The sequence below is a fragment of the Dendrobates tinctorius genome, unplaced genomic scaffold (genome assembly GCF_039654945.1).
Source record: "Dendrobates tinctorius isolate UK_male_01 unplaced genomic scaffold, ASM3965494v1 ptg000129l, whole genome shotgun sequence".
NCBI classification, from domain to species: Eukaryota; Metazoa; Chordata; class Amphibia; order Anura; family Dendrobatidae; genus Dendrobates; species Dendrobates tinctorius.
Window position 1 is genome coordinate 11586606 of NW_027361797.1, and position 243460 is coordinate 11830065.

Consider the following 243460-nt stretch of genomic DNA (forward strand, 5'->3'; position numbering starts at 1 on the left):
TCGAGAGTCCACTACCTTGGCGACCTCAAACTCTAAATCGCCATCCACCATGACTGGAGGTGGCATCGGCGTCGTGTCCACCAAGCCTACCACCTTTTTCAATAAAGCCCTGTGAAAAACGTTGTGTATTTTGTACACCGCAGGAAGTTCCAACCGATAAGCCACTGGGTTAATGATGGCAGAAATCCTAAAAGGCCCAATAAACCTTGGACCCAGTTTTAAAGATGGAATTTTGAGTTTTATGTTCTTCGTAGCTAACCACACCCATTCACCCACACACAGGTCCGGACCTGGCACGCGTCTACTGTCAGCCACCCGTTTGTACCTGGCACTCATGCTCAACAAACGCTGTTTCACCCGCCTCCAGACTGATGACAATTGGGCTCCTAGCTGATCCTCCTCCGGGACACCCCCCGAGTCACCCTGACGTAAGGTACAAAACTGAGGATGTTGACTGTACACACAAAAGAATGGAGACTCTCCTGATGACTCTTGGCAGTGATTATTTAACGCGAATTCGGCCAGAGGAAGGAAAGTAGACCACTCCTCCTGGTTGTCAGACACAAAGCATCGTAAATACTGTTCTAGATTTTGGTTCATGCGCTCAGTTTGTCCATTAGACTGTGGATGAAACGCCGATGAATGTGACAACTTGATCCCCAAACGTGAGCAAAAAGCTTTCCAAAACCTCGCCACAAATTGCGTACCCCTATCAGATACTATGTCAGACGGTACACCGTGGAGTCTGACCACCTCCTTCACAAATACCTGAGCCAACGTCTTAGCATTGGGCAAAGAAGACAACGCCACAAAATGCGCCATCTTTGAAAAACGGTCAACCACCACCAGGATGACCGTGTTCCCTGCCGAGGCAGGCAAGTCAGTGATGAAATCCATGGAGATTTCTGTCCATGGCCTATTGGGTACCCCCAGAGGCTGTAGCGTGCCAGCAGGACGGGTTCGGGGTGACTTAGCCCTAGCGCACGTGATGCAAGCTGCCACGTAAGAGACCACGTCCTGCCGGATTTTGGGCCACCAGAAACGACGCGATACCAGCTCTAAGGTGCCCCTCACCCCTGGATGACCAGCCAGTACCGAATCGTGGTGTTCCTTCAACACCTTAAGGCGAAGATGCAGGGGTACAAATGATTTGTTGGCGGGAAGTCCTGGTGGTACCTCCTCTTGGGCCTCGGCAATCTCCGCCTCTACCTCCGTTGTGAGAGCCGACACCACTACCCCTTTCTGGAGGATGGGTACCGGCTCTTCCCGAGGTTCTCCCCCCGGAAAACACCTAGACAAAGCATCCGCCTTGGTGTTTTTAGCCCCGGGACGGTACGTCACAAGAAAATTGAAACAAGTAAAAAACAATGCCCAGTGAGCCTGCCTAGGAGACAGACGCTTGGCTGACTCCAGATAGAGCAGATTCTTATGGTCGGTGATAACTGTGACCTGGTGAGCCACCCCCTCCAAGAAGTGTCGCCATTCCTCAAAAGCCAGTTTGATGGCCAACAACTCCCTGTTGCCGATATCATAATTCCGTTCGGCCGGCGACAGCTTCTTGGAGAAGTAGGCGCATGGATGCATCTCGCTCAAGGACGAGCCTTGAGACAGTACTGCCCCCACTCCCACCTCCGACGCATCAACCTCTACCACAAAAGGTTTAGACACGTCTGGTTGCACCAGAATGGGGGCTGAAGCAAAACTATTCTTCAGACGCTCAAATGCACGTATAGCCACCTCAGGCCAGTTCGCCAGATCGGCACCCTTTTTTGTCATGTCCGTGAGCGGTTTGGCGATAGTCGAAAAGTGTTTTATAAATTTCCTATAATAATTCGCAAACCCAAGGAACCGCTGGAGTGCTTTCAGACTCTCCGACCTCTCCCATTGCAGCCCCGCTTGCACCTTAGCGGTGTCCATTTTAAACCCGGCTGCGGACACAATATATCCCAAAAAGGGCAACTCCTGGACAAAAAATAAACATTTTTCCAGCTTAGCATAGAGCTGGTTCTCCCGGAGCAACTGTAACACCTGCCTAACATGCTCCAAATGAGTGTCCCGATCGCTAGAATAAATGAGGATATCATCCAGGTATACAATCACAAATCTCCCCAGGACATGAGCAAATACATCATTAATAAAATGTTGGAAAACGGCAGGCGCGGTGGTCAACCCAAACGGCATAACCAGACTCTCAAAATGACCCTCAGGAGTGTTAAACGCCGTCTTCCACTCATCCCCCTGACGGACCCTTATGAGGTTATACGCCCCCCTGAGGTCCAGCTTGGAAAACCATTTCGCCCCCGCTACCTGGTTGAACAAATCCGGGATCAACGGCATTGGGTAGGGATCACGGATAGTAATCTGGTTTAACTCTCGGAAATCCAGACACGGGTGTAACCCCCCATCTTTCTTCTTAATGAAGAAAAACCCCACGGCTACAGGCGAGGACGAAGGCCGGATGTGTCCTTTGTTCAGACTCTCCGCGATGTAGTCTTTCAGAGCTTGTCTCTCAGGACCAGAAATATTAAACATCCTGGCCTTAGGTAATTTGGCCCCGGGTTTTAACCTAATCGCACAGTCATAGGCTCTATGTGGAGGCAGTTCTGAGCAACCCTTCTCAGAGAAAACATCCTCGAAATCCTGCAAAGCCTCCGGCAGGCTGGGCGTCACGGCGGACACACATGTGGCCAAGCAATTGTCTTGGCAGAAACCACTCCATTGTACTATGTCCTGAGTTTTCCAATCAATTACCGGGTTGTGCCTGGACAACCATGGAAAACCCAGGACCATTTGAGCTGGGAGATTACGGAGGACCCTACATGTAACCGACTCCGAATGTAGGACCCCAATGTGGAGTTTCACCTCTGCCACAAACTCTGTAATCTCCCCTTGAGGGAGGGGAACAGCATTAATGGTCACCACCTGTATGGGGCGAGGAAGTTTTTCGATCTTAAACCCGGCGGTGTGTGCAAACTCCTCATCTATGAGATTGGTGGCGGAACCGCTATCCACAAACACTGATATAGGTAGCTCTCTGCCCGCGATATTAACCTTGGCAGGGAGCGTACATTGAGATACCATCATGGAGGATATGCATACGCTCAGTTGGGTCTCCTCCATACCCTCTGAGCTTAACAGTTTTCCGTCGATGTGACCCTCTTAGATAGTACCGGGCAAACGTTAACATAATGACCTCTTTTACCACAGTAGAAACATGCTCCGGGCTTCCGGAATCCCGGAGCGCGACGCTTAACCTGTGCCACGCCAGCAATCTGCAAAGGTTCAGGGGACTCATCTACTTCAACCACACCTGCACCTCTGCTTTCCCCCAGAGGTAGCGTCTCCTAGGCCCCCTGACGAAAACGGCGATCAATACGTATCACCAAACTCATGGCAGACTCCAACGATGCCGGAGTCTCATACATCAGGAGGGCTTGTTTCACCCTCCCTGATACCCCATGAATAAACTGGCTCCGCAGTGCTGGGTCATTCCACTGTGTGTCTACAGACCAGCGGCGAAATTCCGAACAATAGTCCTCTGCCAAGCGCTCCCCCTGGCGGAGGGCGCGGATTTTAGATTCTGCAAGAGCCAGTCGGTCAGGGTCATCGTAAATGAGCCCGAGGGCAGAAAAAACATTATCGACAGAATGAAATGTAGCAGAGTCAGCTGGTAAGGAAAATGCCCATGCTTGGGGGTCACCACTCAGTAATGACAACACCAGCCCTGCTCGCTGGGCCTCATTACCTGAGGAGATTGGCCGCATGCGGAAGTATAACTTGCAGGCCTCCCGAAATACGACACATTTGCTGCGATCGCCTGAAAATCGTTCTGGCAGCGGAAACTTCGGCTCTGCACCGATACCTGCAGATGCCGTTTGCACCTTCGCTACTACCAGGCCCTGCTGCTGAACTGCCCCTTTCAACTCGGAGACCTGTAAGGACAGCGCCGCCAACTGGCGGGTTATGGAATCTAATGGATCCATGGACTCCTGAAAAAAACAATGTGGGCCGATTATAATGTCACGTGGGGCTTAGTTCAACTAAGGCTGTAATTGCCGGGGCCCCTGTGATGTCCCTGTAACTAGGGGAAACCCTGTCTGACCCTCAACCCAGGGTTTTTGCTGATGGTGCAAATGCCTGAGCCTCCAACCTTTCCTTGTCTCCTGCTCAGCCCTGCACTTAAACAGTGCCAATACTTTTGTCCACCCTCTTTTTTATGTTTGGTGTGAAATTATATCCAATTTGGCTTTAGAACAATTATTTTTGTGTTTTTTCATTTAAGACAAATTAAATGAAGATAACAATACCAAAGAATTTGTGTTTGCAATCATTTTCAGGAAGAAACTGAGTATTATCTGACAGAATTGCAGGGGTGTCAATACTTTTGGCCACAACTGTAGCATAGTTTAAACATTAAAAATGTACGTCTATATATTCAGGAGTAGTGTTGAGCCACCCCACTAGTGTTCCAGTTCGTTTTGGTTCGTCGAACACGAGGCAAGTTCATTGAATGTTTGTCGAACGTTCGACGAACAACGTCGAACACCATTGAAAACAATGGCAGGCAAACACAAACACATACAAACACATAGAAAACAATTGCAAAACACCTTAAAAGGTGTCCCAAAGCAGACAAAATGCTCAGAATACAAAAATAACATATGGAAAACGGCAACTACATATAGAAAATTGGTGGAGGAGTAAAAGGAGGAGGAGGAGACACAGATATAGGCATGTCATGCCCTTATGAAGTCAAGAAAGGCTGGAATAAAAATGTAACATACCAAAAAACAGTAAAATCTGAAATCTGTCATGATCTCAGTGCGGGTTTGACTCGCACACGTGGGGTTAATGTCTGGAACCAGTGCTGATGACTGGCATTTCTGGGGTTAAAGGTTGTGATCCCGGTGCAGGCTTACTTGCACACCTGGGGCTATGATTGTGGCCTCTCCCTGGTTCTGGGGGAGGCTTCTTATAGCCTCAGGATGCTCCCATCCCTGTCAGTTATACTTTCGCCCTTGGCATTGTGTGGTGACCCCTGAGTGTGTTAGTGCTGTGTTCTGGTTACTTGATTCTCTGTGTATGACTCGGTCTGTTCTCTGGATATCGCTTTGGATTCTGCCTGGTACCTCCTATGTCTGTTTGGTTTTGATCTCTGCTTGGCCCTGATTATCCGCTCTGTCTCCTCCCTGGTACTGTACTGTGATCCTGTGTATGACCTTTGGCTTTGTCTGACCTCCCGTCTGTTTATCCCTCTTGTACCTCGCTGGTCTGTACTGTGCATGACTTCTGCTTTGCCATAATCTGAGTTCTCTGGACCCTGACACTATTAGTTGAAGCACGCCTGGTCACCTCTGCTGCCCTGCTCCCCAGGTAACTCTTAGCACTGCTTCTGTACTCAGGACACACGCACTGGCTCTATGAGCAAGTGTAGTGCGGTGTCTCTGACAAAATCGAAGACGATCGTATACCGTCAGACTTCCCACCATAAATTTGGCCAACTGCTGATCGGGCGGCGTTATTCCCACGAACCTCCTAACAGCATCCATGAAGGCAAAGTGTTTGGTTTCCGTGGGTAGTATGGTTGCAAAGCTGAACCTTAAAGGAATGTCCAGAAGGGCACCACCAGGAGTGGAGCCTGCGGCTTAATTTGTCTCCACCAGGGAAACCTCAACCTTTGCAGCTACAGAAAAGATTGACAGATTGCAAGCTTTGTTGATTCTGTGGGTGGTGGTGGATGTCCATTTTTAGTTGTGCTAGCAATTTGTCAGCTTAATTCCGTTAACGAACGAGACTCCGGCATGCCCCCGTGGTCCGCGTCCAGCTTACTAGAGGGACACGCGAGGCTCTGGCACGCGAGATCAATCAATAACAGGTCTGGCATGCCCTTACATGTCTGGGGCTGCATGCGCGCTACACTGAAAGGTCCAGCGTGTGTCGCTTAAAGGTGCAGATAACCTGCTGAACCCCGTTAGTGATGGGGATTTGGGATTATAATTCTTCCCCGCGAACGAGGATTTCCCAGTAAGTGCAGGTCAACCAGAATTCCGGAATTAGGCCTAACCGGCATTCCAGAAAAAATGAAAAAAATAAGTGTCCAAACCACAGGTGCTGTAGCTTGCTTAACAGCTGGGCTTCTATGCTGAGTAGCACTAGCACGCAGTTCTTACATAAACAAGCGGCATAGCTTGGTTCACTGGTGGGCTCCTCTGCTGAGTAGCAGACAGTTTTACAAGGCCCAAAAGGATTTTCTGGACAAGATGCGGTAAAAAATAATTAGAAACACACTGTGTAGCTCCTTGACAGGTGTACTACACCGCTTGCTACCACACACCGCTACTATGCCATGAAACAGTCTACTAACATTGATAACCATTATTAATGTGAAAATGAAGTTACGCTTTTGGTGAATGAACCGTTCTCGAACGGAACCTCGAACAGCCGAATTTTAAGCAAAGTGTTCGAGTTCGACGAACATTTAAAAATGTGGGCAGGAATGTCACACATATGTGAGTCGGAAAACCGTGAAAGCTGATGATAAACCACCACTGCATCTCATTGTGAGTCGACGTCCATAACAATTGGAAGCCATTGATCACCTGAAGATAGAGCCCAGCAGGACAGGGCATAGCTACGTCTTAACCATCGTCTATCATTTCACCAAATTTGTATTGGCAGTCCCAGTGAAGTATTTAACAGGCCAGACTACACAGTGGTGGAGCAGGGAGAGGTAAGTATTGCAAGTGCTGGTGCCCTGAGCAAGTAGGGGGGCCCACTCGTGGGCGGCGGTACTGAGACAGGGCCCCTCATAGTACGCCGGTGTGTCTGACGGCGGGTGTGCACCCCCACCGTCAGAGACACTTGATTGTATTATGAGGGAACCTGTGCCAGTGCCGTTGTCAAAGAGTGTGCCCACCCACCTGTCCAGGGCAACGGCACTCACACGGGTGCGTGCGCCAGGTGGTGACCCCGGCCCTGTGGGGGGAGGCAGCCCAGTTAGGGAGGTGGAAAAATGGCATATGTTGCTGTTGGACATTCAGCAGCTGCAAATGGAGTAATTGGAGAAGTCCGCGGAAGAGGAGGACAAAAGCAAGCCATTTTTCTGGCAACCTACGTGTCAGCAGGGAAGGGTGGGACAAAATCCTTTGAAACCCATGTATGGTTCATTTTAATGAAGGTTAGATCATCAACATTTTGGGTCAACAGACGGGTCCTTTTTTCTGTCAGGATTGATCCAGCAGCACTGAAGACTCGTTCAGATAACACGCTAGCAGCAGGGCAAGCGAGCTCCTGTAAGGCATATTGTGCCAATTCAGGCCAGGTGTCAAGTTTACTGGCCCAATAGTCAAAGGGGAATGATCGGTGAGGGAGAACATCGATATGGCAGGAGAAGTAGTTTGTTACCATAGTTGACAACTGCTGTCTCCTGTCACTTTCGATCGATGCAGTATTACCAGTCGTGTGAGCGGTACTTGAAAAATCAGTCCACAACATGGTCATGACACCCCTGTGTCCAACGCCACTTCGGCTGTGTGAACCACGAACGCCTCTTCCATGTTGCCCCCTACGGCTCGTTGGAAAAACATCACCGCCGCTGTGTGCTGGGAATGCCTCAAACAAACGGTTTACCAGAGTTGCTTGTTTGTTAGCCAATATTAGCTCTAGGTTCTCCTGTGGCACGATGTTTTGGAATTTGCCTTTATAGCGTGGATCCAGGATGCTGGCTAACCAGTAGTCATCATCGTCCATCATTTTGGCAATGCGGGGGTCCCTTTTTAGGATCTGCAAGGCATAATCAGACATGTGGGCCAATGTTCCAGGTGTCAATGATGCACTGCGAGTGCTGGGTGGAGGAGCATTTTCTGGCAAATCAACATCCCTCCGGTCATGCACAAACCCTGTACCTGACCTTGCCACGCCAACATTTTTTCTTGACCCCTGAGAAACATCCTCCTCCCCAAAATAATCATCCCCATCATCCTCCTCCTCTTCCTCTTCTTCTTCCACCTCGTCCACGAGACTTCCCTGAGCAGACAATGGCTGACTGTCATCAATGCTTCCCTCCTCCTCCTCCTCGGCTGCAGACGCCTGCTCCTTAATGTGTGTCAAAGTTTGCATGAGCAGACGCATAAGTGGGATGCTCATGCTTATGATGGCGTCATCTGCGCTTACCAGCCGTGTGCATTCCTCAAAACACTGAAGGACTTTACAGATGTCTTTCAGCTTCGACCACTGCACACCAGACAACTCCATGTCTGCCTGCAAACTGCCTGCCCGTGTATCCTCCCACAAATGAATTACAGCCTGCCTCTGTTCGCACAGCCTCTGAACCACGTCCAGGGTGGAGTTCCACCTTGTTGCAATGTCGATAATTAGGCAGTGCTTGGGAAGGTGGAGCAATCGCTGCAGCTTCTGCATACGACTGGAGTGTACGGGCGACCGGCGGATGTGCGAGCACAGTCTTCGCACCTTATGGAGCAGCGGTGTTAACTCCGGATAATTATTGAGGAAGCACTGCACCACCAGGTTCAAGGTGTGAGCCAGGCAAGGTATGTGTCTGAGTTTTGAAAGGGCTCTGGCTGCCACAAAATTCCGGCCGTTATCACTAACTACCTTGCCTGCCTCAAGATGTAGACTGCCCAGCCATGACTCAGTTTGTCTCTGCAAGTAGTCGGCCAGTACCTCCGCGGTGTGTTTGTTGTTGCCCAAACACATCATCTTCAACACAACCTGCTGATGCTTACCACTAGCTGTTCGATAGTGGGACAACTCGTGTGCAACACTGCCAGCTGCGGATGGAGTGATAGTGCGACTGCGCTCTGTGGACGAGCTTTTGCTTCTGGAGGAGGAGGAGGGTCGAACGCCTACAGCCAACTGTTTCCTATACCGTGGGCTAGGCAGCACTGTCCCACCACCGCTGTCCCCTGTGGACCCTGCATCCACTACATTAACCCAGTGCGCAGTGATGGACACGTAACGGCCCTGGCCATGCCTACTGGACCATGCATCTGTTGTGAGGTGCACCTTTCCACTCACTGATTGCTTGAGTGCATGGACAATGCGGTCTTTCACATGCCGGTGGAGGGCAGGGATGGCTTTTCGCGAAAAGAAGTGCCGACTGGGTAGGTCATAGCGTTGTACTGCGTAGGCCATGAGCTCACGGAAAGCTTTGCTTTCATCCAACCGGTAGGGCATCATCTCTAACGAGATTAGTTTGGCAATGTGGGAGTTCAAAGCCGGTGTACGCGGATGAGATGATGTATACTTTCTTGTCCTACTCAGAGTCTCTGGTAGGGTGAGCTGGACTTGAGAGCTGCATATGGTGGAACTAGTGGTGGACATGGCGGACTGAGAGAGGGTTGGTGATGGTGATGGTGTTGGTGGTGTTGCTGATGGCCTAGATTCAGTCGTTCGTAGCAATAACATTGTGATTCCATGACTGCTTTGCCCTTGCGACGACACCTCGACATTTGCTGCTGGTGGTGTGCTAACCTGTGGGCTTACAGTGGGGGAAGCGATGTAGCGTTGCTGACTACCTTCATTCAGAGCCGGTGCACATGTGGTACGTGAGGTTTGGTAGTCCGTCCACGTTTGCAAGTGCATGGTGGTTAAATGTCTAAGCATGCAACTGGTATTCAAATTTCTCAGATTTTTGCCTCGGCTACAGGTCTTCGCGCACTTCTTACAGATAACTTTTGCCTGATCATTAGGATTTTGTTCAAAAAGTGCCACACTGCACTCTTCCTACTATGGAAGACATTTTGAGACCTTGCACGCTGTGCTAATTTGACCGTCTGGCCAAGCTGTCCTGCAACTCTTTTGTTTTTTGTAACACGTTTTTGGACTGCTACGGTCATGCCAGATAACAGCTGTTGCAATGTCATTGCCTGCTGCGGATCCTCCTCCTCCTCTTCTGAGCTATTGGCAGCGGAACCCTCTTCCCCCAATGGATGCCAATCTGGGTCAACAACTGGGTCATCCATCACCTCCTCTTCAATTTCATGTGCACCTTCCTCTGTGTCACCGTGTAAGGTGGTATAGTATGCGGGAAGGGGCACCTGAGTTTCATCAGGGTCTGATTCTGCCTCAGTACACTGCGAGGACAATGTAGTGCTCTGAGTGAATGTACCAGCAGAAAAATCAAGCAGTGGCTGTGCATCAGTACACTCCATGTCAGATTCATCTTGGACTGGGGAATTCACGATTTGACTTGCTAACCCAGGCATGGTATGTGAAAAGAGCTCCATGGAGTAATCGGTAGTGTCGCCTGCCAGCCCTTCACTTTTGGTAGGGGTGAAGGACACAAGGAAAGGTGTTGTTCCTGACCAGGAGCCTCCACTGATGACTCAGTGCTTTTATTTTTTGAAACTTCAGAAGAGGAGGCGACAGAGCTGGAGGCTGTGTCAGCAATGTAAGCCAAAACTTGTTCCTGAAGCTCCAGCTTTAAAAGTGGTTTACCTACTCCCAGAAAAGAAAGCCTTAAAGGCCTTGTGGAGCCAGACGATGACGCAGGCTCAACACCTCCTGCCTTTGGTGCAATTGTGCTTTTGCCACTACCAACAGATGCAACACCACCACCACCACCATCGGGACCAGCTGGCAACCACCGCCCACTTCGATGGTGTCTTCCTCCATACTTCCTCATTTTTGTGAAAATGTACCCAAAATACCACCAGCTATATGGTACTGTAAAACAAGATAGAAGGTGTATCTACTATTGGTGAGAATTTGAATCTCACTATAGATTTGAGGACGCTGAACTATTGTCTCAGGCCCTGTAGAGATTACACCTCAATGTAACAGGCTGAAATTGGATGGTGTACGACAAGGTGGAGGGTGTCTATAGGATTGGTGAGAATTTGAATCTCACTATAGATTTGAGGACGCTGAACTATTGTCTCAGGCCCAGTAGAGATTACACCTCAATGTAACAGGCTGAAATTGGATGGTGTATGACAAGGTGGAGGGTGTCTATAGGATTGGTGAGATTTTGAATCTCACTATAGATTTGAGGACGCAGAACTATTGTCTCAGGCCCAGGAGAGATTACACCTCAATGTAACAGGCTGAAATTGGATGGTGTATGACAAGGTGGAGGGTGTCTATGGGATTTGTGAGAATTTGAATCTCACTATAGATTTGAGGACGCAGATCTATTGTCTCAGGCCCAGTAGAGATTACACCTCAATGTAACAGGCTGAAATTGGATGGTGTATGACAAGGTGGAGGGTGTCTATAGGATTTGTGAGAATTTGGATCTCACTAGAGATTTGAAGACGCTGACAATGATGCTCTCAGTCCAAGTATGGACGCAGGCAGCCTAATAAGCAGGACTGCTGCACACACAAAAGGGTGGAAATATGAACGCTTGGTAACTGTGCAGAAAAGTGGAAGAAAAGTATTTTTGCTTTTAAAAAAGCAGTTTGCACAGCAGTGAGCAAACAGCAATGCAGCTATCAGGGAGCCTTATAAGGCAGCCTAATAACCAACAGAGCTGATGCACAAAAATAGAGCCTCACCTGTCACTGCACACAAAGTGTTGTGTTGTAAGTGGAAATCGCTAACAGCAGAAGCAGTTTTTTGATTCTTCTTCCCTGCCTAACGCTCTCCCTTATTCTGAATCAGCAGCAGCAACCTCTCCCTAATGCTAATATCGGCAGAAGTAAGATGGCGGTCGGCGTTCACGCCCTTTTATAGCCCCTGTGACACCACACAAAGCCAGCCAATCACTTGCATGCCTTTCTCAAAGATGGTGGTGACCGATGCCTAAGTCATCGCATTACCCACAGTGTGCGTCCTCCATCATTAGCTGAAAAAGGGCGCTGGAAGCATCTTTTGAAACGTAACTTTGGCGCTCTAGTCGCCGACCTCGTGGCCGACCTCGTGGCCGACCTCACGCTATGGTCGGGTTTCGTTTCATGAAACCCGACTTCAGTGAAAGTCGCCGGCTTTTGAATATGACCGACCTGTTTCGCTCAACTCTACTGGGAGTATAAAGGCTGAGGGAAGGTTCTGGAAGGTCCAGTCAGCCAGGGGAGCTCACTAGAGAGGAGGATCTGCCGTAGAGAGAAAGACGGTAAAGGCCTTCAGAGAGTAACTGACGGTTGAGACGGTCACGGGGGGTGACCCAAAGGACAGTAGCCGCAGATGGAGACGGTCTGGGGGTATCAAGTGGACGGTGTACTTTGATTGGTGAAGCACTGTGGTGGATGTGCCTAGGACAGCCACAATGAGGAGAGCCACAAAGGACACCACGAGGGTGAAACTAAGAAGTGAAAGTACCCGGGTCTGTGAGCCATAGGACTGTGAAATTCCTGTGAAGAATTGCATCGGTCGTCAGAGAGGCGGCCAATAAAAACGGACCTGTTGAATATTTCTCCTGTCTCAGTCTCGTGTCTGTCGGCGGCTAGAAGTTTGTCACCCCCCCATTCCTGTTGGATCAGCGCTCCCCTCGCCTATCCTATAACATGATGGGACAGTCCTGCTGAATTGGGACAGTTGGGAGCTATGGATTAGGGACCATCCATATTTAGGTACATCCTTATGGGGTTGAATGGCTTTTGCGCTCTTTGATCAAAAAATGCTAGATGCCTTATGTTTTTAATGTTTGCAGTAATATTGGAATTCATGTATTCTTTACTCGCAATGTGTTGATGCACCGTCTATGTATATAGCTGTACGGTGCAGTCAGACAGCTGTTTTACCTGGTAAAAGGGAACATTACATCAGGATTTACCCCTAGAAGGTGTTAGACTCCTAACACCATCTTTTAATGATGCTTATATTATAATATAATATTTTATATACACTAAATGAGTATGTTTAAAAATAAAGTTTATTTGCCCATGCTCGCCATTCCTGCAGTCACCGGATTAGTCTGGGACTGCTGTCAGTCAAAGCTTCTGAGCGCTAGGAACACACCCGCAGAATAGGGATGGCTTCTTCTCATTATCACCGCACATGGCGCCATTAGTCATAGTGCTGTAGCCATGCAACAACGGTGCAACAACATTGATTGACAGTGGTCCAGGACTGCAGGCAAGATTAACCTTTTATTTAAATCATATATATTTAGCACTTAGGGATAATACAAGCTTTAAAAAAGAGGATATTAGGAAGATGATAAAGTGCTTGTAATACTGTCTAGGGGTAATTCCTGATGACAGTTTCACTTTATTCTTAAAATCTCCTAAAAGAATGTTAATGAACTTTGGAAGGCATGAAAAAGAAGTAAAAATGCAAGAAAACCAATGGTAGTCCAAACCATTGTTCCCAGCCTCACCGGGGATAAAATAAAAATTAATAAAAAATATCCATAGCAGAAAGGGGAACACAAAATTCAATTTTTATACGTGGCACTTTGTGGTAATGAAACATGTGAAATTTTTTTTTTTTTTCTTTTTTTACTTTATTTTTTTCACCGATATCACCAAAAATGTAAAAATAGAAAAAAAATGAAGAAAAGCTTAAAAACAGACCATTTAAAACCACTGATGCAAAACCAACAAATGTGAAAACGTGTCTGGTCATGAACAACTGAAAATATTCTGGTTTTGAACTGGGTAAAAGCTACAAAACTACTGTGAAGAGAAGTTCAGAAAGCAATTTTTATTAGTTACATATTAAAACTGCTGTCGGCAATTCCAATCATTTGCATGAATTTTTATTACTGAGACTGGTAAATCATTACGTTATGTGGGATTAGGCATTGCACCCTTAGGTACCGATACTCGCGACCGTGATGTAGACATGAAGGACTGGATTCTTTGTAATCTAATCTAAATTAGTCTTAATCTAATCTAATCTTATGTCATTTAGTGAATGATCTTTAGGGCCATTTACACTGCCAACAATCAGGAACACTCCTTTTTAGATTATCGGCCTGTATAAACAGTCAAGCAATCACTCAATGCTCGTTCATCAGGTGAAATGATTTTTAAGCTTGTGGAAAATCATAGTTCTCGGCGGCACTTCGTCCTGTGTAAACAGGATATGTGCTGTCGAGAACACTGATATTATTTACTCAGAGAATGATCGTACTAAGGATAGTTCGGTGTGCATGGACAGTCGGCCTGCAGTCCAAAGAGGCCAGTATAAGACTGCCAAGGAGCATACATGGGGTCAATCAGCAGTCATTTAACGACTGGGATCAGGCTGGGTAAATGCGGTCCTAATGTCTATTTACACTACCAGATAATCAGCAACGAGCTTTTCTAGGAACACTCGTTTTCCGATTATCCGTCTGTTTAAATAGGACGGCAATCGCCCTATGAACGAACACAATGCTAATTGGATGATTTTTAAAGCTGCTACTTGAGGGAAAAAGGACACATTTCGGGCAGTCCCTTACATTTTAAGCCACACCACACAATCATCATTGGAAGCTTGTACGGCGAAGGACACTTTGTCACTTCATATATAATATTGGTTAATATCAGTCGTCTTGCAAACAGTCAAATATTTTTGGTTAAAGTTTAAAGACACTGATAGACAATGTGTAATTTGTGAGATTAAGAAAATCACTGATGTATGTTTGACTTTGCAAATTACAGAATCAAAGCTCATGAGGTCAGTATTTTACTAAGCAAATGGCTTGTGATGAATGGGCGCTGTCACCTACAGACTGTATACTCTATGGAAAGGGATATGTTTATGGCTACCATAAGAATGTGAGGGGGGAATGCATATATATATATATATATATATATATATATATCCACATAATGGCTGGTAAGTTGCTGATTGCACTGGACCCCGTACCGATCACAAGAACAGGTGCTATGAATTTCTCCTTTCAATGCAGCTTGGTGGAGCATCCACATTGACACTCCATTTAAAGACTATGGGACTGATGGAGATAATCAAATGTCGTACTTTTAATGAAACTACAGTGCGCATGCTCAACTACAGCTCAATTTATAAAAGATCCAGGATAGGACCCCCATTCTCATGATTGATGGGAGTCTCGGAAATTAGATACTTATAGATTAGCCACTTACCAACTATCTGCTGGACTATTGAAGACCAAACAGAAAAAAAATCAAATAATGATTAAATGCTTTTGTTAAACTGGTTTTCCACTTTTAGGGTTTGGGCTTTATTGACTAGCGATGTGTTAAATTGAAAAAAATCGGATGGAACTCCACAGGTCCAAAGCTGGTCCAGTTTGTGTGTGCTGACTGTGGGTGACATCACCAGTGTAGTCAATTATTGAGCTCAGTACCCTCAACATCGGCACAACCACTGTGATTGGCTTTGGACCTGGGGACAGTGAGTGCAATATGATTTTAATATTTTAACACAGCGCTGACCAATTGAGACCAAACCCAAAGAGCAGAAAATTCCTTTATAGTGTTATCTCAAAGACATCCTCTGTTCTTATAATCTGTTAGGGCATCATAGAGATATCTTAGAGTTCCCTGCTCAGAATCCCCCTTAAAGGAAACCTGTCACCAGGTTTAGCCAATATGAGATGCGGGCACTGCCTTTCAGGGCTGATATACAGCATTCTATAATGCTGTAAACTGTATATGCCCCCAACCTGATCTGGAAGAACTGAAAAATAACTTTTATTATACACACCTGCAGGCTCTGCCTGCTCTGCACCCTTGCAAGCTCTGCCTGCTCTGCACCCTTGCAGGCTCTACCTGCTCTGTACCCTTGCAAGTGTGGTGCCCCCAGAAGTATGGTCGCCACAGTGTCATTGCCTTCCTCCAGGGAGGGTGATGTCAGGCTTGGAAGCAATGAAGGGTCTCTCTAGCAGTTAACCATAACATGCAACACAGTTCCCACTCCGGGCCAGCAGAGGGAGCTCTGAGCCAGAATTGGGGGCAGAGTGCTCTCTGAGGGCCAGGACGGGAGAATTAAGAGTCAGTTCTGTGTGGAGGGCGAAGTGTGTAGACTTGGAGAGAGAAGCTGGGGGACTGAGCAGAGTTGAGAGCTCGTTCCCAGCTGGAGCGCTTGATCTGGAGCCTAGTCTCCAAGGTTGTATGGATACTGAAAGTCCTGCAACAGAAACCAGAGGAATAGGAAGCTGTAAATGCTCTATTCCCTTCTAAGACTCGGAGGCACGACAGCGACGTGTGAGCCAAAGGAGATAGAAGGCTACAGCTGTCTGCCATATGAGGTAGATCCAAAAGGGAAGAAGAAGGAGGAACGTCAGTGTAACATAGTACTGCATGTACCTCAAGTCAGCGCTAGGAAGGAGACTACACAACCTATCTGCATAGAGAGATTCCTGAGTTGCTTCCAGGCTAATCAGCTCCTGTGCCATCTGTAATCTGGACCCTGGACTGCACTTACAAAGTAAAGGTAAAGAAACTACATTCTGCAGTGTCCTTGCCTTCTTTCTGCAACTTCTCCAGCACTGCTACATCTCTGTGCCAGACACTGCACCCTCTTCCCCAACACCGATGTACACTGCCCTGGGACTACAGCCCTGCCTGTGGTGGGCTACACCATCATTGCTGCACCACACCATCTGTCCCAGAGGATCTGTCTGCAGCATCGGCTTAACATCTTCATTGCTGAATACCACAGGTGGCGTCACGAATCACTCATAAATTTTATTCCACCACTCTACCCCTTTTACATGGGCACCCAGGCCACGGACCGGGTCACTGCTGCTGTGACATTCCCCTCTGAGAGACCGGCCCGGTACCGAGTGCCCCACAGCCCTGGGAGGGCGACCCACAAGCTCTGCCTGCTTTGTACCCTTGCAAGCTCTGCCTGCTCTGTACTCTTGCAAGCTCTGCCTGCTCTGTACCCTTGCGGCTCTGCCTGCTCTGTATCCTTGCGGCTCTGCCTGTACTCCGCACACTTGCGGCCCTCCTCCAGTGTGATCAGGTCCAAACTTGTCCCGTCATACTCCACTTCTTCCTAGCAGTACCCGTACCTGCACCTCCTGTGTAAACTGGTCCAAACCTGTCTCATCATACTCCACTCCCTCCTATCTGTACCCGTACCTGCACCTCCTGTGTGAACAGGTCCAAACCTGTTCCGTCATACTCCTCTCCTTCCAGCCTGTTCCAGTATCTGCACCTGCTGTGTGAACAGGTCTCTACCTGTTCCTTCACACACCACTCCTGCCCAGTGTCTCAGCCTTGCCAGCCTTCCCTGTGTCTCAGCCGTGCCAGCTTGCCCTGTGTCTCAGTTTTGTCAGCCTGCCCTGTGTCCTTACCATGCCAGCCTGCCCTGTGTCTCAGCCGTACCTGCCTGCTCATGTCTCTGCCATGCCTGCCTGCCGGTGTCTCAGCTGTGCCACCGTCTCCCCAAGTGGGATCAGCAGCCATAGCCAGACACCACCCTGGAGTGGCACCTGGCAGCTGCCTGCTGCACAAACCTGACCTCACCATCAGAGGCTCCAGTGAAAACCAAGGCAGCTGTCCTAGTGACGCCCCTTCCAGGGTAGTCTGGCTTGTGGCACAGTGGGGCCACAAACCCCTGGCTCACGCCAACCAGAAAGGGCGTGGGCATGACAATCATTATCTCAGTAAATTAGAATACTTTATAAAATCAGATTGAAAAAATGATTTTAAAATCTAAAATATTGGCTTACAGAAATATATGTTCAGTAAATGCACTCAATACTTGGTTGGGGCTCCTTTGGCATCAATTACTGCATCAATGCGGAGTGGCATGGAGGCGATCATCCTATAGCACTGCTGAGGTGTTATAGAAACCCAGGTTGCTTTGATAGCAGCATTCAGCTCGTCTGCATTGTGGGGTCTGGTGTTTCTCATCTTCCTCTTGACAATACCGCATAGATTCTCTATTGGGTTAAGGTCAGGTGAATTTGCTGGCCAATCAAGCACAGTGATACAGTTGTTTTAAAACCAGCTAATGGTACTTTTGACAGTGTGGACAGGTGCAAAGACCTGCTGGAGAATGAAATTTCCAACTTCAAAAAGCTTGTCAGCAGAGGGAAGCATGAAGTGCTCTAAAATTTCCTAGTAGACAGCTGCGCTGACTTTGGACTTTGTCATCTGCTGGAGTTACAACAGCAGATGACATGGCTAACCAAACCATCACTGATGGTGGAAACTTCACACTAGAAGTTAAGTAGCTTGGATTGTCTGTCTCTCCACTCTTCCTCCAGTCTCTTGGACCTTGATTTCCAAGGTCTAGTGTGAAGTATCTACAATCAGTGATGGTTTAGGGAGACATGTCATCTGCTGGTGTGGGTCCACTGTGTTTAATCAAGACCAAAGTCAGCGCAGCCATCTACCAGGAAATTTTAGAGCATTTCATGGTTCCCTCTGCTGAAAAGTTTATTGGAGATGGAAATTTCATTCTCCAGCAGGACTTGGCACTTGTCCACACTGCCAAAAGTACCAATACCTGGTTTAAAAACAACTGTATCACTGTGCTTTATTGGCCAGCAAACTCACCTGACCTTAACCCCATAGAGAATCTATGCGGTATTGTAAAGAGGAAGATGAGAGACACCAGACCCAACAATGAAGATGAGCTCAAGACCTCAGCCGTGCCACAGGCTGATCACCTACATACAATGCCGCATTGACGCAGTAATTGATGCAAAAGGAGCCCCAACCAAGTATTGAGTGCATTTACTGAACATACAGTACATTTCAGTAGGCCAACATTTCGGATTTTAAAATATTTTTTTCAAGCTGGTGTTATAAAGTATTCTAATTTACTGAGATAATGACTTTTGGGTTTTCATTGGCTGTAAGCCATAATCATCAATATTAACAGAAATAAACACTTGAAATAGGTCACTCTGTGTGTAATGACTCTATATAATATATGAGTTTCACTTTTTGTATTGAAGAACTGAAATAAATTAACTTTTTGATAATATTCCAATTTTGTGAGATGCACCTGTACCATTCCGGGGTATTTTTTAATTTCAACCCCATATAGGTATCAGTAATGTTTGTTCCCTGTGAATAGTAAAATACTTACCAGAGTCCATCTTATACAGTTTCTGGTGCTGCTCCGGCCCCTCTCCACCATGATCACAACTATGACTGGCTGGAAGTCACTGCTATTTGTCCCTATCTATCTGACTGTAAGTCTACAAGAGCCTTCTTCTCCAGACCTGAACTGATCCTCCTCCATGCTCCTGTTGTACACACGGATTGAAGCGTTCTTGCTTCACAAATATGTAGTATTTAGTCTCGTCAGCTCATACAACCTAAGTCTACATCTCAGCTGCCCATTTTGTAATTCTAATTTCCTTTTTGTCTAACTAATTTTCTGGTGACAGCTTCTTTTATTACTCGACATTTTTTCATTGCCATAGTATGGAATTATCTTTTCATTCTGGAAGAATGAGCGAAACACCTGTGGATTGTTTTCAGAAAAGATGCAAAAGTTAAGCTTCACATTTGGGAAGCTCACAGCTACAAGTCCTGTTTATCTGATGGTAACAGTTTTGATGGCTTTTAGGACTTTTGGACTTATTTTTTCTTTTAACAGATGTAAATACTTAGGTCCCCCCCAAAAATTGAGAAAAGTATTCAAGCAGTGATACCTTTCCAGAGAAATTATACTTGCAAGCAATTATTTGCAAGAATTATTTGCATATTTGCAAGAAATTATTTCTAATTCAAAGTTAAGATTGTATTCGGATTTTCGATACACTTTCACACATTTTTAAACTCTCTATTCTCATGAGGTTCTAGAGCACCACCCAGTGGCAATGCATGTGATATATACATCAATGCTATTCCAAAGAGACTGGGAATACAAGGGAATAAAGTCAGGTGTGTAGGAGAGCGGTTGACCCATGACATTATTTTATATTAGGGATTGTCCCATGTAAGTGTGGCGCCCCTGACGGTTCAGTCGCCACAGAGGTACTGCACCTCCTCCTGAGGTGTAGTATCCCACTCTCCAGGTAAGATGGAACACCTTGCCAGTCTCCAACACCTGCTTCCCACACAAACACAGTACTGTAGCAGAGCAACCTTCATGGCTCCCTGCTTGGAACACGAAGAGTGCTGGGAGGTGGTTGGAGCTTAGACTGCACAAGAGAGCCGGAGAATATTAGGAAAAGGTCAGTCTGTGAGAGGAGATCCCGAGAGAGGGATGGAGTGAAGGAAGTGCTGCAGCAGACTCCTGTGACCTGGAGCTGCTGGCACATGAAAGAGCCATAGAAAGCCTGATTCTTCAGAAGGAAGATAGTTTAGTACAGAACGTAAGGCGAAGAAGAGAACTAAGGTCTAGGGTCAGAGCAGAACCCTTCCTGAAGTTTGAAGCGCATGGCCGGGGTCCCGTCCCCGAGGCTGTTTGTGAAACTAATGTTCCAGCAGCAGACACCGGAGGAATAGGACCTGTGACCACTCTATTCCAACAAAAGACTCAAAGACACAGTGGCAACCTATGTGCGAGTCGGGACATGACGGATGGAGTCCCCGAAGCAGGCTACAGTCACTTGTCATGCGAGTAGAGTTCCAAGGAACATCTGAGAGGAGGAACTTGGGTTTAACACACAACTACAAGTACTTCAGTATAAGCGCTAGAAAGGAGACGTTCAGAACAGGCACATGAAGGGAGAGCTGGAAAGGTTAATTCTGTCTGCCTGGGAGTTGGCTGAGCCCCTGATCTGGAGACCACGGCATTGAAGCGGGCAACTGTCTGTGCCAAGAACGTGAGTAAAAGAACTGGAACTGCATTCATCTGTCTCATTCCCTTCTTCCTGTGCCAACCCCCTCAGCACTGCTACATCTCTGTGCCTAACACTGCACCATCTCCTTCTCTGCACTATCTCCTCATCTACACCAACCTCATCTACTCTGCCCTGGGACTACAGCCCTACCTGTGGAGGGATACAACATCATTGCTGCACCACACCATCTGTCCCAGAGAAGCAACCCTGCAACGCTGGTCAAACTGACCAGAAACCACAGGTGGCGTCACAAATCATCTCAATGACTTTATCCCCATCACTCTACCCCTTTTACATTGACCGCCTGAGGCCACGGACAGGGTCACTGCCACTGTGACATCTTCCATTGAAAGCAACGGGCCTGGCCCCGAGTACCCCACGGCCTCTGGGGGTGAGTCATAAGCCAGCAAAGTCTTATTCCTGGTGTGTGTTATTACTTACTGATTTGTGGAGGTCAGACTGTTGAGACACATATTAATTCTTCACCAATTAATTCTTCCCCAATCAAAACATCTGTATAGAAGCAACCAGCAAAGCAAACCCAAGAACCTTATCAGCAGTTGGACAGATATAAAAACAGACTATAGTTAAGCAAAGAGGAAAACCAATCCACAGCCAGAGATCACCGGATCGAGCCGAGCCATGACATCAGTGTGGTGAGTACTGTACAGTCACCCAATCAGGGACGGGGAATGCTGGGTTTCCTACAGGTGTCTCCTTTTCAGAATGATTACCAGGCTATTTAGCTCGTTGTCTTCCTCTTATCTCTGTCAGTGGTAGTTCTGCTCAAGTGGTGTGTGTATGTTTGCTCTGTTCTTTGATCTTTGTTGACTGACCTTGAATTCGCCTTTGACCACCATATGCCTAGCCCCTTTTTCTTGATCCACTACCTTCTTGGAATTCTGACCCCGGACTGTACCTTGCCCCACCCCTCTGTTTAGGACGTACATTCTTGGCTTTTGACTTTGAACTCCTTGACTTTCCCACCTCACAGGGTGTCCTCGAGTAGTGACAAGCGTCACACAACGTATATATCGTGCAACAACACACAAGTACAGCATTACGTCATAGGGCAAATCTCTTCAGTGGGTGCCTGCTATCTTCCAGTGCTTAACACTACCACAAGTTACCAGAACAGATGACTTGACACACGGCCCCTCAGAAAATATATAAACTTAATCTGAATCATAAGTATTCCTCAGTTTACGTCTGCAGGGCTCTTTTTTTCTTTCATTGGTTTTATATAAAGTCCCCTATTCTAGTAACTTGTCTTGTAGCTAAATTTCACTTTCACTTGAAGGTCATACTTTATAGTTTACGGCCTGCTCGTGTTATTATGAACTTGGCTGGATCTGATCAGTCTGTGTCCCTACGTTTTTTCCCATGCTGCACAGGCAAAGCTGATTCTGTCATCGCCATGGAAGAGCGCTCAGTTTAAATGAGTGGCGCAACTGTAGGGTCGGTGGGGAGAGCTGGGGGGGTGGTCCCTCTTCTTACCGCGCAGAGACGAAACAGAGACGAAATGGAGGCAGGTACTGGGTGCAACAGGTCCAAGTTTATTTTCGCGCGCCGTCCGCCTGACGGCCCTCGCAGCACATCGCCATATCTCTCTCTCTCGGCCCTCCGCATCCAGAGCCGCTTCACAACACAGCACAGTACCTCACTCATGGCCCTCTGTATCCAGAGCCACTTCACACACCGTGTTTCTCGCCTGGGACGTATATATACGTCCTGTCCTTTTTGGCCTTTCCTGACGTAGTGACAGCTTCCGACACTGTGGCTGCCCTAAGCCTAATCACCAACAGTCCGTTCACTGGTCAAACGTTGTTCTTTACACGGTGTGCCTATTCCCTTTATCTCGTCTCTGTTGTGGTCTATCTGTCAGGACCACCCCCCTGTTGTTCTCTCTCCTCAGTCCCCCTGGTCTGGATTCACCTCACAGCGCACAGACCGTCGCAGTCCTCCTGTCACTGCGGCTCCCCCTGGGGACTGGAACTTTCTGGAACCCTCCCTCAGTATTTATAGCTAACCCGGTTCCTTGAAACTGTCACTCCACCCCCCATGACCAACGGTTTCTAAAGCCCTAAGCTGATGTCAAGTCCTTTGCTCACACTCCTCCCTGCCATCTAATGGTCAACCCAAGGTACTGCACGTCCACTACACTTTCCTAGCTATTTTCCCACTGTAATACCTGACACCTACCCACACTGTGCAAACCTTTCCTTCTTCACTCTGACTAGTCCGTCCGTCTGTCAGGTCACCTTCCCTACACTCCCCCTTCCTTTGTCCATTGTCATCCTCGACAATCGTCATCCCTGCCTTCGTCGTTCTGAAGCTACACCTACATTCTGTTGTCGGACCAGCTGTTGAGCCAAACCCACTATCTGCGGGGGCCGAACCATACTGGGAGCACTATGCTCTGAGCAGCCTACTGCTACTCACCAGCGCGCACGCCACATGACAACGTCTTTCAAATTGGGCTAGGTACACCCATATTCTCTCTATGGCGTGTACCTTCCCCTACTCTCCCCTATTGTCACCTTCCACTATTCGGTACGCCATGATCGAGGTCTCTTACCTTCCAGATCATTACCAGCACCCGCCTTCCTCCTTCAGGGGTGTCCGTGGTGTTGGGGACCTGACCTAGGACGACTGTCTCTCTCTCGTCTTCCAACTCATTTTCCTTTCTTTCAATAACATGTCATGGTCGGCGTCCCGGTCTCCCAGACCTCCTCAACTCTTAGATCCCTACCGGATCTCACACTTTCCTTTGGTCCCGCAGACCTTCCCTTACCCGGACCTGTTGCATTTTACCTTGGCATCTCATACATTAAACAACTTTATAATAGCACAAGTACCCATTTTTATATATTTTTTTTCATCTTCTTTTGCTTCTAAAACCAACATATAACAAAAAACATTGCATGTCTTCTTTCTCCCTCCCCCCTTCCTTGGACCTGGACACTCCTCCGCTTTTCCGTATCCCCATTCTGTCAGGCAAACATATTTACGTATACTTTCCATACAAGGAACATAGAAAGAAGAAAGAAAGAGAGAAAAATAGTTGCATCAGATTAAAAAAAAAAAAATGTTTTGTTGTTGTTTAACGCAACTGTCCTTATAACCTGCACAACGCTGCTGAAAACTCCTGACAGTTCAATCCGCCTTCTAGCGGTCAGTAGTGAGGGACTCCACAGCCGTGGAGCCCCCGGGGATACTGAGGGTGTCCATTCAAGTCCTCTTCTTTTCCATGCCGGCCTCTCCTTGAGTGTGGAGCAGGTTCCACACTTCCTGCTCCTGGGCCTTCTTCTTCCTGATCACCTCCGCTACCCACACAGAGAGAACAGCACGGGCCCTGGAGTCCGGTGGGCGGGACTCCGCTGAAAGAGACTGCAAGACAGAAACGGCCGAAGATTTCTGCGGCCCAGCAGCCGCTGGAGTCAGGTGGCAAATGGGGACAACCAGGTCCTCGGGGGCTGGAATCACAGGGCCCGCTAAGCCGGCCGCAGCCGACTCCAGCAGCGGCATAACCGCGGCCTCAGGACAGGCCGCATCCACTACTTCCAACGGAGCCGGAGTAACGGACGATTTCAACGATGCAGCTGCTATTAGCAGGGGAAGCGCAGCAGCATCTTCTTTGGGTGAGCTCTGCACTGGTGACTCCGGGCGGGGTAGTTCGGGGACATGAGCGGGGGCCTCGCTCAGTTCTGCATACACCACAGGGCCCGATGTAACTAGGCCTTCTGGTGCGCAGGGGGCCGCGTGCTGTGACAGAATGGTGGGGGCCGCCTGCGGAGGCACTGATAGGGCCGGGGGTTCTCTCACCTTCCCCGGCGCTGCAGCCTCCGTCCCATCATTACGCGGTGGCCCCCGCAGCCTCCGTTCCTTGCTCCACTGTCCGGCGGGCCGTTCCTCCGGACTCGGGAGCTCCGCTGTGAAGTTCTCTGCTGGTATTGGTGGTGGCCGCTCTCGCTGACTCCGCTCAGGCTCCGCTCCCCAGCTCAGTATTCTGCGGTTCACCCGTGGCTCTGAGGGCAATTTCTGCTCCATCTCTCGCCTCCATTGCCACTCCAGGCGGCTGATGCCCCAGCACCCACAGCGTCTCATACCGTCCGTTGGGCAGCAATCGAATGGCGCCAAACAGCCACAGCCAAGTCCTTCTGTGCCACTCCTCCTGCTGGGTGGGGCATTGGCAGGCCTTTCCACCCATCTGCTAGGGTCCAGTACATGAGAGCGTCGGCCTCCCGGCACATACTGCTGTCCACGGGGGTACGGTGGAGGGGGTCCCAGTCCATTCAACACGACTGCAAACACCCGGACCTCTCCCCTGCGCTGTAGTAATGCCGCCATCTTGCGCAGCTCCTGATACCGCCCCGGATCTTCTGTCAGCACCACGGAGTCACCACAGCGCTCCCAATTTGTAATCCACAGGTAAGCCAATTGTAATCCACAGGTATTTATAATCCAAGCAGCACAGTCCAAGTCCTTTTCCATTCTTTGAGGCAGGCCTGCCGCAGAAGATGACGTATTAGCGGCGGCGATCCTGCCGACTACGCCAAATGTAGGATCGGTGGGGCGAGCTGGGGGGGTGGTCCCTCTTCTTACCGCGCAGAGACGAAACAGAGATGAAATGGAGGCAGGTACTGGGTGCAACAGGTCCAAGTTTATTTTCGCGCGCCGTCCGCCTGACGGCCCTCGCAGCACATCGCCATATCTCTCTCACTCATGGCCCTCTGTATCCAGAGCCACTTCACACACCGTGTTTCTCGCCTGGGACGTATATATACGTCCTGTCCTTTTAGGCCTTTCCTGACGTAGTGACAGTTTCCGACACTGTGGCTGCCCTAAGCCTAATCACCAACAGTCCGTTCACTGGTCAAACGTTGTTCTTTACACGGTGTGCCTATTCCCTTTATCTCGTCTTTGTTGCGGTCTATCTGTCAGGACCACCCCCCTGTTGTTCTCTCTCCTCAGTCCCCCTGGTCTGGATTCACCTCACAGCGCACAGACCGTCGCAGTCCTCCTGTCACTGCGGCTCCCCCTGGGGACTGGAACTTTCTGGAACCCTCCCTCAGTATTTATAGCTAACCCGGTTCCTTGAAACTGTCACTCCGCCCCCCATGACCAACGGTTTCTAAAGCCCTAAGCTGATGTCAAGTCCTTTGCTCACACTCCTCCCTGCCATCTAATGGTCAACCCAAGGTACTGCACGTCCACTACACTATCCTAGCTGTTTCCCCACTGTCATACCTGACACCTACCCACACTGTGCAAACCTTTCCTTCTTCACTCTGACTAGTCCGTCCGTCCATCAGGTCACCTTCCCTACACAACCATGCTGTAAATCTTTAAGTGCGCACCATCTCTGGCAGGCAGGGAGCTCATTGGGAGGAAAGCGGTGCACTTCTGAAGAATAAAGCTGAGACAAACCCTTTATCTCATTCTATAGCCTGTACAAGACACGGGCAATAGAAGTCAAATGGTGCAATATTTTTTTTTAAATTCAATTGCAAAAATGATTTTCAGCCAACAATAAATGCAAATAAATAAAGACAACTTTCATTGGAAGGTATCTATATTGTTTAATTATAATCCTTTAATTACTTAATTAATATAAGTATTTGCAGAATTCTCTTGAACAATATTTTGGAGCAATTTAGCCAGTGATTTAAAATGTCCAAAAAGCATATAAACAAATCTAAACCAAGAAATTTTACAAGGCATTTGATTCGTAAAACCGATCACATATTCTTAAGTGCTCATACAAAGTGATTATTTTGGTCATGATTCCATCTCTCCTGAAACATCAGGAAATGGAAAATTGGGAGAACTTCTGGAAGAATTGCCAAATCATAGAATTATAGAATGTTAGATTTGGAAGGGATCTCCAGGGTCATCGTGTCCAACTCACTGCTCAATGCAGGCCACAGGAACGTGACCATAAAAAAATCGGCCCATCTCTACTGAAAACTCACAGAAAGCAGTTCAGCGCAAGATTCCTTATGTTTAGATGGAACCCCTGTGTGATGTCGTGGCTCAGAAAGCTGTCAAGTATAATTTACATATTGACCATACAATGACATAAAACCTTTAGGCTAGTGCTACACGAATTCTTCAAAAGCAACACAGATCACGGGGCCAAATATACCTCTATGCTGCTGCTACAGGCTTTTTCCAACTTGTATCAATCATGACACTTGGTGTGACCCCATTCACCTGCATTATACAGCAGAATACGACCTTGGGGAGATATTGGGCCTTTTGACTTGTATATTTGCCAAAATCGACATATATCCCCAACCTTATATTCTTGTGCAAACAGTATTTATTTTTCATTTCTTCATATCCTTTTGTATTTTGATAAATGATGATTGCAGTTGGAACAGTAATGGTCGACATCCTTACAGCCGTCCACAAAGAAAGGAATCAGGCAACATCCTAACCAGCAACTGAAGAAGACAACAGAATAAGATAATACATAAATCCATCGTTCACTGAAAACAAGTGATACAGATCCTGGGTGAGGGTTCATTCCTCTCATGGTTTAAACATGTTACTTATTGTTGGTCAGGCGCACAGTGATATTGTTATAGGGTGTTTCTACTTCACTGAAACACAGGAAAAAAAATTCCAAGTGTGATAGTTTGGTGAAAAAAATTCAGTTCTACAATTGTTTTTTGAGTTTTGTTTTTACGACATTTATTATGCTATAAAAATGCTCTGGAAACATGATTGTCAAGGTCAATACAATTACGGAAATACCAATTCTACATCTTTTTTTCTATTTAAATGATGAAAAAAATTCAGAGTGTTATAAAAAATATGTTTTTGCTTTGTGTCTCCATTTTCCAAGCACCATAATTATTTTATTTTTCTATTGATGGGGCTAAGTGTGGGCTTGTTTATTATTAAATTTTTGAGGTGACAAAAAAAAATGTAATTTTGGAATTTTGATTTTTTTTTTCTTTATGGCGTTTACTGATTGGGTTAATTACTGCCATATTTTAATAGTTTGGACTTTGACAAATGCAATGATATTTTAATCATTAAAAAAAAAAAAAACAAGCTGCCATAGAGCTCTGTCAGCGGAGAAATAAAAACGTTATAACTCTCAGAATATAGTGATGCAAAAACAATCTTTTTTCAATAAAAAATTTTTTGTGTAAAAGGAGAAATCACACAACATATTTTGGGGTTCATTTTTCCTGTAACAATTGTGAAAAGGAAAAATCTGGGGCGAAAGCAAAATTTTTGAAAGAAAAATGTATTTTTTCATTTTCAGGTTGAACGTTAGAAAATTCTATGAAGCAACTGTGGGTTGAAGGAGCTCACAACACCACTAGATAAGTTCCTTGAGAGTGTAGTTTACAAAATGAGGTTACTTGTGGGAGGATTCCACTGTTTTGGCACATCAGGGAATCTGCAAATATGATATGGCGTCCACTATCTATTCCAATTTTGCACTCCAAAAGTCAAATGATGCTTTTTCCCTTCCAAGCCCTGTCGTGCACCAAAACTGTAGTTTTCCACCACATTTGGGGGTATCGGCATACTCAGGAAAAATTACACAACAAATTGTATGGTTCATTTCCTCCTGTTGCCCTTGTGAAACTGAATAATATGGGGCTTTTGCGTGAAAAATACAATGTTTTCCTTTTAATGGCTCACTGATATAAAATTCTGTGAAACACCTGTGGGTTTTTTAGTGTGTTTGGTATACAAGGAATAAATTTACTACAAGGTGAACATAAAAAAAACCTTTAACCCCTTACCTACAATTGACGTAATATTCCGTCCATGTGACCATGGACCTAATTACCATGGACGGAATATTACGTCATCGCGATCAGCGGCGCCCACGTGGTGAGCGCCGCTGATCGCGGCCGAGTGTCAGCTAATTATCATAGCTGACACCCGGCACAATGTGTCAGGGGCGGTCACGGACCGCCCCCGACACGTTAACCCCTTGCACACCGCGATCAAACGCGATCGCGGTGTACCGGGGGTTAAAGGGAAGCATCGGCAGGGAGGGGGCTCCCTCCGTGCTTCCCTGAGCCCCCCACGGCAGCGCAATGTGCAGCGCTGCTGCGGGGGACTCCCTTCCTCCAGGCCCCCGAATCCAAGATGGCGACGGGGGCCTTCGGGGGCCTGAGGAAGCTGGCTTCCTCAGTGCCTGCAAAGCGCAGGCATGAGGAAGTCTGCAGCAGTGCCTGTGACAGATCGCTGATCTGTCACAGTGATCTGTGATGTGACAGATCAGCGATCTGTCACAGGACAGTGATGTCCCACCTGGGACAAGGTAATAAAGTAAAAAAAAAAAAAAAAAAAGTGTTAAAAATAATTTAAAAAAAATCGCTAAATAAATTAGTTAAAAAAAAAAAATATTCCCCAATAAATCCATTTTTTGAAAATAAAAAAAAAACAAAACAATAAAAGTACACATATTTGGTATCGCCGCATCCGTAATGACCTGCCCTATAAAACTGTCCCATTAGTTAACCCCTTTAGCGAACCCCTTAAAAAATAAAAATAAAAAACGAAGCAAAAAATAATGATTTATTATCATACCACCGAACAAAAAGTGCAATAACGCGCGATCAAAAAGACGCATATAAATATCCATGGTACCGCTGAAAACGTCATCTTGTCCCGCAAAAAACGAGCCACCATACAGCATCATCCGCAAAAAAATAAAAAAGTTATAGCTCACAGAATAAAGCGATGCAAAAATAATTATTTTTTATATAAAATTGTTTTCATTGCAAAAAAACGACAAAACATAAAAAAACGACCTAAATGAGGTATCGCTGTAACCGTACTGACCCGAAGAATAAAAACGCGTTATCAATTTTACCGCACGCAGAACGGTGTAAACGCACCCCCCAAAAGAAATTCATGAAAAGCTGGTTTTTGTTAATTCTGCATCCCAAAAATCGGAATAAAAAGCGATCAAAAAATGTCACGTGCCCGAAAATGGTACCAATAAAAACGTCAACTCGTCCCGCAAAAAATAAGACCTCACATGACTCGGTGGGTCAAAATATGGAAAAATTATAGCTCACAATATGTGGTGATGCAAAAACTATTTTTACAATAAAAAGCGTCTTTTAGCGTGCGACAGCCGCCAAACATAAAAACCGCCATAAATCGTAAATCAAACCCCCCGTTATCACCCCCTTAGTTAGAGAAAAATAATAAAACTAAAAGAAAATGTATTTATTTCCATTTTCCCGCTAGGGTTAGGGTTAGGGTAGGGTTAGGGCTAGGGTTAGGGCTAGGGTTAGGGCTAGGGCTAGGGTTAAGGCTAGGGTTAGGGTTAGGGCTAGGGTTAGGGTTAGGGCTAGGGTTAGGGCTAGGGTTAGGGTTAGGGATAGGGTTAGGGCTAGGGCTCAGATTAGGGTTAGGGGTGTGTTGAGGTTAGGGTTGGAGTTATAATTGGGGGTTTCCACTGTTTGGGCACATCAGGTGCTCTCCAAAGGCAACATGGCGTCTGATCTCAATTCCAGCCAATTCTGCGTTGAAAAAGTCAAATGGTGCTCCTTCCCTTCCAAGCTCTGCCATGTGCCCAAACAGTGTTTTACCCCCACATGTAGGGTATCAGCCTACTCAGGACAAATTACAAAACAACTTTTGGGGTCCAATTTCTCCTGTTACCCTTAGGAAAATAAAAAACTGGGGGCAAAAATATAATTTTGCGGAAAAAAATGTTTTTTTTATTTTCACGCCCAGGCGTTATAAACTTCTGTGAAGCACTTGGGGGTTCAAAGTGCTCTCCACACATCTAGATAAGCTCCGTGGGGGGTCTAGTTTCCAAAATGGGGTCACTTGTGGGGAGTTTCAATAGTTTAGGTACATCAGGGGCTCTCCAAACGCACATGACACCCGCATACCAATCCATCAAAGTCTGCATTCCAAAACGTCACTACTTCCCTTCCGAGCCCCGACGTGTGCCCATACAGTAGTTTTCTCCCACATATGAGATATCAGCGTACTCAGGACAAATTGGACAACAACTTTTGGGGTCCAATTTCTCCTGTTACCCTTGGGAAAATAAAAAAAATGGGGACTAAAAGATGATGTTTGTTGAAAAAATACGATATTTTTATTTTCACGCCCGGTCGTTATAAACTTCTGTGAAGCACTGGGGGGTTCAAAGTGCTCACCACACATCTAGATAAGTTCATTAGGGGGTCTAGTTTCCAAAATGGGGTCACTTGTGGGGGGTTTCCACTGTTTAGGTACATCAGGGGCTCTCCAAACGCAACATGACACCCGCAGACCATTCCATCAAAGTCTGCATTCCAAAACGTCACTACTTCCCTTCCGAGCCCCGACGTGTGCCCATACAGTAGTTTTCTCCCACATATGAGGTATCAGCGTACTCAGGACAAATTGGACAACAACTTTTGGGGTCCAATTTCTCCTGTTACCCTTGGGAAAATAAAAAAATGGGGACTAAAAGATCATGTTTGTGGAAAAAATACGATTTTTTTATTTTCACGCCCGGTCGTTATAAACTTCTGTGAAGCACTGGGGGGGTTCAAAGTGCTCACCACACATCTAGATAAGTTCATTAGGGGGTCTAGTTTCCAAAATGGGGTCACTTGTGGGGGGTTTCCACTGTTTAGGTACATCAGGGGCTCTCCAAACGCAACATGACACCCGCAGACCATTCCATCAAAGTCTGCATTCCAAAACGTCACTACTTCCCTTCCGAGCCCCGACGTGTGCCCATACAGTAGTTTTCTCCCACATATGAGGTATCAGCGTACTCAGGACAAATTGGACAACAACTTTTGGGGTCCAATTTCTCCTGTTACCCTTGGGAAAATAAAAAAATGGGGACTAAAAGATCATGTTTGTGGAAAAAATACGATTTTTTTATTTTCACGCCCGGACGTTATAAACTTCAGTGAAGCACTGGGGGGTTCAAAGTGCTCACCACACATCTAGATAAGTTCCTTGGGGGGTCTAGTTTCCAAAATGGTGTCATTTGTGGGGGGTTTCTACTGTTTTGGTACATCAGGGGCTTTCCTAATGCGACATGGTGTCCGATCTCAATTCCAGCCAAAAACGTCAAATGGCGCTGCTTCCCTTCCGAGCTCTGCCATACGCCCAAATAGTGGTTTACACCCACATGTGGGGTATCTGCGTACTCAGGATAAATTGCACAATATCTTTTAGGGTCCTGTTACTTTTGGAAAAATAAGAATTGAGGGTGAAAAGATCATTTTTGTGGAAAAAATATGATTTTTTAATTGTACTGCTGTACGTTATAAACTTCTGTGAAGCCCTTGGGGGTTCAAAGTTCTCACCACACATCTAGATAAGTTCCTTGGGGGGTCTAGATTCCAAAATGGTGTCATTTGTGGGGGGTTTCCACTGTTTTGGTACATCAGGGGTTTTCCAATCGCGACATGGTGTCCGATCTCAATTCTAGCCAAAAACGTCAAATGGCGCTGCTTCCCTTCCGAGCTCTGCTATGCGCCCAAATAGTCATTTACACCCACATATGGGGTATCAGCGTACTCAGGACAAATTGCACAATAACTTTTAGGGTCCTGTTACCCTTGGAAAAATAAAAATTGTGGGTGAAAAGATCATTTTTGTGGAAAAAATATGATTTTTTAATTGTACCGCTGTACGTTATAAACTTCTGTGAAGCCCTTGTGGGTTCAAAGTTCTCACCACATATCTAGATAAGTTCCTTGGGGGGTCTAGTTTCCAAAATGGGGTCACTTGGGGGGGTTTCCACTGTTTAGGTACATCAGGGGCTCGCCAAACGTGACATGGCGTCCGATCTGAATTCCAGCCAATTTTGCATTGAAAAAGTCAAACGGCGCTCCTTCCATTCTGAGCTCTGCCATGCGCCGAAACAGTGGTTCCCCCCCACATATCAGGTATCAGCGTAGTCAGGACAAATTGCACAATAACTTTTGCAGTCCAATTTCTCCTGTTACCCTTGGTAAAATAAAGAAAATTGAACCTGAAGTATTTTTTTTGTGAAAAAAAGTTAAATGTTCATTTTTTTTTAATATTCAAAAAATTCCTGTGACGCACCTAAAGGGTTAATAAACTTCTTGAATGTGGTTTTAAGCACCTTGAGGGGTGCAGTTTTTAGAATGGTGTCACTTTTGGGTATTTTCTATCATATAGACCCCTCAAAGTGGCTTCAAATGTGAAGTGGTCCCTAAAAATAAAATGGTGTTGCAAAAATGAGAAATCGCTGGTCAAATTTTAACCCTTATAACTTCCTAGCAAAAAAAAATTTTGGTTGCAAAATTGTGCTGATGTAAAGTAAACATGTGGGAAATGTTATGTATTAAGTTTTTTGTGTGCCGTATCGCTGTGATTTAAGGGCATAAAAATTCAAAGTTGGAAAATTGCGAAATTTTCAAAATTTTCGCCAAATTTCCGTTTTTTTCACAAATAAACGCAAGTTATTTGAATGCAATTTTACCACGAACATGAAGTACAATATGTCACGAGAAAACAATGTCAGAATCACCAGGATCCATGAAAGCGTTCCAGAGTTATGACCTCATAAAGGTACAGTGGTCAGAATTGTAAAAATTGGCCCGGTAGTTAACGTGCAAACCACCCTTGGTAGTGAAGGGGTTAAAACATAATTTTATTGGATAATACTAAAAAACACCAAAAGATCTCGTGCAAAAAATAATAGATAAAAGAATGGATATTTTCTCTGGTATGCCTACAAATTACAGGTCAATAGGTATCATATATAAAGAAGGAAGAGGGAAGCTACAGGCATACTGAAATATGCTTAAACTTGCATTTGTTGGAAAAATGAGAAATTGCTTCTAAACTTTTAACCCTTCTAACTTCCTAGCGAAAACAAATTATGTTTCAAAAATGATGCTGATGTGCAGTAGACATCTGGGAAATGTTACTGTCACACATGTGGCTTTCCTCTCTATTAAAGTTTGTGACACAGACAAAGATATACTGTATATCAGCTATGGTCGGTACTTTCAATGTCAGAAATGACAATTAAGTGGCCGGGCACATGAACAACTAATTGCCTTATTCAACTCCTCCTGCTTGAGTTCTTCCAGTCTGAGGAGACCTTGAAGTCCATCATTCCGGCAACCAGTCATGCAGCCTACACTGACAGTTATCATCTATCTATTGGATAACTGGTAACATATTTAGTCTGGAATACCCTTTAAAAGCAATTATTTATCATTCTCTTTTTTACTATTATCCATGCAAAATTAATTATTTTAGTCCATTTCATTTTAGTACTTACCCAAGTAAAATTAGACTGCCAACGATAAGCCATGTCAAGAGTCCTGATTTATGTTCTGTACATGTCACTATGCTCTGGTGACACACAGGACAGGAGCATCTTACTGGCATATCAGCAAATGATAATCCGATGATCACATTTGGAGTGAAAGGAGCTGTAACTACTGTGAAAGAAAGGGTAAAAAAATATAAAGATAAATTAACTTTGTACATAGAAAGAATAATACTAGGATAATTGCAGGAACATAGAGGTGGCTCCAGACACCATCGCATTCTATTAGTAAGATAAGGAAGCAACTCTAGGAAAAGTTTTGTCAGTGGTCCTAAGGAAGAACAGACAAAAACACCCCAAAGTGTGTTGACCTAAGTAAGAGTACAATCCAGCAAAATCCACTAGAAACCAAAGTGGTACTGATGAAAAAGATCCTGTAATTGATGAATCAAACATACAACACATTTCAGAGCTCCTTAATCAACTAAAAGAGAAGGGTGCATATTCCCTAAGCTAGTGGGCGTTAAATATTCATAAAAAAAGGAGCCATTACAGCCCAATAAACAATCAAAAATGCATCAGCATCAAAACTGTAAAACACAATAAATTACACTGAAAAAAAAATTTATAAAAGCACTTAAGGCTGGTTTTACACTTGCCGTGTTTTTGCGGCCCCAATGCATTTCAATGGGGCTGCAAAAACGGGCCTCAATAATTAGCAGGAGGGCCGTTTCTGCGGCCGTGAAAAAATATCAAGTTTGCTCGATATTTTTCACGGCTTATGGACACAGCCGCAATGCATTTCAATAGTACTGCAAACACAATGTTAGCTTGTATTTGCGGTACACCGTATTTGCGGATCGCCGTTTTTTCCCTGCTATTTGTTATTACAGGAAAAAATGGCAATCCGAGAAGGTTTTTCGCAGCCCGTTTTTGCAGGAGACCGCAAAAATCACGGCAATACGGCCCGCAAAAACCGGCCCGTAAAAATGGGCCGCAAAAAACCCAGCATGTGTAAAAGTAGCCTAACAATTACTATGATCTCGGAAAGGAGCACCTACTATTGTTATGGTAGCAAAGTGTCATAGGGCTGTGTGCATGCACTTGGGAGAATCTGCGTGCTCATATCAAGCAGCCAGGGAATAAGAACGTTAGATCCTGTTTCACAAAGCGACGCACCAGCGATCCCGACAACGATACGACCTGGTAAGGATCGCTGGTTGCGTTGCTACATGGTCGCTAGTAAGCTGTCAAACAGTCAGATTTCTTCAACGATGCAGCAATCCAACGGAGATTCGTATAATGACCTCGGCACCTTGTCACACAGCAGCTTTTCTGACGACTCCCGCCTGCGTCCCTGAGTTCTGCATCGCCAACAAGGTCGCTCTTCGGCATTAAGCACAGCGATGCGCTCTGGCCAGCGGGACGCCGATGATGAAAAAGTGGCCCAGGATATTCGAGCACAATCAGCGATATGCAGCGGGGGGGGGGGGCGCGCTATATGTCACATGTAGCGATATCGCTGTTGCGTCACAAAATCTTTATCTTCTCCAGCGGATATAATAAGGAGTTCATCTGCAGGGAGGAAGACCAGGCTGCAAGTGCCTGCATCATGCTGGGTCTGGAACTGCTGAGGCTGCGTCCCATGTTGCCTGGGGGAAAGAATAGGGGACAGGACGGGCCCCATGACCCAGGAAGAGGGTGTGTGGCTAAGCTGTGCAGTGAGGAGAAAGCGCGCGAAGAAAAAGTCAGTTCCCCACAAGCAATGAGAGCAGAGGCAGATGTGCGGCGCTCGCCACAGCGATAGAGGCAGCGCAGAGCCATGCTCCAGCAGAACTTCAGTGGGTGCTCCAGTGAGACAGTGTGTGTGCAGAGTGCCATGTGCCCAGCTGTGCAGAGTGCGGTGCTTGCGTGGAGGAGTGGAGGCCGGGTGATGGATCCTAAGGTGTGTTCCCCAAGACTGATAGACGCACAGCATCACCCGTGTTGTTCAGAGTACTCTGAGCGAGAGATGGTTGGGAAAAGCAGAGCACAGATCTGGGACAGCTGTGTGAGAGACTTACTGCGTGAGAGATTTACTGGTATCAGTGGTAGCGCAGAGCAGCGCGAACCGAGCAGAGCAGCCATTCAGGTGACAGCAGCTGCTCAGAGAGAGACACGTGCGCTCCGTGACTGTGAGTACAGCGCACGTGCTGCATAGAGAAAGCCGAGTACTGGACAGACATTTGCGACCTACCTTGCCAGTCCTCTCTGATCCTGCTACATAGCTCCTCCCTCTATGGGCTAGTCCCAACACTTAACTATGTCTTACTTTACTCACTCTGTTGCTGGACAGAACTCAGTTTCCTAACACTACTGAGCAAAACATTTCAATACACCACATCACAATATCACACTTAACATTATACACAACACTTCAAGAATATGGCAATATGTTCATCTCCCTACAGTACCACAGAACAGTCTACTGCACACAGCTATGCAGGGGACCTTATCCTTGTCCTTTCATACTTTCCTTTAGAATCCATCTTTTGGTTTTTCGTTTGGAATGACACTTCACTTTATGAAAGTGTTTTTAGTCCAAGTGATGATCCTTTTTGTATCCAATTTTTCTTAGGACTAACTCAAGATGGTCACCCTGGACTACTATTTGTAGAATTGCAATCTTATGTGTTAAAAATGTTTCATACATGTAGATGTAATTATTGCATTATACCTGTGGTTTGTGGCCCTCCTCCAACACCTGTATGAAAAATATATATGAAAGTTTTAAGAAAACTGCAAACAAGGAATAAATACGTTAATATGCAAAAATTACCTGAATATGAGATGGCATCAAAGTCATGTAAATGTTAATATATTCCCAGCATGGCAGAGTACTGCATGCCTGAATGCCTTGTTATTATTGCTTACTATGGTGTTCTGTTAAGACATTGTATACTGCATTATTTGTGAAATGATGCCATATGATGTGCTCTATATGAGTCGCCCTCCCAGGGCTGGCGGGGTACTCGGTACCGGGCCTGATGAGCTTCAATGCGAGATGTCACGGCAGCTGGGATCGGCCCGTGGCCCTTGGCGCCCATTGTAAAAGGGGAATGTTCAGTGTGCTTATGGTGATGAAAGTTTATGAGTGATTCGTGACGCCACCTGTGGTGTTCGGCAAAGAAGATGTTAAGCCGACGCTGCAGACAGATCCTCTGGGTCAGATAGTGTGGTGCAGCAGTGATGTTATAGCCCTCCACAGGCAGGGCTGTAGTCCCAGGGCAGAGTAGGTGAAGTGACACGTAGATGGTGTAGTGTCAGGCGCAGGGGATGTAGCAGTGCCGGGCAGGTTGACGCACGAATAAGTGGAGGACTCCAGGGCATGTAGTTCCAAAGCTTTACTCACAGTCTGTTGTGGTACAGGTGCCCGCATCCGTGCCGTGTCCTCCGGGTCAGGAGCTCAGCCAACTTCCATGCAAGATGAAGTACTCCTTTCCAACACTCCGCCAACATGTGCCTTTTCTGAATGTCTCCCTTATTGCGCCTTTAGTGAAGTACTCACAGTACTGAGTTACACTGGAGTTCCTCCTGTCAGATGTTCCTATGAACTCTACTTGTACGGCAGACAGCTGTAGCTTCGGGGACTCCTTAGTACCTAGTCCCGGCTCACTCACGATGCTGTTGTGCCCCCAAATCTTGTGTGGGAATAAAGTGGTGACAACTTCTATTCCTCCGGTGTCTGCTGCAGGACCATTAGTATCCATACAACCTTGGGGACCGGACCTCGGCCTTGCGCTTAGAACTTGGGAAGGGTTCTTCTCTAACCCTATTCCTTAGTTCTCTTCTTCTCCTCACGTTCCGTACTAATCCTTTCCTTCTTATGGAGAGTCAGGCTTTCTACTATCAATGTTCCTTTCCTGTGCCAGCGGACCCAGGTCACTGAGGTCGGATGCAGCACTTCCTTCATCCATCCCACTCCGGGGATCTTCTCTCACAGACTGACCTAGTCCTAATATTCTCCTGCTCTTTTGGTGCAAACTAAACTCCACCCGCCTCCCAGCACGCTTCATGTTCCAAGCAGGGAGCCACCAAAGGCTGCTATGCTACACTACTATGTTGTGTGGGATGCAGGTGTTGGAGTGTGGTCAGGTGCCTCCACCTTACCTGGATGGTGGGGTACCACACCTCAGGAGGAGATGCAGTACCTCTGTGGCCACTGAACCCTCAGGGGCGCCACATATACACTTTATATATCCTATGATTGATATTTATATATTAAAGTAATTATTTTTATTTTATTTATATATTCAAGACAGGTTCCCTTTAAGAAAACTTTCATGTATGAGCAGGTAATTATTGCACCATACCTGATGGCTGTACCCCTCCAAATCCATATGAGGGTGGGGGTGGATAAGCTCCTCCAACGCCTATATAGAAAACCAAAAGGAAGGTTTAACACAACCTTATAACAATCCAAAGTTAATGGGGTATTCATTTCTAAATTCCAGCACATATAACCTAGCAGCAGTGCTAAGCATTATAACGGACTTGTCTCTTGGACCGTCCACATTTGCAAAAAATAAATGTATAGAAGCTTAATTTATTCCTTTAAAATTGTTGGATCATTTCTTACACTTAATATATGAGCCCTAATCTTACTGAATGTAAAAAACAACTTTTATTAATCACAACTTTTATTAATCAGAGTCTGGTGTAAATGTAGACACAATGTGTAGAAACAATAGCATCTTAAGGCCGGGATCATAGTTGCGAGAAACTCGATAAGTCTCACACATCAATATCTGGCACTACCGCGGGCACTCGGGACCCGAGTGTTTGGCTGCATAGAAATACATGCAGCCACACACTCCAGTCCCGAGTGCTGGCGGCAGTGTCAGATATTGAGGTGCGAGACTCGTGTGAGTTTCTCGCAAGTGTGATCCCAGCCTAAAGGGGTTTTCTGGTTTCTGAAATGCTACTCTTGAATTAAATCTGCGTTTTCTCACCCTCCCCGGGTCCAGCTGTGATCTTCTGCCACTGCTCCTGGTGTCTGTTATTGTCTGCAGCATTGATGTCACATTGTCGGCCCAACAGGCTGTCAGTAGCTCTGCCCGAGATATTGGCATGGGCGCTGTTGTTAGCACTGCAGACAATGACACACAACCGAGATTCAGCGTTGCGCCCAGGGAGGGTGAATAAAGCACAGTCTGACTTATTTCACATTAATGGCTATGGATTTAGAATCAGATGTTAAAAGAGCCCTTGCAGATATAATATGTAGGTGTTCAAATATTTCTACCCATATAGTAAATACTGTATTAACCTATGTGCAGTGTGCACTATTCTGGTCCATTTTTGGTATCTTTCTAAAAGGCTTTCTGGAAATGTTCTAGAAACCCAGCAATAATCTTTTTTTTACCTACTTATCTCATGATTTACATATACTTTGACTGGCTCAGTATCTGAATGGAGTTTTTCAATTTCAGTAAGCAAATTGGAAATTGGACAAATGGGTCAAACGTGCTGAAATAATGAAAGAATCTATGCTAACAAGTAAGATTGCCACCACCCTAGCATCGAAGCTCCGGTGCTTCCGTAGCAAGGTGGCCCAGGGTGGTAGTCCCAGCCGAGTCAACTAAGCGACACTCAGTATGCACCCCGGTACCTTGTACAGAAATAGGCAGGACAAACGTATTCCAAACACCGCTACAGTCCAACAGGGAGAACAATTTTAATAACAGAGATAAATGAAGTACAAACACTGGCTTCCTGCTCTCTCCCTAGCTTCATCCACGGCCGTACCCACAACAATCACAGCGGCCAAAAGACAAGGCAGTCCCCCACAGAGTCTAAATGCTTGAAGTGCCTTCGGCGGGGCCCCTATGTAGTCCTGGGGCCCGTGTTCCTATCCTTAGTCCGGGGCAGCAGATTCTATCCCCTCCTGGGGTCTGGCAATTCCCCCGGCTGTTGCTGCACATCCGCTCAGGGCAAACGTGTCTGGGCTACTGACTGAGGAGCAGGAACTTCCTGCTTCTTCTTGGGGCTGTTAACCCCACCCACCATTTTAACTCCTGCTATCACTAATACTAGTATACACCATATAGGAACATGGGATACAGAAACAGCATTAACACATTAGTACAATAACAGACATTGTACAATGCAAACAGCACATACATTACACTAACACAGTGAAGTGCACGGGTTAAGCACATAGGAAAGAGGAGAAGCAATGGGGGTTCTTTGCCACCTCCTTACACCTCTCCCACCTAAAACACGGTCATCCTAGACCATCAGGACCTAAAAGAAACACAGTCCTTAAAACTTTAATTCCATAGAACACAAGTCTTTCATAATGGCCCTTTAGCATGGATGAGCCCCATTCAAGCCTGACAGTTTCCCACTCTCTCCTTTCAATGGGTGCAAAAAAGCTGGAAGGAGGGGAAAACAACTAAACATGGCCCTCATCTTGTGGCCATGTTAGACACCATTGAAAATGTTTTTGTATTTTTCATGATTTGCATTAGAGATGAGTGGATTGATCTGAAAAGGATTGAGTTTGGGTAGAATCTCCTGAAATTTGCAGGTCCCTGTGAATTTAAACATTCTGTGGTTTAATTCAACAGGATCAGCCCCTCAAAAAAATGCCTGATGCTATTTCACAAGCTAGGAGCAACTTATTGAGCAGTCTAATGACATCAAGCGTGGCTGCGCAGACTTCCCCACAGTAATTATCTTACTGCCAATCAGAGCCCATGATGTTTGCCACCCTGTCAACGGATGTTCAGTCCCCCCATTCATTTGAATAGGGTCCAGGTTCGGGTACCGTTCTGGTACCCTAACTGAACTTCTTTTAGATGTTCGGCCAAACCCACTGGACCTGAACAGCCACGGGTTCGCCCATCACTAGACAGCACATGTACATCATGCCGACCTACATTTATTAAGAACAATTATAACTGAGCGATTTTCCATATGGACAGTCAGTGTGTGGATATTATTGCAGTTTTAGAGAGCAGAATAGTGCACTAAACCGCTGGCCCAATGTTAACAATGGCTGTCTGAACTTGGCCTTATACTGTTTCTCATTACCCCCCCCAACAAAAAAAAATGAAAAACAAATCACATACTGTATGTACAAATAACTATTTCACTGTACCTATGGGATGTGCCCCTCCAATTCCAAGTGGCGGTGCAGTTGGGTATGCTCCTCCAACACCTATATAAATATGAAGGTTTTAAGATGTTTAGACAACTAGGGATACTTATGCTAATATGCAAGGAGAAATATATACATATACCAATTAAGTATTGATATTTTCATTCAAACAACTTCATAGGAGGCAAATAACTTGAGTCTGAGCCCTGCCATATAGCATTCTGCACATAATTACACAGGAAAGATTGTCTTTTCCCCTTTATAAAGACCTTCTGGATCCCAATATTGATTTATCGCTTGTTTGAAATGGCACTTTCTGGAAGCCTTTCTAGCTTCAGTGATGATCCTATTTGTAGTCATATTTCCCAGTTCCAAATCAGATATCTATACATATACATACAGTATATATATACAGTAGGTGACTAAAGTATTAAACATATCAATTTTCTAAGTAAATATATTTCTAAACAATCTATTGACATGAAATTCTCACCAGATGTCAGTTACATCCCATCCAATCCACAGACAGAGGAAAATAGAGAAATGAGCCCCACACCACGATATTCCACCTCCAATCTTCACTGTTGGAATGGTGTGTGTTATGGCATTAAGAGAGTTCAATTTTGGTCTCATCTGACCAAACTATATTCTCCCAGTATTTCACAGTGTTGTCTAGATGATATTGAGCAAATTTTCACACCTCATGACATATGACACATATTTATGTTTATATACACACATGTGGGGTAAAGACAATCCACCATGGACATATGGAGTCTTCAGAGGTTTCCTGGCAATTCTAGCAGAATGGTTCCTCCACATAAAGGGATATTGTTACGATCGCGGACGCAGCATGGCTTACAGCCAACGCTCCCGTGTCGTCGAGCTATAACGACGACAGGGGTATGTGTCCCAGGCGGTCGTGGAATGTGGACCCACTGGACCACAGGGGGAAGGGTAGCGACCGGGGTCTGTGGCAGCTGAGCTTGTGGACAAGATGGCCATAAGCAGGACTAAAAGACACCGCACAACTTCAGGTATGAAGAAAAAATAAAGTGTACTGAAATAAGGCAAAAACATAGAAACACCAGGTTCCGGAATATGCACATCATGAAGGAAACCCATCTCTGGTTGACAGGCGAAGCAGGAGGTCATCATGGGTTGACGCAGTCCAGGGTTGTCTGGCACGGGCTTACCAGGGGGGACCGCACGTGCGGGTGGTCATGCAGCGCAGCGGATCCACGCACGCATGTACGGCAAAGGGCTTAGCACAGGCACAGCAGGAGAACGTCAGACGCCGACCACAGGTGGACTTCAGATGATGGCAGAGGTCATCATGGGTAAGACCCCAGGGAACCGGCAGGACAACAGAACAGGACTCGGATAGCGCAGGTCCAGGAGTGGTGGCACTACAGCACCGGGCATAGGCTGGTCAGATCCAGGACTCGCAGGTGGGACCGTCACCAGGGAGCAGAGCTGGAAACCATGGAGGATGATTCCATCCAGGAAGGAGTACGGGACCGGCTTAAGAGGACAACTTGGACCACCAGAACCACGGACTGGATATCTGGACGCAGTCTGGACATCAGAACTCAGAGAGACATCCGGACTCAGGTCGGACATCAGGATCACGGAGTGGACATCAGGATCACGGAGTGGACATCAGGATCACGGAGTGGACAACAGGGCACCAGGCGGACATCAGGACACCGGGTCGGACATCGGGGCACTAGGTGGACATCTGGTGGACATCAGGTAGACATCAGGACATCAGGACGCCAGGTGGACATCATGTGGACATCAGGACATCTGGACGCCAGGTGGACATCAGAACACCGGGTCAGACATCGGGGCACCAGGTGGACATAAGAAATACATCAGACATCAGGACATCTGGTGGACATCAGGTAGACATCAGGAAGGGGTCGTCAGACACCGGACATCAGGCCGTGGACGACAGGCTCCGGATGAGAGACCACGGTCATCAGGCTCCGGACATCTGGAAGCGACCTAGAAAGGAACCCAAGCGGTCTGGCGCAAACCCTGCCGGGTTGGACAGGAGCCGGCAGGGAATTGCACCGAATCCCCAGCTGAGTATTGAGTAGCAGAAACTGAGCAGACACACTGGACTCCTACTTCCTAGATGAACCCAGGTTAGATCACGGAAAGTCAGGTAACAAAGAGTCTCAGTCACTGGGCACAGGGTTCAAGGCACGGAAGGACCTCAGGAACATCACACAGTGAGTACAGTTCAGACAGGGTCAGGTAAAGGAGCAGATCCAGGATTCAGGAAAGAACACATAACATACATGGGGCCTGGATATGCAGCCTCCAGGAAGGGCGATCTGGGTTTTACTGCCCCCAGAGCAGGCGAAGAAACAAGACACAATTCAGACAGGCCTGGATATGCAGCCTCCAGGAAAAGCGATCTGGGTATTATGCCCCCAGAGCAGGCCAGGATACAAGACACAGTTCACAGAGGGATAAAGAGCAACAGCTCCCCCAGAACTGAACAGAATCAGAGCAGGAGCAGAACACAGACTCACATGGCAAGGTTCAGGAACTCAATGCGAAGCTCTGGCAACACCCCAAAGGGGGAGGGACCTTTATATAGGAGTTGCCACACAGCCATAGGCTGGAGCAGCAATTGTAGCACACACCCTTTCATGATAAAAGGAAGGGAGGTGTGGCCGCGCGTGCCCTAAGCAAGACAGAACATAATCAGCAATGCAAAGGACACCTGGCAGAAGCTGAAGCCTGAACACACGTGGTAAGACACGCAATGTGTAGCAGACCTATTAACCCATGGGTGGCTGCCAGGGACCGCACACACGGGTGGTCATGCAGCGCAGAGGAACCACGCACGCATGTACGGCTATGCGGCGGTACTGGACACTGGGCAGCATCCACACAGATAACTGACAACAGCATTCCAGCATATTAGAGGGAAAAAGAGCGAAGGGTTAAAGCAGAGATGCAGAGTAACGCCGTGAATCAAGGTCCAAACATAGCGGCGTTACAGATATAGTAGTTTATCTATAGCAGTAAACCTGTGTGCTTTGGGTAGAATCTTTGTTGAAGACCACCGGGGGGTCAGTTGGTGTTCTAGTCCGCTAGCTGAAACCTCATGGACCAGGGATCATCCCATCTAATGCCCGCTCTCCTTTTACCATGGGCGTAATACTACACAGACAATACAGGGTGAGGGTAAATGAGTGTGGCAATACTTCCCTTTAACAACCTTTGACATGCGTTTGAATATCTATAAAAAAAAAGCTTAAAGAAGTTGTCCACTACTTGGACAACTTATTTTCATACCCCTCACTTGGCCCCCATAAAATAATAAAGCCAATACTCACCTCTAGTGCAGGCATCTTTCACGTGGTGTCTGCACTTGGTATCCCGGGGCTCCCGTGCTGATGTTGTGACACGTGAGCCAGGCGCCCAATCAGTGCTGGCCGTGTGGCTGTGAATCCAGCATTGAAGTATAATATATTTGCTGAAGACTGCAGTAAGATCTGCCTGTGTCACTCACTCAAGGTAGATAAAAAAGGATACTTGTTTTGCAAAATTTATTATGAGACAGCATTGTGTCCATGTAACAATTGCATGTACCAACTACATTAATATTTATATACATATTTTTTCTGCACTGTATGTCATTATATTTTTGAATATTATGTCCTATTATCTATGGAAAGTAAGACATAAAATTGCTGTATTATGACAGCTTGTTATAGCATATGATTTGATTACAGTATGATATTTTTGGTTACTGATGTTATGAACAAATTCACACACTCACACTGCTAACGGTTGAAGGAAAGAGCTTGCAAAGAGAGACGTAGTACCAGCACCCTTCTGGTCCCTGTACAAAGTAGGAAAGTCCCTAACCACACAACTACAAAACACCTCTTTAAACCCGGTGTAACAGCCCAGATTAACCCCCCGTCCAGAATATACCCTGGGTTAAAGTGGCCTAGGCCAGATTATAACCCAGGTATATTCTGGCCTAGGCCAAACTATACCCTGGAGTATAAATTGATCTAGGCCAGTTTATACCCTTCTGGGCCAGAATATACCCCGGGTATATTATGGCCTAGGCCAAACTATACCCCGGGGTATAAATTGGCCTAGGCCAGATTATACCCCTCCGGGTCAGAATATACCCCTGCTGCTGTAGATCAGATTTTTCACACTTTTGAGAACCATTAAAAACGGGGACTAGGCCACTTTAACCCCGGGTATATTCTGAGCAGGGGGGTTAATCTGGCCTGTTACACAGGATTAGGTCCCAAAACCAAGCCATGACAACTGATTTCTAATATTTTGCTACAATGTAGTATATTATGACAATAGCAATCAAATAAGTACAAGGAACTATTGGGCTCCACCTGGGTGTGGAAACCCTCCAAATCCAGAAGGTGGTGATGTTTGATATCCTCCTCCTAAACCTGAAGAAAAAATAAAAATGAAATGTTTCAGAAGATAGGGCAACTAGGGACATGTATGCTGAGATTACATGTTTGGGAATACCATAAATTACCACTTAATGTCATCTACTTTACCCAGTAAGAAGTATGGTGCCACCTCAAAAGCACTAAAAAAGACAAATCATTAGGTCTGGAAGGCCTTCACCTCTTAGTTCTGCAGCAAAAAGTACCATGACAGAAAAACCACTGACTTTAATATTTAGGAATTTAGAATATAAATTCTACAAATAGTGGAATGCCTTAGACAAGGTATGAAAACAGTAGATATTTCACACAAACGTAAGCATTATCATCATACTAAGAAAAGATTTGTGGTTGATTCAGAGCACAGATGGGCTCATGCAGATAAAGGCATAATGAGAAAGATTTTGTCCAGACAAATTAATCATATTAAGGCCTCTTTCACACATCAGTTTTTCGCCGTCAGGCACGATCCGGCTATTTTTACGAAAACCGGATCCGGCGAAATGCAATGTCGGATCCGGTTTTTCCCCATTGACTTGCATTAGTGCCGGATCGCGCCGGATGGTCATGCATTTCGTCCGGTTTTGGCCGGATCTGGCAATGTGTTGCAATCCGGCATCTGGAAAAAGCGACAACTGTAACGTTTTTTGTCTCCGGCGAAAAAGCCGGACACGCCGGATCCGGCGCTTCCGGCTTTTTCACACAATGAAAGTCTATGAGCGCCGCAATGTGCCGGATCCGGCAAAAGCTGGATCCGGTGGCCGGATCCGGTTTTTTAGGTCTGAGCATGCTCAGTAACCCTGCCCACAGCAAACATACAGTTGTGGCCAAAAGTATTCACACCCCTGTAATTCTGTCAGATAATACTCAGTTTCTTACTGAAAATGATTGCAAACACAAATTCTTTGGTATTATTATCTTCATTTAATTTGTCTTAAATAAAAAAAAACACAAAAGAGAATGAAGCAAGAAGCAAAACATTGATCATTTCACACAAAACTCCAAAAATGGGCCAGACAAAAGTATTGGCACCCTCAGCCTAATACTTGGTTGCACAACCTTTAGCCAAAATAACTGCGATCAACCGCTTCCGGTAGCCATCAATGAGTTTCTTACAATGCTCTGTTGGAATTTTAGACCATTCTTCTTTGGCAAACTGCTCCAGGTCCCTGATATTTGAAGGGTGCCTTCTCCAAACTGCCATTTTTAGATCTCTCCACAGGTGTTCTATGGAATTCAGGTCTGGACTCATTGCTGGCCACCTTAGAAGTCTCCAGTGCTTTCTCTCAAACCATTTTCTAGTGCTTTTTGAAGTGTGTTTTGGGTCATTGTCCTGCTGGAAGACCCATGACCTCTGAGGGAGACCCAGCTTTCTCACACTGGGCCCTACATTATGCTGCAAAATTTGTTGGTAGTCTTCAGACTTCATAATGCCATGCACACGGTCAAGCAGTCCAGTGCCAGAGGCAGCAAAGCAACCCAAAAACATCAGGGAACCTCCGCCATGTTTGACTGTAGGGACCGTGTTTTTTTCTTTGAATGCCTCTTTTTTTCTCCTGTAAACTCTATGTTGATGCCTTTGCCCAAAAAGCTCTACTTTTGTCTCATCTGACCAGAGAACATTCTTCCAAAACGTTTTAGGCTTTTTCAGGTAAGTTTTGGCAAACTCCAGCCTGGCTTTTTTATGTCTCGGGGTAAGAAGTGGGGTCTTCCTGGGTCTCCTACCATACAGTCCCTTTTCATTCAGACGCCGGCGGATAGTACGGGTTGACACTGTTGTACCCTCGGACTGCAGGGCAGCTTGAACTTGTTTGGATGTTAGTCGAGGTTCTTTATCCAACATCCGCACAATCTTGCGTTGAAATATCTTGTCAATTTTTCTTTTCCGTCCACATCTAGGGAGGTTAGCCACAGTGCCATGGGCTTTAAACTTCTTGATGACACTGCACATGGTAGACACAGGAACATTCTGGTCTTTGGAGATGGACTCGTAGCCTTGAGATTGCTCATGCTTCCTCACAATTTGGTTTCTCAAGTCCTCAGACAGTTCTTTGGTCTTCTTTCTTTTCTCCATGCTCAATGTGGTACACACAAGGACACAGGACAGAGGTTGAGTCAACTTTAATCCATGTCAACTGGCTGCAAGTGTGATCTAGTTATTGCCAACACCTGTTAGGTGCCACAGGTAAGTTACAGGTGCTGTTAATTACACAAATTAGAGAAGCATCACATGATTTTTCGAACAGTGCCAATACTTTTGTCCACCTCTTTTTTATGTTTGGTGTGGAATTATATCCAATTTGGCTTTAGGACAATTATTTTTGTGTTTTTTCATTTAAGACAAATTAAGTGAAGATAATAATAACAAAGAATTTGTGTTTGCAATCATTTTCAGGAAGAAACTGAGTATTATCTGACAGAATTGCAGGGGTGTCAATACTTTTGGCCACAACTGTATATAAAACCTTGACAGTGGGACCCTCAGCCACAGCCAATATGCCAGCCAAGATAGGAGCCAGCCGCAGGAGAAGGCAGGAGAGTACCGCACCACCAGCACCACCCCAAATGGAGCCAATGGACCTTGCTGAACAGGCGGAGGGGAGTCCACCAGCAGACGACAGACGGTAATTATCAAATCCCCCATTCCTTAAAACTAGGGCCATGGAATAGCAATTTATTCAGTGGCCCTTTGTTTCTCTTTATTCACCAGCAGAAGACGCCCTATAGATACAGCAGCACTGGCAGCACCAGCAGCAACAGCAGCACCAGCAGCAACAGCAGGAGTGGAGACTGGCCAGCAGGAGGACACCACATCTTCTTCTGGGAGCCCTCCCTCACATCGTCAGCATTTGATGGTAAGTTTTTATTTCCAAAATCCATCATCTCTGGAATATATGTCTATTCATTGGCTTTTATTTCAAAACAGGAATCACAAGCTGAAGAGGAGCTCCCAGAAGAAGAAGAAAGGGGTGGACAGATACCTGGTGTGGGCTCGCAATTGGTAAGTTTCCTGCATCAAACACAGAAACACTACATCACACTACACACAACACATAGAAAACAATGTAGCGCAGATATCACACAGCAAACACATATGCCTATATCCAACCACATAATTTTTTTGCTTTTCTTTTCTAGTCTTCCCAATCTGGTGCTCGGCCAAGAGGTCCTCGCAGTGCCTCCCAGGGTCGTCGGCGAAAGCAACGCGGCAGTCATCAGCGTGTAAGTATAATAATTTTGATTTGATTTTTTTGCACTTTTTATTTCATTTCTTTAAGTGTGGAGGCTAATTATGTTAATTTTCTCTTTTTCTTTAACAGCCTTCACAGCGTGCTCCCGACTCTGACGGTGAGGATGGAGGGATTGATGTTGACCACCTCATCGATCTTGTTAGAGAAAGGGAGCTGCTTTGGAATATGGCTGACCGCCGGCATGCTGAGCTAATTGTGACCCGACGGCTCTGGGAGGAAATCTGTTCGCTCCTTGTGGACCGCTGGGAGGACCTTGAAGCTCGGGCCCAGATTAAAGAGCGTAAGTATATACAGTTCCCGTTGCTTGATGTCAATCAGTGTTTCCCGAACTCCAGTCCTCGTGGTACCCACGGGTCATGTTTTCATGATTTCCTTTTGAGCAACACTATGGAAATCCTGAAAACATGACCCGTTGGGAACCACGAGGACTGGAGTTTGTGAAACACTGATGTTGTATACTAACCACTTTGTGCTTTCTCGTTTCAGGGGAGAGAATTGTGAAGCGGTGGCGGTCTGTGAGGGATCGTTTCAAGAAGGAGTCCAATAAAGAGATGCGGGCCCCGAGTGGATCTGGAGGACGCAGGAGCAAGTACAAGTACACCCGAGCCCTGTCGTTCCTCCGGGATACAATGGTCACCAGAAGGTAAATATGAAACATCCCATGTATAAAAAAAAAATTTACATGTCTACATTTTTTTTCAGGCAGGGCCAATGGCATGTCAGTATATTAATTGTATTTTTTTCTCTTTGTTCCACAGCACGATGACCAGCACTTGGGAGCCTGCACGGTTGGACCCTTCTGCAGCGATCCCTGAGGAGACCGCCGCCGAGGGACACTTCGAGCACCCCGGCACATCTGCACCTTCCCAAACTTCCCTCACATTCGACCCATCAGTCCCATCCACCAGCGCAGGAGCATCGTGGCCGCCTACATTACATGAAGCTGCTGGTGAGGAGATCGCTTTCCCTTTACCCCACCCTTCTGCCCCAGCCACCTCTAGTACACCTGCGGGTACTGGGCGGCAGCGGCAGAGGGGTCAGGAAAAAAGCTATGCCCCAGAGTTCTTGCATCTGAATGCATCTTTCCAGAACTGTCTCATAGTCTTGTCAGAGCAAATCTCCGCAGGCTTTCAGCTGATCAACTCCAGCATTCTGGAGTTGAAGACACTTCTGCAAACAATGCATTCAGAAGCAAGATCTTTTCCAAACCACACCTTTTTCAGGTCTGTTGTGGAGCGCATGGCAACGCTATCTCCTACCCAGCAGATGCATGTAATGCATTCGTGCCACGGTGCTCTACAGCTGGTTACCTCCCAACCTACACCTCCCACCACAGTAGTTCCTCCACCTGCACCCCCTCCAGCCACTGCCCCTCCTCCCCCTCCTATTCCATACCAGCCACCTACCCAGTACCAGCAACCTCCCCAGTACCAGCAACCTCCCCAGTACCAGCAACCTGCCCCGTACCAACCTCCTTCCCCGTACCACACTACTTCCCCGTACCACTTCTCAACCACATCATCTGCTACTCCAGTCCCTGCCCAACCCTCCTCTCCACCACCCACCACCTGTTCTGCCACTCACATGTCCACCGATTCTCTTGCTTTTTCCACCCCTTCACCTCTAACTGTTCCTTCCCCACCACGATCCCAGTCCTCTCCCCACACTCCCAGTGTCGAAGTGTCCCGCAGCCCCTCCAGCAGTATTTCCACCCCACACTACACTAATTTATAAATGTGTGTATGCAAAAAAAAAAAGAAAAATTTTTTGGGCAATTAACAGTTTATTAAAAACAAAAATTTTTCAATAAAAGTTAAATTATTGGTTTACACTGGTTGTCTACGCAATATAAAGAAAGATTTTTCCAGCATCTTCAGGAGATAAAATAATAATTGCTTTATTGAGAATGTAAAATCTTCTTACCATCAGGTAAAAACGACATAAAGAGGCGTACGGAGAGGAGCAATTTCCTACGCTTTTCACCCTGAAAGGGCTTAATCATGGTTAAGCCCTTTCAGGGTGAAACGCGTAGGAAATTGCTCCTCTCCGTACGCCTCTTTATGTCGGTTTTACCTGATGGTAAGAAGATTTTACATTCTCAATAAAGCAATTATTATTTTATCTCCTGAAGACGCTGGAAAAATCTTTCTTTATATTGTGTATGCATTACACACCCGAGTCAGGGTGTTTCCGTGCGTCGGAGGTGAGATCAGGAGTGAAGAGGGGTGAGCTGAATAACTTTGTTTGTACACTGGTTGTCTGTCTTTTATTTCTGCGGCGAACTATGGTATAAAAAAAGGTTAACTACAGGGTAGACAAAAGATAAAAAGGTATACAAAACCTGGTACATAACTGTGGGTAAAAGGTAAATAAATTTTACCTTTTGGCCACAGTTATGTTCCTGGTTGTGTTTAAAGTATTTCACCTTTTACCAAAAGTTGTGTATCTTGTTGGGGATTTCACAACTTTTGTTAAAAGGTGAAAGACTTTGCCTAAAACACAACCAGGTACAGAACTGTGGTCAAAAGGTAAAAATAGTTAAACCACAACAAGATAGACGACAAGAGAGCCAACTTTGTTTGGAAAAGGTATATACTGTTGGTACAGAAGGTACACAACTTTGGTTAAGGGCAGAAATTTATCAAATTCTGTCATCCTGCCAGTCTATTCTGCCTTGAGGTGACATAAAGTATTGTACAAAATTGTCCCTCATTCGTGACACAGTCACAGAACTTCTATTGGCAAGGTTCTGGTAATCTTGCAAGGTTGTTTCTTCAGAGGTGTCCTCAATGGAAATGGGTTCCTTGCACATAACAAAATTGTGGAGTACTACGCAAGCTTTGATCACCTCGTCCACAGTTTCTGTCTTGAGGTTGAATGCAGTCAATAGGACACGCCATTTGGCTGTCAGAATACCAAAGGAACATTCCACCATTCTTCTTGCTCTTGTTAGGCGGTAATTAAAAATGCGTTTTGTTGTTGTCAATCCTCTGCTACAGTACGGTTTTAAAAGGTGTTCTGACAGCTGGAATGCTTCATCCTCTACACAGACAAAAGGCATAGGTGGACCAGATGTTTGCGGCAGCGGTCTAGGGGATGGGAACTGGAAGGTGTTTCCATACAGTTTACGCCCCATGGCAGACAGTTTGAAAACTTGAGACTCATTGGAGCGACCATAGGCCCCAATATCAACAGCAATAAATTTGTAATCCGCGACAGCGATGGCCATGAGGACAATGGAAAAAAATTTCTTATAATTGAAATATTCCGATCCTGCTGGCTTTACAATGCGGATATGTTTCCCGTCCGCAACACCCAAGCAGTTCGGGAACGGACATATCTGTAGAAACTTTTCAGCAATTTCTATCCACTTCTTTGTTGTGGGCTCTGGTAAAAACTCTTCAACTAAGGAGTCCCACAGTGCACGGCATGTGTACTTGACGATTCCAGATATGGTGGAAATCCCAAGTCTGTACTGGAAATGCAGTGACGGAAGGGATTCTCCAGTTGCAAGAAATCTGTGGGTAATTTAAAAAAAAAAAAAAGTTTAAAATCACAGCATTACATACCAAAACTCAGCTATAACACTTGGAGATACAAACTACCACCAACAAGATTGCAGTGAAAGTGTGCTCAGATGCGAGCATATCCAATAAATGTGGCTTACCTTAAAGTCACCATCAGATGCTCTGCGGGTGAAACGGAGAAGCGGCAATAGGTGTCCGCTTTTCTTATGAGGAGTGCAATGCGCTCCACTAAGTAATCAAAATTCTCCATTTTCATGTGAACTTATGCAAAAAATTTCCCCGGGTTTCGTCTAAGGTTCATGCAGAGTGTAGAATAGACCACACGCGTCATTCTCTTGGCTGTGATGGGGTGGATCCACAAACGGCGTTGCTGATGCCTGATGTGCTGCTGTCTCGCTCTCTCCTTCTCCAGAACAATCACTCTCAAACGGTTCGCCTCCGCTGTAAAATCCACCACATTCTTCAATATATTTCCAATCACAACATCCATCTTCGCCAGTCACTTGCTCTTCTCTCCAACCTGCAGTTTCTCCTCTACAACCTGTCAAAGATGGGCTGTAGGAACAAGGTATATATAAATTTCAGCAGCCAATGCCGTTTCGAAGCCCCTAAGGGGCGTTTTTAAAAACCGGATCCGGCGCAATCAGGCGGAAAACGGATGGAAAAATGGATGAAGCGGATGAGACGGATCCGGTTTTTGGTCTGATGACTAAAACGGATCCAGCAGAAAACCGGATCCGTCACATCCAGTTTTCAATAACATTTGCCGGATCCGGCGCTCCGGCGCAATGTCGGATTGCGCCTGAGGGCGAAAACCTGATGTGTGAAAGTAGCCTAAGAGAGCAGCTGCTAAAATACCATTACAAAGAAGCAAACATGTATTTAAAGCTGCTGCAGCCTGTGGAGTCCACCAAATCGGATCCACCAGAGGCTTGCAGCTGTACATAAATCTACTATTTGGCCATCCCTTAACAGTGCTCACAAGCACTGAAGACTAATTTTAAAACAGTTGTTTTTACTAATGAGTGCCGTGCAGCCATGAATGGTCCAGAGGGATGGTGTAGTGGATGGTTGGTGAATGGCCACCATGTCCCAACAAGACTGTGATATCAGCAAGGAGGTGGCAGACTGTTTGGGCTAGAATCATGGGGAGGGATGCTAGCAGGCCCCTTTATGGTCCCCGAAGGTGTTAAAATGACCTCTGCAAAGTATAGGAGGCTGCTCACATCAAAAGAGCAGCTCTGGGAGCCTATTCTGACATCCTGCTAAGAAATTCAAGCAGAGATTATCCAAAGACTCCAAAAGATGAATGGATGCAAGAATTGTGAAGGTGATATGAAAGAATGGGTCCCATGTTAACATGCAACTTAGCCTGTTATGATGTTTTTACTTGAAAAAGCTTTTAATTTCAGTAAATGTGATTTCTTAATGCTTCAAATTCAAGAAATGACCATTTTCAGTTCTTTACAGACTATAAAATGTTTGGAAACTGTTGTGTATAAAATTCTGGTACAGTGCATTTTGAGTTGTTTTATCTTTGAAAAAAAATACTGTTATCATTGGGAGATTTGTCCAATAAAATGTGATTTATACTCTAACTGTTGATGATTTGAACATTATACTGACTTAGGAAACTCATTATTTTTGAAAAATGTTTTGAATGTAACTTCAGTTTAGCTGTCACCATGGCCTTCATTTCTTTTCCTCTTGACTTTAAAAAGGGAAAAAAATTCATTTTTGAGAAAAATTGATGTGAAAACTGCTCCTTTAGCAAAACATATGAATAAAGCCATAATAAATATTGCATGTAGTGACATACATTTTTTCAGCTTACTATTGCACCACAGTTGAAATGAAAAAGTACACCAAAGTCCTGATACAAATGACAGAGCCAATGGCAGATGATGACGTATTTGGTAGATTTTCACCCACCATGTTACTTATTGGATGCCATGGAAAATTCTAAGATTTTTTTTTAGAATTCTTATGAGATCTGACACAACTGGATAGCGACATCTTCTCCACTTTATGAGATCTGACACAACTGGATAGCGACATCTTCTCCACTTTATGAGATCTGACACAACTGGATAGCGACATCTTCTCCACTTTATGAGATCTGACACATACAGACTTACAGCAAAACCCTGTACATGTGTATGGAAACTTATTTCAAATATATATATTATTAGGGTGGAACACTAAATAGCGTTTTGTTTAGGGAGCCATGTTCTGTGCAGGACACCAAAAGAAAAATTATGCATAAATGTACATGTAATTACGACACTATACCTGCGGGCTGTGCCCCTCCAACTCCATATGGTGGTGGGGCTGGAAGATCTCCTCCAAAATCTGTATAAAAAACAAAAATGAAAGGGACATTTACAGTGATATGTAAGGATTTACTGTCAGATGACATCATATCCATGCCACGATAAAATGTTAATGTGTTCTTATGTCCTCCTTCCTGCACACTTTGGGATATCAGTCACACCACTGTGAATGTAATAATAGTGCATTGCTGGAATGAGTGACAGTGGTGTCAGACTAGTCCAGATATGCTGCATTCAACTTCAATTTTACATTATCTGCATCAACGCTTAAAGGGAATCTGTTGTGAGTTCATTTTTCCCTTCACCATTGAGGTCTGATGAACTCCCTACTCTGGTGAAGGAAGGTAGTGAGGCTGATTACCAAACACATGGGCAGCTAGATGATGACTGGGTGGCTGGAATTGAGGACTGGATATAAGGCTGCCGACGCCCTTCTTCCTGGCTGGTGATTTTCCTGCTGGATTCTAGGAGACCAGTCTGATTCCTGCATCTCAAAGCTAAGTTTTCTGCTCTTCTTTGTACTCTTCTGTTTTGTTTTTGTTTTGCCTTGTTTTTTGGGAGTTCTGCCATCCCCGGCCGGTGGTGAGCTGAACTCCATTTTTGTCTCTGATCTGTTGATATTTTGCTCTGTCTTCAGAATATACCTGAGTGCTGATATAGTCTTTTGAAGCCTAGCGACTTCAGGGCCTGTTTTTCCTATCAGTCGGTTGGCTCATTTTGATAGGGTTTTTGCGGATGGCAGACAGCAGCTTTCCTATCCTGTCCTATGTAGATAGCTTGGGCCCCATCATTTGCTCAACCTATCTTTCTATCTGTGTTAGTGTTTTCATCTTGCTTCACCGTCATTATATGTTGGGGGCTGCCTATTGCTTTGTGGTCTGCTCTGGGGCAGTTTAGTTTTTCCCCTTTCTGTCTTTAGGCTATATAGTTCTCCGGCTGTGATCGAGGGGTCTAGGGCACCGTAGGAACCCCCCACGGCTACTGCTAGTTGTTGTGGATAGGTTCAGGGGTCTGCAATCCGATAGCTGCCAACCTCTCTGGCTTTTCTGGACTTAGCTGGTATTTTGTTTTTTCCTCCTTCGGTGACTCATCATAACAGGAATCTGTCAGGATCAGCCCTTCTAAACCGTTTATATGCTAATGCAGGTCATAGGAAGCTAAATAAAATGATACCTTGATGTATGTGATCTGATATCTAAATTCCTGAGAAAACCACCTTTTTCATAAATGTAAATGAGCTGTTCCAGGCTATGGGGTCCATGCCGTCAGACTCTACACCCCCTTCTCCATGCGAGTGGCGGTGGTGTATCGTCCTCCCGGCCCCTCCCATCAGTTCCTGGATCATTTTGCCACTTGGCTTCCACATTTTCTCTCCTGTGACATCCCTACCCTCATCATGGGAGATTTCAACATCCCCATTGCTCTTCCCCTCTCACCATCTGCTACTCACCTTTTATCTCTAACCTCCTCATTTGGCCTTTCGCAGCTTACTAATTCTCCAACGCATGAAGACGGAAACTCCCTCGACTTGGTCTTCTCTCGGCTTTGTGCAGTGGATGATTTTGCAAACTCCCCTCTCCCGCTCTCTGACCACAACCTTCTTTCATTCTCTATAAAGAACTGCCAGGCTGCTCAGGTCACCCCCACTGTCCAGACTTATAGAAACATACAGGCCATTAACACCCAGAAACTTATGAAGAACTTGCAGTCTTCATTGGCCCCTATCTCCTCCCTCTCATGTCCTGATTCTGCATTGAAGCATTACAATGAAACACTTCAAAGTGCCCTGGATGAATTTGCACCCCCTATAAATAGAACACCACAACGCAGACGGCGACAACCCTGGCACACGGTGCAAACACGTTTCCTGTAGCGGTGCTCCAGGTGCGCCGAACGTCTGTGGAGAAAATCCAATCTACACGAAGATTTCATCCATTTTAAATTTATGCTTAGAACATACTACACTCCCCTTCACCTCTCCAAACAAACCTATTTCAACACCCTCATCACCTCACTGTCCAATAACCCGAAACGTCTCTTTGACACTTTTCATTCTCTACTCAATCCAAGAGCACAGGCCCCAACCACGGAGCTCCGAGCTGACGATCTGGCCAATTACTTCAAAGAAAAAATTGACCAGATTCGACAGGAAATTATCTCCCAATCACCTCATACCATGCACTGTCCTCCCTCCCCCACTGCATCTAGCTCACTCTCTGATTTTGAACCAGTCACAGAAGAAGAAGTAAGCAGGCTCCTTGCATCTTCTCGCCCAACTACTTGCACCAGTGACCCATTTCCGTCACATCTCCTCCAGTCCCTTTCCCCTGCTGTCACCCCTCACCTAACTAAAATATTTAACCTCTCTCTCTCTTCTGGTATTTTTCCCTCCTCATTTAAGCATGCCATCATACATCCACTACTTAAAAAACCATCCCTCGACCAAAACTGTGCCGCTAACTATAGACCTGTCTCTAATCTTCCCTTCATCTCTAAACTCCTGGAACGCCTGGTCCACTCCCGTCTTATCCGCTATCTCTCAGAAAGCTCTGTTCTCGACCCTCTCCAATCCGGTTTCCGCTCTTTACACTCCACTGAAACTGCCCTCACTAAAGTCTCTAATGATCTGCTAACAGCTAAATCAAATGGTCATTACTCCATGCTAATTCTCTTGGATCTCTCTGCAGCATTCGACACTGTGGATCATCAGCTCCTCCTCACTATGCTCCGTTCCATTGGCCTCAAGGACACCATTCTCTCCTGGTTCTCCTCCTATCTCTCCGACCGCTCCTTTACTGTATCTTTTGCCGGTTCCTCCTCCTCTCACCTTCCCCTTACTGTTGGCGTCCCCCAAGGATTGGTTCTAGGCCCCCTCCTCTTCTCCTTGTACACTGCCCCTATTGGTCAAACAATCAGTAGATTTGGTTTCCAGTACCATCTCTATGCTGATGACACCCAATTATACGCTTCTTCTCCTGACATCACGCCAGCCTTTCTAGAAAACACCGGCGATTGTCTAAACGCTGTGTCTAATATCATGACCTCACTATATCTGAAACTGAACCTGTCAAAGACTGAACTCCTGGTGTTTCCTCACTCAACTAATGTACCTATACCCGACATTGCTATTTCTGTGTGTGGCTCCACTATTACTCCCCAGCAACAGGCCCGCTGTCTTGGGGTCATACTTGATTCCGAGCTTTCCTTTGCCCCCCACATTCGATCACTGGCTCGCTCTTGTCATCTGCACCTCAAAAACATTGCTAGAATTCGACCTTTTCTTACTTTTGACTCTGCAAAAACTCTTACTGTTTCTCTTATTCATTCTCGTCTCGACTATTGTAAATCTCTTCTAATCGGTCTCCCTCTTACCAAACTCTCCCCTCTCCAATCTGTCTTGAATGCTGCAGCCAGGATCATATTCCTCACCAATCGTTACACCGATGCCTCTACCTTGTGCCAGTCATTACACTGGCTACCCATCCACTCCAGAATTCAGTATAAACTTATTACCCTCACCCACAAAGCCCTCCATGGCTCAGCACCACCCTACATCTCCTCCCTTGTTTTAGTATACCACCCTACCCGCGCCCTCCGTTCTGCTGATGACCTGAGGTTAGTATCCTCAATAGTCAGAACCTCCCACTCCCGTCTCCAAGACTTTACACGTGCCGCGTCAATTCTTTGGAATGCACTTCCCAGGTCAATACGATTAGTCCCCAATCCCCACAATTTTAAGTGTGCCCTGAAAACACATTTATTCAGACTGGCCTATCGCCTCAACACATTAACCTAATCTATCCCTGTGTGACACAGCCAAAAGTTTTACCATAACCAGATTTCCCGCATCATGTTCCTACATGCTTTATGCATCCATTAGCCCTCTGTGTCTGTACTGTCACACACTTAACATTATGGCTGGTCCATACAATCAGGGCAACTGTTACCACCCACCTTTCGTGTCTACCTCTTTCCTCATAGACTGTAAGCTTGTGAGCAGGGCCCTCTTTCCTCTTGTTATTTCTTATAATCTACTGTATGTGTTTATTGTTATGCTGTAATGTCTATTGTCTGTACAAATCCCCTCTGAAATGTAAAGTGTTGCAGAATATGTCGGCGCTATAAAAATAAAATTTATTATTATTATTATTATTATTATTATGGGGCAGGACCCTAATCTCCCTGAGAATCTAACTTCAGGGCTTATTTTAAAAGAAAGCGACATTATCAGTGTGATACATGTAAACCAACACAGAACACTAGAACTGAACTTTGTCTCATACCAAACACGTTAGCAACTGCAGCTCTCACAGCTCTGCTGCAATGCAAAACTATTGCAACACTGATGACTGTGAGATGGAAGCGGAAGCACGGAGAGGAACCTGCAGATGTGTCAGACATAGTCATACACTGTTCTACATAGCGCCCCCATTTATTTAAAATAAGCTATAGAAGCAGAGTCTCATGCACATCAGTGTCTGGCCCATAGTCCTGAACAGCTCATTTACAAATAAGAAAAACATGGATTTCTCTGGAATAAGTCATAGTATCGGAGATATCAAGGTATCCCTTTATTCAACGACCTGCATGCCCATGTATACAGCTTAGGAAGGTTGATCCTACTGACAGATTCCCTTTAATTTCCAGCCCCTGTAATATGGCTACCCTCCAATTCTAGACTATTATTGATAATTAATTTATGTGGCACTTCCTATTAGTGTTGCATAATTAATCAATATGCCAATAGCTTTTTAGCCCACCTATTGGATATGGTAATCCTAAATATCACTAGTGACCCTTTAACAAGCCTTGCCTCATAATTTAGGATAAGAAGCCAAACCAGAAACTCCACAGATGCTTGCCACTACTCAGTGCAAAGTCCTCCTATTGACTTAGCTTTGTGAGAGACCTCTGACAGGGGATTTAAGGGGTGATATTTATCTTAGTTTAGAGTGCTAAGTCAACCTATAAAGGTCCCGTTACATTTAGCGATGCACCAGCGATCCCGACAACGATACGGCCCGGTCAGGATCGCTGGTGCATCGCTAAATGGTTGCTAGTGAGCTGCCAAACAGGCAGATCTCACCAGCGATGCAGCAGCGGTCAGCGGTCGTCACTTACCTGTCACACGCAGCGAGGGTGACGTCTTCTGCCCACGTCCATGGAGTCGCTCGTCGACGCCAGCAGGAAGCCGACGACGAGAAATGGACCAGGACGATCTCGCGCGATCAGCGATATCCAGCGGGGAGCTGGGTCGGAGGTAAGTGTCACATGTAGCGAGATCGCTAGTGATTTCGCTGTTGCGTCACAAAATCGGTGACACTTTAGCGATATCGCTAGCGATCTCGCTATGTGTGAAGGGGGCTTAAGTTTCCTTGTGTTGAATTCGCACTAACTTAGCATTTGAGTGAGAGGTTTCTAACATGGAGTCTAAAGGGTAAACGTAGTATTATATAAGGGAATAGCATACAAGAATAGGCACAAAACAGATTTTTTTTTTTAATGCTTTTAATTTTCCACCCTCATATCACAATAAAAGTTATTATACCACAAAGTGAAGTATAGTTACTTTTCAGGTAATGTACCCTTCGTCAGACCATGAATAGAGCATGTGTTTTCCACATACACAAGTCTTTATTGAACGAAAAAAAAGTTGAATATCCACATTCCATTCACACCACATTCTTCTATATTCACTTCATGTTGTACAACTAAGTCCTTTCTCCTATGGACAACAGTCATTTCCACTCTCTCTCTCTCTGGATCCTTAAACAGGCCAGTTATTACATCCACTAGATGGTGACCCGATTCTGTCGCATCAGGTATTCTAGAGTCTCTGTTAAAATAAAAAATAGTGATATACTCACCTTCCGACGGCCCCCGGACTCTGTCCCTCCTCTCACCACGCTCCCGGCATCTTCCAGTCCCAGTAATGCTTTGTGCGAAACACCGCTTCATGATGTCGTGCTCTCGCAAGAGTGACGTCATCTCCGGCCCTTCTCGCTAATCATTACTGGGACTGGAAGATGCCGGGAGCATGGTGAGAGGCGGGACAGAGTCCGGGGACCGTCGGAAGGTGAGTATATAACTATTTTTTATTTTAACAGAGACTCTAAACTACCCGATGCGATAGAATCGGGCCACCATCTAGTGTATTATACTCATGTTACACCCGGAGCTGCTGTCACTATTCTGCCATTACCTAATGTATTGTACTCCAGTTACAGCCAGAGTTGCAGTCACTGTTCTGCTGTTACCTAATGTATTGTACTCCAGTTACACCCAGAGCTGCTGTCACTGTTCTGCTGTTATCTAATGTATTGTAGTCCAGTTACACCAAGAGCTGCAGTCACCGTTCTGCACTTACCTAATGTATTGTACGCAAGTTACACCCAGAGCTGCACTGTTCTGCTCTTACCTAATCTATTGTACGCAAGTTACACCCAGAGCTGCAGTCACCTTTCTGCTCTTACCTAATGTCCTCCTGTTACACCCAGAACTGCAGTCACTGTTCTGCTGTTACCTAACATAGTGTACTCCAGTTACACCCAGATCTGCAGTCACTGTTCTGCTGTTATCTAATGTATTGTACTCCAGTTACTCCCAGAGCTGCAGTCACTGTTCTGCTTTTACCTAATGTATTGTAGTCCAGTTACACCCAGAGCTGCAGTCACCGTTCTGCTCTTACCTAATGTATTATACGCCTGTTACAGCCAGAGCTGCAGTCACTTTTCTGCTGTTACCTAATGTATTGTACTCCAGTTACACCCAGAGCTGCAGTCACTGTTCTGCTGTTACCTAATGTATTGTACTCCAGAATATGTACAGGACTGTGCCTGTGTAATGAGCGACGCAGCAGTGATGCCTAAGGCCTCTTTCACACATCAGTTTTTTGTCGTCAGGCGCGATCCGGCTTTTTTTTGTAAAACCGGATCCGGCGAAATGCAATGCCGGATCCAGTTTTTCCTCATTGACTTGCATTAGCGCCGGATCGCGCCGGATGGCATTGCGTTTCATCCGTTTTTTGCCGGATCTGGCTACTTGTCTCATTCCGGCGTCTGGAAAAAACGGCTACTGTAACGTTTTTTGTCTCCGGCGAAAAAGCCGGAAGCGCCGGATCCGACGCTTCCGTCTTTTTGCCACAATGAAAGTCTATGGGCGCCAGAATGCGCCGGATCCAGAAAAAGACGGATCCAGCCACCGGATCCGTTTTTTTTTAAGTCTGCGCATGCTCAGATCCAATTGGCCAGCCCCCAGGAAACAGATATAACCTGCTAGACGGATCCAGCAGAAAAACGGATCCGTTTCTACAGTTCTCCAAAATTTATGCCGGATCCGTTTTTTCTAAAAATAGCCGGATCCTGCCTGACGGCAAAAAACTGATGTGTGAAAGTAGCCTTAAACGGCTGTAATGTGCCTGTACAATAAGCAATGCAGCCGACTAAGCAACTGTCGCTGATTTGTCGTGGCCTAACTGCCGCGACCAATCAGCAAGGCAGGATTTCCATTACAGACAGACAGACAGACTAACAGAATTAGGCAATTATATAGTAGATTCTTATATTGGTACAAGTGTAGATTCTGAATTTTTTATCTAAGAAAGACATTTCACACATACCCTATTCTCAGCCTGATGCAGGGTACATTACCCGAAACATTGCTATTCTTCACTCTGCAGTAGAATAACTTTTTTTTATGAGGGTAGAAAATTAAAAGCATTCAAAACAGCATTCCGTTTTGTGCCTATTCCTGGTGTGTTATTTCCTTATACAATATTAGTTTTCTGACAAAGTAAGGAGTAATGTGGACTACTCCATTGGAATAAGTACCCATTCCCTTCCTTGCAATGTAAATTGGAGGTTGATCAAGCCATCTTTTGTCTAAAGGGTAAACTTATCTTCGTGGAGAGTGCCCACTCAGCCTATAAGTCTTCTAACGCAGACTTGGCCCTCATTATATAATTAATCCAATAACTTAACAGGGGTTGTCCAGTCTTCCGATGAAAGTCTCCCATTACTGTTAGGATTATCCAGTTTTGCCGGTGAGAAAAATCGGTCACTTGACCTCAAGTTTACAATTTGCCCCAGTTGTTTACAAACCCTAGCACTATACTTAGCAAACCTAAGTCTGCATATTGGATGAATATTATGTATAGAATTGGAACCCTTAAAACTGAGCCAAAATGTGATAACTACACTGATGATCAATAGGGTAACAATGACTTTCAGGCTTTATATCTCACCATACACTGCAGCTATGAACGTGAAACTGCCATCATGTTATAGACAATCATCTTGGGGATCTCATACATAAATTTGACTTGCAACTATTTAGTATATGATTAGTTATGCATATTTTTGTCATGTCACTGCACCGTTACTATTTTGCTCCTAAAAATCTAAATTTTAATTTGTATTATTTTGTTTGTATTTTGTAAATGGCTTTCAACAATGCCTGAATCCTTCTGGGTTCTCAATCAGATCCAAACATGATACTTGGTCAAGAATCCAACGCATTTGGCTGTGAAATAATCCCATATCATCAGGCTTCACCAACCGAACTTGACATTTCCATCAATTTCTCAATCCATTAGCCCATTTTTCCCTTGTTTTTCCAGACCCATTTGCACCCATCAGAGCCTAGTCTATTGACTTTATCTCATTGCTCCAAATCACCCAGTCTTCTACTGTCCACTTTTCTTACCTTTTTGCAAACTTGAGCCGACACTTCTTATGATGACACTGAAGATGAGGCTTCTTCACCTTTTTTTCAGGCCACCATTTCAGACTCATGTAACATGCGTCACATAGTGCTTTCATGGATATCTGTGATATCCCATTTATGAAGCATACAAGTCACCTTCACTGCCATGTTTGTCGTGCCAGAACTGATAGCCCTTGTGATGAACTGATTTGTTGACTCATATATTTTGCCTTGATGTCCACCTCTTGGCTTTTGAATGGATGGCTGGACTTCCTTTTGTATTCTTCCAACTGTCATGGCACTCACATGATGCAGTTTGTCAATTTTCTTGGCCGAAAGACCGCTATCGATGAGCTGGGTGCTGCCGTTTCTCTTTTCTTGGGAAAACGTCTTCATGGCTGTTACTTGATACAAACCAGTGACCTTTTGCTTGGGAATCAGCCTAATAAAACACTGAGCTATTAGGGAATGTGAGAACAGGTTGTATTTTGTAGTATACAGGAAGAAAAATATTTTTCCACAACCAGGAGCAAAACAGTAGCAACGTTTCATGTTCAAAGCTGTAGTGAATGGTGAGATATGGAGCCTGAAGGTCAAAAATTCAAAACACTGCTACCCTTTTGCTTGTCAGTGTATATCCAAAGTGTCAGTTAATGTGAACGCCCTCGAATTAGCTTATGAGGTTTTCATGAGATGGTATTTTGTTCCCTTGTGGACAGAAAACTATATACTCAATTATATCTCTTCTTGTTTCATGCGGTGGAGTTTTTCTGGAGACATGTTACGCATTTTGTGGAGTTGTGGCTAGGTTCCGGTAAAGAATTTATGGAGTGAACGTTTCTTTTCTGCATTGGGAAGTCCTTGAACTTCCAATCTCATGAACTTAATTCCACCTTTTTTTAATCCGTGGCCAAACATTTGTCCAATCTTGGAAAAAATAACCCTCTACAAGAGTTCAAATCTAGGGTGGATGGATTCTTCATAGATTAAAACGCTCCACTATGTATTGCTAGAAAACAAAAATCTGCATCGATTATGCCGATCATCATTTATTCTACTCTTATGATGCCCTGCCAAATACACTGACTTCATATGCTTCATTTGATGCTGACAGTTCTGGGTTGTATCCTGGTCACAAACGAAGCGCACGGAAGGGAGAAGGTGAATTAAAATCTTCTTTTTTTTAGTGCATGAACCACAACGCGTTTCAACAGAATCATCTGTCTTCCTCAGGTGGCAGTACACAGATCACATGAGGGGGCAGGTATTTAAAGGGATACTGACCAATGGGGGGAGAGACAGGTGATAAATAGGTCATGACAATTAAAACATGTTGTATCAAGAAAAACAAGGTAAAAAATTAAAAAATTATATATCAGATACAATAAACAATCAATATTACTAGAATCATTAAAAATAAAGATAAAAATATACTAAAATAACATAGCAGATAAAATACGCAATGACTATCAAATGGGTTTCTCAATCGCTAAGTTAACCCTTCTGGTGCTAGCGTACCTAATTTGAAGATCCAAAAACTTTCCCTCCTTGTTAAGCTCTCATAGCGATTGGGTACGTCATCTCTGATATGCTCTATTACTGTGAGCTTTAGCGAACCTGGATTCTTATTGTGTGATGCTTTGATGCTGAGTCACTTTTCACAACCAAGTCATGAGATGGGATAGTCAAGGAGTCAGGTAAAAAGTCAGAAAGGAACGTCATAAACAGAAAGAAGATACAGAGGCGTAGTCAGGTAATGTTCCAAAGTCAGAATACCAGGAGGATAGAGTATAAGAGCAGAAGGGGTGGATGGTCAGAATGAGATCCAAAGTCAGGCAAAAAAAGATCTGCAAATAGAATGCAAGGCACAGAGAGACAAACCACACAGCAGCTCAATGTACATCTGGCAGACGTCTGGGTGACCCTGAGACAGTGAACACCTGGAGACAGCCAGCACCTCCCAGTCTCAGATTTAATGGTGGAACTGTCAATCAACATACTGACAGCTCAGCATACCCCTGTACCAGATTTGACAGCTGTCAGTAACTGCATCCCAGACACACTGAGGGGTGGAACCGTGACCCCTCAATGTTGCTACAAAATCTTGCCTAGAATACCCTCCATTCTGTCTTTTTTCCTAATGTTGAGTTTAGTTGACTGTATTGGAAATTGGGCCAGTCACAACCCCAAATTTAAGACATAACTACTAGCTTTGTGTGCGTGCCTGCATTGCGAATGCGTGCAGGAGCTGTCATTATGTTGCATGTATTTTTCTGGCCCATAAAATGGACCAAAAAAAGTAGATCATGCCCCATTTTTTCCATCCAGACTGTCCGTGCGCTCTTTGTGTGTATTCTGTAGTGCACATGGATTGTTTATACGCTTGTATTAATGAGCCTACAGCTCCCCCATCTTGTGAATTTTCTGATCAGTCATTCTTCTAAAATAAATGCTGGAAATAGTAACCACTGATAAACCCACCTGGTTGTGAGTAGTCTGGTGGGTATCCCTTTCCATAATCATACATGATTATTTTCATCTGCAGAGAAGAAAAATAAGATTTTTAAAAATCGTCATCCCATGGTAACAAATATCAAAGTATCAGCCCAAATTTATAATGTCGCTTATCACTATGTAAAAATTGATATAGAACATAATGAAATCATTAGAAAATAGCGATATGATTTCACTGAAATAGGACCACTGATGAATAAATTATGGTGAAAACAATTTAAAACTAATAACTCTTAAAGGCTATCTTGGTTGGACAACACCTGTAAAATCCCCTATTAGGCTATGTTCCCATGATTAGCTTTTGGTTTGCTTTTGACACTGCATTTTTTTTCTGCATCAAAAACGCATCATTTTACAGTTGGTTGGAATTTATAGAAATCTCATGCCCACTGGGTAAACTGACCTGCAGTGCTTGTTTCAAATCTGCAGCATGTCACTTTCTCTTGCGGGTACGCTGAGTTTTATGTGCAAAATTTCCCCATAGACTTGCATTAAGTGCAGAAATTCCGCAAATAAAAAACGCACATGCACATTAAGTGCGTTTATATTGTGGAAGCGCATCAGAAACGCATTTGATCCACAACTAAGTATATCAATTAGGTTTTGTCAAAGCCAAATGCCAGGTAGGATCAAAAACAAAGCATCTTTATTTAAAGCATGACACCAAAAAGAGACAAAACCGCAGCATCAAAAAAACGATAAAGTGCATTTTAAAAAAAGCACATATAAACGTAAGAAAAAAACCCCCACAAGTAACCTAATTTAAATAATAGAAGCAGAAATTCTGCAACATTAAAAACCTCAGCAAAAGCTCATGGTGGGAACGGAGCCTTAGGGATATAATAGGGGTCTTCTTAATCAGCTAATAGACAAATTCATTGGTTTCTGTGAAAATGAAGATTTATTTTGTGCTTTCCACGCCGCTGCTTTTGATCGGCGATTGCATCATTAAGGTTACTGCTGGTCACAAGCAGCGCTTCTCATGCTCTGCTCAGTGTGTCCTGGCTGGAGTGGTGAGAGGTCTCATCACTGATGTGACCGCTCACCAAACCATCCGGATCGTCGTGGGACATGAGCATTAATGAATTATCGGGGGAAAGGTGAGTATAACTTTGCTTTTTTATTTTTAATTTTGTTAAATAAATGAGTAAAAGAGGGTCAGGAATTTTTATTTCAAATAAAGGACTTTGTGGATTTATTTCAAGTACAGGACTTTACTCTGTGTCTTTATTACATTGACTATGGGGTTGATAATGGGGGTGTCTTAAAGACTCTTTTCCATTACTAACCCCTAGGTTTGATGTCAGTGGCCATAAAACAGCTGACATCAACCCCACAACTATTACCTCACTTACCACCGTATCAGGGCTAGTCTTATGGATGTGCCATTTCTGGAGTGGCTGATTGCTGATGTTCTTAGTCTGGGAGGGGGCCAATATTCATGGCCCCTTCCTAGGCTATTAATATCATCCTACATCTGTCTTGCTTAGCGTTTGCTGGTTAGTAAATATAGGGGGGGACCTCATGTAGTTTTTTTTGGTTGTCCTCCCCTATAGTAATCAGTAAAGGCAAAGGAATCAGCTGTGATCTGATATTAATAACCTGGGAACCTTTATGGCTATTGGTCCCTTCACAGAATATTAACATCATCCCCCAGCCATTGGCTTTCCCTCAGCTGGTTATGAAAATTATGGGGGATCACACACCTTTTTATTTAATTATTTATTTATTTAAACAATAAATACAAGTGCAGAAAAGTAAGCATGCAAAGCATTGATTGGAAATCACACTGACATATTTCTATCTATCTATCTATCTATCTATCTATCTATCTATCTATCTACTGTATCTATCTATCTTGTTCCTCATTGCTATCTACCTCTATCTATCTCTATCTTTGAACATATTTAATACATAAAACTCTTCAATTTCTGTGCTGCAGTTCATTTCATACATGTCACACTGACAGAACATGGGCACACGGATATCAGATACATACACACGAATATGAACCACAGATCTCACCAGTTTTTCCAGTACTAGAATCACCAGGATGAGGGAAGGAGGCCCTAGAGTATGCATGCACAATGTCTTTTTCAGGTGGATAAGTTACATCATAACCCGCCTGAACACGCACTTAATAAATGCAATAAAGAACAAATGCAGTTATATTTAAATACAACTTTCTGTACATTTGCTCATTCTTTGGAGTGCCACTGACCCGCTTATGGTTTCCAAAGATGCAAAGCAGTTAAAACAAGTGACTCAGCCATCATTCACTAGTTTTTAGAATACAATTTAAAAAAAAGGGATTGCAAAACATGTTCAGGAAACAACTAAAAAGATGCAAAAGAAAGATGCTTCAGTAAAAAGGATACCGGTGTGGCTTGAAACATCTTCCTCCTGAAAAACATTCAGTGTGCACATCTAAAAGACGCCAAGTTCACGTGTCCTTTGATAAGTGTTCCCCAATTCCAGTCCTCAAAAGCCAGCAACAGATCATGTTTTCCTTTTCAGGATTTCCCAAGTATTGTACAGGTTATGGAATTATCACCTGTGCAATACCAAGGAACCCTGAAAACATGATCTGCTGCTGGTCTTGAGGGCTAGAGTTGGGGAACACTGCCTTAGGGTATGTGTACATGACTTTTATTCAGGTGGATTCCACCTTGAGATGTCTGAAAAAACGGCAACAAGAATAAACATACACACAGTAATGTAAAAAAAAATAGTTGTGCTAATGTTCCATCTTTTGTATCTTCTTTTAATCCCTTCAGACTCGAAAGTCGTGAATCAGCCAATAGAAATGACTGGTCCATGCCTCAGGCATCACTGTTGTAAATGGAACTTAAATAAAAAAGATGCTGCAAAAGACGTCCAAAAAGACCACTGTCATCTACCTGAAGCATCTTTCCTTTACACCTTACAGTAGTACCGTTAGGCTATCGTCACAGAGTTTTTTTGAGCAGAAGTGCTCTAAAATCCTCTGCTTCTGATCTAGATCTGATTTTCCTGCACACGCACAGCAAGAGATACACTTAAGTTACTACTAGGGGCCGCTTCTTATTAAGACAGACATTAAAAAAAATTCCAAAATGTATGAAAAGGAAAAAAGAAGACCTTTAAAAAAAACACTGATCTTAATAAATCAACACAGCAGTGTGTTGCAAATGAAACATGACAATTACAAATTGTCCATAGCCATAACTTACCACTGCATGACAAGTACAACGTGAATCCAATATGTAGCCACTAGCTGAACAGTCATATTTATAGGAAATTCTACAATACTAATCTAATATAAAAACAATATGATATGTAAGCCCCTCATTAAAATAACATTTATCGATGATGTATGTCATGAGGAGTAAAACCCCAATGCCGTAGCATTGAACAGCATTATAAATTCTTTGTAACTGATTGCAATAGTTAGTATTTTTGTTACATGAAATATGCATCTAAGCCCCATCAATCACCAAAAATGGAATAGATAGTAACATTGTAACTACCAGGTATGGACTGGGGATGAAATTCAGCCCTGGCATTTGAAATCACACAGGTCCATTCTGTCCCCGTCCCAAAGAACCAGATGGGAAATATTACTAAAGGAAGATTTACTACAAGACCAATATTTCTAATGATACCCGTGGCCTGCTGGGGTAAGTGACTGAGTCCGCGATTTGGTGATCCGTCACAGCTCTTAACAATATGGGTGTCTTTAGAACACAGATTCTGTTAACAACGTAGCAGACAAGGCAGCCCACAACCAGACAGGCCCTTCTGGCATTTGCCAGAATTGCCAGATGGCCAGTCCGGCCCTGGTAACCACAGACTAAATAATAAAGCTCTGTCGATCACATATAACAGGTTAAATCATGACTATTGGGAGAGATATTCACAATGGCATTGCTTTAACAAATCAACTAAAATAAAGTAGTAGAAACTAAAGCAAGTGGCACAAGTGACTACACATCATTAGCAGGTATTGTTCCTACAGCCTAAGAATGGACAGAGGAGCTCGTACATACCAAAATTAGGGAGAAAATTCAACCGTCACATACTTGTAGGTTCACACCTGCTTTATCATATAACAACATAACATTTAGGAACAATCAGTACAAAAGCATTAGTGTCTTTGAGACCCCCCTAACAAAGGCAAATAAAATAACTACATTTTTAAAAAGTGAAAATTGAAGTCTTCAAAGTAATTTGCATGAAAAGCCTAACATGAATACCTGCAAAAGACTAATGCTTGCTGCTGTACTCTCTTGCAGTGACAACAGTGAACTTAAACTTCAACTTTAAAAGATAGGAATGTGGTATCGATGGAAAACAAGTCAAACAAGAGGAGTGCAAGGGAAAGTAAATTTGCATAGAGTTTTGCGTAAGTCTTCCTGTGGCTCTAAGGCATCTGTGAGATAAAGCAGCAACTTCCGTGCCTCCTACTCTTTCCCTAAACGATTCACCCTTCCCTGTTCCCTTCTCTCTTTGCCGTACCTCCTCTTTCTCATCAGTTCCAGCAGTGCTCTACTTTCTCATCAATGTCCAAAGCAATTACTCCCGTGCCTCCTCTTCTTCTATAGTAGCAATGGTGACTAAGAAAATAATAAAAAGAATAGATAAAGGGGCCTATTCATCCTTGCTTTTGCATCTTTATTTTTTTTGTCTAGTTTTGTATATTTTTCTCCAGTTTTTGTGTTGTGCTATTTTTATCTTTTCATTGGCATCTTTATTAAAAATCACTTTTTTATGTGTTCAGTTTAGACTTTCCAGACGGAAAGTCAAAATGTTTTTTTGTAAATGTACTCCCTTTACCAAGTAATTTTATATACTTCAAATGGGTCGCCCTCCCAGGGCTGTGGGGTACTTGGTACCGGGCCGGTGTCAGGGGGATGTGTCACAGCAGCGGTGACCCGATCCGTGGCCCTGGGCGCCCAAGTAATAGGGTGGTGGAATGTAGTTAATGGAATAGTTCGTGACGCCACCTGTGGTGTTCGGCAAGGGAGATGTTAAGCCAACGCTGTATGCTGATCCGCTGGGACTGATGGTATGGTGCATCAAAGATGTAAAAGCTCGCCACAGGTGAAGCTGTAGTCCCAGGGCAGTGTAGAGGTGGTTGGCACGGGGATGTAGCAGTTCCGGAAGGGTAGAAAGCAGACAAGACACAGCGGGGTGCAATTTCTGTACCTTTACTTGATAACTGCAGTCCAGAGTCCTGATTACAGATGGTATTGGAGCAGGTTAGCCTGGAAGCAACTCAGGGATTCTCTCTCAGCAGAAGGGCTGTGCAGTCTCCTTCCTAGCGCCTCTATATGTGAAGATCTCCTAGTACTCAGTTCACTGGAGTCCTCCTGTCAGATGTTCCCATGAACCTTACTTGCACGGCAGACAACTGTAGCCTATCTCGGGGACTCCTCTCCTCTGAGTCCCGGCTCTCTATCCAAGCTGCTGTTGTGCCCTCAAGTCTTAGATGGGAGCAGGTCATGTACAACCTCCTACTCCTCTGGTGTCTGTTGAAGGACCGTTAGTATCGGTACAACTGTGGAGACCAGGCTCCAGCTCATGCGCTCTCACCGTGAGGGAGCTCTCCCGCCGGAGCTCAACCTCATCGCTCTTCCACATGTCTGCACACTTCAACCTTCGCAGACTGACTGACTGACCACTCCTTCCTCTTGTTCCACAGAGAGCACTCCTCCCCTTAATCCTGGTTCAGAGTTCCCCCTGCTCGCCTGGAGTGGAACTGTGTTGCATGTATAGATAAACTGCTGGAGAGACCCATCATTGCCTCCAAGCCTGGCATTACCCTCCCCTTGAGGAAGGCAAAGCCAGTGTGGCGACTATACTCCTCGGAGCGCCACACAAACATTTTTGCAATCTTTTGCCAAACGTGTAAAAAGAGTTAAAGACAAAAAATAAAGTATACTGAGACTCCTGTAAGTCAACTGGAGAAGCCTGCCTCTTCAACTAGTCATCCTTGACGCATTATACCCAGCTGCCATTTTGAAACATTATTAACCTCATATCAACCCATGACCTACATTTCTGTCATAGGTTGCTATGGGCTGTATGAAGCACAGGCTGTCAGACAGATGATGCGATTGCTGCAGTGTATCCCTTTAAATGTTGCTGTCAATTACTATTTTCCGCACTTAAATGATGCCATTGCTGGCACAGGTGAATGACAGGTGCCCCGCTGTGTATATATAAGGGAGGGACCTATCAATCACCAGCAACAGCACTGGGAAGAGTTGACTTAAAGCCCTGTCTCACTAAGCAATCTCGGTAGCGAGATCGCTACTGAGTCACAACTTTTGTGACGTAACAGCGATCTCACCAGCGAGATCGCTGTGTGTGACAGCGATCAGCGAGCGGCCCCCCTGCCGGTATCGCTGATCGCTGGAAGAAACCTCTGGACATTTCTTTGGTCGCTGGTCTCCCGCTGGCCAGCACGCATCGCTGTGTGTGACAGGCGAGAGACCAGCGATCAGGAGTAAAAAATAATAAAAAAAATTAAAAATATAGTTATTCTCACCTTCCGACGTCTCGTTCAGCCATCCTGCCTCTCTCCACGCTCCGGTCCCAGTGATCCTTTGCACGAATGACCGCGAGACTTTGTTATCCCTCGAGACTGTGACATCTTGCGGTCATTCGTGCAAAGGATCACTGGGACCGGAGCGTGGAGAGAGGCAGGATGGCTGAACGGGACGTCGGAAGGTGAGAATATAACTATATTTTTTATTTTGATTCTATTTTACAGCGATGGCCAGCGATGCCGGGCGCTCGGCATCGCTGTGCTGATCGCTGGTGAAGCTGTCTGTGTGACAGCTCACCAGTAGAGTTGAGCGACTTGCTTTTTTAGGGTTGCATTTCGTTTTGTGAAACCCGACTTTTCCAAAAGTCGGGTCGAGCAAGATCGTCCGATAATAGGGAAAAGTCGGGGTCGTCCCGAAACACGAAACCCAATGTAAGTCAATGGGGAATAAAAGTCGGCAGTGAGAGGAGGACAGGAAACACACCTACAGTGCCCATTTGAATGCCAAAAGCATCAATTCTTCTTACTTAAGCTTGTCAACCTTAATTAACTTCATAATACAAGTTACGCACTGAAAAATGGGGATTATTTGGCTAAATTTGTGGGGGGGGAGGGCTGGCTGCAGGTTTTCATGTGCTCTGGGCGAAAGAGCGCCCCTTTAACACATACCACAACTCATCATGCTCCGATACGGCAACGAAATAGCGGTATAGTACAATGAAAAATACCTCACTTTTTACATCTCATGACGAGGCCCATCTATTTCTCCATACAAAATCATTGGTCCCATATAATGTTTGAAACAGTATATGATGAGCTCCACATAATGCTACAGTATATGTTGGTCCCCATGGATGAAGCTCCACTGTCTTATGGGCCCAAATAATGCTCCAAACATAATGGGCCCCATTTCTAATGCTCTAGTGTATAATGGGCCCTGTAAATGCTGCTCCAGTGTCTGATGTCCACCTTTGGAATGTTCCAGTGTATGGTGGGCCCCATCTATCATTCTCCAGAGTATAGTGCTCCCCAAAAATTGCTGTCCCAACATAGAAAACAATCAAATAAGTCTCCTCGCTAGGGAATCCCTGTACTTGTCTGGACAGGTGCTGTAGCTTGCTTAACAGCTCGCCAGCCGTTCTCACGCCCAGTATGGATTGCACGTGATTGCACAAAGGTTAGAAAGGGTACCGTATCCCCGGATAACATGTATGGATAGCGTACACATTCAAAATATATGTCTATACAGCATGAGGCAGGCTCAGACGGTGTTAGGCCCAGTATGGATTGCACGTCATTGCACAAAGGTTAGAAAGGGTACCGTATCCCCGGATAACATGTATGGATAGCGTACACATTCAAAATATATGTCTATACAGCATGAGGCAGGCTCAGACGGTGTTAGGCCCAGTATGGATTGCACGTCATTGCACAAAGGTTAGAAGGGGTACCGTATCCCCGGATAACATGTATGGATAGCGTACACATTCAAAATATATGTCTATACAGCATGAGGCAGGCTCAGAGTTAGGCCCAGTATGGATTGCACGTCATTGCACAAAGGTTAGAAAGGGTACCGTATCCCCGGATAACATGTATGGATAGCTTACACATTCAAAATATATGTCTATACAGCATGAGGCAGGCTCAGACGGTGTTAGGCCCAGTATGGATTGCACGTCATTGCACAAAGGTTAGAAGGGGTACCGTATCCCCGGATAACATGTATGGATAGCGTACACATTCAAAATATATGTCTATACAGCATGAGGCAGGCTCAGACGGTGTTAGGCCCAGTATGGATTGCACGTCATTGCACAAAGGTTAGAAGGGGTACCGTATCCCCGGATAACATGTATGGATAGCGTACACATTCAAAATATATGTCTATACAGCATGAGGCAGGCTCAGACGGTGTAAGGCCCAGTATGGATTGCACGTCATTGCACAAAGGTTAGAAAGGGTACCGTATCCCTGGATAACATGTATGGATAGCGTACACATTCAAAATATATGTCTATACAGCATGAGGCAGGCTCAGACGGTGTTAGGCCCAGTATGGATTGCACGTCATTGCACAAAGGTTAGAAGGGGTACCGTATCCCCGGATAACATGTATGGATAGCGTACACATTCAAAATATATGTCTATACAGCATGAGGCAGGCTCAGACGGTGTTAGGCCCAGTATGGATTGCACGTCATTGCACAAAGGTTAGAAAGGGTACCGTATCCCTGGATAACATGTATGGATAGCGTCCACATTCAAAATATATGTCTATACAGCATGAGGCAGGCTCAGACGGTGTTAGGCCCAGTATGGATTGCACGTCATTGCACAAAGGTTAGAAGGGGTACCGTATCCCCGGATAACATGTATGGATAGCGTACACATTCAAAATATATGTCTATACAGCATGAGGCAGGCTCAGACGGTGTTAGGCCCAGTATGGATTGCACGTCATTGCACAAAGGTTAGAAGGGGTACCGTATCCCCGGATAACATGTATGGATAGCGTACACATTCAAAATATATGTCTATACAGCATGAGGCAGGCTCAGACGGTGTTAGGCCCAGTATGGATTGCACGTCATTGCACAAAGGTTAGAAAGGGTACCGTATCCCTGGATAACATGTATGGATAGCGTACACATTCAAAATATATGTCTATACAGCATGAGGCAGGCTCAGACGGTGTTAGGCCCAGTATGGATTGCACGTCATTGCACAAAGGTTAGAAAGGGTACCGTATCCCTGGATAACATGTATGGATAGCGTACACATTCAAAATATATGTCTATACATCAGGAGGCAGGCTCAGACGGTGTCAGGCACAGTATGGATTTGACGGCCCAGATTACACAGCGGAGGAGCAGGGAGAGGTAAAGATTGCAAATGCTGGGGCCCTGGCCAAGCAAGGGGGGCCCACTCGTGGGCGTCGGTAATGGCACTGGGCCCCTCATAGTACAGCGGTGTGTCTGACGGCGGGTGTGCACCACCACCGTCAGAGACACTTGATTGCACTATGAGGGACCCTGTGCCAGTGCCCGCGCCCAAGAGTCGGCCTACCCACCTGTCCAGGGCAACGGCACTCGCACGGTGTCGTGCGCTAGGTGGTGACCCCGGCCATGGGGGGGAGGCAGCACAGTTAGGGAGTTTTAGAAAGTGGCATATGTTGATGTTGGACATTCAACTGATGCAAAAGGCGAAATAGGTGAAGTACCAGGAAGAGGTGGACCAAAGCAAGCCATTTTTCTGTCACCCTATGTGTCATCAGGGGAAGGTGGGACAAAATCCTTGGAAACCCATGCGTGGTTCATTTTAATGAAGGTTAGATCATCCACATTTTGGGTTGACAGACGGGTCCTTTTTTCTGTCAGGATTGATCCAGCTGCACTGAAGACTCTTTCCGATAGCACACTTGCAGCTGGGCAAGCGAGCTGCTGTAAGGCATATTGGGCCAATTCAGGCCAGGTGTCCAGTTTAGCGGCCCAATAGTCAAAGGGGAATGACCTGTGTGGGAGAACATCGATATGGGAGGAAAAGTAGTTTGTAACCATAGTTGACAACTGCTGTCTCCTGTCACTTTCCATCGATGCAGTATTACCAGTTGTGTGAGCGGTATTTGAAAAATCAGTCCACAACATTGTCATGAAACCCCTGTCTCCAACGCCACTTCTGCTGTGTGCACCACGAACACCTCTGCCAAGCTGCCCCCGGCCCGTACGGCTCGTGTGAGAACCATCACCGCTGCTGTGTGCTGGGAATGCCTCAAGCAACCGATTTACCAGAGTTGCTTGTTTATTAGCCAATATTAGGTCAAGGTTCTCCTGTGGCATGATGTTTTGTAATTTGCCTTTATAGCGTGGATCCAGGATGCTGGCCAACCAGTAGTCGTCATCGTTCATCATTTTGGCAATGCGGGGGTCCCTTTTTAGGATCCGCAAGGCATAATCTGACATGTGGGCCAATGTTCCCGGTGTCAATGATGCACTGCGAGTGCTGGGTGGAGGAGCACTTTCTGGCAAATCCACATCCTTCCAGTCACGCACAAACCCTGTACCAGACCTTGCCACGCCAACATTTTCACTTGCCCCACGAGATGCATCCTCCTCCTCCCCTAAGTAATCATCCCCATCATCCTCCTCCTCCTCCTCTTCTTCCTCCACCTCGTCCAGGAGAGGTCCCTGAGCAGACAATGGCTGAATGTCATCAAGGATTCCCTCCTCCTCTTCCTCCTCATCAACATTGGCTGCAGACGCCTGCTCCTTAAGGTGCGTCAAAGTTTGCATGAGCAGACGCATAAGTGGGATGCTCATGCTTAGGATGGCGTCGTCTGCGCTTACCAGCCGTGTGCATTCCTCAAAACACTGAAGGACTTTACAAAGGTCTTTCAGCTTCGACCACTGCACGCCTGTCAACTCCATGTCTGCTCTCAAAGTGCCTGGCCGTGTATCCTCCCACAAATGCATTATGGCCTGCCTCTGCTCGCACAGCCGCTCCACCATGTGCAGGGTGGAGTTCCACCTTGTTGCAATGTCGATAATGAGGCGGTGGTTGGGAAGGTGGAGCAATCGCTGCAGCTTCTGCATACGAACGGAGTGTACAGGCGACCGGCGGATGTGCGCGCACAGTCTTCGCACCTTCTGGAGCAGGGCTGTTAACTCCGGATAATTTTTGAGGAAGCACTGCACCACCAGGTTCAAGGTGTGAGCCAAGCAAGGTATGTGGCTGAGTTTTGAAAAGGCTATGGCTGCCACAAAATTACGGCCGTTATCACTAACTACCTTGCCTGCCTCAAGATGTACACTGCCCAGCCATGACTCAGTTTGTCGCTTCAAGTACTCGGCCAGCACCTCGGCGGTGTGTCTGTCGCCCAAACACATCATCTGCAACACAGCCTGCTGACGCTTTCCACTAGCTGCTCGATAGGGGGACACATCGTGTGCAACAGTGGCAGCTGCAGATGGAGTGCTCGTACGACTGCGCTCTGTGGACGAGCTGTCGCTTCTGGCGGAGGAGGAGGAGGAGGAGGTTCGAACGTCTACAGCCAACTGTTTCCTAGACCGTGGGCTAGGCAGCACTGTCCCACCACCGCTGTCCCCTGTGGACCCTGCATCCACCACATTAACCCAGTGCGCAGTGATGGACACGTAACGGCCCTGGCCATGCCGACTGGACCATGCATCAGTTGAGAGGTGCACCTTTCCGCTCACTGACTGCTTGAGTGCATGGACAATGCGGTCTTTCACATGATGGTGGAGGGCTGGGATGGCTTTGCGAGAGAAGAAGTGGCGACTGGGTAGGTCACAGCGTGGTACTGCATAGGCCATGAGTTCGCGGAAAGCTGTGCTTTCCACCAACCGAAAGGGCATCATCTCAAACGAGATTAGTTTGGCAATGTGGGCGTTCAAACCCAGTGTACACGGATGAGAGACTGAGTACTTTCTTGACCTACTCATAGTGTCTGGGAGGGTGAGCTGGACTTGAGAGCTGCATATGGTGGAAGTAGCGGTGGACAGGGCGGACTGAGAGAGGGTTGATGATGGTGATGGAGTTGGTGTTCTTTCTGATGGCCTAGAATCGGTCTTTCGTTGATATAACAGTGGGATTCCCTGACTGCTGTGGCCTTGCAACGACACCTCAACATTTGCTGCTGTGCTAACCGGTGTGCTTACAGTGGGGGAAACAATGTAGCGTTGCTGACTACCTTCGTTGTGATCAGTTGCACATGTGGCACTTGAGGTTTGGTGTTGTGTCCACGCTTGCAAGTGCATGCTGGTTAAATGTCTAAGCATGCAACTGGTATTCAAATTTTTCAGATTTTTCCCTCGGCTAAAGGTCTTTGCGCACTTCTTACAGATAACCTTGGCCTGATCATGAGGATTTTGTTCAAAAAACTGCCACACTGCACTCTTCCTACTTTGGCAGACATTTTGCGGCCTAGCACGCTGTGATCTTTTGACCCTCTGGACAAGCTGTCCAGCAACTCTTTTGATGTTTGGAACCTGTCTTTGGAGTGCTCCGGGCCTGCCAGATAACAGCTGTTGCGATGTCGATGTCTGCTGTGGATGCTCCTCATCTGAGCTATTGGAAGCAGCACCCTCTTCCCCCAATGGATGCCAATCTGGGTCAACAACTGGGTCATCCATCACCTCCTCTTCTATGTCATGTGCACCTTTCTCTGTGTCACCGTGTATGGTGGTATAGTGTGCGGGAAGGGGCACCTGAGTCTCATCAGGGTCAAAATCTGGCTCTGTACACTGCGAGGACAATGTAGTGCTCTGAGTGAATGTACCAGCAGAATCATCCATCAGCGGCTGTGCATCAGTGCACTCCATGTCAGATTCATCTTGGCCTGGGTAATTCACCATTTGACTTGATAATCCAGGCATGGTATGTGAAAACAGCTCCATGGAGTAATCAGTAGTATGGCCTGCGTCATCCTTCAATCTTGGTTGGGGTGAAGGACACAAGGAAAGGTGTGGTTCATGAACATGAGCCTCCAATGACGACTCAGTGCTTTTACTTTTTACAACTGAAGAAGAGGAGGCGATAGAGCTGGAGGCTGAGTCAGCAATGTAAGACAAAACTTTTTCCTGATGCTCTGCCTTTAAAAGCGGTTTGCCAACTCCTAGAAAACTAAGCGTTCGAGGCCTTATGTAGACAGACGATGATGCAGGGTCAGCACCTCCTGCATTTGGTCCTATTTTGCTCTTGCCACTACCATCAGATCCACCACCAACACCATCATTACCAGCTGCCAACCCCCGCCCAATTCCACGGCCTCTTCCACCAGCCTTCCTTATTTTTGGTAGAAATGTAGACAAAATCCAACAAACTATATAGTAATGTAAAACAAGGTACAAGGTGTCTATAGGACAGGGGAGTTTTAGAATTTCTGCACACACTTGTGGACAGTGGACACTTGTGGATTGTGTGCGGCCCACTGATATCTGAGCGCTATGTGACACGCTCGATGGCACAGCTGCCTGTGACCAAAGTGACGAGAGGATAATGGAGATTTTGAATCTCTGCGTACACTTTTGGACACTGGACACTTGTGGATTGTGTGCGGCCCACTGATATCTGAGCGCTATGTGACACGCTCGATGGCACAGCTGCCTGTGACCAAAGTGACGAGAGGATAATGGAGATTTTGAATCTCTGCGTACACTTTTGGACACTGGACACTTGTGGATTGTGTGCGGCCCACTGATATCTGAGCGCTATGTGACACGCTCGATGGCACAGCTGCCTGTGACCAAAGTGACGAGAGGATAATGGAGATTTTGAATCTCTGCGTACACTTTTGGACACTGGACACTTGTGGATTGTGTGCGGCCCACTGATATCTGAGCGCTATGTGACACGCTCGATGGCACAGCTGCCTGTGACCAAAGTGACGAGAGGATAATGGAGATTTTGAATCTCTGCGTACACTTTTGGACACTGGACACTTGTGGATTGTGTGCGGCCCACTGATATCTGAGCGCTATGTGACACGCTCGATGGCACAGCTGCCTGTGACCAAAGTGACGAGAGGATAATGGAGATTTTGAATCTCTGCGTACACTTTTGGACACTGGACACTTGTGGATTGTGTGCGGCCCACTGATATCTGAGCGCTATGTGACACGCTCGATGGCACAGCTGCCTGTGACCAAAGTGACGAGAGGATAATGGAGATTTTGAATCTCTGCGTACACTTTTGGACACTGGACACTTGTGGATTGTGTGCGGCCCACTGATATCTGAGCGCTATGTGACACGCTCGATGGCACAGCTGCCTGTGACCAAAGTGACGAGAGGATAATGGAGATTTTGAATCTCTGCGTACACTTTTGGACACTGGACACTTGTGGATTGTGTGCGGCCCACTGATATCTGAGCGCTATGTGACACGCTCGATGGCACAGCTGCCTGTGACCAAAGTGACGAGAGGATAATGGAGATTTTGAATCTCTGCGTACACTTTTGGACACTGGACACTTGTGGATTGTGTGCGGCCCACTGATATCTGAGCGCTATGTGACACGCTCGATGGCACAGCTGCCTGTGACCAAAGTGACGAGAGGATAATGGAGATTTTGAATCTCTGCGTACACTTGTGGACAGTGGACACTTGTGGATTGTGTGCGGCCCACTGATATCTGAGCGCTATGTGACACGCTCGATGGCACAGCTGCCTGTGACCAAAGTGACGAGAGGATAATGGAGATTTTGAATCTCTGCGTACACTTTTGGACACTGGACACTTGTGGATTGTGTGCGGCCCACTGATATCTGAGCGCTATGTGACACGCTCGATGGCACAGCTGCCTGTGACCAAAGTGATGAGAGGATAATGGAGATTTTGAATCTCTGCGAACACTTTTGGACACTGGACACTTGTGGATTGTGTGCGGCCCACTGATATCTGAGCGCTATGTGACACGCTCGATGGCACAGCTGCCTGTGACCAAAGTGACGAGAGGATAATGGAGATTTTGAATCTCTGCGTACACTTTTGGACACTGGACACTTGTGGATTGTGTGCGGCCCACTGATATCTGAGCGCTATGTGACACGCTCGATGGCACAGCTGCCTGTGACCAAAGTGACGAGAGGATAATGGAGATTTTGAATCTCTGCGTACACTTTTGGACACTGGACACTTGTGGATTGTGTGCGGCCCACTGATATCTGAGCGCTATGTGACACGCTCGATGGCACAGCTGCCTGTGACCAAAGTGACGAGAGGATAATGGAGATTTTGAATCTCTGCGTACACTTTTGGACACTGGACACTTGTGGATTGTGTGCGGCCCACTGATATCTGAGCGCTATGTGACACGCTCGATGGCACAGCTGCCTGTGACCAAAGTGACGAGAGGATAATGGAGATTTTGAATCTCTGCGTACACTTTTGGACACTGGACACTTGTGGATTGTGTGCGGCCCACTGATATCTGAGCGCTATGTGACACGCTCGATGGCACAGCTGCCTGTGACCAAAGTGACGAGAGGATAAGGGAGATTGGATTGCTTTTAAAAAAGCAGTTTGCGGAGCAGTGGGTAAACAGCAATGCCAGCGTGTCAGGAAGCCTTAGAAGGCAGCCTAACAACCAACACCACTGATACACCACTATATAGCCTCCCCTTGCACTGCACACACAGTGACTTGTGTGTTGTGCAGGCCAAATCGCTAGCAGCAGAAGCAGTTTTTTTGTCTTCTTCCCTGCCTAACGCTCTCCCTACAGAATCAGCAGCAACCTCTCCCTATACTAAGATCGGCAGAAGTAAGATGGCGGTCGGCGTGCACGCCCTTTTATACCCCCTGTGACGCCCACCAAAGCAAGCCAATCACTTGCATGCCCTTCTGAAAGATGGTGGTGACCCGTGCCTATTTAATCACGTTGCCCACAGTGTCCGTGGATCCTGATTGGCTGAAAAAGAGCGCAAAACAAACTTTTGAAACGCGACTTTGGCGCGTAAGTCGCCGACCTCGTGGCCGACCTCATCCTAGGGTCGGGTTTCGTTTCATGAAACCCGACTTTGCCAAAAGTCGGCGACTTTTGAATTTTTTCGACCCGTTTCGCTCAACTCTACTCACCAGCGATCACATAGCGACTTACTAGCGATCCTGACACCTTGAGATCGGTGTCGGGATCGCTAGTAAGTCGCTTAGTGTGACGGGGCCTTTAGGCATCATCCATTTAGTCTCATCTCTGGCTATGGTCCCTTGCTGGATCTTTAAAATAAATTTTTCTCTGAAAAGTCAGAGCTTTTTTATTAGAAGAATATACCTGGTTGCCATCGTACAGCCAGGCTCTGATTCATGCTGTCCACGGCTTTGTACCAGCCATCAAAGTGAAAAAAGTGAAAGTTCCATAGAGGGAATAAGTAAAATATTAAAAAGTTTACATTTAAAAAAAATATGAAAAAAAATACTACCTAATAAAAAATAAATAAATTATACCTATAAATATGCATTTTTAAGCAAACAAAAAAAAAAAGTACACATATTTTGTATTGCTGCATCCGGAACAACCCGATATATAAAACACTAGTTGACTCCTAGAGTGAACGTCATGGAAAAAAAACGACAAAACTATGGTTTTTCATCATACTGCTAGAACAAAGTGGAATAAAACGCAATCAAAATGACAAATTTAAATAAAAATTGTATATCTGAAAACATCATCTTGCCCTGCAAAAAACAAACTGCCATACAGCTCCATCAGTGGAAAAATAGAAGTTACAGCTCTCATTAAGAAAAGCGATGCAAAAACAATAATTTTTCAATGAAATAATTTTTATTCTGTAAAAGCATCAAAGCGTAAAAAATGATAAAAATTTGGTATCACTGTAATTGTACTGAACCGAAGAATACAACTTATCATTTTTACCACATGGCAAAAAAACAAAACAAAAAACAATCTCTAAGTTGCTTCCAAAAATCAGAATAAAAAGTGCTCAAAAAATACCATGTACCCAAAAATAGTATCAATAAAAATGTTGACTTGTCCTGCAAAAAAACAAACTCTCACATGACTCTGTCAGTAGAAATATAGGAAATTATAGCTCTTAAAATATGGAAATGCAAAGACTGTTTTTGTAAAAAAAAAAGCATCTTTTAGTGTGTCATAGCAGCCAAACATAAAAAAGATATAAATCTTTTATCACTGTAATCGCACTGACCCAAATGATAAAGTCGCCTAATCATTTAAATCGCACGAGGAACGGTGTAAAAAATAAATAAAACCAATTCTTCACCTGCTGTTAATATTTTCATTCTGTCTCCCAAAGATTCTGCACCCTACACTGAGCACTTTAACCGAGGCTTCCATGTAAATCTCTGAAATACGTGATTCTGACGGAACCCCGGTGGAAGATTCCCTATAACAAACCAGATGGAGACACTGAGAATGCGATCTGGTCAATGATCCGGCAGTGGCCATCTTTTTAGGCATGCATAAAAGCACGGTTGACCACAGTTTTGTGCACTTCTGAAAACAAGGACACCGCTGAACACAGGCCACATTGATTCCAGAGTAACTCTGTTTCATCACAAGGGAATGGATCCCTTGGGGTTTCATCCGAATCACGTATTTTGTAAGTGCTGAGTGTATAGTACAGAATAAATGTGATCCAAAATGTTCTATGCTCCAAAATGCCACCAATAAAAGCTTCTACTCAACCCACAAAAGCAAGGTCTCAGGTCCGTTATCTGTTAATAGAAATATAGGGGGTGTCCCCATTACTGGTGTCACAAAGGCTCTGGAAAAGTCACAGTCACAGGCTTACCGCAGCAGAGAGGAGCCAGAAGACCGCATGGTCTGATTGCTTCTACTCCTGCGCTGAAAAGACACACTTCACCTTCTTTTTAAATGGCATTTGTTACGGCCACCACCGCCGCGCGCCCTGCTCCGGTCTCCACCGCGCACTCTGCCGCTTGGCTACATACTGACCTGTCGGCACCGCAGCGTTCTTCCTCCCAGCGTCGGCGGCAGCGTCCTCCTCTGGCCGGTCCGCGGCCTGTGACGTAACTGCGACTCCTGCGCATGCGTCCTAGGCCGCGGTCGGCTCTCCCTGGCTGACTCACTATTCCGGCGGTGCCCTGACCGGCTAGCACCGCCGGACCAATGGGAGCGGGTCCCTGCCTATATCAGGCCGCCCTCCCTTAGTGGAGGCGCCTAATCATTAATGTTCCATTAGCACCCTGGGCCCCCTTGCGTTAACCTCTCTGCCTTGTGCTCCCTGCAGCCTCCGTTCCTGTTGTCCGTGCTCCAGCCTCCGTTCCTGTTGTCCGTGCTCCAGCCTCCGTTCCTGTTGTCCGTGCTCCAGCCTCCGTTCCTGTTGTCCATGCTCCAGTCTCCGTTCCTGTTGTCCGTGCTCCAGCCTTCCTTCTGTGGCCCGTACTCCTGTCTCAGTCCCGCTGCCCGTGGTTCGTTCCTGCCGTCCTACTCCAGTTCGCCTACCCGGGCCTAGCTCCCCAGCACGCTCCGAGCCGCCCCTCTTGGTTCCGGCTACCGTGGCATCCGAATCCCCGGACCTGCTCCTAACGGTCCCTGTATAGGGGTCGGTTTCACCTGGTTGCTCGTCCGGGGCCCCTCGGTGCCGTGGTCCAGAGGGCCCACTCCGGGATTCCCACCTTGCCTAGTGCGAAGGTAACAGCATTAATTTATTTTGGCAGTACAGGGGTTAATTGGCCATGTTCAGAGCTCTGGGAGTCTGAGCTCTCAGCTGAGGACGGATAGCCACTCCTATCCCCTTAATAATCTGGGTCCGGATTGTAGCATATCGTTGGAGCTAGCTTATGCTGTATGGCTTGTGGTGAGTTATTTGGTGGGTATATGAGATGGAGTTTGGTGGATCTAACTGTGACTGTTGCTTGGGTTTGTAAGTGTGACAATTCCATTTCCTCCTCTAACTTTGTTTTTTGCTGATCCTCCACTCCCTGGTGCATTCCTCTGTTATATGTGAGTGAATATTTGTATGCCTGGTATTTTCAGTCATTCTTGTGTAGGGTCGGGCTGAGGGAGGCGATTAGGTGGTGCTGATCCAACAGGACTGGGGGGTGACTCACTTCGTGGCGCCGGCAGACATGAGACTGAGACAAGGGTTGTGTCCAACAGTTCAGATTTTATTGGCCGCTATTCGGACGACCACAGTACTTCATCACAGGAATAGTCCACAATTCACTTTTACACACAGACACGGGTACCTTCTCTTCTTAGTTTGTCACCGTTCGTGGCGTCCTCTATGGTTCTTCTCCGCTGTGGCTGCCCTAAGCACTTTCACCACAGCGTTTCACCCTTTAGAGTACGCCGTCCACCTGACACTCACAGTCTCTCTCTGTCCGCAGCCACTTTCCTTTTGGGTCACCCCCCGTGACCGTCTCCACTGTCAGTAGCTCTCTGTAGGCCTTTTCCGTCTTTCTACCTACAGCAAACTCTCCTCTCTAGTGAGCTCCCTTAGCTAACTGGAACTTCCAGAACCTTCCCTGACCTCTTATACTCTCAGTCCCAGTAGCTCCGCCCACTATCACCTGACAGTAACCTTTGACCAATGGCAGTTACCTTGACCCATGGCAGTAACATAACCACTCTCTCCTACGCTTCTCACTGCCCTCTAATGGTCAAACTACCACATGACACCCTTTTCTCTTTATCTCAGCCTATACTGCCTAATCTCTCTGTCTCTTACTACAGACAGACATGTCCGTCAGCTCAACCTCCCCACATTCCTCTTCCTTTATCCATTGTCGTCCCCGACAATCTTATCTCCTTCTTTTCCATTCTGAAACTTCCCCACCTTCTTTTGTCGGACCAGTTGTTGAGCCAGGCCCGCGATACACGGGGGCTGAACCAAACCGGGAGAAATCATGCTCCGAGTAGCTCACGGTTTACTCGCCAGCGCGTACGCCACCATGACAATTCCTTCAGGTTCGATTAGGTCCATCTGGACTCTACGGATGTGTACTTCCCACTGCTCTCCCCTTCTGTCACCCTCTTAACGTCATGACCGAGGCCCTAAACTACCAGGGCATCGTCAACGTCCTCCTAATCTTCTGGGGGTATGTGGTACTGGGGCCTGACTCAAGGACCACTGTCTGTCTACACTCTTCCTGTCTTTTCCTGTCTTCTTAAATACGTTGTGGTCATTATACTGTATGCACCCGGAACCTGTTGAACACACATTTTTTTTTTTAACATTTCAACCTATCAATTTCATCACACACCTCACCAGGTTTACTGCAACACGTTTTCTTTTTAAAACAATACTCTTTAAATAAACAAACCAAGCAAGCACAAAACAACAAAACAAAAAAAATAAAATGTTAAGGGCAAGAGAACAGGGGTACTCCCCCTTCCTTCACGAACAACACCCCCACTGGCATTCCTGTTACATCAGGAGGAGGGTATACTTTCTATGGGGACGCGGAACAGTCCCCTCTTTGTGCAATGGTGCACTGCAGTCCCGGCAGTCCATTGTATGGGCCCTCCGGGCCACCTCCTGGCGGCCGTTGTCTTGCCGTAACAGGGGACTCCACCGCCATAGAGTCTCTGGGATGCCAGTAGTGTCTCTATTTTGGGGGCTTATACCCCTCAGCGTAAGCAATGACCGCTATGGCGTAGAGGCCACGGGGACAGTGTTCCTTATAATACGAGACCAAGCCTCCCTCCCACAGGCCATGTTCATTCTGGATGGAGGCAACATTTAGGTAGATCTTATAGCTGGTGGCAAGGTCCCGAATTAAACCATATCCTTTTCCTTTGTTCAGGTGTATCAGCCGCCCGTTTGATCGTGGAACAGACATGGCGGCCTCTCCTTTCTTATGAAATAGTGCCCACACCTCCCGCTCTCTGGCCTTTTTCTTTTCAATTATCTCCGTGACCCAAACGGAGGGTCCGGTATAGGCCGCAGAGTCCGGTGGGCGGGCCGCAGCTGAGGGTGGAGCAGAAGCGGCCGCAGATGAATGGAAGCAGGCCACCACCGGAGTAACAGGCGGGACTGAGGAGGCCGCGGGCATCTTCAGATAAGTTGGGGAGTCGGTCACAACCGGAATCAAGGCGGCCATGGGCTCCAGTAAATAGGCCGCAGCCATGTCTGCGGATGCAACAATGGCAGCCGCGGGTGTTGGTACGTAGGCCGCGGTTTTCTGTGGCGGGCCCATGATGACGGCAGGTTCTGATGAGCAGGCCGCAACCGGACGCCAGAGCACGGCAGGGGTGGCCGTGGGTTGGTTCCGCACCAGTGCCGCCGGGCGAGGCGGCTCGGAATGGTCAACAAGAGCCATGAGCTCATCCAGGGTCGTAGTCATTGTAGAGCCAGGAGTCGTCCAGGGATGTTGAGGGCTGATGTCTGGACCCGGGGACCCGTCTGTTGCACTGGGCATGGGGGCGGGCTCTGTCTGCGATGCCAACGATTGGGCCGGGGGAACACTCAGCTTCCCCGGCTTCGCAGCTCCCAGCAGGTTGTCCCACCGCTCCTCCAATCGCCATAGATCTTCCAATGGCAGCTGCATCGGTTCACGGAGCACTGAGACTGGCTCCCAGGGACAGGTTTCCCAGCGGGCTTCAACTTCCTGACACCATCTCCATTCTAGGCGTCCGAGGCCACAACAGCTGCAACGCCGCATTCCGCCCAAGTTTCCGAGGCTCAATGGCGCCAAGCAGCTACACCCAGTCTTTTCACCAGGGCCACTCCCGCTCAGGGGTGGGGCGTTGATCGGCCTCTCCACCCATTTCCAAGGGCCAGCATGGGAGGGCGGCTGCCTTCTGATGTAAGCCGTTCCCCCTAGGGGCAGATGCGACACAGTCCTGGATTGTCATTTACGGCTTCAAACTCCTGTGTTTCTTCCTGCCGCTGATACGTCACAGCCATATGAGCAGTCCACTTTCCTGCTCTGGTTTCACTTTTTGACAGCCAGAAACTCGAAGCTCAGTCCCAAATTGTAATCTACAGGGAGATTAAAATTCTTCACCCCATACAGCTTGGGGGGTCCTCTGGTACTCGCTGGCAGGCTTGTCGCTGAAGATGTTGGCTTTGCAGCAGCGATCCTGCCGACTACGCCAAATGTAGGGTCGGGCTGAGGGAGGCGATTAGGTGGTGCTGATCCAACAGGACTGGGGGGTGACCCACTTCGTGGCGCCGGCAGACATGAGACTGAGACAAGGGTTGTGTCCAACAGTTCAGATTTTATTGGCCGCTTTTCGGACGACCACCATACTTCATCACAGGAATAGTCCACAATTCACTTTTACACACAGACACGGGTACCTTCTCTTCTTAGTTTGTCACCGTTCGTGGCGTCCTCTATGGTTCTTCTCCGCTGTGGCTGCCCTAAGCACTTTCACCACAGCGTTTCACCCTTTAGAGTACGCCGTCCACCTGACACTCACAGTCTCTCTCTGTCCGCAGCCACTGTCCTTTTGGGTCACCCCCCGTGACCGTCTCCACTGTCAGTAGCTCTCTGTAGGCCTTTTCCGTCTTTCTACCTACAGCAAACTCTCCTCTCTAGTGAGCTCCCTTAGCTAACTGGAACTTCCAGAACCTTCCCTGACCTCTTATACTCTCAGTCCCAGTAGCTCCGCCCACTATCACCTGACAGTAACCTTTGACCAATGGCAGTTACCTTGACCCATGGCAGTAACATAATCACTCTCTCCTACGCTTCCCACTGCCCTCTAATGGTCAAACTACCACATGACACCCTTTTCTCTTTATCTCAGCCTACACTGCCTAATCTCTCTGTCTCTTACTACAGACAGACCTGTCCGTCAGCTCAACCTCCCCACATTCCTCTTCCTTTATCCATTGTCGTCCCCGACAATCTTATCTCCTTCTTTTCCATTCTGAAACTTCCCCACCTTCTTTTGTCGGACCAGTTGTTGAGCCAGGCCCGCGATACGCGGGGGCTGAACCAAACCGGGAGAAATCATGCTCCGAGTAGCTCACGGTTTACTCGCCAGCGCGTACGCCACCATGACAATTCCTTCAGGTTCGATTAGGTCCATCTGGACTCTACGGATGTGTACTTCCCACTGCTCTCCCCTTCTGTCACCCTCTTAACGTCATGACCGAGGCCCTAACCTACCAGGTCATCGTCAACGTCCTCCTAACCTTCTGGGGGTATGTGGTACTGGGGCCTGACTCAAGGACCACTGTCTGTCTACACTCTTCCTGTCTTGTCCTGTCTTCTTAAATACATTGTGGTCATTATACTGTATGCACCCGGAACCTGTTGAACACACATTTTTTTTTTTAACATTTCAACCTATCAATTTCATCACACACCTCACCAGGTTTACTGCAACACGTTTTCTTTTTAAAACAATACTCTTTAAATAAACAAACCAAGCAAGCACAAAACAACAAAACAAAAAAAAATAAAATGTTAAGGGCAAGAGAACAGGGGTACTCCCCCTTCCTTCACGAACAACACCCCCACTGGCAATAATGTTACATCAGGAGGAGGGTATACTTTCTATGGGGACGCGGAACAGTCCCCTCTTTGTGCAATGGTGCACTGCAGTCCCGGCAGTCCATTGTATGGGCCCTCCGGGCCACCTCCTGGCGGCCGTTGTCTTGCCGTAACAGGGGACTCCACCGCCATAGAGTCTCTGGGATGCCAGTAGTGTCTCTATTTTGGGGGCTTATACCCCTCAGCGTAAGCAATGACTGCTATGGCGTAGAGGCCACGGGGACAGTGTTCCTTATAATACGAGACCAAGCCTCCCTCCCACTGGTCATGTTCATTCTGGATGGAGGCTACATTTAGGTAGATCTTATAGCTGATGGCAAGGTCCTGAATTAAACCATATCCTTTTCCTTTGTTCAGGTGTATCAGCCGCCCGTATGATCGTGGAACAGACATGGCGGCCTCTCCTTTCTTATGAAATAGTGCCCACACCTCCCGCTCTCTGGCCTTTTTCTTTTCAATTATCTCCGTGACCCAAACGGAGGGTCCGGTATAGGCCGCAGAGTCCGGTGGGCGGGCCGCAGCTGAGGGTGGAGCAGAAGCGGCCGCAGACGAATGGAAGCAGGCCGCCACCGGAGTAACAGGCGGGACTGAGGAGGCCGCGGGCATCTTCAGATAAGTTGGGGAGTTGGTCACAACCGGAATCAAGGCGTCCATGGGCTCCAGTAAATAGGCCGCAGCCATGTCTGCGGATGCAACAATGGCAGCCGCGGGTGTTGGTACGTAGGCCGCGGTTTTCTGTGGCGGGCCCATGATGACGGCAGGTTCTGATGAGCAGGCCGCAACCAGACGCCAGAGCATGGCAGGGGTGGCCGTGGGTTGGTTCCGCACCAGTGCCGCCGGGCGAGGCGGCTCGGAATGGTCAACAAGAGCCATGAGCTCATCCAGGGTCGTAGTCATTGTAGAGCCAGGAGTCGTCCAGGGATGTTGAGGGCTGATGTCCGGACCCGGGGACCCGTCTGTTGCACTGGGCATGGGGGCGGGCTCTGTCTGCGATGCCAACGATTGGGCCAGGGGAACGCTCAGCTTCCCCGGCTTCGCAGCTCTCAGCAGGTTGTCCCACCGCTCCTCCAATCGCCATAGATCTTCCAATGGCAGCTGCATCGGTTCACGGAGCACTGAGACTGGCTCCCAGGGACAGGTTTCCCAGCGGGCTTCAACTTCCTGACACCATCTCCATTCTAGGCGTCCGAGGCCACGACAGCTGCAACGCCGCATTCCGCCCAAGTTTCCGAGGCTCAATGGCGCCAAGCAGCTACACCCAGTCTTTTCACCAGGGCCACTCCCGCTCAGGGGTGGGGCGTTGATCGGCTTCTCCACCCATTTCCAAGGGCCAGCATGGGAGGGCGGCTGCCTTCTGATGTAAGCCGTTCCCCCTAGGGGCAGATGCGACACAGTCCTGGATTGTCATTTACGGCTTCAAACTCCTGTGTTTCTTCCTGCCGCTGATACGTCACAGCCATATGAGCAGTCCACTTTCCTGCTCTGGTTTCACTTTTTGACAGCCAGAAACTCGAAGCTCAGTCCCAAATTGTAATCCACAGGGAGATTAAAATTCTTCACCCCGTACAGCTTGGGGGGTCCTCTGGTACTCGCTGGCAGGCTTGTCGCTGAAGATGTTGTCTTTGCAGCAGCGATCCTGCCGACTACGCCAAATGTAGGGTCGGGCTGAGGGAGGCGATTAGGTGGTGCTGATCCAACAGGACTGGGGGGTGACCCACTTCGTGGCACCGGCAGACATGAGACTGAGACAAGGGTTGTGTCCAACAGTTCAGATTTTATTGGCCGCTTTTCGGACGACCACCGTACTTCATCACAGGAATAGTCCACAATTCACTTTTACACTGTCAGGTCCGCCATGTCTGTCATGTGTGTCTTGTCTGTTTTGCCTCAAGAACCCCTGGAGCGGTGTGCACGCGCATCTCGTGTCTGCTATCTTGCATGTTCCCTAGAGCAGTGTGCACACTCACCTCATGTCTGTTGAGCTGCAGGATGCCTGCGTTTCTGCTCTGCCTTCTGTGATCATCTCATCATGTCTAGAACCCCTGATCATGTGTCCTTCCTATGCTCCAGCATAGGCTGGTTCGGCAATCATCTCTGCATGTCTGGAACTCTGATCATGTGACCTGCCTAGGTTTCAGCACTGGTTCTGCAATCATCCCTGCATGTCTGGAATCCTGATCATGTGAGTGCTCCCTGTGATCCTGGAGGAACTGAACTGGAAGTTCTTCCCTGGTCCTGACCCGGAAGTGGAGGTGCTATGCCCTATATCAGACCGCCCCTTCCTTTGCTCAGGGCCTGAGTATTCTGTTGCTTCCCTGCATGGCTGCTTGGTCTGCTGGGTCGCTCCCTCTATTCTGTGCCCTTGCACTTTGCTCTGTTGTGCGTCTCTGCACACGCTCCGTGCTCGTATTCCGTCTCTTGTCTCGTGCTTTGTCTCGTGTTGTAGTTCGTGCTTTGTTTGTCCTCGCTATGCTTCCTTGTTATGCTATGTTCTGTACCCTGTCCCTGACGTGTCTTTCTACACGTGCAGGCCACCGCTCTGTACCTTGTCCCTGACGTGTCTCTCTACACGTGCAGGCCTCCGCTCTGTACCCTGTCCCTGACGTGTCTCTCTACACGTGCAGGTCTCCGCTCTGTACCCTGTCATAGTATCATAGAATCATAGAATCATAGAATCGTAGAGTTGGAAAGGACCTCCTGGGCCATCTGGTCCAACCCCCTGCTCAAAGCAGGATTCGCTGAACTTGCTCCAGTTTGTTGATGTATTTTTTAAAATGTGGTGCCCAAAACTGGACACAATATTCCAGATGAGGTCTGACCAACGAGGAGTAGAGGGAAATAATGACTTCACGTGATCTAGACTGTATGCTTCTGTTAATACATCCTAGAATTGCATTTGCCTTTTTTGCTGCTGCATCACACTGTTGACTCAAATTCAGTCTGTGATCTATTAGTATACCCAAGTCTTTTTCACATGTGCTGTTGCTTAGCCCTATTCCTCCCATTCTGTATATGCTTTTTTCATTTTTATTGCCCAGATGTAGTACTTTGCATTTTTCCCTGTTAACCCCTTCACCCCCAAGGGTGGTTTGCACGTTCATGACCGGGCCAATTTTTACAATTCTGACCACTGTACCTTTATGAGGTCATAACTCTCGAACGCTTCCATGGATCCCGGTGATTCTGACATTGTTTTCTCGTGACATATTGTACTTCATGTTAGTGGTAAAATTTCATTCAAATAACTTGCGTTTATTTGTGAGAAAAACGGAAATTTGGCGAAAATTTTGAAAATTTCGCAATTTTCCAAATTTGAATTTTTATGCCCTTCAATCACAGAGATACGGCACACAAAAAACTTGATAACTAACATTTCCCACATGATTACTTTACATCAGCACAATTTTGGAACCAAAATTTTTTTTTGTTAGGAAGTTATAAGGGTTAAAAGTTGACCAGCGATTTCTCATTTTTACAACACCATTTTATTTTTAGGACCACATCACATTTGAAGCCACTTTGAGGGGTCTATATGATAGAAAATACCCAAAAGTGACACCATTCTAAAAACTGCACCCCTTAAGGTGCTCAAAACCACATTCAAGAAGTTTATTAACCCTTTAGGTGCGTCACATGAAATTTTTTGAATATTTAAAAAAAAATGAACATCTAACTTTTTTTCATAAAAAAATACTTCAGGTTCAATTTTTTTTATTTTACCAAGGGTAACAGGAGAAATTGAACGCAAAAGTTATTGTGCAATTTGTCCTGAGTACGCAGATACCTGATATGTGGGGGGGAACGACTGTTTCGGCGCATGGCAGAGCTCAGAATGGAAGGAGCGCAGTTTGACTTTTTCAATGCAAAATTGGCTGGAATTCAGATTGGACGCCATGTCACGTTTGGAGTCCCTGATGTACCTAAACAGTGGAAACCCCCTACAAGTGACCCCATTTTGGAAACTAGACCCCCCAAGGAACTTATCTAGATATGTGGTGAGAACTTTGAACCCACAAGGGCTTTACAGAAGTTTATAACGTACAGCGGTACAATTAAAAAATCATATTTTTTCCACAAAAATGATCTTTTCACCCCAATTTTTATTTTCCCAAGGGTAACAGGACCCTAAAAGTTATTGTGCAATTTGTCCTGAGTACGCTGATACCCCACATGTGGGGGTAAACCACTATTTGGGCGCATGGCAGAGCTCGGAAGGGAAGCAGCGCCATTTGACGTTTTTGGCTGGAATTGAGATTGGACACCATGTCGCGTTTGGAAAACCCCTGATGTACCAAAACAGTGGAAACCCCCCACAAATGACACCATTTTGGAAAATAGACCCCCTAAGGAACTTATCTAGATGTGTGGTGAGAACTTTGAACCCCCATGGGCTTCACAGAAGTTTATAACATAAAGCCATACAATTAAAAAATCATATTTTTTTCCACAAAAATGATCTTTTCACCCTCAATTCTTATTTTCCCAAGGGTAACAGGACCCTAAAAGTTATTGTGCAATTTGTCCTGAGTACGCTGATACCCCACATGTGGGGGTAAACCACTATTTGGGCGCATGGCAGAGCTCGGAAGGGAAGCAGCGCCACTTGACGTTTTTGGCTGGAATTGAGATCGGACACCATGTCGCGTTTGGAAAACCCCTGATGTACCAAAACAGTGGAAACCCCCCACAAATGACACCATTTTGGAAACTAGACCCCCTAAGGAACTTATCTAGATGTGTGGTGAGCATTTTGACCCCCCCAGTGCTTCACAGAAGTTTACAACGCCCGGGCGTGAAAATAAAAAATTCGTATTTTTTCCACAAACATGATCTTTTAGTCACCATTTTTTTATTTTCCCAAGGGTACCAGGAGAAATTGGACCCCAAAAGTTGTTGTCCAATTTGTCCTGAGTATGCTGATACCCCATATGTGGGAGAAAACTACTGTATGGGCACACGTCGGGGCTCGGAAGGGAAGTAGTGACGTTTTGGAATGCAGACTTTGATGGAATGGTCTGCGGGTGTCATGTTGCCTTTGGAGAGCCCCTAATGTACCTAAACAGTGGAAACCCCCCACAAATGACACCATTTTGTAAACTAGACCCCCCAAGGAACTTATCTAGATGTGTGGTGAGCACTTTGACCCCCCCAGTGCTTCACAGAAGTTTACAACGCCCGGGCGTGAAAATAAAAAATTCGTATTTTTTCCACAAACATGATCTTTTAGTCACCATTTTTTTATTTTCCCAAGGGTACCAGGAGAAATTGGACCCCAAAAGTTGTTGTCCAATTTGTCCTGAGTATGCTGATACCCCATATGTGGGAGAAAACTACTGTATGGGCACACGTCGGGGCTCGGAAGGGAAGTAGTGACGCTTTGGAATGCAGACTTTGATGGAATGGTCTGCGGGTGTCATGTTGCCTTTGGAGAGCCCCTAATGTACCTAAACAGTGGAAACCCCCCACAAATGACACCATTTTGTAAACTAGACCCCCCAAGGAACTTATCTAGATGTGTGGTGAGCACTTTGACCCCCCCAGTGCTTCACAGAAGTTTACAACGCCCGGGCGTGAAAATAAAAAATTCGTATTTTTTCCACAAACATGATCTTTTAGTCACCATTTTTTTATTTTCCCAAGGGTACCAGGAGAAATTGGACCCCAAAAGTTGTTGTCCAATTTGTCCTGAGTACGCTGATTTCCCATATGTGGGAGAAAACTACTGTATGGACACACGTCGGGGCTCGGAAGGGAAGCAGTGACGTTTTGGAATGCAGACTTTGATGGAATGGTCTGCGGGTGTCATGTGCGTTTGGAGAGCCCCTGATGTACCTAAACTATTGAAACTCCCCACAAGTGACCCCATTTTGGACACTAGACCCCCCACGGAACTTTTCTAGATGTGTGGTGAGCACTTTGAACCCCCAAGTGCTTCACAGAAGTTTATAACGCTCGGACGTGAAAATAAAAAAATCATTTTTTTCCACAAAAATGATATTTTTGCCCCCAATTTTTTATTTTCCTAAGGGTAACAGGAGAAATTGGACCCCAAAAATTGTTTTGCAATTTGTCCTGAGTAGGCTGATACCCTACATGTGGGGGTAAAACACTGTTTGGGCGCATAGCAGAGCTTGGAAGGGAAGGAGCACCATTTGACTTTTTCAACTCAGAATTGGCTGGAATTGAGATCAGACGCCATGTTGCATTTGGAGAGCCCTTGATGTGCCCAAACAGTGGAAACCCCCAATTCTAACTCCAACCCGAACCCCAACACGCCCCTAACCCTAGCCCTAACCCTAGCCCTAACCCTAGCCCTAGCCCTAACCCTAGCCCTAACCCTAGCCCTAGCCCTAACCCTAACCCTACCCTAACCCTACCCCAACACACCCCTAGCCCTAACCCTAGCCCTAACCCTAATGGAAAAATGGAAATAAATACATTTTTTTTATTTTATTATTTTTCCCTAACTAAGGGGGTGATAACGGGGGGTTTGATTTACTATTTATGGCGGTTTTTATGTTTGGCGGCTGTCGCACGCTAAAAGACGCTTTTTATTGTAAAAATAGTTTTTGCATCACCACATATTGAGAGCTATAATTTTTCCGTATTTTGACCCACCGAGTCATGTGAGGTCTTATTTTTTGCGGGACGAGTTGACGTTTTTATTGGTACCATTTTCGGGCACGTGAAATTTTTTGATCGCTTTTTATTCCGATTTTTGTGACGCAGAATGAACAAAAACCAGCGTTTCATGAATTTCTTTTGGGGGGGGTGCGTTTACACCGTTCCGCGTGCGGTAAAATTGATAAAGCGGTTTTATTCTTCGGGTCAGTACGGTTACAGCGATACCTCATTTAGGTCTTTTTTTATGTTTTTGTCGGTTTTATGCAATGAAAACTATTTTATATAAAAAATAATTATTTTTGCATCGCTTTATTCTGCGAGTTATAACTTTTTTATTTTTTCACTGATGATGCTGTATGGTGGCTTGTTTTTTGCGGGACAAGATGACGTTTTCAGCGGTACCATGGATATTTATATGCATCTTTTTGATCGCGCGTTATTGCACTTTTTGTTTGGCGGTATGATAATAAATCATTATTTTTTGCTTTGTTTTTTATTTTTGTTTTTTAAGGGGTTCGCTAAAGGGGTTAACTATTGGGACAGTTTTATAGGGCAGGTCGTTACGGACGCGGCAATACCTAATATGTGTACTTTTATTGTTTTTTTTTATTATTATTTTCAAAAAATGAATTTATTGGGGAATATTTTTTTTTTTTTACTAATTTATTTGGCGATTTTTTTTAATTTATTTTTACACTTTTTTTTAATTTTTTTTTTACTTTATTACATAGTCCCAGGTGGGACATCACTGTCCTGTGACAGATCGCTGATCTGTCACATCACAGATCACTGTGACAGATCAGCAATCTGTCACAGGCAGTGCACAAGGCTTCCTCATGCCTGCGCTTTGCAGGCACTGAGGAAGCCAGCTTCCCCAGGCCCCCGAAGGCCCCCGTCGCCATCTTGGATTCGGGGGCCTGGAGGAAAGGAGCCCCCCGCAGCAGCGCTGCACATTGCGCTGCCGTGGGGGGCTCAGGGAAGCACGGAGGGAGCCCCCTCCCTGCCGATGCTTCCCTTTAACCCCCGGTACACCGCGATCATGTTTGATCGCGGTGTGCAAGGGGTTAACGTGTCGGGGGCGGTCCGTGACCGCCCCTGACACATTGTGCCGGGTGTCAGCTGTGATAATCAGCTGACACCCGGCCGCGATCAGCGGCGCTCACCACGTGGGCGCCGCTGATCGCGGTAGACGTACTATCCCGTCCCCGGTCATACGGGCCCAGGTACCGTGGACGGGATAGTACGTCTCATGTCAGGAAGGGGTTAAAAACCATTCTGTTAGTTGCTGCCCACTTCTCCAGTTTATTTATATCTTTTTGAATCCTCTCTCTCTCTTCTCTAGTATTAGCTATCCCTCCTAGCTTTGTGTCATCAGCAAATTTAATCAGTTTACCCTCAATTCCTTCATCTAAATCATTGATAAAGATGTTGAACAATACAGGGCCCAGGACAGAGCCCTGTGGTACCCCACTTGACACATTCTTCCAACTGGATGTGCAGCCATTTACGACCACTCTTTGGGTCCGATCACTAAGCCAGTTATGAATCCACCTAACAGTTGCCTTGTCCATTCCATACCTAGTCATTTTTTCAATAAGGATTGTATGAGATACTTTGTCAAATGCTTTGCTGAAGTCAAGATATACTATATCTACAGCATTTCCTTGATCCACCCAATCAGTGATTCCGTCATAGAAGGAAATTAAGTTAGTTTGACATGACTTATTAGTTACAAACCCATGCTGACTCTGTTTAATCACTTCATTCTTATCCAGGTACTGACATACATGTTGTTTAATAATCTGTTCAAAGATCTTTCCTGGTATAGAAGTCAGACTCACCGGCCTATAGTTGCCTGGGTCCACCTTCTTCCCCTTTTTGAAGATAGGAACAACATTTGCTCTTCTCCAGTCTTCTGGGACTTCTCCTGTTCTCCAAGAATTTTCAAAGATTATGGAGAGGGGTTCAAAAATTTCTTCTGCTATCTCCTTCAGTACTCTGGGGTGTAATTCATCTGGACCTGGAGACTTGAATTCATTTAGGTTAGCTAAGTGTTTCCTCACTATCTTTCTGTTTATAGATATCCTGGATTCTTCTATTCCCTTAATAGGACAGTGAAGAACAGTTGATGTTACATTTCCTTTCTGAGAGAAAACAGATGCAAAATAGGAATTTAAAAGTTCGGCCTTCTCAACATCCTGTCTTACCATTTCATCATTTTCATCCTGTAAAAATCCTATAGCATCTTTGACTTTTCTTTTACTTTTGACATATCCCCAAAATCCTTTATTATTGCTTTTGACATCTCTTGCAAGCCTCAATTCATTTTCAGCTTTAGATAATCTGATTTGTGCCCTGCAGGTTCTGCAGACAGCATTATATTCTTCTTTAGATATGCCTCCCTCTTTCCATTTTATAAACATTTTTTTCTTCCTTTTTAGCATGTGCTTAAGTTCTGTGTTCATCCATCCTGGTTTCCTTAAATGCTTCCTATTCTTCCCTCTTTTCGGAATTGTTAACAATTGTGCTTTGAGAATTTCACTTTTCAAGATTTCCCATCCTTCCTGGACATTTTTGTCTTTAAGGATATCCAGCCATTGGATCCCTCCAATTCTCTTTCTGAATCCCTTAAAATCTGCCTTTCTGAAATCTAACCTTGACGTCGGAGTCTTCACAGGTCTTCCTCCTCTAGTTATCCAAAATTCTAAAATAGCATGGTCGCTACCTCCTAGGGTCCCAGCCACTTTTACCTCCTCAACCATTTCCTCCCTGTTTATAAGGATTAGATCCAAGGTAGCAGTTCCCCTTGTTTTCTCCCCTACCTTTTGGAAGATAAAGTTGTCAGCAAGAGAGGATAAGAATTTCCTTGACCTGTTAGTTTTGCCTGAGAGAGATTCCCAACAAATGTCTGGATAGTTGAAATCTCCCATGACAACTATGTCATATTTTTTGGAGAACTTGGCCATTTGATGCATAAAGAGTTCATCCATATCTTCAGCTTGCACAGGCGGCCTGTAGTAAATGTCTACAATGGTGTCCTTTCCATTGTTCTGTCCTTGTATTCTTACCCAAACAGTTTCCACAGAACTCCCAGTCTCTGAAGCTTCAATCTCTGTGCAGATATACGCGTTTCTAACATACAATGCAACACCTCCTCCTCGTTTATCAAGTCTGTTTCTTGCAAATAAGTTGTATCCTTCTAGTCTTGTATTCCAATCACGTGTATCGTCCCACCAAGTTTCAGTGATTCCAATGACATCATATTTCTTTTCCTGTGTTAGTAGTTCCAATTCTCCTTGTTTGTTGCCCATGCTTTGTGCATTAGTATAGAAACATTTTAGTTTGTGATTGGTTTCTCTTTCTCCAATTTTTTTATTAATTAGATTCTTTTGTCTTTGATATTCCTTTCCACTTCTAATAGCAGAGTTCTCAATAGCATTTGTCAGGTGTATGGCTTTTTCTGGTCTTTTGCTTCCCTTCCCATGGTGTTCTAGTTTAAAGCTCTCCTTACAAGTGTAGCAAGGCGACTTCCAAATACATGCTTTCCAGTCTTCGTAAGGTGCACCCCATCTCTAGCAAGTAGTCCATCGTATAAGTAATTCACTCCGTGATCCAGAAATCCAAATCTTTGCTGACGGCACCATCGATGTAGCCAGTTGTTCACCTGCAGAATCTTATTCCACCTCCTTGTTCCATGGCCATCCACTGGGAGGATGGAAGAGAAGACCACCTGCGCTCCAAGTTCTTTCACTTTCTTGCCTAAGTCTTCAAAGTCTCTGCAGATGGTTTCCAGGTCATTTCTTGCGGTGTCATTTGTCCCCACATGTAGTAGCAGGAATGGGTAGTCATCTGTAGGTCTGAAGAGTTCTGATATCCCGTCAGACACATCTTTAATTTTTGCACCTGGAAGACAGCTCATTTCTCTTGAAGTTATATCCTGTCTGCAGATTACGGCCTCTGTTCCTCTCAACAGGGAATCCCCCATGACCACCACTCTCCGTTTCTTCTTCACAACATTTTTCTTTCTCCATCCAGGAGGACTCTGAAGGCGTACAAGGTTGCTGTTTGTTGGCAAAGTCTTATCCTGATGTATTTCTTCGTTTTCTTGCGTGAGAGCCTGGTACTGGTTCCTGAGCAGTATGGGTGCTGACTGCCTCCTGATCCTCCTGCTTCTCTGGGTCACATGCTTCCATTCCTCTCTTTCTTTAGGTGCACTTCGAATTTCTTCTCTTTCTGTAACATGAAGAGATAATTCTGCTCTGTCCAAGAACTCTTCACCTTCCTTAATGATCTTCAACGTAGCTAACATCTCTTCGAGATTTTGCAACTTTTCCTCCAACAGGGACACAAGCTTGCATTTGTGGCATGTGAAGTTTGGGTTTTCCACTGGTAAGTCTGTGAACATGTAGCAAGAAATGCAGCTCACCAAATGGCTCCTGGCCTCTTCCATATTGAGATTTCTTAAAAACGATGAAAGATGAGCCAAAATTCGCGAGCCAAAACCCAGTGATCGTTCAGCTCGCGGAGACTCTTCGCTTATCCCAGAAGGCAATGGGAATATGCAAATGATCTCCTCAAGACTCTTCCCCTGGTTTTCCGATTTCCTCTTTTCAGCTGCAACAGCCAAAACCCAGTGATCGTTGAGCTCGCGGAGACTCTTCGCTTATCCCAGAAGGCACTGGGAATATGCAAATGATCTCCTCAAGACTCTTCCCCTGGTTTTCCAATTTCCTCTTTTCAGCTGCAACAGCCAAAACCCAGTGATCGTTGAGCTCGCGGAGACTCTTCGCTTATCCCAGAAGGCACTGGGAATATGCAAATGATCTCCTCAAGACTCTTCCCCTGGTGTCTCTCTACACGTGCAGGTCACCGTTCTGTACCCTGTCCCTGACGTGTCTCTCTACACGTGCAGTCCTCCACTCTATCCCTGATGTGTTTCTTTACACGTGCAGGCCTCCGTTCTGTACCCTGTCCCTGGCGTGTCTCTCTACACATGCAGGCCTCCGCTCTGTACCCTGTCTAGTCCCAAGGCTCTTCCTTGGCCCGGCTCTGGGCTTCGGCCTACACTCCGCTTCTAGACTCTGTCCCTGTCCCTGGCGTGCCCCTTGGCACGCGCAGGCCCCGTCTTGTACTTTGCCCCTGGCATGCCCTCAGCATGTGCCGGACTCTGCCTCTTACCCTATGCCTTGTCTCTGATGTTTCGTGCGACCTGCACTTTTCGTACTAGGCTTTGCCATGCTGTCTCGCACGCGTCTCTGTCCTGTACCTTTGCCTAGCTCTGCCTTGTGGCTCCGTGCCCTCGTGCACGTGCCTGGTCGCCCGTGCCGCCTCTAGTCGTGCTCGCCTGTGTACCTCAGCCGTGCCCGCCGTCCAGTGCTATAGTGGTTACCGGCTGTGTGAGCCGCAGCGGTGTCACCTCTAGTCGTGCCCGCCTGCATATGCCACCGTCGGTACCGCCTGCCGGTGCCCGAGCCATGGTTTCCGTGCTCTCTTCAACTCACGCTGGTTCTCGCACTGTGACTTTTCGTGCTACTCTTGCACAACCCTTTTGCTTACTTTGCTCTGCTCTGAACCCTGTCTTGCCTGCTAGATTCCGTAATCTGCCGACCGCTGCCAGAGGTCCGGACCTAGATGACTGCGGCCTGATGTCCGGAGCTGATGTCCGCAGTCTGATTCCTGGATCCTGTCGGTCGATGCTAGCACTCCTGATTCGGATGCCACCGCACCCTATCTTGGTCCCTGGCGTGTCCTCTGCACTCACAGGCATCCGTCCTGTATCTCTCCCTGGCGTGTCTCTTCGCACGCGCAGGCCACCGTCCCTGTACCTGTCCCTGGCATGCCCCTTGGCATGCGCAGGCCTCCGTCCTGTGAACCTGACCCGGGCGTGTTCGTTGTCTTGTCTCCTTGCATGGAACCCTGGTTTGCTTACCGGATGTCCTGAACCTGCCGATCACCTTCAGAGCTACAGAACCTGATGTCCCGGTTGATTGTTGCCTGCTGTCCAGAGTCCGATGTCCTCGTGCCTCTGTCTACCATCTGCACGTACCATGCTTTGGACCTTGGCATGCCTTGGCACGCACCTTGCTCTATGTACTCTGTGTGTGTTCACGTTTTGCACCTGTTATACCCTGAAGTGTTCCTCATGCCTTGGACCTTGGCGTGCCCTTGCACACATCTTGCTTTATGTACTTTGTGTGTTCACGTTTTGTACCTGTTGTACCCAGAAGTGTTCCTTAATGAAGTTTCCTTGAACTAACATCTTGTCTCGCCTTGTCTTGTTTCCCTGAGCCAGCCGTCTGGTCCAGCTGCCGTGGTGGCTCACCCCCTTGGTCTTGCTCCTGACACTCCCTGTATAGGGGGTGGTTCCTCACTAGGTCAGCTCGCCCTAGGTGGGTGGGTGCCACGGCCCAGAGGGGCCACTCATTCAAAAGAAAAACGACTCAGCTTAAGCTGACGCTCATCACATACACACAGACCCGGGTACCATCTCTTCTTAGTTTGTTACCGTTCGAGGCGTCCTCTATGGCTCTTCTCCGCTGTGGCGGCCTAATCTCTTTCACCACAGCGTTTCACCCTTTAGAGTACGCCATCCACCTGACACTCACAGTCTGTCTCTGTCCGCAGCCACTGTCCTTTTGGGTCACCCCCGTGACCGTCTCCACTGTCAGTAGTTCTCTGTAGGCCTTTTCCGTCTTTCTACCTACAGCAAACTCTCTTCTCTAGTGAGCTCCCTTGGCTGACTGGAACTTCCAGAACCTTCCCTGACCTCTTATACTCTCAGTCCCAGTAGCTCCGCCCACTATCATCTGACAGTAACCTTTGACCAATGGCAGTTACCTTGACCCATGGCAGTTACATAACCACTCTCTCCTACGCTCCCCACTGCCCTCTAATGGTCAAACTACCACATGACACCCATTTCTCTTTATCTCAGCCTACACTGCCTAATCTCTCTGTCTCTTACTACAGACAGACCTGTACGTCAGTTCAACCTCCCCACACTTGTTCGTATGGTTGGTGTACTATGGTGCATAGTTGCTCCCCTCTTCCCTGGGAGGGGGAAGGTAACAGACTGAGGGCGGATACAGGAGATAAGGTAAGGTTAGTGGCCCTGGCATCTTCACCTTCAGAAGTAACCCACGGAATAGGGTGAGCTAGTGCGCCCCCTAGTGTTAGGGACAGGGCAGGAGTCCCCGATCCCAGGTCACATGACAAACGAGTCGTGACACTGACATGGCTCCCACCAAATGAAATCCAACAAAATCTGCACTCCCAATTGCAAATGCCCACCTCCTCATGAGCCCCACAGTGTACCTAATCCGCAGTTAGCATCCACATGTTTGGCAATACTAAAGTGATGATAACTTGCCTAATTTATGAGGTGCGTGTCTCCAGAAGCACGAGCTGAGCACAAAGTACAGGCACTACAACATACTGGGCACTACAATGTACTGGGCACTGCAATGAAATATTTGCATTTTCACTTAGCAACATTCATTGCTATCAAAATCATCTCTACACCTGCAGATAAATTTTCAGAGGGGTTTAATTTCCAAATTTGGCTCAATTGAGGGGGAATTCTGCTCTTCTGGAACTTAGGGGCTGTGCATATAGAATCTGCAAACTATTCTAGGAAAATTTGTTCTCCAAGAGTCAAATAGCACTCCTTCCCTCCCGAGTCTCGTCAAACAGCCATATATGGAGTATTGCTAGGTTCACAAAAAATTGTGTATCAAATAATGTAGTCATTTTTACCTATTTCCCAACGTGAAAATGTAAAATTTGGGGCTAAAACAACATTATAGTTGTAAAAATTATTTTTTGTCCCTCCTCACTCAATGGTGTAAAATTTTGTGCAGCACGTGTCTTGTCAACCTGCTCACTGCATCCCTAGATGAATTCATTAAGAGGTGTAGTTTGTAAAATGCAGTCACTAATGGGGGGTCCTGCTGTTCTACCACTTTTGGGTCTTTGCCAAAGGAACATGGCACTCGCAAATCATTCAGTCAAAATCTGTACTCCTATATAGCGCTTCTTCCTTTCTGATCTTTGCACTGTGCCTAAGAAGTAGTTTTGACCAAATATGGGGCACTGTTGTACTCAGCTGACGTTGTGTAACAAATTTTGTGGTCAATTTTTTTCTATCAGCCCTTTTGAAATTTAAAACTTGGGTGTAAAAAAACATTTTAGAGTAAAAAATGTAACTTTTCATTTTGTGTACTTTCCTGTCCCTGTAAGGAGGAGGAGGTCGTCCTCCATGGTGCTGTCAGAATGGACTCCTGGAAACATTATTACCGGTAGGCCTAATACCTATTTTCCTACAAAAATATTCCCTATTTTTTATTTTGCAAGGGTAACAAGAGAAAATGGACCAAATGAAGCGCCATTTGACTATTGGAGTGCAAAATTGTCTGGAATCAATAGCGGATGCCATGCCGCTTTTAGAGAGCCCTGATGTGCCTTAACAATGGAAACTCCCCATAAGTGACCCCATTTTGCAAACTATACCTCTTCCTCTATTGGTATAGTGAAAATTTTAAACCAATAGGTATTTCACAGAATTGTATAAGATTGGGTGCAGGTGCTATGGTGCTATATCAGACCGCCCCTTCCTATGGTCGGGGCCTGAGTATCGTGTTTCTTCCCTGCATGGCTGCTTGGTCTGCTCGGTCGCTCTCTGTATTCTGCGCCCCTGCACTCTGCCCTGTCGTGCGTCTCTGCACACGCTCTGTGCTTGTACTCTGTCTCTTGTCTCGTGCTATGTCTTGTGTTGTCTCTTGTGCTGTGCTTTTCCTTGTTATGCTTTGCCTTATAGTACTTCCTCTGTTCTCTGCCTTAGCCTGTTTCGCTATGTCTTGCCAAAGCTCTTCCTTGCCTTGTTGCTCGTCCTATGTTCCGTGTCTAGTCTCAAGGCTCCGCCTTGACCCGGCTCTGGGCTTCGGCCTATGCTCCGCTGCTAGACTCTGTCCTATGGTGTTCTCTAGCACATTCCCTGACTAGTCTCAAGGCTCTGCCTTGACTCGGCTCTGGGCTTCGGCCTATGCTCCGCTGCTAGACTCTGTCCTATGGTGTTCTCTAGCACACTCCCTGACTAGTCTCAAGGGTCTGCCTTGACCCGGCTCTGGGCTTCGGCCTACGCTCCGCTGCTAGTTCTATGTCTCTAAACAATCACTGACCTCAGGGAGACCAGTCAAAGACAGCACTATGGCAGCCAGCAAAGGCGCTCATTCAGTGAAATCCTAGGTGCATTGCTCCCTGGGAAATACGAATATGCAAATAAAGTCCGTGAAGCCTCATTTAAGAGTCTCAAACACGGGACTAGCCAGATTTTCCTCCAGGGAAGGACCCAGCCAAGGAGTGGCTCCTTTCGGAAAGCACCATTGCCACCATATTAAGTGGCCCTTTAAGTCAATATCCAGCTCTTTACGAGTTTACAGATATGACAAGGGAAATACCAAGGCCAGGTATCCATCCACAGACAGCTGTTTCGGGGTGTTGCCCCTCATCAGTGTGGAGTAGGATTCTGGCTAGGTGGGAGCAATACCTAGTAGACCAACATCACGAAACAATCACTGACCTCAGGTAGACCGTCAAAGAAAACATTGCGGCAGCCAGCAAAGGCGCTCAATCAGTGAAATCCTAGCTGCATTGCTCCCTGGGAAATACGAATATGCAAATAAAGTCCGTGTTGCCTCATTTAAGAGTCTCAAACACGGGACTAGCCAGATCTTCCTCCAGGGAAGGACCCAGCCAAGGAGTGGCTCCTTTCAGAAAGCACCATTACCACCATATTAAGTGGCCCTTTAAGTCAATATCCAGCTCTTTACGAGTTTACAGATATGACAAGGGAAATACCAAGGCCAGGTATCCATCCACAGACAGCTGTTTCGGGGTGTTGCCCCTCATCAGTGTGGAGTAGGATTCTGGCTAGGTGGGAGCAATGCCTAGTAGACCAACATCATGAAACAATCACTGACCTCAGGGAGACCAGTCAAAGAAAACACTGCGGCAGCCAGCAAAGGCGCTCAATCAGTGAAATCCTAGGTGCATTGCTCCCTGGGAAATACGAATATGCAAATAAAGTCCGTGGAGCCTCATTTAAGAGTCTCAAACATGGGACTAGCCAGATCTTCCTCCAAGGGAGGACCCAGCCAAGGAGTGGCTCCTTTCGGAAACCACCATTACCACCATATTAAGTGGCCCTTTAAGTCAATATCCAGCTCTTTACGAGTTTACAGATATGACAAGGGAAATACCAAGGCCAGGTATCCATCCACAGACAGCTGTTTCGGGGTGCTGCCCCTCATCATTTCTATGTCTCTGTACCCGGCTCTGAGCTACTGCCTACGTTTCTGCTTTTCGTGCGCTCTTGTACCTCTCGTACTAGACTTTGCCGTGGCATAGCGCACGCGTCTCTGTCCTGTACATTTGCCTAGCCCTGCCTTGTGGCTGCATGCCGTCTTGCATGCGCCTGGTCGTCCTGTGCCCGCCTGTTTGTGCCTCAGCCATGACGCTCTAGTCGTGCCCGCCTGTGTGCCTCAGCCGTGCTCGCCATCCAGTGCTATTGTGGTTTCCGCCTGTCTGTGCCTCAGTCGTGCTGCCTCTAGGCATGCCCGCCTGCCTGTGCCCCAGTCGCTACCGCCTGCCAGTGCCCCAGTCGTGTTTTCCGTGCTCCCTTTCACCCACGCTGTTTCTCACACTGTGCATTTTCGTGCTACTCTTGCACAAGTCTTTTGCTTTCCTTGCTCTGTTCTGAACCTTGTCTCTCTGTCGTGTTCTGAGTTCCATGACCTGTCTTGAATAGAGTTGAGCGACATTAGTCGGATCGGGTTTCATGAAACAAAATTTGTTTCAGATAAACTGGTCCGACTAAGGCAAAAAAAGTCGGAGTTTCGTCCGAAACCCGACCCCAATGCCAGTCAATGGGGAATAAAAGTCGGCATTGAGCGGATGAATGTCATCCGCTCAATGCCGACTTTTATTCCCCATTGACTGGCTTTGGGGTCGAGTTTCGGACAAAACTCCGACTTTTTTTGCCTTAGTCAGACCAGTTTATCTGAAACAAATTTTGTTTCATGAAACCCGATCTGACTAAAGTCGCTCAACTCTAGTCTTGAATCTTTGTCTTGCTTGTACCTTGCTCTGTGCTCTGCTCTTTGTCTTGAACCCTGACTCTGGCGTGCCCCTCCTCATGCGCAGGACATCTGTCCTGAACTTCAAAGCCCAACGTGTTCTCTAGCACGTGTGGGACCTGCCGTTAACCATGTACCCTGGCGTGCCTCCTAGCACGGCCAGGACCATTCTTTGTACCGTGCCCCTGGCGTTCCTCTAGCATGCGCAGGACCTTGAATCTTGAAATCCTGGTGGCTTCCTTAGTGCGCCCAGGACCTTGGACCTGGAACCCTGCCTTGCACCTTGCCCTGGACCCTGGTGTGCCCCTAGCACGCACCCTGCCTTGAACTTAGCCTTGGACCTTGGCGTGTTCCCTAACATGCACCATGTCTTGAACACTGCCATGCCTCCTTGCCTGAACCCTGGTTTGCTTGCCGGATGCCCGGATCCTGCCGATCGCCATCAGAGTTCCGGAACCGGATGACCCTGTTGATCGTTGCCTGATGTCCGGAGTCCGACGTCATCGTGCCTTTGCCTGTACCCAGGCATGCCATCTAGCACGTACCATGCCATGGAACTTGGCGTGCCCTCGCACACACCTTGCTGTGTTTTCCCTGTGTTATCACGTCTTGCACCTGATGTTACCCTGAAGTTTTCCTTAATGAAGATACCTTGAATTCACATCTTGTCTTGTTTCCAGCACGTCCCTTGTCGTCACACACTCACATTGTGTCTTCCTTGAGCCGGCCGTCTGGTCCCAGCAGTGGCTCACCCCCTTGGTCTTGCCCCTGACACTCACTGTATAGGGGGTGGTTCCTCACAAGGTCAGCTCACCCTCGGTGGGTGGATGCCATGACCCAGAGGGTCCACTCTAAAGAAAAGTCGACTCAGCTGACTCTTCACAGCTTCAAGAGGTCTTTGACTCTGTTTTGAATAGTCTCCTGCTTTTCCCTTGGTAGCAGGGATATCCTGCCTCCTGAGTCTAGGAGAACTCCCAGGAAGACCTTTCTGCTCTCTGGTATCAAGTCTGACTTCTGCCAGTTGATCACCCAGCTGAGGAACTCCATTACTGTGACTGTTCGGTTCCTGTCTCGAATGAGCGCTTCTTCGGATCCTGCCACCAGGAGGAAATCGTCTAAGTATGGTATGATCACGATACCTTGACTTCTCAGGTAGGCCACTACCTCCGCTACCAGCTTTGTGAAGATTCGGGGGGATGAAGCCAGCCCAAATGGAAGGTATTGGAACTGGAAGTGGCAGGTCCGGGTCGGTAGTCTGACTGCAAACCTTAGCAGTCTCTGGGATGAGGGATGGATAGGGACCTGATAGTACGCACTCTTCAGGTCAAGGGTGCACATGACAGCGTCCCGGTCTATTAGGTGTATTGCTGACCGAATTGATTCCATCCGGAACTTTTTGCACCTGACCCAGGCATTCAGAGTTTTAAGTTTATAATAGTTCGGGCCTCGCCGGATGGTTTTGCGATGGAGAACAGGGAGGAGTAGTGTCCCTTTCCCATCTCTGTCAGAGGAACTGGTACTATAACCTCTGAACTGACCATGTCGTGTAGGTCTGTCCACATGGCGGAGTTTGCCGGGACTACGGTGGGGGAAATATTTCTGTCAGGGGGAGGGGAGCAAACTTCTATGCTGTAGCCCTTCGCAATGGTTCTGAGGACCCACTGGTTGCGAGTAACCTGGGCCCAATTTACTGCGAAGTGGCGAAGTCTTCTCCGATACCAATGGCGTCATTGCCTCCTAGATCTGGAGGTTGACGCAAAAAGGGAGCCCTTGCGTCTCCCACCTTGGCTGTGGGAGCTTCTATAGGAGCTTCTGTTGGACCTGCCCTAACTCCTAAAGTCGGCCTGTCTCCTAGAAAAGAAGCCTCTCCGAAAGGACTGGGGCCGCTTTGGCTTTTCTTCTCGGAAGCCCTTGTTTTTGTTGGACACTAGCTATAATATACTATCTAGGACTGGTCCGAACACCCTTAGGCCCAAAAAGGGGATGGAGCATAGCTTCGCCTTAGAAGCGTTATCCCCCGACCAGTATTTAAGCCAGACCGCTCTCCGCGCTGCATTAGACAGGGAGCTGTTCCTGGCCGCAAACCTTACTGATTCGACCGATGTATCTGACAGGCCGATTTCATGAGGGGAAGGGATGCTAGGATCTCAGATCTAGGGGTCTTGTTGGTTATGTGCTCCTCCAACTGCCCCATCCATAGGAACATAGACCTGGCCACCGAGGTGGCTGCTATGTTAGCCCTAATGAGGGCTGCAGAAGTCTCCCGTGTCCTTTTTAATATAATGTCCGCCTTTCTGTCCCTTGGGTCCCGGAGGCTTCATGAGTCCTCGAATAGGATGGCGGTCTTCTTGGTGACCTTGGCTACGGGAACATCGATTTTAGGAACCTCCTCCCACGATCGTGTTTCCTCAGGATCAAAAGGCAGTCGACTTTTAAAGTCATGGGATAGAACGAGTCGACGTTCCGCATCCTTTCACTCGTCTAGGACCATCGCTTTGATGTGTTCGCTTACAGGGAACACTATCTGTCTCCGAGCCATAATTCCTCCGAACATCACGTCCTGTCTAGATTGCGGCTTAGGAACTTCCTCAATCTGCATAGTGTTCCTCACCACCTGGACCAACTCGCCAGTGTCCTCTAGCATGAACATGTATTTTCTGTCTCGATCCTGTCTGTCTGCCAGGATCTCTTCTTCCTCCTCTGGATCCGAGTCGGAACCTTCGAAAGAGCTTGGTTCGGAAACTGGCTCTGCCTCCCACCTCGGACGCTTGCGGCTCGGCCCTGGACTGGGGGACTGCTGTCGTGAGAGGCTGGACCTGGAGGCCTGGACTTCCTCACGTATCAGGGATCTCATCTCTGAGAGGAGGGATGGCTGCTGATCTCTTATGACCCTTGATGTACAGGGTCCACAGAGGGTTTTGCCGTGGGTGTCTGCCAGCTTTACCCAGCATACAGGGCATCTAACCGATTTGGATGCGGCCTTGGCAGGGTCTTTAGTCACTGTCGGGGGGGCTGCTGGGGTTCCCTTATCCTATTGGTGTAAGGTAGGGGTAGTCAGGTTAGTCATCCTGGGCTGCGGGGATGGCTGTGGGGAGGGTGGTCTGCACCAGGCGCACTTACCCCTCCATTCGCCGGAGCCTCTGCTTCCATTGCCGTCATGATCTGCGATGCCAGAGAGACGCTGTCCCCTGGAGCGTGCACTGAGGTTCAAACCCGGCTCGTGACGTCACGGGAAGTGATGCGCGTCCTCTCGCGATAGGCCAGGAATCGCTCCGGCCACTCCCGCTTCCAGCCTGGATGCTAGCCCCGCCTGCACCCCTGACGGCGCTCTGATTGTGACGCCGGCGCCCGGCCGGCTGCCTGCAGGGGACCAGGCTCCGCCTGACACAGCGGCCCACTGTCTGGAGCCGAGAACCTCCCACCAGTAGGAGCGGCTCCCTCCAGGAGCGTCGGCTTACTCCTGGCCTTTGGGGCAGAGGGACTCCCCACCGGGAAGTCAAACGGTGCTCCTTCCCTTCTGAGCCCTGTCATGCGTGCAAACAATAGTTTTCCTCCAGAATATGGGGTATCAGCGTACTCAGGAGAAATTGCACAACTAATTTTGGGGTCCATTTTCTCCTGTTACCATTGTGAAAATGAAACATTTGTGGGTAAAGTAAAATTTTTGTGAAAAAAGTAAAATGTTAATTTTTTCTTTCCACATTGCATTAAATATTGTGAAGCACCTGAACAGTAAATAATCTTCTTGAATGTTGTTTTGAGCACCTTGTGGGGTACATTTTTTAGAATGGTGTCACTTTTGTCATATAGCCTCACCAAACTCACTTCAAATGTGATGTGGTCCCTAAATAGTGGTTTTGCAAATTTTGTTGGAAAAATTAGAAATTGCTGGTCATGGTCAACTTTTAAACCTTCAAGTTCTTAACAAAAAAAATGTTTAAAAAGTTTAAAAAATGATGCAGATGTAAAGTAGACATGTGGGAAATGTTATTTATTAACTTTTTTTTACATATCTCTCTAGTTTAAGGACATAAGAATTAAAAGTTTGAAAATGGCAACATTTTCAAAAAATTTCCAATATTTTCACAAATAAACGCAAGTGATATTGAACTAATTTACCACTATTATGAAGTACAATATGTCATGAGAAAACATTCTCAGAGTCACTGGGAAATGAGGAAGCATTCCAGAGTTATTACTTTAAAGGATACTTTCACACTTTCAGTATTTGGTCAGTATTTTGACTCAGCATTTCTAAGCCAAAATCAGGAGTGGAGCAATCAGAGGAAAAGTATAATAGAAACCCGTCACCAATTCAGCATTTTTCACCCACGCTTGTTTTTGACTTACAAATACTGATGTAAAATACTGATCAAGTGCTGAATATGTGAACACGGCCATAAAGTGGCACTAGTCAGATTTCAAAAAATTTGGCCTGGTCATTAACCTATAAAGTGGCTGGGTCCTTAAGAGGTTAAAACAAAATCACCCAAACAAATGTGGAGCTGACCATTAGCTAACTGCCTTGAGTAGTAACCTTCTAGACACATGTAAGAAGCCCTACAAGTTAGAAGGATTTTGGGCTCAAGAATATCAGGGGACCTGAATGTAAAGGTTTGATTAAAGTTTTTCTTTATGTGGGCTTGTAGAAAGTTGTTCAAAAAAGACTTCAAAATGCAAATTACCTTCACTTGTGTGTTTTAAAATATCAAAATTTCTTGCATTTTGTAGGAATGTAGAGTCTGATCTCCACTGCCCATATTATAGTAAAGATTTCATTTCAATCTCTTGTAAGAAGTATTGTAGCTTAAATCCTTTCTCCTCTATTTAGTTGCACATAATAATCAATACACGATGTGACACACTGCGTTTTGTTTTTCTGTTTTTTTTTTGTTTTTTTTTTTAAAGGGGTAAGAAAGAACAAACTCTGTGGTTAGCTGTTAGTCCAATTGGAATGTTTCTCCAAAATTGAATTGTGGAGAAAAAGCGGTTGTGTCCCTGTTCTGGGCATGCAACAAGCTAGAACCACATTGGGGGAGAGGAAAGAGGGGACAAACTCTTCTACTTTGTGTGGCCTCATGGCAAAACTGAAATCCATCCACTACGCCTGAATAAACCTTTAGGCCATTTTTACGTTGTTGTATTTTTTTCAATCAAACCAAAGAAAATTTGTACTTCCCTTTTTATTTGGTCTTTCGGATGCCCTGGATGTCTTTACTCAAATACTGAATATTGCCTTAGACTATATTCACACAGTACAGAAAAATAGCTCTTCCTGCTATAAAGTTTACGATACTGAGGCAAACTCCCATAGCTTTGTTGTAATTTTACAAAATGTGAAGCCCAAAAAAAAAAAAAAAAAAAAAAAAGACTTTGACTGCACAATGTGAATATATACATAGGGCTGAGCCCTATACACAGAGCTCGTATGGCTGAGCCTGGAGTCAGTAAGGCCCCTTTAACGCATAAGTAAGCTTTGTTGGAATTTATTGCCCCCCCCATGTATTAAGACCAAAGTTTGTACATCAGTCGTAATGAAGGAAGCACTGGCGTAAAATGCGCCAAATTCATTAATAGGTGTGCGCCTTTTTTATAATGAATTTCAACTGTTATGTTGCAGGCAGGAGCCAGGGTACATTGCTCCTGTAGGTTACACCATTATGTGCTGGAAACTATAATTTGTTGAGTGGTCTTGGCCATGTCCTGTCCCACCACTCTTACTCTAAGGCCGGAGTCACACAACAGCGAGATACGGCCGAGTCTCGCAGGTTAAAACCAAGCTCTGGCACCGGCACTCTGGAGCGCAGCGTGCAGCTCTAAGTATTGCTGTGCGGCTGCACACTCCGCTCCGGAGTGCCGGCGCCAGAGCTTGGTTTTAACTTGCGAGACTCGGCCGTATTACGCTGTGTGAGATCCCGGCCTAAGGCCACGATCAGTATTTGTTCCTCTCATGATTTTGGGCTACAATCAGAGGAAAAGTGTAATAGAAACATGTCACCACTTCTGTATTTTTCATTCCCCCCCTGGCTTACAAATACTGAGGTAAAATACTGAATGTGTGAATGTGGCTAAAAGTTAGTAGAGTTAATCTGGATCAGTGTTAAAATTCCAGGAAGTCGTTTCGGTTTTGTACAACTTCAAACTGCGTATACATTAAGCAATATGTCAAGCAGTTTTATCGCAGAAATCTGAATTGGACATCAAGTACATGCAAAATTCGATGTAGCGTGCCACTTTTTTTTTTTTTTTTTCAACCTATGACATACCTATTTGAGCCTCTAGACTTCATTCAGACTGTTTTTCCTCGTCTTATCAGTTTATTCTTAAAAACATATCCTTCATAATGTATGAATAATATGAGGGTTATTTTCCCATGTGAGAAAACTGATTAAACACTGATAATAAAAACTGACCCTGCATCTGAATTGAAATAAGGTTGAATTTGGTGTGCGAGGTCCTGTTTTTTTACCCACTATGCAACTTTATTAGTGTTGCATTGGCAAAAAAAAGCTGGTAAATTTAAGAAACTCCATGCCGATGTAGAGTCGGTGGGTGGTGGGCCGAGCTGGGGGGGGGTGGTCCCTCTTTCACTACCGCGCAAAGATGACACAGAGACAAGATGGAGGCAGGTACTGGGTGCAACAGGTCCAAGTTTATTTCTTTCTTCACTTATCGGCCCTCCGTTTCTAGAGCCGTTTACACACCGTACTTTTACAATAGGGACGTACATATGCGTACCGTCCCTCCTTCACTGTTTGACGCTCCTGACAGGTCCGCCACTGTGGCCGCCCTAGGCCCAATAACCAACAGCGCTTTCACTGGTCAGTCGTCGTGTCCAATACGGTATATAGCACTCACTGCCTCGTCTCTTCTGCGGTATCTTCCTGTCAGGACCACCCCCCTGACGTTCCCTCTCCTCAGTCCCCCTGGTAAGATTCTCCTCAGAGCGCAAAGACTGTCACAGTCCTCCTGTCACCTGAGCTCCCCCTGGGGACTGGAACTTTCTGGAACCCTCCCTCAGAATTTATAGCTCACCCGGTTCCTTGAAACTGTCACTCCAACTGTCACCATGCCCCCCATGACCAACGGTTTCTAAAGCCCTAAGCTGCTGTAAAGTCCTTTGCTCACACTCCTCCCTGCCATCTAATGTCCACCCAAGGTACTGCACGTCCACTACACTTTCCTAGCTGTTTCCCCACTGTAATCACTGACTCCTACCTACACTGTGCAAACCTTTCCTTCTTCACTCTGACTAGCTCGTCCGTCCGTCAGGTCACCTTCCCTACACCGACCGTGTGATGTCTAGTTGCTGAATGCAAAAAGTCACTCATAAGCATAGAAGAAGGTCCAATAATGGGTCTTCCACCTTTTTACAAAACTAACCCACTGCTGGGTAGGTACTGAATTACCCAGGGCTAACTTATTGGTTGCTATGGGTTACTGTTGACCCAGCTGCAGGCCAGGCGCAGTGAATCATTCAGCTCATCCCGGTGGCAGATGTGCGACGTGTCTACAGGCAGAGGAAGCCGGTCACATTAAAGGGGTTTTCCCACAAACAAGAGTTAATTTTAAAAATTGTCTGTGTCTGACCGTGTACGGAGCATACCTCATCTCCTGGGCAGGGGAGGAAGCAAAAGACAATACTGACATTACAGCAGGGGATCACAGAGGATTCAATTTGTGAGGTAAAATATTTCACCGACTGTTTTTAAACAATATTTTACCTCACTGCAACTCTTTAGATACACATTGCATTTCCTGAAATTGCATCCACTTTGTTTGGACAGATAACGCAGCAGAATTTCTAAACAAAAAAAGCAGCAGAAAATGCACAGCTTTTGTGCAACATGTGAACACTGCCTAAATTTCCAAGTGAAGTGGATGTAATTCCATGAAATCTCTGCCCTCTGTGCAACTAAAAACATTGCTGAAGTGTGCGGTTTTGTGGTTTTCTTCTCTATAGGTTTCTATGTCAAGCTTGAGAAAACGCAAATAAAAAAAGTTGCATTTTTAAATACAGAATCAAATACTGTAGTTTCATATCTGCACCAAAAAAAACGCATTAAATATGGGGGGGAAACTCATAAAAGAAAATCGATAATCAAAGATTTTTATTACGTCGTGAGGTGAAGACACCTGCAGTAGGAAAACACAGCATTTAAGCTACAAATGAACATGGCCTCAGCTTTAAATTATTACATTTTTTATGAGTTAGATGGAAAAAAAATATGTAACGCTATTTATTTTTTATGCCATTTACCAATCCCACTAAATCTGAGCTCTTTGTTGTGGAGATTGTTATGTTTACAGGTACACCAAATATGTTCATGTTTGCGAATTTGTGTTGAGCTTTTTTTTTTTATTGAAAATGATTTTTTTAGTAATTTTATAGGAAGAAAGTGTTTTCCCATTAGAAATACACTGCTGTGTCCTCATGTTCTATCTGTATTACCTATGTATAGTCTGCCTGTTGAGTAAGGGCCTGCAATATAGATAAAATAAACAATTCTTCCATGACCTCACCAGAGCCTGTGGCTTAATTGCTTTCGCGCCTGCCTTTAATGTTGAAGGTTGTGGGTACAAGTACTGGGAGACTCACAAAAAATGAAGCCTTTTATTGCAATTTCTTTTTATCTTGTGTGGGGAGGTTGACCTGACAGGGAAATCTGCTTTTAGTAAAAGGCAGAGGGAATAAATCAGTGTAGAAATAGAGGCACTGAGAAGGAAAAGGGGTGCCGTATTGAGTGTGACCATTAGAGGGCAGTGGGGAGCATAGAAGAGAGTGTTACACTCATTGGTCACTCTCATTGGTCAAAGGTGACTGTCAGGTGACAGTGGGCATAGCTACCAGGACTGGTAGTATAAAGGTCGAGGGAAGCTTCCAGAAGAGTCAGTCAGTCAGGGGAGCTCACTAGTAAGGAGTGTCTGCTGCACAGTGGAGAGCCCTCAGAGAGCACCAGACAGTAGAGACGGTCACGGGGGGGTGACCCAGGAACACAGAAGCATCAGTTGGAGACAGTCTGGGCGAATTAAGGGACAGTGCACTCTGATCGGGGAAACGCTGTGGTGGAAGTGCCTAGGGCAGCCACAATGAGGAGAACCGCAGAGTACACCACGACGGTCACACAGACAGAATAAGAAGGTACCCAGGTCTGTGTGAAAAGGAATTGCCAAAAGTCAACAACAAGAAGAAAAAAGAGAATAAGCTATGAAATGGGGGATCACCACAAAACACATGATTGACTTAAAGAGAGACAATTTTATTAACACATGTACACCACAGACACTATAAAAACATTAACAAGTCACACATGTGACATGGCAAACAAAGGCTCATAATAGAGCACCCACCCTATAGCTGCACCCCACAATAACAGGTGATCAACTACCAGCCCATATAAACAGCATACCATCAGATATCTGAATATAATTGATGCCTCCAAAAGCAGGAGAAAATAACTCCTGTACTTACTTGGAAACTTAATAAGGCACCTGAGAGATCATGGACATGCATAAAGGCTGGTCACCCTAGCCAAAACATCCCTATAATGGCGATCATACAAAAGCATGCAGTGCTAATAAGACCCAGCGCCAGCAGCATGGACTAAAATAAAAAGAGTCCATACTCTGTGCATGAAAACCTGGAACACTGGCGTCAAAATGGCATAACCTGTGTGGGGTGGAAGCAGGGGGGAAGGAGATACCCGACGCGTGTCGCCACCTGCAGTGGCTTCGTCAGGGGTAGTGAGTGTGGCCTAGACGAATCTTTATATATGTAATAAAATTTCAATCATGGAGCTCAGCTGCATAACTTACCGGGTTAGTTTCATATTACCGGCAATACTGCGCATGCGCCGGCGTTTGCTAACAGGAAGAGCATCATGGCCCTCATTAACCATAGAGACCGGATTAATTTCAAGTTACCGGCAGTACTGCGCATGCGCCGGCGTTTGCTGACACGAAGAGCGTCATAGCCCTCATTTGCAAGTTGCGTGCGCTCTACTATAGCAATACCACGCATGCGCTCTCTATGGAGCACTGAAAACCTCACAAATCATAATTATCATAACAGAAAACCAAGGTATGATTCAATACAAACGCTGCACTGCAGCAACACAATGCATGAGTCCACTTGAGATAAGAAGAGCGTCATAGCCCTCATTTACCATGGAAACCGAGTCAGTTACATATTGCAGGCAGTACTGCGCATGCGCCGGCATTTGCTGACAGAAAGAGCGTCATAGCCCTCATTTACCATGGAGACCATAATATATACCAGTTGCGTGCGCTCTACTTTAGCAAAGCCGCACATGCGTTCTCCATGGGGCACGGGAAACGCATCACAAATCATGTTTGTCATAGAAACAGAAAGCCAAAGTATGGTTCACTACAAGCGTTGCATAGTAGCAGCACAGCGCATGCGTCCACTTAAAAGAAGAGCGTCATAGCCCTCATTTACCATGGAGACCGAATCAGTTACATGTTATAGGCAGTACTGCGCATGCGCCGACATTTGCTAACAGGAAGAGCGTCATAGCCCTCATTTGCCATGGAGACCATAATATACACCAATTGCATGCGCTCTACTATAGCAATGCCGCACATGCGTTCTCCATGGGGCACGGGAAACGCATCATAAATCATGTTTGTCATAAAAACAGAAAACCTAGATATGGTTCACTGGAAGCGTTGCACAGTGGCAGCACAGCGCATGCGTCCACTTGAGATAGCAGGAAGCGCATCATGAGTCTTATTTATCAACGCAACCAACAGTAGAGGTCTAATGCAACAAACTGCCCAGCGCACATAATAATCATAGAGACTGATGTACTACGTATAGCACATATATGGGCGTTCAATAAAGAACGCACATGACTAACCAGATATTGTACATAAGGTATTTACATGTACCTAAACCAAATATAGAAGTTTCAAAGTAACTATGCAATACACCGTCCGGCATAAACAATAGTCGCAAGGACTGATGTAGTGTATGTGGCGCTAATATAAGCATACAATGAAGAACGCACAAAGCTGAAAAGTTATTATAAGCGCCAATACACGAAACTTCCATGCATGCCCAAGATAAACCAAAACAGTGACAATGGGCTAATAAAGCCCATACGCAGCTCAATGCCGTAACAAATGCAGGTTAAACCCATACTGTTTTTTTTTTTTTTGAATATGCTATTTTGAATAGGCTGGGGTTAGACCCCACTATATGATCTGTGCATTGTGGTGCCCCCACTGCTTGGTTTCTATACACGTGATTTTTTAGTGGCCGTTTTCGTCCACTTTTCTGGGTGTGGCACACGGTGGGTTGGCTTATTCCAACCTGCATTACGTTATTGATTAAATATTTCTTAAGATTTAATAATGGATTTGGCGGCCAGAGAGGCTTCATGGAGTACTCAGGCTAATGGGTTATTTGATACTACGCCCACGATTTCAGGTGTTAGTAGTATGGGAGATGCTGACTTTCAGAGTGTCTCAAAAGAGCTGATGGGGTTACACAAATCATTGACCAAAACATGGTGGAATGTCAAAACATTGGAAGAGTATAAGAGACTTGGATTGGTTCCAAGAGGTTTAAGGATTCAAATCTTCCCTGCTTGGGAAGCAGATATGGATTTTCAAAAGACTTGGGAGAAGGGTCTATTGAGTTGTTCGTTTATAATTATAGATATGCTCATACAACACGATCAGGGCATTTTGACTGTGATTAAGGATAAAATTAAGGCCCTTGAGGCAAGGTTGGATAAGTTTGATAAAAAATTGTTGGTTGAACCATTTCAAAGCCAACTCAAGTCTATTATTGATAAATTTGAAAAAGAGGTTATTGCAGGTAAGAGGCAAAAATTTAAAAGGGATCAAATGGACTTTGAAGGTGGGCGTGCCTATAGATGGGTGCATAAGGGTAATAAAAGGGTCACCAGTACCGTCAGTGGGGCGAACAACATGGCCGCCTTGCATGAACTTCCCTCCAGTGATTTTTTTGTCCTCCGAACCAAGCGACGCAGAGGGCGGAATAGGAGGGGCCGACGCAAGAGGCATCACACAGAGAAAGCGGACCCGCAACTACAGAACTTGGTCTCCAAAGTACAAGCGGGAGACCAGACAGAACAGGAAACGATAACATCTTTGCCTTCGCTATTGACCCCACCAGAAACTGGTAAGCTACAGATTATTAATTTATCATCCTACACCCTTTCACATGCTGAGATTGCCGTTTTGGAGAGGGGACTCTCTTTTTGTCCTACTAATGGCCTAGACAAATTCACTTTGATTAAGGATATATATTTGTTTTGTAGGCAATTGACCTTTAAACTATTATACCACCAGCTTTCCATGATTGACGACTTGCCTCTGATGGAAAGACAAGCCTTCAGAGATCTGCTGGACCTTCTTGATGAAAACATTGGTGGACAATCGAGAAGGCGTTTCCAGGGTAGGTTACCATCTCAGGCAACTCCCTCTTTGTCATTGTTTCCTGCAGTGCAAATTTTCTTTGACACTGTATGTAGGGAGATAAAGTGCCTTCAGTTAAACCCCATGAGTGGCAGAAATCTGAGTAAGTCGGAACAAGCCGCCATTGCTAGACTTGGATCTAACCGCAATTTTGTGATCCGAGAAGCGGATAAAGGTGGTAACCTGGTTATCTGGCCGGCTGATTTGTATTTGAACGAGGCTAAACGCCAATTAATGAATTCCAATTGTTATCAGGTTTTACCTTCGGATCCCTCCGCCGCTTTCAAGGCCAAATTGGATAGATTGTTGGATTCTGCCTTTAATTGTCATATCATAACCAAACGGGAAAAGGATTTCATGACCAATCATCATCCCAGGACACCGACTTTTTACATGCTTCCTAAGGTCCACAAGTCCCTCCAGGTTCCTCCAGGTAGGCCTATTGTGTCTGGGATGGGGGGTTTATTGGAACGTCCCTGTTCGTATGTTGATTTTTTTCTACAACCATTAGTGACCTCTCTTACATCTTATGTGAGAGATTCTACGCATTTGATACAACAACTGCATGCCCTTACAGTTCCACCTGGGGTCTGGTTAGTCACATTGGATGTCGAATCATTATATACTTGCATACGCCATGATCTTGGCATACAGGCAGTTTCCTTCTTTTTAGATCAATGTTACACAGGAGACAGAAAGCATGACTCTTTTCTATTGGATTTGCTGTTCTTCATATTGGACAAAAATTACTTTTGTCTTTGATCGTGTCTACTATAGACAGATCACTGGGACCGCGATGGGCGCACGTTGTGTGCCCTCGTATGCAAACCTATTCTTGGGATGGTGGGAGGTCACCAGGGTGTTTGGTCTGGAGGCATTTTCTAGGTACATTACCAACTGGTACCGGTATATTGATGACATACTATTTCTCTGGACAGGCACCCTGGATGATTGTCATCGCTTCGTGGACTCCTTGAATGACAATCCTTGGAATATTCGGTTGACTTTACATCTCTCACAAAGTGACGTTGAATTCCTGGATCTTAAAATCTCCCTCAATGGGTCCCGGATTGTCACTACTCTTTATCGGAAGCCAACTTCCACGAATAGCTTGCTGCACTTCGCTAGTTTTCATCCTCAACATCTTAAAAAGGGCATTCCAAAAGGACAGTTTTTTCGGGCCAAAAGAAATTGCAGCAACAAGGATGACTTTTTGTCTGAGGCACGGAATTTGACCTGCCGCTTCAAAGATAGGGGATACCCCAGGAAGGTAATATCGGATGCGTTCAGGACAGCCAGGGATATCGATAGGGAGAACCTGTTACAACCTCGGGTTAAAGGTTCCCCTAAACCACTGGGCATAATATCCACCTATTTTAACCAGTGGCATGATGTACGGGGTATACTTGCAAGACATTGGGGAATTTTGCTCAGCGAATCGAGACTGAAGCCACATATTTCTACACGGCCTGATTTGGTGGCTAGGAGGGCTAGGAGTCTTAAAGATTGTTTGAGCCACAGCCATTTCAAACATCCTGTCACCAGGCTTAATAGGGGCATATGGCTAAGGGGCACCTTCCCTTGTGGAAATTGCAATGTCTGTCCGTATATGGCTAATAGTAATTTGTTGATTCTCCCTTTCTCTCCATTCCAGACCAGAGTGAACTCCTATTTTAATTGCAAGTCACGCTTTGTAATCTATGCCTTGATATGTCCTTGTCCTAAGGTATATGTGGGACAGAACACTCAAGAGCTGAGAAGACGGATACAGCAACACTTCTCTAGCATTACTACGGCGAAGAAAGACAAAGAAAAGGGAAATTCGCTTACATCAGTGGCCTCGCATTACCTGGTTGCACACAATTCACAGTGGACTGGAACGAGGATCTTTGGATTGGACTCTGTACAACCCGACATCAGAGGCGGGGATATAACATTGGAACTTCTCAGAAGAGAATCAAAATGGATTTTCAATTTGAACTCTTTAGCCCCTATTGGCCTCAACGAGGATCTGTTGTTTACGGGGTTTTACAAACAGAATTGATTTTCACTTTACCTTGTGCTGTATCTAAATACCTAGGCTTAACGGGGACTGTTCTGTTCCATGGGTCCCTGTTCAGCCTCTGTTCCTTTCAGTCATGTCTGCCTTGTCTCTTTTTTTTATATTGTTTGAGTGTCAACTATATTGCCTTTTTTGCCCAGATATAAACAGCATACCAGTTTATGATTGGGATATTCCCTTTATTGGCAAGACATGTATGTCTGACTTTGCTCATTGTCAATCATCTCTGACTACCATCTTATTCTATGTTGTGTATGGAGACATCTATGGTGTTGAGTCCTTTAGTTTATGTACTATTTTGGGGATCATATTACTCCCAGCATCAATTTTTGGTGTTTCGTGGGCCTCTTGCTGCATTACAATAATATTTTTGCCTTCTTCGCTCTACCAAAGTATTTAGTGTGTTATGGTTTTTGAGCCTCTGTACTACTCTAATGTTCACATTATGCTCAGTGCCGTCCTGTATTGTTTACAGCGATCTAACAATAATTATAATTCATAGGGGCTGATATCATGCCTCTTATATGACAAGTGAATGTGGGCATTCATATTTGTTTCAAAAAGTTTTTGGCCGCTTGTACTTATATATATATCTGTACAGTCGATTTTTGCCATTATACTATGCTGTGTCCTTTCTTCTGATATTGCTTATCTATGTGGTAACAGTGACTTCACCTATTGTTTATTGAGATTATACTGCATGCTCATCTATGTGGGTCATATTGAGGTAAATCGTAAAAATCAAAAATAAATATGCACCTACTGCAGTGTACTGCCTTTTGAGTTTCTGCTCATTTGGTTTAGTTTATGTATTGATCTGTTCATCAGAGATTCATCAGAGATTCATTTCCTGTGCAGTACTGTGTGAACATGGGAGTACCGGCCCTATCGATAGACCCGGTCACTCCTATTGCTATTAGTTTGATTATAGTATCCTTGCTGCATTTCATGCAGTAAGGAGACTATTTACCTATGCGAATCTAATATGCATTTGTGACACATATTCAAATATTGTGTTACATCTTTTTAATAAAAAAAAAAAAAAAAAAAAAAGCAGTATGGGTTTAACCTGCATTTGTTACGGCATTGAGCTGCGTATGGGCTTTATTAGCCCATTGTCACTGTTTTGGTTTATCTTGGGCATGCATGGAAGTTTCGTGTATTGGCGCTTATAATAACTTTTCAGCTTTGTGCGTTCTTCATTGTATGCTTATATTAGCGCCACATACACTACATCAGTCCTTGCGACTATTGTTTATGCCGGACGGTGTATTGCATAGTTACTTTGAAACTTCTATACTTGGTTTAGGTACAGTACATGTAAATACCTTATGTACAATATCTGGTTAGTCATGTGCGTTCTTTATTGAACGCCCATATATGTGCTATACGTAGTACATCAGTCTCTATGATTATTATGTGCGCTGGGCAGTTTGTTGCATTAGACCTCTACTGTTGGTTGCGTTGATAAATAAGACTCATGATGCGCTTCCTGCTATCTCAAGTGGACGCATGCGCTGTGCTGCCACTGTGCATCGCTTCCAGTGAACCATATCTAGGTTTTCTGATTTTATGACAAACATGATTTATGATGCGTTTCCCGTGCCCCATGGAGAACGCATGTGCGGCATTGCTATAGTAGAGCGCATGCAATTGGTGTATATTATGGTCTCCATGGCAAATGAGGGCTATGACGCTCTTCCTGTTAACAAATGCCGGCCCATGCGCAGTACTGCCTATAACATGTAACTGATTCGGTCTCCATGGTAAATGAGGGCTATGACACTCTTCTTTTAAGTGGACGCATGCGCTGTGCTGCTACTATGCAACGCTTGTAGTGAACCATACTTTGGCTTTCTGTTTCTATGACAAACATGATTTGTGATGCGTTTCCCGTGCCCCATGGAGAACGCATGTGCGGCTTTGCTAAAGTAGAGCGCACGCAACTGGTATATATTATAGTCTCCATGGTAAATGAGGGCTATGACGCTCTTTCTGTCAGCAAATGCCGGCGCATGCGCAGTACTGCCTGTAATATGTAACTGACTCGGTTTCCATGGTAAATGAGGGCTATGACGCTCTTCTTATCTCAAGTGGACACATGCGTTGTGTTGCTGCAGTGCAGCATTTGTATTGAATCATACCTTGGTTTTCTGTTGTGATAATTATGATTTGTGAGGTTTTCAGTGCTCCATAGAGAGCGCATGCGTGGTATTGCTATAGTAGAGTGCACGCAACTTGCAAATGAGGGCTATGACGCTTTTCGTGTCAGCAAACGCCGGCGCATGCGCAGTACTGCCGGTAACTTGAAATTAATCCGGTCTCTATGGTTAATGAGGGCCATGATGCTCTTCCTGTTAACAAACGCCGGCGCATGCGCAGTATTGCCGGTAATATGAAACTAACCCGGTAAGTGATGCAGCTGAGCTCCATGATTGAAATTTTATTACATATATAAAGATTCGTCTACCCCACACTCACTACCCCTGACGAAGCCACTGCAGGTGGCGAAATGCGTCGGGTATCTCCTTCCCCCCTGCTTCCACCCCACACAGGTTATGCCATTTTGACGCCAGTGTTCCAGGTTTTCATGCACAGAGTATGGACTCTTTTTATTTTAGTCCATGCTGCTGGCGCTGGGTCTTACTAGCACTGCATGCTTTTGTATGATCACCATTATAGGGATGTTTTGGCTAGGGTGACCAGCCTTTATGCATGTCCATAATCTCTCAGGTGCCTTATTAAGTTTCCAAGTAAGTACAGGAGTTATTTTCTCCTGCTTTTGGAGGCATCAATTATATTCAGATATCTGATGGTATGCTGTTTATATGGGCTGGTAGTTGATCACCTGTTATTGTGGGGTGCAGCTATAGGGTGGGTTCTCTATTATGAGCCTTTGTTTGCCATGTCACATGTGTGACTTGTTAATGTTTTTATAGTGTCTGTGGTGTACATGTGTTAATAAAATTGTCTCTCTTTAAGTCAATCATGTGTTTTGTGGTGATCCCCCATTTCATAGCTTATTCTCTTTTTTCTTCTTGTTGTTGTCTATGCAATTTTGAATAGGCTGGGGTTAGACCCCACTATATGATCTGTGCATTGTGGTGCCCCCACTGCTTGGTTTCTATACACGGGATTGCCAAAAGTCCTGTCATGGTTTGTGGAAGTTGTCAAGGAAGTTGGTGAATAAAACACGGACCTGTTGAATGCACTTTCCTGTCTCAGTCTCCAGTCTGTTTGCGACAAGAAGTGGGTCACCCCCCAGCCCTGTTGTAATAGCACACCTCCCCCACCTATCAGCATCAGCAGCACCACCTAATTACCCATCCTCGCCACTCCTACACTTGGTCAGATTTTTTTTTCTTCCTAAAAAACTATTTCTTCATCATTAGTATACAGTTGTAAGGGTTAATTACAGTTCACTATATTGTTAAAAATTTGTGATGTAATATTTGATCTGGCTAGCAGAAGACAGCGATGAGATGCTGGAGTTGGGACACGGGTTTTTGGAGGTTGGGAGGGGTGGAAGTGAAGTTGCAGATCCTTGTATAGAGTCTGGACAGGTCGGTGGACCTATGTTTCTATAGTTGGTGACTCTGGGAGGGGTTGTTTGGCTTGACGTGAGCTGACTTGGTGAGAACAACAAAGTACACAGCATCTTGGGCTAGGCCATATAAGGTCTTGTCTATAAGGATTTGAGGAAACGCTACGTTGGAGAGTTTGGCATTTCATAAGAGCTTCATGATAACTTTTCTGATTATTTGGAACAGCCCAACAAGGACCCTTCTACTTCAGTTTCTGGACGTACAGGTACCACCCCACATCTGAATATATATGCGTGTATATATAATATAAATAGCCTTATAGAGGTCCAGTTAGTTAGGAGAAAATGCCTCTTATGTAAGAGACACTTTGAAAACCGCTCTAAGTAGGCGATTACTAAAGTACTGGTATAATACAGTCATCTTATTGATTTATACATGGGGTTAATCACATGGCTTTTTATTCTCATATAACTGTTAATTCTGTTTAAGTGTACCTGCGTATATTCTTAGTTGGTGTTATTGAGAGTAACTGCTGTCATTGTATTTATTACTTATAAACTGTTTATTAAACCGCCTTTGTTTTCCAAACTGGTAAACATTCTTTGTGTCTGTTGCTGTACCCCTCGTCCTCTGACCGTCCCTCATCTGTTTCACAGGGAACATAAAAATACTGTTTATATAAGTGTGTGATAGAGATAGATAGATAGAGATATAATATATCTCTATCTCTATCTCTCTATCTGCTTTTGGTATACAGATTAGGATTACAAAATTCTCCTAGTTGCATCATTATGGGCTTTGGCTCATAGCTAGCGCTCCTGCTTGTAAGCATTGATACATGTGTTAGGGCCCCATCACACATAGCGACGCACCAGAAATCCCGACAACGATATGACCTTTTCAGGATCGCTGGTGTCGCTACTTGATCGCTGATGAGCTGTCAAACAGGTAGCTTCACCAGCGATCAGCACCAGCGACACTTGGGTAACAAGCAACGCACGTCGCTTAGTTACCCACTGTGTACCTTAGTTACCAGCGCACTGGTGCAGGGAGCTGGTAACCAAGGTACACATCGGGTTTCTAAGTGGTGCGCGGCACTTAGAAACCCGATGTTTACCTTAGTTACCAGCTCCTGATCGCTGATCGCTGGTCTCCCGCCTGTCACATGCAGCGATGCGTGCTGGCCAGCGGGAGACCAGCAATCAAAAAAATGTCCTGGCCACTCCAGGATGATCAGCGATACCCAGCTGGGGGGCCGGTCACTGAGAAGTGTCACACACAGTGATCTTGCTGGTGAGATCGCGGTTGCGTCACAAAACTTGTGACTCAGCAGCGATCTCGCTAGCGAGATCACCATGTGTGATGGGGGCTTTATTGTTGGGAGATCTGATCACAATAGAAGAGGTAAATATTAAATCTAATTTGTGGGTGCAAAAAGATGCAGCCCTGCCAAAAAGGGATGACTTTTCGTAATGTCATGGACTAAGCTGGCATTTTAAAACTAATCAGTTTCTCTGTTGGAAAATACGCAGTAGAATCTAAAATCACTTTTTGATGAGTGGGAACTTGCGCCTATGTTTTCATGTTTGTCTCTCACCTATTTTTATTTTTTGTCTCGCACACCACCCCTCCAACTAACCTGCAAACGAACCTGAATATACTCTTTTTTTTATTCGATCGTCCATGACCGCACCACCTGAGAGAGGGGATCCGCCCTTCAGGAACAGGAAATCCTACAGATACATAAGGGCAGCACCTCTTCCACGCATCAGTTGGTTTCCTGTTCCTGGAGGACAGGATTCCCTACAGATCATACCATCATGGACGAAGAATCCCCAGGCCGGCTGACCGACTCAGGTAGTGGGGGGGTCTCCTACCAGTCAATGCGGGGTCCCTGGAAGCACCACGGTGGGCCCGGGCAGGGCTCCACGACAGTGTGCGGAGCAGGTGGGCGCGGGGTCCGGAGGATCCCCTACTCCAGGGCCAGCGGTGGCACGTGAGTATTTTTTTCCCCCGAACCCCTGGGTCCATCCTGGTCCTCCTGGTGCAGTCGTCCTGCGGTCCGGGCCGTCATCTGGGGCCAGTAGGCATGGCGTGATGGTGGGCATGGAGCGGGTCGTGCCGGGTCAGACCATGGCGCCGCTGTCATCCTGCGTGTCCCCGCGTGTTCACTGAAGCGCCGAAAGTGACGCGGTCTGGGCCAGTGGCACCGGGCCGGAAGTCGGATGCCGGCCGGCTCCTCTCCTTTGTGCGCCGCCGGGTCACGGCGGCGCAGGTGCCAGCATGGCGGCGGGGCACGGTAGAGAGACCGTGGACATCCCGAAGGGGGGAGGGGGGAAACGGAACCCCTGGCCACATCGCTTGCTGACCCGTATTTCCGGGGAGAGGATTATAAAAGGCCACAGAAACACTGCAGGGCTGCTTTTGGCCCATTGCAGCAATGGACGGAGCATGCCTCAGAGAAGCCCCAGGCAAGCTCCCAGCTTAAAAAACGAAGTGGACAATCCAGCCGCAGGAGTTCCTCCAGGCTGAAGGATCCAGCTCGCCCCCCCCCCTCGTGATCCAATACCTACTCCTACTGCTCGGGTAAGAGATCTTCGTGAATGTGCCCTGATGCAGTGTTCCCCTTATATTTTCTCTCCTATAGGGGAAGAAGTGCTTTGGTAAAGCGAAAAACAGGGAATGCCCCCTTTGCAGTTGTCCCTTGCCAGACACCTACCCTAAAAAGCTGTGTCAGTCATGTATACGGCACACGGTAGGGGATTTGGAAAAAAAAAATGGAGAGGCTAGGGGGCGGTTGTCCCTAATTACCATACATAGTTCCTTACACTTTCCCCACTTCTGCAGATGGCGGAAGAGACCCCTGACTTCACTACAAGTCTAAGGGAAATTATCAGGATGGAAGTTAAGGATTCTCTAAAGTCTTTATCCCAAGGGGAATCCTCTAAGAAGAAAAAGGGAGTGAGTTTCTCAGGGTTGGACTCCTCAGCTACCCCTAGGGGAAATGAAGATTCCTCAGAGCCCTCAACCTCTTCTTCTGCATCCTCTTCAGAGGAAGACTCCAATCGTTTCTGCTTAAGTCTAGAACAGGTGGATAAGTTGGTCAAGACAGTAAGGGCCACCATGGGGGTAGCAGACGCAAAACCAGAATGGTCAGTACAAGACCTGATGTTCGGCGGCTTAGACCCCAGGAAACTTAAATCTTTCCCATTAAACTACAAGGTCCAGAACCTGATCAATAGGGAATGGAAGAAACCAGAAAAAAAGGGCTCCCTAAGACCGTCTTTTAAGCGACGATATCCCTTTGAGGAACTCTTGGTGAACAGGTGGGATAAAGCCCCAAAATTGGACACTGCGGTGGCTAAAGCATTCAAAAAATCTGTTATTCCTTTTGACGACATGGCCTCCTTGAAAGATCCACTGGACAAAAAGGCAGATTCCTTTCTGAAAGAGACATGGGAAATGTCAGCTGGTGCCCTAAGGCCGGCGGTAGCGGCTACTTGCACAGCCAGATCTATGATGGTCTAGCTGGACCAGCTTGAGTCACAGTTAGAAGACGGAGCCTCAAGAGAGTCCATCCTGAAGACCCTTCCTACAATTCAGAATGCTGCAGCCTTTTTTAGCAGATGCTTCGGCAGATTCGGCAAGGATGGCGGCCAAAGCCACAGGTCTATCACATGCAGCCCAAAGGGCTATATGGCTGAAGTGCTGGCCCGGAGATATCCAGGCCAGATCCTGTCTTTGCTCCATCCCATGTGAGGGAGAATATCTCTTCGGTCCAGTTCTAGATGAACTTTTGGAGAAAGGGCCGGGGACGATAACAAGAAATTCCCTTCCCTGCCAACCCCTTCCTATAGACGTCCCATCACTAGGAAGAGATTTTTCCGTAGAAGGCCGTCCAGAGATCGAGGCAAATGGGAAGATAAGAGGAAGAAAGGTACCGGGTTTATGTTTGGAGAGGGACGCCAGGAAGGATCATCCCATGAGTCCAAGAAGCCTCCCCAATGACTAGTGCTCCGGTGGGAGGTAGACTATCTGCCTTTTACCCGGCCTGGTCACTGATTTCAAACAGTAGCTGGATCCTGGGGTTGGTAGCCTCAGGTCTATGGCTAGAATTCTCCTGTATCCCCCGGAACAGTTTTAAGATCACCCCTCTCAGGTCTTCCCTATCGGAACAAGCTGCCTTAGAAACCGAAATCCATGACCTATGCTATAAAAAGGTCCTGACAGAGGTACCGGAGGCGGAAAAAGGCAAAGACTTCTACTCCCCTTTATTCCTGGTCCGTAAGCCGGATGGCTCTTACAGGACCATTATCAATCTGAAGGCACTCAATAAATTCCTGGTCATTCGCCCATTTAAAATGGAAACAATCAATGCCACAAGAAAATTACTGTTTGAAAACTGCTTTATGGTGGTGTTGGATTTAAAGGGCGCCTACTACCATATACCCATCCATGCGTCTCATCAGCGTTTCCTTAGAGTGGCGGTTCATTTAGTGGGGTTGGTACAGCATTTCCAGTATGTCGCCCCCCGAGTGTTCACTAAGGTCATAGCTGAGGTTATGGCCCATCTGCGCGAAGCAGATATCCTAGTGGTCCCCTACCTGGATGACGTCCTTATTATAGGCAAAACAGCAGACCATTTTCTGGATCAATTGCAAAAAGCAAAGGTGGCCCTGGAACAGTTAGGGTGGCTAGTAAACATTAAAAAATCCCGATTACAGCCCATGAAAATGCAACAGTTCTTGGGCCTAATGCTAGATTCGCAGAATCAGGAGTGTCATCTGCCACCCGAAAAATTCATTCGCCTAAGTCATCAGGTCCTGAACGCCTCCGATAACCCCATAATGTCCCTCAGGAAAGTCATGTCTCTCCTAGGTTCTCTCTCATCCTGCATCCCTGCGGTCCGGTGGGCCCAGTTTCATGCAATGGTACTACAGGGCGAGGTTTTGCTTCATCAAAAAATCCTGGGGGGTTACATAGAAGGCCAGTTGACTTTGTCCCAACATACTATAAAATCCTTTGGTTGGTGGCTAGAGGAAAACAATCTAGCCAGGGGGGTGCCCTGGGAATATAATATAACCCGTGTGGTCACCACGGACGCAAGCCCTACCGGTTGGGGGGCCCACATGGGGGAGGTCTTAAGGGCCTTTTACACATAGCAATATCGCTAGCGATATCGCTAAAGCGTCACCGATTTTGTGACGCAACAGCGATATTGCTAGCGATCTCGCTACATGTGACTCTTACCTCCGACCGGCCCTCCCCGCTGGATATCGCTGATCGCGCGAGAACGTCCTGGGCCGTTTTCTTCTCGCTGGAGTCCTGCTGGTGCCGACGAGCGACGCATGGACGCAGGTGGAAGACGTCATCATCGCTGCCTTCTGACAGGTAAGTAACGAAAGCCGAACGTCGCTGGTGAGATCTGCCTGTTTGGCAGCTCACTAGCGACCATTTAGCGATGCACCAGTGATCCTGACCGGGTCGTATCGTTGTCGGGATCGCTGGTGCATCGCTAAATGTAGCGGGACCTTTAGTCCATGGTCTATGGGAGCATCATCAGGTAGAAATGTCCTCTAACCTGAAAGAGCTAACAGCAATAGAGCAGGCAGTTAAAAGCCTCCTTGTGTATCTACAGGGTCATCATGTTCGAATATTCTCCGACAATCAGGTCACCGTGGCTTATATCAACCACCAAGTTGGGACTCGTTCCAGACCCCTGATGAATGTAGCAGAGCAGCTTTTCCAACTGGCAGAGCAGCATTTTCTGTCTTTAACAGCTCAGCATATAAAAAGAAGAGGAAACACCACGGCGGACTTCTTAAGCTGCAACCTGCTGAAACAAGGGGAATTGTCCTTAAAAACCTCCATCTTCAACCTGATCGTACAAAAATGGGGGCAGCCAGAAGTGGACCTTTTCGCCACCAGAGAGAACAGGAAGGTGCCTCAGTTTTGCTCTCTAAATCCCAGAGAAGGCCCTCTGGCAGCAGATTCCCTCTGGCAGTAGATGCCCTTCTGATTAAAGTGAGACTTCAGGCTAGCATATGCCTTCCCTCCCCTGTCTCTACTATCCCTGGTGATGAGAAAAATCAGGAAGGACATGGCGAAGATTATAGTGATCGCCCCGTTTTGGCCCAGGAGGGCATGATTCTCATGCCTCAGGACCATGTCTGTGTCCGATCCATTTGTCCTACCAGACATCCCGGATCTCCTATCCCAGGGCCCAGTTTACCATCCTCAGGTGGCTGGCCTACATCTGATGGCGTAGATTTTGAACGGTCACTGCTGAAAGAGGTTTCTCCCCAGCCTTGATTAACACCCTGCTTAAGAGCAGAAAGCCGATCATAACCAAAATCTACGTTAGGATCTGGAAAAGATTCCTTCAGAACTCAGGGGTAGTAGCTGGACAGTCCACACTGATAGCGCAGATCCTAGAGTTCTTACAAAGAGGTCTGGACATGGGGCTTTCCACCAGTACCCTTAAAGTACAAGTGTCAGCCTTAGGGGCCCTTTTTAACTGCAACATCGCCAGTAACTACTGGATCAGTAGATTTATTAAAGCAGCAGGCAGGTCCAGACCGGTAGTGAAAGATAGGTTTATGCCATGGGATCTAAACCTAGTCCTCATGGCCCTGACAGAGGCCCCGTTTGAACCTATTTCATCAGCCTCTATAAAAAAAATCTGTCCCTTAAAGCAGCCTTTCTGGTAGCACTGACATCAGCCCATAGAGTAAGTGATATCCAGGTGTTGTCTAGACTTCCTCCTTATGGAGCGCCCTGCGGGGCCTGGGGGTACTCGGTACCGGGCCCGTCGACTTCCATGGGGGATGGTATCACGGCGGCGGCGACCCGGTCCGTGGCCCAGAGGCATCCAGTAATAAAATAGGGGAAAGTTGTGTGGTATTTATGTGGTAAAAATGAAAATAAAGCTATTAGATGGTGAAATACGTGACGCCACCTGTGGTATTCTAGTCAGAGGTGACCAGCGCTGCGGTGTTGCTTCTCAGGGATTGATGTTGGGCACAGCTATGATGTTGTAGCCCTCCACAGGTAGGGCTGTAGTCCCAGGGCAAAGATGTTAAATAAATAGTAAAAATGGCTGTAAACGTTGGGGTGCAGATAAATGAGAGACAGAGAGGTGCAGTTTCTTTACCTTTTACTGGTAATAGGTTGCAGTCTGGAGTACCACATACAGGTGATGGAATGAGTCCAGCTCTCCTGGAGGCATTCAGGGGATCCACCTTGCCAGGTGGGGATTTAGGACCTTCCTTTCTGTGCTATGTGTGTGGGTCTCCGCTGTATATAACTATGCTGCGACCCTCTATTCGTGATGGTTTCACTAACCTGTACGGCTGTCAGCGTGAACCTATTGCACAGGTACCGTCCTTTTCACCATCAGCCCCGGGCTCCTTATCCGCTGACGTGCCCTCAGTTGTTCAATCTCCCACAGGAATTTACAATTCCCTGTACTTTCAGATTCGGCGGCAGGACATACAGCTCCTGTCCGCCCAGGACTCTGATTTCCCTTTTCTCCCTATTAGCGCTTCGCTCAGGGGTCTGCTATATGCAGTATTTTAGCTTTCCCAGAGCCTCTTATCTCTGCTCATGTCCTTTTCCTTCTTCACAGATCAGCTCCCTGTCTTGAACTGACAAGATCTTCCAGAAGATCTTTTACCTCACGTCCTCACATTTAACTGTCATTATCATTTCTCCTCACAGCTCACAGTTGCTTCGTTTCCATGACAACCCCCTCAGCTGACTTCTAGCTGACTCACCTACCCCCTCTGCTGGCCAGAATTTATAAGGCATCTCCCTTTTCCGACCTGCAGCAGGAAATTGTGATTAAATCTATGCTGCCTGGCATGGGGGTCCCTTTCAGCCTCCAAGCATGGCTTTACCCATTAGAGGGAGGTAATGTCACTGTGACAACCGGACTCTGGGGTGTCACATTTACATACAATTCAGGGATGATAGGGTAATACTTACACCTGTTCAAGCATTCTTGCCTAAGGTAGCTTCCAGTTTCCACAGAACACAGGAAATAGTCCTTCCACCCTACCTCCCTAATCTAGTCAATGAAAGGAAAGGAAACTACACACCCTAGGCGTTAGGAGATGTCTCCTGGAATACCTGGCAGTTACGGATCCCTGGAAAAAAGATAATGTCTTGCTTATTTCCTATCAGGGCACTAGGAAGGGCCTTAGGACATCAAAAAGCTCACTAGCTAGGTGGATTAGGGAGGCCATTTCATTAGCATACACTTCGAAGGGTAGGTCAGCACATGGCAAGCTGAAGGTGCATTCCACCAGAGCCATGGCAACCTCGTGGGCAGAGAGATCGGAAGTCTCGATCAACCAAATATGTAAGGCAGCTACCTGGTCCTCTCCAAGCACCTTTTACAACCATTATAGGCTAGACTTGAATGCTTCCTCAGACCTCTCCTTTGGTGTAAGGGTTCTGCAGGCTGTAGTCCCTCCCTAAGTAGTTATTACTCTCTGTAATTCTCTCAGGTGGTGCTGTCATGGACGATCGAATAAAGTCTTAATCACCGGTTAACAGTATTTTTCGGAGTCCGTGAGAGCAGCCATAGATTCCCTCCCTTTTATTTTAGTTTGGGTGTGCACTTCTTCCTCTTATATGTACACTGGTAATAGTTAAGTAGAGTTGTTAGGCGTCGGGTTCCTGTCACTGCACAGCAGGAGTCCCGAGCCTTACATTCAGCAGTCTCCCTTTCCTCTCCGGCCGCAGAGGAGGCTGCTCAGCAGACTCGTCGATCCAGGCGCTCTGCTCGGACCAGCTCTGTGGGTTTGGTTGCTGATGCCACCTCTGGTACAGCTATAGCAACACATGCTGGCCAGCAGCGAGCTACTCCAGGAAAAAAGTCCTCCTTTCAGTACACTGAGCATGCCCGTGGGATGACCTCTCATTGGAGATCGGAGGTCACATGCTCAGGTCCTTCTCCAGCTCGGATTGGACCATCAGAAAGGTCAGGAAGGTCCCGGAAGGACGCTGCTATAAAAAAGTCGCATGACTGCTCAGCCATGCACTAGTATATACTCAAATAGTTATGGAGTGTATGATGATGGATGCATGTATCTGGTGACTGACTCATTATGAAACCCCTTCCCTTTGATACATATATTTGTAGGATTTAGAGTCTGAGTCAGCGCCTGTCAGTGGCTAGTCTATATGCCACAGTGCATACCATCCGTCTGCACACTAGTGTCCGATGGTGTCGCCCACTGCAGGGCAAGTGACAGCCACTCTGGTGCAACGCCTTGCGCAACCTGTGCGCTTATCTGGCCCAACCCAGGGTGATTAGTGGCGTCCACCTGAGCGGCGCTGTGCACACTTGCACGCATTATTTATTTAACCCTTGCTGGCATCGCAGTCGTGGCGCCGAGCGCTAGTGGTCTAGAGGGATTTCAGTCCTGCGGTCTAAGGGCTGAGTTCTGTGACCATACGCTAGCGCTCACACTGCCGAGCTCTGTGAGCAATAACAGGCTACGGCATTTATTTGGCGGTTGTGTGGCTCTGAGAGATAACAGTCCGCCTCTGCACACATTGGGTGAGGTTAACCCCATCTGTTCCTTTATTATACCGCCATATCACGTCCGCCATTACCGAGCATCAGTTAACACCTCTGCACGGTGGACCCCCAAGAGTATTGTACATAAATGTACATGCCATTAACCTTGGTGGTCCTCTTGTGCTCTGTAAACCAACTGATGTGTGGGAGAGGTGCCGCCCTTATGTATCTGTAGGATTTCCTGTTCCTGAAGGGAAGATCCCCTCTCTCAGGTGGTGCTGTCATGGACTCTGAAAAATACCATTAATCGGTGAGTAACTAAGAGTTTATAAGCAGTCAGTAAAAGGAGAATGAGGAGGCTCTTGGGTATTGGCGCCCTACTCTTTTTCATGAGTGCTGCCCTTAATTTATTTTGAGTGGCATTTCAACGCACCCGTTTAGGGTAAGTTCCCTTTTTTTTAAGCTTTAGACACTGCATAGTTTTGCACTGCAAAAAAAATGCAATGTATGGCTACATTCCAACGATGAGCTCCTGGTGTATTTTAGCACTGCATATGCAGAGTCTTAGGCCGGGGTCACACTAACCTGCTCAAAATACGGTCCGTAGATTACAGGCGTAATACGGATGAATGTCCCCTAAATAGTGCTCCGTAGGTCATCTGTAAGCAAGGTGCGGTCGCGTATTTTGCGCATGTCTGCATCCGTATGTAATCCGTATGGCATCCGTATGCAATCCGTATGGCGAGATTTTCTCGCAGCCTTGCAAAATGGACATTTAACGGTTTTGAGGCCTGCTAACAATTTAAATCATTAGCCTGCACCCTATTTATACACTCAGAAACAGGTGGCTGCCTCCATTCTGTCCATTTGTGACCTTGCTTTCACGAGGTGTGTTGGTGTTCTTTGTGCAACATGGCAGAGGGTCTGAGATTCAATACAACTGAGCAGGTTCTCTTCAACTGGCTTTTGTCACGGCGCTTTGGGCAACCATACCCAGTGATAGTGGATCCGCGGAGGAGGAGACGCATGTGGGTCCATCCACTTTTGAGGCAACGACTCACAAGAGGTCATTTTCACCGCCTCTATTCTTCTCTGCGGGAGCATCCAGTGAAATTTTACCAATACTGTCGCATGAGCATTTCCACATTTGATCGACTCTTGGAGACAGTGCGCCCTGGGATAACCTTTCAGGACACAAGGATGCGCAAAGCTATATCTGCAGAGGAGCGACTTCTACTCACAATACGGTATGTACTACACAACCACATTCTCTATGTTCATAATGTGTGGGCTAAAGTATGTTTTTTTGCCTTCTTGGACTAAGTTTAATGCCCTCATCTTACTCCAAGTATGGTTCAACTTACACAACAGAATGTTATGTCTAATATGTACTGCATATCACTTAGTCATTGTGCAACCAAATATGTGTGTGTTATTCTATCTCAATTCCTACCAAGTTTGGTGGGCATGTAACTGATGTTTTTGGACTTTATGCATTCTAAAATTATCAATTTCTGTTGTTCTACAGCTTCCTGTCCACTGGCCTGTCTTATGCCGCCCTCCACCATGAGTTTCTCATTGGAAGATCAACCATTTCAGGCATAGTGAGGTCTACATATACAGAAATCTGGACAAGACTCCATCAAGTGGTCATGCACGAGCCCAGGATGGAAGACTGGTTGAGGATATCAAGGGACTTTGAGGAGGACGGCCAGTTTCCAAATTGTATTGGGGCCCTGGATGGCAAACATATCCGGGTGCGTAAGCCGCCGAACTCTGGCTCCCAATTCATCAATTATAAACAATACTTTTCTGTTGTATTGTTGGCTCTGGTAGACCCTCAATACAAGTTTATAATTGTTGACATTGGGGCCTATGGAAGGACGGGAGACTCTAGAGTCTTCAATACTTCCATAATGGCTCGGCGGCTACGCACCAACCAGTTGGATCTACCACCACCACGCCAGCTACCAGGCTCCCCTGAAGAATCAGTCCCTTATGTCCTTGTGGCAGATGAGGCCTTTCAGTTATCGCGCAATGTCATGAGGCCATATCCCCGGCGCAACCTTGACCACAGGCGCAGAATTTTTAACTTGCGCCTATCACGTGCTAGGCGACTGGTGGAGTGTTCCTTTGGGATTCTTTGTGCCAAATGGCGGGTACTCCAGTCTGCCATTCAGTTGAGTGAACAAAATGTGAATGAAATTGTGAAAGCCTGTGTTGTTCTTCATAACTTCACCAGGATACATGATTGTTCCTCCTCTGCTGGTGTTGTGCGTAGGCCAGACAATGTGCGCAGGGTGAGACCACCTATGAACCCTCAACGTAGACCGCTCTCTGGCCTCAAAGTGCGTGATATTTTCACTAATTACTTTATCTCACCTGAGGGGGCAACTTCTTGGCAAGAGCATGCTGTGTCTATGTTATAATTTGTTTCTTTAAGTGTGTCTAAATATATATTACTCAACCCCTTATGATTCTATGACTGTTTCATTGCATTGGTTAGTGTATGTTAGTATGTTGACAGGGTTTTTGAGAAATCACACAGAGACGTTAACTATAGTAGACAAATTTTTAGTTTTGCCTTTTTTTTTTGTTTTGTTTCTTAAAGGCAAACATAATATTGCCATATGAATATTTTGGCAATGGGCAAAATTGCCCTTTTTGCCTTCTTAAACTTTTTTGAAAAGTAACATTATATAACATAACCCAAAAAAACATTAGGCAATAACAACATTGCTGCATGAGAATACTTAACTACAAAGGAAAAAAATAGGTGAGCTCCATCAACAAAATTTTTTCCAATCATAGAAATATTCCACCATGACAGGCAAGGCTACCTCACGGCTTTCAGACAGATATTACCTGTCTGTAGAACAGAGAATATTTAACCATGCTATACTGGAAAGGATGAAAAAACAAAACTCACTTGTTAAGACATAGAGAGAGCGTGATATTCTGAAGGCTGGTCGCCTTGATTTGTTACAATAGATTGCTAGCAAAAAAGGTGACTACTTCACTAAGGCCAGCACGCCTTTCCTAGGCATTAGCAAGTGAGTAGTGTATTTTCATCCTTTGACTTTACAGTATAGCGCGTTTAAATATTCTCTTTTGTACACACATGTAATATCTGTCTGAAAGGCGTGAGGTAGCCTTGCCTGTCATGATGGATTCTTAATATGATTGGAAAACATTGTTAAAAAATTAGAATGTTAAATTTTGTAGCAAAGTTTGGTGATAGAGAACACCTGTTTTTTCCTTTGTATTTGGAGCACCAGTGAAACCGCACTGGACATCTACGGCCATCAGACTTATAAATCCTCATAGGTTGGGGAAGGGGAACGTGGAAGAGCAGCCTGTGGGTGCTGCTGCACACTGTGGCCAACATCGCCCTGTGTGGGGCCATACTGTTGCCCATGATGTGGGAATTGTCCTGCCTCCTGGGACTGTTGGGGATACTGGCCAGAGTAATGATTGGGAGGGGCATCTTGTTGGCTGTGGTAGGCACGTGGCTCATACCCACCAAGATAGCCATATCGTCCCCAACCAGGTTGGGAGCAGTCTCCAACACTGGGTGGGTACAAGTGGCCATATTGGTGGGGTTTGCTAGAGGCTGACATTTGTGGCTGCTGAATAGAAGGTTGGGTAGTGGGAGGAAGGGGTGAGGTGTAGGCCCACGTATTAGAGGATGTTCGGACCCTGCTTGAGCAAGCATCTGTGTGGATGGTCTCATGCGCATTAGATTTCTGGGGGAAAGCTGCCACCTCTCCAGATATTCGAAAAGTTCATATGGGGTATTGGGGGGGGTGCTTGCATCAAGCAGGATCTGAAAACATCACCTAATACGGAGCCTGACCTCACGGGTAAGGGCACGGCGATAAAGGGTGAGGCTACGTGAGTAGGCCTCCCCATCATCTGTAGTTACTCTTGATAAATAATTTAGCACCCCTGTGTCCACATTGGTCCTGCTCTCTTGAACAGTGACCTGGCGCCTTCTTCGTGTTCGCCGGGATGTAACAGCAGCCTGTGGGGATCCCCTGATATGGCCAGTTGGGCTGCTGCTCAAGTTGCCGGGCTCTTCCAGGATGGGTGATGGGGCAGCAGCAGACCGTCCTGGTGGTGTTGTGTGTTGGGCAGCCAATGGGTTCTCCTGTGATGCCTCATCTTCTGCCATCCTTCTTGTAGGGGGAGAAGATGGGCCAGCCACCTCATCCCCTACAGGATCAATTATGGGCTCTGCCTCTGAGGCCGTTCCTCGATCCGTAAGGTTGGATTGAGTTCTGTTATGAAATAGAACAGAGGCAAAAATACATCAATATTTTTGGCCCTGTAAAGTATTTGTGTAATGTGGTGTGAGGTATCTACTTACAGTCTCAGATCCAGAATTGGGGCGAGGAAGGAGAGTCGGTCGTAATAAATATATTTCCTTTTGACGTATCCCGCATCCCCACTCCTGGACCACTGCTGGCGTTCCCGGAGGTATTGGTCCCGGATGCTTCGCCAGCGTTTCATCACATCTTCCACTGCAATGTGACAGGAAATATTGTCAAATTCACATATTTGATAGGTCACATTTGCTACCAGTAGTCTAGGCATGGGGCCTTCTGGGGTGTGCTTTCTACCCATGGTGGCATATCTAATTGGGCAGATACACAGGGTCTCTTTAGCTACACTTAATAATTGGTTTGTCTAGGAGGATGAGGAGCTTGTGGCCTAACCCCAAATTATGGCTGTGTGAATCCACGTGTCACATCCAAATCTAACGGCCTCATGAGGCAAAAAGTACATGCACAGGAGGGGGGGGTGCTGATTCTATATTCCTTTTTTGTTGTGCGCTAAGGTTACTCATGTTTTGCCTTGTACTTATGAATTTTATGCTGCTCCTCACGTGGTCGGTCACCAAAGTCATGGTACATCTGGCGACAGATGCGCCGACCATGACGCCTCCTTTCTTGCCCGGTTTGCATAATTGGCATCGCGTTGGTCCCAGATTTTGGGACGCTCCTGCACCAGGACAATGAGCATCTCCACATTTATGTAAGTGGACTCCATGCTGCTGCTGTACTCCGTGGAGGCGTACTTCCGGGATGTCTGGAGCGCTTTTTGAGGTCATTTGCATGTCTAGGCTTCCTGATGATGGATTGGCCCATTTCCCGTCACCAGCCAAAAGACCTGCGTATTGCTCGCAGGTCACACGTCTGGTCCGTGTGTAATCAGTATTTTTTGCACACCCATAGACTTGCATTGGCGTACTACGGCCGTAGTACGCTGACAATCGCAGCATGCTGCGATTGGCACGGAGCGTAGAATACGGATGAGAAATATACGCCTGGTGCGAGTGACTCCATAGAGAATCATTTGTCCGTGTCTAATGCGTGCTTTTAGCGCCTCTCACTCGACCGTATTCCTCGCCAGTGTGACCCCGGCCTTACAGTTGTAGCAAAGTGGATGGGATTTCTAGAATCTCATGATGACTTTTTTTTTAAATTTTGATACCTAGCATAGATTGACCTGTGGTGCATGTCTCATATCCGCAATATATCTTGTGGGTATGCTGAGTTTCATGTGTGTATTGTCCCCATAATATTGCATTAGACAGAAAATATTCTGCATATTACTGTATAAGGCTAATTTCACACTTGCTTTTTTTTGCAGCGCGTTTTTCCCGCAAAAAAACGCATTGAAAAAACGCATACAAATGCTGCGTTTTTTTCAAGCATTTTTATGAGCATGCATGAAAAAAACGCAGCGTTTTTATGCGTTTGTATGTGTTTTTAGTGCTTTTTTACCGCGTTTGCGTTTTTTTCCAACATTAGGTGGCCCCTCACACTAACCCAAACCATGACTTTACTAACCCTGACCCTAACCCTAACCCTGACCCTAACCCTGACCCTGACCCTGACCCTAACCCTTAACCAAACCATACTAACCCTAACCCTAACCCTGACCCTAACCCTTAACCAAACCATACTAACCCTAACCCTAACCCTAGCTAACCCTAACCCTAGCCCTAAACCCCCTTAACTAACCCTAACTCTAACCCAAACCCCTAAATTCCATTGTCCAACTAATGGTAAAAAAAAAACGCATGCGCAAAAAAACGCATACATAAGCATGCCAATGCGCACATATGCGCACCCATAGACTTATAATGGGTGTCTTGCTGTAAAAAAACGCATTGCGTGCGCATGCGTTTTTTTGAGGCAAGTCGGACACCCAAAAAATGCAACAGGATGCATTTTGTGCGCCCGAGCGCATACCGCAAAAAAACGCATGCGTGGAAAAACGCATACAAACGCATGTGTATGCGCACATAAGCGCATCCCATGCAAAGTATAGGAAAAAAAAACGCATGCGTTTTTTAGCGCTAAAACACCGCGAAAAAAACCGCAAGTGTGAAACCAGCCTTAAAAAAAAATATTTGTCATTCCAGGAAGTATTTAAAAAAAAATGTATTCAAGTAACAAAAGTTCACATCAACTCACCAGAATGGGTAGTTTTTCACAGTGGGTGCCGTTCACGGAAGTATCTTGGGTCCAGTTCCAGTTGAAGCAATTCGGGATATGTAAATCATACCTAGCATCCACTCACAAAACTTATTTAATGATATGCACTAAAAATAAAAGTAGTTAAAAAAGAAAACCACTTTTTTTCTATGCGTTTTCAGACTTAGTGTTTAACTTTGTGTTTTAACTACTACTTTTAAAGCATTTCAATAAATAATGATTTAAAAAAGTGTTTTGTGGGCGGATGCTGGATACGTGTGTGTAATAGATCATTTTTATTATACATTGTCATCAGTGCCGTATTTGGCATTCATGCTGCCCCAGGCACTGTAAATGGTTACTCCCCCTATTGGTAAGTCAGACAACAGTCTCATGCAGCTGTCAGTGTTACAGGTACAAATTCTATCCGTAGTTTTCACAGCTACAGGTAACCATTATAGTCTATGAGGCAGTCCACATATCTCTGATTTTTCACGGACTGTCATGGTCAAAAGTGTTGGCACCCTTGAAATTGTTTCAGAAAAATAAGTAATTCTCCCAGAAAAATATTGCCATTAAATGATTGTTTACTTCCTGTTGTGTGTATTGGAACAACACAAAAAATGTTGGTGAAAAAAGGCAAATTGGACATAATTTCATGCACAACTCCAAAAATGGGCAGGACAAAATTTTGTTAAAATATCAACAATCTCAAGGTTTGTCCATCTCCAGAGATCTTAATGTTCCTTTGCTCACAGTGTGCAACATAATCAAGAAGTTTACAAGCCATTGCACTGTAGCTTATCTCCCTGGACTTGCATGGCAGAGAAAAATTGACTGGTTGCAATGCAGAATGGTGTATAAGCAGCCCCTATCAAGTTAGAAGGAAATTCAAGCTATCCTGCAGGCTCAGGGTGCATCAGTGTCAGCGCAAACTATCTGATATTTAAATGAAATGAAACGCTGCGGCAGGAGATCCAGGATTACTCCTTCTGACAGAGGCATAAAGCTAGACTGCAGTTTTCTAAAATCTACATGAGTAAGCAAAAATGTTTCTGGAAAATGCGTCTTGTAACAGAGATCAAGATAGAACTTTTTCATAAAGAACATTCTACTGTTTTACCGTAAATTAAATGAGGCCAACAAAAAAAAAAGAACACAGTACCTACAGTCAAACATGGTGAAGGCTCAAAGGTGTCTTGGAGTTACTGAACACATGTGGAGTGGTATTTAAAATTGTTGTTTGGAGAAGGGCCTTCAAATATGAGACCTGGGTCAGTTTGCAAAAGAGTGATCCAAAATGTCAGTTGAGCAGTGTAAGAAACTTGTTGATGGTTATAGGAAGCAATTGATTGCAGCTATTTATTCCAAAGGTGTACAATCAAATATTAAGATGAGGATGCCAACCATTTTGTTTAGACCATTTTTGGGGTTTAGTGAGAAATTAAGTCCGGCTGGCCTTTTTTTTTGTGTTCCAGTGCACACAAAGGAAATAAATGTGTGATTGCAATAATTTTCTGCGAGAAATACTTCATTTCCTGGAACTGGTTTATATAGAATTTTTATTAAGAATGGAATATACGTAATGTATCACAAAGGTGCACTTCCTCTGATATAAACCTGGAGTAATGCTCTAGTTCACATAGTACGAAGAGCGGCTGTTCAGCCATGTTGGCCGCAACTCTAATTGTGAGCAGCTGAAGAGTTGGGGTGGGACAGCTGCTCACCATATCTCCTCCTCCTTACTGATTCCCTTTAATTAAACCACATTGGCATTTTGACAGATGTAAGCTGAACAAAACCCATACTGCTACTGTTTGCAATACCTACAAAGTATTTATAGGTTCAGAGATCTAGTCTTCAGCACATGTATCTGGTTTGTCTCCTTTTGATCATGGGGTCAAGGTGGATAGATAAAGACTAGTGATGAGCGGGTGCTCTTTGCTCGGGTTTTCCCTGAGTATTTGGGAATGCTTGGAGATTTAGTTTGTGTTGCCGCAGCTGCATGATTTGTGGCTGCTAGACAGCCTGAATACATGTGGGGGGGATTCCCTAACAAACAGGCAATCCCCAAATGCATTCAGGCTGTCTAGCAGCCACAAATCATGCAGCTGCGGCAACACAAACTAAATCTCCGAGCACGCTCAAATACTCAGAACACCCGAGCAACGAGCATACTCGCTCATCACTAATAAAGACCTGTCTCTGCTTTCTTGATTTGTCTATTATGTTGCATAAACTGTAAATGCAAATTCAGCATTTTACTACTACATTTTTGTATTGGGTTAAAAACTAAGTATTTCTTTTCAGCTCATGAAGATTAAGGATGTTTGACCCAAAGATCCCTAGCACAACTAATATGGATCAAACTCCAGGTACAGTATAAAATGTTTGTGTAATATCTATATTTGGGTTTGATATCATAACTTCCATCCAAGTTTTATTCCTCTTAATTAGAGATGAGCGACTTTGCCTTTTTTCGGGTTGAGTCGGGTTTCATGAAACCCGACTTTCTCAAAAGTCGGGTCGAACGAAATCGGCCGATTATCGTGAAAAGTCGAAGGCCGACTGAAACACGAAACCCAATGCAAGTCAATGGGGAAGCAAAGTCGGCAGGGAGTGGAGGACAGTAAACACTCCTACAGTGCCCATTTGAATGCCAAAAACATCAATTTTTATTACTGAATGTTGTCAACCTTAATATATTTCATAATACTAGTTACGCACTGAAAACTGGAGGCTATTTGGCTAAAGTTGTGGGGGGTTAGGGCTGGCTCCATGTTTTCATGTGCCCCTGGGCCAAAGAGCGCCCCTTTAACACATACCACAACTCATGATGCTCCGATACGGCAGAGAAATAGTGGTATAGTACAATGAAAAATACTTCACTTTTTAAATCTCATGACTGATATCGATTTTAAATTCTCCAATAGCTCCAAAAACGGGCAGTATATTACTCCATACAGTATTATGGGCACCGCATAGTGCACTATACAGAGTAATGAGGCCCATATATTTCTCCATACAGAATCATTGATCCCATATAATGTTTGAAACAGTATATGATGAGCTCCACATAATGCTACAGTATATGTTGGTCCCCATGGATGAAGCTCCACTGTCTTATGGGACCAAATAATGCTCCATATATAATGGGCCCCATTTCTAATGCTCTAGTGTATAATGGGCCCTGTAAATGCTGCTCCAGTGTCTGATGTCCACCTTTGGAATGCTCCTGTGTATGGTGGGCCCCATATATCATTCTCCAGCGTAAAGTGCTCCCCAAAAATTGCTGTCCCAACATTGAAAACAATTAAATAAGTCTCCTCGCTAGGGAATCCCTGTACTAGTCTGGACTCCTCATTGTCCCCATCTTCCATCTCACTGCACTTGGCTGTTTAGGCAGAGGGCGTACAGACGTGATGTCATTGCGCTGTCTGATCAGAATATCACTGTCAGGACACGCGGAAGACGTCATGGCGGTGGAGCAGGGAGAGGTAAGTATTTCAACTTTGCAAGTGCTGTGATCCGGAGCAAGCAGGGGGGGCCCACGCAGGGGGGGCCCACCCATTGGCTCCTGCCACTAAAAGCGATCCTGCCATTTAGCGAGGCGCCATGTGCCCAGTGACCGCCAGAGAGCGAGGCGCTGTCCGCTCCTTGACCGTGAGGCACAGAGGAATGAAAGAGGATGTTGGTATGGTCAGCAAGTTACTCCCTCAGCATTTTCACAAACTGTTCACTCCTTGTGAGAGTCCCCCGCGCGCCAGGGCGATGGGAGGGTCTGAGAAAACTCTCCCCGAACTTTGTCAGTGTTCCACTGCCTCTGCTGGATTGGAGATGTCTCTCACCTGTACTCCTTGCTTGGCCAGCAAACTATGCCCTCTGCTGCCTGCTTTTTCATATGGGAATTTTTTAAATAGTATAGAAATAGAAGTCAGAACTGAATACCGACAACCTTGTTGATGCTGGTAGACTAGTCACCAACTGCCCTCTTCTGCTCACAAATCCTTTCCAACATCTGCAGTGTAGAGTTCCAATGCCTGGGGACATCACACACCAGTTGGTGTGCTGGAGCGCCCCGCGGGGCCTGGGGGTACTCTGTACCGGGCCCGTTGACTTCAATGGGGACGGTGTCATGGTGGCGGCGAACCGGTCTGTGGCCCAGAGGCGTCCAGTAATAAAATAGGGGAAAGTTGTGTGGTATTTACTTGGTAAAAATGAAAATAAAGTTATTAGATGGTGAAATACGTGACGCCACCTGTGGTATTCTGGTTAGAGGTGACCAGCGCTGCAGTGTTGTTCCTCTGGGATGGATGTTGGGCGCTGCTATGATGTTGCAGCCCTCCACAGGTAGGGCTGTAGTCCCAGGGCAAAGATGTTAAATAAATAGTAAAAGTGGCTGTAAACGTTGGGGTGCAGATAAATGAGAGAAAGACACAGAGAGGTGCGGTTTCTTTATCTTTTACTGGTAATAGGTTGCAGTCCGGAGTACCACATACAAGTTTTGGAATGAGTCCGGCTCGCCTGGAGGCATTCAGGGGAGCCACCTTGCCCGGTGGGGATTTAGGACCTTCGTTTCTGTGCTTTGTGTGTGGGTCTCCGCTGTATAAAACTATGCTGCGACCCTCTATTCATGATGGTTTCACTAACCTGTACGGCTGTCAGCGCGAGCCTATTCCACGGGTACCGTTCTCTTCACCGTCGGCCTCGGGCTCCTTATCCGCTGCTGTGCCCTCAGGTGATTAATGTTCACAGGAATTTACAATCCCCTGTACTTTCAGATTCGGCTATCAGGACTTACAGCTCCTGTCAGCCTAGGACTCTGATGTCCCTTTTCTCTTTATTAGCGCTTCACTCAGGGGTCTGCTATATGCAGTATTTTAGCTTCCCTAGAGTCTCTCAGTCTCTGCTTTTGTCCTTTCCCTCTTCACAGATCAGCTCCCTGTCTTCATCTGACAGGATCTTCCAGAAAGATCTCTTTACCTCACGTCCTCACGTTTAACTGTCATTATTTCTCCACACAGCGGTTTCGTTTCCATGACAACCCCCTCAGCTCACCTCTATCTGACTCACCAACCCCCTCTGCTGGCCAGAATTTATAAGACATCTCCCTTTTCTGACCTGCAGCAGGAAATTGTGATTAAATCTATTACCTGGCATAGGGGTCCCTTTCTGCCTCCAAGCATGACTTTACCCATTAGAGGGAGGCGATGTCACTGTGACAACCGGACTCTGGGTCGCCTCCCCACAGAGCAGACACTAGGTTCCAGCTATTGTCACACACAACCAATTCTGGCTGTGGGTTCAGGGGTGTCAGCCACAGATCTGCCTGCTCTTTCAGAACTGTCCACAACTCTTCATCGTTGTGCGGTTTGTCACCTAAGCATATTAGCTTTAGCACAGCCTGTTGCCACTTTGATGAGGCAGTGCTCCAGTGCTTCCAGCATGTGATGTACTACTTTTGGAGATGGAGGCTGAAGAGAAGGCGAAGGAGGAGGTGGTGCAGGAGCTGTAGACTGTGGGGGCAACCCAGATTTACGTAGGGTCCGCAATACTTGGGGTTGGGAGGACGTGCACCATACCAAGGTCAGAGTGGGTCCTGGCTTCCACTGTGTAAACCCAGTGTTCCCTCAGTGAGATGTACCATCCCTGACCACAAGTACTTGTCCACGTGTTTGTGGTTAGGTCGACTTTCCAAGTAACAGCATTGTGGAAGGCACGGGTAATGTTGTGGGACACGTGTTTGCGTAATGCCGGGACGGCACAGCGGGAGAAATAGTCCCGCATCTTTGTGGCCTCAGGGTGATCCTCCACTCTGCTCTCTCTTTCAAGCTACATGTCCATGTCCTTGCCTCCTCTGGCCCACTACAACTCAAACACATTTCATGGATCTGTACATTCCAAGAAACTTTAAAAATGTTTGTGCACACCCTCATGATCTCCCGCCTTGACTAGTACAACCTTCTACTGTGGTGTCCCTGAGGCTCAGTCGCCACAGAGGTACTGCACCTTCTCCTAAGGTGTGGTGCCCCACCGTCTGGGTAAGTTGGGAGCTCCTTTCCACACTCCAACACTCGCACCCCACACAACAGGGTAGTTCTGCACAACCACATTGCGGCTCAGTGCTTAGAGAGTAGCAGAGCACCTCTGGTGGTTCCCTGCTTGGAACACTGGATGTGTTGGGAGGTGGGTGGAGTTTAGATCCATATAAAAGATTGGGAAGGTTTAGAATTACAGGTCAGTCTGCAGAGGTGAGTCTGCGGGGGCAGTCTGCGAGAGCAGTCCCCTAGGAGAGTAGGAGAAGGAAGTCACTCGGAGAGGAGTGAGGATCCCTGGAAGAAGGGATGGAGGAAGGAGTGCTGCAGCTGGCTCAGTGACCTCAGAGAACAGAGAGGAGACGTGGGTTGGAAGAGGAACCCTGCCTATAGATTCTCAGCGCAAGGCCGGGGCCCGGTCCCCAAGGTTGTATGGACACTTATGGTTCTGCAGCAGACACCGGTGGAGTAGTTGGCTGTAAATGCATTACTCCCATCTAAGACTTGAGGCACAACAGCAACACAGATAGAGAGCCGGGAGTGAGGCGTCCCCAAAGCAGGCTACAGCTGTCTGCCGTGCAAGTAGAGTTCTAGGAACATCTCTTAGGAGGCATTCCAGGGTTACTAAGTACTGGAGTGCTTCACACCACAAGGCGCATTGGAGGAGTCGTTCAGGAAGGTACGTGTTGGCGGAGTGTTGGAGAGGAGAGCCCTGACTTGCCCAGGAGGTTGGTTGAGTCTTTACCCCAGAGGGCACGGCACGGAGGCGGGCACCAGTGTGTACCACGAACTGTGAGTAAAGCTTTGAAACTGCAGCTCCATTCATTTGCGCACTAACACCTTCAGCACTGCTACATCTGGTTACCAGCATCCATACCATCCTGCGCCTCTCCTCATCCTTAGCACCTAGACTGCCCTGGGACTACAGCTCCACCTGTGGGGAGCTACACCATCTTTGCTGCACCACACCATCAGTCCCAGTGGATCTGCATGCAGCGTCGGCTTAACACCTCTCTTGCCGAACACCACAGGTGGCGTCACGAACTATTCCATTAACTACCACAGACCACCCTTGACTTGGGCACCCAGGGCCACGGACCGGGTCACCGCTGCTGTGACACATCCCCCGGACACCGGCCCAGTACCGAGTAACCCCGCGGCCCTGGGAGGGCGACCCACTACTGTCTGGCCTCCCCTCTAACACTCTTGCACCACACAAATCTATCCTAAACTCTGCTGCCAGAGTAATCCAACGGTCCCTCCATTATTCCCCAGCCTCTCCTCCCTGCCAGGCCCTTCACTGCCTTCCTATTGCCCATAGGCTACAGTTCAAAACCCTAACTATGACATACCAAGCCTTCCAGAACCTGTCTCATCCATACATCTGTGACATCATCTCCCAATGTCCGACTGGGTTATGACTTCAACGCTAACCCAGTGTGCCATCAGCGAGACGTACCGTCTCTGCCCACAAGCACTTGTCTGTGGTTAGGTGCACTTTCCCTGTAACAGCAGGCTTCTTCGGGGTTCCTGGCGACACGCGTTGGGTATCCCTGTGCCCTTGCCTCCTCCGCTCCTTCCACCCATGACTTTTTGCACCAGGCTCAGGTTGTATGAGATTTTCTGGCCTCCTCATTCAGGGGATCATTATATTGTCTTGGCAGAAGCTCACCCTGACCTCTAAGAGGAAGTCTTTCTATACCACTTGGTTTAATAGTGGACTTCTTTTCAGCTATGTTATCCACCTATTCCTCTTTTGAGCAGCGCTTTCTCTAATGTTTAGCTGTATCATTTGGACAGCAGGATTTTGTATAATCTATGTATGCTGTTCATGTATAATTTGGACCAACATTGGTGCTATTCTCTTGACATAAGGGGTATATTGTTCATCTGGAGTTTGGCAGGGGCATGACCCGGGTCAATGCTCAGTTTTGTTTGCATCATGCAAGTTTAAATGTTTTTAAATTTTGCAGTGTTGTTGTGTTGTCTACTCAAAGTATTTTTTTCTGATATCATAGAGGTGATCCCTGTTTTCTGCATGCTACTTTTTCTTTGTTTGCTTATGTATCACTTTAGCATGGAACGGGTGATCCCTAGTAGTGGTGCCCTCCAGCTCTTTTTGTAAGGCTACAATCACACTATCAGTATTTGGTCAGTATTTTCTCAGTATTTGTAAGCCAAAACCAGGAGTGGGTGATAAATCCAGAAGTGGTGACGTGTTTCTATTATTCTTTTCCTCTGTTTGTTCCACTCCTGGTTTTGGCTTACAAATACTGAGGTAAAACACTAACCAAATACTGATAGTGGGACCGTAGCCTAAAGCCCCCGTTCCACATAGCGATATTGCTAGCAATATCGCTGTAACGTCACTAGTTTTTGTGACGTTATAGCAATATTGCTAGCGATATCGCTATGTCTGATACTTACCTCCGACCGCTCCTCCGCTGGTTATCGCTGATCGCACGAGAAGGTCCTGGACCATTTCTCGTCGGGCGCTTCCTGTGGTGCCGACGAGCGACGCGTGGACGCGGGCGGGAGGACGTCAGGATCGCCGCGTCTGACAGGTAAGTAGCGACCCCCGACCCCTGCTATGTCACTGGTGAGATCTGCCTGTGTGGCACCTCACTAGAGACCACTTAGCGATGCACCAGCGATCCATATATTTGTCGGGATCGCTGGTGCATCGCTAAGTGTAACGGTACCCTAAGGCTGGTAGTTTTGCTACCCCTGATGATGTGGGCATGGCCGGTGGTGCAAATGGCCTCTTTGGGGTTATCGGCAGAGTCTTTAAAAAACAACAAGACTGTTAGGCCGGGGTCACACTAACCGACGCAAAATACGGTCCCTATTTTAGATGCGTAATACGGAGAAATGTCCCCCTAAATAGTGCTTCATATGTCATCCGTAATCAAGGTGTGGTCGCGTATTTTGCGCATGTAAGCATACGTATGTAATCCGTATGCCGAGATTTTCTCGCAGGCTTGCAAAATGGACATATAATGGAGCCCTATGACAGGGTTTCAAACACAAACGAAAGAATAGATATAGACACGTAGAATATATACAGTGGGGAAAAAAAGTATTTAGTCAGTCAGCAATAGTGCAAGTTCCACCACTTAAAAAGATGAGAGGCGTCTGTAATTTACATCATAGGTAGACCTCAACTATGGGAGACAAACTGAGAAAAAAAAAATACAGAAAATAACATTGTCTGTTTTTTTTTCATTTTATTTGCATATTATGGTGGAAAATAAGTATTTGGTCAGAAACAAAATTTCATCTCAATACTTTGTGATATATCCTTTGTTGGCAATGACAGAGGTCAAACGTTTTCTGTAAGTCTTCACAAGGTTGCCACACACTGTTGTTGGTATGTTGGCCCATTCCTCCATGCAGATCTCCTCTAGAGCAGTGATGTTTTTGGCTTTTCGCTTGGCAACACGGACTTTCAACTCCCTCCAAAGGTTTTCTATAGGGTTGAGATCTGGAGACTGGCTAGGCCACTCCAGGACCTTGAAATGCTTCTTACGAAGCCACTCCTTCGTTGCCCTGGCGGTGTGCTTTGGATCATTGTCATGTTGAAAGACCCAGCCACGTTTCATCTTCAATGCCCTTGCTGATGGAAGGAGGTTTGCACTCAAAATCTCACGATACATGGCCCCATTCATTCTTTCATGTACCCGGATCAGTCGTCCTGGCCCCTTTGCAGAGAAACAGCCCCAAAGCATGATGTTTCCACCACCATGCTTTACAGTAGGTATGGTGTTTGATGGATGCAACTCAGTATTCTTTTTCCTCCAAACACGACAAGTTGTGTTTCTACCAAACAGTTCCAGTTTGGTTTCATCAGACCATAGGACATTCTCCCAAAACTCCTCTGGATCATCCAAATGCTCTCTAGCAAACTTCAGACGGGCCCGGACATGTACAGGCTTAAGCAGTGGGACACGTCTGGCACTGCAGGATCTGAGTCCATGGTGGCGTAGTGTGTTACTTATGGTAGGCCTTGTTACATTGGTCCCAGCTCTCTGCAGTTCATTCACTAGGTCCCCCCGTGTGGTTCTGGGATTTTTGCTCACCGTTCTTGTGATCATTCTGACCCCACGGGGTGGGATTTTGCGTGGAGCACCAGATCGAGGGAGATTATCAGTGGTCTTGTATGTCTTCCATTTTCTAATTATTGCTCCCACAGTTGATTTCTTCACTCCAAGCTGGTTGGCTATTGCAGATTCAGTCTTCCCAGCCTGGTGCAGGGCTACAATTTTGTTTCTGGTGTCCTTTGACAGCTCTTTGGTCTTCACCATAGTGGAGTTTGGAGTCAGACTGTTTGAGGGTGTGCACAGGTGTCTTTTTATACTGATAACAAGTTTAAACAGGTGCCATTACTACAGGTAATGAGTGGAGGAAAGAGGAGACTCTTAAAGAAGAAGTTACAGGTCTGTGAGAGCCAGAAATCTTGATTGCTTGTTTCTGACCAAATACTTATTTTCCACCATAATATGCAAATAAAATGAAAAAAAAACAGACAATGTGATTTTCTGGATTTTTTTTTCTCAGTTTGTCTCCCATAGTTGAGGTCTACCTATGATGTAAATTACAGACGCCTCTCATCTTTTTAAGTGGTGGAACTTACACTATTGCTGACTGACTAAATACTTTTTTTCCCCACTGTATGTGTGTATGTATGTGTGTGTGTTTATAATATATATATGACTTGGAAGCAGGGCAGGCCTTGCAGTCAATGCATAAGAAAACAGAATGGGAGTACGAAATGAATAATATGAAGTGGATTTTCCTGTGCCCATCCAGTACCTGGGTTCAAAGGCTTATTGGGGTGCATGTAATTTTGGGGCTGGCGAGACCTTGCATTCAATGCACCATTTTTTCAGGAAGCCCTCCTGTACCTCTCTTGAAAGGGGTGTAGGCGGGGTGTGGTAATTTTTGGCATTCCATCCACTCGCTGCACAGGCAATAACAGCATAGGAGACCCATTGTTTAATAATGACCCTTTAAGAAGATTAATGCTGCCTGATGCCCCTGTAAAAATAGGCTCTGTGACTTTGAGTCCCTCCTTCACAAATTAAACAAGATATGTCTGCTTATGTGTCACACACCACATGGCCAGCTAGGGTTGGTAAATGTAAAATGACATTTCCCAGTGAATGCATTTGTAGTGGTTGAAAGCAATGCTAAAGTTGCAAAATGCCTCAAAAACGCTGTGTGTGAACATGGCCCAAGTGGTGGAGGAACATTTTTGTTTTGGGTTAATTATTTTGGCTTAGATATTGTAAGTCATTAACCTGGAGAGGATGTTCCCTGCAAAATCCATTTTGGTTTCGTTTTTGTAGGTTTTTTGGTGCGCCTGTAAAAAGGGCATGAAACTCTGACAACATTGTTTAGAGCTGTGGCCTAGGAGTCAGAAATGCTTCCTGGGGTAGTTGTCATGATGTTCCTGTGTCATTTGAGCAGTGTTGCCATCATTTTCAGACGTTTTTAGACCTTTCAAGGACCCCTTGGGGAAATGCAGTAAAAATTCTGGGGTCTTCCATAGACTTACATTTGGCTCGTTGTTCTGTCTGAGCACTCCAATTTGCTCGACCTGAGCAATGAGCACTCGAGCATTTTAGTGCTCGCTCATCACTAATATTAAAGCCTGTTTCTCAGGTTGTGTGAGATTAGTGTGAGTAGGAAAGAAACCCAAACGTTGTTGGTGTGACAAATCCTTAACTTCACGGTCAACAAATGAGATGAAGGTCTCGGTAGCATGAAAAGTCTGAGGTGGATTAAAAGAACTGGGGTTCCATAGCCCCAGTGAGGTAAGGGGGTCTCTGCAACAGAGACATCCCCATTAGGAGACATTCTGCTCTTGGAGATCTCCGGTAAATTCCAAAGTGAGTCTTTAGTCTCACTGCGCGGTAGAAGCGCTGAAGAACCCTCTCCACCTGGAACGTGTCCCAGTTGGGAGTAGGACAAAAAGACAATCCCTTTTGTAGTAAAGCCAATTCTGTTTTGCACATGGACACACGGTCCATGAAAACATGCTGACATGTACATAGACCCATTCATTTGAATAAGTCTACGTGTGTCAGTGTCTCCGGTACTTGAGAAAACTGTCACCACACGTACCGGAGACACTGATGTGTTAAACTGGCCTGAAACTGATGTTTGTGCCATTTGAGTGTGGCTGGGAAAAAAAAGTGTTGCATGAGGTATCAGGGATCCCAGATAAGAAGGCTAACATAGCTCCCTTAACCACCAAATCTTAAATTAAACTTCTGCTGTGGCTGTCCTTACATTTGTCTAAGATTAGTGCTCTACCAAGTGGATATTTGTGCCACCTGAGCTGGGAAAAAAAATTAGCTGTTGCATGAAGTATCTGGGTTCCAAGCAAAGAAGGCTTACACTGCTCCCTTAACCACCACGTCTTAATTGAAACTTTAATTCAAACCTGTAAATGCTGGCCCAGACCCTGATACCTCATGCATGGCCCATGGCTGACAGCTTCTGTGCCATTATAAAAGGTTCTACTGTGGGTCAATTCAAGCCAGTTTCATGGTGTCTATGGAGCGCGCACGGCGGTGTGAGAGAGAGCGCGCGTGGCACAGGGCCGTGGGGTACTCGGTACCGGACCCATCGACTTCAATGGGGGACGGTGTCATGGCGGCGGTGACCCGGTCCGTGGCCCTGGGGCATCCATTAAATAATAAAATAGGGAAAGGGGAAAAGTTGTTTGTGATGTTAGATGTGGTAAAATGAAGATAAAGTTTAAAGCTGATTAAATATGTGACGCCACCTGTGGTATTCTGGTCAGAGGTGACCAGCGCTGCGGTGTTGTTCCCCTGAGACTGTTGATGTGGCGTAGCTGAGATGAAAATGGCTCTCCACAGGTAGAGCAATAGTCCCAGAGCAAAGATATTAGACTAATAGTAAAAATGGCTGTGAACGTTGGGGTGCAGAGAAATGAGTGGAGGACACAGAGAGGTGCAGTTTCTTTACCTTTTAGTGGTAATTGGTTGCAATCCGGAGTACCACATACAGGTGATGGAATGAGTCCGGCTCGCCTGGAGGCATTCAGGGGAACCACCTTGCCAGGTGGGGATTTTGAACCTTCCTTCTGAGCTTTGTGTGTGGGTCGCCGCTGAATCTTAACCCATGTTGGGCATTATCTTCCTGTTTTTCACTTGCTCACAATAGAGCGCAGCTCCAGCTTCACTGGCACGCCCCTCTCTGCTCGCACGCACTGTGTGATGCAGTTTTGGCTGTTATTTGAAAGCTCAGTCAAATCTTTAGCACTTAATTTAATAAAGTCTATGGCACACAGTACCCAGCTTCGCCAGGCTCCTTTACCCATCTTTGCTAGGCTCGCTAAATCCTGTTTGTGGCGCCAGTTGGAGCGCGCGCGGCAGAGTGAGGGCGTGCGAGAGAGTGCGCGCGGTATGCAGGACCGTGGAGTACTCTGTACCTGGCCCATCGACTTCAATGGGGCATGGTGTCACGGCGGCGGTGACCCGATCCGTGGCCCCGGGGCGTCCATTAAATAATAAAATAGGGAAAGGGGAAAAGTTGTTTGTGATGTTGTTAGATGTGGTAAAAATGAAGATAAAGTTTATAGGTGATTAAATACGTGATGCCACCTGTGGTATTCTGGTCAGAGGTGACCAGCGCTGCGGTGTTGTTCCCCTGAGACTGTTGATGTGGTGCAGCTGAGGTGAAAATAGCTCTCCACAGGTAGAGCAATAGTCCCAGAGCATAGAGCAAAGATGTTAGATTAATAGTAAAAATGGTTGTGAACGTTGGGGTGCAGAGAAATGAGTGGAGGACACAGAGAGGTGCAGTTTCTTTACCTTTTACTGGTAATTGGTTGCAATCCGGAGTACCACATACAGGTGATGGATTGAGTCCGGCTCGCCTGGAGGCATTCAGGGAAACCACCTTGCCAGGTGGGGATTTTGGACCTTCCTTCTGCGCTTTGTGTGTGGGTCTCCACTGTTTATTACTATGCTGCGCCCCTCAATTGCGTGCTGATTTCACTAACCTGTACGGCTGTCAGCATGAGCCTATTCCATGGGTACCGTCCTTTTCACCATCAGCCCCGGGCTCCTTATCTGCTGCCGTGCCCTCAGGTGTGCAATGTCGCATAGGAATTTACAATCCCCTGTACTTTCAGATTCGGCTATCAGGACATACAGCTCCTGTCAGCCTAGGACTCTGGCGTCCTCTTTCTCTCTGTTAGTGCTTCACTCTGGGGTCTGCTATTTGCAGTTGTTTAGCTTCCCCAGAGCCTCTCCATCTCTCCTATCGTTCTTCCCCTCCTGTCAGATCAGCTCTCCCTCCTGAACTGACAGGATCTTCCAGAAAGATCTTTTTACCTTACGTTTTAGCTGTCTTGTCATTTTCCTCACAGCTCCTCTCATTTCCATGACAACTCCCTCAGCTCATTTCTAGCTGACTCACCAACCCCCTCTGCTGGCCAGAATTTATAAGGCAGCTCCCTTTTCTGACCTGCAGCAGGAATTGTGATTTAATCTATGTTACCTGGCATGGGGGTCCCTTTCTGCCTCCAAGGATGACTTCACCTCTTAGAGGGAGGCAATGTCACTGTGACAACCGGACTCTGGGGTATCACATTTACCCCTAATTTTAGCTGTTTGGGAAGATTTTTCTCACCCCTTAACCCCTTCATGACCCAGCCTATTTTGACCTTAATGAACTGGCCAATTTTTTGCATTTCTGACCAGTGCCCCTTTATGAGGTAATAACTCAGTAATGCTTCAACGGATCCTAGCAATTCTGAGATTGTTTTTCGTGACATATTGGGATCCATGCTAGTGGGAAATTTAGGTCAATAATTTTTGTGTTTATTTGTGAAAAAAAATGGAAATTTGGCAAAAATTTCACCATTTTCAAATTTTGAATTTTTATTCTGTTTATAACAGAGTTATGTGACACAAAATAGTTAATAACTAACATTTCGCACATGTCTACTTTACATCAGCACAATTTTGGAAACAAAATTTTTTTTGTTATAAGGGTTAAAAGTTGACCAGCGATTTCTCATTTTTACAACAAAATTTACAAAACCATTTTTTTAGGGACCACCTCACATTTGAAGTCACTTTGAAGGGTCTATATGGCAGAAAATACCAAAAAGTGACACCATTCTAAAAACTGCACCCCTCAAGCTACTCAAAACTACATTCAAGAAGATTATTAACCCTTCAGGTGCTTCACAGGAACTAAAGCAACGTGGAAGGAAAAAATGGACATTTTTAATTTTTCCAACAAAAATTTTCTTTTGGCATCAATTTTTTCACTTTCACATGAGCAACAGGATAAAATGGATCCTAAAAGTTGTTGGGCAATTTCTTCTCAGTACACTGATACCTCATATGTGGTCATAAACCACTGTTTGGGCACACGGCAGGGCTCAGAAAGGAAGGAGCGCCATTTGACTTTTGAATGGAAAATATGCTGGAATATTTAGCAGTTGCCATGTCGCGTTTGGAGAGCCCCTGTGTGCCTAAACATTGGAGCAACCCCACAAATGACCCCATTTTGGAAACTAGACCCCCAAAGGAACTTATCTAGGTGCATAGTGAGCACTTTGAACCCCCAGGTGCTTCACAAATTGATCCATAATAATGAAAAAGTACTTTTTTTTCACAAAAATTTTATTTTGGCCTCAATTTTTTCATTTTCACATGGGCAACAGGATGAAATTGATCCTAAAATTTGTTGGGCAATTTCTCCTGAGTACACCGATAACTCATATGTAGTCATAAACCACTGTTTGGGTGCACAGCAGGGCTCAGACGGGAAGGAGCACCATTTGACTTTTTGAATGGAAAATTAGCTCCAATTGTTAGAGGACACCATGTCACGTATGGAGAGCCCCTGTGTGCCTAAACAGGAACCCCCCACAAGTGACCCCATTTTGGAACCTAGACCCCCCAAGGAACTTATCTAGATGTGTGAGCACTTTGAACCCCCAAATGCTTCACAGAAGTTTATAACGCAGAGCAGTGAAAATAAAAAATCATTTTTTTCCTCAATTTCTTTTTTAGCCCTCAAGTTTTTTATTTTCACAAGGGTAAAAGGAGAAATTAGACCCCAAAAATTGTTGTCCCATTTGTCCTGAGTACGCTGGTACCACCATATGTGGGGGGGAACCACTGTTTGGGTACACGTCAGTGCTCGAAAGGGAAGTAGTGGTGTTTTGAATTGCGGACTTTGATGGAATGGTCTGCGGGTGTCATGTTACGTTTGCAGAGCCCCTGATATGAGTAAACAGTAGAAACCCCCCACAATTGACTTCATTTTGGAAACTAGACCCCCCCAAGAAACATATCTAGATGCGTGGTGAGCACTTTGAACCCCCAAGTGCTTCACAGAAGTGTATAACACAGAGCCATGAAAATAAAAAATCATTTTTTTTCCACAAAAATAATTCTTTGGCCCCCAATTTTTTATTTCCCCAAGGGTAACAGGAGAAATTAGACCCCCAAAGTTGTTGCGCAATTTTTCCTGAGTACGCTGATACCCCATATGTTGGGGTAAACCACTGTTTGGACACACGTCGGGGCTTGGAAGGGAGGGATCACAGTTTGACTATTTGAACGCAAAATTGGCTGGAATCAATGGTGGCGCCATATCGCATTTGGAGACCCCCTGATATGCCTAAACAGTGGAAACCCCTCAATTCTAACTCCAACCTTAACCCCAACACACCCCTAACCATAACCCTAACCACAACCCTAATCCTAACCCTAACCATAACCCTAATTCCAACCCTAACCCTAATTCCAACCCTAATTCTAACCCTAACCCTAATTCCAACCCTAACCCTAATGGAAAAATAAAAATATATTTTCTTTATTTCATTATTTGTCCCTACCTATGGGGGTGATAAAGGGGGGGTTATTTACTATTTTTTTTAATTTGATCACTGTGATAGACCCTATCACAGTGATCAAAATGTACCTGGAATGAATGAATGGGTGCACTGCGCATGCGCCAGCCATTTTGGAAAATGGCGGCACACCCATGGATGATGCAGGAGGGACATCGGGACTCAGAATTTACTGGGGGAGGGGGGATCAGAAGGTGGGGGGAGCTGAGGGCAGGGTAGGGGGAGCAGATGCTGACGGCGGCGGCAGATCGCTGCCATCAGTCAGTGGCGGGGGCAGATCACCCCCGTCAGTCGTGGGGGGGTCTGATCGCTGTCTCCAGCCATGGCCGATGATATTGCAGCATCGGCCATGGCTGGATTGTAATATTTCACCAAGTTTCATTGGTGAAATATTACAATCGCTCTGATTGGCTGTTGAAAGTGAAACAGCCAATCAGAGTGATCATAGCCACGGGGGGGGGGCAAAGCCACCCCCCCAGGGTGAATCACAAGTCTTCTGTAACTGCGGGTCGGGTGACCTTTCAGTGACCCCAGTCACCCGACCCCCAGGAGCGCGATTTATACCATGACACCTATGTAGACGTCATGGGTCGTAATGACACGAGTTTTCATGATGCCTACGTAGGAGTCATGGGTCGGGAAGGGGTTAAGGTGTTGTGTATACATTTGGTTCAGCCTCCAATTGAATCTAAAGGTGTTTGGGTACGTTAGTGAAACTGTACTGCGAACGTCTGATCGTTCGGCAAACCTGACCTTGAAAGGCTCGCTCATCTCTACTGTACTAGCGACAAGCAATCTGCAGTGCTAATTTGCCATAAGACTCTTTAGAATTCCTTTCAAGCGTTTGAGGTGAGAGCACAATGAGCGTAAATGATTAGTATTCATACCGTAGTTGACCATAATCGATAGTTATCATCTTATGATTTAAACCCACACACTTTAGTTGGTGATTAGAACCAACTTAAAACACTGCAGTTGGTAGCTTTCCATATTACCTGCTAATCCGATATCCAGCAGTACACGTATACCCTGACATAGTTTTCCACAATTTTCTCAATCTATCAAGTTGTAGATATCTAGAGTTCATCTTATGAACCTAAGGACCTTAAGTGAATGTATTGACTTTGTTACACAGATTATTTTTTTTAACCCCTTCATGACCGCCAATACGTATATTTACTGACCTGAGATATAAGGGAACATCATCCCCATACAGGTGACAATCCAGCAGCTGTCGGCTGTCCACTATATCTGACAACTTGCTGTATCACAAATGATCGGTGTTGGCACCATCCATATCTGTTTAACCCCTTAGTTGCTGCTGTCAAAAGTGACTACATCAAATAAATGGTTAATAGATTGTGGGGGCTTGCACTTTAATCTAATTGACACACCGAGATCATGATTGTGTGGTCCAGATGTTTGCCATAGCAGTTCATGGCCAAATAGCGGCCTTAGGCTGGTTTCACATTTGCGTTTTTTAGCGCTGGAAAAAAACGCATACCTGCGCATGCGTTTTTTCCCCTATATTTAACATGGGTGCGCATACCTGCGCGCTTGTAAGCGCATGTATGCGATTTTCATGCGCTGCGTTTTTTTGGGGTGTGCGTTGGTATTTTCCAGACGCAGCATGTTGCATTTTTTGACCCTGCAAAAAAGCGCATGCGCACATATGCGCACGTTTTGCGCTAAAAATGGCCATTATAGCCTATGGATGCGCATATGTGCGCACTGGCATGCTCATGTATGCGTTTTTTTGCATATGCGTTTTTTTTTTTTAACCATGGAATTTAGGGGTTTGGGTTAGAGTTAGGGTTAGTTAAGGGGGTTTAGGGTTAGGGTCAGGGTCAGGGTTAGGGTTGGGGTTTGGGTCAGGGTTAGTGTTAAGTATGGTTTGGTTAAGGGTTAGGGTCAGGGTTAGGGTCAGGATTAGGGTTAAGTATGGTTTTGTTAAGGGTTAGGGTCAGGGTTAGGGTTAGGGTTAGGGTCAGGGTTAGGGTTGGGGTCAGGGTTATGGTTAGGGTCAGGGTTAGGGTTAAGTATGGTTTTGTTAAGGGTTAGGGTCAGGGTTAGGGTCAGGATTAGGGTTAAGTATGGTTTTGTTAAGGGTTAGGGTCAGGGTTAGGGTTAGGGTTAGGGTCAGGGTTAGGGTTAGGGTCAGGGTTAGGGTTAGGGTCAGGGTTAGGGTTAAGTATGGTTTTGTTAAGGATTAGGGTCAGGGTTAGGGTCAGGATTAGGGTTAAGTATGGTTTTGTTAAGGGTTAGGGTTAGGGTTAGGGTTCGGGTTAGGGTCAGGGTTAGGGTTAAGTATGGTTTTGTTAAGGGTTAGGGTCAGGGTTAGGGTTAGGGTCAGGGTTAGGGTTAGGGTTAGGGTCAGGGTTAGGGTTAGGGTTAGGGTCAGGGTTAGGGTTAAGTATGGTTTTGTTAAGGGTTAGGGTCAGGGTTAGGGTTAGGGTTAGGGTTAGGGTTAGGGTCAGGGTTAGGGTTAGGGTTAGGGTTAGTTAGGGTTTAGGGTTTGGGTTAGGGTTAAGTATGATTTGGTTAAGGGTTAGGGTCAGGGTTAGGGTTAGGGTTAGGGTCAGGGTTAGGGTTAGTAAAGTCATGGTTTGGGTAGTGTGAGGGGCCACCTAAAAATGTTGGAAAAAAACGCAAACGCGGTAAAAACGCATACAAACGCATAAAAACGCTGCGTTTTTTTCATGCATGCTCATAAAAATGCTTGAAAAAAACGCAGCAGTTGTATGCTTATGTATGCGTTTTTTCAATGCGTTTTTTTGCGGGAAAAACGCGCTGCAAAAAAAAGCAAGTGTGAAACTAGCCTTAGAGTCTACCGACTCTAGCGGTCAGTTCAGAAGTTAGTGACATCTAGGTGGTAAACAAACACTTTTTCATTCCGGCTATACCACTTTGCATTAATTCCTGAAAATCACCTGAAGGGTTAATAAACTACCTGACACCAGTTTTCAATATGTCAGGGGGTGCAGTTTTTAAAATAGTATCATGTTTGGGATTTTCCAATATATAGCACTCCTAAAGTCACTTCAAACTTGGATAGGTCCCTCAAAAAAATAAATTTTGTAAATTTCCTTGAGAAAATGAAAAAATATTGCTACATTTTTAAACCTCCTAAAAGGCTAACAAAATAAATTAGCGTTTTAAAAATGGTGCTGATGTAAAGCAGGCATGTGGGAAATGTTATTTATTAATGTTTTTCTGTGGTATGACTATCTGGATTAAAGGGATAATCATTCAGAGTTTGAAAATTGCAATTTTTTTTACATTTTTGTCAAGTTTCTGATATTTTTTTATAAACAAACACAAAATATATCAATCTAAATTTACCACTATCATAAATTATAATGTGCCACGAAAAAACAATCTCAAAATCACTGGGATTTGTTGAAGAATTCCAGAGCTATGACCACATAAAGTGACATTGGTCAGAATTTAAAAAATTGGCCCGGTCACGAAGGGGTTGTATTTTAAATGTTGACGCTGAACTAACTTTACCTTTTCGATTACTGGAATTTTATGTCAACAGTTCCGCCATTCCCGTCTACTCCACAATATTGCTTACAGCCAGTGCCCAATGTGACGTTACAAGGTAAGAGTATTTTGTCAATGTTAAGGGCTTTATGTCATCTTATGAATCAAACTCTATGATCCTCAGTCTTTCTACAACAGGTTGCTGGTATAGGAATTAACTTTGTGCTCCCAATGCAGCATCAGCAACGCATTTGGGCTGAAGCTGGCGGGAATTGGGAGCTAGGTTCAGTCCGACAATCCTGGCAGACCAAAGTGCAAACACTCTCCAAATAAACCCGTCTTAATGTAAAGATGTTCTACATCATATACTGCTTAAAACCCAGCAAATAATTGTAGAGATTTTAAACAATCTGTCACGAACACGACCCGCTTGCTGTGACTGTAAATGGGAATGTGCTTCGAACACTTGTCAGCTTATTGTGATAGGCGAGCGGACTATATGCTAAGTGCACATAACAGCGGGTTCATTTGTCCATACCACACTTGTCATTTGGTTAGGTCTGCAAGACGCTTGCCTTGGGAGATACGCCCAGCCACTACACTTCTTGCACCCTAGCATACACCAGATAGCACAATTAGCGCATACTTTCCCTCTTTGAGGTTGTGGAAACAATTATAGCAGTGAGGAGCCAACTTTTTAACATTGTTAGCTTTAATATACTGTGAAAGCACTGCACCCCCTTTTTTCTGTAAAGTTACAAAAAGGCATACATAAAAGGAAAAACAGTACAAATCAAAAAGGGTTAAATAACCCTTATGATTAGTATGCAGAATTTTGGACAGATCTACGAACCTAGTTGTTCTCCTATAGTCTGACGGTTTTTGCTTTTTTCTTGGATAAAATATTTAGTCTCATCCACCCGCCTCCTGGTCATGTGAGAGAAGAATGGCCAATTGAATGCAATGAAAGATGGACCAGAACATTAAATCTAATTATTCAGATTTTCCCCCAGGAACCTCCGTAGTGGAATCGTATAATCACCATTTTTCAGAGCATCTTTTTCACCATCCTAGACACCCCAAACATAACTTAAAATTTAATTTGGTTGATGTACATTTCTATAGATTCCCAAGGCTGAAAATCCTGGCTCCTGAACCCTCAAAAGCTATTATGTCCTCCTCGATCATAAATCTATCTATAAATGGAGTTGACAGCAGATTGATATATGACTTGGAAATATTGCATTTCCATATGATGTCCCTCATATGAAGCCTTCCAGTGTTCCTCAGTGGCAATTATCTTCCCTGCATATATTAGCATTTTTTATTCTAAAGAAATCATACAGGGAACATTTGGTCTCCCTGTTGCCTCCTCAAAAACTTTGATGATCTGTTCAGAGAGGAGATGTTGCCACCTGTCCAGTGATATCCGATTTTTATCAAAATTATTTAAACCACCTATAATGCCTTCTATAAGAGTAGCCATTCAAGTCAAAGCCTCATCATATTATGCACATACAGTAGGCGCTCATACAAAAACTCAATGTGAGGATGATAAAATGTTATAAAATACAAGTCCTTGTTAAATTGCACATCTGTTTTCGCCAATGGAAAAATTAACGAACTAAAAATGGTCGCCAGAAGTCTTAAGACGAGGTGGGACAGTCTGGTTTTCCTGTTGGATTGCTGCACTGTATCCATACACAATGGGGTAGCAGAATATTGTAGTAATACACGTACAGCAGGTATATACAATAGATGTGCACATATATAGTAAAGTAGAGCTGAACCAGCAAGTGTACCAAAAGTAGGAGGAATAGTTATGCAGAGAGTTGTTCAGGGATACAAGTGGCCCAAACACAACACCCAACCCCTTACCAGAGGCTATAAAGCCTCCTCCAAAAATTCTGAAAATGCAGTGACACAGAAATTCCCGGAAACATCACTTCTCTATACTTGGGAACTAGTAAAAATACTAAGCCATAACATGCACTGGCTTAGTGCCACACAGATGAGCATCCCGGGTACAAGGCCTACACCTATGCAAATTGGAAGATTTGTCAACTTTGATAGTGAGATCATAGAGAGTTCACCACCTCTTTGGGTAGCCTCTGAAGAGGTTTACCTGAAAACCTCCTAAGTATCAGGCTTCTCTTTTGTGCCCATCAAAGCAGCCTGCTCTCAAGGATTTTGTTTATTAGATTGTGTTGTTCAGAAGTTCTGTGATCCAAAACCTCATTTACGCGCTCTATTCCTTTAGGAACAGCCTGATTTTGATGGGCATTTGTGGGCCTGGTACCTGTAAGGCTTTCATGTGACCCATGTGCAGAGGCTGCCTGAGCGCTGGTGCACCTTTTATGACTTTGATATCAAAATGTACTATCATAAGTTCAAGGGATCTGGGTCTAGGCAAGTGCATATTGTGGTTGGCATATTTTTTTTTTTTATTATCCCATAAGCGTGGCGGAGTGGTGTATTGGTATAGTTAGTGTTGAATCTGTATATGTTTTATTTGTGACTCTGACTAATCTAAAAATTCCTCCTTTTAGTACACTTGGTGATTAATCTAACTCTGACCATTTATTTGAAAATCTATATACCTGCTGCGTGTGTATTACTGTATCTTGCTTCCTCCTTGTGTGTACTGTGTTTTTCACTAAAACTGACTTTGGTTTTAATGTCTTGAATTTTATTTAATTTTCCTATTAACCTCACGATTTGTTTAGTTATATATTTGGGTTAGTATATAATTTGTCAGTATTGGAACACTGTTATATATATAGTATTATATGAACATCCATATTGATGCCTCCAACTTACTGTATCTCATCCTCCATGGCCATATTCGAATGCCAAAATACGGAGCACATGCATTACTATAAAAATAAATTGCATGATATATTTTTAAGGTTTGATTGACTTCTATGTGCACACATGACTGCCTGTCATCTGTTTGGTTTCTATCGTATTAAGATGTAGATATTTTTTCATGAATATAGTAAAAAGGTCACTGCTGGTATGATACTCAAGGGGAGATGTCACTTAGGATGTTGGCCTCAGTGATGTGAACCTGGAAAAATACTCTAGCACAGGGTTCCCCAACTCCAGTCCTCAAGGCCCACCAACAGATAATGTTTTCAGGATTTCCTTAGTATTGCTCAGGTGACAATTGCATCACCTGTAAAATACAAAGGAAATCCTGAAAACCTGATCTGTTGGTGGGCCTTGAGGACTGGAGTTGGGGAACCAGGCTCTAGCATGCTAAATGCTGTGAAGTTAATTGGCCATGTTAAGGGCTGGGTTTTTGTGAACAGGTAGGAAGCTGTTCACCATATCTCCACCCCAGGGCGTGGTCCAGAAGGTAAATATGGAGCCATTCAGTGTTCAGTGTGTTTGGAGATGAGATCTCCAAAACTGTGCTAGTGTTGGAGAACTGAACCTGTGTTTTTCCCCTCAGAGGGCGTATCCCCACAGCCACACAGGCTGTACTGTATGTTTTATTTTTCCTGTTATACTAGAAGCGCCATGTTTGTGCTTTGCACTTGTTTATTCAGTACGTTTTTAATAAGTTAAAACTTAAATGGAAATTTTTCCTGTCAATATTACTTGGAGCAGCTGAGTGAGCTGATCTACCACAGTAGCTAGGGAGGTGAGACAAAATTGGACCTTTTGGCTACAAACTCCCTGAGGTCTTATTTTGGGTAACAATTCCTCTGCACATATGGCAACTAATAATCAAGTCCTATATTGCTGAACATAATGCAAGTTGCGTGACAATCTTATTTCTTATAAGGCGGGGTTTCAACTTTTTGTCACAGAAACCAACTTTCACTCTTGGTTGGTGTAGAGTAGAAGCTACTCCAATGAACAAATTGCTGGGATTCAGTATAAATGAATAAGAAATGCAGCTTGTGATTTCCAACCATCTCCAGGGTTTTGCTGGAGTGTTCATTTAATATATATTCTGTACATAAATTTAGGCGGCGGATACATGACAACGGTAAATGGCATAATAAATCAGATACGACTTGTCTACTCAGCTTAGTCACATCCCTTATCAATTTTTGGCTTCAACGTTCTTGTGGAAACTAACACATTCTAAGGCTAAGTTCACACGAGCATATGAAAAAATAAATCTTGCAAGTCATCCAGAAAATGTAGACCTTTTTTTTTCTCATATGTATGCAATCCATTTTTATACAGCAGCAGTTGTTGGGAACTTTTTTTTCTTGTAAGTTTTTTTCATCTTATTTTAATTGTATCTTTTAATTGATTTAAACAGGTGGTACAATCTCACAAGGCACTAATCACGCCAAAAAACAATCAATGTAAAAGTAATAATCATAGTATAGTATTATCCATTCCAAGGATCCTGCGCGCATTTTAAAACGTTAACATAGATTGTATATTGAAGGCAGAATATTAATTCTCTAAAGTCTCCTCATAGTCAAAGTGATCTAACGGCAACACAGAAGAAAGCTCAAGAAAAGAGAGCGAGAAGAAAAGTTACCAAAAAGAGAAGGTGGGAGGGGGAAGAGGGAGTGTTTATGTAGATCAGGTATCTGCTCCAATTAGAGCCGGATATTCAGCAGAGAATCTAAATTTCAGCGAGTAAAACCAGGTTCTGTAGAAGCGTTCATAAGAATTATTGATCGTAGAGGGGAGTTACACCATAAGCATCACTAAATTCATCTTACAAACCAGAGGGATACGGTTTAGATGGTATCTCTTTTTTTTTTTTTCATAGTAGAGGAATACACGCTTCTAGCAGTCTCTATTAAGCGTCTCTGGATTGAGCAGAGAGACCAAGGAGGTGGTGTTACCTTTATAGCCAAAAATGTCAGGCTCCAAAGAGGGATACTCTAAAAACAACCATTTGTTAGCCAGCAGCGAAAGACCTCATCCTCCAAGCCTGGTGGAAAAAACGGATTGCCTAAAATGGAATACATTGAGGAGGATTGTGGAAAAACTTGAATGGACCATGGGCTGAGTGCAGCAGGCAAGAGTAGACCCAATCATGGTATGTGTTAAGTTCCTTAACCAAAGCCAGTTCCTTCCAAGGGGTAGCAATTTAAAGGGATATTTGTAAAGCCTTGTTTGATCTTGATCCAAGCTTTTCCTGCACCAGTCCAGAATCCAATAGACATGAGATGCTATATAATAAAACCTGAAGTTGGGCAAGGCTTTACTCCCAGAGGACTTGGAGTGGTACAATATAGATCTACTGGTGCAAGGGGGTGAGAGGCTAACAGACCATATAAAATTGGTTTGGATAAAAGCAAGATTTCTGAAGGATGAGGGAACCCCAATCAGAAGGGCTTGAGTAACCTATGAAATCCAAGGGAGGATGTTCATTTTAAAGCTTCTACCAAATGACAAAGACAGTCCTCCTGTACCGATCTGAGAAGTTTAGAGAGATAGATTTTCCACCCAGATACAGCTTTGATCATTGGTCTAAGTGCTGCCTTTTTTTTTTTACACCGCATCCAAATTAAAAGTATCAACTGTTAGAGAAGTTCACACGATCATAAAGTGGAATGGTTTATGGAACATGTTAGATTTAAACACGTCTGATCCTTTGTTATTGTGGTACATTTTTCGAAAAAGTCTTCATATCTGTATTGCAGTTTGCTTAATGAATTAAACTTGAACCATTGACCGAGCTGAGCGCACATATTTAAGACTGCATCAGAAGTAAACGCGTGGTGTACATAATCTTAAGTATGGCTGGGTTTGATAACTGTACGTAATTAAATCCTTCCATTAGATGTCAGAGAACTTGACTTGCCAGTTAATTGGGGGGATACTAAAACAGTGAATTGCTGGCTCCCGCCTTGGTCCACAGAAGCTGAGTGCCCCACATCCCAAACCCACTTTCTCCGCAATATATTTCTAGATATTAGTAATCGTACACCTTTTTTTTTTGGTTATTCTATCTTTAGATTTTTTTTAAGTGCCTCACTACATCTGGATTATTGTATACATTTAAAACCTATCTCAACCTCCATATTTTTACTTTTTGCTTAGCAATTTCTACAATTGCCACTCCAGGTCAACAAACCGTAATTTATAAACAACCGGTTCCAGTTTGCGTTGTGGAGACTGGAACATGTCAATATGGTAAGTGCTGTTTGTCTTTATCATGTAGTATTCCTTTATTTGATTAATCTCAAAGTTTACATAATGTAGTAATAGTGATCTGTTTAATGGCAGTTGAATGTTTGATAGTGGAGCAAAATGCACATCTGTCACAAAATAAAATATATATTATACATTTTATCACTTTTTGCAACAATATATGCAGACTGCTCTGATTATTAAATTTGTCTTCCTTTATTTCCATGCTCCCTACCTCTCTCCTCCTTTTTTTTTCTTTTTGGTGCATAATTAAAGTATTTTTAAACCTATATTAGTGTGGAAATGCTGGAATTATGCACTTAAACATGCAATTGCCATTTTGACAAATATATTAATACTAGATGGTGGCAAGATTCTAATGCATCAGGTATTCTAGAATATATATGCAGTTTATTTTTGAAGATTTAACAATAATGCAATAATGCACCCCCCAATCCTGATATGTATGGTTCTCTCACCCCCATTCCTGATATTCCTGTTGTCTTAGAATAAGGACTGTTTTTTTGTCCGAAACGCGTCCAACTACATGTCCTGATGCGTCTCTTATCATGATGGAGAATCTTATGATTTTTTTAATTTTGGAATAAAGGAATAAAAAAATTTTTTTAAATTTAATTACTGATCTGGATGCTGGAATTTTTTCCATATCTCGCTTTGCTGCAGAGGGATCCTGTTTCCACATTCCGTGCACCGATTGTACTTATAGCTGTCTTCTTTGGGGTGAGCTGAAAAAATTCTTTTTTTTACCTTATTTTTTGGTTTCCCTATTTTTCGTGCTCCCCTTATTTTGATTGTGACATATCCTTTTTTATTCATAAAAATGAATTTGGAGATGGCTACCAATATTTCTGATGACATTATCAGTGATGATTTTTTCAATGTGAACAGTCGACAACGACTAGACAAGGCTGCTAACATTTTTTCTACTATACATGCCTATACACCTGAGGATGAAAAGGATTTGAAACCACTTATGTGGGATCTTGAAAAACTTATGTCATCACGACTCAGGGTGTGGTGGGACCACAAAACCTTACAGGCTTATATGAACAGCAATATGATTCCAAGAGGTTTGCGCATCAAGAAGCGCCCTACTACGGAATATGACCCTGAATTTGTAAAAGAATGGGACAATATTCTGAGTGACTGTTCCATTAAGCTGATGAATTTGATTGTGAAGAGAGAGGAAGCCAAGATGTTAACTTTGGAGGAATCTATTAAAATGATTGAAAGTGATTTGGTAAAATATAAAGATTCTTCTTCTTTTATAATGACTAGAGACAAAATTAATGACAATCTGAGCAAAATGGAGGACTCTATTACAGTGATAAAAGAAAAGAAATTCAAAAGAGATAAAACTGATTACCAAAATAATCATATTTATGACTGGCATGATTATAGAAGAAAACGTAATAACATTTACCCTTCTATTCTCAAACGCAGAGATAATAGGGTAAGCTTTTCCTCAACGGATATGGATAATACGGATGTTAATACTGACACTTCTGATACTGAGAATTTACCATCTAACAGTTCCATGTGTGCACGGGATGTGGGGCAGCGGATTTTACAAAGCAGTAGTTTTCCAAAAAACGGTTCAGGAAAAAGAAAAAACGTCAAAGGAGATCAGGGAGGAAACACTCCCATCATAAGAGAATTCAGGAGATCAGCGCGGAACAAGCATGCTTAGATACAACTGACGATTTTACAGTCCTGAACCTTTCTGCATCGATTTTATCGAATGATCAAATTAATATCCTTGAAAGGGGTCTTAATTTTGTGCCTACAGCGAAAATGGACTTATTCAACACTATGCTTGATGTTAATCATTTTATGAGAAGATTGACTCTTAGGAGACATTTTTTTGCAGAGGATGTGGAATATGAAAAAACTTCCAATATTAATGATGAACATGTTGATAAAGTTCCTGAGGAATTTGTGCCTACTTCTTTCCAGGAGCAAGTTACCCTAAAGAATTTTATGGGACTTGTCTGAATCTGGTTCTAAGTTAATGTATTTAACTGATGTTAATTTTTCCTCTAGAGTCCCTAATCCTAGATATTATCCTGAGCAGTCAAAATTGCAAGTTATGGATGATTTTCAATTTCTTGTTGTAGATGAACTTATGAAAATTTATAATGCTAATCAGAATGGTCGTTCTAACATTTCTCGTACTGAGAAACAGGCACTTGATTGTTATCTGCTAATGTCAATATCGTGGTAAGAAATTCTGACAAGGGGGGATCTGTGACCATATTAGATACTGGGCTGTATGAAAGAGAGGTAAGGGCTATGCTTTTTAATAGTGAAGTATACAAGGGAATTAATTATAACCCCACAGATAACTTCAGAATTGAATTACAGGAATTGTTACATAGGGGTTTTAGTTTGGGAATTATTAATCAAAAACAATGTGAATTTTTCTGTCCTTTATATCCCAGAGTTCCTTTGTTACATGCACTTCCAAAAGTTCATAAGGAGGTTTTTCCACCTTTATTCCGTCCTATCATATCGGGCATCGGATCTCTTAATGAAAACTTGTCGGAATGGTTGGACGCAAGATTAAAACCTCTAGCCACTATTTCACCTAGCTATGTGCAGGATTCCAAACATGTTCTTAGTATTTTTTCTCAGGTGGAATGGCGAAGTTCCTTTTGTTGGCTCACTTGTGATGTACAAAATTTGTACACTTCCATCCCACACGATTTGGCTATTTTGGCTCTTACTACTTATTTACAGAAATACAGTAATTTTTCAGAAGATTTACAGATGTATTTGATTGAAGTGACCTATTTTTTGTTAAAAAACAATTTTTTTTCTTTTTTGGATGATCTCTATTTACAGGTGCAAGGCTGTTCCATGGGTTCCAAGTTTTCACCGTCTCTTGCTAATATTTTTATGGCCTGGTGGGAGGAGGAGTACATTTTTTCTGAAAAAAAATCCTTTTTCTTCTGATCTTTTTCTTTTTCTGAGATTCATTGATGATGTTATAATTGTGTGGGATGGTGATGTATTTAATATTGAGAATTTTATGTTCTATATTAATAATAATCCATGCAATATACATTTTACACATCAATTTGATGCCAAGATAATTTCGTTTTTGGACATTCTTTTGTCAGCAAATTTGGAGGAAAGAAAGATTGATTGTGATATTTTTAGAAAACCTACGGCAGGCAATTCACTGCTACACGCATCTAGCTGCCATCCACGGCATGTTATAGCCAATATACCTACAGGGGAGTTTGTAAGAGCAAAAAGAACATGTACCACGCCTAATTTATACGATAAACAATGTGAGATCATTGTTAAACGTTTTATAAAGAGGGGTTATACTAAGGTAGACATTCAGAAAGCTAAACATAAAACGGATGAAAAAAGTAGAGAGGATTATTTGCAGAAAGAAAGTAGAAAAACACTAAATTCTGTGGAGGGTCGGTCACCTATTGTTTTTTCAACTAATTTTAGTACTGACTACTACAGGATTGTTCATATTATTAAAAAATTCCTCCCTATTTTGTATGTTGATGATACATTGAAGAATATACTGAAGGATGGGATCAAATTTGTTTCAAGGAGGAATAAAACTATTGCTAATAAGGTATCTCCAAGTGATCATACTAGTGTCAATAGACATGCTAACAAATATTTTTCAGACAGTTCAGCAAGTATAACTAATTGGTTACCCACTTGTGGATCTTTTAAGTGTGCTCAGAAAAACTGTGGGCTATGTAGGTTTATGTGGAACACAGAAAAAATAGTATCTTCTGTTAATGGAAAGGAATTTAAAATAAAATCTTTTTTGAACTGTGGTTCCACTGGTGTGATCTATGTCATAACATGCGTGGATTGTAATATTCAGTATGTGGGAAATACTTCACGCACCTTGAGACGTCGTATTTCCGAGCACGTATATGACGTAGGTCACACTACTACACGCAGTTTGTCTGCTGCTTCTCGACATTTTTTGCATATACATAAAGGAGATCTTAGCAACTTTAGGGTTAATTCCATAGAGAAGGTGCAGACAAGGAGGGTAGGTGGAAATTTAAATGATTTATTATTACGCCGAGAGGCAAAATGGATGTTATTGTTACAAAGCAGGGTTCCAACGGGTATGAACATTAGGAGTGAGATTTTGAGTGTTTTGTAAGTGTGATTGTGACTTACTACCTCCCATTAATCAGCTGCCTATGTTTAGTCTTGATTGTCCCTTGACTTCCTATGTTTCCTTTTAAAAGCATGTGTTCAGATGTATTATGTGTTGTCTTAGAATAAGGACTGGTTTTTTGTCCGAAACGCGTCCAACTACACGTCCTGATGCGTCTCTTATCATGATGGAGAATCTTATGATTTTTTTTAATTTTGGAATAAAGGAATAAAAAATTTTTTTTAAATTTAATTACTGATCTGGATGCTGGAATTTTTTCCATATCACGCTTTGCTGCAGAGGGATCCTGTTTCCACATTCCGTGCACCGATTGGACTTATAGCTGTCTTCTTTGGGGTGAGCTGAAAAAATTCTTTTTTTTACCCCATTCCTGATATGTATGGTTCTCTCACCCCCAATCCTGATATGCATGCTACCCCTCTCTGGTATGCATGGTCCCCTGACCCCCCCAATCCTGGAATGCATGGTCCTCTCACCCCCCAATCCTGGTATGCATGGTCCTCTCACCTCTCTTTCCTGTTATGCATGGTCCCCTCACCCCCCAATCCTGGTATGCATGGTCCTCTCACCCCCCCAATCCTGGTATGCATGGTCCCCTCACCCCCCTATCCTGGTATACATGGTCCCCTTGTAGTGTCGGTGGTGGGGTGCCGAGCTGGGGGGGTGGTCCTACTTTTATACCGCGCAGAGATGATAACAGAGACACGAAGAGGCAGATTCTGGGTGCAACAGGTCCAAGTTTATTGCTCACCGTCCGACTGACGGTCCTCGCGGTACACCGCGATATCTCTCTCTCTGCCCTCCGTGTCCAGGGCCACTTCAACACCGTATGTCACACTAGGGACGTATTTATACGCAACGTCCCGTCTCACACTGTGACAATCCTGACAGCTCGGTTACTGTGGCCGCCTTAGGCCCGTACACCAACAGCACTTTACTGTTCAGTTTCGTCGTTATACATACGGTGTCTTCCACCCAGAGCCTTGTCTCTGCTGCGGTCCTTCCCTGTCAGGACCACCCCCTGACGTTTCCTCTCCTCAGTCCCCTTGGTCGGATTCTCCTCAGGGCACACAGACTGGCGTAGTCCTCCTGTCACCTGGGCTCCCCCTGGGGACTGGAACCTTCTGGAACCCTCCCTCAGTATTTATAACTCCCCCGGTTCCTTGAAACTGTCACTAACTGTCACCACGCCCCCCATGACCAACGGTTTCTAAAGCCCTAAGCTGCTGTAAAGTCCTTTGCTCACACTCCACCCTGCCATCTAATGGTCATCCCAAGGTACTGCACGTCCACTACACTTTCCTAGTTGTTTCCCCACTGTAATCACTGACTCCTACCTACACTGTGCAAACCTATCTTTCTTCACTCTGACTAGTCCGTCCGTCCGTCAGGTCACCTTCCCTACACCCTCACCCCCCTATCCTGGAATGCATGGTCCCCTCACCCCCCACCAATCCTGGTATGCATGGTCCCCTCACCCCCCACCAATCCTGGTATGCATGGTCCTCTCACCCCCCTTTCTTGGTATGCATGATCCCCCTCACCCCCCTATCCTGGTATGCATGATCCCCCTCACCCCCCAATCCTGGTATGCAAGGTACCCCTCATCCCCCATTCCTGGTATGCACGGTCCTCTTACCTTACTTAAACACTTGTCTACTGCTCTACTTTCTGGCCTACTAATGTTTAGGCAATGTTCTTTGATAACAAATTTTCTTTAAGGATATGTAATGATTTTTTTGCTTTTTTTTCCTTTTATTTCCCTCCACCCCAGGTGGACGTCTGGTAGATTCTCCTAGTCTTACAATATGTCCTTCATGTCGTGAGAATGTAACAACAAGGGTCTCCTTTAATTCAGGACGTTTTACCTGGCTTTTATGTGTTGCCATTATGTTTTTTGGGTGAGTTCACACTGCTTATAAAGGCCTATAAATGTATATAGTAGAATTCAATAGAACTTTCTCTATGGGTATTCACACCTGTTTCCATGCTTCCTGAGTACGGGGAGCCTCTCGGAACAATTTTGTTTATTTTAAACCATTTAACCAGGGGCTTAACAATTGCAATCATGAAGTACAGCCAGGACCAAAAAGCAGAGAAGGCCTGCCTGTGGGCAGCGCTATTTTCAACTAGGCGGGAGCTTTCCTGTGCACATCCAGTTGAAATCTGTTGTGGATCAGGAAGATCTGTAACTTGTATGGTTAAGGCAGAGTAGAGAGCTAATGGCTCAGAGAGACTGATCTTCTAGAATAATTAGACAAATTTTTCTCATTTTAATAACTTGACAGTCAATTGAAGAGAAAAAATATTCAACAACTCGTTGGAAAAAAATTAAAATCACTGCAGGCCAAATACAACCTTCTCCAACACTGGCTAGAATCAGAAGGGCTCTGCGATCATTTATCCGTCTCCTAGAGCCCTGCTACAAGCTTCCTGACCTCCAGACAGGCCCGGATTGGCAATATAACCAACCGGGCATTTTCCCGCTGGGCCGCTGTCACGTGGGCCGCTTGCCAGCTGCTGCGGCCACTGTTGCTCCTGCCGCCGGCCCTCTGCGGGCACGGGGGTGATAGTTTCAAGTTCCTCCCGCACTGCAGGGAGATAAGCCGCCACGCCCCCCTCGCACCCCATCCTCGCCTTAGCATGAGACCCCCTCCCCCCCGCAGCCACTCACAGCGTCGCACTCGCTTGCCTGCTCGCTCTGTTCGCAGGACCTGTGATGAGGTCACAGGAGGGGAGGAGTCAGGGGGGTCACATGATCAGGAGCCTTTGTCCAGACCCCCGATCATGTCACCCCCTGACTCCGCCCCTCCTGTGACCTCATCACAGGTCCTGTGCGCTCAGCCTTTCCTCTACCATCTGCAAGACTCTGCTTTGCTGTTGTCATGGTGCTGGTTGAGGTAAGTATGTGTGGGGTCAGGATTTACAGTGTGGATGTAGCAGAGCTGTGTGTGTACGAGGTGTACGGAGCGGAGCCGTGTGTACGAGGTGTACGGAGCGGAGCCGTGTGTGTAAGAGGTGTACGGAGAGGAGCCCTGTGTGTACGAGGTGGACGGAGCGGAGCCGCGTGTGTACGAGGTGTACGGAGCGGAGCCGTGTGTACGAGATGTACGGAGCAGAGCCATGTGTGTGCGAGGTGTACGGAGCGGAGCCGTGTGTACGAGGTGTACGGAGCGGAGCCGTGTGTGCACGAGGTGTACGGAGCGGAGCCGTGTGTGCACGAGGTGTACGGAGCGGAGCCGCGTGTACGAGGTGTACGGAGCGGAGCCGCGTGTGTACGAGGTGTACGGAGCGGAGCCGCGTGTACGAGGTGTACGGAGAGGAGCTGCGCGTGTACGAGGTGTACGGAGCGGAGCCACACGTGTACGAGGTGGACGGAGTGGAGCCGTGTGTGTATGGAGTGGAGCCATATGTGTACGGGATGTACGGAGAGGAGCCAAGTGTGTACAAAGCATACAAAGCGGGCTTTTCCCACGGACACAGGAGTACACGGCGGAGCCCCGAGGAGCATTTTAAAACACACACATGACGTTCCACCTGAAGTGATGTGCTGGAAGCTGACCGGAAATGAGATAATTTCTTGAGGAGATTGTGACGGAACCAGGAATGCCTCAGATCCATCACCATGTCCTCCTCCGACAGCGCAGACAGCAGGATCGCCTTGGAATCGGGGATGTCGGCCATGTGAGCGGATCATGATAGGTCCTGCACCGGGAGGCTCAGGTGGGCACTACAATGGGAGCTGGGCTGCTATAGTATCTTTGTAGAATCTTTCTTTATTTCTTTCTCTCTTTTTCTTTCTCTCTTTTTCTTTCTCTCTCTGTTCTTTCTTTCTCTCTCTAATCTTTCTTTCTTTCTCTCTCTGTTCTTTCATTCTTTCCCCTTTCTTTCTCGCTCTCTCTGTTTTCTTTTTTCTCTCTCTCTCTGTTTTCTTTCTTCCTTAGTGCCAGTCAGTGTGATCAGCAGTGCTAAATGGGTGCGATTAGGTGTGGACATGGGTGTGACTAGTTGTGAAATGGGTGTGGCTGGGCGTGGCCGAAAATTTGCAGCGCCGCGCTGCGCGCGCCGCAGTCTTTGTCCGTCTTTCCCTTCTTCAAAAGTTGGGAGGTATGATAGGGGCAGCTATGACCAGGGGGTCTGGTTGCCCAATAGAGAGCAGTTCTGCCAGTAATTCTGTAATCATGCATACAAAAGGGGACAGAGATTTGGGAGGAGTACTGTACCTAAAAGCAATAAATAGGACTGAGCTGAAATACTGAGCACAGCTATGACTACATGTTATATAGTCGTGTTAATCTCCTCACTTCTTGTAAACTACAAGTGTACAAAGATATTATATAGTCACCATGTGACTAGTGGGCCTGTGTAACTTCAAATGCCAGGGCTGAATTTTAGTCCCAGTCCGGCCCTGCCTCCAGAGGACCATTCCTGTTTCTCCCGGGTGACCTCTTGTATCTGAATGTAATGATGTTGCTACAAACCATCATGGCACATAAGATGTCGGTTCTTCTAAATAATCTTGACTTTAATTTGCCTCTGTTCTAGGTTTGCAGCTGGATGTTGCTTGATTCCTTTCTGTATAAATGCTACAAAAGATGTTGATCATTTCTGCCCACGTTGTGACTGTCGTATCTTCAAGTACAAAAGGCTGTAATTCACCCCAAACTGATGCCTGAATCAAAGACCAATGGACTTTTGTGAACACTACAGCGCTAGAAACACACAGAACTTAAATTTTAATAATGTGATTCAATGGTGACTGGACACCTGTGATGTCTTCTGTTCACATGCCGCACGCTTTTCTTTTTAATGGGGGGCTAGGGAGCAGTTTGCATTGACGGAGGAAATGCTATTGTGAATGGACACTGAGCAATTTAGAGCAGAAAGTGCATTTTATCAAGATGTTGATGAATTATTCCAATGTCCAAGCCGTCCCTAGTTTACCTACTTGCTCCGTAACCTCCCACAGTCACTGATTGTTGCCACTTAAAGAAGTACCAAGCATTTTTTTTTAATATGTAAATACTCGTTATATACAGTAGTTTTAGAATTTTATATACTAAGCATGGTTTGATTTTTACGTTGGGTGAATTTACTGTTATTTATTATGACTTGTAATCAGTGCACTTAAAAATATTAAGACTGTATGGACTAAAGCCATTTTATGTTTACCTTTTATAAACTGCACATTCACATTTGTTGGTGATGTAAATATAGAGCAACAATAAGAAGCTTAAATGTGCTGTTCTTCTTAGCGGGAAATAACAGACTTGCATTCCTTATACTATTTGGTCACCTGATGGGGGTCAGATTCCTTGTAGGAATGTTCGGACCTGACACCCATAATGTGGTGGTGCACCATCTTGCTGGAAAAACTCAGGGAATGTGCCATATTCAGTGCATAAAGAGGGCAACACATCATCATGTAGCAATTTCAGATATCCAGTGGCATTGAGGTTTCCATTGATGAAGAATGGCCCCATTATCTTTGTACCCCATATACCACACCATACCATCAACTATGGGTGTCAGGTCCGAGCATTCCTACATGAACAGCTTCCTGGAAAGTGGATTGGTCGCCATGGGCCAGTTGTATGGCCACCAAGGTTTCCCGATCTGACCCCCTTAGACTTTTATCTTTGGGGTCATCTGAAGGCAATTGTCTATGCTGTGAAGATGAGATGTGCAGTATCTGAAACAACGGATACTGGAAGCCTGTGCTAGCATTTCTTCTGCGGTGTTGCTATCAGTGTGTCAAGAGTGCTAGAAGAGGGTTGCATTGACAATCCAACACAAAGGGCAGCGCTTTGAACACCCTTAATAAGTGGTCATAAATTTGTAAATAACTCATGATAGAATAACGTTACATTAAAACCAAGTACACCATTGCTTTCTTTGTGACACTCTCAATAAGGCTCGTTTTGCACTAGCGGTTTTTAGCGCATCGTGCGCGTATATGCGCATGCGCCCCTATATTTAACATGGGTGCGCATGGTCTAGCGTTTGTAAGCGTTTTTGTGTGCATGCATTTTTTTCCAGTGTGCGCCTAGGCGCACCAGATGCACCCTGTTGCGCCCAACCTGTGTCAAAAAAACGCATGCACACAAAAGCGCACGGAATGTGCAAAGAAATCATATTACAGTCTATGGGATCAGCGCTTAAAAACGCATGCGTTTTAAGAGTTCACATGGCAACAAAGTGGTTAAAACGCATGCGCATAAAGTAAGCAAATGCATGCAAAATGCTTGATGCATTTTTTGTATGCATTTGGACTGCGCACGCAGCAGAGCGCAAAAAAAGCTAGTGTGAAAGTAGCCTTAGTTTGATGTGTCACATGACCTTCTTCCCATTGAAAAAATTAAGTTGGATCCAAAATGGCCAACTTCAAAATGGCCACCATGGTCACCACCCATCTTGAAAAGTTTTCCCCCTCCCATATACTAATTTGCCACAAACAGGGAATTGATATCACCAACCATTCCCATTTTATTTAGGTGTGTCCATATAAATGGCACACACACACACTACACACATATATATACACATACACACATATATATATATATACATACACACACACATACATACATACACATAGTGTGTCCGTAAAGTCATAGTGCATATTTGATCAGTCACTGGAAAGCAACAAAAGACGTGGTTTTCCGTGGCATGTTATATGTGGTACGTGGCATGTGGTACATGGTATGTTCTGTGGCATGTTACATGTAGTACGTGGCATCTTACATGTGGTGCTTGGCATGTTACAAGCGGTACGTAGCATGTGGTACTTGGCATGTTTCCTGGCATGTGGCATGTTGTACGTGGCATGTTATACGTGGCATGTTCCATGTGGAATGTGGTACATGGCATGTTGCATGTGGTACGTGGCATGTGGAACGTGGCATGTAAAGTGGCATGTTGCATGTGGTGCGTGGCATGTTCCGTGGCATTTTGAATGTGGTACATGGCATGTGGTATGTGGCGTGGTAAGTGGCATGTTACATGTGGTACTTGGCATGCTGCATGTGGTACGTGGCATGTTGCATGTGGTACGTGGCATGTGATAAGTGGCATGTGGAACATGTTGCATGTTCGGTGGCATTTTGAATGTGGTGCGTGGTATGTGGTACATGACTTGCTATACATGGCATGTTACATGTGGTATTTGGCATGTGGTACGTGGCATGTTGAATGTGGTACATAGCATGTTGAATGTGGTACGTGGCATGTGGTACGTGCCATGTTATATGTGGCATGTTGCATGTGGTACGTGGCATGTGGTATATGACTTGTTATAAGTGGCATGTTACATGTGGTACGTGGCATGTTACATGTTGTACGTGGCATGTTGCATGTTGAATGTGGTACGTCGCATGTGGTACAAGTCACTGGTTATACGTGGCATGTTACATGTGGCACGTAACATGTTGCATGATATACGTGGCATGTTACATGTGACACGTAACATGTTGCATGATATACGTGGCATGTTCCGTGGCATTTTTAATGTGGTACGTGGCATGTGGTACGTGACTTGTTATACGTGGCATGTTACATGTGGCACATACCACATGCCACAGAACATGCCATGTACCATATGCCACATACCACGCTACGTCCCACATGCAACAATACATGCCACGTACCACTTGCAACATGCCACGTACCATGTGTAATGTGACACGTATAACTTGCCACGTACCACATGCCACCTACCACATTCAAAATGCCACATGCCACAGAACATGCCATGTACTATATGCCACATACCATGCCACGTCCCAGATGCAACATGCCAACGTACCACATGATACGTACTACATGTAACATGTCACATACTATATGCCACGTGTAACGTACCACGTATAGCATGCCACGTGCCACATGCCACGTACCACATGCAAAATGCCACATACCACATGGAACATGCCACTTAACATGCCAAGTACCACATGCCACATACCACGCCACGTACATGCCACATACCACGCCACATGCTATATACCACATGATACGTACCACATGTAACGTGCCACAGAACACATTCAACATGCCACGGAACGCATGTAACATGCCACTTACCACATGCCACGTACCACATGTAAGATGCCAAGTATCATGCCTCGTACCACATGCAACATGCCACTTGCCACGGAACATGCTTTGTACAACATGACACGTACATGTAAGATGCCATGTGCCACATGCAACATGCCACGTACCACATGCAACATGCAATGATGCGGTGATCCGTATAACGACCTCGGCGGTTGCTGGTACCTTGTCACAGCAGCTTATCTGACGACTCACATCTGTGTCCCTGAGTTCTGCGTCACCAACGAGGTCCGACAAGCCTACAGCCTGCAATGATCCTCTTTCTACTGAACCACCACACAACCAGCTCTACCCTCTCCTAGTGTATCCTCACCCATCCCTGTAGACTGGGAGCCCTCACGGGCAGGGTCCTCTCTCCTTCTGTACTTGTGTGTCCCTTGTCTTGCACATGTTTATTGCACTTGTCTATATTTCCCCTTTTCCCTGTAAAGCGCCATGGAATAAATGGCGCTATATAAATTTATAATAATAATAATGTGCACTTTATTAAATTATTTACTGTCTAATATATACAGTCATGGCCAAAAGTATTGACACCCCTGTAATTGTGTCAGATAATACTCAGTTTCTTCCTGAAAATGATTGCAAACACAAATTCTTTGGTATTATCTTCATTTAATTTGTCTTAAATGAAAAAACACAAAAATAATTGTCCTAAAGCCAAATTGGATATAATTCCACACCAAACATAAAAAAGAGGGTGGACAAAAGTATTGGCACTGTGCGAAAAATCATGTGATGCTTCTCTAATTTGTGTAATTAACAGCACCTGTAACTTACCTGTGGCACCTAACAGGTGTTGGCAATAACTAAATCACACTTGCAGCCAGTTGACATGGATTAAAGTTGACTCAACCTCTGTCCTGTGTCCTTGTGTGTACCACATTGAACATGGAGAAAAGAAAGAAGACCAAAGAACTGTCTGAGGACTTGAGAAACCAAATTGTGAGGAAGCATGAGCAATCTCAAGGCTACAAGTCCATCTCCAAAGACCTGAATGTTCCTGTGTCTACCGTGCGCAGTGTCATCAAGAAGCTTAAAGCCCATGGCACTGTGGCTAACCTCCCTAGATGTGGACGGAAAAGAAAAATTGACAAGAGATTTCAACGCAAGATTGTGCGGATGTTGGATAAAGAACCTCGACTAACATCCAAACAAGTTCAAGCTGCCCCGCAGTCCGAGGGTACAACAGTGTCAACCCGTACTATCCGTCGGCATCTGAATGAAAAGGGACTGTATGGTAGGAGACCCAGGAAGACCCCACTTCTTACCCCAAGACATAAAAAAGCCAGGCTGGAGTTTGCCAAAACTTACCTGAAAAAGCCTAAAACATTTTGGAAGAATGTTCTTTGGTCAGATGAGACAAAAGTAGAGCTTTTAGGGCAAAAGCATCAACATAGAGTTTACAGGAGAAAAAAGAGGCATTCAAAGAAAAGTACACGGTCCCTACAGTCAAACATGGCGGAGGTTCCCTGATGTTTTGGGGTTGCTTTGCTGCCTCTGGCACTGGACTGCTTGACCGTGTGCATGGCATTATGAAGTCTGAAGACTACCAACAAATTTTGCAGCATAATTTAGGGCCCAGTGTGAGAAAGCTGGGTCTACCTCAGAGGTCATGGGTCTTCCAGCAGGACAATAACCCAAAACACACTTCAGAAAGCACTAGAAAATGGTTTGAGAGAAAGCACTGGAGACTTCTAAGGTGGCCAGCAATGAGTCCAGACCTGAATCCCATAGAACACCTGTGGAGAGATCTAAAAATGGCACTTTGGAGAAGGCACCCTTCAAATATCAGGGACCTGGAGTAGTTTGCCAAAGAAGAATGGTCTAAAATTCCAGCAGAGCATTGTAAGAAACTCATTGATGGTTACCGGAAGCGGTTGGTGGCAGTTATTTTGGCTAAAGGTTGTGCAACCAAGTATTAGGCTGAGGGTGCCAATACTTTTGTCCGGCCCATTTTTGGAGTTGTGTGTGAAATGATCAATGTTTTGCTTTTTGCTTCATTCTCTTTTGTGTTTTTTCATTTAAGACAAATTAAATGAAGATAATAATACCAAAGAATTTGTGTTTGCAATCATTTTCAGGAAGAAACTGAATATTATCTGACAGAATTTCAGGGGTGTCAATACTTTTGGTCATGACTGTATGTGTGTATGTATGTGTGTGTGTGTGTGTGTGTATGTCCGGGATTGGCATCCGCACCGTCGCAGCTACAGCCACAAAATTTGGCACAGTCACACGTCTGGACCCCGAGAGTTTCCTAAACTATGTTGTGAGGCGAAATTTTAACCCCGCGCATTCCAATTCACTAAACAATTTTGCACCTATCTACATAATGGGGAAAAAGTGTGTATCAAGCCCCGCCCCTCATTATGATGTCATAATGGTCGCCATGGCAACGCTGATGTCATCATAGGTTGCAAGCCCCGCCGCTCATTATGATGTCATAATGGTTGACTATGGGATGGAGGATGTGTGACGGGTATATGGGCACTGGACTATGGGATGGAGGATATGTTTGATGGGTATATGGGCACGGGACTATGGGATGGAGGATGTGTGATGGGTATATGGGCACGGGATATTTGCTATAAGTAACCACAGTTAGTTACTATGCCCGGGCAGCGCCGGGCTCTTCAGCTATTTGATATATATATATTTTCTGATTCATCATCCTATACACACTTTAATGTTTTGTTTTCCACATCAATTAACCATATGTATGCTGGATACCAGTGCTTTGTTTAGCATACAAATATCTTTTTAGCATATATTTTGTAGCATACCTTTACATTAATCTTGTGTCATTATTATATTACCTGTGATACCAATAAAATTTTGCATTATTTGCAATAATATGGACTTTTGGTCAGTTTTTTGGTTTTGCTTGCTCTTGTTCTTCAAAACGTTGCGTAGCTGCTATGGCATCCTGGGCTTAGAGCCCTTGTGGACACTTCGGGCGTGCTCGCCCCTTCTACCTGTTCCTATCTCCTACACTTGCTTAACCCATAGCAGCTCCTCCTACAGTTAACCCTATGTGAACTTCCCATACCTAACAAGACCCACTAGTGTACCCCTATCTAGTGGCCCGCTACAGAGCTACGCTTACCAATATCTAGGAACTCTATCCCTAATCTATACGTGGATATGCAAAACATTATACAACATAATATATTACAATCTGTACAGAATGGTAACAAATATAATGTGGCAGTACCAATGAGACAAGCAGTAATACACGTGCCTGTGTAGCAGTACCGCTGGCATTGTACACATCAAATAATAACATATATACATATAACATGTTAAAGGGGTGATCTTAAGGGCATCTTCCTTCAACCCCCTACACAGCACCAAAGCAATAATTATTACATGAATACTTCACCTAAGCCACTATTGGTACAATAATACAGCACCAAAACAGTCTTTAGTACTTTAATACAGCACCAAGCTTGGTGCAACAATCAATTCCAAAGTCAGGTCATCCCCCAGTATGTGGAATATACATTTGCAAAGCAAGAACCTGAACTCTTAGTAAGTCTTTAACAAAGGTAATGAGAAGCTAGGAGTTGTTGCCAGCCATAAAACTTGCCACAATTCTGTCTCTGAGCATCTTGGCCGATTCCTTTGATCTCATGATTCTCATTTGGTCTGGCATGCACTGTGAGCTGTGAGGTCTTATATAGACAGGTGTGTGCCTTTCCAAGTCAAGTCCTATCAGTTTAATTAAACACAGCTGGACTCCAATGAAGGAGTAGAACCATCTCAAGGAGGATCACAAGGAAATGGACAGCATGTGACTTAAATGAGTGTCTGAGCAAAGGGTCTGAATACTTATGACCATGTGATATTTCAGTTTTTCTTTTATAATAAAGTTGCAAAAATTTCTACATTTCTGTTTTTTTTCAGTCAAGATGGGGTGCACAGTGTACATTAATGAGAAAAAAATGAACTTTTTGGAATTTACAAAATGGCTGCAATGAAACAAAGAGTAAAAAATGTAAAGTTGTCTGAATACCGCATTTTTCGGACTATAAGATGCAAGAGACCATAAGACACACCCCAAATTTTCAGAAGGAAAATGGGGAAAAAAAATTAATGTGTGAAATGGGGGTCCATCTTACAGTCCTGAATTCATATTACCCAGGGGAGATCAGTAGCAGGAGTCAGGTGATTCTTCCGCTGGTCCGACGCTGCAGAACTATGATCTCGCTCCTATCCCAGCCTGGTGCGGCAGTTTCGGCGGTGCTCGATGCTGCGGGGGGGCTCCGGCGACATTATGTGAACGCCTGAAACCCCCGCAGTTCTATTGCCTCGATGCTGTGGCCTCCGAGAAAATGGCCACCGGAGGCGGCGCATGTGCAGATTGAGATCTTGGCTCCAAGATCTCGGGACGCCCCGGAGCACGAGCAGATCATTAACTCAAAACTGAAAATAAAGATTAAACAACGACCACAAGACAGATTTCATCAACCAAGGAATCATTGTAATCAGTATAACAGCGCCGACCTGACATTGTCTGTAGGTTGCTGTGCACAATCCTGCTGAAAGGTTCATTTTTATGTCTACATTATTTTTCAGTTGTTATTAAAACATTACTACTTTTTTTTAATTAAAAAAATATGTTCAGCCTTTTGACAGTTTTTCTTCCATTTCAGGTTTTGAAAAGCACTTGGTTGGAGAAATGAGTGTGTATTTCACGTTTTTTCAGCATATATTTTTGGGAAAACGACCCAAACGGCACTGTCCGATCAAAAGGCTGGAAAAATCAGGTTAGGGGAAAAAACAACAAAAACTCTTCCAAACTGCTCCAGGAAATGAAAAGTTCCTGATTGAGTTTCTTAAAGCTGCCAATTAAAAGAAAAAATATTGGTGTGTGCATATGACCCAAGTTACTAATAGAAACCTCTTAAAAGTGGCTTATGTCTCTTTAACTCCTTCACGACCTTCGACACATCCATACATTCAGGTAGGTGGGTACTTGACGACCTTAGACATATTGATAGGTCCAGCGCACTCACTGCCAGGAGCAGTGCCCACACCGCTTCCAGCAGTTTAAGCCTCTAAATGCTGCGATCAACAGTGATCGAAGCATTGAGAGGGCAGGCAGATGGAGGGGAAGGGGCCCAATCTTTGGTATGATGACCCGATGTCATCTTAACGACATCTGTGTCACCAGAGCTAGCAAACTTGTTACACCATGCTCAGAGCGGGGTGTAACATGCTTGTATATCCGTGCAGCACTAACCATTTATAAAGTATAGCAATGCTTGTGTATTGCTATGCTTTAAAAGCGATCAGAGAGAAAAAAGTGAAAGTCCGATAGAGGAACTAAGTAAAAAAAAAATAGTAAAAATATATTATAGAAAAGCACAATAATAAATAATATAAATATTACCCATAAATGAATGTTTTTTATTTAAAAAAGCGCATGTTTGGTATTGCTGCGTTTAGAATAACCCAACCTATAAAACTGTCCCTCCCCCTTCAGTGAACACAATAAAAAAGTAAATAAAAAGAGAGGCAAAAAACTATGCTTTATCAGTATGCTGCCTAACAACAAATGAAATAAAACTAAAAGCAAAAAGATGAATGTAAATAAAAATGGTATCTCTGAAAGCGTCATCTTGTCCTGCAATAAATGATGGAAAAATAGTTATAGCTCTAAGAATAAAGCAATGCAAAAATAATTATTTTTTCTCTAAAAGTTTGGGTAAAAGCGTCAAAACATAAAAAAATGAGAAAAATTTACCACTTTAACTGTGCTGACCCGAAAAATAAAACTGTTTTATCAATTTTACAGTTTGTAACTCTCACAAAAGGAGAACTAAATCAAGAAAGGCACATCCAGCCCATAAATGGCAGCGCTTCCCAGGACTCACATCCAAAGAGGATATTCCATATTTTTTTATTTCATAGGTTAAAAAAGAGATACAACGCGTTTCGGATACAGTGTATATCCTTCATCAGGTATCATAAAAACAAAGTACAAATCCTAATAGTATAAAATTCAGTTACACTTATATATAGTAGCAACCTTTTATCCCAGTCTCAGAAACTTGATTTAGGGTGTGGACCAAGTTCAGGAACACAGTTCAGGAACACACCCACTGATTGATCCAACCTTGACAACATAGATGCAAGACGGAAAAGAAAAAAAAAAAGAAAACACCCAAAAGGAAAAAAAAACCCAGTGAGAAAAAAAAAAAAAAGCAACGTTCAAACTCTTTGATATCATTCAATCCATTTGGATATAATGTTCCTAGCCGATATATCCAAAACGTTTCTTTCCGGTTTAAAAGAGCATTCCTATTTGCAACACCAGAGGGTATCTGCTCCACCGGAGTTACTTTTATGCTAAAAATTTAGTTATGTTTAATTAGTAGATGCCTTGAGAGACTATGTTTTAAAAAGCCGTTTTTTGCTCTATTTCTGTGACCATTAATGCGTGACCGCAGTGTCTGCACAGTGCGTCCCACATATTGCAAACCGCAACTGCATGTGATGACACATACAACAAAATCACTGCTACAGCTGAGTCTTTGTGAAATCTCAAAGACCTCACCAGTACTATTACATTTGATAGTTTTAGCCCCATGATCTAGGATCCCACAGGTACAACATTTTTTAGAGGTGCATTCAAAAACTCCGGTTCCTTGAGAAACACCATATAAAATTTCATCCATACTTTTTTTTTATAGTTTTTTCCTTTTGAATCCAACTGTTTTTTTGATTTACTGGGGGCCACCAAATTTTTCAAAGTTTTCCCCCTTCTATATGTAATCCCTGGTTTATCAGGGAGATGTTTTCCCAAAACAGGGTCACGCTTCAAGATATACCAATATTTTGAAAGCACAGTTCTTATTACTTTATTTCCCCTATTGAATGTGGTCACAAAATTCAATTTCCAGCGATCATCACTTTTTTCTTTACCAATGGTCAAATTATCCCCCTTCCTATTTTTTCCTTTTAAACATTCCTCCTGTGTTTTTACTTTGTTATCCCTATATGCACTAATTATCAAATTTTTTGGGTATCTTTTTTACTTAAATTTTCTTTTTAGAATTTTAGACTGAGCTACATAATCAGATTCTCTCGTACAATTCTTTCTTATACGAAAAAATTGGCTGTGGGGTATATTAACCTTCCAAGTATCCCAAAAGGAAGGATTTTTGAGGATACATAATCTAAAGCTATATTAGTCTTCTATCAGGTGAGTGCATAAAATTGTGCACCCTTTAAAGACTACAAATATTGTGTTTACGCACTTAGGGCGCCGCAAATTGTCCGTTCTTCTCTCCCAAACAGGGTTTTTTTTGCAAAAGGAGAACTAAGCTAGTGCAAACAAATGAGCAGACCAAGGTGCAAAAATCAAACAGTCACACGTAACCATTAAAGTTTAACCCCTTAATGCCGCATAATGGATACAGTACGTCATGAGAAGGTGCCAGTTTACGCATCATGACGTACTATACCTGTCATGACTTTAGTCCTTTAAGACCGCTGATACGCCTTTTAACAACGGCAGTTAAGGGAACTTATTCCTCAGCGCCGCTTTTTAAAGGTGCTGAGAAATGTGTATATCGCCCCACAGCACCTGAAAATCTCTGGGGTCTTGACTACCGGGGGTAGCTGAGACCCGGGAGAACATGGTTCAGGTCGATTTTTACCGTCCCCAGTCACGTGATCACCGTTATTCGGTGGCAATCACAAAAAAGTCTGATCTTTCATTCATTTCTCTCTCCTCTGATATGATCTAGCACACTAGAGGAGCGAGAAATGGGGTCTCCAACCCCCGCCCCCCTGTACCCCTGCCATCCCTGGACCCTCCTGCAGGTACCCGGCAAAAAATAGGAGATTTTTCCTATTGGTTCATTTTGATCACTGTGATAGACACTAAAATTTGTATTTTTTTTCTCCCCATATGTGGGGTATTGGCGTTCTCAGTAGAAATTGCACAACAAATTTTGTGGTCCATTTTCTCCTGAATCCCTTGTGAAAATAAAGAAGTTTGAATCTAAAGTAATTATTTGTGGAAAAAGTAAAATGTTCATTTTTTTCCTTCCACTCTGCTTTACTTCTCATGAAGCACCTGAAGGGTTAATAAATTCCTTGAATGTGGTTTTGCGATCTTGAGGGGTGCAGCTTTTAGAATGGTGTCACTTTTTGGTATTTCTGTCATATTGACCCCCCCTCCCCAAAGTCACTTCAAATGTGAGGCGGTCCCTAAAAATGGTTTTGTTAGATTTGTTGGAAAAATGAGAAATCGCTGGTCAACTTTTCACCCTTCTAACTTCCTAAGAAAAAAAAACTGTTTCCAAAATTGTCCTGATGTATAGTAGAAACTAGACATGTGGGAAATGTTATTTATTAACTATTTTGTGTGACACCACTCTCTGATTTAAGGGCACAAAAATCCAAAGTTTGAAGATTGGAAAATTTTCAAAATTTTTGCCAAATTTCCATTTTTTTCACAAATAAACGCAAGTTATATCGAAGAAATTTTACCACTAATATGAAGTACAATATGTCATGAAAAAACATTCTCAGAATTAGTGGGATTCATTGACTCATTCCAGAGCTATAACCTCATAAAGAGGCAGTGGTAAAAATTAAGAGTCAGTGATAAGCGGTCATAGAGGAGCGCTTAGGAAGCATCCCAGGGGCAGACAAAAATGTCAGGTCTCCACCGCAGCTCCAGCCGAAAACCTCCAATGGAGGATAGGAGCAATGAGAAAATGGAAACGGTCTTAGGAGCGCAGGAAAGAGACTCAGACGAGAGATGAGGTTAAACCACAACGCGTTTCGATGGAGAATCCGTCTTCATCAGGTTGATGAAGACGGATTCTCCTTCGAAACGCGTTGTGGTTTAACCTCATCTCTCGTCCGAGTCTCTTTCCTGCGCTCCTAAGACCGTTTCCATTTTCTCAGTGGTAAAAATTGGCTTGGTCATGAAGTACAAAATTGGTTCTGTCACTAAGGAGTTAATTAAAAGAATGGCACATACTCACATCATCACCCAGTCAACTGAAGCCAATGTCCCCTGTAACAGAATTAAAATAATAACCATGTTCCTCACCTGACCGCCAAGAAGATAATAATCCATTTTCCCCATGATGTGTCTAGCTCTGCTACATCTAGATGGCAGGCTGCATTGTTGCATGATGCGTCTATACAACCTGCCATCCAGCAGAGACGCTAAGGTAGCTAACAAACAGGCAATCCCTACGTGTGTTGTGGCTGTCGAACAGCCACAAGACATGCAGCCGTGGGATCTCAAACATATTTTTTGAGCTCTTCGAAGTCATTTGGTTAGCACCCGAGCATAATGAGATAACACCTTATCAGAGCACATTCGCTCATCACTAGCATACAGTTATCATTTGTCATTAACACCAGTGCACCCTGCTACTCTGTCCAACTCTACATGAAAAGCTGAGAGCAAAATTGAAAAGCTGAGAGCAAAAAAAAGCAGCAAAAATTTTAAAAAATCATGTTTACACCAAAAACATGGCATATCATAAAACCTATGGTTTATACAAAGGATTTTCAGTTCTTTTCTTTTCCAATTAAATTCAATATTTGAAAATGCCAACATATCTGCAACCAGACAGGCATCTAGTAAATACTGTGTTTTTAAGCTTGTGAATGTAAAAATCCCATTCACTACCCTGTCACTTCTGAGCTCTACAGTGAACTGTTGTCATAACGTGACAAATGTGAAGGGACTGTAATAAGTTGTGTAATACCCTGTCACTCTTTCCATTCTTTATTAAGTTATCTGATTAGTCGGTTAAACTTTGACTCTCCTCTCCTCTGCTTTATGGCATCACACGTTTGTTTCTTCAGATCACTGAGCAGACTGTTTGGATAGAGGATCAGGATATTACCAGGTACGAGCATTTAATACTTTATTCACTTGGAGCAATTGTCTTATTCACTTATTATATGACAACAAGCAATAGTAGGTATTTATGACTATAAATGCGTGACTGGTGTTCTGGGAGTGGAGCGCTGCCTTCTACAATACTGAATATTAAGAAAACTATTGTAAACCTAAAGCTACATAATATGTAATTATGAAATATACTGTATACTGAAAATATTCAGCGTGTTATAGTGCACTTGTCAGGAACATATTCTTCAACAGAAGAACAGTTATTCATTAATCGAGTCCTTACCTACCCCAGTTTTTTATATCTTTAGTACTAGAAATGAGTGGATGAAGCAAAATTCAAATTCGATTTTCTAGGAAAGTTGACTAGCAGAAAATATAGTCTCATATTTAACCCCCTAACGACCGCTGCGGGGGTAGCCAAGACCCCAGAGAACATGATTCAGGTCGGTTTTTACCAACCCCGCTTTTACAATCGCCGTTATTAACCTATAACGGTGACCGCAAAAAAAGAAAAAGCCATGATATTGCATTTATTTTCTCTCTCCTCTGATGTGACCACACATCAGAGGAGAGAGAAATAGGGTCCCCGATCCCCCCGGTACCTACCTGTGGTCCTCGGGCCCACCTGCATCCTCTGCTGGGCGCCGCTATCGTCTTCTCCTGGGAAGAAAATGGCGGGCGCATGCGCAGTGCGCCCGCCGAATCTGCTGGCCGGCAGATTCCATTCATTCAACGTACATTTTGATCACTGTGATAAACCCTATCACAGTGATCAAAGTAAAAAAAATAGAAAATTACCCCCCTTTTATCACCCCCTTAGTTCGGGAAATATAATGAAATTTATTTTCATTTTTCCATTAGGTTTATGGTTGGAATTAGGGTTAGGATTGGGGTTAGGGATTCGGATTAGGGTTGGGATTAGGTTTAGGGTGTGTTGGGCTTAGGGTTGGAGCTAGAATTGAGGGGTTTCCACTATTTAGGCATATCAGGGGGTCTCCAAATGCGACATGGCGCCACCATTGATTTCAGCCAATTTTGCATTCAAAAAGTCAAACGGTGCTCCCTCCCTTCTGAGCCCAGACGTGTGCCCAAACAGTGGTTTACCCCAACATATGGGGTATAAGCGTACTCAGGACAATTTGCACACCAACTTTGGGGGTCTAATTTATCCTGGTACCCTTGGGAAAATAAAAAGTAGCAGGCTAAAAAATCATTTTTAAGGAAAAAAAATGATTTTTTTATTTTCACTGCTCTGCGTTATAAACGTCTGTGAAGCACTTGGGGGTTCAAAGTGCTCACCACACATCTAGATAAGTTCCTTAAGTAGTCTACTTTCCAAAAAGGTGTCAATTGTGGGGGGTTTCACTATTTAGGCACATCAGAGGCTCTCCAAGCGCGACATGGCGTCCAATTTCAATTCCAGCCAATTCGGCATTGAAAAAGTCAAACGTGCTCCTTCCCTTCTGAGCTCTGCCATACGCCCATACAGTGGTTTACCCCCACATATGGGGTATGGGCATAATCAGGACACATTGCAAAACAAATTTGGGGGTCTAATTTCTCCTGTTACCCTTGTAAAAATAAAAATTTGGGGGCAAAAAGATCATTTTTGTGGAAAAAAAATGATTTTTTATTTTCACGGCTCTACCTTATAAACTTCTATGAAGCACTTGGAGGTTCAAAGTGCTCACCACACATCTAGATAAGTTCCTTAAGAGGTCTAGTTTCCAAAATAGGGTCACTTGTTGGAGGTTTCCACTGTTTAGGCACATCAGGGGCTCTCCAAACGCAACATGGCGTCCGATCTCAATTCCAGCCAATTCTGCATTGAAAAAGTCAAACGGCACTCCTTCCGTTCCAAGCCCTGCCGTGCGCCCAAACAGTGATTTACCCCCACATATGGGGTATCGGCGTATTCAGGAGAAATTGAGCAACAAATTTTGTGTTTTATTTTTTCTTTTTACATGTGTGAAAATAAGGAAAATTGGTTCTGAAGTAAAATGTTTGTACAAAAAAAGAGTTAAATGTTAATTCTTTCCTTCCACATTGCTTCAGTTCCTGTGAAGCATGTAAAGGGTTAATAAACTTCTTGAATGTGGTTTTGAGCACCTTGAGACGTGCAGTTTTTAGAATGGTGTCACTTTTGGGTATTTTCTGTCATATTGACCTCTCAAAGTGACTTCAAATGTGATGTGGTCCCTAAAAAAATGGTTTTGTAAATTCTGTTGTAAAAATGAGAAATTGCTGGTCAACTTTTAACCCTTATAACATCCTAATAAGAAAAAAATTTTTGTTCCAAAATTCTGCTGATGTAAAGCAGACATGTGTGAAATGTTATGTCACAAGAAATACTTAATAAATATCTCTCTGATTTAAGGACATAAAAAATAAAATTTTAAAAATTGCAAAATTTTAAAAATTTTCGCCATATTTCCATTTTTTTCATAAATAAATGCAAGTCATATCAATGAAATTTTACCACTAACATGAAGTAAAATATGTCACGAAAAAACAATCTCAGAGTCAGCAGGATCCGTTGAAGCGTTGCAGAGTTATAACATCATAAAGTGACAGTGGTCAGAATTGTAAAAATTGGCCTGGTCATTAACCCCTTCCTGACATCCGACGGTATATCCCGTCCATGGGACCTGGGCCCCTATGCCCATGGACGGGATAGTACGTCGGGCGCGATCAGCGGCGCCCACGTGGTGAGCGCCGCTAATCGCGGCCGGGTGTCAGCTGATTATCACAGCTGACACCCGGCACAATGTGTCAGGGGCGGTCACGGACCGCCCCCGACACGTTAACCCCTTGCACACCGCGATCAAACATGATCGCGGTGTACCGGGAGTTAAAGGGAAGCATCGGCAGGGAGGGGGCTCCCTCCGTGCTTCCCTGAGCCCCCCACGGCAGCGCAATGTGCAGCGCTACTGCGGGGGACTCCTTTCCTCCAGGCCCCCAAATCCAAGATGGCGACGGGGGCCTTCGGGGGCCTGAGGAAGCTGGCTTCCTCAGTGCCTGCAAAGCGCAGGCATGAGGAAGCCTTCTGCAGTGCCTGTGTCAGATCGCTGATCTGTCACAGTGATCTGTGATGTGACAGATCAGCGATCTGTCACAGGACAGTGATGTCCCACCTGGGACTATTTAATAAAGTAAAAAAAAAAATAAAAAAAAGTGTAAAAATAATTAAAAAAAAATCGCCAAATAAATTAGAAAAAAAAAAAAAATATTCCCCCAATAAATCCATTTTTTGGAAATAATAAAAAAACAAACAATAAAAGTACACATATTAGGTATCGCCGCGTCCGTAACGACCCGCCCTATAAAACTGTCCCATTAGTTAACCCCTTTAGCGAACCCCTTAAAAAATAAAAATAAAAAACGAAGCAAAAAATAATGATTTATTATCATACTGCCAAACAAAAAGTGTAATAACGCGCGATCAAAAAGACGCATATAAATATCCATGGTACCGCTGAAAACGTCATCTTGTCCCGCAAAAAACGAGCTGCCACACAGCATCATCAGCGAAAAAATAAAAAAGTTATAGCTCGCAGAATAAAGCGATGCAAAAATAATTATTTTTTATATAAAATAGTTTTCATTGCATAAAACCGACAAAAACATAAAAAAAGACCTAAATGAGGTATCACTGTAACCGTACTGACCCAAAGAATAAAACCGCTTTATCAATTTTACCGCACGCGGAACGGTGTAAACGCACCCCCCCAAAAGAAATTCATGAAACGCTGGTTTTTCTTCATTCTGCGTCCCAAAAATCGGAATAAAAAGCTATCAAAAAATTTCACGTGCCCGAAAATGGTACCAATAAAAACGTCAACTCGTCCCGCAAAAAGTAAGACCTCACATGACCTGGTGGGTCAAAATACGGAAAAATTATAGCTCTCAATATGTGGTGATGCAAAAACTATTTTTACAATAAAAAGCGTCTTTTAGCGTGCGACAACTGCCAAAAATAAAAACCGCCATAAATAGTAAATCAAACCCCCCCCCGTTATCACCCCCTTAGTTAGGGAAAAATAATAAAATAAAAAAAATGTATTTATTTCCATTTTTCCATTAGGGCTAGGGGTGTGTTGGGGTAGGGTTAGGGCTAGGGTTAGGGTTAGGGCTAGGGTTAGGGTTGGGGCTAGGGGCATGTTGGGGTTCGGGTTGGAGTTAGAATTGGGGGTTTCCACTGTTTGGGCACATCAGGGGCTCTCCAAATGCAACATGGCGTCTGATCTCAATTCCAGCCAATTCTGAGTTGAAAAAGTCAAATGGTGCTCCTTCCCTTCCAAGCTCTGCCATGCGCCCAAACAGTGTTTTACCCCCACATGTAGGGTATCAGCCTACTCAGGACAAATTGCAAAACAATTTTTGGGGTCCAATTTCTCCTGTTACCCTTAGGAAAATAAAAAATTGGGGGCAAAAATATCATTTTTGTGGAAAAAAATGATTTTTTTATTTTCACGTCTGAGTGTTATAGACTTCTGTGAAGCACTTGGGGTTCAAAGTGCTCACCACACATCTAGATAAGTTCCGTGGGGGGTCTAGTGTCCAAAATGGGGTCACTTGTGGGGAGTTTCAATAGTTTAGGTACATCAGGGGCTCTCCAAACGCACATGACACCCGCAGACCATTCCATCAAAGTCTGCATTCCAAAACGTCACTACTTCCCTTCCGAGCCCCGACGTGTGCCCATACAGTAGTTTTCTCCCACATATGGGGTATCAGCATACTCAGGACAAATTGGACAACAACTTTTAAGGTCCAATTTCTCCTGGTACCCTTGGGAAAATAAAAAAATGGTGACTAAAAGATCATGTTTGTGGAAAAAATACGAATTTTTTATTTTCACGCCCGGGCGTTATAAACTTCTGTGAAGCACTGGGGGGTTCAAAGTGCTCACCACACATCTAGATAAGTTCCTTGGGGGGTCTAGTTTACAAAATGGTGTCATTTGTGGGGGGTTTCCACTGTTTAGGTACATTAGGGGCTCTCCAAAGGCAACATGACACCCGCAGACCATTCCATCAAAGTCTGCATTCCAAAACATCACTACTTCCCTTCCGAGCCCCGACGTGTGCCCATACAGTAGTTTTCTCCCACATATGGGGTATCAGCATACTCAGGACAAATTGGACAACAACTTTTAAGGTCCAATTTCTCCTGGTACCCTTGGGAAAATAAAAAAATGGTGACTAAAAGATCATGTTTGTGGAAAAAATACGAATTTTTTATTTTCACGCCCGGGCGTTATAAACTTCTGTGAAGCACTGGGGGGTTCAAAGTGCTCACCACACATCTAGATAAGTTCCTTGGGGGGTCTAGTTTACAAAATGGTGTCATTTGTGGGGGGTTTCCACTGTTTAGGTACATTAGGGGCTCTCCAAAGGCAACATGACACCCGCAGACCATTCCATCAAAGTCTGCATTCCAAAACATCACTACTTCCCTTCCGAGCCCCGACGTGTGCCCATACAGTAGTTTTCTCCCACATATGGGGTATCAGCATACTCAGGACAAATTGGACAACAACTTTTGGGGTCCAATTTCTCCTGGTACCCTTGGGAAAATAAAAAAATGGTGACTAAAAGATCATGTTTGTGGAAAAAATACGAATTTTTTATTTTCACGCCCGGGCGTTATAAACTTCTGTGAAGCACTGACCCCCCCGGTCAAAGTGCTCACCACACATCTAGATAAGTTCCTTAGGGGGTCTAGTTTCCAAAATGGTGTCATTTGTGGGGGGTTTCCACTGTTTTGGTACATCAGGGGTTTTCCAAACGCGACATGGTGTCCGATCTCAATTCCAGCCAAAAACGTCAAATGGCGCTGCTTCCCTTCCGAGCTCTGCCATGCTCCCAAATAGTGGTTTACCCCCACATGTGGGGTATCAGCGTACTCAGGACAAATTGCACAATAACTTTTAGGGTCCTGTTACCCTTGGGAAAATAAAAATTGGGGTGAAAAGATCATTTTTGTGGAAAAAATATGATTTTTTAATTGTATCGCTGTACGTTATAAACTTTTGTAAAGCCCTTGTGGGTTCAAAGTTCTCACCACATATCTAGATAAGTTCCTTGGGGGTCTAGTTTCCAAAATGGGGTCACTTGTAGGGGGTTTCCACTGTTTAGCTACATCAGGGACTCTCCAAACGTGACATGGCGTCCAATCTGAATTCCAGCCAATTTTGCATTGAAAAAGTCAAACGGCGCTCCTTCCATTCTGAGCTCTGCCATGCGCCGAAACAGTCGTTCCCCCCCACATATCAGGTATCTGCGTACTCAGGACAAATTGCACAATAACTTTTGCAGTCCAATTTCTCCTGTTTCCCTTGGTAAAATAAAAAAAATTGAACCTGAATTATTTTTTTTATGAAAAAAAGTTAGATGTTCATTTTTTTTTAAATATTCAAAAAAATTCCTGTGACGCACCTAAAGGGTTAATAAACTTCTTGAATGTGGTTTTGAGCACCTTAAGGGGTGCAGTTTTTAGAATTGTGTCACTTTTGGGTATTTTCTATCATATAGACCCCTCAAAGTGGCTTCAAATGTGATGTGGTCCTAAAAATAAAATGGTGTTGTAAAAATGAGAAATCGCTGGTCAACTTTTAACCCTTATAACTTCCTAACAAAAAAAAATTTTGGTTCCAAAATTGTGCTGATGTAAAGTAAACATGTGGGAAATGTTAGTTATCAAGTTTTTTGTGTGCCGTATCTCTGTGATTTAAGGGCATAAAAATTCAAAGTTGGAAAATTGCGAAATTTTCAAAATTTTCGCCAAATTTCCGTTTTTCTCACAAATAAACGCAAGTTATTTGAATGAAATTTTACCACTAACATGAAGTACAATATGTCACGAGAAAACAATGTCAGAATCACCGGGATCCATGAAAGCGTTCCAGAGTTATGACCTCATAAAGGTACAGTGGTCAGAATTGTAAAAATTGGCCCGGTCATGAACGTGCAAACCACCCTTGGGGTGAAGGGGTTAAGCTGCAAATTGGCTCCATCACCAAGGGATTAATGCTCCTTACGTAGATGCAAAAAAAAAAAAAAAAGCAGCGTTTTTGCAAACAAACAAAAGAAAAATCCTTATACTCATCGGCTCTTCCGCTTGTCCCTATATCCCATCTGGTCCTTGCTGCATCTTCAGATCGTCGTCACTCGTGCTGAAATCCCTGGACCACTCCAACTAGGATGGGAATTCCGGCCATGAGGAGACCCCGGAGGGTTCTGAGCATGTGCACGTCATGACACCATTGACTTTTGCGCAAATGCACAGTCATCCCGGGGGATTCAGTGTGAGCAGTGGTGATCTGAAGACCTCACAACTAATATGGAAGTGAGCATAAGGATTTTTTTTTTTTTTTTAAAACATTTTGATGACCTTTTACAGTTCATAAAAATTGCACCAGCAGCCACCATTTTGCTGAATCAGATATTGCCTTTTAGAGAATCTCATTAGTTAAGGAGAACATTTACTATTGAGATCCTTTTTTTGGAGATTGTAAAATCTGACGAGTTTTTCAAAATCCAATTTAAAATATATATATAGTTTGCTTTTGGATTGTTCCTGAAGATGCTTCTTGAAGTATTTTTTTTCTACATGGTGCTTTGCAGCCTTTTGACTAGATATCATCAAGTTTGGATCGGATTCCACAAGAAATCTGCCTCAAAAAAGTTACGCCACTAAATAACAAATGAAACTTACCACAATCTTGCTGAATAAGCAATATAGTGCATTTTCCATTGAAATGAGTAGGACGTGTGTTCAAAGAGTATTTGAAAAGGTTTTTTTTTGTTGTTTATTTCAATAATTCCTAAACAAACCTCAGTGTGATGCTAGCTTTAAAGAGGTTCTCCACTATTAGGAAAACCCCTTCCTAAACTAAATGTAAGAAAAAATAATAAAATAATAAAGCATATACTCCTCTCCCGTGTTGGCACCGTTCCAGTGGTGTCAGCACTCGCTCTCTCCAGTGTTGTGACGCCAGTGCCCAATTGGCATTGGTGTCACTGTCTCTGCCTTTGGACAACCTGAACATGAAACCTTGTCAAAGCATGATAGATATTAGAGATCTAATTTATATAGTTACCTCCTGATCTTCCCCTAAAAGATGATGACATGAGCATACATGTTGAATTTCATAGCTCATTCCTATGTTCTACAACAAGATAAGCCGCTGCTAAAGGAGTTTGGCAGCTGCTTATACCTCTTACCTCATTCAGAACACATAAATGTACAGCCAAGCCAAGAGAGCGTAAATATTGGGGGATCTCGGAGGTAACATTGCGGGGCAGAACCAGAGGTTTCCCGATGGTTATTTAATGTATATGGGTTACCTTAGCATTTTTTTATGTTGATTATTAAAATTGTGACAGATGGTAATAAACCTTTGGAAATGGCCTGACAATGATAAGGTTGTTATTGACATAGCTGTTGCCATAAAAGTCATGCGACCGGACTGTATAGATATTTTTAGAAATATAACTAAGAAGTCAAATGACATCAGTGGTGTTCCTTGTATTGGCTTCATTTGTCATCAGTATACTGCCTTATCCAATATATTGTGTAAAGAGCTCTAACATAAGGCTGAGTATTGGTGGTGATGTGCCTATTGCTGGATGGAAACCAATATTAGGTCAAGCTTTTTGCATTTAGGGTATCTGGTTTAGGGTATGGAGTGTACATAGCTGCATCAGCACATATGTAGGCTTTTACATAGATTTCCAGAGTATGGACAGGGAAGAATGCAAGTATAATCTGATGGAGAAGAGATAAAACAGGCTGGTAGGTGAGCTAATGAAGACAGAAGTACTCTGGGCAGTAGGTACAGGTAGAGGTAACTTCAAGCCTACATTACTGGAAGAGACACTCCTATAAATGAAAAATTTGAAATTTGGATCAGGCTACAAGCAGGATGTCCCTGAAATGAATGAAGGAATGAAGGTTACAGACTGAATTGTAGTGAAATTTTATCACATTTTATTAAATTTAGGTAACCACGAAAAAATGTAAAAAAAAAAAAATTTCAGCATCAGTGGTGTCCATGTTCTTTTAAAGTTGATGTCAAATTTATCTGTTTGGCCCAGACTAGCACAATATCACCACCGCTTACTGTGTGGTCCTTGTATTTGGATTTTTTTGTACATTTTTGGAAAGGTAAAATGTTAAACATGTTATGCACTTTTTCACTTTGAAATACTTATTGAGGCTTAACACTATGTGCTTAAAGACAACCTTTCATCCCATTTTTCATGTTGATCTGGACCCATGATGTAATAGTGGCTGAAGAGCAGAATAAAACACTTTTTTATTTATTTTTTCACCTCCCCATTGCAGAGATTTTAAAATCCAAGTATTTGGTACTTAAACAGTTAATTTATGTTCATTACCAGAGAGATTTCACTGAGGGTGTGTACGTCTTCCTATTTGATGCTGTCCAATCGTAAGCTGGCCAAGAACACACTGTGGTATGAAGCACACACCCACACAATAGCATTTTCAAACAGTCTGCTCTCCTAATTGAGGTGTGATGATGTGCTGGAGCACAGCAAAGTTTAGTGGAATTAACTGATATTTTTCAGCTCTCATCTCTGGCAGTCTCATTACAAACACTTCTTGTATCTCTCCTCTCATACTGCTGCCAGCTGTGCCAATCTAAGAATGCATCCACATACAAGGAGGAAAAAGAACACGACCCTATAGCTTGGAACAGGCTCTGTGTAAGACAAAATGACAGTCTCTCTCCTCACAGCAGAGTGATTACATGTTCTGGAGCACAGCAGACCTGACTGTGATTAACAACTTCTGTCTCCAGCAGTCAGGGTGGGGGAGGTGCAGAACAGTAGAGCTAGCAGCACTACACTTGTTTTGGCAATGCTAATGTGCATTTGATCCTCCAAATAAAGTTGCTTTCAATTTGAAAGGAGAAGTACTAGAAGTGTTTGTAGTGAAACTTAACTTATGCAGCACTAACTCTCCCCCCCACACTCACTGCTGGAGAGGAAAGCTGTAAGCTGTCTATCACACGCCAACTAATTATTCTCTTTTCCACTAAGTCTATTACATTATATGATTAAAACTGACTAGCTGAAATCTTCTAAGCTCTATGTAGAAACAGGAGGTCAATTTTCTCTATATGAGTCAGTCATGGCAGAATTCCCTGGCAGGGTGAGGAGCACAGCAGCTGGATCAGACATTCAAGAAGGGAATGATAATGAAGGGACAGACTTCCTGTTTCTACATAGAGCAAAGAGAATAATTAATTGGATAGGAAGAAAATGAGCAACAGTAAGTACCCAATTCTGAATAATATGATGATTGCAATGTATTAAGAGGATACAAAACTTTGATGGCAGTGCTTCTTTAAGTTTGATCAGCATTTGAAAGAGGAATAAGTACACATCTCCAGTGAACCTCCACTGTAATCCCCACTTGGACTTCAAAAATGTAACTGTTTAGGTGCTAAATATTTTGAGTGCTAATATTTCCGCAAATTAAAAAAAAAATAATTTATCACTTATTGCATCATGTGTCGAGTTCAACATGAAAAATGTTGTGAAATTATCTTTAAAAATTTGAAGACTTCAATTGTTAAACATGCAGCATTTCAGTTTAAACCTACATAAAACTTGAGTAACTCCGTAAATGTTTTCTCCATTTGTATTTTTTTGCTTTTTATGTTGATCAGTACTCATAAATAGAATTTGCACACCATTGTAACTATCCACAAGACCACGACACCACACAAGATATTTAAAAAGGAATACCTGAGGAAAAGTCTTAGTTACTCACTAGTTAACGTTTTTTTTTCGAAGTACATGACAGTGACACGCCCCAGAGGCGGTGGGATACTCGGTACCGAGCCCGCTAACTTCAATGGGAGATGTCACAGTGGCGTTGACCCGGTCCGTGTCCCCAGGAGGTCATGTAAAAGGGGTAGAATTGGATGGGGATAAAGTTTATGTAGTGACGCCAGTTGGAGTGTTCGACTGTAGTATAGCCGGCATTGCAGATGATCCCTGGGGGAGTAGATGGTGATGGCAGTGCAGATGTTAAACCCTCTCCAACCAGGGCAGACCCCCAGAGATTGTGATGGAAGTAGAAGGCACGGAGTAATAAGGCAGGAGACAAGGAAAGTCACTTTATAATTTACTGTAGTTCAGGTGCAGTTCAGAGGAGATATTACAACTCTCACTAGGTTACATATATAATCAAGGAGAAAAGGAGTGATTGAATCCAAAAGGATTTTTTTATTTTTAAAAATTACCAATTTATTAATACAAAAACACATAGAAATATAAAATAATCATAGCACAATTGCACATAATATATGACGTCAAAAGCCAGGAGAGATATATAAGTGGGGATAATCAACAAAGCACCATCATGCTAAAGCCATTTGTAAAGATAGGGCCCTTGAATAAAATACCGCTGTCTCTATAAAGTTCTATCAAGACCATAATAGGTCTATAGTGGCGGAGGGCCCCAAACAAAGGCTCAACATTGGGAAGCGCGAAACGCGAGTCAGAGTTCTTTGTCACCACCTGGGGGACTTGTGCACCATTAGGTAAGCGTTCCTGTCGCTCGGTCATTCTGCCATTAAGGCACAATGACACACTGTGGAACGTGTTATACCTCTACCATCTTTTATACATGTTGAGCCTTTGTTTGGGGCCCTCCGCCACTATAGACCTATTATGGTCTTGATAGAACTTTATAGAGACAGCGGTATTTTATTCAGGGGCCCTATCTTTACAAATGGCTTTAGCATGATGGTGCTTTGTTGATTATCCCCACTTATGTATCTCTCCTGGCTTTTAACGTCATATATTATGTGCAATTGTGCTATGATTATTGTATATTTCTATGTGTTTTTGTATTAATAAATTGGTAATTTTTAAAAATAAAAAAATCCTTTTGGATTCAATCACTCCTTTTCTCCTTGATTATATATGTATTCATGGAGTGGAACCACATATTATGGCAGGCCATTATTTCAGGACACTGCCTTTTGTCTTTTGCAATGTATTGGGCTATTTTGTTGTACTAATCTCACTAGGTTACAGTCTGCTCTGGAGAATGGGAGTTATCTTTCCCTGCTGTGACTCAGTCTAAGCTTCCTGCTATTCTAATCCCTTCTGGGACCAAGGCTTCCCGGAGTTTAGAACTTCCCAGTATTGCCTCTACTCACTGTGTATTTCGCCTTCAGCAACTTGCAGCTTGAATCCTTTGTGAAGCAGCTCAAGTTCCCACTTGCACTATCCTTCACTGATCCTAGGTTCTTGCAGTATTTCTGAGGGAAAACACTTTACTGCTGGTTGTATAATCCCACACAGTCTCTCAGCTTACCAACCTGCTCTGAAAGCATGGATGGTCTAGGGTTCCCTGATGCTTCTTATTAGCTGTACTCCTGGACAGAGCTCATGTCTTAACATGGCTTCCACGAGCATCCTTCCTCATTCTTCTTCACTGAAACAACAACTTTGACTCCTCCCCCTTCCAGTTAGGGCATGTCTGCAAAGCTCTAAGTTCCAGACAAGTGAGGGAGTGAAGTGAATTGTGGGTGTGTGTTGTGGTCTCTAGCAGAAAAAGCATAACTCCCATTGCTCACAAAACACATACAAAACAGTACATATTTAACCCTTTTGTGGTGGTAAAGACGCAGGGCGCCACAACAGCACCACCTGAGAGAGGGAATCCGCCCTTCAGGAACAGGAAACCTACAGATACAAAAGGGCGGCACCTCTTCCACGCATCAGTTGGATTACAGAGCACAAGAGGACTTTAGGGAATCCTTAACTTCCGTCCTAATAATTTCCTTCCGGCTAGCGGTGAAGTCAGGGGTTTCTTCCGCCACCTGTAGAAATGGGGGAAAGTGTAAGGGACTATGTATCCTAACTAGGGACTACCACCCCCCCTTTTTACCCCCTACCGTCTCTTGCACACATGGCTGACACAGCTTTTTAGGGTAGGCGTCTGGCAAGAGACAACTGCAAAGGGCACATTCCCTGTTTTTCATTTTACCAGAACATTGCTTACCCTAGAGAGAGAAAATAAGGGAAACACTGCATCAGGGTACATTCACGAAGGTCTCTTACCCAAGCAGTAGAAGAAGGTACCGGATCACGGGGGGGGGGCAAGCTGAATCCTTCAGCCTGGAGGAACTTTTGCAGCTGGACTGCCCACTTATCCGTATGAAGCGTCACAGAGGCCGTGGGATACTCTGTACCGAGCCGGTAGTCTTAAAGGGATGTGTCACAGTGGCAGTGAACCGGGCCCCTGGCGTTCATGTAAAATTAAGGGAATTAAAAAAGGAATTAGTTTGTATGTAATATTCGTGACGCCACCTGTGGTATTCTGGTCAGAGGTGATCAGCGCTGCTCTGCAGATCCTCTGGGACAGATGATATGGGGCAGCTGAGGTGTAATAGCTCTCTACAGGCAGAGTTGTAGTCTCAGGGCAGTTGAGATGAGTTTAGAGATGATGATGTAGTGTGGAGTAAAGGATGTAGCAGTGCTGGGTTGAAGTTGCATGAAACAGGCAGAGACACAGTTGAATGCAGTTCCAAGGCTTTACTTACAGTCTGGTGCACACAGATGCCCACTTCAGTGCTGCGTTCTCCAGGTGAGGGGTCCAGACAACTTCCAGGTAAAATGAAGTACACCCTTCCAGCACTACCTGTCAGTATGTACCTTTCCTGACCATCTCCAAACAATATGCTGCTTTCCACCTTCCTTCCTTTCCAGCACTTCCCAATTATCGTTCCAGGCCAGCAGCTGCGAATCCTGTCAGACAACGCATACTGTTATGATTAGGTCACCAAGGAGGATAACCTGGAAATAAGCTAGGCAACCAGAACACCAGAAAAAGGTTGGCAACTTAGCGGATTGCAGACCCCTAAACCTAACAACACAACTAGAATTAGCCGTGGGACGTACTTACGATGCCCTAGATGCCTTTGCACAGCCAAAGAGTTAATTAAGCCTAACGCAAGAAAGGGGAAAGCTAAACTTCCCCGGAGCAGAACCCCAAAGGAATAGATTGCCCCCAAACATATATTGCCGGTGAGACAAAATGAGGCACAAACACAGGCAGAAAATAGAGTAAGCAAATGATGGGGCCCAAACTGTCTAGATAGCACAGGACAGAAAAGATACTGTCTGCAATCACAATCACGCAAAAACCCTTAAAAAATCCAACACGTCTGATATGCAAAAATACTGAGGCCAAACGACCTCTCCCACACTAGATCAGCATTCTGGTGTGAACTGGAAGCAAAACCAAAGACACTGCTATAACAGGGGATTAGCAATACTGAACAGACTGACATAAGCTGTGGCATATGGAGCGGGGTCCAGCACCGGTCCCAGCAGGGAACAATGCTGAACCCACACACCAAAGCAGAAAGCAGAGAAAGGCAAAACTGGATGAAATGCAAAAAGATTCCAGCAAACAAATAACTGATCTGAACGATGCAGGGCCAAGCAGGGGACAAGTGGACTTCCAGATGCACAGGGAGAAAAACAAATCACCAGCAGCAACTGAGGGAAGCTTGCTCACTTAAATCTTCCCAGTCTGTAACACCTGACTTCCACTCATCATCTTCAGGTGATGGACTTCTGTCAACCCGACCAGCTCCACTACCCTCAGCTACCGCCAGAGGGAGCCCAAACTCAGAAGTCAGGTTAAGAGTGTTCACAACAGCATACCCTTCAGTTTCTTTGATCCTATGTAGCTGCCTTTCCAGTGGATTAACTGTGGTAGGGGCTGTGGTCCATAAAGTCACCACAGATGTCAGCTTGCTAGTAGCGCCCTGAAATACGCTCACTAGGCTAGGGGCCGTGACCCTTTGCGACCAAGTCCTTCCTCCACCTGATGTCTGTCAGCATGGAAATGAGCCCCACGGGGAGTACGCTCCGACTGTGTCTCAGAAGAACCAACTTCCTTTTAGGGAGCTTTCTGTAAAAGCCAATCTGTCTAGCAACACCTGCTGACTGGAGCTGCACAAGACACGTCCTTCTCCTTCCCTCCCTCTGAGGGAATCTGACCTAACTTACTTGTAACCTACAATTCTCCCTCTCTCAAACTATGCTCTGCCCACCTCCCAACACCCTTTGTGTTCTAAAGCAGAGGTCATAATGGGTGCTCTGCTATTCCACATGGGCGTGTGTGGGATGTGGGATGGAATGTGGTTGAGTGTCTCCACCTTACCTGGTTGTGGGATACCACACCTCTGGGTGAGGTGCAGCATCTCTGTGGCGACTGGACCCTCAGGGGCGCCACATGTCCTCGGTTCTTCCGCTGGGGGTTTGTATGGGGTCTCTCTGAGGCACACTCCTGCGCCAGCTGGACCACGGGAGCTTCTGGCTCATGCATCGCTGCAATTGACCAAAGCAAATCTGCAGCATCTCTGTGGCTTTGTGGAGCCCTCCCCGGGAAATCCGGGTCAGCAGGGATGTGGCCAGGGGTTTCACACCCCCTCATTCGGGACGCCCCACAGTCTCCCCCACTGAGTCCTGCTGCACCAGTCGCAACCGGCGGCGCACACATGAGAAAAAGCCAGCCAGCATCTGACTTCCAGCCCGGCGTCCCCGGCCCTGCCCCCCCCGGCCGCGTCACTTGTGGCGCTCAAATGAACACACAGGGACACACAGGAGTACAGCAGCGCGGCACCATGGCCCGGCCTGGCACGACCCCATCCCCGTGCACACCGCCACGCCGGCCGGCCGCCAGACTGAGAGCTGGAACCGCAGGATGACTGGGCACCAGGAGGACCAGGATGGACCCCAGATGGATATTTACCTGCTGGCTCTGAAGACAGCCATCCTCCGGACCCCGCTTCACCTGCTCTGCATACTGTCGTGGAGTCCTGCCCGGACCCACCGTGGCGCTTCCAGGGACCCCGCACTGACTGAGGTAGGAGACCCCGCGCTACCTGGGTCAGTCAGCCGGCCTAGGAATTCCTGATGATCGAAATTGATGATCTGTAGGGCATCCTGTCCTCCAGGAACAGAAAACCAACTGATGGGTGGGAAAGGTGCTGTCCTTTTGTATCTGTAGGTTTCCTGTTCCTGAAGGGCGGATCTCCTCTCTCAGGTGGTGCTGTTATGGACGCCCAAATAAATAAATGTATTCTAGTATTCTGTTATGAATGGGTCACCGAGGAGGAAAACAAAAACAAGCTAAGTCACAGAAAACCAGAGAGGTTGGTAACTATGCGGATTGCAGACCCCTGATCCTAACCACAACAACTAACAGCAGCCGTGGAGCGTACCTACGATGAATCTAGATGCCTCGTCACAGACGGAGGACTAAATGAGCCTAAAGCAAGAAAAAGGGAAAACTAAACAGCCCCAGAGCAGACCCCAAAGGAATAGACAGCCCCCACACATGTATTGACGGTGAAACAAGATGAAAGCACAAACACAGGTAGGAAAATAGGCTGAGCAAACGATGAGGCCCACACTAACTAGAAAGGACAGGAAAGGAAAGACACTGTCTACAATCACGCCCAAAAACCCTGCAAATAATGTCCAACACTTCTGATAGCAAAAAAAAACCTGAAGTCACTAGACTTCACCCACTATATCAGCACTTTGGCATATTCTGAGAACAGAGCAAAAGGAGGCCAATCTAATAAGGGACAAAAAAGCAAACTGGCACATACAGTAACATAAGAGTGGAAATTCAGCACAGCCCCAGCCGGGGCTGGCCGACCACACGAAAACTGAATAGACAAAACCAAATCAAATGAGGACATTAGCAGAGAAAACTTAGCTTGAGATGACAGGAGCTGAGCTGGAAACCATGACCTCAAGAGGCAGAAAAAATCACCAGCAAGGAAATAGGGAGTCGGCTGTCTTAAATCCAGTCTGAGACTCCAGATGTCCAATCATCATCCTCATTGTCAGGTGGCAGTTCTCTGCTAATTAGATCAGCTTCACTACCTCCTTCCACCACGAGAGGGAGCCCGGAAAGAGAACTCACGACTGGCAGACCAGAAAATGAATTCACAACAGTATTCACTCTCTTTTTGCAGCTACAAGAATGAACATTTTCAGATAGATCACAAGTAATATTAGAAGTCTACACAGATTAAAGGGCTTAGTGGGAAAGGCGAATAGTGCACTTCACTCTGCCTTACTTGATCTCATGAGAAAAATACAAAAGAAAGCATTTAATATAAGTTATGGTAATGTACACTGTATGATTATTGTAAATGAGTATTCTTAGGAACACTCCTGTCACATTAATCAAGCAGTCTAAATTGGCTGCAGTACATGACCTGAAGAATGAGCGAAACATTCGTTCTTCTGGTGAAATGATCTTTTGGTTTGCACATCGTCCTGTGCTGCCGAGAACAATAGCGGCTTATGCACACTGAGCAATGTATTACTGATCATTCAGTGTCTATCTGCCTCGGGTCCGCCTGGGTAAATTGGCCATTAAATGACCACCGACCGGTAAATGTAGAGGACATATAGCATAGTGTAAAAGGACCTTTACTCAGGTTGCCATGAACTATTGGAGGTATTTTTTGTGCTTATCTGAAGAAGCAGGTTGATAACCAATGTGTCATAAAGACATTTGCTTCACTTGTAGATAAGCATACCAGCCCCACCTCAATTCCCTTCATGGGTGATATGTACAGTGTCAAGATCCCGTTGTCCTCTCAAATCTAAGTCCACATGGAAAGAAGCACATAAATCCAATATTGTCCTAATACACTTTTTAAAATGTCTTAAAAAGTCTATAGGCATTCTATCTTTAGTGTTGGCTGCTTTTTAAGTCTACGAGTGGTCGTGTGCCACATTAATGGACCACGTGGCACAATCATACACAATTTGCTACGATTTTGTGGCCGCTCCAGGTAAGGTCAAAATTTGTTTAGTAAAAAAGTAACAGTTTTTAGTATGCTGAAACTAATTATCATTCTTTTTTAGTCCGTGTCCATTTTTACCATACTAGTGTTATCTGTTTTTATTACATGGGTAAAAAAAAATGAAGTTTTCCCAAGCTTCTCCTAGCATCTAGGAGTCAGTGAAAAATGGATTGCACTGGATTCACGAGTGGATGAATTTGAGCGGCAAAGTTCTGTCAAATCTACACTTTTTTTTTTTATTTGTCATCATCAAGCCGAAACATAAATAAGACAATTCGAAAACGTTCATGTTTCATAGGTTAAAAAACCCTGATATGACAAGTGAATGGGGCTTTGTGCATAGGCAGAAAGCTTCCAATCCATGATGGAGGCGGAGTTATGCAGAGCTCATGAATATGGAGTACTACATGGTAGCCAGTTTACTAGTCCTTTAGTGATAATTTCCTGCTGATAAAACAATAATATCAAAACTATTGTAAGGAGGTGAAGCACAAGAGGACTCAGAGGGGGGCTACCTTCTCCGCTCCTGATCTAGAACCACTTGGCCAGACAGCAGGCTTGCTAGGGGGGAGACTTTCTGCCCTGGACATGCTGGGTCATGTGACTGCTGGGAGGAGAGAGAAACAGGAAGGAGGGCAGCCTGAGAGCTCGTGAAGCTCAGAGCAGCGTGTGCAGGGGACAGGGCAGGTTGTAGCTGCACACAGGGGAGAAGAGAGAACTCCCATTCAGAGGACAAATCCAGGTTGGACTGTGCAGAGAGACTGCATCTTGTGAGTATGCGAGACCAGAGCCTGCAGTGACTGGAGAGGTGCGCTCTGACCCCCGTGCAGAGAGACAGTGACCCCCGTGCATAGTCCCATTACCTGTGGTGTTGGTGCAGAGCCCCTGACTCCAGTTGAGAGTCTTATAGAGACACAGAGCACCGTACCTGCGGAGAGACTGCTAGTTTTGAAGCATAGACTCATAGCAGGGGGACCCGGAATGCCTTGTGTTCCCCCTGCCTTTCTTCATTAACCCCCGAGACCCCTGTTGTGGGTCCTTAGAGACTGCAGAGCCTACAGCGACTAGAGAGACAAGTGCCGCTGCTGACAGCGCCGAGGCAGGAGAAGACAACCCTACAAGCAAGTACTCAGCAGACTGATAAGTTTCAAGTCCACCCGTTTCTAACTGTTATTCTTTTTGACTGTTTGAAACCAGTTTAACCCCCACTGCTTTCTCCCTGCGAGGAGTATCATATCCCTGTAAATAAAACCCTTTAACTTTTGATCTGTCTCGGTTCCATGGTGACATACCCAGCACCTGCACGTTTATTACACTATACTAAGCAGCCCATTAAGTGACACATCGCTAGAATCGGTGTTTCTGTCTCTTCCTCATGCAGCTGTCAGATTAGGTGACAAAGAACTGGTGACAGATTCCCTTTAAGAACATACTTTATCTTTACTGATAGCAGATCTTTGGCAAATACTGGTGGAAACTCATAATTTAAAAATATTCAAGCCTGGTCAGTTCCATTGACAATTTGAAGACCGAGGAAATCATTAGAGGATCCTGAGGTTGCGCATTACTCCTTTATTACAGACATCTGATAAATGTTGTAAATTCTTTCCATTTTATGGTTTTTACATGGTTAATCTTTAAGAAAATATCTTCCATTTTAATAATTACCTTATGTCCACAGTAACCTTGGAAACATGTCTGATGGAGAAAAGCTAAGTCCAGCTCCAGAATATCCAGCAACAACCATTAATATGGATTACTCATCTCAAATGTCACAAACAGGTATTTGTAGAAGTCTCATAAGTAATTTGTTATGCCTTTTGTATAAAATGCAATGATCTATAAGAGTATACATGGATCAGCCATAACATTAGTACCACAGACAAATTACGCAAATGGCACTGATTATCTTGGGACTGTGGCAAGGGGCAGGAAAAATTAGTTCTTGAAGCGTTAATCCCTTACAGAGATGATACAGGAAAGATGTATATTTTTGTACCGTGTTAGCCAGTGGATAGAAAAATATTTAGAATTGAGAGTTCTCAGTGATTGATACCTTTTAATGGCTAACTGAAAAGATGGTAACACATTGCAAGCTTTCGAGACTATGCAGGTCTCTTCATCAGGCTAGACTAATGCAATCTGAAGAGTCACATATTTTTACATAAAACAGCATAGAAATAGCTCAATAGATAAGACAAGTGACGTGAAGCGGAATAGTCATTGTGGGAGAGGGATAAGCATAAATATTGGAACAGTTCATAGATAAGGAGTGTGAAAGTTTAATTGTCCTCTGATTGGGGTCTAGTTATATGTTGTGATGACCCCAGAAGGTCTGAAGAGCAAATTCCTTAACTGATGTAAAAAGACATAAATCCATGCGACACATTCATTCCTGCACTGAGTGTGCCAAAGGTTGTCTAAATTTATACTCCCAGACTCTTCTGTCTCTCTTAGACTTGAAGTTACCTTTTAATACAAGTAATTTAATGTCCATCATGCTATGACCGGGGATACAAAAATGTTTTGCCACAGGTAGATCCATTCTTTTTTCTCTTATTGTGTGGCGATGAGAATTCATCCTTGTTCTCAGTTTTTGCCTGGTCTCCCCCAGTAGGACATTTAGTACAAATAATTAGGTAGACCACACTAGATGTAATGCAGCTGAAAGTACCTGGGATCTTGTAGTCCTGATGTGAGTTGGGGATCTTTATCTTGTCCGTGGTTATTATAAATTAACAGGTTTTAAATTTTTTCTGGTTGCAAGGAAAGGTTCCTGCAGCTGTTGGGGAACACACTTACAGAAAGCACAGAGCAAAAATTACAACAATACTACAACAAACTACGGACCTTTCTGATTCAGAACAAGGAAAAGAAACTAAACAGGTTGCGCCTCAATTCAGGACTCTATACAAACAGATACAAAACAAAGCCAAAACCTGACAACTTGGACAACCACTCCATTCCAGACACAAAAGCATCTAACTGTGTAATCAATCTCTCAGATTATAAACCCAACAAAGTGGAACTGGCCGTGCTTTCTAGAGGACTCTCATTTTGTCCCACTAAGGCCCTAGATAAAACTGAACTCTGCAGTGATATGGAACAGTATTTCAGGAGACGGCGCCTGAGGGAATATTCCAATGATACAGAAGATTCAGAAAACACTCGGACCGAAGGAAAAGGGATCCTAAAAACCAAGAAGAGGTCAGACTGGACACCTCCACCTGGACGCAACTGTCATTTGGATAAAATACATAGACATATTCAGACATTTGATAAAATCCACCATCATAGACATCTTATCTATTGCGTTATTTCTGTGCTGTTTTGTGTCTAAATATTTTTCTATCCAAAATCTTTTTCGAAAAAAAGTGACAAGTTTTAGTATGCTGAATATAATTATCATCCGTTTTTAGTCTGTGTCCATTTGTACCATACTAGTGTTATCCGTACCATACTAGTGTTAAAATTTTTTTCATTTTTTCAAGTAAATTTACAACTCCTATATTTTTTTTTAGAGCTCACATCACTTTTGAAGTGACTTTAATTTGAAGGGCTATATATCAGAAAAAAAAAAACAATACCCCTTTTTAAAAACTTAACCCCTAAAATATTCAAAACCGCATTCACTATATATCAGGAAAAAAAAAATAATACATCATTTTAAAAACGGAAACCCTCAAATATTCAAAACCGCAGTCTAGAGGTTTATTACCCCTTCTGGTAAAATGAAAGATAACAATTTTTAGTAGAAAAAAGGAAATGAACCCCACAATTTTTTAACTTTTTCCAAACACTGCAAATACCCCATATGTAGTCTGAAACTTTTTGGGCACAGTAGAGTTCGAAAAAGAGCGCTATTTTATTACTGGAGAGAAAATTTCCCTGAAATATCGACTGCGGACACCAGGTTGCATTTGAAGAGCCCTCGAGGTGTTAGAACAACAGGAACCCTTCAAAACGGACCCCATTTTAGAAACCATGAAAATGAAAAATTTTATTTTTTCCCACTAAAATGTTGATTTAGCCCCAAACTGTCCGTTTCAAAAGGGGTGACAGTAGAAAAAGGATATGACAATATGTTACACAATTTCTCATGAACTCAATAACACCTCTTATGTGGTTGTAAACTACTGTTTAGCACATGGGAGGGCTCAGAAGGGAAGGAGCGCTATTTGGTTTCTGAAGCGCACATTTTTGCAAGAATAGTTTGAGGACGCAATTTTGCATTTGCCCCAAAGTGCCGAAACAGCAAATTTCTGGCATAAACACTTTGATTAACCAGGGCCCATGTTTTTTGGCTACAGTGTTGCTTTAGCACCAAATGTTTAATTTTCACATGTGATAACAAGAGAAGCGCAATACATAAAGCAATTTATCTTGAGTATGCCAATACCCCACGTGTGGCCAGAAACTACTGTTTTAGCACACAGCAGGGCTCGGAAGGGAAGGAACTCTATTTGACTTTTGGAGCACAATTTTGGTTGGTAGAGATTGCAGATGCCTTGCCGCATTTACAGAGCCCCTCTCAAATGGCCTGATTTTGAAAACCTCATGGAATTAATTTAGGTATTTGGTGAACATTTTGAGCCCACAAGTACTTTACCAAATGTTATACCATTTGGATGCATAATCAAAAAAATATTATGTTTTTTCCAACTTAAATGTTGCTGTGGCCCTAAATTTTTCATTTTTACAAGCTTTAATAGGAGAAAATGGTCCACACAATTTGCAAAGCAATGTGGTTGAACTGTTTCTTCAGGGAAGAAATGCTACTTGGCTGGAATAGTTTGCAGCTGTCATTTGTAGAGCCACTGGGGCATCAGAACCTCAGGAAAACCCCAAAGTTGACGCAATTTTTGGAAGCTACTAGTGTTGATCGAGCAGTGAAATGCTCGAGCGCTCGGTATTCAAATCGAGCCCACCGGTCGCTCAGACGTGCACGACTAGAGTAGCTAGCATAATGGAAGTGAATGGCATACTTGGGCATTTTTCCAGAGGTCAGAAAAATTCTCGCTGTATTCTCTGTCTCTCTTACCCCAGCCTCCGCCCCACTCATCTCAGATAATTCACTCAAGGGAATCTGAACACTCGAGCACCATGCGATACTCAGCACTGCTTGTTATTCGATCGAGCATCCCGATTCTCGATCTATCATGGAGCAGTGCCGAGCATGCTCGCCCATCACTAGAAACTACACATATTAAGGAATTCATACAGGTATGTAATGAACATTTTTATTCAACAGGTGTTTCATCCATTTCATTACCATTGGGCTGTCTGAAAATGAAACACTACATTTGTTGCAATAATAAGTAGCTCAAAATAGTTCATTTTTACCATGGCTAATAAGAAAAAAGCACAATGTACTGTAATTTAGTACATCATTTCTTCCAAGTACAGCCATACCCTATAAGTGGTCACACACTACTGTTTATATTACACCGCTGATTCATAGCAGCTGACAATGTGTATGGACTACACCTGTGTATATCATTGTGCATTTAAGGGAGGGTGATAATAGTGAAAATCTGTTTTCTATACCCTGGAGTAGTTTGTTGGCACCATTTGCAGATACCCTAAGCTGCCAAAATTGCAGAAAATCCCAAACCTTTACCCATTTTGGAAATTACACTCAGAAAATGTATTTATGGGTGTACTGACTATTTTGACAAAACCTTTGTTTTCCAGAAATTAGTTTGCAGTCAATGCTACAGAATGAATATTGCATATATGCCATATTAGTGCACAATACATAATACCCAGTTTGTGCTTCTGGAGTTGCAGAACCCATAGATTGTTGAGGGGTTGTCCAGGACTTAACAATATGAGACAATTGCTGGAAATAAGTGGTGTACAGCTGTAGGTACCTGTGCCGACTGGGGGGTGGTCCCTTTTTCGCCGCGAACAGACTGGAGACAGAAACCGATGCACGTTCAACAGGTCCTCTTTATTGGCCGTCCCCCCGACGACCACAGCAACACAACAGCTTCCGTACACACAGGCTCGGGTACCTTGCACCTTCTTCTCTCTTCTACAGTGACGACCCTCACGGTTCTAACGCTGTGGCTGCCCTAGGCCTACCACCACAGCGCTTCGCCTGCCCGAGTCTGTCCGTCTGGTACCCCCAGGCTTCCTCTCTCCTGCGGCTCTCCTGTCAGCACCACCCCCCCCGACTGTCTCTCCTTCCAGTCCCTTCCGGAGCTCTTCCTCTTTTCAGTCTCTTTCTCCTTCAGTCTTCCTCTCCACTGAAGTTCTCCTCCTGGACTGGCTTCCCTGGGGCTCTCCTCTCGCTTTTTATTCCCCTCCCTGGGAATTCCCCTCTGGACTCCCCATAACTCTGAGCACCATGACTATGCGGTTTCCTAAACTTAAAGGGAAGGTGCCATCCAAAAAAAATTTTTCAGCAATTGAAAAAATGTAAAGAATTAATGTTTACATTTTCTTAAAAAATATTATCATTTGTTTTTAATTTTACAAAATATGAAAAATAATTTTAAAAAGTTTGGCATTTCCACTTGTTAACACTAGGGGGAGCAGCTACTGAAATTTGGCACAAAAACCTAGTGTACAACTAGCTCACATTACTGCACTGCAGTAATTATGGGCGGAGTCTGCTGACATGGTGTGATGTCTCCTCTCCTCCCCTTCAGGGTGCTTGCTTCTGGATCAGAACAGGTCACCAATCAGCAGAATTTTTTTCTGATGTTCTGTGGAGCAGACAAGTAGACGGTCCATCCATGTGTATAAAACACAGCGCTCTATGTATAATCCCTGGAACCGAACAGGGTGCCATAGACCAGCACACTGCTCTCCTGAAATACTCTGTGCTGCTGTAACCCTGCTCCCTCCACCATGTATCTCCCTCTGTGCCCCCCATAGACTGCTGATTGATGGCCTGTTCTGATCCAGACTTTGCAGGCAAAGACCCCATTCCCCTCCTCAGATCCTGTCCTGGCGATGTGTGAAAGCGAGGCGACAGGCGCAGTCCGGGTTGACGCTGGGGGGAAATGTAGCCATACAGTAAAGATAAAAATGAGACCCCTCTCTTCAGCTGCCTCACCAGCCCTCCCCTGAATGCAACTATTACCCCTGATCCGTGTGCAGGTGTTCAGCCAGAACCACCCTAGAATGGATCCCCTTTTAGCAGATAATACTGCCATAGAGTTCTCACACGATACCGCCATATACTTCACACATAATACCGCCATATAGATCATACACAATACAACCATGTAGATCACACATAAAACCAGCAGGGTGACAGCAGCACAGAGTATTTCAGGAGAGCAGTATCACATGGGATAGGATTAGATACACGGCTCAGCAGTCAGTATCACACAGGATAGGATTAGATACATGGCTCAGCAGTCAGTATCACGCAGGATAGGATTAGATACACGGCTCAGCAGTCAGTATCACGCAGGATAGGATTAGATACACGGCTCAGCAGTCAGTATCACGCAGGATAGGATTATATACACGGCTCAGCAGTCAGTATCACGCAGGATAGGATTAGATACACGGCTCAGCAGTCAGTATCACGCCGGATAGGATTATATACACGGCTCAGCAGTCAGTATCACGCAGGATAGGATTAGATACATGGCTCAGCAGTCAGTATCACGCAGGATAGGATTAGATACACGGCTCAGCAGTCAGTATCACGCAGGATAGGATTAGATACACGGCTCAGCAGTCAGTATCACACAGGATAGGATTATATACACGGCTCAGCAGTCAGTATCATGCAGGATAGGATTAGATACATGGCTCAGCAGTCAGCATCACGCCGGATAGGATTATATACACGGCTCAGCAGTCAGTATCACGCAGGATAGGATTAGATACACGGCTCAGCAGTCAGTATCACGCCGGATAGGATTATATACACGGCTCAGCAGTCAGTATCACACAGGATAGGATTATATACACGGCTCAGCAGTCAGTATCACACAGGATAGGATTATATACACGGCTCAGCAGTCAGTATCATGCAGGATAGGATTAGATACACGGCTCAGCAGTCAGCATCACGCCGGATAGGATTATATACACGGCTCAGCAGTCAGTATCACGCAGGATAGGATTAGATACACGGCTCAGCAGTCAGTATCACGCCGGATAGGATTATATACACGGCTCAGCAGTCAGTATCACGCAGGATAGGATTAGATACATGGCTCAGCAGTCAGTATCACGCAGGATAGGATTAGATACATGGCTCAGCAGTCAGTATCACGCAGGATAGGATTAGATACACGGCTCAGCAGTCAGTATCACGCAGGATAGGATTAGATACACGGCTCAGCAGTCAGTATCACGCAGGATAGGATTAGATACACAGCTCAGCAGTCTCTCTCTCTCTCCCCCCCGGACGGCACTTACGATAACTTCAGCTGCTGCGACATAGCCCTCCTTCTCCTCCCGGCAAATTCCTTCAGCTGCTGCGTCTGCCGTAAATGAAGCACGAGGTCGGGAGCCGACCGTTACACTTATGCCCCACTGCTGCCGTCAAGAGGCAGAGGGGTGTGTCCTTCACCAGCCACAAAAAAAACATGGAGGCCTCCAGTCACTGCATTCCTCAGGTATACTATCTGAACAACACCCTCCCCGTACTGCAGCTTACTGGACAACATTGTTTTATACTGTTTTATCTTTGACATGTAATTATAAAAAACCACGGCACCTTCCCTTTAAGCTGCTGTTAAGACCTTTTCTCACTGCTCTCTGTCTCCATCTTGTGGCCAAACCTTAGTACTACACAGTCTCCTTTTCCTGCTGTTCTTTGTCTCCCCCTAGTGGCCACCATCTTCCACTATTTCTAGCTGTCTCCCCACATGTATACACCAGTTTACGTCAAGTACATTTACTGCACATCTTGTATTCACTTTCCTGCTGCAGACAGGTCCATAGGTCAGTCCACTTCCCTACACAGCCATAAAAAAATACCACTATAGTGACCTTCCCTGCAGCCTTGGCAGGTCTCCCGCCAATCAATCCATAACAGAAATTGGCGTGCTTCTTACGTAAATGGAATTTGTCAGCAGTTTCCTTGCTATTTAATCTGACAGAAGCATGATGTAGGGGCTAAGACACAGACTCCAGCGATGTATCACTTATTTTGCTGGGTGCAGCTTTTGTAATAGATTCACCGTTTTCTCTGCTGCAGATCTAGCAGAGCTCAGGACATTATGCCTTGTATAACTGTGCCACACATCTGATTAGCAGCTTTCTGTGTACATTGTGTTGCCATCTTAATTATATAGGTCCACTGCATCCTGATAGTGCATTTGTCTGGAGGCCTGGATGGGTAAACCTTTTTGCTCTTTTAAAGACTATAACAATTCCCAACAAGAGAAAGATAGGGTATATAATATCGATAAAAAATCCAATAATATCAAGACAAAAAATTGTCAACCCCAAAATCTATAAACTACGGACTAAAATTGTATACTCCAGATAACAATACAATGCATAAAAAAATGGAGTTCCATATAAAGAATAGTAAAAATTGTATCACTTTTATTATATCAATTATACATATGTAATAAACAAGTGAAAAAGCCCTAAAAATTTTTCCTTAAATTAGATGGGTCCAGGGCATATAGAAAATGTATTGCACATAAGCCATATAAATGTATTACGATCCTGATGTAAACATCCCACATATTCATTGCATATGAAGAAAATACATATGTATATACGTCCTCAAAAAACCGCAGGCATAAAATCTCATATAATGGGGATTAACCCTCAATCAGTAAACAGCCCAGCGTTTAATTAGAGGACAACCATATATTATCATAAAACATTATTAGTGCTTACCCATAGATAATACTGTTGTGCCCAGGAGCCTTGTGCCACCCCTTGATGCGCGTTTCGCGTGTGCTTTATCAAAAAGGGAGTGAGGAAAAAGTCTCCTGATGGGTGTTTTATAATGAAAATTGCCCAAAGTGCGCATGCGCCGAAAGATCAGCGCTGGAGGAAGTTACATCGCCTCCCGGCATTCACCGAGCGCGCACGTCATGGGGAAATCCCCAGTTGACGTCACTGGACATGTGCTCTAGGAATCTGAAGCCGGGAAAGCCGTGTCACTCCAGGAGCTTAAGGCGCATGCGCTAGACATATACAGTCATATGTAAAAGTTTGGGCACCCCTATTAATGTTAACCTTTTTTCTTAATAGCAATTTTGGTTTTTAGAACAGGTATTTCAGTTTCATATATCTAATAACTGATGGACTCAGTTATATTTCTGGATTCAAATGAGGTTTATTGTACTAACGAAAATGTGCAATCTGCATTTAAACAAAATTTGACCGGTGCAAAAGTATGGGCACCCTTATCATTTTCTTGATTTGAACACTCCTAACTACTTTTTACTGACTTCCTGAAGCACTAAATTGGTTTTGTAACCTCATTGAGCTTTGAACTTCATAGCCAGGTGTATCAAATCATGAGAAAAGGTATTTAAAGTGGCCACTTGCAAGTAGTTCTCCTATTTGATTCTCCTATGAAGAGTGGCATCATGGGCTCCTCAAAACAACTCTCAAATGATCTGAAAACAAAGATTATTCAACATAGCTTTTCAGGGGAAGGATACAAAAAGTTGTCTCAGAGATTTAACCTGTCAGTTTCCACTGTGAGGAACATAGTAAGGAAATGGAAGAACACAGGTACAGTTCTTGTTAAGCCCAGAAGTGGCAGGCCAAGAAAAATATCAGAAAGGCAGAGAAGAAGAATTCTGAGAACAGTCAAGGACAATCCACAGACCACCTCCAAAGACCTGCAGCATCATCTTGCTGCAGATGGTGTCACTGAGCATCGGTCAACAATACAGCGCACTTTGCACAAGGAGAAGCTGTATGGGAGAGTGATGCGAAAGAAGCCGTTTCTGCAAGCACGCCACAAACAGTCACCTGAGGTATGCAAAAGCACATTGGGACAAGCCAGTTACATTTTGGAAGAAGGTCCTGTGGACTGATGAAACAAAGATTGAGTTGTTTGGTCATACAAAAAGGCGTTATGCATGCGCTGTATTGTTGACCGATGCACAGTGACACCATCTGCAGCAAGATGATGCTGCAGGTCTTTGGAGGTGGTCTGTGGATTGTCCTTGACTGTTCTCACCATTCTTCTTCTCTGCCTTTCTGATATTTTTCTTGGCCTGCCACTTCTGGGCTTAACAAGAACTGTACCTGTGTTCTTCCATTTCCTTACTATGTTCCTCACAGTGGAAACTGACAGGTTAAATCTCTGAGACAACTTTTTGTATCCTTCCCCTGAAAAGCTATGTTGAATAATCTTTGTTTTCAGATCATTTGAGAGTTGTTTTGAGGAGCCCATGATGCCACTCTTCATAGGAGAATCAAATAGGAGAGCTACTTGCAAGTGGCCACCTTAAATACCTTTTCTCATGATTTGATACACCTGGCTATGAAGTTCAAAGCTCAATGAGGTTACAAAACCAATTTAGTGCTTCAGGAAGTCAGTAAAAAGTAGTTAGGAGTGTTCAAATCAAGAAAATGATAAGGGTGCCCATACTTTTGCACCGGTCAAATTTTGTTTAAATGCAGATTGCACATTTTCTGTTAGTACAATAAACCTCATTTGAATCCAGAAATATAACTGAGTCCATCAGTTATTAGATATATGAAACTGAAATAGCTGTTGCAAAAACCAAAATTGTTATAAAGAAAAAAGGTTAACATTAATAGGGGTGCCCAAACTTTTACATATGACTGTATCGCCATAATGAGCGTTATGTGCTGATAAAAAATGTCCAGCGCATATATCCGGTAAAGTGCTCAAAAAATAAAATGTGGCTGCTCATAAAAGAATAAGGACAGTCCCTACTTAGTTATAATAATTAATGACAAATACTAATTCCAAGTGGCAAAAAGTGAACGAAAAATATGCCAAGTGAAAATAAATATAATCATAATGTGATTATGTGCAATGTGTAGTGCAAACAAATCACGACAAATATCAACATCATAAAAAGAGAAAAAAAAAAAATGATGAAAATAATAATGAATCGGGAATAATAGTAGTGACAACACAAAATATGCAAATATAGTGATAACATGAAATAATTTTCATGTGAAAAACATGATAAATGCATGAATAGCAATATATAAAGTGAAAAATGAATAATACAGTGCATATATTTATGAGACAATAGTCCGAGGAAACTTCCAAGAGTATGCCAAAAATATCAATCTTCACAATACGACGTCATGTTGTTATGCGCAAATCATTCTTCAAACCGGATTTTCAAGCGTATATTGGGCTACATAAAAAAACACCGGAAATAGGAGAAAACCTAATTCTAAAAAAGAGACAAATGGAACAATAAATAATTAAAACACAAAATAATAAAATAATAATATAAAAGAATAAAATAATTTTATTAATAAAATTAAAAATAATAAAAATAAAAAACAGCATCAAAAGAATCTAAAACAGATGGAATAACAAGGGACTTACAAAAAGGGGCAAAACTAAGTTTTTCATTCAGCCCATTAGGGGCCATGGAATCCAAGTCCACAATCCACTTGCATTGTTTGTGCTAACAAGCGTTTAATATTGCCTCCCCTACTACCACTATGCCACTGATCAATCCCGATAATTCGCAAACCAGTAGGGTCACCATTATGTATCAACTGAAAATGTTTCGGAAGGGTTTTAAGGGTGCTCACATCTTCAACTTTGCGCGCATTAGTGATATCCCTCACATGTTCTCTTGCTCGGATTCGGAGCTGACGTGAGGTCAGCCCCACATAAATTTTAGAACAGGGACATGTGGCCACATAAATGACATGTGTACTGCTACAGCTTAAATGCTGCCGAATCTTAAAGGTTTTTTTTACCATTTGATGACACAAATTGCGTACCTCTAATGAGATTTTTGTAGGTACATGCCATGCAATCACCACAGGGCTTTTTCACTTGTTTCTTACATATGTATAATAATTGATATAATAAAAGTGATAAAATTTTTACTATTCTTTGTATGGAACTCCATTTTTTTATGCACTTTTTGCTGTTTTCTATTCTTGGAGGATTTTTAAGTCCTCTTTCTGTGCTATTTCAGTGTTAGGATTTAGTGTTAGGTACCCGTAAACGTGGGGACCTTTGGCGCAGGTTATGGGCTCACGTATTTTTGCCAAAATATCAGCTAATACTCCACACATTTTTTTAATGTGTTTTTTTGCACTTTTTATTCGGGGTGCAGTTGGGCCCATTTGGTCTTGTAAACTGCGGAGTCTGTTCACACGGCATGCATTTTGATAGCGCTGGGCCAGCCGCCTGAGCTAATAGAAGGGTGTTGGTACTAGGCTGGCCTGGATGCAGTGCATGGCCATAGTGTGAACAGCGCCGCATACAAGTGTTTTGTTGTGCATTAACATACCAGGCAGCCGCCCCCTCCATGTATTGGTAGGCTGTGAGCGGTTGTTTCATCGGTATTCTTGCACCTGTGTTGCCATCTTAATTATATGGGTCCACTGCATCCTGATAGTGCATTTGTCTGGAGGCCTGGACGGGTAAACCTTTTTGCTCTTTTGCTGCTTTCTATATTGGAGGATTTTTAAGTCCTCTTTCTGTGCTATTTCAGTACATTGTATAGTGACAGCTGCTAATCAATGTTGGGGGTGTGGTTGGACTAGGAGACACAAGGTCACTGGTCCTGTCATGATAATCTCCTGCTGATAAAACACTGTTCTAATTGAAACAGCAAAACACAGCCCAGTAAGTGGCACATCACTGTAATCAGCATCTCTCCCCAATCATTATGCTGCTATCAGATTATATAGCAAAAAGCTGGTGGTGACAGATTTCCTTTAAAAGATGCACACCATTGATCAACGCAAATGGCAACCAACCTGCTTATTGATAGTTTCCAGGTAGCAGCAAAAGGATTTTTGCAAAGAATAAAAACAAAGTGGTAAGTAATTAAAAGGAAAGCCAATGTAATACAGATATATTAGGGTTGTGACAACAAAAGGTACTGCACATAAAATGCAATATATGTACTACCTATTACACTGTAGCACCTGCATTGGAGATAAGTGAGGATAATACGCTGCCTGATAGATAAGGGGCCGAGCTGTACAAGTATAAGGAAAAAGGATAGACCAAAGCAATTCACAAGAAGAAATCAGGCCCTCCATACTCCCTACCACCCACATAGTGGTAAGGTGGAAAGACAGGTGATAACCACCAAAAGAAACTCACAAATTTATTTGGAAAATGCAGAATCTGTTGAATGTGTCCATTTCTATGTTCTTAATAATGAATACCAATGAAATGAATCTAGATATTAATATGCACAATTGTGTTTTCACTATACACAGCTTCAGCACCAGAACCACTTTTCAACATGACAGCTCCACCATATGCCGCCCAAGCTGAGGGAAACTACCTGTACCAGGCAGCAGGTATGGCATCAAAAGGAACAGGACCAAGATAAAATGTAAATGTGAAATCAATTTGTGAGATGTTTTCCTTAAAAAAGGCGATACATTACATTAAATGGTATGATTTTTTTTCATAGAGAACAAGCAACTCTCTTATATATATATACTTTTTAATTTCAACATGAAAAAATGTGTTGTTCTTCCCAATGGAAGAGGGGTGATATGAACATCGTGTATGCCCAAACAGGCCATTACAAATCCTTTTATGTAGATGTGCTAATGGAATTGGCACAACCACGCGTGTTATGTAGGGATGAAATATCTTTTGGCATTAAATGTACCTGCTCTGTGGTACCGAGGTGCTCATCCTTGGGGAAAAAACAATGACCAAGTCCACAGTATGTCAGAAAACTGGCAGCACTCACCATCCCTTTAAAAGCAATCTTTTATTTTGGAGTCACATGAAGCAGCAGAGGCAGGAGGGAGCGTTGAGACAGAGCGTCAGGACGACGGCTGTTTCGCCCAGGTATGCGCTTCTACGGGTCCCTGGGTATATTGTATACAAATCTAAATAAAGAAACCTCCACATAAAATTAGTGGCACAGTATGAGCCCATATTAGTCTGTAGGTAACGTATTATGGCTCTGCACAACTCAGACCTGTAAAACTTCCACCAATATGATTTTCCTTCCAATGTAATGCAAAGAGCCAGTAGTTTAAAGCACGTAAACCTCAAGGTCAGAGGTCATGCAATCATTTCTTTAGGTCTCATTCAGAAGTCTGTTTCTCACGTACATATTCTACTCATGATTTTCACAGACAGAACATGTATCCATTAGGCTAGTTTCACATTTGCGTGTCAGGGCGCAGCAACGGCCTGCGCACGGCCGCCGCTAAGCCCTACCCCTGCCGTGCCTCCTCCAGTAGCTCCGCCTACCGGCACATGACGCTGCATGCGTCCTGCGTCCCCTATCTTTTTCACTGGGGATTTAGGCCGTGCGCAGTATGTTCGTTTTTACTGGCATTGTGTATGAAAAGAACCAATAAGTCTACGGTTCTGTGAAAATCACACACCGCACACAGATGGCGTCAATGTGCAGCCAATTTTGTGTCCTTGAATAACATTGTAGTGGATAGAAGCTCCTCAATTCCCTTTTTTATTCAGCCATACGTGAACAACAATGATGGTGAAAACGGACATAAGGACCAAACACTGTCGGCGTTCTGGTCCAAAACAAGGACGGCGCTCTGGTGCACAACACTGATTGCAAACAAGGACGGCGCTCTGGTGCACAACACTGATTGCACTCTGATCCAAGACACTGATGGCATTCGGATCCAAAATACTGATGGCAGTCTGACCATTTTGTTTCATACATAGAAAAAAAAACCGAGACATCTGAATTAGGCCTTAGTTTTAATTATTACTGTAGTTGACATTTTACATTTTTCTCAAAGGCTGGAATCCAGCGGTTTATCCCCGACCACCGCCATACAGTGAGATATCGGGGAATCCACAGCCAAGTAAGTCTGCAGAACAGAAACCTAAAATCTTGGTTATGAAAAAAATCTGATTTTGGAAGAGTTCATGTTAATAAATGTAATTTTTATACCCTCTATAGTCATTGTGCCTCAAGTGATTTTTAAGACTGAGTTGGGAGATAACCCAGGACTGGCTGTGTGCCCTGTCTGCAATGTGCCATGCACTACGAGCATCCAGTATAAATCTGGCTGTTTAACCATCCTCCTTTGCTGTCTTTTGTTTTTTTTTGGGTAAGTTGGACATTTCACATTTTACCAATGTAATGCCATCTAGATAATGATCTGATCATATATTCTGTGGTGCAGGTTACAGGCTTGGTGACGGGCAAGATTATATGAAAGAAATTGGTTCATGTAATTGACATATAATCTCTTTGTCAGATATGTTGTTAGGTTTTCAAGAGATTAGGGGCGCAAGCCTAGAGCTATGGTACTTTCTCAGGGTTACTGACAAATACTGTAGTCACATGGCATATCCCAAATATCAGCATTAGTGATAAGCGAGAACTAAAATGCTGAAGTATTAGGTATTCGAATCGAGCAGGTCGGACGCTCGGGTACCAAGTCTAATAGAAGTCAATGATAGGGTCTGCTGATAAACTGCTCGAGCTCAACAGGAGGGCTGGGGCGGGGGGAAGAAAATCACTGAAATGGAAGGAAACTGGGCTCAGCCACACTGCCCAGATAATCAGATGTAAATTGAAAATTATTATTCACTGCTCCTCATGCCCACCTCTCGTTGCCATTGAAGATTTTTGCTATCATTGGCCCGATGCCGAGAAGTGGGCGTAGGGAGCAGTGAATATTCATTTTCAATTTACATCTGATTATCTGGTCTGCACATGACTCCCTCTTCTCCAGCGCTGACAGAAGAAAAAAAACACAATACAGGGTCCCCCCCCATTTTTAACAACCAGCTAAAAGAAAGCAAGCAGCTGAGGGCTGATATTAGTAGGCTGGGAAGCGTAAAATATCCATGAGTCTTCCCATCCTGATAATATCAGCTCACAGCTGTCTGCTTTGTCTTTGCTGGTTATAAAAAAATGGGGGGGCTCTAAAAAAAAATTACACAGGGTTCATCTCATTTTTGATAGCCAGAAAAGGCAAAGTAGACAGCTGTGAGCTAATATTAACAGGCTGGGAAGGTCTATGAATATCTGTCCCTTCCCAGCCTAAAAATACCAGCCCTCAGGTGCACCAGAAATTGTGCATGTCATTAGATGCACCAATTCTGCTGCTTGGCCTTGGCCCTTCACGATTACCCTGGTGCGTTGGCAATCAGGGTAATATCTTTGGGGTTGATGTCAGCAGCTGGCACTGACATCAAGCCCAGGGGTTAGTGATGGAAACCTGTCTGTCAGACATCCCTATTACTAACCCTTATGGCACATCGGCTTACTCAGCTGCACATGGAGGTAGACACAGGTACACTGTCTCTTTAAATCTTCCATTGGTTTATTAGACATGTGGCATAAACCAGCGTGAAGTGAAAGTAAACACAGCCCTTTGGGCAAAAGCAGGATGAACAAAACAAAATGGTATAGTGTTTGCATCTTCGGGAACTAGTCCGCTCAGAACAATTACCACTCACTGGTTCAGTTTTTCCTTCTCAGGACACAAAACTGCTGGAGTTCCTCTCTCCAGCACTACTGCACTCTGAATGCCGACTAAGCCCAAGACCACACTATGGGGTTGGAGATAAGGTGGACAACCTCCCACCCGCTCTATGGTTGTCCACAAAAACCCAGATCTTAAAATGGTCGATTAACCCCTCTCAGCACATAGTGTGATGGTGGAAACTTCTGGGTTTCAAATCACTGAAGCCAATAGCCTCCGTGAAACATATCTCCCCTCCAGCACTTTCCCAGTGAGTTTGTCACACCCTATAGTAAAAAAGAAATAAACACAGACCCAGTGGCTGTGATGAACCGTGGCATCAATACTATTACCGCAGTTTACAGCTGCTGTCTCACACAGATGGCAGTTTTTTCACTGCATGCTTTCATGTACCTAGCCCGATTTAAACCTTGTCCAAAAAATTTATGGTTTAAATAAAGGACTGTTTTTTTTTAAACAAAAGGATTTGAAGAGTACTGCATTTGTCTCCTTTTGGATCTTTGCAAAGCAATGACTGTAGCTTATTAACCCCTTCCTTACCGATGACGGAATAGTACGTCATCGGTAAGGTCCCCCGCTTTGAGGTGGGCTCCAGCGGTGAGCCCACCTCAAAGCCGCAACATGTCAGCTGTTATGAACAGCTAACATGTGCCCGCAATAGGTGCGAGCGGAATTGCCATCCGCCCGTGCCTATTAACTAGTTAAATCCCGCTGTCAGAGTTGACAGCGGGCATCTGCATAGCATTTCCGGCCGCCAATGAGCTCATCGCCGACCCCGTTAAGTGATCGGGGGTTGGCGTCATGTTGCCTGGGCAGCCAGAGATCTCATAGAGACCTGTATGGTTGTTCCAGGCAGATGGCTTTCAGCACCACCCGGTGGTCAGCGCTGAAAGCACAGGAGTAAATTTGCTACATATGGGCAATCTGCTCATCGCCCATATGCAGCAGAGCCCATCGAGTATTGCATACTTCAAGCCTCCTATGGAGGCTTTTGAAGCATGCCAAAAGTAAAAAAAAAAAAAAAAAAAAAAGTTTAAAGTTTAAAAACAAAAAAAAAATTAAAAAAACCTAAAAGTCGAAATCACCCCCTTTTCGCCCCAATCAAAATAAAACTATAAAAAAAGCATTAACCCGATTGCTAAACGGCGTAGCAGGAAAAAAATTCAAAACGTCAGAATTACGTTTTTTTGGTCGCCACGACATTGCATTAAAATGCAATAATGGGCGATCAAAAGAACGTATCTGCACAAAGGTGGTATCATTAAAAACGTCAGCCCGGCATGCAAAAAATAAGCCCTCACCCGACCCCAGATCACGAAAAATGGAGACGCTATGGGTCTCCGAAGATTGCGCAATTGTTTTTTTTTAGCAAACTTTGGAATTTTTTTTCACCACTTAGATAAAAGAGGACATAGTCATGTTTGGTGTCTATGAGCTCGTAATGACCTGGACAATCATAATGGCAGGTCAGTTTTATTATTTATTGAATCTAGCAAAAAAGTTAAACAAAAAAGTGTGGGATTGCACTTTTTTGCAATTTTTTTCCCATTTTCGAGTACACGACATGGTAAAACCAATGGTGTCATTTAAAAGTACAACTCGTCCCGCAAAAAATAAGCCCTCACATGGCCATATTGACGGAAAATTAAAAAAGTTATGGCTCTGGAAAGAAGGGGAGCGAAAAACGAAAACGAAAAATCGAAAAAAAGCTCCGGGAGTGAAGGTGTTAAAGCTAGTTGAAAAAGGGAAAAACAAGCTTAGATAGATACAGTAGATAATTTCCAAACCCCATAACACATTATAACATTGCACCCTTTATTGCTTTGTGTGTGGAGCTTATCCGGCAGCTTTTTATGACTAACTAATTTAAAAAAATGACATGAGGTCCCCCCTATTTTTAATAACTAGCCAAGGTAAAGCAGGAAGCTAGGGGATGATATTATCAGGCTGGGAAGGTCCATAGTTATTAGGCGCTTCTCAACCTATTAGTCAGTCTCGCGCTGTCTGCTTTCCTTCAGCTGGTTATTAACAATGGCGGACCCCATGTTGTTGTTTTTTTATTTATTTCATCTGTCAGCACTGGTCGCGGCACATACTAGACGCTGCACGGCGCTCAAGCACCCGGGATACACGCTCTAATAACAAGCGTGCCCGAGCACCCCAAATTGTTGTAACAATAAAAAATTGAATTGCCCCCAATTCCCCATGAAAAAGTGTGTGTGTGTGTATACACACATATACACACACATACTGTACATGCATATATACACACATACAGTAAACAAAGAGAAAATTCGGATATATCAAAATGGAAAATTAATTAATGCAGTCAGTAAATGCTGTAAATAGAGAAAAATAAAAAGCCAGAACTGCACAGTTTTATTGCTCTCCAAAACTCTGCATAAAATGTGATAAGCCACGAAAATGTTGCAAAGTTGCATCAATCCCAAAATGGCATAAATAAAAGCTACAGTTTTCCCTGCAAAATACAAGCCCTGACACAGCTCAATCAATAGTACATTTTCCAAAATTTCCCATTTTTTTCACCATTAAAAAAAAAAAAAAATGATTCACCACATTTTTACCATACAATGAACACCAGGATTTTTCCCCCAATCTTCCAGTACATTATGTGATCAAACTAATTTGTCATTCAGAGCTACAAATCATCATGCAAAAAATAAATCCTCATGTATATGTCGGGGGAATAATAAAAAAATATATATATGGTTCTTGGAAGAGGGTGAAGAAAATAATGAAAGAGTTAACACAAATTGTCTTCTTCAGGAAGGGTTTTACATATGGATGTGAATTCAATTTTTAACACTCTTCTTTCTTTCAGATGTGTGTTAGGCTGCTTCTTAATACCTTGCTGTGTCAAAGGCTGCAAAGATGTGAACCACTACTGTCCGAACTGCAAGCACCTCATCTACAAGTACAAGCGCATATAGGCAATAAGACATGTCCCATCAGTGTTCTCGAAAGTAACCAAAATTCCATCAAATAAACAAATAAATGGTACAATGTATTACTTTTAATTGCACCTAATACAAAATGTGTAATATTAAATCAGAGATTTCCCATCACTCAGGGACGTTTCGCTTAAAGAGATAAAGAGGTGCACACTGGAATATTCGTAAATAGTGGCGTGCTTCTAGAGTTTTAAGTTCCAAATATTTTTGTGCCTCGTATTCAAGATGCAGTCCATTGCGTTCCATGTAATATATGGTACTGCAGCTGTTAAAATTAATCAGTTTTGCTACAAAGTGTCAGTTTTATTGATCATGCAATTACTTCTTCATAGAGAAAGAGGACTGGACCTATAATGCCACCTAGTGGATGTAGCAATCCTAAAAGTCAATATCAACCCTTTGATAAGTCTTGCCACATGATTTTTTTTTTAATCAACTATTATTAGAGGACATTTTTTTACTTTGTCTACACTGTAGCCTTAGACTGGTTCCACACTAGCTTTGGGCAGAGCTGCGGAGGGCTGCGCACTTCCTCCATTAAGCCCCACCCACTGCAGCAGCTCTTCCATTCAGCTCCGCCTATGTCTGCCTGCATACCCATCTTTAACATTGGGTACGCAGGCCGTGCGGATGCCTTTGATGCAGTTCGGCGCAAGCGGAGGCATCCGCATACATCCGCATGGCCTGCATACCCAATGTTAAAGATAGGTATGCAGGATGCAGGCAGACGTAGGCGGAGATGAATGGAAGAGGTGTGACAGTGGGCAGGGCTTAACTGAGGAACTATGCAGCCCTCTGCAGCACTGCCCAACGCAAGTGTGAAACCAGCCTTAGATCATCACCAAGCCTCTGCTATGCTTCACTGTAGGCAGTGTGTTCTTTTCAGCAAATATGTCTTCCTTTCTCCTCCAGTCATACTGCAAATCCATAAGTCAGAATAGTTACAGTTTTGCTTCATCATTCTAAACAACAGCATCCCCAAACTTCTGTGGCTTCCGTGTATATTGGAAAAGAATTTTCTTGTGCTTTATGAATCAGTAGAGGTGGACATCTTGGAGTTCAGGCAGGGAGACCTTTAGCATTTAGTATGTGTGTGTTTGTGCAAACTGAAACCTCAGTACCTGCTGCCACCAAATCTTTCTGCAGGTCTTTTACAGTCATTCAAGGGTATTGCAGTAAGTTATAATAGCCAAACATTGGTCTAGTAAGTATTAAAGACTCTAGTCATGAAGTGGTGAATAATTCTGAGACTGCAGCAATCATTAAAAGTGGAATTTTTTGTTGAATTTGGAAAAAACACTTGTTATATTAGTTGTCTTGAGCTTATTAAATTATTATTGTTTCATTGATTTGTTGCAAACCTGAAAGTTTGTAAATTTCCTAAAACCCAATTTGAAATGGGTTCAATAATTGTGATTATAACTTTAAGTCCACATGGCTGCTGGAAAAAAAAAACCAGGAAATTAGAGTTGAACATGTAGCCTAGAGGTCAATGTGAAGATTGAACGTTTTCCTATTTTCAATAAAGTAATATGAAAAGCTGAAAAAAAAAGTTAATACAAATTTTTAAAACACATTTGAAATACAAAATATCACCGACATCTGCTGAAAATGGTATCTAGACCAATCGGTACAGATATACATGTAAAACCAATAAAGAAACCCGAGAAATAGTCAATAATAAAGATGATCTCATGAAAGTAGAAAAACTTTACTGAAGACATAAATGGATGTGTGGTGGGAATACAGAAGACAGGCACACACACAAAAATAAAAAACAGGTATATAGAGTGACCTCTACAAAGGGAGTCAAGGTATTAAAAGTATACATACACTATTTGTACTGACCATAAGGGCGCATATATCGGAAGTATATATCTATTGTAATAAAAAAATCAAGTAGGGTAAAACCAGTGCTGAAGGTGCACAGCACATACTCTTTGTACATCTATATCCCATCTCAGTCTTTGGTCATAACATACCGTATGTATATTATAAAGCATAGTAGCTGAGATATAGGAAATGCATGGTACAATGTATATTTCGTGATAACATGAGACATGTACAGTAGAGTTGAGAGAAACAGGTCGAAAAAATTCAAAAGTCGCCGACTTTCGCCAAAGTCGGATTTCATGAAACGAAAACCGACCTCAGCGTGAGGTCAGCCACGAAGTCGGCGACTTTAGCACCAAAGTCGCGTTTCAAAACATGCTTCAGCGCCCTTTTTCAGCCAATGAGGAAGAACGGACACTGTGGGCAACGTGATGACATAGGCAGCGGTCCCCACCATCTTTGAGAAGTGCATGCAAGTGATTGGCTTGCTTTGGGGGGCGTCACAGGGGGTATAAAAGGGCGTGCACACCAACCGCCATCTTACTTCTGCTGATCTCAGGATAGGGAGAGATGCTGCTGCTGCAGATTCTGTAGGGAGAGCGTTAGGCAGGGAAGAAGAAAAAAAATCAGCTGCTGCTGCTAGCGATTTTGCCTGTACAACACACCAGTCACTGTGCAGTGCAAGGGGAGGCTATATTTTGGTGGATCAGCTCTGTTGGTTGTTAGGCTGCCTTATAAGGCTACCTGATAGCTGCATTGCTGGTTTCACACTGCTTTGCCAACTGCTTTTTTAAAAGCAATCCTTTTTTTTTTTTTGTCCTGGTGAGATACTGAGCGCGCATTTTTTCACACCGTACAGCGGTGTACGCTTCTCTCTCAGTACCGTGTAACGGCTGTTATCACGGCCACAGTGAAGCTAAGGGTGTGACTCTGTAAGGATAAGTCGAGGAGTTGTTCTGTTCTTACAGACCTCCACCTTATAGTTTTGTCTGTTTTTCAAACAGTCTAGTCTATTTGCTGTTTGATTACATTCAAAACTATAGAGAGACAGCGTGTGTCAGTCCGTATACTAAAAAAACACGGAGCTTGACAATTTAACATACACTGGACAGCAGTGTACGTGCACGCTGCTCTCTCAGTACCGTGTAACGGCTGTTATCACGGCCACAGTGAAGCTAAGGGTGTGACTCTGTAAGGATAAGTCAAGGAGTTGTTCCGTTCTTACAGACCTACACTTTAGGGAGATTCCAATCCTGCCCTGTCCTATATAACATTTTTCACACCTGCCAAATTCATCCTGTCATACAGCGGTGTGATATACACTGGGCCTGACACAATACATCAGTGTCCAGAAGTGTGTAAGGACAATCCATTTCTGCCGTCTTATGTCACATTTTTCACACCAGCCAAATTCAGCCTGTCATACAGCGGTGTGATATACACTGGCCTGACACAATACATCAGTGTCCAGAAGTGTGTAAGGACAATCCATTTCTGCCGTCCTATGTCACATTTTTCACACCAGCCAAATTCAGCCTGTCATACAGCGGTGTGATATACATTGGGCCTCACACAATACATCAGTGTCCAGAAGTGTGTAAGGACAATCCATTTCTGCCGTCCTATGTCACATTTTTCACACCAGCCTAATTCAGTCTGTCATACAGCGGTGTGATATACATTGGGCCTCACACAATACATCAGTGTCCAGAAGTGTGTAAGGACATTCCATTTCTCCCGTCATATATCACATTTTACACACCAGCCAAATTCAGCCTGTCATACCGCGGTCTGATATACACTGGCCTGACACAATACATCAGTGTCCAGAAGTGGTAGGAGAATTAAATTCTCCCCTGTCCTATATACACCTTGTACCTTGTTTTACAGTTCCATATCATTGGTGGAATTGTGGGTACATTTTTCAAAAAAATGAGGAAGTGTGGTGTAAGAGGCCGTGTTAGTGGGCGGGGGTTGCCAGCTGTTAATGATGGTGTTGGTGTTGGATCTGCTGGTAGTGGCAAAAGCAAAATAACACCTAATGCAGGAGGTGTTAAGCCTGCGTCATCGTCTGGCTCCACAAGGCCTCGAAGGCTCCCTTTTCTGGGAGTAGGTAAACCGCTTTTAAAGCCGGAGCTTCAGGAACAAGTTTTGCCCTACATTGCTGACTCGGCCTCTAGCTCTATCGCCTCCTCTTCTGAACTTGTAAAAAATAAAAGCACTGAGTCGTCTTTGGAGGCTCATGGTCATGAACCACACCTTTCTTTGTGTCCTTCACCCCAACCAAAATTGAAGGATGCGGCAGGCCACACAACAGATTACTCCATGGAGCTGTTTTCACATACCATGCCTGGGTTATCAAGTGAAATGGTGAATTACCCAGGCCAAGATGAATCTGACATGGAGGGCACTGATGCACAGCCACTGATAGATGATTCTGCTGGTACATTCACTCAGAGCACGACATTGTCCTCGCAGTGTACTGAGCCAGATTCTGACCCTGATGAAACTCAGGTGCCCCTTCCCGCATACTATACCACCGTACACGGTGACACAGAGGAAGGTGCACATGACATTTAAGAGGAGGTGATGGATGACCTAGTTGTTGACCCAGATTGGCATCCATTGGGGGAAGAGGGTGCCGCTGCCAATAGCTCCGAAGAGGAGGAGCATCCGCAGCAGGCATCGACATCGCAACAGCTGTTATCTGGCAGGCACAGAGCAGTCCAAAAACGGGTTACAAAAAGCCAAAAAGTTGCTGGACTGCTTGGCCAGACGGTCAAAATAGCACAGCGTGCAAGGACGCAAAATGTCTTGCATAGTAGCAAGAGTGCAGTGTGGCACTTTTTTGAACAAAATCCTAATGATCAGGCCAAGGTTATCTGTAAGAAGTGCGCAAAGACCTTTAGCCGAGGGAAAAATCTGAAAAATTTGAATACCAGTTGCATGCTTAGACATTTAACCACCATGCACTTGCAAGCGTGGACGGAACACCAAACCTCAAGTACCACATGTGCAAATGCTCCCAAAGAAGGTAGTCAGCAACGCTACATTGTTTCCCCCACTGTAAGCCCACCGGTTAGCACAGCAACAAATGTTGAGGTGTCGTTGCAAGGCCAAAGCTGTCAGGGAATCACAATGTTATATCAACAAAAGACTGAATCTAGGCCATCAGAAAGAACACCAACTCCATCACCATCATCAACCCTCTCTCAGTCTGCCCTGTCCACCGCTAGTTCCACCATAGGCATCTCTCAAGTCCAGCTCACCCTGCCAGAGACTATGAGTAGGACAAGAAAGTACTCATCCTCTCATCCGCGTACACTGGGTTTGAACGCCCATATTGCCAAACTAATCTCGTTAGAGATGATGCCCTATCGGTTAGTGGAAAGCGCAGCTTTCCTCGAACTCATGGCCTACGCAGTACCATGCTATGAACTACCCAGTCGCCACTTCTTTTCTCGCAAAGCCATCCCAGCCCTCCACCTTCATGTGAAGGAATGCATTGTCCATGCACTCAAGCAATCAGTGAGTGGAAAGGTGCACCTCACAACTGATGCATGGTCCAGTAGGCATGGCCAGGGCTGTTACGTGTCCATCACTGCGCACTGGGTTAATGTGGTGGATGCAGGGTCCACAGGGGACAGCGGTGGTGGGACTGTGCTGCCTAGCCCATGGTATAGGAAACAGTTGGCTGTAGGCGTTCGACCCTCCTCCTCCTACTCCTCTAGAAGCGAAAGCTCGTCCCCAGAGCGCAGTCGCAGCAGCACTCCATCGCAGCTGCCAGTGTTGCACATGAGGTGTCCCCCTATTGATCAGCTAGTGGAAAGCTTCAGCAGGCTATGTTGAAGATGATGTGTTTGGGCGACAGACACACCGCGGAGGTACTGGCCGACTACTTTCAGCAACAAACTGAGTCATGGCAGGGCAGTCTACATCTTGAGGCAGGCAAGGTTGTCAACGATAACGGCCGTAATTTTGTGGCTGCCATAGCCCTTTCAAAACTCAGACACATACCTTGCTTGGCTCACACCTTGAACCTGGTGGTGCAGTGCTTCCTCAATAATTATCCAGAGTTAACAGGCCTGCTCCAGAAGGTTCGAAAACTGTGCTCGCACATCCGCCGGTCGCCCGTACACTCCAGTCGTATGCAGAAGCTGCAGCGATTGCTACACCTTCCCAAGCACCGGCTAATTATCGACGTTGCAACAAGGTGGAGCTCCACCCTGCACATGGTTGAGCGGCTGTGCGAACAGAGGCAGGCCGTAATGCATTTGTGGGAGGATACACGGACAGGCACTTTGAGGGCAGACATGAAGTTGACAGGTGTGCAGTGGTCAAAGCTGAAAGACCTCTGCAAAGTCCTTCAGTGTTTTGAGGAATGCACACGGCTGGTAAGCGCAGACGACACCATCATAAGCATGAGCATCCCACTTATGCGTCTGCTCATGCAAACTTTGACGCACATTAAGGAGCAGGGGTCTGCAGCCGAGGTTGACGAAGTGGAGGAGGAAATCCTTGATGACAGTCAGCCATTGTCTGCTCCGGGACCTCTCCTGGATGAGGTGAAGGAAGAAGAGGAAGAGGAGGAGGGTGATGATGGGGATGATTATTTAGGGGAGGAGGATGCTGCTCGTGTGTCCAGAGAAAATGTTGGCGTGGCAAGGTCTGGTACAGGGTTTGTGCGTGACTGGAGGGATGTGGATTTGCCAGAAAGTGCTCCTCCACCAAGCAGTCGCACTGCATCATTGACACCGGGAACATTGGCCCACATGTCAGATTATGCCTTGCAGATCCTAAAAAGGGACCCCCGCATTGCCAAAATGATGAACGATGACGACTACTGGTTGGCCAGCATCCTGGATCCACGCTATAAAGGCAAATTCCAAAACATCATGCCACAGGAGAACCTTGACCTAATATTGGCTAACAAACAAGCTACTCTGGTAAACCGGTTGGTTGAGGCATTCCCAGCACACAGCAGCGGTGATGGTTCTCACACGAGCCGTAGGGGCCAGGGGCAGCTTGGAAGAGTTGTTCGTGGTGCAAATATCAGAAGTGGCGTTGGAGACAGGGGTTTCATGACCATGTTGTGGACTGATTTTTCAAGTCCCGCTCACACGACTGGTAATACTGCATCGATGGAAAGTGACAGGAGACAGCACTTGTCAACTATGGTTACAAACTACTTTTCCTCCCATGTCGATGTTCTCCCTCACAGGTCATTCCCCTTTGACTATTGGGCCGCTAAACTGGACACCTGGCCTGAATTGGCACAATATGCGCTACAGGAGCTCGCTTGCCCAGCTGCAAGTGTGCTATCGGAAAGAGTCTTCAGTGCTGCTGGATCAATCCTGACAGAAAAAAGGACCCGTCTGTCGACCCAAAATGTGGATGGTCTAACCTTCATTAAAATGAACCATGCATGGGTTTCCAAGGATTTTGTCCCACCTTCCCCTGATGACACATAGGTTGACAGAAAAATGGCTTGCTTTGGTCCTCCTCTTCCTGGGACTTGAACAATTTCGCCTTTTGTATCAGCTGAATGTCCAACATCAACATATGCCACTTTCTAAAACTCCCTTACTGTGCTGCCTCCCCCCCCATGGCTGGGGTCACCACCTAGCACACGAAACCGAAGCGAGTGCCGTTGCCCTGGACAGGTGGGTAGGCCGACTCTTGGGCGCGGGCACTGGCACAGGGTCCCTCATAGTGCAATCAAGTGTCTCTGATGGTGGTGGTGCACACCCGCCGTCAGACATACCGCCGTACTAAGAGGGGCCCAGTACTAGTACCGACGCCCACGAGTGGGCCCCCCTTGCTTGGGCAGGGCCCCAGCATTTGCAATCTTTACCTCTCCCTGCTCCTCCGCTGTGTAGTCTGGGCCGTCAAATCCATACTGGGCCTGACACCGTCTGAGCCTGCCTCCTGATCTATAGACATATATTTTGAATGTGTACACTATGCTATCCATACATGTTATCCGGTGATACGGTACCCTTTCTCACCTTTGTGCAATCACGTGTAATCCATACTGGGCCTGAGAACAGCTGGCGAGCTGTTAAGTAAGCTACAGCACCTGTGGTTTGCACACGTAAGTTTTTAATTTTTTCAGGAATGACGGTTAGGCCTAATTCCGGAACTGCGGTTGACCTGCACTTACTGGGAAATCATTGTTCGCGGGTAATAATTGTAATCCCAGATCCCCATCACTAACGGTGTTCAGCGGGTTATCTGCACCTGTAAGCGACAAACGCTGGCCCTTTCAGTGTAGCGCACATGCAGCCACGGACATGTAAGGGCATGACACACCAGTTATTGGCCAATCTCACGTGCCAGAGCCTCGCGTGTCCCTCTAGTAAGCCGGACTCGGGCCGCGGGGCATGACGGAGTTTCGTTCGTTAGCGGAATTAAGCTTGCAATGTGTGCATCTTTTTTGTTGCTGGATGGTTGAGGTTGCCTGTGTTGAGTCAAATTACGCCGCAGGCTCCACTCCTGGTGGTGCCCTTCTGGACATTCCTTTAAGGTTCAGCTTTGCAACCATACTGCCCACGTAAAACAAACACTTTGCCTTCATGAACGCTGTTTGGAGGGTCGTGACTCGTGGGAATAACGCCGCCCAATCAGTTAACCTGCTAGAGAGATCCTTCGTTGTTCCCAAGCATGACATCACACTCCCTAGGAGGAAGGTAATGCCACTGTGGCGACCGTACTCCTGGGGGCGACACAAGTGCACTGATGCCCAGCCACTGCTCGATGAATATGCTGGTACATTGACCCAAACCACTACATTCCCCTCGCACTCTACACGGCCTGAATCTGACCCTGATGAAACTCAGGTTACCCTTCCCATATACTCTTCCATCTTACACGGTGACAAAGAGGAAGCTGCAGATGAAAGTGCAGGTTCAGCCCACCCGCCGTCAGACACACCACCGTACTATCAGGGCCCTGTACCAGTGCCGTCGCCAACGAGTGGGCCCCCCCCTGCTTGCTCAGGATCACAGCACTTGCAAGGTTGAAATACTGTGCAGTGAGATGGAAGATGGGGACGACGCAGGGTCCAGACTAGTACAGGGATTCCCTAGCGAGGAGACTTATTTCATTGTTTTCAATGTTGGGACAGCAATTTTTGGGGAGCATTATACTCTGGAGAATGATAGATGGTGCCCACCATACACTGGAACATTCCAAAGGTGGACATCAGACACTGGAGCAGCATTTACAGGGCCCATTATACAGTAGATCATTAGAAATGGGGCCCATTATGTATGGAGCATTATTTGGGCCCATAAGACAGTGGAGCTTCATCCATGGGGACCAACATATACTGTAGCGTTATGTGGAGCTCATCATATACTGTTTCAAACATTATATGGGACCAATGATTCTGTATGGAGAAATAGATGGGCCTCGTCATGAGATGTAAAAAGTATTTTTCTTTGTAGTATACCGCTATTTCTCTGCCGTATCGGAGCAGCATGAGTTGTGGTATGTGTTAAAGAGGCGCTCTTTCGCCCAGGGCACATGAAAACCTGGAGCCAGCCCTACCCCCCCCCCCCACAACTTTAGCCAAATAACCCCCATTTTTCAGTGCGTAACTTGTATTATGAAGTAAATAAAGGGGACGAGCTTCAGTAATAAGAATTTATGCTTTTGGCATTCAAATGGGCACTGTAAGTGTGTTTCCTGTCCTCCTCTCACTGCCGACTTTTCTTCCCCATTGACTTACATTGGGTTTCGTGTTTCAGTCGGACCCCCGACTTTTCCCTATAGTCGGCTGATTTCGTTCGACCCGACTTTTGTGAAAGTCAGGTTTCGCGAAACCCACCTCGACCCGAAAAAAGGCAAAGTCGCTCATCTCTAATGTACAGTATCACACAAATAGTAATTGAATAGAGCAGTCAGTGTATATGGCAGTATACCTTATGAAGATCCCAAGTAACAAGTGTGGCACCAACCCCGACGCGCTTCGTTAGATTATCTTCGCCGGTGGGGTATCTACACAGGGTTACTGTGTTAACTGGCAGATCTCATGAGATCACATCTAATGATGTTCGATTGAGTCAGGTTGCAACTTCAACTATTTTAAAAAAAAAAATTCAAGCTTGATAAATTGTGAGCGCACGTGACTTTATACCTCAGAGAAATAAATGGAAGTTGCATACAACTTCCATATAACCTGCGATATTTTAAATTTTAGCTCAAAAGTTTTCACAACCTGGCTCTGGTATTGATGTGACTGCTTTCCTTAAAGAGTAAGCGTCATTTTAATTTTTATTTCAGAAATCAATTATATATGTGAAAATAAGCAATTTTGAAATTTATCTTCGAGAAATCCGCTTCTTTATCCTCCTGGATTGATCACTCAAATGTTCAATTTACAGGTACAGGAAAAATATATTTTTGAGAGAGACAGAAAAGTCTGGGAGTACAAACTTATGATGACCTTTGACATATTCAGAGCAGGAATGAATGTGTCACATGGATTTATGTCTTATTACTTCAATTAAGTAATGTGCTTTTCAGACATAGGGGCATCACAACCCTCAACCAGACCTTAATCATGGGGCTATATAGCTTTCATATTCCTTATTTATGACCTGCTACAGCAGTTTCTCCCTTTCCCATACTGATAGTTCTGCTTCACGTCTCTTGTATTATTTACAGCACTATTGTGTCCTGTTGTGTATAAATACATGACTCTGCAGATTTTCTGCTATGCTGAGCCTGATGAAGAGACCTGAGTAGTTTTGAAAGCTTGCTATCTAGTACCATCTTATCAGTTAACCATTAAAAGGTATCAACCACTGAGGACTCTCAAATCTTAATATTTTTCAATTTACAGGTAAAATCCGTCTTCAGTGAATACAGACTTTTCCATTAGGGAGACAGGTGACGACAATTGGTGCCTATAACATTCTATAGATGTCTGCCTCTAGCTCCTCCCTTCTCCATAGAATTTTAAAAATACCAACTGCCATCTTCTATTTCGGTAATGTGAAAATCTGTCTTCGCTGAATACAGATTTTGCATATGAATTGAGTGAGAATCAGTCCAGGAGAAAGAAGAGTATTTCTCTGATAAAATCAGTAATTTTATAATATTGCTTAACGTGTGCTATTGATTTATGGAAAAAAATAAAAATAGAAATGACTAAGGCTAGAACTATTCAACAATTGATCATGTAACATGAAAATCAATTTAGGCATTTTCAGTTCATTCAAAACTAGTCAAGCAACCGCTGTAACCACACTGCCCTAGACATTTTTTCCACTGAGGTCTCTTTTTACCTCTCCCCTCATTTTGCCGTATACCTTGTTTACAGCCTTTGGGCATACAATAAATAAGATTTTATTATTATATGTAATCTTCTAATAAACCTTTTGAATCTATTCCTCCGGATTTAAGATCCCTGATTGCACCTACATTGTTTAAAGCAAGTGGATACAAACAGTATAAAGCTGGGGTACCAAAAGCCCCTCAGTGAAATTGAGTCTAGGGGCCCACGCCTTAGCTACATGCAACAAATAATCAAGCCAGGGATGTGATTTGCTCTTTTATTTCAGTCTATTCTTCCATTAATAAAATGGTATTTTGCTAAATGAGATGCAGTATGCTGTGTTTGTCTGCATATAGTGCATCAGGTGTTCTGTGTCCAAGCAATGCTCATGTGGTGGGGCCTACCGAGGGATTCTCCTGTTGACCAGTCCGAGGCTGGGTACAAATCTGTTCCTAGTGATATGATGATTACACAGTACTAGAACTGGTTACAGTAATCAGTCTTTGTGATGTGCACATGACCAGGACTTATTTTCATCCCCTAGGAGTAAGCAATTAAAGTTCCTTGAGACAGAGTGAGACTTACCTTCGGCATTAGACACAGCCACAATAATATGATTGGTATTGTATCATGGTACACTATATCGGGTGTGTAATGCTCGAGCTGATCAGGAGGGGTGATAGGGCCATAATAGAGGGTTGCCATGAGTGGGTAGCTACCACACCATGCCTTGAGTCCACCTTATGAGAAAGAGGCATCAGCTGTAGCATACAAGAGCTACCATATTACAACAGCTGTGAATAGAGCTAGTGATCAGGTTCTAGAGAGGAAACGTCTTAAGTATGCCGCTTTGGTGTCCCGCAATGCAATTGTGAAGTGCCAGTGGGATACTATGGCAGTAGGGCATCTAATAAAAGATCTAGTAAAATGCTTAGCGGACAGGATGAATATACTGCAGTAAAAGTTTTATATTCTGTAGCAAAGCGATTGCATATCTACAATGAAACCCTTCTGCACACCTGCTATATACGGTATACGTCCTACAACAGTAGCCATTTTACTTCTTGGATGCCATGATCAATGATGAACGCTGCAACTTAGAACGGAGGAATTGCTTTATGGGCTTTTTTTTTATTTGCCTTCTAAATAGAGATCTGAAAGTTATATCTAATCCAAATTAGTACCACCGAAAACAACCACTATTCCTGCAAAAGTAGTGAAGCAAAAACTAAAATTTGGCATTGCCGTAAATGTGTCATTCATAAGGTGAATTTTTGTTGTAAAATATATTTTTTTAATTAATATTGAACACTAAATGGTGAAATAAAAAATAGCAACCTTGACTGCAAAAAATAAAGTCATCATACAACTAAGGAGACAGAAAATATAGTCATGGCTTTTGAAATGGTCAAAAGAAAAATTTTTGTGCCTTTAAACATGTTGTAAAATAATAGATCATTAATATTAAAGTTCACAAAATCTAAATTTTAAGTGTCACAGCATTACTAACTGCACTGGAGAATATGCCCCTCAGTTATACATACACTGTATGGAGAGAAATATTGGTCACCCACACATGTGGAGCCTTTATGACCTCCCATTCTTTATATGGTAATATGTTGGTGGTCTCCACTTTACGATAAAACAGTTTTACAATCTGCTCTGACGGCTTTATACAAGACTTGGGAGTGTGCAAGTGAGAATTTTTCCCACTCATCTGGAAAAGCATTTGTGAGGCCAGAATGAAGTTGGATGAGATTGCCATCCTCACAATGTCTTAGTCAGGGCCGGCATCAGCATCTCGGCAAGTGCCAAGGCCTTGGGCAAAGTGGCCACTTGCCGTAGGGGACACCGTGGCAGTATCCATTTTCCGGTTCAGGAGTGGGCTGGAGCCTACCCCAGCAGCTTGCAGGGCCACCTGTTTCTTCTTCGGCACTGCATGATGGCCATCACTTTACGAAACATGGCCGCGCATAGTGCACCGGCTTGGCTGCTTCACTAGTAGCAGACACAGGCGTACAGTGGCCATGTCTGTGAAAGTGATGGCCATCAAGCAGCACACCCTGCACAGCCACATGCTGGAGGCGGCGAGTGTGGCATGTTGCTGAATTCCTCATATTAGAAATATTTCTAATGTCTGTATGTGTAATGTGTATATCTATGTGTCAGTATGTATGACTATGTACTGTATACATTTGTGTCTGTTTACATGTATTTTTGTACATTTGCTTGAAATATGTATATGTACGTATGCCTGTATGTGTGTATGTTTGTGTCTGGGTATGGGAATGATGAGGGGGCAGCCTGGGCCCTGTGTTGCATACCTATATTTCTCTGAAGTAACTGTGCATCATAAATGACCCTTTCGCCTGGTGCCCATGAAAACCTGGAGCTGACCCTGGTTGTATTGCATTTCACCGGTGTTGGATAGAGCGGAGGTCAGTTTTTCTACACCAAACTTACCCAACCACAGAATGGCCTTTGCTTTGTGAACTGGGGAACAGAAAATGGCCTTACCCAAACTGTTAGGCCATGAGCACACTGAGTATTTGAGTTTTACCTCAGTATTTGTAATCCAAAACCAGGAGTGGAACAGTCAGAGGAAAAGCATAGAAGAAACATTTGCACCACTTCAGGATTGAGAGTCCTCAGTAGTTGATACCTTTTAATGGCTAACTGAAAAGATGGTAACCATCTTTTCAGTTAGCCATTAAAAGGTATCAACTACTGAGGACTCTCAATCCTGAATATTTTTCTATCCACTGGCTAACACGGTACAAAGATATACATCTTTCCTGTTGCACCACTTCTGAATTTTTCACCCACTCCTCGTTTTTGCTTACAAATACTGGCGTAAAAAACTCACCAAATACTGAATGTGTGCATGTGGCCTTACCACAAAGTTGGAAGCAACAATTGTCCACAACATCTTGGTATGCTGACGTATAAAGATTTCCATTAAAAAAAAACAGAGGCCTAGGCCGACCCCTAAAAAAACAACTTAATAGCGTTATTCGTCCTCCAACAAACTTTAGAGTTGGCACAAGGCAGTCAGGCAGGAAAAGTTCTTGTGGCAATAGTCACACCAAGACTCATTTTCCAGATAAAGAAGTGTGATCCGTCACTCCACCAACACTATTCCAGAATCCAATAGTGATGTTCATGAAATCACTTAATCGAAGGCTGGTGCTGTGAGGGACGAAGGAAAATTCTCTCCCCTCCTGAAATGTGCTCCCTCCCTTGGAATTCCACAGGATCAAATTTTTTCATTTAGTGAAAAAGAGCCCGGAAGAAACTCTTTGAAGCTCTTAACACAAGGGTGCAAACTTTTCTGCAGCTGTAGCCAGCTGGCTCCCTTTATCGGACTGAAGCACATGGAGACAGCATGGCACAAGAAGTCACAGCAGGCTCTGAGGTATTGAAACTGGAAAATGACCTACAATAACAGAATACAATATCTGAGACCTAATCTGAATCAGAATTCCTTTCCCCACACGCCCATATTATTTAGCCACCTCCAGAACCCTGCATTAGAGTTATAAAGCATAGCTAACAGGAATTACACACGGTAGGCATATTTGTTCTCTATGGACAGATAAAATCCAGTGGAGCTCAGTGGTAGCACAACCAACCCATTCAGAGCTTTGGGTGCAAAGTTCTGGGCCATCCACGATTCTGGACAGAAAATCTTATTCTCAGAAATGGGAGGAGGTAGGCAGCCCAGCCCAGGAGTGGCAGCAGAGTGTGAGAGTGAACAGCCTAGGAGATATAAGGCAGACCCTCATTTTGGACTTTGCTTTCTACTGGCAGGAGGACCCGTTCGCTGACGTGGCCAAGGGAACCACGTAACTAAGATTTGGACCTGTGATCCATCAGCGCCTCCCTGTGGTCACATGCTACATAACACGGTAATTTCAACCTATCTATACTCTATCCTTGTACTACACTTGTGACTGTATACCAGTAT

At 44.7% G+C, this 243460-nt stretch overlaps 2 protein-coding genes across 8 annotated transcripts; both read left to right on the forward strand.

Annotated features, from left to right (window-relative positions):
• The first annotated feature begins 20182 nt into the window (after positions 1–20182).
• LOC141047636 (lipopolysaccharide-induced tumor necrosis factor-alpha factor homolog) lies at positions 20183–177151 on the forward strand. Of its 7 annotated transcripts, none has more exons than XM_073542825.1 (7): positions 20384–21291; positions 143485–143549; positions 161660–161722; positions 167632–167724; positions 172193–172249; positions 173688–173814; positions 176459–177151. In XM_073542825.1, the coding sequence occupies exons 2-7, from the start codon at positions 143501–143503 to the stop codon at positions 176565–176567; spliced, it is 498 nt and encodes a 165-aa protein (XP_073398926.1). In that variant the 5' UTR covers positions 20384–21291; positions 143485–143500; the 3' UTR covers positions 176568–177151. The 7 variants fall into 7 exon arrangements, with proteins under 7 accessions (XP_073398930.1, XP_073398926.1, XP_073398923.1 ...); XM_073542822.1 differs by lacking the exon at positions 20384–21291 and adding an exon at positions 111577–111699; XM_073542824.1 differs by lacking the exon at positions 20384–21291 and adding an exon at positions 111580–111635.
• Positions 177152–189820: 12669 nt separating this feature from the next.
• On the forward strand, positions 189821–228443 carry LOC141047872 (lipopolysaccharide-induced tumor necrosis factor-alpha factor homolog). Its single transcript, XM_073543198.1, has 6 exons — positions 189821–189921; positions 209504–209604; positions 222184–222267; positions 223705–223770; positions 223869–224019; positions 228248–228443. Exons 2-6 carry the CDS (start codon positions 209517–209519, stop codon positions 228354–228356), a joined length of 498 nt encoding a protein of 165 aa, XP_073399299.1. The 5' UTR covers positions 189821–189921; positions 209504–209516; the 3' UTR covers positions 228357–228443.
• Positions 228444–243460: the final 15017 nt, after the last annotated feature.

Excerpts from the sequence above, each read along its gene's own strand:
- LOC141047636 (XM_073542825.1), top strand. The coding sequence starts at position 143,501 with ATGTTTGACCCAAAGATCCCTAGCACAACTAATATGGATCAAACTCCA. Across the intron at positions 143,550-161,659 it reads TAATATGGATCAAACTCCAG|TTCCGCCATTCCCGTCTACT; the intron begins GTACAGTATAAA and ends TTATGTCAACAG. Across the intron at positions 172,250-173,687 it reads TTATAGCTGTCTTCTTTGGG|GTGGACGTCTGGTAGATTCT; the intron begins GTGAGCTGAAAA and ends CCTCCACCCCAG.
- LOC141047872 (XM_073543198.1), top strand. The coding sequence starts at position 209,517 with ATGTCTGATGGAGAAAAGCTAAGTCCAGCTCCAGAATATCCAGCAACA. Across the intron at positions 209,605-222,183 it reads ATCTCAAATGTCACAAACAG|CTTCAGCACCAGAACCACTT; the intron begins GTATTTGTAGAA and ends CACTATACACAG. Across the intron at positions 222,268-223,704 it reads CTACCTGTACCAGGCAGCAG|GCTGGAATCCAGCGGTTTAT; the intron begins GTATGGCATCAA and ends TTTTTCTCAAAG.